The sequence below is a fragment of the Ruditapes philippinarum genome, unplaced genomic scaffold (genome assembly GCF_026571515.1).
Source record: "Ruditapes philippinarum isolate M1 unplaced genomic scaffold, ASM2657151v2 ctg532_1_1_1_1, whole genome shotgun sequence".
Taxonomy (NCBI): domain Eukaryota; kingdom Metazoa; phylum Mollusca; class Bivalvia; order Venerida; family Veneridae; genus Ruditapes; species Ruditapes philippinarum.
Genome location: NW_026867201.1, coordinates 5,366 through 293,723, shown reverse-complemented (window position 1 = coordinate 293,723; position 288,358 = coordinate 5,366). Strand labels below are relative to the sequence as shown.

Here is a 288,358-nt window from a genome sequence, read left to right as displayed (position 1 = left end):
TTATGAATATTGTTTTCATTTCTTTTTTGTGTTTTTATGTGCTATTTTAATACTGAGTTTTTATGTTTACTACTCTTTTTTTATTAAAATTGTTAAATAAGTTTTAAGAATTGACCGACGATTATAAGTCAAAACTTAACTGGAAAAGGTCAGTAAATTATGGTTAATCTTTCAATATATAATATTGTTTATTCTTAAACCATAGCATGTACATGTACATTTGTATTTTTCTTTATCATTTTTTTTAAATTATAAATCAATTAAATAATTACTAAAATCTAATTTGTAACTTTTGAATAATTCATCGGCATCTTTACTAAACACGAATAACAAATTAAATAAAATGTTTCAAAGTTGATAATGTCATATTAATACCATAAAAATGTACCCTTTTCTCAATTATTGTACATATTTATTGTTTTTATCTCATATAGATAAAATGAAACATGTTATTGTTGTTGTTGTTGGTTTTTTTTTTTCGAATTGTAACGATATCAAACATCTACTCCAAAACCGGGAGAGACCGGACAATAAACGTGTCCCGGTCAAAATAGACCTGGAGAGACCGGGAATTACCGATAGGAGTGATAAATAGATATATCTATAAATAGATTTTCGGAATATTTAGGTCATCAATTTATCATTCTAGGATACATGTACAACAATAACATACCATGATAACCAAGTGTGTACTACAAAATGATAAATAAAAACCCCCGAAGAGCGCGATATTTTATTTGAAAATGTTTGCATTGCGAAATTCTCCAGTTCGCTATTCATTGTAACATATCGCGACATTTCATTCTTAATTAATAATCAAGCACCCTCATACCGATCGGAATGATCGGCTTTTATTATAAAAGGCTCGAAAAGTTGCTGTCGCCCTTTCACAAAATCTGATTTCATTCCATAAGAGGCGCCGCGCTTCGGCGCAGACGCCAATAATAAGTGTAAAGTGTAAATATTCTTTTTTTTATTGTGACGCTTTTAAGCTGTTATGTTGTTTTCTTTTCTTGGAAACGTTTTTTTATATAATTTTTTGTGTAACAGTATATTTCAAATATTTTGTTCATGTATTCAAAGCATACCCAGTATGAACCCAATACCCCAGACAACATTCCGGTCTACATGATTGACATTGTATTACATTATATAAGGCTTGATTAATGTGACATGTGAGAAGACATTGCCACGGAATATTAATAATGTTATCTATAATAATGAATGTACCACTCGAGAGAAACTGTAAAAGCTTCTGCTTTCAATCATTCGTTTAGGGAAAGTCTCAAACATAGGGTTGGGAAAATTCCTCACCCTCAAATATTTTATTATTTGCGTAAAACAGCCCATATCTCAATAAAAAAGGGAAATTCCCCTCAAACTCCCCAATAATATTGATTTATCTTTTTTTGGGGAAAAATTTAACCGATTTTAAGACATTTTACCCAAAATTTTAAAAATACAAATTTGTTTTTTATTTCTAGGAAAAAAAATTTATCTTTTTCCCCTCTTTTTTGAGATAAAGTAATAAAAGAATAAATTTCATTTTGAACTCTACTTTAGTAGCGTCCATTATCCGTGCTGCTTCTTCACGGAATTTCTCTAAAAAACTAAGCACAATGGTTTACACTACAATTTCTTTTATGATTAAAGAAACCTTATGCAGGATTTACATAAGGAAAGTTATTTCCTGTACACTTTTGAAGGCAATTATATTGACACAGTTATAAAGACTCCACAGTTTTAAGGCATACAACAAAATGTGTAAGGATGATGTGTTCATTAAAACTTGATAGTATGAAATATTTTGAAATATACAGCAAGTCGAACACTAATTTACCTAAAAATAGCCTGCTCATAAGTTTTATTATGCGATATGAGCTCAGATGTTGAATATTATGTCGGGGACTGTGTTCTGTTGATCATTTTTATCATTTTTGAAAATCAAAACTATTTGTATTCATTAACAGACTGATCATTCCTGGCAAGACATAAGATATTCCCAATAGTCCAGTCAGTCTGTAAATCGACCTCAAACAAATTGCAACAGAAAATATTTTACTTGGTATAGAAAGTATATGGAATAACATGAATCATATCAAAAGTCTAGCTAAATCTAAGTTGCGCAACATAGAAAAAAACAGGTTTTTATCGCGTTATTTTTTGTGATTTTTTTCTGACGACAACGGTCTTCCATAGGCGAACAAAGCGTCTCCGATACTCAGAATAGCGACTGCATAATGGCGACAACAACAACAAAATAAGTGTAAACAAAATAAATGTCAGTAAAGTACACTGTAAAGTGGGTTGGTATATTTTCCTTAAAATATTACAGATCATAATAGGAATTATTAATGTGGGGTCGTAAGTTTATTATGAGTATTTGTTGAAAATTATTACTTGTTTTACCAGTTTTTTATCCGTTGAAGGTCAACAGGTGTTCAAGCGATCTGTATTATACTTTTCATGGAAAACAGTTTAATTTATATAAATTACAACTCTGATTAACTCCTGTCTTAGTAAACATTCAAAAACGGCCTAAAAATGTGTATTTATAACAAGTTAATTTCGACAGTATTTTTAAACTATGGAACGCCATTATTACTTAAATTATGACGAATTACGTTAAATAAATTATGAATACTTTAATCATGTTTTATTGTTAAATGTGTATTCAAGGTTGATTTTTTTGTATTTTTTAATAGTTTTTTTAAATTGTTTTACATATATAATGTATGTAATGTTATTATTATTTCAGGGGTACCGCTTTGAGGTAGTCTTCATTGATGTATGCTTGATTTTGAAAAAAAAAAAAAAAATCCAGTAAACTATATGTACACTAAATGAGTAAGTTTGCTTTCCTGTGCTTACATTTGTTAATATTTTTACATATATAACACAAATATCAAACATTATCTTTTACTAGTTTAAGTGAATATTAAACATGGAGGAAATTGAGCGTCGTATGCATAATTCAATATATCTGAAATTATTTTCAGTTTTTAATAGACATAGAAGAAATTTATACATGAAAAAGGTGACATGAAAAATTTATCAATTAACAAACGTGATTTCTAGTTATAAATGGTTCATGATTGGCGATGTGTATGAGTTCAAGGTAAACATGCACAGTTTGATCCATAAATTTAAAAGAAAATCTTTTATGCATACATTATCACCTGCGCGAATTTGAAAAAGTGCATTACGTGTACAAGATTAATTCACAGCGATATATTAGTAGTTCGTTCGGAATGCACACCTAAGTTATCACTTTTAAAATCAAAATTTAAGCAAATACATGTAACAAATAAAAACATCTGTGTATTCTATAGAACCTTATTTCACGTAAATATGAAAAATAAGATTCTAATCCTTTCAAACTTGAAGTAATTTCTATGTTACAGATTTCATCAACACACCAGAGCCAATGGGTATGCCCGATCATGTGTTCTGAGGACACTGTGATGTATACGAGTTAAAGGTAAAGATGCATAGTTGAGACATTTGTTTCACAAAAATCACTTTAATGATATTTTTCATATAAGCAAACTTTTAAAGTGTGTCATAAGTTCCATATAGTAACATATCAGTACAAATATTTTTGAATGCTTAAAACTGAAAGGTGACATTTTTAAACTTAATATGTGACTTTATCTTTACGTTACTTCCAAACACTTTAACCAGTAGGTATTTTATATTTATAATTTTAGATTAAAAACCTTAGAAAATAATAATAATATATGTCATATGTTGCGGTTCGGATCGGAATATCCGTCCCGAGGTGACCCGCCCATTGGGCGGTAACGAGGCTTGCCGAGTTACCGCACATGGGCGGGTTACCGAGGGACGGATATTCCGATCCGAACCGCAAACATATGTCAGATATTTTTTCTTGCATATTTTACGATATAACATTATATTTTGAATCTCTTTATCTTAATTTTCAATAGGAATTTTATGCCATTACAACCGAAACTATTTTCGTACAACAGCGTATGAAATTACAACTTCATTCATAACGGTAAAATTACGTCATCCTAAAACCCCAGTCACACTAGAGCTTAAGATTACTTGCGACCACCGGCGACTTGTAAAACTGATAATCATCAAAGCGATTGTCTGCGACCAAAACCATTTTTGCACGTATAAATTTACTTCTGCGACTATCGTAAGACCAGTCATCATTGACAATCGCACGACAGGTCATAAGCAAACGTACGATGGTCTCAAGATTGTGTGGGATTACTTACGACTACCCGTGACCTGTCATGCGATCACCTACAACTAGTCGTACGACCATCACCCGATTACTTAAACTACTCAAGATTATCAGTGACTAGTGGCAATTTGTAAAGACTGTCGTAAGATTGTCGCACTTCGGAACGACCATCGTGCGACAGCCTAAGACCTTATAAGATCACTAAGCGACCTGTTTGATCGCAAGGAGGTTTTTGTGCAAGCTCAAAAACCTCTCTACGACTGAAATTGGTCGTGGACCTAAATAAGATAGTCTGCGACTGTCAAAGATCACCGATGACCGTCGTAAGACGTTTTTAAAGAGGTCACTGGTGATCGTGAACTGGTCTTCACTGGTCGTAAGCTCTAATGTGACTGGGGCTTAAGCGTGACATTGTACAGCACGCAACTCATCTGGCACCCCCTATGCCAGATGAAATTTTCCGGCATGGTAATACTAACGGAAACGCCAGTCTGATATTTAAGAAAAGTGTGTCATATCAGCAACTTTGATCAAATAAATACACCTAAAACATTTTAAGGAAAGCCTTTTAGGAAAAATACATCTTATAATACCACGTACTGTTCTGGGATAACTGAAACAAAACGTAATCAGCTACCAATAACCAGAATACAAGAATGCAAGGGATGATCCAGAAATACCCGTAATTTAAACAATAAATTCAAAATATTTATTCAAAGTTCATATAACAAACACTTTATTACTGCGTAATATATCCTCTTTACAAGGAAACAAGAATATGATAATTAAACACAGTATGCCTACCATATAAGCAAACTTAGGATTTGTCACATTATGCAAACAAGGTTGATGTTCTATTGTTCTTATACATAGGGAATCCTCCCGATGCCATTCTCTGTAAGTACTAACAACCTAAACCTATGACTATTGAATTGCTAATTGCTTTGATTGCTGTGATTCATACACATGATCATCTTAAAGTTGAAGGCATGAAATATATGATTCATTTAATTTAATTAGATAAAAAGTGCATGTAAAAGAAAACAAATAAAGTATATAAAAAACAGCACATAATCGTCAATTAGAATTCATTTTTTAAAATCGCATTGAAATTGTGCAAGGCCGCATATGACAGCATATTTGTATTTTTCAATCGCCACAGCGACAGAAAACGTTAACTTCACGCGTATTCTTCTATGCCGCAAACGATATGTATTTATCTTTAAAATTACTCCAACAGTCTGGTAAAAAAACTTCTTTTACCACTCAAAAAGTTTAGTGTGCATGACTAACAAAATACTTGTGTCGAATTTCTTTTATCATATTAGATGTTTCTATGGTAGGCTGTCTAAACAGTTGACAAATGTTTATGAAAGTGCCGTTTTCCGACGCCTTAATGAAGACGTTTTTGCATAAATAAACGTTGCAATTACAAATGATTATACAATAATACAATGTTCAAACGACGTGAAATTTTAGCAGGCTTTACATTAACCTTCGGCAAATATTGGACATGATCCCTTTTTGTGTCGGGCACTTTGGTGTATTATAAATTTCAACGAGTTGCGCTGCTGTGGCGTATCCATGGTTATTTAGGGCGGCCTGAGATTGTACTGGATGTTTATAATCAATTATATTTGGCAATTAAATAGAAGAAACATTGATCTTTGCGCATTGATAAATTTAATGAAGAAAACATAAAAAGTTATCATAATTATAAACAAATTTTGGGTAATTCTGGATCAACCTCCATATAATGTAAAAAACAGATTTTATAAACCTTACAATATCAGTTATTGTTTTTTTTTTCAAGATGAACTCCTGTCTGATTTGTTAACGGCTGTTCATACAAAGACAGTTAAAGGCAACGACAAGGAATGCAAGGGAATAAATGCTGCCAGTGAGAAATAAAATGACAGTTTAAAAGTTGAATCGGAATAATATATTCACATTGAGTGTAGAAAAGATGTACTGTAACCCACATTACACTAAAAGAGACACTAAGACAGAAAAAAAAAAACACTGATGCCACCATTGAGATCAATGACTGATAAGTTTTCATACAAAAAAAGATTGTTTATATTGTGGTCAATCTTTAGTAAGTAAGGGTAAAACAAGGAAGTGTGATGTTTCGCCAGTAAGGACACTAGAACCTACTGTTTTGAATATATGTATACAGAGGAATGACTGTTTGTCTGATACAGTGAGAGCAAGGATAGAACAGGTTCACAACTTGCTTGTAGCCGATGCTCTTTACCATCAAACATGTTTATGCTCCTCTAATTTCAGAACTGGAAAAGATATACCAGAAGAATTTCAGGTGCTACCATCTAGTGATAAAAAGTGAAAGATTGGTCGACCAGAAATTACAGAAGCGAGTGACGCTTTGTAAAAGTTATGACATTCTTGTGCTTATGCTTAGCGAAGATATTTTACAAATTAAAATTTGCAAATATTTTTTTTTTTACATTTTATGCTCAAATGTATCAAATATTTGAAATTGACCTTCCAAAGGTCAATGTCACCTCTTTTGACCCAATGTCATGATGTTATATAATGACTCAGAAAAAAATACAACAGATGTGCTTGAAAGTATTCAAGTTAATATAAAACTCAATATTATTAATTTATTATCATAGATAATATAGATTTCCTTAATATATATTCTTTTATTTTGTATAAATTACCCCACCCACTAGCTGTACAATGTTAATATAAATATTTCAATATATGCATTAAATATTGATGGAATGTAAATTAAATTCATAAAACGTTGAAACTTGACAGTTTTCACATGTACGTAAACCATTATGTATTTTCTGTTTAATATCATATAACATAGAGCTTTCAATAAATTGTTGATCTACAGCAATGTAAAAAATATAATATTACCCCACCCACTTAAGTTAATTAATAAATTTTAGACAGGTAAAAAGTAGTTTTCTTTAAACAAAACAACTTTTGATTACTTTATGTTACTATAGGATAGATTAAGCTATATTTTTATGCATAATATATATAAAACTGATTGGAAAATTGTATGTGTGTATCACATTGAGTTCAAATTAAAAAATATATACAATGATACCCATATATTTGATCTCAATTTCTGAAAACATTCTCCAATTTAGATTTTTCTAGACTTTTTGATATGTTATACAATATAGGTCTGGGGTTTCAAAACACTCAAAATATTTTTCTGTTGCAATTTGTTTGAGGTTTGGCTCTATTTTGAGCTAGAATGACTGGACTACAATGTTCATCAACGTTTGGCAATCAGTCGGCCAGACATCATTTAATATGAAAATGACGAAATAATGGCGGGCATTATATATAAAATATCTAACCATACTTGATTAATGTCACTGTTGTAGAATATAATGAAGCTCGCAACTGACTAGAGCAGTGCAAAAATAGCATATTTCATTCTAACATTTTGTTGCTTATCTTATTTCTAACAGATGTAAACTGTATCGTCATCCTTTGCATGCAAATTTGTCTATGCAATCGTTGTTTCTGATACAATAGACAAATATATCATATTAGTGACTTTTCACAAACCTTTTTTTTAGTGTTCGTTGTTTCGAGTTATGTGTGTATCGCGATGATTATAACCTGACACCGTATATTTGTAATGATTTGTTGTAACCTTTTTTAAATATAGACCTCAAAACATTCTGTACTCTCTAATATTCTGAACGTATATGTTACTCCACAGACTCCGTTATATTTATCAAATTAAATTTAGAATTTCAATTCTTTAAAGTTCATTTTTTTCCCAACTGCAACAATTCTTGTATAATCGGATAATTCAGAATACACAATAATGTTTATTTTACATTGATTGCTATCGACAAAACACTGTCTTTGATGAGCACAACTTCATAAAGGTTAATTTAACAACAGGTCAAAACAACGTATGCATTTTCTTACCTCATTTTATATGAATAAGTGAATTATTTCATGTTGATATCGTTTGATAAATATTGATAAATGTCATTCAGTTTTATTAACTCGTGAGAAAAAGTGTTTTTTTTTTAGAAACGATAAGTTATTTTGTGAATTACTTCATCTTTATAAACTCCTAATTAATGTAACTATAAAGTTAAAACATCTGCAGTTGTTGATTAACTTAAATTTTTATTCCACAATTAGACCGGTGTTTATGGGCGTGGATTGTAACTAAGAATAACTGAATTGTCTCAATCAATTTAGCAATTTTCGAAGTTCTTCGGGGATTCCGGTTTTCTATGGTTAATATGGTTGGAATTAGATTTAATTTGAACTGTGACTTTTCCAAGACAAATTCTTTGGAATACTCTTGATGTTCTTTGATAACATCAATTGTTCCGACAATGACATTTGTTAAATTTTACTCAAACCTGCATGGATCTTAAACAATTTGTTTTAGTCTGCAACGGAAGTGATTTATTTGCTGTTTTACTACGTACTTTCTATTTATTTTTATGTTCATATATCATTGCACAGACAGACATTATGCAAATATTGCAATTACGCTGTCTTCGAATGCTAAGAATATCAATTAAACTTTGATCATTTTGAGACAACACTATATGTGGTGAAATATTCAAGTTCTATTTTGTGATGAATCTGGCCTGGTGGGTAGATTGTTACAAAGAAGAGGTGACTTTGTATTATCCGAAAACAATATGTTGATAAAATAAAGGCTGAAAAGAGAATTTTATAGTTTTATCTGCACAACTCAGTTGACCCGCTTCTATTTCATGTATTTCGTGTGTACCTGTTTACATACTTATGTCACTTTTCATAATCCTCAGAGAAATAGGATAGCTGGGTGCTACATCATTCCGTTCGTAAAACTTTTTTAAACATTACTAGGTTACAAACTACTGCAGAAGATATTTTCTGATTAAAAGCTGTACTTATGGGGTAAATGAGACATTATCAGCTCAGAAAGGTAGATAAAAATATTCGTATTTTGCATTTTGAAATATTTATAATGATAAAAAAAAGAAACAACAACTTTTAAGACAATAATACTTATAATTGACACAGATTGTTACAGAATAATTATCAGGAGAAACATAATAATATCACTTCCTGAAACAAAGAAAATCAAGCTATAAGATCCTTCATTTTCTCAAATTCACTGTCTCAAGAATGAAATATGGAAGCGATTATTTAAACAGATATTGAGTTTCCCTGTGCTGCTTCTGTTTCTATCGTATTTGTAATTTAACGAACAAGATCTTATATTTGATTCAATTTATCAGATTATATAATCTCATTTTGTTGCAAGCAAAGATTGATTTTAACGTTCTTCTTTATTTTGGAGAAAGTCAAATATTTCACACAAACATAACATGTAAATGATTGCCTGTTAAAAATATTCAATGGCAAGATAGTGAACAATAAACATCGGATCCATTTTGCAGAAATATAATGCACTTTAGTAAATTCATGAATCCTTTCGATGAACTTTAAATAAAGATGACTGAGTTATAAAGTTAAACACTTCTCATCAAAGTCTAATAATCATTGCATGCTTTCATATTGTAGTCGAGTTACATTTTATAAGAAAATAGATAGAAATAGAATATCTAAAGACTACAAAAATAATTCAAATATTCCAGTAGCATCATAGTCACCTGGCATTTAAAAACACACGCTGACATAGTTATTTAATATAACTTGTATTACATAACATATATGGAAACTAGTTCCCTATATATTCATTTTTATTGATCATTAACTATAAATATTTCATTAATGTCACTGAAACATTGTAATTACACATTCAATAGTCAAACGTGTTTAGAGGGATCGATGAATGCTTCATCTGTAAACTTATGCATTAGTTGATTAATATAAGGCTGGTCAAATAGTTTAAGTTACAAAAAGTGCTGATTGCTGTATGTGTTTGTTAAATTGGGGATAACTCTGTTCATAAAGGGCACTCACATAAGCATCACCTGCATCAGATTATTTTGTATGTCACTAGGAATTGATTCGATGTATAAATAATTAATAAGCAATTGGTATAAAAATGTATTGAACGCGTTTAACAAATTGAATTGGATACACAAACATGAATCATTTTTAAAAATTGAAATCAAGTACACATTCTAGTTTGCCTTAATTAACTAGGGAATATTTTTGTGTCGAATACCTGTACATTTACCTCTTTAGTCAAAAAAGCATCAAATTCTTTAAGCTCAACTTAGCTTTTAAAACAGTTTGTCTATTTTTAACAAGACTCCAATTTTGGTTGGTTGTTGCTTTTTAAATTTGTTCATTGGCCATAAAACTGAGCCATCATTGGCGTCCTTTGCATTAAGCAATTATAACATTTTTTCAAACAAATTTATTATGTCATGTCAAAATATGAAAATAAATTCCAAATAAGGAAACGGAACTCAACTTAAAACATATGCAAATAAAAACTTATCGAGAATTGTTCGGCTAAAACTGATTGACGTGAATAAGAAAGTCGATTTCAACTATAAAGAACTTATGTCAATATAATTGTTCATTTGAACCAATCTTCATGTGTTGTCCTGTAGCTATATTGACCTACAACTGTAGTACTTTTTTGAATACTTTAAAAGAAACGAATAAGCAAAACAACAACAACAGAATGAAACAACAACAAAAAATAATTTGTATTCATTGATTGATCGAGTATACTTCGTTTCTCTTAACATGTATTTATTTTTCATAAAGTTTTGGCATTCAACAATTCACTCCTCATTCAGTTGAATATATTGGACAACAGCCGAAGACAATTGTGCGCTAAAGGTGAAATAATATATCATAGAAGAAGAAGTAAAATGTTTAGAATGTTGTAATAAGTACTAGATCACTATAACTAATAATAGTATGTAATTGCTAGGCAAATAATACCTCAGCTTAATGGCCACTTCGTTACATATTAATAACTGAAAGTCGACACCAAAACAAATCTGTCTGAGAGTTAAACTGTATAGCATTCTTTAGGCTTAAATGGTCTTTTCCAATTATAGCCTATTGAGTTTATGACCCTAATTATAAAAGTTAACTATAATCAAATATCTTTCAGGAAAAAAGTAGGATCAATTCGTTTAAATCATGATTTCTTTAAATCATAGAAAGTTTAAGAAAATAATATGCGCTTGTTTAATTTTTCATTATCAACCTTAATAACAGACAACACTTAAATTTTCAATAAGGGATCTTTACTTTAAGTTATTATCAGTAACTGTCAAGACTAGACGTTACAATTTTATTTATGTGTTTATTGAGAAAAGTCGCATAACGTGTAACACATTTCGTAATGCATTTATTGTATGTATCTTTGTCATATCTAGGAGTCAGGTGGGAGTTATGACATTTCGCAACAATGGTTATTGTCAAGCAAAATTTTCTTTCTATGTCAATTATTTGACAACAAATTTTGTTCAGATCATTTCCGTATTAAAATAACAATAGCATTGGAAATATGAATTAATCAACATCAAACCACCATTGTTACTGATTAATTATTCTGTTCTGGAGATAGAGAATTCGTCGGACATAAATAACGCAAAAAAGAGAGATGTCATTTTATGTCAGCGGCTACGTATTTAGAGTATGCTAAATAAGTTATTGTCCATGTTAAACTGAATATAGACATCATTATCATTTTTTTTGCACAACTTGATGCAGTCAGGGGTAGGGAGAATAGGGTTCGTTCAACGAACGGTGTTCTCCAGAAAAAGTATAAAATTACAAAAGATGACAGATAATTTTTCCTTTAATAACTGATAGATTATTTATGGCCAAACAAAGAGAAGTTAATGTTCTTTTTTGGTTACATATAACTGAAAGTGTAAATAAAATGACGCTGTCATGGGAGATTTAAATAAACCTTCTTAATAAATATTATACACTGTCACACGAAACTGTCAGTATTAGCACGGGTGCCAGCTGTAAACTGAGAAAGGTATTTAGGTCCCGGTTCATCAGTTAGCTAAAAAGTATCAATGTGACATGGTTGCACAATTGAGGCTTGCAATGATGTATAATTCAAGCTAGGCCTTTAATATGTCCGACCCTGTGATACTACAAATGTACATAACTTACATACACATGTACTCAATCACAAACATTAAGTAAATAATTTATTTAGTTAGACAAGCCTGGTCTTTTCCGTGAGTCTCGGCAATATACAAAACAATTCAAATAATGCAATTATCAAATAAATCAAAACAAGATAAAATAGTAAGCATATAATTATTTTACGTAATCAAAGTCATTGGTCTGATTTAGCTTCAGATCTTTGTAACGCTGCTGTCACGGGTCATTTGACTTGACTTTGTGAGTCTCTTCTGAGCTGTCTGAATTGACTCCTGATTCAAAATTATGTAAAGAAAAGAGATGATAATGATTTGGATCGTTTTCATTGGGTATAGACATAAAGTCAGCGGGTTGACTTCGTAAATCTTATTGAGTCTGATATATTTAACATATATAAACTATAACGGTCAAGATACGAAACACTCTTTTATCGCCCTTTTCTTTATTTGCATCTTATCTTAAAGCTTAATACCGTACCAATGCGTTTGGATTTGCATTGTTTTGTTTATCTTGTTAGCATACTTTAAATCATTGGAATAAACAACATAAATATCAGAGTGGTGTCCTTATCAATTATTTATACACATATTGGTACATAATATTCCCCAATGCATTGTTAACAATAGGTCAAGGTTATTGTATGTTATCATTTCTGGTATCTATAGATTCCATTAGAGTATTAAATGTTGACCATCAGGACCTTCCTGTGTTTTGCAATATTAAAACTTATAATATACTTTGCACCATCATTTGTCTTATTTGTTTATCTTGAATCTGTCAGAATATTTTACTGTTTTAGTATAAAACAAAAAAAAAACTTTAAGGAACCTCACTAAGGTCTAATAGCCTAACAAATGAAATTCTTTCACAAATCAACTGGTGCAATTAAAAAATAAAAAGAAAATATGCGATAGAAAGTTACTTGATAGAATGTTACTAAATAGATAATATACATTTATACTCGTAACTAAATTAATATTTGATAATCTATGCAGATTTTGGGCCCAATCGAGTAAAAGGCGTTGCAATACCTTTCAATCTTGGGTTCAGTTTGCGAAATAGCACCGATTATCCCAGCAAATGGTCTAATGTTTTGTATACGAGTAACCGGTCAAGAATACAAAAGTGTTTAAAATATTTCCGGAAACCTCATGTCAAAACACTTCAAAAAATGAAGTAATAATTATTGCACAACATAAATAATTTAATCAGTTTTAATGAATTCTGGGACGACTGTAATGAGAGTTCACAAGAGCTAACATAATATCGCATGGTATCATTTTCTAATTGTTTTGATTTAATTGTGATTATATGTTTTGAATGAATTTAAATAATGTTATAAAGCACGTTAGCTGTCTAACAATTGACATGCAACACTTCTGATGTTTTGCATAAAAGTACAAAGAAGCAATTAAAAAATTGCAATTTAAAATGAAAGTTTGAATATAGAAATCAACTCCAGTGTCACTTTCAAAATGTATTTTTTGGGAGAAAAATATACAACGTTTCGACAGGAATACTTTAAAATGAAGAAATTCAACATAAAAAGTATGTTGCTAATACTGATCATTGTATGCTTCCTCATCAAGATGTATTGATAGTGGTTCATATACAAATCACAATCGTTTGTATGTATCGCCGGACTGAAAATTCTTGGCAGGCCGCTAAATAAACCGCTGTTTGTCAAAGCTCAACATTCTAGACATTTTTCAATATGACAAGATGGACCATTTATGACATTGAAATCTTACTAGATTAATACGTCTTCTCTATGAGATAAAATGTAGATCAAAAATGAAATAATACTTAATTCGTTGTTTATGCTATGTTAATAGTAAACTGTTGTTTTTTAGGCAAATATACCGTCGGAGTGATAAAAGGACAATCTTTAAGAACCTTAAAGTCTGTCTAGACAACCAGAATGTAAAGAAATTCTTAATTGTCTTTAATTATTACATTGAAGATGTTCTTTAAGGTTTTGATCTCTTGTAAGCGGCTTTATCTCGCTGCCCAAACACAGTCTTGTCTCTAACTGTTTATACAATCTTCCAATTTTATTAATCTATCCAGATAGTTGTCCGTACTCTGATCATTTTAACATAATGTAAAAAATGCTTGTAATAATAAATAGCAGAAAACCCCAAAAGCACTTCCTATTTTGAAAATGTATGAGAACGACCTCAAAACTGTGTTTTACTTGGCAACTTAAATTTAGTATAGGAATTCGGTTACAAAATACTACTACTATATCCAAAAGTTTTTATATTTCTTTCTAAAATTCAATTTAAATGAATATGCGCCAACGGCTTAATCATGTATATTCATAGTTCTTTCAGAATATTTTATGTAAAAAAGTAAATAACCATAAGTTCCCTTCAAAAAGGAAAACTGACAAAATACGAAGATGTTTACGGTTCAAACTGTTTAAAGCGTAGAAAAGACTTATGTTTGCTTTGCGGATAGTTTTTCGGACTACCCATTTTAATAGAAATGTGATTATTCATTACCACACTATTGAAATAAGTTGAAATCGAAAATAAATACAATGTAATACAAACTGATAGACTTTGGTGACATTTTCAACTTGTTTTGATAGACATTCAAAATTCAGTAAAGTATTCGTATTGAATGTTGATATATGTAACAGTTTTGAAGGTTAGTATGTGTCAAGATCGAATAAAGGGAAGAATTATTTTGTTAAATGTTAATTAAAATGATAATTAAAATCGGAATGAACACTGCCAGTTATATAACTGCTATTCAAAAGAAAGCATTTGCAATATCCCGACATAGATGTTTGCTATTTAATGTATTCATAAAACACTACTGGCTATGATAATTGTATTGAAAGTAAAAGCATTTGACAAAGAAAAAATATCCTTATTTGCTGTTGCACAGTTAATAGGATACAAAACTACTAATAAATCGTTAGGAATAAAATCCTAGAACATAAAATCAACGAAACTATCAAACATGGATTATGCTTTGAATATGAAAACTTGCAGAGAAATATTGTTCACTTGTTTATCACTTTGTTCAATTATTGTTTGTGCCAATCACATTAATACTGATATATTGTAACCTTGATACCGAATTTTATATTTCCTTTAGTTATTAAGCATATTGATGTTGTAAATATGTCACAAGTGACATTTTTAGTTCTTTTGTTTAATAACCATTAGTAATAATATGATTTCTTTTTGCTGTGAATCATTGTTATACATCATTTCAATTATCAGTGCCATAGTTGAAAGTGTCAATACAGTTTGTGCTTTAATAATATAAATATGATAGCGATAAGAAATATCAACAAGGGAACGAAACGTTCAAGAAATGCGTCTTCCGACAATATAAAACCACTAATTTATGCACCACGCCTCGTATCGCCAAACAAAGAAACGAGAAAGTCAAAGGAGATAAGGTAGAAGCTAAGTTTAATGAAAGGTGATATTTCTTCTTATCTGTACAATTTGTTCAGAAGAAATCAGCAGAAAATGATACAATTTCCAGAAAAAATATTAGAATTAACAATTATTTGTATATCAGCTTTTATGTGATTCTGTTCCGTATAATCAGCCATGATAATGAGGCTACAACGAAACAGAGTTCGTCGACATAAACAAAAACTTATTTTAGTTCAACCTTTTGTCCTTAGGTACAAAATGATCTTCTTTGCAAGCAATATTTAATTAAATTTTCTAAAGATCAATGTACGGGTTGATATTTGTAAAGTTAAGTTTCCCGTTCTTATGCAAATCCTTATTGGAAACATAATTCTTATCATGAAGTCTTAAGCAAGATGAACATGAAAAACTAGCGAGCTTTAGTATAAGCATAGCATCCAAATATAATTCAATAAGTCATTTTTTATATTTTTTCATGTAAATTTACTTTTTAAATTATAATTTGCTTTTAAGCTAGATCAATAGTGAAATTAAACACTCAAAGTGTTTTAAAAAGTTAAAAATGGACAATGATATTATAAAAAAGAGAAAATATAAACTTTCTTTGTGACCTACCATTCCTTGCAGTATATATAAGAAGTTTTGAAAAACTTCTTAAAGATAGTTTGTCCGTTGTTCATTATGTCATTACATAATTACAGAAATATTTTAATTATTCACAAAAAACAAAACAAAAGCATTTCAAAAATTCTTCATGACGGAAACAGTGTCTCGTTTATTATTTAAAGCACTATAACATTTGCTTACAAAATATTACATTATTGCACAATATACTTTTATTCAACGATTTCAATAAATTTAGCAATGAACTTGTTCATTGAACGGCGCTTTCCTTGTTGATCTTGTTTTTCATACCATCATATTTTACACGAATTTAATATTATATTTATCACATACCAAAACTATAGACCGTTTTAAGTGAAAAAGAGTCATTTTTCATTGCTGCGCCTTTAGAGTAACGTTAATATTTAGCACGTCAAAATTTATGTACGGTCGTGCAATACCATTTTTACGGAGTCGCAAAAGCGGCACGGATATGTGATAAATGTAATTTCTCAGACAATCTACAAACGTTTGTATAATCAATAACCGGATATTTGATCTTCAGGGTATGGGACATACACTTTTATTTATGGTGTGTCTATCAACATGTGAAACGTCTAGAAGTTGCCGATAGAGAATATTTAAAACAATGTCACATTACAATAGATTTCTGAAATACATGTATGTTAATATTGATTCGGTTACAAGTATACAAAACTTATTTCTGTTAGATTTTGAATTAGCAGTATAAAATTGGTTTTTCAAAATAACTTGTACCGAGCATTGTGTTTTATATCAGATTTACAACACCGAACGTTTGTTTGTCAACTGTTGCATTGATAACTTTTATTTATCACATATAACATGGGACACAAACATTTTATTAGTATATGTTATATGGCCTTGTTACCGTATTCATTACATTATCGAATGCTATTGATGTCCATTACATGATTAGGTTATTAAATATAGTAAAGTAATAGTAAACTTGTTGGAAACATTGTTGATTCAGTTTAAAAATATTATTTTATGTAGGACAGATGCAATAGTTGGACTGTGAGTCATTCATGTATATTACACGTTTATGATTTAAAAAGTTGCAACATATCTATATATATTATTTTTTAATGTATTACACTTGGTCTTAATGTGTTGATCATAACATTTATTATTTTATACAATGAATCGGGTTCATTTTAATTGTTTAACTGTGTAATTTATACCTCTATCAAATCATTGTTACTGATGTGTTTTCATTAAGCTTTTACCACAATTGCTTTCAAGTCAATAAAGTAAAATCGATACAATTAGATAGTACAATTATCTCTTATAAACAAAATATTAAAAGTTGATATGCTTAACCCTTGTAATTTGGCTATTATCCAAAGATATGATATCTAAATGTATCATGGCCAAAATAATGTATTTCAATCAGCTGCATAAATATTATCAAATGTAATACCAGATTGTCTTTACTAAAAGACTTCTGATTCCAGACTTTTTGATCTAATTATAAGCAGCACCAGATTTGATCATTGCTCTTTAGGAACCTGTGTTTTTGGTATTATTATTTTTGTTCATTTGGATAAATAGAACCTGCATTATACAGGTCCTTCTTGGTACAATTTTCTAAATGTGTTGATTTTGATTAAAAGAAAATTGTGAAAAGATAAGGGCCTGGTTGAATCTGAAACATAGTAAACCGGAGAAAATCGTTATGTTTTTTTATTTTGTCAATAGTACTTTGATACAAATTTTGCTTTGTTTGTATATTGACATGACAGTGTCTTATATTTCTAACGTGTTTATGAAAAGTTTCCCCGATTAAAGGACAACTGGTGCCATCTGTACTGCATATACGAAACACCTACTTTAAAAATGGAAAAAAGTCATATACTCATTGACAAATATCCATGTCAGATGTTTGAGAATGACATATATTATTTCTGATTAATATTAACATTAAAATAGAGTAAAATTATACCTTGAGAAACACTCAAATAAAACAGAAAATTGAAAATGTGGCACACTCGTTTTAATTGATCTTTTTCATGACATGTGCCTACGCCCCCCTAGCACCGGCTTCAACATTATTCAGCCTTTCAACAGAACAATCAACTTGGAAACTTTTGCGGATGTGACACATAAAAGAAACCATTTGGCTGATCCACTTCAGAAAATCACTGTTCCTAAACAATTCATTTTGACATTTGAAAAGTATAGGTCATTGCGTTCCTCTGTTTGATATTCTGCAGAACTACACCTAAACATTTTAGTATATTTTACAATAACATGATCATCAGTTTGCCAGACTTTTGTTGCTGTTGCAAAGACATATGTTATGTATTGGTGTTTTAATCAATCATTGTGTGCTCATCAGGAAGTGAGATCCCACATGTTTATATAAGACATCAAACCAATTTTACAATGTCTGTAAGATCGACAGCATGCAGGAGTGTCTTGTGCTTCTTACTCAGATTTTGCAATTTCTATCATACTGCGGAATGCATACTTGTACTTGTCAAATAGTAATTTTCAGATTTTCTATGTACATTGTGATATATTGTGTTAAATAGCATTTAGCGTATAATTGGCTTCATGACAGCAAAAACGTTTCGTTTGAATGTGTATTTACATAGTTGTATGACTGCACTCATTCTTATTTTGGCTTTCAACTCTCCAGACAACATTAAATTTGAAAATAAATAAACACCATATATCAGTTTAAAATTGTTTGATTTATATGTCGGCACAACGACATTCAGTTAAGTATTCAGACAATAGTATTATGAAATGAAACTGACAATGTAATCCCTATACAAAATATCTTTAGAAATCTTTAATAATCTCCTGTATCAGATAGGAAAACAGCAATATTATCATGTATATTATACGGAAGCATACATACATTAAAATCAAAAATGGAAAGAAATTTCTAAAAATGCATGTTTCATATTCAAAATATATTGTAGCTGTTTTCTGTTAGTAAAGCAAGTAAGCACAAAAATAATGTTGTTTATGTTATTTTAAACATCTCACGTTGAAAAGTCATAAAATGTACAAAAATGTATTATGAAGCAATTACATGTGATAAAATTAAATCATCAATGTATGTGATCATATATTTTACTTACACTTGACAGAATTGCACAATAAACCAACTTATATGCACTTTATTAATTATCTTAGATTGATACACACATTGTTGTTATCTTGAGAAATACATATAAGGTTAGATGGTGTACGTTCAATCAAAGAGTATATGTCAGTTTTAGGAACTTAAAAAAAAGATTTTGATAAAAAAGCATATGCAATTACATTATTAACAAATTATCGGCTGTATTCCTGCGCTGGATAATTACTGCAAAATATCACTTGTAAATGTTACCATAAGGACAAAAAGGAAGAAAAATCTGAATTTGATTAACCTTAACTATAGAATGATATATACTTAAGATATTTTTTTAAATAATTAAACGCGTTATGCCTTTGACATAAACCCGTATGAATTCATTCACGTAGTATCAATATGATAAGGTTTTTTCGGTACAAATATCAAACGAAACTTAAGATTAAACATAACCTTGTTATGGTATGTTAATGTCCTTAAATATGAAACAGCTAGATGATGACAAAATGATGATAAATATTAGTTGCATATCAAATAGCAGGATTACACATAATTATTGTTATAAAATATCATCTACTTAGACATCTGGAAATAAGGGAGATCTCTAAGAAGTACAACTATCAAAAGTTCAAAGGATGGTTACTATAGACTCGGATTGATTGAGTCTGATCAGAGTTATAAATGTAGTTGAAACGGGCTAAGTGTTAATATTTAGAAAAGCTCATAAGTATTAGTCAGCTTTAACATAACGATATATTCTTAAGTACTTCTGCACAGGAAAGACATTGTTGTTGTTGCAATCTTTTTACACCATTTTAATTCATATTTTCTCTCTCAAAGTAGTTTAAGTATGTTTTTATCTTGATATCTTGATTTTATTTTGTATGCGATAATATGATAACATTTCATTATTTTGTGAGTCTTGTTTTAAATAATTTCTGAGAATAATACTTAAATACTTGTTTTATCTTATTTACCACATACTGAGATTGTGTCGTAGAGAATTATTCACCAGTTTGTTGAACAAATTATTCAAACTATAAAATACATTGAAATATAAAGAAAAATACACAACGAGGTTATTATACAGATATGCTACCAATTAATTAGATACAATTCATTCTTTAGAATTTTGATCATTATTTCAAAGAAAAAAGAAAATCATAATGAAGCTTATTCTAGTTATCAATATGTCAGTATTGAATCATAATAAAACATAAACAATATGCTTTAAAAATTGAAGGAACATTACGACAATCGATTATTTTCACCTGCGATTTAATTTATCAAATCGAAATAGACTATTGAACAAAACAGCATTTACAACATTTAAACCTTGCATCAATCATTATTTGCAACAGCCTCAAGGGTATTCACAAATTTTAATACTACATGAATTCCAATGTTGATCTATTAAATGGATAAACTTAAGGTAATTTAAAGACGCCTTTCATAAGACTCGTGCAATATATTGATACTATCTATATTATACAAAATAATATTGATTTCAATAAATTAAATCTAATTGTAGATTTATGGACAGCCATAATTTGTACATCATTTTAACTTTCAAAATGAATAAGTATTTAAATATTTAAACATCAGTGTACATCGTATATAATTCATTATAGAAAAGTTTTACATTGAACTTAAATGTTTAAAATATATGTTTCCAAAAATCTTCCATTAAATTATTTTAGTATTTTATCAATAAATAGCATCAAAATTAAGACAATTTCATAAGCCTTGGTGTTTATATGACATTTTAGAACTTTCTTCTCCATAAAAAGAGCATAATTATGTGACATTTGAACACAACATTGAAATGCTTTCATCAAAACCAGACCTTAGGATACATACTTGTGTTTTGCATTGTCACATGTTAGGAGTTCGATGTACTCCTTTGTACACATTTGTGCGCAAAGAGGTCTGTTTTATGTTTTACGAATGTTTTAACGAATATAGCATCAGACAACCTGATACTATCAAAATATGAATGGTTGATTCTAGAGATTTATTCTCCTTGAACAGTGTGTAACAACGTTAGTTGATTTTCCTAGAGGTAATAGATTAGTTTCTTTCAAATGATGTCTGGCCCTAAAAGACAGTGTTTCAATATTTTGACACCAAAGGAGTTCTTAATATAATCAATAAATTATGCAATTTAGTCGATTAAAGTTTAATATAATAATGCTTTTTTAGTTATAAATATAATTTTGAATGGACTTATATATATTTAGTTGTTGCAAAGCATGCTTGAAGTAAGTGGCATTATGCCCATCAAGTGTAAATGGCCTGGAACAGGTATAAATAAAATAACATTTTGCCATTATTGATTTCATTTTTATATTTCACTAATTCAACTCATCTTGACAGCGAAAAAATAAGCTTATGTCACTTTAATGTGTTATTAGTTTTGATTGTGTGACAACATAATATACTTGTTCTTTAATGTCAAACATAGAAAATACCAAGACACTCAGGAAATAACCAACCATGATTATTAAACATATTAACATATAGTAATATCTGGTCCAGTTTGACAATTTATTGACTTTGTTAGTAACTTGAAATATACATGTAAAAATAAAAAAAATCAGCCTTAGTAAAAATTCACTAAGATCTAGAAATAATTACAATTCAATTAATAGTTCACATGTTACAGGCAATGAATGGCTAACGCAGTCAGAACTTTTGCATAGTTAGACATTTATTTAGCAATTAACATTGATTAAAAAAGTTTTGTTGTTTGCAATATGCAAATTATTTCCTTTGATCTTTTGAAAATATTTACTTTTAAATACATTTCCAAAATGCTCATGCTGCTTTTCGTTATGGTACAGATGCTGAACATTTAAACGAGACCATTTTTCCTTTTTACAAATATTTAAAAATGAAATCTTTTAAACATCTAAATAATTCTAATTTCTTTTCTCGGTAACAAATACAGCAATTTAATGAAAATTATGTTGTTGATCGAATTTCAAGCACGTACTATTCAATTACCGTTCTGAAACAAAGTAAAGTCATAGTTTACGTGTAAAGCATGCTGACAGCAGATAGCTCATTATCCAGACATTGTTATATTATATATCTTGTCTAAAAGAATTTGTACCAAACCTGTGTTTTTCTAATGAGGTGTCTTTGTTTTATCTTGTTTATGTCGTGACAAATTACCGAACGTGTTAAACTTCTCAGTTACATGTGTAAATCTAACGTGTAATAATACTTTGTAGAGTAAGCAGTATATCCCTTCACTTTATAACTATGTAGTTTGTTCTTTTGTCTTCTTTCACAAAAATGCAATTTTATTGAAGCGAGTATTTATAAAACAAAATAACTAAACAAACACATATGTGACACAACTGATTGTATAATTTTATGTAAATGAAGCGAAGGCAAAAAGAATAAACATTGAATGGTATTCAAGGTCCGGTCCCTTCATACTTATTATTTGTCTAATTACTTGCATTTGTACGAGTGATACTTTAAACATGACTTGTATGAATATTTTTTTGAAATGTCTGTAAAATGTAAATTCATATCTTGCTAGACATATAATTGAAGTTAGCTTATCTTTTAGTAAAATACATTTTTGCAGAAATTTATTGAAATCTAGGAATTTTTTTACGAAGTGCATGTATGTCTACTTTGAATAGGAAAATGCACAAACTATGTATGTTTGGAAAGCTGCATTCCCTATTACTGGTCAAGTTAATTGGTCCTGTCTTTAAAATACTGGCAGGTTTTTTTTCATAACAATATGTATTCATATTGTGCTTACCTATAGTGTGTAGCGTTTACAACGTAACACATCTTAACTACGTTTACCCAAAATATGTTTATTTTCTTTTTAAAAAGAAACTGTATGGCAATTTTCAAATATCAATTGTGAGCTTAATATATCATTGTTTAATATTATAAAATACGCCAAGACTATATTCCTCATATTGAATCTGTTACTTTTGATAATGATAATATACTAAATTATTGAATTGATTGTTACTGTAAACACAGAATAAAATGAGTGACTTTGACACCCTCTTGCGATATTGTCACGAACATATTTCCCATATGATCAGTATAAATGGAGACATTCTTAAGAAAACACTTATGTCGTGTTTGTATACGTTATTTCAGTCCCAAACTCAACAAAGTTCGTAATCATCTGCTTGTAATACACATTATGTGTTAGAATGCTGAAACAAATGCCATCAATAATAAAAACCATTTGATCTTATATTTATAATTATATAATATATATTAATTTTTTACAATTTAAGAAATACACTTGTATAAGATCAAATCTTTATAGTTGTGACAACACATGCCTAATCTAATTAGTCAAACTAAGCCTGAATTTCCTAACTTGTGTGATTAAGTTGTTAAATTATCAATCAGAAAATTAATGTTACATAATGGTATAAAATTACTTGCCGTTACCTTATCTGTATTTCTTTCTTTCGGTATCAAGATTACATCCAGTATATTTTCACTGTCCTTCAACAGGCTAATTAAGAAAATGGAAAGGCTAAATTTGCTTTAAACACTTGTCTAGTTGTTTTACGAAATATTACTTAAATTCGTTTGTTCTCCATACACGTCTGAGGAAACTATTGTTCTCTTTATCATGAATGACTCAGTAAAAAGAAAACCAGATCAAATAAACAATTTGATCTAATTAAAGATCTAGGGGTTGTGTGCGAACTTTCTTGTTACTTAAACTTACTTAAAAGTAAATTGTTTTGCCCTAAGGTAATAAATAACCTTCTATATACTTATGTCTAGTCATACACATCTTCGGTAATTCGACTCTGTAGCGGAATATTATTGTAGCGTGGTAACCGATTGGAATCGTAGTTTCTGTACTCGTACCCCGATTATTCTGATTAAACTATGCAGCAAATACATATGTTGATGTCTACCAATAATGTGTTAGAATATGCGTTTTTGGTTAAGTGTCAATCTATCTACCGAAATTTTATCATTTGAATTAACATTTTGCAGCATCTAAAAAGTATGCTGTCACGTTTTCAACATTAAAAGATATTGTATTTAAATAAATATTAAATTTATTAATAATATACAAATGCTTCTAAAATTAAATGATATTTAAACTCGTTGAGTAATCTTATTCTGTCAAAGATATTTGTTATAAATATGATTTCATTTTCAGAAAATCTGATCTAAGTTCTTGTCAAACTTTATGAAATAAACAATTTAAACCATTTATAAAGCTAAATGGCAAAAGCTTGCACCATAATTTTAATGAAAACAATGCACGAAGAATCACATAGCGGATGACGAAATAGTGTACACATTGTGTGTCATTATAACGTCACTACCCCCAACAAATCTCTTTAGAGTCATTTAGTACATTTAATCATGTTTACTTATAGGCTAAGAAGATAACACAGAACTAAGCCTTCAGCAAATTATGTCTTAAAAGAGCGTGTTAGTACATCGTAATTTACGATTTAGATTTTTATTTTTGAGTGTTAAATACCATGGAGATATGACCTAGTATATGATCTTCAGCAGAGACCTTAAGTCTTATTTACAGCGTTATTTTCAATAAAGTTAATTGAGTAGTCTTTCAGGTTTTTTTTAATGTTTTGACGTGTTTTCAATGACATCAAGAACAGAAAACACCAGAAAATCCGTTTAAGTTCATGATCAAAGGCATAGCAGTTCATTTACTGATTTTCTTTATTGTTTTTAAACAGTAAGTAATTTCATTATATCTCTGGAGAATGTGTGATCCTTTGGAAACATTAATTAATTACAAAAGAATTACATGCAGACTCGATTTGAATGAATCGTTTTAGTTATACATCGATCTATCATTTAAAATTTTGTACATCAATAAAAAAAATATTTACTATAGCCGTTGATATACTATTCTGTTATATTTCCTTTGCTGTTCGTAACAATCGAGGAAATTGTTTGACATATGTAGTGCATTATTCATACTTTTGTCTTAAATTTCTCGGAACATTTAGGCTATTTATCTTATCATAATGAGTTGTTGCAAAAAACGTGTGCTTATGTAATTAACTGTCATTGTTTTTCATGTTTATGCCTTCAAGAAAAAAGAAGTGTGAACGTTATTTTTTTTATCGTTGTTTGATGCGTTCATACCTGAAGAAAGGGTGGTCTGAAAGTAGACGCTCAAATAAATTAGACAAGATGGATAACATATGATTCAATTGCAATCATTACAAACAAAACTATAGGTTGAAATATAGGTTTAAATGTATTTGTATTGCTTTTTTTCTGCGAGAAATGTTGATTGAAAACAAGGCGCCAAACCATGGCGGGGTCCCAAAGATAGGGCCCACCCTCCGATAAAAAAATCCTAAGAAATATTTCGTGTCAACCATATCCTCAGTACTTGAAAGTTTTTGAACTTGAACAAATTGCGTTTTACCCCTTTAATTAAATTCAATCTTTCTTATTTATCAGACTTGATATTGTACTTTCCAGTTTTGTGTTGAACAAGCTCAACTAATCAGAGTCTGCGACATTTTAAAGTTTGCCATTTTTTGGTTATCAATCTTTTTTTATACTAGTATCTTTCATTTGCAAGTTCAATTTAACTTGATAATTGTTTGTTTCAACTGAGCAGCCATCGATTGTTGCATATATAATCTCAATTTTTGTGTGCTATAGAAGTGGATGTCAATGTATCTTTGCATGTTAACATATATAAAATAGAGAAAAACAGAATCACTTAAGAACACTCAAAACGTCTCGTTTAGATCAAGTATGTTTATGGATGACAGTGGTAACTGCAAACAACGCCGCTAGCACCGGCTTAAGCAGAATTTAACATTTAAACATAATAATATTTTGAAATACAAAACATCTAATACAACTTTTTATTGACAGTCAGTTCAATGTAAGACACATCGAATCGTAGGTCTTCATCTAAAGACAATGTAGACAACCATGCAGAGCATGGTTCTCCCGTTTATGTTCATGGTGAATGATGTCCGTTAAACAGATATTTTACAAGTAAAATGGTTTCCTGCGGGGAACATTTTTAATGATATAAAGATATTTCATTTAACTATTTTCAACATTGTTTGGGGGGATAAATAAACGTTTGTATCAGGAATATAGTTGACAATAATCGATCAATATAGAAGGTCACCATTGAAGACCTGAGAAGGTCGAACATAAAACAATTATTTCTTTTTAAGAAAATTATTAAATAGGCCTACCATTTTATGAATAATTCCGAGCAAAAAAAGTAAACACACAAGTTTACGCAGAAAATATCTCTATTTATTATGGCAGATGTCACTACGTATATTTTAATCTTGTAGATTTTCAGTATAAACAATTTATTGTTTGTAAAATTTGAGATAGATATTAAAGAATCATTGATAATTTTCAAACACATCATTCAAGTTTTTCCACCTAAAACGGTAAAATAATTATAGAAAATTAGAAATATCACGTAATAGTTTTTTGTTCTTAATTAGGTGTAATCCCTAGAGGTAAATCCGTAACGTACCGGCAAACGGTATTTAGCTGGGTTTTAGAAAAGGTCAATTAACCAATCATATACGGTTTACAGATCACGTGCTCCTCCATGTACCGAAAACAGGTCACGTGCTCCTCCATGCCTCAAAAGTTAAACGCGTACCAATACCCTGCGGTCTCCAGACCGCAGGGAATAACACATAATGTAGAAAATAAATATAAAACATACATCTTATGTGTATCAATTTGAAGAAACAAAACATATACATGCATATCATAATATCTAGTGTTTACATTCTGTAAACGCATCGAGTGTTTCTATCGTCAAATGTTTCCTGAATGTTATCAATCATTATTCAAAATAAATTTGTAACTGGCTCTTTTTTCAGACCCCATACATTAGTTACTATTATATTCTTTCTATGTTACAAAGTTTATTATCTCTTTTCAGATTAATGATAAAGGCAGAATAAACATCACAAAACTGGGTAAGTTACTTTATTTCATATTCGAAATTTGTATTGTTATTAATCAATACACAATAAAAAATAATAATTATATAACAGTAATATGCTTATTTGCATTATTGTCAGCATGCATTGTCATATGTGTTCTTTTTGACAATTTATATAGCCATAATTTAGCAATTCAAAGTATGTTGTTTTGAACATAAATACAGTATAATATGTTTAAAGTATACACTTGTTTCCAGTTTTTTTTCTCACTGAATAAGTGGGGCTAAAAAACGTCAAAATGAAAGAAAGATATAATTCACAAACATGGGCCGTAACGACTTCAGAATCTATAATTGAGTTTTTCACGCACACAATTCTCATGAGTTTTGTATAAATGAACAAAGTTTCTTAGAACACATTACTATCGGGCTCCTATGCGTTTCGTCTGTCCAAATTCAATAACGCATGTAATTGTCTGTCATGTTTGATTATACGTAAAGTAAAATATCATAAACAGTTTCAGGAATTGACCAATTGACCAATTGAAACACTAAACATGTATAATTTACTTGTCAAGTAGGGTTGTTTTGATAGAAATATATAATTTCGTTTTGTTTAAATGATCATACTTTAAAGTTAAAGAAACTATATATTTCATTGACAGATTACATTTTTAACCACATTTACTATTTCAATCATACTGAAGCCCAAACATTTCCAATTTTATCGTTTGGGCATTTTAAGAGATTTCGTTGTTTTTTCTACACATAGTTATGGTTTAATTAAGTCGCCCAGTACATAAATCAGATACATGTATGTTAGATTTTCGACCCTTGAAGATCGTTTGATACGACATAATAGATGTGTTTGTGGTACTTTGAGTTCCTTTTTTCGGCCTTTTCTAATTTAGTGGTTTCATTATTTCTCACATGAAAACTGTATAATCACCCTTAGGATAAGTGGCCTGTTTTTAATTAGACTTTTAGTTTGAATAATTAAAAAAAAAATTGATAAACTAAATATCATTTTCGAGAATTAAAATGTTTCACAAAAGCTTCCCCATCTTCCAGGCAATGATTTGAGAATTGTATACCATAATGATATACTGCAATACATTTTCTTCATCTGGTTAGTGAATTATTTAAGTAAAAAACCCTCTTTGTTCCGTCTATGGCATGCATTGTACTTCATGGTTGTGTATTGTTTAGTCTATTCTATTTTGTATTTTCAGTAATAGAGTGCCTACCAATATATACTAAATAGAACATTTAGATGCGGTGTTCTAAAATATCTAATGTTAATGGTAATAATGTTTGAGATACATTGTACTGAATATAGTCTTTATAGTTCTGGGCTTTGTTATCAACATTTAAGTTGAAAGTTTGCAACACTTAATTATTAATATGTTTATTTGAGGTACCTACATAATTATTATTTTTCTTCAACACTAAATGTCTTTGTACTTAGCACAAACTATCAATAATTGCTGTAATACATTACACTAAAACTAAGCATTAATGAATTTTCAATGCAAAATTCAACATTCAAATCAATTATTTCATTATCGGAGATTATATTGATTGACAAATAAAAGTTATTGTTTAAAACAGGTTTGAATCATAATTTATTTATTTTTGATAGGATATGACAGAATATGACAGTTTAGATATAAAATCTAATTGATAAAAGAAATGAAATATTTATTTGATGTGGCAATATCATTTTCTTCTTGAGATGATATGTGCACATGGCTATTCTTTTTATCACAACATTACCCAATAGGGTTGTTATCTTAAGGCATCCAGATAAGACAAATATTCCTGTAATAACAAATTACGATAACAGGAACTTCCTTATTCCTAAAACAATGTTAGAAAAATAGCTGTTTTCATGGATGCATTTATTACAACAAATGTATGAAAACATGCTTTTAAATTCATATAATTATGTAACTTTTAATCGTGCGAGTATCAACTAATAAACCAACTAACTATTAACTGTTGTTTAATAATGCGTATTATTTCTCAAAGACTTATGTAGATTTCTTTACCTTAGATATCAGTACGGTTATCGTGATAATTCTTAGTCTGTTATTTCTTATCTCTTTTAATGAAATAGACCAATGTCTGCTCAACCAAATTGATTTGTTTTGAATTGTTTTTTTTTTAGATTATTTGGCAAAATAATATATGCACGACGCATTGTGTTGTGTGTGTACCACATACAATTTTTTATCACATATAAACGATGTAAAACGATGTAAAATAAATCATCATTTCGGTGATTTTTAATTAAGATTACAACCGATTGCAAAAAATATATGTTTAAAACATTTAAAAGTTATGTATAAATTGTCGTTCATTTGTTAACTTTCAACGAATATTTTCTTTTCAAGTATACAATTTTCAAATTATTCTTAAAGCAAAATATTTAATGGTGTATGGAAGGTAATGAAGATTAGATCAAGTTAGTTTTAAAGACTGCATACTATGATAGACAAAACAATATAAACATTATCAATGTAAAAATATATCGGAATATGGACATCTGGACGGACGCTGTTAACGATTTATTAACGAGTTCTAGTTGCTGGAAAGACGCCTAAAATACGATTTAAATTAGCTATATTCTTACTTGGTCGATAACTAAACCTTACACCCTTTAGTGATTTTCACACGCAATCATCAAAAAATGAATAACGGATGCTCTTTTCTTTTACCTGTTTTTGTTTTTGTCAAAAGAAACTGAGAACATTATTTTGTTTGCTTTAGAAACAGCATGTTTACACGATAAAACACACCCCGTTCTCATTTTTGCAGATATGCATTTGCGAATCTTATTACCGGTATGATAATTCATCATATCCTTATTTTTTTATCTAAATACATTCGTTGTTAAGTCTATCCTTTCTACTTAGAAACGCTTTATTTACTTTCATTGCTGCTTAAATCACTATTAAATGCAATGCAACAGCTACGCGATCGTAATAGCCAAAAACGTAACAAATTTTCATACCACCAAAAGACGTACCTTTACCATTTAGCAAGTACATTTCCTTTTAAGTGTTCTTTTTGGAGTGTATAATTAAAAGATAATGCTGTATCATAGGAAACCCTTCCTCAGCTTTCCCCAAATTTATATTTTATAATTTGTTTAATCAAATGTACCTGGCCTAAAATAGTATCAAAACATTCTCTGTTGTAATTGTGTACTTTACAATTTCACAGAAAATCACAATAAATGAGATGTTTCTCGTAAAAACATTTGAAAGCCGATTATTAAACACCTTACTTGAACTGCTAAAAAGACTTTCTTTTCTGAGGTATTAGATTTGCTAGTACAAAGACATTCTACAGGCGTCTTTCCAGATTCACTAAACTCCTCCATTCGAATACCCTTAATTGAACGAACGGCATTTCAATATGGAAAAAATAGGGTAAGAGTAACAGATACATCGTACCTACGTTCAGAATTGTGCATTACCAGCTTATTTCACATTTTTTCTTTAGGTATCTGCTTTAATCAACAATTAGAACGATTTCATTAAATTTGAAATGGATAAAGGTAATTATGTTGGTATGGTCCTTTTAGATTTACAAAAGGCGTTCGACACTGTCGGTCATAATATTTTACTCATGAAACTTGATGCTATGGGGTTTTCTAGTGATGTTATTCACTGGTTTAGGTCTTACTTATCTAGCCGTACACAAATGGTCAATGTCTCCGGTGTACTTTCATCTAGCGCCAATGTAACTTGTGGTGTAAAGGTTTTATCCTTGGCCCTCTCCTATTCTTGATTTATGTTAATGATATGGAGGCTGTGGTTCGTAATAAATTGCTTCTATATGCTGATGACTCAGGTATTTTAGTATCAGGTAAAGATATCCAGTATATTACCTCTCAGCTTACTGATGATCTCAGCAGTGTGAGTAAGTGGCTCACTGATAATAAACTTTCCTTACATCTTGGAAAGACAGAGTCTATTTTATTTGCGTCTAAACAAAGACTTAGGTCATGTGATCAACTAAATATTGTAAGTAATGGTACTACAATAACATCCACCAAATCTGTTAAATACTAAGGTGCTGACCTAGATCAATGTCTATCTGGTGAGTCTATAGCCAACCAGGTAATTAAGAAGGCCAATGCAAAACTTAAGTTTTTATATAGAAAAAGTTCATTTTTAAATAGGTATACTAAACAGCGTTTAGTTTCTTCATTAATACAATGTTATTTTGATTATGCGTGTGCCTCCTGGTATTTAGGGTTGAGTCAAAATCTAAAAAATAGACTTCAGACCACACAGAATAAGTTGGTGAGATTTATACTTAATCTCAGTCCCCGTACTCATATAGGGAGGGCTCGTTTTGAGGAAGTTGGTTGGTTACCAGTACATCTGAGGGTAAATTTCCTTATTCTTGGTTATGTACATAAGATACATAACAATAGTGCACCTAGTTATTTAAATGAGCATTTTCAAATTGCAAATGTACACTCTTACTCCACTCGATGTAGAGATAGTAACAGTTATTCTATTCCAAGAGTTAAGGGTTTCGGTAAGAAAACATTTGTATTTAATGGTTGTCAGGAATGGAACAGGTTACCAACACATCTTAGGTTCATAGCAAGTCGTGATAATTTTAAAAAATCTCTTAAGGAACATTTTATGCAATCAATATCTGTTTAGTCATTTTAATCTAGTCATCTTACCTAGTTTTTATTTATATATTTTTATGTTTAGTGCATATTTTAGTAGTACCTATTCATTGTCAAACATATCTGTCATAATAATTATGATTATAATACATGTGTGATAAATTTTGTGATCGAAATACTTATGTGCAATAATTGATATAAGAAATTGTGATTGAATAATTTATGTGCAATACTTAATAATTAGTAAATATTTTGCCTTTCTGGTGTATGATCAATTCTAAGGACCACAATGGAAATAAGTCGGCTTATGCCTTCTTTTTGTGTCATCCTTGGTATTGAATATATGGCATCAACACATGCACTTTCATGTTTACATGTATCTCTTGATGTTGACATTGAATTTGTAGTTGTTTTATGACATGTATTTTTACCAGAATAAAACTATCTATCTATCTATCTATAACAATTAGAACGATAAAATATAGCTCACATTAGTTCACAAGTAAGTTACAAAGAGTTACATAAAAAAAAATCCAATCGTTTTACATACTGAAATGTACATTTTTGCCTCGTGCTGCTTCATGCATTCGTACTGTTACGTTTCTCGTTTATTCTTGTGAAACTGTTATACATACTAAAACAATATTATTGTTATTTTGTAACTTTAAATTATAAAGTATGTTTCATAGAAAATGATTTGCTTTAAAATATATAGCATTATAGTTGTATAAGCTACACAAACACCTGTAAAATACAATAACAACAATTAATATTTTTTAAAAATGTAGCGTTCAGTGTTATAGATGGATTGTATGAACAAATAAATACATTAAAAACTGTAGTATTGATTTTAACATCTTTGACAAGCGCTTTTTCCTATAAAGTGTTCATAGCATGACATTCAGGCCCAAGGGTGATTAGCCATTTACAACACTACCAGAAACTTTGACAGACCGTTGTAATTCAGACTGACAGAACATGCAACTTGGTGTCAGATTGTATTGGGTTTCTTCTGATACAATCGACCTGATGCTTTCGAGCAGAAACTTTAGAAATTATATATCACATGCACCAATATTATATCACATGGTGCACTAACAGTTCAAGCAGGATTTTATGGTAGAGCAATATATTTAATGGATTTAAGAACTGGTGATTTAACTCCTAAAGTCAGTAAAATGACAAGCAAACAAATTATTTACGACGAGCAAATGACGACTAAAGTATATTCCCTAACAAAATGAGAAAACTCTTTAAAAAGTCCCTACAAAACCAAATAATGAAAATCAAAAACTATATATGTATATAATATTCATTTTAATGAAAAATTAAGTTTTTCGAAGTCATATTTTTTTTTACCTTTTTAAAAGAATTAATAAGATATATAGGTATCGTAAATGTTACATCTTACTGTTGTCTTAACAATTTACATATATGCACATACATTGTTAATGATAAGTTTATTTTAACGAATATTGATTAGATGTTATCAAACATATTGAATTTTTTATGAATAAAATGGGACTTAAATTGTACTGCATGACAATATTTTTATATGAGCAACACACAATTTGTTGATTATAATTACCTCACTTAAATTGTAAGTAGAAAAGAATATTTTAACGAACATGAACGACAAGTGTTTTTAGAGATAACACGTTCCTTTTGTGTCGTCTTCTAAATTTCGTATTGTGATACTGCTGTTTTCTGTCTAATCAGATAACCGGACTCGAGGAAAGTAAAATGCTTACCTGAGTTTGTAAGCACCTATGACGATCGACCTTTCCAATGAATTCTAAATACTGAATTTATCGCACATGAAACAATAACAGACGAACATCATTCTGTTACGGCATTACGTAAGAGTTCATGTCATGACAATATAACGTTTTGTTCAAGTTGAGTTAATTTGTAGCTCAAATAATTGTAATTGAAATAAGCCATGCTAACACAATCTGACACGAAATGTTTGTTTAATGATATATTGTCTTAAATCATCTTTAAATGTAGTTAAAAGTAAAGTCTTTGTATATCATCAAATACGCAAGTAGATTTGACTTATTCAATCATTTGTTTATTTTCTTTGAATTCCTTATCAGTTACTTATTATTTATCATTTAGTGATTAACCTGTCCGTGCTCTGTCTTGTGCCCTGTCCTGTTTTTGTTTGGGGTCCGCCTGGGCTCCTTGCCACTGGTTATTGTTGCTGGGTCGTATGGGGGTTGCGTTCATTGAACGCCGCCTTTCCTTGTTGATCTTGTTTATCATATTTTTTGCTTATTTGACTTATCTACAACACAATTACGATACCTTTAAGTACAATTTCAGAATAATTAAAACCAAAAAATCAGATTTGGAAAGTGTAAATACATGAAAATGTATCTTGAAAACTATAAGATATGTCCTTCTGTATGATATATCCCGAATACCGGCTGTTAGATACGCTCGTTCCTTTAACAAGGATGCGAATCAGTTTACTATTACATGTGAATGTGTCCCATTAAGTGTTTTCTTAATAATGTTACGTTTCTTGGAAACATCGTGTTCAAATGTCATTCAGCCGGCTGAATCTAAAATAGATACGAGTCACTAGGTGAATTTAGAATTCAAATATTGAAGAATTGTTATTATAAATTTGATTTGATAATCAGAATTGCCAAAATAAGATAAAATCGTCTACAGAAAGCAATTGTTTTTCGTTTGATGGTATCAAATTAGATTTTTGGGCTTAAATTTCCCTTACCTCAAATATGATTTGAGCAAAAGCTGACTGTGTAAGTTGATTGATGCGCTAGTTCGACTTGCTGCACTAATTCGTAACATTTAGTAAGAAAGGTCTTTGTTTTTAATATTTTTGATACATATTTCTAAAAGAATGCACTTTATATATCTTTGACTTTTTTCTGACAGAGAAGTAGCTGAGTTATTCAGTATTTTAATAAGAATAATAATCCCATGTTCAACGAACATACTTTTCTACGCATGCATTCATACAAAGTTAAGACCGTTTATTTACAAATACTCATTACTGTGAAAACCATTATTTATTTTAAGTATTTGCCAACAGGAGGCTGATATAACTATCAGCATTTCCTAAGATCATTATGTATTTACCAAGTAGATACAATAGGTGTATTGAACGAGAACATTTAAAGATTATGATTTGTATTTAAACGAATGTGGCACCGTGATGAGAACTTCATTTACAAAGATTACATATGTTGTAAACGTCGTTGATTCCTGAAAGAATTGTTAATAACTAGCACTAAATTATAGAATATAGCTATTTAAACATTATTAGTTTCATTCTTAGACCAAATGCATTTTCTAAAACTAATTTGCGAACTGAGAAGTTCCATGTCTTATAACTTAGAAGTAAAAGCGATATGTGTTCAACGAAAGTCGAACACTCTTATTAAAAGACAATATTCTTAACTTATTAAAAGTTTAAACTCGTCATCGAAGAAAAGTTCTCTATCATCATCATCTTCTAATTCAAATATAGAGGGATCAAGAATAGGTCATATGTTTGAGGCGTATATTGTTGAAACACTTTGTGTCGTTTATTGTCGTTTGTCAACACAATAGAACTTATTTAATCTGACCCGGTATGCAATCATTTTAACAATGATCACTGAAAATAATCAAAATGTATTTTCGGCATATACCGTTCCATAAAAGTAATTACAAGATTTGATTTAGTTTTAGGCTTACGCCAGATTCTTGTTAATGTTATATCTTCATTACAAATGTTTCTTTATTGGTTACTTATGTATTATTATTGTCATCTTTCACCTAAGACCATAAACATTTTCATATTTCATTTCGAATAGTTTTATTGCTATTTGTTATTGTGACCAAACCTATAGAAATTTATCACGGTGTCATTGTAAAATAAAATCAGACAAGAAAATCCAAGCTAATCAAAGAATAAAAGCCGGAAGCCGGAAATGTCTTGTTTCTGGAAACAGTATAAAATAAAGTTGCTGCTATTCCCCTAGTGTAATTGATCACGAAAGTCACAGTTGAAGACATTCACATATATGTACTCTGCTAGTTTATGAGAGAGAAAAAGCAAATCACTGAAACAATTGGTATATATTAGGAACAAAAATACTTATTGTATAATTTTTAAAGGTTAGATATTATCTTTCTTTGGGCTAATCAAAATAGAAATAATCATAGTGTACCTATTTCGACTATAAAATTGATCTCTTACAAAAGAAACAGTATCTATAAAATTCTTTTCGTGAAGTTTCGTTTACTTAAAACGTGCTTATGTGTTACTTTAATGTAATTGATATTATAAAGAGCTCAGAAATTTGATTTTGATACCAAATCGTAGATAACATGGGATAACAGTTTTTCCAATAACAGAAATATATTTAATAAATCTTCTATCGCAGTTTACTTCCCATTTTCTAATCGCACAGAAAATTAATTAAAAGCAAACAGCTTATTTCATATTTAAACCGAATTTTGTCGAATAAAAAGTATTCATTATTAATTAATGGACAGAACACCTCGGCTATTATTCAAAATAACCTCAGACTTTATACGTATTGAAAGTAGTTTTATTACGTGGTTTAAGATGTAAACAAAAACAGACAACAAACTTTTTTAATGTATTGCGAATGTAAATATTGATATCCAACGAAAAATAAAGTCTATTTTGGTAAATGTACGACTGACAGTATGTGTGACAATAATCATAATTAATTTTAAAATGTCAGTTGATGTATAGTAATAAACGAATCAAATTAATGCCAACAGGTTGACATTTTGTACTATTGGCTTCTACAACCATAATAACAAATATATAAGAAATGTACTGTTTATTTGTATACCGATATATTCACTTCAGGTATGACCATCTTAAAAGACACTATAAGTTACTAAAAAATTGACAACATTGGTCAGATATATAACTTAAAGGACACCTGTATGCAAAATAAAAAGCATAACATTTCACTGTACAAAAATCGAGTTATGGCAAATTTTCTGAATTTTATCTTGGATGTTAGAAGAGCCATTTTCAAGAAATAAGGAATATTTAAATAATCTACACTATATCCTTGTCAAAAATGTTTTCCCATTATTTTTTGGTAAGAAACAAATTTTAACATTCAGCTAACAATTCAAATAAACAAAATGATTGTTTCAAGTCAAAATGTATGAAATATGAATAAAAAAGTTACCCATAAATGGGTGAAATTATACACGTGTTTGACTAATTTTATTTTAAGAGAACCTAATTTTTTTTTAAAATCCCTAAAATTTACTCAAATGAGTGCCTGATTCAAAGTTCCCCATTTTTCTTTCAAAAGAATATTGGTTGCTCTTGTAAAGAAAAATATCGTCTAGTTTTGATTTTATAGAAAATATCATCTTGAGCATTATTTAGCCAATAAATATCTATATTAATTAAATAATAAAAAACAACATTTTTTCTTCACTAAAGGGATATGAGAGAAATATAAATAATTGTAAAATAACAATAAGAGAAAAGAAAAAAGAGAAACAGAATTTTACCCTTCAGGGTGGTTTTGAACCCGCGGCCTTTAGTTTCAGTGTATTTAACAGTTGTTCTAGCCTTCAAAGCGAAGGCAATTCATTAGGATGGTCATACTTTAATTTAGCGTTGACTTATACTCTATTTATTGGAATAAACTTGATCAACAACTTCCAGCAATAAATACCAAATAAGTATTCGCTTACGTGTTTAGTTTCTTAGCATTACATATATGTCTACAGTGTATTCTTACTATTGTGTTTGAAGACCAAAAAATAAATTAATTGAATTTTGCAACATTTTACTTGCCATAAGCAAGGATTTGTTTTTTATTGTATTTGTCATAATAGTATTATTATTATGCTCTTTTTAAGTCATTTTAGTCAATACAGTTATAAATGTACTTTTGTACAAGATGTAACAAGAAATCCAAAATGGAAAGAACTTGAACAGAAGATTGGTTAACACTTTACTTCAACAAGAAACTAATAAGAATACAATTTTTGTTTTATTGGGTTCTAGTATCTAGAGACACTTTGCGGGCGACTTTCCAGTGCCACTTCAGGCGAAATGTACTATTCGCAATGAATGATCCCTCTCAGTACAGATCGTTAAACATTTACAAATGTGCCTCCTTACAAATGGTTCACATCATGACATCCTTACTCTAGGGTGATTGGCAATAAACAGCGATATCAGAAACCATGAAGTACGACAGTAATTTAGACTGACAGAACATGCAACATGGTGTCTCAATGTATTGGTTTTCAATCAAGCTGATGATTGTAAGCGGAAACCTTCAAAATGATCTAGCTTATAAAAACATTTAGGTAGTTGACTTAGTTACATTTAGTGCCATTTTACAATTAGACATTTAATGCATAAATAACGGAATATCTTAATTTCCTTATATATTTAAAGTAGATAGAAAAAATAAATCCGGAAAAAATGGTGATCCCTCGGAAGCAATTTGAAATTACTTAAATTTAAATGAAAGAAAAAAAGAAAAAAACAAAACAAAAACAAACAAACACGGCAAGTTAATGACAGCGTTTCCTGACAAAAAATGAAAGGTTGCAAACTTTTACATGTTTTAATAAAATCTGTATCGGCAAATTTACGAAAACAAAAGGAACTGCTCTGCACTATTGTCTCCGTGATATTTTATTTGTCCTAATTTTAAGTATAAACACGGTTTTAAGGCAAGGGCATTTATGCTTGAATCTGTACTTTGAGCATTTAATAAGAGTAGATGTTTAATGTCCAGTATATTTAAAAGTTGAATTTTAAGAATAATGTTTAAACTAAATGTTTTACCTTACATAATATGACAAAGTGATTGGCAGACATCAATCTTTAAACTTAATAACGTTCAATATTTTCCATATAAATAAGTTATGCCATCTCACGTACATAAACATTTATAGATACAATAAAACAAGACATAACTTAATAAATTAAGTTAACTTACAATCTCTGTTTATACAGAGAGCGTTAGAGTTTAAACAGACAATTAATACCATTGATCCGTCAGGAATTTTAAAACACTTTTTGAAGTGACATAATTACCAAAGGCCGATTAACGTTTTACAAATATACTAAAATGTTTGACAGGTCCTATTATTCTGACTGACAAAACGTACATGGTGGTGTCAGTATACTATGCCAATCAACGGAATATTTCAACGTGTTATTAATAAGATAAGGTAATTACATAAGGTTGGAATATATCTAAACTTTATCTCTTTCTATAGTAGTACATGTATTCTATTTGTTTAAAGAAACTGATGGTTGCATCACTTTAAATATCTGAAACAAATTAAACAAGATATGTTTGTAAAACATGTATGCCCCCTATCGGCAGCCAAGTTGTCATGTGATCAGGTTATTATGCATGACTTCTGACCCAGTGAACAAGCAATTAATAAGGGTTATCTAGTATCTACTGGTCATGACTAGTCACAAGGTAATAATTATTGTGACCCCATAGGTTGTGTGCAGCAATTAAAGTTATTAAAAATCTTACCAAATAATATATACATAAATTTTATGAATCACATAGGCCTCATTAATGACAGCCAAGTTGTTATATTACATAAATGTGTATACCAAAAGCACATAAAATATCAACCAAGGCAACTTGAGTTGTTGAGTTATTGGTCAGAAACGGTCATTAAGTACAAGGTTACTATGACATTGACCCCTTGACCCCAAAATCAATAAGAATCATCTACTGGTCATGACCAATCATCATACCAAGTTTGAAATTCCTAGGCCTAAGGGTTCTTTACTTATTGATCGGAAATCTTTTTTACCTTCAAGGTCAATGTGACCTTGACCTTTGACCCAAAAATCAATAGGGGTCATCTGCTGGTCATGACCAATCATCATACCAAGTTTGAAATTCCTAGGCCTAAGTGTTCTTTAGTAATTGATCAGAAACCGTTTTTACCTACAAGGTCAATGTTACCTTGACCTTCCCCCTTGACCCCAATATCAATAGGGGTTATGTGCTGGTCATGACTAATTATCTTACCAAGTTTGAAGTCTCTAAGCCTAAGGGTTCTTTAGTTATTGATCGGAAACCGTTTTTACCTACACGATCAATGTGACCTTGACCTTTGACCCCTTGACCCCTAAATCAATAGGGGTCATCTGCTGGTCATGACCAATCATCATACCAAGTTTGAAGTTCCTAGACCTAAGCGTTCTTTAGTTATTGATCGGAAATCTTTTTTACCTACAAAGTCAATGTGACCTTGACCTTTGACCCCTTGACCCTAAAATCAATAGGGGTCATTTGCTGGTCATGACTAATCATGATACCAGGTTTGAAGTTCCTAGGCCTAAGCGTTATTTACTTATTGATCGGAAAACTTTTTTACCTACAAGGTCAATGTGACCTTGACCTTTGACCCAAAAATCAAAAGGGGGTCATCTGCTGGTCATGACCAATCATCATACCAAGTTTGAAATTCCTAGGCCTAAGCGTTCTTAAGTAATTGATCAGAAACCGTTTTTACCTACAAGGTCAATGTGACCTTGACCTTCCCCCTTGACCCCAATATCAATAGGGGTCATCTGCTGGTCATGACCAATTACCTTACCAAGTTTGAAATCTCTAAGCCTAAGGGTTCTTTAGTTATTGATCGGAAACCGTTTTTACCTACACGATCAATGTGACCTTGACCTTTGACCCCTTGACCCCTAAATCAATAGGGGTCATCTGCTGGTCATGACCAATCATCATACCAAGTTTGAAAGTCCTAGGCCTATGGGCTCTTTAGTTATTGATCGGAAACCGTTTTATATACAAGGTCAATGTGACCTTGACCTTTGACCCCTTGACCCCAAAATCAATAGGGGTCATCTACTGGTCATGTCCAATCACCATACCAAGTTTGAAGTTCATAGGCCTAAGGGTTCTTTAGTTATCACTCGGAAACCGTTTTTACCTACAAGGTCAATGTGACCTTGACCTTTGACCCCTTGACCCCAAAATCAATAGGGGTCATTTGCTGGTCATGAACAATCACCATATCAAGTTTGAAGTTCCTAGGCCTATGCGTTCTTTAGTTATCACTCGGAAACCATTTGGTCTACGGACCGACGGACCGACAAGTGCAAAGCAATATACCCCCTCTTCTTCGAAGTGGGGGCATAACTAGCATTTAGCCTAGCTTTGAAAATAAAAAAAGAATCTTTCTGATAAGACGGTGCTATGTTAATTTCTTTTACATACAAGGTATTTTTTTTAGTTGAGTTCATTTGTGGCTCAATTAAATGAATTCAAAACATACACCGACAAGACGACTTTATCTATCAAATTATTAAAAATCGTTTGTTTATTAAACAAACTATGTTATATATCGGATATTAAATTGTTTTAATAAATTGATTTAAAATCAAGAACAGCACCTTCACCTTGCATAAAGAATAATCCAAACCAATAACATCGAACCCTGTAATGTAACCCCTGTGCTAATTATTCGTACATTTATTTTTTTTTTTGCAAACTTAGTTAATGACACAAATTTACTTGACAGCTAAAAGTTTATAGTTCACTCTGAATTAAATCATTTTAACCTTTAACCGTCAGTATTTACAAAAATATAACTTATCTCAACACCCTTTTCCTTATATATTGCTAAAGTTACTTCAATTGGAGTTATACAACTAAGTGGAAAGAAAATAAACGTTTCACTTTTGACACATGTTCAAAATAAAAATCGAATAATGGATATTTTTTTATTTAATATTCAAAATAACCACAATAAAGTTTGATTGTCTACAGAAATAGATTAATTTTCTATACTTACTCATGAAATTGAAGTAAAACTGCCAGCTAAGATTTTTATGTCTGCAGGAAATCCATAAAATATATAATATTTTAGAAAGATCAGAATATAGATAGATTAATATACAGGGTATAAATCAAATTTTATTACTTTATGTCATTATCAAATTTGCATAAACACATACAACAGAATAAGGACCAATATTGTGTATCATATTTGTATATTAATTTTTTTTCTTAATTTTGATGATTTGATTTATAATAATACTTTACTAGTGTATAAGCTCGAAATTCAGAACGAAAACAATATTGTTATGTTTCTGAAGAAATAAAAATGTATCAAAATATTGCATTAAAACTTTTCCAACAAAAAAAAAGCTGAAAGTCGTTTTAAAATGAAACATCTTTTGATTTATGCACAAACAGTAGTATAAAGTTACGGCGACGTCTGTGAATAACAACCTCTGCGCCTCAAAGAGAACTTGTACGCGCATACTGCAAGGCGATTAAAATTAGTGAACATTTTTCTTTCAAAAACAATATATTTTTTTAAATTGTATACTGCAGTATCGCCCGATGAAAATGCAACAAGCTTAATATGATATATTTGTCATCTTGGATTCAGTTAACGCACAGTTTACTATAATAAGAACATTCATGAGATGTTGAACGAAATATTACACGGTAGTTCATGAACAAAGTTTCGAGATGTATATCTAAATTACTTTAATTTGACAGTAATATATTAATTTGACAGTAATATGCTTCATTAACACACAACATCTTACGACAAGTAATAACATTCATATCATTGAAAAGCTTTTATCATACATACCTAAATGCTTCATAACGGGTTTTGTCGTGAGTTGTTATCACTTATTCGAATACTTGTTACAAACAATGATAATGATAATCAGACAAGAAAAAAATCCGAACTCTTTATTCATAAAATAACTAATGAAGTAACACAATCGGAAATATTGTTTTTTTCCCTGAAGATACTGCTACAAACCGCATCTGTACAGTAGAAATACTACAATTCTAAAGCGAAATACTTTTTTATGCATTTCAATAGTGAAGTTAATTACACTTAGTATACCGTGCTTTCTTTAAAAAAAATTATGATACGCCGGGGCGTCTGTGGCCGAATGGTTAAAGTCGTTAACTTCAAACCACTTGCCCCTCACTGCTGTGGGTTCAAATTCTGCCAGGATTCTTTCATGTGAGGAAGCTATTAAGATAGCTTACTGGAACGTCGGTGGTTCTACTCATGTGCCTACGTTCGCCTGAAATAATACACGGAGAGGCGTCTGATGTCATTTTGATATAAAAAATATGATACTATAATTGATGCTTTTGTTTTGTAAGTTATTCGATAACACAAGCTTTAATTTATTTTATATATTTTGTTTAAATTATGCAAAGTAAAAAGTAAAAGCAGTGGATAGTATAGCTATATTGTAAACTTAAAACTATAAATAAGACTTTTCAATTAAATCCAAGCAAAGCGTGTTAACTGTATATAAGCCTGACGAATAGTAATTTTACATTTTTCATATTGAACGAAAGAGATGTTAGTTTGCAAACAGAAACAAAACATGTTAATTATTCATAAAATTGGTATAAATGCATAATATCTAAAATTACTTATGTTAAGTATAAAACTATGCATTATATTTTGTGTGCTTCGACTTAATTTTGTACATAGACAAAATGCCGAATACTGCTAAAGTGTCACCATTGTTCTTCTTAGCCATTATTGTTAGACATGATAGAGTTATAGAATTGTCTACTGCATTTTCGATTTAGAGTAAAATATATTAATTTTCCATTTCGGAGACAAAAGTTTGTTCTCAAATGTGCAAATATATCGCTAAGAGCAAACATTATATGTTTCAAACGTAATCTTCAAATCTTCGTGATAAATATATTGAGATTATTTTCAATATAAATTAAGTAGATATATATGTTAGGGTATCATTGTGGTTTAAAGTTGAATTTTCTTCTTAACTTGATTTGCTATTCGAAGCATACTACAAGGTTGTTAGAATTTTTGGTCAAAATATAAAACAAAGAGCTACAACAATTCTTTTTAACTGTATTGAATTCTTCAATACCTGCTTCCTGCTATATCAAATACCTTGTAAAAACATTGCTGCAAAGTTGAAGTTAAAGGATGTCTCTTTACAATAGATGCTTTACGTTTATTCTTATGTATTGATCATATTATTGTCTTATTCAACAAAACGTTAATATCTCAATATTGTTTGATTATGAAATAATCTCAATAACAAATGCATTTGGTGTTAAGAATTTAAAAATTATTAAAATAAAATTAAACAATTACTGATTTAAGCTTGCAATGTATTACATTAATAAGTATCTAGTTTGAGGAGAATTAAGACATGCAGACATATCGAGACCTTTTGAATTTGCTTTCATGTATGTTATACCTTTGAAAATGATTCATGTACTGCTGTAAATGGTTTCAAGGAGGCAAATGGCATAACATTGAATATCAGACAAAGAAGGAATATTTTTGTTTTAGAGCTTTAAACAACTCAGCTTGATGTTTATAGTTAATTTTCAAAATAAGCAAAATATTTACTTACCTATAGCCAATGACACAGGTCTTTTAAATTATCTAGTGTGCCCCGATAAAAATGTCTACAGCACTACATTCATAATAACGGGTGAATTGCAAGAAACAGGAATATGCAATCGCTTCTCGAATTTTAAAGGGTTTCCTCTCATATACAATCAACAGGACGAGCTCCAGCAGAAGCTTTCGAGATCATGTCATATTTTAACACATTTAAAGGATTTAAGTTACATTTCTATCAAACAACAATTAAAGAACAAAGGGTTCTTTACATATATTTTGACCTGTTGATAATTTAAATGCTCGAGGACAAACGATTTTTATTTGTCCTTCACAACTTCGAATGCACTAAACAAATTAATAAACCCATGATTTTGCTGCTTGACAAGACACGCAAACTGAAAATTTTACATCTTCATGATATCGACTTTCTGATACAAAAACAACAGCATCTGCCACAGTATTGTTTTTAATGTCTCAACAATTCTCCAGTTGATTTAATCTTTTTTTCTTATTTTGTTGTTAGAAAGCAGCTTAAAAAATATAGAGACTTTTGTCAATGCATAAGGTCACAAAATGTGATTTTCAAATTCAAAAGAGGAATATTCACTGTTCAGCAATTGAAAAATATGGATTGCGAGAGGATAACATTGTTTTTATTGTTATTATTTAAACGTAAATAAACATATGTATACAAATTGTCTTAACGTTTAGACATTTATACCGTGTGCTCTACGCTATCTGTAAGTTGTGATAATATGTTAGGTGTTTGCTTAGGCTGTTTAATAAGTAGTATATCAATTTTCTAATCAATGAGTTATCTTCGGACTTGCGAACTAAACCATTTGTACAGCATTGACAGAAACATATTTTGTTATTGTTAAATGCAGTTCAAAACTTACAAATTCGAATAAATTAGGAGAATAACCGACCAGAGCTGTCACATGTCAAATTTCAAAATATCTACATGATCAGTTTATATCTTCAATAACTTCGTCAAAACAGAATCTAGGATGCTGAAACCTTTAACCGAGTATGGCATATATATTGCATTATGGAATAGACATACTAATGGACTTCAAAATAACAAAAAAAACCCACTTGCCTGGCAAAAATTCGTTCACCCGTTTCAAAAAATCACGCCGTGTTCGCCATTTTGTCAAGTTTGCAACTAATCCGCTCGCTTGAACCAAGTGTGCAACCACTTCACGTCCTGCCCCTTGTTTAAATAGCTATAAATCTTAAATGTTTTTTTTTCGACATCCATAATGTTAGGATGACTTTTAAACTATTAATGTGTTTCATTTTTGTTTCTTTTACCACGAAAACACCTCTATTAAATTTTACAACAAATCAATAGCATAATACTAACATTCCCAAGAAACATTTGTTCATTTACTCTCCATTTAACACAAAATATATATGTTATTAAACGTTGTGATCGTTACCAAATTTTGCGTTTTCTTTTTTAACAACTGATTTGTACAAAGTTTCCTCACAAAAAGTTTGAAACATGGCAGCATTGCCTAAGAGTTATTACTTTTTTACAACTTTACTAGAAAGTTTTAAAGACCGTGGTAATTACGTCTGACAAGGCATACAAATTTGTGTCGCATGAAATTGTTTTTAAAATATTCAATAAACCAATTCAATGGTGTAACGTTACGAACTTTATGTCGCTCATACATACATATTAAAGGGAACATACAGTATATTTGCTCTTCGTTTTCTTTTTTGTCTTTTACGAGATATTGAACGAGTTTATAATTCATAATTCATAACCTCAGATCCCCTTTCAAAATTCCATTTTATTTAGTTCCGCCCATTGTTTTCTCGTTTAGGGCACACGCATTCTTTTACTCGGGGATCATACGCCGCTTTTCATGGAATGACACTACTGTGTCACATTGAAGGCTCCATGGTAACCGCCTTATGAACACATCTGCGGATGTTTCTTAATTCAAAATTTCACCATTTTAGTGTTTAAATGTTGAATTCTGCTTAAGCCGGTGCTAGGGGGCTTGGACGGTAACTTGCAATTTGAATTCTGCTTAAGCCGGTGCTAGGGGGCGTGGACGGTAGTTTGCACTTTACAGTACCGTCCATGAACAGGCTCAATCAAACCGAGTCTGCAACATTTTCAATTATGTTGTGTTGGACTTTCTTTAGGGATTCTTCTTTTCTCTATTCCATTACCGTCCATGAACAGGCCTGCAATCAAACCAAGCCTGCAACATTTTACAATTTTGCCTTGTTGGGCCTTCTTTAGGGATTCTGTTTTTCACTATTACACAAATTGAATACAACATATAAAACTATATACATTTATTACTTACATATACATAAATTTCGGTTCATACATTTGCTTATTTTTTAAATTCTCACTCTTATACAATGTTATATTGTGAATGGATGTTTCAAAAGGCTGCTGAATATAACACAAAAGATACATCAACTGCGAAGAAATGCTATCATTTTTATTTCTCGAAATATTTCTTTATTTTTGATCTATTGTGACAGTTTTTTAGGAAAATACTGATTTGCCGCATAGATGTAACTATCTGTTACTCTTTTGCTGCTCTGTTGGTTTTGGGTATAATCATAATGAATGAGTATTTTGTATGGAAGTCAAAATACTACTTTATTTACATTTTGCTACCTTTATTACACATTCAGTGTAACATTATTCGGTTATTAAACATCTGATATGCTGAAAGTCAATTATTAAAACATTATTAAACACATGTTTGACATCTTTTTAAGAAATAAAATATATTGGTTTCTGAGGCATAATGTGCTTTAAAAATGTTCAATTTGCAAAGTATAATAAAAAAAATAATCATAGATTTATGAGGGGGATTTGTGATAGAATATCATTTATTTATGAAACTAAAATATTAAATATTTGATATTAAATGTTAGAATGCACAATGACTGAAATATCAACTCGAAATTAAATACAATGTAATTATTTGTTTAAAGGACATAAGTCCCATACTTCAAAAAAAAAGAACGATGATATAAACTTTTCTGTTTTTCTTTTTATTGTATATGAATTACGAGTCTATAAAAGTTAATTTACAATATAAATATTTTCAGATTACCTTGAAAATTAGTATGGACTTTTAAGTGATTGAAGAGTTTTTAATTGGTAGAGGAAAGGAATGTTAATATTATTTAATTAACCACCTGGCATAAGCCATTATGATTGTTTAATCTTTACTGTTATTGCAGTAATTGTAAAGAAGAGAACCGTGGTATAAACCGTTGAAACAACAAACATTGATAGAACAGATGTGCGATTTAGAATATCATAATATGAATTCAATTATTCCAGTTTAATTTAAAACAAATGGTTTGTTTATTTTAATATCTTTTAAAGACAAAACTGAATGTTATTGTGTTGGATACATCGTGCAGTAGGAACAGCCTTGTACGCCATGTTAAATGAAAAAATTATAAAATATGATAATCAACACCTGAGTTATATAATATAACAAATATACTTGCAATACATTATGTTTCCACTGCCTATAAGGCATGTAAAAATGTTTAATTAGGTTTATCCATGAACAGGCTTAATCAAACCGAGCCTGCAATATTTTAAATTTTGCCGTTTTTGGTAATTTTGGGTGATTTTATTTTTCAGTTAACAAGTGTTTAGATTTGTTTTCTGTGAATACAAAACTTCTATGAAAGTTTTGATATTGTCTAGTCCTTTAATTGTTATCATCGTTAAACCAGTGCTTTGTGTTTTTATCTGCCTTTTATTAACAATTATAGCTGATGAACAACATAGCGCGCCGTGACTTTGTCTTTGCTGCAGGCTATTTATGTTTATATTGAGATACCCTTATGTTTAATTTCTGAACACGCACACAAATTGACATTAATCCCGGGTCAAAGATTAACAAATGGTTTAAGTTGTATTATACCTTTGTTTTGACATTCTCTTTTACTGTACTCATCGGTTCCGTTGTTATGTGTGTGGTAAAGGAAATGCGTTTTAAATCAGTTATACCGGTAAACATGACGATTGGGAACAGTTACTGCTTCGATTTGTTCAAATTTTAAATTAGTATATTTATTGTTCAATGTGTGAGGGAGGCATTGTATATGATTTTTTTGCGTTCATTTTTCATTATAAATTTGATAACAATATATACGTTAATACTCTTGAGAGATATGTTCACTGAATTATACTTTACTTCCAGACAAAATGTGACTGTTATGTCTCCTTGGGGTTTTGATTCAATTCAAAGCGCAACAATGAACTTCATAATTCTTGTAATACAATCCACATAACATAATTAGATGTTTTTATACAATCACTATTTTTTATATGAACAGTGATTATGATTTATTTTGTATCAATCAATTAATTATGGTAACTAGCTTTTATACTCTTCACTAGATCAAATTACATCGACCTATTTTTGTAATGAGATTTAGACGTAGCATAATGATCAATGCCTTATTCTCTTAATTAGACATAATAAGTGTCAAAGCAATATTATGTTTGAATTGTGTAAAGCTGTATTTGAGATTGATGGAAACGGCTGTTCACACAACTATTCTCTAGTTTAAATGAACTGTCAACAGTATGCTCTACTATTTAAACAGAAGAATGCTAGTTAACAACAAATTTCTTATGAATTTTAAATCTGCCCATAACGGGTCTCCCTTTGTATAAAGCAGGGTTTTGCAATATTGTTACGTTCAAATATTGTAGTACATGTAACTGAAAGCTTCTTGTGGCTAGCGATTTATTTTAGGTGTAGTGTTTGTATGCCTATTAACGCGGGATTTTTGTTCCCCGAGTTTCTTTGATGTTACAATAAAAATGAATAAAGTTTGATTTACTTAAAACAACTGTTTAACAAACGGTGCTAAACCTTTTACAAACAGTTTTACTCTAGCTATTGGCAAATAATTTCATGTACGGAATAATGAAATGTTATATTTAATTCATAGTACTGTCGATAAATAAACCGATTTAATGGATATTTTTTGTGTGTTTTTCCAGTTTTTTTAGTTATTTAAAATGTAATTTGATAATATGCCATAATATTGTAAAACGTTCAGCGTAGTTTTGGTCATGCATTTTTATATAATGACTATGGTATATTTAAGGGGAGAAACACTCTTCAACGTTCAAGTTTAGTTTATTGTATTTGTAAACATAATTCATTGTTTTCAGGTTTAGAAGAACTTAAATAAATACGTTGGTTAAGATTGGAAAGTGGCCCAATTCTACCAATGTGCATGCTATTTCTTGTTCTTCAAAACGAACGTATTTCTTCACGCAAGATAATGTTATTTCGATAAAATCAATTGTTTAAACGGGCATATACTTCTAATTTACCTTTCATACCTGCGCTTTATCAATAATTTCTTATTTCATGCATTAATTTGGTTAGATTTATGTAACCTGAGCTATATTTTCATATTGTACCTATTCCTAGTGCATGTTTTTTCCACATAAATTAGAGACATGATAATAATAATAGAAAGAAATTGAATCTCTAAAGAACGTCCAAAAGCTAAATGGAAAATCTTGCAGGCACGGTTTATTAATCCTAATTTGAACAGCACTGTAGAGTGTAAGCTACCTCCACGACTCCAACACCGGCCTATGCAGAATTAAACCATCCACATCTGCAGATGTGTTCATACGGCAGTGATCATGGCACCTTTAACATGAAACGTTAGTGCCAATTCGTAAAAAGCGGTGTATGGTCCCGAGTAAAAGAATGCTCGGGGTTTCGTTTTACTCTTTGCAATTAAGCATAACAATATATGTAAATAATTTGCTCTAATTGTCTTTCAAATGATGAAGGTTTAACAAAAATGCATGTATCAAATTGAATGTAAAAACGTAAATGATCTGTTTTTACATAAACATCGCGGGCAGCATTTAAATGTTTTATTACATTGTAAATCATTCGAAAAAAAAAATTTCCAGACTCTTTAATCATACTGTTTATTGTATATTCTCTGCATTTGCCAACATGCTACCGATAAATACATCAGTGATATCTATCTTTTCTATTATCAGCTTATTCACTAAGGATATATAATATGTTTATCACCTTGATTATGTCGATCTTCTGAGAGATTCATATCTAAACTTATGTAGCACCAAGGAGTTTAGCTGATTTTGATGATAATAGTAATAACTGAGTCTTAATTGGATAGTTGAATGGTTGCTCATAATCTTTTCTTGCATGTAGATTTGATATTTGTTTTTTTTCTTCTGAACAGCATTTATGAAATACACTAATAATGCGTGTTTACATTCTGATCTCCTATAAAGTTCTTCAAATCAATGTACAGTATTCACACTTTCAAATAAGATATTTCATTTCACTTCTTTAACAATAAATAAATTAATAAAATAAAAATACTTTTGTTGTTGTCCTTGTCATACCGTACTGTAGCCATTTATCAGTTTAACACCTTTAAAGATATCAACAAGAGCTTTGGCATGCTTGCTTAGTATGCCAAGTCTAGGACAATTGGCATTATTCTAAAATATTTTATTGGACGAATTCCCCTTTTTAGAAATTTTAAAACTGTGTAAACTATGAAATATCCGATAAGTATGATAAGGCGCAGTATAAGACAAGGGGCATCATCCCGATAGCAAAAGTTTAAGAAGATATGTCCCTGTCCCTTTTTTAATTAAATGTTTTCTTAATTGAAGTGTTTAAAAAACCTATTTGTTATTGTTCATATTGTTGAATACTTGTGACTTAGGACAAGGAAATGGATTTAACAAGATGATCAGAATTTAAAGAGTTATGCCCTTTTATTTGTATAAATGCCAATATCTTGAATATTCACAAAACAGTGTTACATGTATTATCTGATTGAGAAGTGAAGTACATAATAGCCATAACTTTATAACACAGGTGCTCTTGTGTTTCACGTATTAAACAAATCTACATGTAAAAGACGTTTTAGTGCATAAACCAAAACATATAGCAAGATATAGGTTTATTTATCAGATAATAAGTATGCGTATAATTACAATTTCATAATTTAAATTTTTAATATAATAAGAGGAATAACAAAACTAAAATGATTGAATAACTCAATTGAAATGGTTTACTATATTCAAGAAAACAACATAGTAACAAAGGAAAGCCATCGTGCATCGTTTTAAAGGCTCCCGGCATTACTTATGTCTGTTCAGCTATATGAATAAAACACCTGCTTAAGCGAGGTACAGATATAAGCGGATTCATCAACAGATTCTTTTAAAATAACAGTAATATATTATATACAATAATATTAAAACTATTTATGTGCATTTAATATAAAAAAAACTTTGATAAATTCATTTAGACAAATAACATTATAATATAAGTGCAACAAACAACTTCGGAACTGATAAGTTATATTTAACTATAATATATCTTCAATATAATACACCTTTTGTTTCGATGTTTTCGATGCACACAAAAACTACCGAAAACATTTTTATTTCCCAGTGAAAAAAAATGTTCATCAGTGTTGATTAAAATGTAGACGATCTGTTTGATAGACAAGCAAGAAATAAAAAAAAACATGTACTTTATATTTCTTAATAATTATATTGCAGTTTACCTCTCTCAGACATTGTTGTATAACCCCTGCGATAGATTTTTATATGAATTGTTATCAAAGTATAAGTCATAAAATACGTACAATTTCCATTATTTTGGGATTGCATATAGGCTAAATATATTGAATGTAGAATGCTAATAAGGTTTTTTTGCGTATGATGACAAATAGATCACATAAAATGCTTAAACAATTTTTGTTAAATATTATTATTATTGCTAGTCAGTGGTATTTGGTGGCAATCAGCTATTCAATTTCTTTCCGGGTATAAATCATCTTCTTGATATTTTAAGATTTCGAACTAATAGATACATTTATCTGCTATAAAATTTAAATGATGAATGTAAATACAAACATTGTTTGTTCCAAATAATTGTTCAATGTTAGAGATTCAGAATAAGTCATGGTTTCTCTAATACTCTCAGAGAAGACACATGTAGCTGTTTTGGAGGTTATCTTTTAAATAAAAAACAGTGAAAACAGAAATTTCCAAATTTACATTCACTCTAGGAAGACAGACTTGCATGATATGCAGTCTCAAAAAAAATTTCTATGTATGATAAAGATCAAAATTTGAACAAATGGAACATTTTAAAATAAAGGTAACCTATAATTATATATTGAAGCTGTACAATTTATATTAATTATACAAGGACATGGCAAAAATGATTTTCAGTGCATAAATATTACGCTTTTGGATAAGATTTTCTTTAAAAAAAACAATAAAAACATAGTGACGGTTTGACATTATTTAAAAGAATTTTAGCTTAACGTTTTAAGTAAAAGTTTCATTTTGCCGTATTGAATTGCCTTAAATGTCTCCATTTCATTTGTAATGTGTTTAAAACAAAACCGTAGAATACATAATACAAGTTTGTTTTACGTATTCTACCGTGGATGATTATGTCAAATGCCGTTAGGTTTGTTAAGTCCTCCCTTCACCAGCTTGAGTTTAAATACGAAAACATATGTGATTAAAGATAATCATATTTAGGTTCCTACACGCATAGAGGAATTTTAATTTTCACCACTATGAGAAGCTGCGTCATGCGCAAAAAAGGTATCCAGTTTAAAGGTCAAGGTCACACTTAGATATCATTGGATTACGCTTGTCCGGAGAAAAATTTCTACATGAAAAGAGGGATTTGAATATAATTTGGCACAAATGTTCACGATTGTGAGGCGGAGTGTCGCGCGCAAAGTTAAAGACATTGTGGCCAAGGTCAAGGTCACACATAGGGGTAAAGGTTAAGATGAAAAAATGTATTCGGACCATTTAATTATACACAAATAGAAATTTTTATGACTACGTGTGTGAAACATGTAATTTGGGGTAACACATGGAAGGTCAAGGTCACTAAAATGATAAAATATAGATATTTCTGCCGGAGCATATCTCCTACACTTATAGAGGGATTCTAATGAAACTTCAAGAAATGTTCATCACGATGAGAAGCTGTGTCGCGTGTATGAACCAGATCTCTAGATCAAAGGTCAAGGTCACACTTAGAAGTCATTGAAAAACGCTTGTCTGGAGCAAAACTTCTACATGCTTAGATGAATATTTCAATATATTTTGGTACAAATGTGAAGCAAAGTGTCGCGTGCAAATTTTTGGTTCCTTTGGTTTCTGTGGACAAGGTCAAGGTCACACATCGGGTCAAAGTTCAAAAATATGAAAATGCGTACTCGGACCTTTTAGTCATCATTCATTGAAGGATTGAAACACATATGATCATTTTCATGACTACGGGTGTGAAACATGTAATTAGGTTAATATATTAAAGGTCAAGGTCACTAAAGATGATAAAATATAGATATTTTGTCCAGAGCTTATCTGGGATTCTAATGAAACTTCATAGAAATGTTCATAAATATGAGAAGCAGTGTCATGTGCATGAACCTGGCCTCTATGTCTAGGCCACACTTGAAAGTCATTAACAAAGTGCTTGTTCGGAGAAAAATTTCTACATTGATCTGTGATTTCATCGTAACTTTGCACAAATGTTCAACATTGTAAAACTAAGTATTGTGCGCATAATCCAGGTCCCTTCAACCGAGATCAAGGTCACATACAGAGATCAAAGTTAAGATAATATAGAAGATGTGTACATGGACCATTTAGTCATTATTTATTGATTGCTTGATTGTAACACAAATGATAACTATCATAATTAAAAGTGTGCCACATGTAATTTAGGTTAATAAGTGCAAGGTCAAGGTCACTAGAGATGATGATATATGCAGAATAGTCCGGATATTGCCTAAAGTTTATCTCCTACATGCATTTCTATAATGCCCCAATGTCGCCCTTGTCTATGAAGGGAATGGTTCTTACATACCTCATTTAAACATGAAATGTTCTGATTTATGAAACAAAACGTCATAGCAGATATAATTTATATCATTTCAATATTGAAACTTTAGATTAAAATGTGTATTCAATGTTACAGTATAAAACTTTAATTCAATGTTTAATGATATTTATTCAATTATTCTGTGTGCCTGATCCCGACAAAAATGCATGAAAGAATTATCAACGTACTGATTTATTTTTGTTTAAAATGTAGAGATGTAGCACAATATTAATGCAATAATTCTGTGTATTGACAAAGACTTGAAAAGACAAAACATATTATTTTGAAAGCTGTTGTAATAAAACTTATCTCTTTTCTTTCTTGTTTGAAAAACGTTAATTACCTGTCAAGTTATAGTGTGTCTTAACGATTCAGCTTTTAACAATCAGATTGGATTCTGTACAGATGTTTTTATGTTGAACTTGTGTTTTCAGTAATAATTCACCATTCACAAATACTTGCTTTAATGTAACACATATTGATAATGTTAGAAACACTTGGGTTTTTGATCTATTTATTTTATTTCACCAACACAATGTATGATTTTGTGTTCAACGGGAATGTAGGAAAGACACGTACATGTATGAATAATATCACAGATTACAATCTGTTAAAATAATACAAATAATTATTTATAGGTTGGTCTGCATATTTAAATACAACAGTTAGATTATTAGGTAAATGTAACTTTGACATTTGTATAATATGACATTGTAATATTTATTGTGATGATAGTTACAGGTATATTTTGTTGAATCAATATTTTCGCATTATATATGTTTGTACATAATATTCACTGTATTGCTGAAAGAAATGTGACCGGAATCTGTAACAGCTCATGACTGTTTGGTCCCATACTTTGAAATATCGGCAATTTAAAGTCTAAACCATACACTTATACGGTTATATATTTGTATTGTTTCACGTTCATGCGCATGCTTTTGGAGTTAGCCGGGTTCCTCATAATAAAGCTTTTGTTTGTTTGCTTTTCTTTCTTCAAATATCCGAACCAGAAGACACCTAAAACGTACATTTGTCATGATAAACATGAAACGTTGTTTAAGAGTCTGGTGGAATAAATACCATTTATATTTGAAGACATTAACTTTCATTTAAATTGTGTTTTAAAAGTTATGATTAGGAATGATCTAAACGTCAAATAAATAAAAAAAGAATGCTATGATTTGTCAAACTTTTAAACATAGCTGTGACCTGGCATATAGAGAATTTTCAACCACTATTTAATACAACGTTTAAAGAGGGTATCTTCCACAATTGTCAACAAGCGCAGTATTGCATGATTTAATTTTATTTCATAGATGTTATATCCAAACGTTTAGCTTTTAAAATTAATACCATTGTATTTAGCCATTTTGAATTACGAAATTTAGAGGTAAAGAATAATTCTACATAAAAGAAAATCGATTAACAAACTGTTACTCATTTCCATTCTTACGAGTTTTCAATATGTAGAGACAGTTTCCAGTCAATACAAAATTTGAACAAATATGTTACCCTGCTTTTGTAAACAGTGCCTGCAGTCAATGCAACAGTACCAATTAACATCAATTGTACAATTTCTACACATGTGCAAACAATATTACTTCTGGCGAAAACAACGTATAATTAATTTATAAACAACGAGCAACGAAAAGACAATCGGACTTATATTGCAGCCCTGACGTTAACCAATTGGGTAATCAAAATATCAATATGAATAAAAATACTTCTGAAAAAAGCTTTGACAGAGTTAAGTTATATAATTATACCTTTTATTGAATTCAAAGATGGCCTTTTACATCATTTTAATCACATTTGAGTACTCTTTTGAGCATGAGTATCTCGTTATTTTATATGAAATTTGAATTTATTAATATTAAATTATACAATGAATTTCTTATCAAGATTCTCTTGAACATAAGTATAAACCTTTAAATAAACGGTTTTGAATTGCTAGAGAAAGAAATGGGATTCTTTTAAATCTACCACCTGGCATAAGCCATTATGATAGTTCAAATTTTACGGTTTTTACGGTTATTAAAGTTATTATAAAAAAAAGAACCATTGGTTTTTAATAATATGTATGAAATCTGTTGAGAACAACCAACATTTATTGAATAAAATATGCCATTTTTAAAGTATAAAATATATACAATAGATTCAGTTTTAATTAAAACAAATGATTTGTTTAGGTAAACGATCATTTTGTTCTTGAACGATCGAATTAAGAACAGCTTTATATGTCTCCTTTAATGAAAATTAATAAATATGATCATAATAAACACCTGAATTCAATAATATAAAGATACACTTGCAACATATTATCCGTCGTCTGGCGTTGTATCCCAAAATGAAAATTCGTGGGTTAATTCACTTAGCAAGTCTTTAGCTGTACGAGTATCACAAATAACAAGTTACTTGAGAAATATATTTTATAAAGTCCCAAACTTTGCTGAGCACTACGTTTTCGTAGTATTGCTTGATATTGTCTAGCCCTAAAATATGTTACTTTTTATTATTTCATCGGTGCTTAGACTCTTCGTCTGTGTTTTATAAACCATTATAACTAATGAAGAAATTGAATTACTTTTACATCGACATACCTTGTGGTGAAATTAAGACGTAGCATAATGATACTAAATGGAATATGATAAGTTACAAATATATATTATATTATAATTGTGTAAGGCTTTATTGCGATTAACAGAAACATCGTATATGCATATTCTCTTCTTCTTTTGCTGGTGTTAATGAACTACCACCAGTATTTCTCAATACAAAACTTCCCCATAAAGTGTTAACATAAAAACAAAATTCTTCTTCACATTTAATCTGCCTACTATGTGTCTCAATTTGTATAAAGCAGGGACTATTTAGGTTTTCTGCAATATTGGCGTTCTTGAATGGAAATATTGGGAAACAAATTACAGTATAGAATTTTTATCGGTAAAATTGTAGCTCTTGGCGTGTGATTTATTTTAGGTGTAGTTTTTTGTTTGTATGCAAATTGATGCGGGATGTTTGTTCGTTTCAGTTATTCAATAAAATTGAATAAACATTAGTTTATTTAATTAAAACAATTGTACAACAAAAATTGCCTTGCTAAAGAAATATAGTTTTACTCTAGTAATGGTGAATAATCTTATATAAGGAGTAAAGAAATATTTTTTATAGAAACCATTTACATGGATATTTTTCAAGTTAAGATGAAAAAATTATTATAAATTTAATTAAATAGTTTACCTCACGTGTTGCAAGACATTTAATATCACTTGAGTCCATTGATTGTAATGGAGTGATTAATATGTTATTTGAGAGCGGTAAACATTTAGAAGGTTTAAGTTATTGCATATATAAACATACATTATTTATACAAAGACATCTCCATGCAATATACAAAAGGGTATTGTGAAGTTATTAAAATGAAATATTGCAACTTTTTCAATATTTTACATTTTAGTCTTCTTTTTATAATTGAGAACAGTTCTTTGTTTTCCGATTTAGAACTTTAAACAAGCATGTGATTAAATTAATTGTTATTTCTTAAAGGTAGAAACAATTAAAGTATTATATATTATGACTGAAAAAAAACAAAACAATTCTACATGTACATGCTATTTCATGTTGTTGTGTTTTGTTTACAAAAGTACGTATCCCCACGCGCAATACAATGCTATTTTGATTGTATAAATTACTGCAAAAAGGTTAAATGACATATTCTTTTGCACTATAACATAAATAGGTTTTCCACTCTGTGTAACTATGTAAAACGATATATATTGATTGTTTTTCTTTTATTTCCTATGATAAAAGTATATATAACCTGCATTTGTATCATTGTAAGATTTACAAGATAAGTTTTTTTGATTTTTTAGATAAATATCATAGACAGTATTTAAATGTTTTATTTGAGTGTAAATCATTTTAAACCATATTTCTAGACTCTTTAACCATACTGTATATCGTATATACTCAGCATTTACCCACAGGCGGCCGATAAATACATCAATGGTATCTATCATCACTATTAACAGCTTATTCACTTAGGATATATAATATGTTTATCACCTTGATTATATAAATCTTCTGAGTGATTTATATCTCGACTTATGTAGCACTATGGCGTTTAGATGATGTTAAGGATAATAGTAATAACTGAAGTCTGCATTGAATAGTTGAATATGGTTTCATATATTATATTGGCATATAATGAAATCATTTGATGTTAACGATTTGATATATGTTGTTTCTTGAACTGCATTCATAATGAAGAACACTTTTGATAAGTAGTATTATTATGATATACTATTAAATTGAAACGCATTGACGTAAACTGTATCTGTTTATGGACGAGAGAAAAAAATAACACAAAACAAACAATCCATGTTGTTGTCGTCGTCATGCCAAAACTACATTGAAGTCTACTACTAAAACACTTTTAAAGATGTCAACACGAACTTTGGAATGCTAGCGTATCATGATAAAAAGTATTTTTTCTGTATGCTATTTATTTAGGTGCCTCACTCTTTTGCAAAATAAACGGGTAGAAATGTTTATTTTAAAGAAATACAACAATTTATTGTACACATTCTTGGCGTACTTGCTTATCGGGACAAAAGAGGTCTGTAGGACTTGGAACATAAATAGTTGATCAGTATTTAATGACTTATTCCATTCTTTGTGTCATGTTGAATACAATTATCTTAATGCCAACATCTCATAAAGCTATTCAACTTAATGAGAAGTTAAGAGCATAACAGCCTATAATACCTTATTCATAAAATGTTCTATGACGCATCCGTCGATAACCTTAACAAATGAAGTCTTATTTAGGGTTCATATCTTGAAATACCCACAATTTAGAATTTTCCCCAAAATTATCTGAAAGATATTTAGCAATTAGTTTTTCTATCACGCAAGTTTAAATGTGACAGGGATTATCAAATGTATCTATTTCATATGATGTGCTTTGGCAAAACCAAAATCGGTGTAAAAACATTATATTTAGATAACGAATGAATAATTCCATAAAATTGTAATGGAGTGAGGCCACTCTAAATTGCATAAAGGCAAAATGCCTTGTATTATTATTACTACTATTATTTATAGGACGGTATCAAATCAGTGATATTTGGTTGCAATAAAGTTATTCCATTTTCTTCCGAGTGTAATTACCCTCTTGATATTTTAAAATTTCGATCAAAAACATCCCTTTTTCTGATGATGGTTATTCAAATTTCAACAACGAATAAAAATAAAAACATTCTTGGTTCCAAATAATTGTTTCGTGTCGGAAAATCAGAATAAATCGTGGTTTTCTAATACCCACAGAGAAATCATGTATGCGTTTTTATAACGGAAAACTAATTACTTTTGCGTAAATATATCATTTAAGACACGTGGTAGCTGTTTTGGAATAAATGATTCAAGGTTATCATTAAAATTGAGAAACATGACTCCAGTGAAACAAAATTATTTGCCACATTTACATTCACTTTTATAAAATATGCTCGCATGATATGTAGTCTCAAAAGATGTTTCTGTGAATAATAAAGATCATATTTCTTGTGAAGAAGAGGATTTAAGATTAAGTTAACCTGTTATTGCTCTGTTCAAGCTTTACTACTTATATTGATGAGGGCACGGCACAAAAATTATTCTCAATGCATAAAATACGCTTTCGCTTTTTAACTTTCATGAGTTACAATAAAATAGAAAAAAGAACGCCCAAAACGACAAAGTTGAAAATGTTGCAGGCCTGTTCATGGGCATGCGTTGAAAGGTGCAAGTTAGCGTCCACGCCCCTAGCACCAGCTTAAGCAGTATGCAACATTTAGCATAAAATGGTAAAATTTTAATTTAGAAATATACTCATTATACGGCAGTTATCATGGAACCTTCAATGTGACACATTAGTGCCATTGAATGAAAAAGCCGCGTATGGTTTAGAATTCAAAGAATGCGTGTGCACTAAACAAGAAAACAATATCCATTATTTAAGAAAGTAATTTTGATAGGGGAACTGATGTTATGAAGCCTGAGTATCACCGACAAAACGTCAAGAGACAAATTTAAAAAAACAGGCAACATATCCTAAGGGTGATTATACAGTATTCAAGGTGAAATACTAGAACACTTGTTATTATTTTTGTGCCGATGTTAAAAACATTTAATGTTAAATAGAGGAAACACAATCTCTAAAGAAAGTCCAACACGGCACAAATTTTGCCGTGTTGGGGCTTTCTTTAGGGATTCTTATTTTCTCTATTGTGTTAATGCTGAAGTGCATGTGACCAAAATCTGTGATAGTTCATGAAATTTGGTTGTTCCCTTCTTTAATAATCGTTAGTACCACAGTTAAATTACTTTCTTTTAGCCATGGTTTTACTTAGATATGATTTTCGGACTTTCTTCGAGCGGATGCAACACAAAGGTGGTCTTGTTGTTATTTTAAATACAAATGTGCAACACAATGTTTGAAGAAGGAGTGGACAGTAAAGGGGCAATCTCACATTTCAAATGTATTGTTGAAGATTTAAATGGGAAGAAATTTTATTTTGATATGTTGAACTCGAATTTTTAGAATGTTTAAAATATAATAGTATGAATGAAGTGAAACAAATCAATTTAAAATTATATTCCTTATCATTTCTATCGTTATATCGATGAAATCCTTGAATCTTAGAACAATGTCATTTATGTATGCAATCTAAAGAAATACTGATACCTTTCATAGGATCGCTGTTTTCAAATACTGATGTCTTTAACAAAAAACAATAAGAAAAGTCGTTTATTGTTAAGTCCATCTTTTACTTATGTTACATACAATAGTGTGCGCTATATAGCTATTCAATTTACCTTGCCAATACCATTTCATTAGATAAACTGTGATGCATCGTTTATACCAAACATAAGAGTAATATTTACCGTTTCCGTTCACTTCTTACGCGACACAATATCATATTTAAAAAATACTTCTCTTGCTCATTAATGAGGCAAAGGAAATTAGTACATAAATCATGTTTTGAATTGATCAAAGAGAAGAGCGGAAAACATATTCTCAAACTGTCCCCTTTGGGAAAAACAACTATTAAAATGTTTTACCATAATCTACATGCAAACTCTGCTATGTGAATAAATCATGTTGTTCTCATGTATTGTACTGTATGTGTACTGTAGAACCTGACAGAAAAGTATATGTCTATTTGTCGGTCTATAACTTGTCAAATTTACTGTTAAATGTATTTGAAATATTTTCAAAATTGGTCAAATGATTTGTAAGTGCATCAAAGTTATCTGCTCAAATGTTCATTTATAAAATATATTTTGTACGAATCCTACACTTACATCAACATTGATTATCTAAGTAATGTAATGTGGAACTTTACACACCACGCAATATTGTTTAGTCAATGTGGATGATACTATCAATCGAATGATTTGACAACAAGATCTAAAATTTCTTTAAAAAGAACGGGACTTAATTTTGAAACATGGATGAAGTTCATATAATAACCGATAAGTTGTGCTTTATATGGGAGTTTCCTGAAAAATATCAATATCAGATGCATATCATAGTCCATTTAGCGTCATGTTCATTTCTGGACTCAAAAAGGCCATATTTAAGGCCAAAAATATATGTACATCATGTTTCATCTAGCCTCGTTTTCAGTTTTAAGAGTAAAAATAAAAAAATATATTAAATAGTTAGTGTAACTGAAGTAGCTAATTTCTGTCAAAATGTCAAAGAATTGATGGTGCGAAATTTAAGACGTTAAATCTATTGCACTCCTACACAGTTGTAAAACCTATGTCAAACTCGGATATCTCCTCGTTCAATTTAGTTCCTGTCCCATAAAATTCAGTATCGTTCTCAACAATGTATAATAACCTCGTAATATCAAATATAAAAAGATACACATGATTCTAGAGAAATATCCATTTTAGCAAGCTTTAAATTAGACATCATTAAAATGTCACATATCACCAAGTATTTTTTTTCGTTTTTTAGGTTCTTATAGGATTGATCGTTTATATGGAAACCTTATTAAATAAGCACGTTAGTTGATATCTCAATTGTTAATGTTATCGAGAAACAAATTCATATGGTGTGATGTGCGTTTATCATTAGAAATAAATAATTGTGTTTGTACTGTTTGATAAGTAAGTTCTATAAACTCCCATCCATGATCTTTGAACACAATAAATTGGAATGGCATGACGTATGGTCTGATCAGAATTATCACTTTCACGCCAAAATCTAAATCTTCAAATGTGCTACACGTAAAAGTGACTCCTAAAAAGGGGCATTTCCGGTACAGCATTTATTGTTTACATCTTGTTTCATGAAGTTAACTTTAATTATACGTTGAAAGTTTGGTATTGTACGATTTCGAGCAGAGATATTTTTCTGATGATATTTATTTAAAATAGCAATACTAAATGAACGTGTAAACAAATGTTGTTCAAATTGTTGTTTTGTGCTAGATGAAACAGAATAAATCGGAAAACTAATTACTGTTGCCTTAATATATCATTTAAGACATGTTGTAGCTGTTTTGGAATAATTGATCCAAACTGATCTTTTAAATTGAGAAACATGACTCCAATAAAACATAATTATTTCCCAACTTTAGATTCTCTATCATAAAACATGCTTGCAATCTCGATAGATGTTTCCGTGTGAAATAAAGACATAGAGGATATAGAGTATACATGTATTATAAACAGAACATTTAAGTTTTTTTTATAAATATGGGATTTGTTTTCATCTTCTGATATTAAAATTATCATATTTGACTCATGTTTTCTGCCACTCCTGAAATATTTATTTTCATACCACGCGATGAAAATAAATCCCATATTTATAGAAAACAAGCGTCAATTTTCTGTTTATTATAAACTTTTCTCTTTTTGACCTTGCAAATCATAAGATTTCTCCTACAATTTTGTGTGTTGGTTGCATTAAGAACAAAGTAGTTCGACAAGTCATCATTGAAAATACGGAAGATATGTTTCACTGCATTTTATTTCCTCAATATTTCTCAATATTTCATTTATAAGTATGTTATTAAGAGTATTATTCCTTTTTGTTATCATTTTTATCTTTATAAATTAAAAGTTTGGAAATAATGACATTTTATAATTTATGCTTGAAACAGATAGGCATAAAAGAGGTTTCTTAATACTTGACAATTGTGCTTGGTGTCCATGTCTTTGGCAAAAAGTCTGATAAGGAAATGAATTCGTTCTGATAATCTGATTAGAAAACGAATAGCAATATTCTTTTCTTTTTAATGGAGGGTGCAAAATTATCAGTTAATTTTACAAGAGTAAAAGATTGACGAAAAAAGGAATAGCAATTCTTAAAACACCTTTACTATCTCACAAAACTGTGAAATATTTGACAGTCTTAACTGTATCACGCACCAATGATGAACTTGGGGAATATTGATGTTTAAATTAACAGCCTTTGTCATCTTATAATGATACATCTAATCGTATATTTCGGTTTTGATTTATTAATTGAATAGTATATTTAAAATGTATATTTTCAAATCGTTTTCATAAGAGAAATATTGTTAACACTTTAATATTACATTATCCATGCAAGCATTAAAATTTTTACTTAAGACTTTGCTTCGATTACTAGAACAAAAGTGTTAGCATAACATATTCCGTCTGCTTTTTGTAGCACCTTAACGGAAATGCTATCTGATTAAATTTTAAACAAGAAAACAAGCCAATGATTCAGCAATACTCACACTAACATGGTTAACGCGTCGGACTAGTAATCTAAGGATTGCTTACCGCGTGGGTTCAAACCCTGTCAGGGGCAAGCCGTTGTTTCCTTGAGCAAGAAACTTTACATTCATTGCTTAGTACTGGTTGGTTCCAGGAACGGATTCGAGAGTGTTTCAATAAGCTTATAGCTTCCAACACAATCGAACTAAAATAAATTTGTATAAACCAATAACATTTCCAATTACTTTAATATTTGTTATACATGTCCTGGTCGGATTCATATAACATTAGCCCCTCATTGATAATCACTTATCATAATCATTTTAATGCTGTATAATCAAACATTACTAATTAACTACACTATCATTAATCCCATTACTGTTACGCATTATTCCTCAGAAATTAATCAATCTTTCTTTCTGTCGAAAGCAAAAATGAGTTTTAAAACGTTTAATATATAATACATTTAGAGCAGACAAAATACTGTAACAGGATTTCATTTTATCTGCCCCTACCGTCAAATATCTCTGTGATATTAAGAAGATCTAATTTAACTTTAAAATCCACCTTTGATTACATTTTATAACACCATCATTTACCACTACACTACTATAACAAAGGCCTAATCAATAATTCTCTCCAACCATCAGGGTAATATTAATCACTAAAAGAATTATTCACGTTTGAATAACGCAAAACAATATTCAATTAAATGTTTCTCATTTATATTGTGTAATAATGCGGCATAAATAGCTGGAGAATAAATCATCGTTGATAGGGGAATTATGTACATTAGAAAATATAAGAAGTTTTACATGGTAAATTAAGATTTTATCGTTAAATATATACAGGTTACTGAATTATACTTATTTATTGAAAGAGTTGCATCAAATCATATTATATGTGCCTCTGGCGAGCATTCAACGAGTCAAGTAACGTAAGTATTAAATCTATAAGAATATAATATTTTAATTATCACATGATTGTAAACAATAAGACCAATTTAATGTTAAAAAAGAGTCATTTTTTCATTGAAAAGACTATAGTTTAACACTAACATTAACGCGCTTTAACGCTATGTTTATATATAACCAAAATGACGTCTCATCAAAGTGTTATTACACTAGTGTATAGTCTGATTTTATTGACCTGTCAATTATGAATACATTATAGATCTCATTTAAATATTCGATCCCACTTCGGTTCTGTCCGTATAGTTTACGAGAATTAATATGAATATGTAACTTATGTTTATCACACTAGCTCTATGGAAAGGTTCTCGTCACATCCGCAATAGCACAGTCGGTTAAGTGATTACCTTATATATAAGAGGTTTGTGGTTCGATCCCTACTTTTGCCATTGTTTTGAGACCTTTTCTCTTTTTTAAAGTTTATTTTAATAAAAATGACCAAGTGCTTGCAAAATTGTCAACACGGATATGAAACATCTTAGAAACAATTATTTGTCTCGTTTGTTTTTGTATTTTACGACACTGAAAATACATTTATTGAGTTTAATCCGAATGAATTTTAAATATCAATTCTTAAAATATATTATTTTAAAAGTATATACATGACAAAAATAAGTGCAAAACATATTAGAAACAAAAATAATAACCTAAATAAAAACCATGACTTCAATAATGGTGTAAATAGTTATATGTAAGAAAAAAGAACCATGGGCATACGCGATCTCGATCTTACAACACGCAGGGCACCAAGAATTTATAAAAACGTAGTTTTCATGAAACAAATTAAATTAAATCACATCTTTCTGCGTACATCTCACGAAATTTACCGAAGATTTATCATAGATTAATATATTGTGTGCATTGACCGTATAATCAGTATGCAATTGACAGGTTAATAAGATCAAACAATGATACATTTTGCATTGTTATTTATCGATTAAGATTAATGATGTTAGACACCATATTTGGGAAATGATTTATATTAGTAGCTGAAACTAACATTTAGATATCATGAATAGAGTCTACCTTTTTTTAAGAAAATAAGTTATTCATAGTTTTCTAATAAAGCAATCTCATTTTATAGGAATAAATGTTGAAATTCGTTATTCACAAAAGTAAAAACCAGTGGAGCCACATGATAAAATGTTATTAAAGATGCAATAAGATAAATGTATAAAATAAACTTGAAATAATTATTAATGTAGCACTTCTACCGAACTAGACGTTTTATACATCTAAACACGTTAATAAATTTTTCAAATAATGTTGACTGCACATATATTCATTTAAAGATTGATTCACCATTAACTATAGTATAATATATTCCCAGCATGTGACAACACACTGCTGATAGAAACATCTATGTTATATCTTCATTCGCATTTAACAGATTATTTACTATGGATACATAATTTGTTTATCGAATCCAGTTGTGAGGATCCACTGATTTGTATGAAATTATTTCATTTTATTCGTTATATAATGCCAGTAAATGATTCTTTAACAAAATTTCCATTCGTCTAAATATAAGTCATATTTTGATATTTTCTCAGCTCGTTGAAAATAATAATAATTAAAATGATATGTTTATAAATATCTGTTACTTTTCAAGGCTAAATATTAGATACAGACAATTATTATGGTTGTTAATAATTACAACAAACAAAACGAGATTCGAAAGTGTGTCTATAAGCTTATAGCTTACTACACAATCGAACTAAAATAAATTCTGTATAAACCAACCAACAAACAAATGACAACAAGAAAAAACAAAGAAAAAAAAGCAAGCACGTCTACCTGTTAAAAGAACATATTTCTTAAACAAACATTAGTGCAAAACATAAAGAAACGAATAACGCAGACGCAGAATAAACAGTACCAGCGTCCCATAAATAAGGGAAAAACACACATTTAGCATAGAATATCGTAATATCATTCAGTACAGTTATGCTTAGTAAGCATAAAAAACTCCAAAATTAATTGGGCATATATAATCAAAATAGATTAATTTCTAATTATTCGCAAAGGTTAAACCAAATTGAGTGTGAAATTGAAAAACTATTTTTAGATTACAATTTGATAAACTCAACAAAACAAATACGAAGATATGCATTCTAGCTTTTGTGTTTATGAATACTATTTTTCATTTCATATCTTACATATAATTCCATTATATGTGTAGTAAAGCTGAAAAGCGGACATACTTTGCATCATGACCTAAAATTGTTTGGATGGAAGATCTGTATGTACATGTGTATTAATTATGTTTATAACGTACTTTTCACACTATTTGTAGTAACGTGTTATTATTTGAAAAAAGTAGTATATTGTGTTATAAGTAATTTAGTTTCAGAAAGGAATATATGAATAAAGTTTATATTTGGTAATTCTACATGTTTTATAGTATGTTTATGTTTTCACTCCTGCTGTATTAAATGTTTGCTGTATGTATGTGTATTGTCAAGGAAATGTTATTTTAAGTCATATTGTTCAATAAATTCTATTCTGTCTATACTATTTGTTTACTGGACCGTCAAAAATGACGATGGACTGTGTAATATGTCTTTGCCTATCAATTAATTTCCCTCGAATATTGTTTGCAACACTGTCTCTCTTCTATGTTATTCTATTCAAGTCAATAATTGCATTGTATCATTCTACAGTTACCCTCTTGTTACTACAAGATGTTCAAGCAAAAACATTCGCTGAACTTTGATGATGTTTTCGTATTAAATTTCAACGATGAATTAAAAGTACTATACATTATATCATTATCAATTTGAAATTTACTTTTGAATTTACCTTTCTGGATATCTATAGCATGAAGAAAATCAGAAGATATCATAAATTATGTTGTACCCTTATGTGTGTTTTTATAACAAGGAAATAATTGCTTTTGAGTTAATATATCATTTAAGACGAGTGGTTGCTGGTTATAAACAGTGTTCTGTTGTACAATTATTTAACACCTGACTGATTTAAGTTGGATATAATAACTAACAATACGTTTCCTGAATCTCAATTTCTTTCTGTTATCTGTGGTGCTAATTATACAGAAACTCTAACCCTTTCTCTGAATAATAATTTTCTTAGACTTAGATGTGCCCATTGTTACTCTTCATGAACGCATTGCTTCTTTAACAGAGGGTTCTTATACTATTTTCCGTGAAATGGCAAAAATGCAAAATATATGAAAAATATCTATTCATTTGTAACATCATCATCTCCACAAAATAGTAATATTCGTTTGTAGTATTTTGCACTGATGTTTCTCCGAATTAAGGTTCTTTTCTATTAAAGTTTATGTGTATCATAATTGACAGTAGATATACCGTAACAAATAAGCTACAAATATGAGCCACAGTTCATATATGCGGTAAGTTTTGCTTTTTAATGCGAATATGAATTTTAAGCCATTATATTTTTTATTTTATGTAATTTTAAAGGCCGGTATCTTTATTTATATATATATATCAGTATCCTTATACGCCAATTAAGATTGTGTTTGTCGTGCTTAACACATACCTTTCAATCCCAGTTCTTTTGAATGTGTTTATATGCAATGAGAGCAAAAACCGCATTTCATAAAACTCGTTTATTATATTTAAGCATTTCTGGGAATTATTTTTCTATGTAGTATGGCGAACATATTAATCTAACATTACCGTGCAAATTTCCCAGAAGACATTTGTGTTCTTTATTGGCCAAAATGTACTGCAACAAACATTATCTAAAATATTGTAATAAATTTCTCCCTCTTGTAGGAAACTTTCTAATTAGCACCAAAATACACCAATTAAGTTTCTAGAAAAGGATAATTGTGCACACGTTTGATCGCAAATTGCTTTTAAATCTCTTAGATTATTTTCACAGGATTATTCTCAAATTTTCATGCTTCTTTTTCATAAATTTTAACTTGTGATACATTTTATGTTTTACTCAGCTTTTTATTTGGTATTCAAACCATATTACTATTCTAAAGGAGATAAGATAAGTTGGTCGATGCTAACTTTTTTATTGGCACATTGCAAAATGGACAAAAACATAGTTTAATAGTAATATACTCATTAAAAACCAATCGTTCAACGTTCAACAGCAGAACGAATTTTTTTATTACACGATCTTAATGGAATAAATGGAATATTTTTATGGGTATATTGATGCTGGTGTTTTAAATATAACAATTAAATACAGAGGACTTCTTTTTCAATGATCATCATTTTAAGATCGAAATTGTTCCAACAGATTATGCCAACTCAATATAACCGAGACTATCTTTACGAGTGCAGTTTGTAATTTTTGAATTTCGTCTAGTGGTGTATGATTAATCGAAATTCAAAACTCAATTTATTACAAAAACGTTAAGGGAACGATCTATCTCGTTCTTGTGCAAAGATGTGTACAGTATGTATGCTTGTAATGGGACAAACTATCTCTTAAAGTAAATATATAACAATCAGTTTAATTTCTATTTTAACAAAGAATTTTTTCAATGTAAATAAAAACATCCTATAGGATTGATACACGGAAGTACATTTGCGTTTGTTGATTATTCATTCCCTGCGGTCTGGAGACCGCAGGGTATTGGTACGCGTTTAACTTTTGAGGCATGGAGGAGCACGTGACCTGTTTTCGGTACATGGAGGAGCATGTGATCTGTAAACCGGACATGATTGGTTAATTGACCTGTTCGAAAACCTAGCTAAATACCGTTTGCCGGTACGTTACGTATTTACCTGTAGGGAAATCCGAATTACAACTAATTAAGAACAAAAAACTATTACGTGATACTTCTAATTTTCTATAATTATTTTACCGTTTAAGGTGGAAAAACTTGAATGATGTGTTTGAAAATTATCAATGTTTCTTTAATATCTATTTCAAATTTTACAAACAATAAATTGTTTATACCAGAGACGTTAAAATACATGTATTTATATGTCTCTGTTTATACTGAAAATCTACAAAATAAAAATATTCGTAGTGGCATCTGCCATAATAAATAGAGATATTTTCTGTGTAAACTTGTGTGTTTTTTACTGTTTTTATTTTTTGCTCTTTTTATTTTTTGTTCGGAATTATTCATAAAATGGTAGGCCTATTTAATCATTTTCTTAAAAAGAAATAATTGTTTTATGTTCGACCTTCTCCGGCCGGTGTTTGGACTTTACACCTCCTGGATGTTTCACCCCTGGACGTTTCAGCCTCAAAACCCTGGTCTTTTCACCTCCACTTTTTAAATTTGATAAATATATAAAATAAATACCATTAATATGGGTTATAATATTATATATAATATAACACATACTTGCAAACAATTACATTCATGATATAAAGAAGATTTTTTTTGACATAAATATAGTGAAGTTTCCCTGGGAAAATAATTATAAATATGAGTTCTGAAAGAATTATCAGCTATATTAAATCTACATGTATATATTATTTCTTCTTTTTTTTTGTTATCCAAAAATTAAATACCATAAAAAATATTGATTAACTAAAATATGTTTTTATATAACAGATTAGAACAATTCGAAGTGTGAAAGAATTTTGAATAAAGCATTATAAACTCTGGTTTATTAATAAGTAAACAAGCACCTTTAGAAGTGTGTAACTTATAGTTCTCTGTAACAAATTTGTGAAAAATTAATTTATTTGTCAGATCAAAGTGTCTTTTTTAAATAGAATAGATTAAAGAAAATCAAAGGCCAACAATTGCAAAAAACAACTGCATATTTGATATAAATTAGCACCTTTAACAAATGAGTAACAATTAACAAACACCTTTAAAACACACATTTTTTTTGTCTATTTTCATACTTATGTATACTTTCACAATCTGATTCTGTGTATCTTTGTGCTTCTTGCTCTGAATTTGTGTTAGATGATGATTTAGCAGTTTCTTGTGATGGATGTAATTCTTGGAAACACATTGATTGTAATTCAGGTGAGTGATAATATTATCTTTTAAGATACATTTTATTTGTGAATAAAAAAGACAAAAAATGAAGATGACAAAATGATAGTTGAATATTTAGAATAAAATATGATACCATTTTTATTTTCTTATTATTTTTTTTTATAAAATAGGAAATAAAATTATATGATGAAAATAACAGTGTTTATTTTAATGTTATGTTATTGTACATTGTATAGTGCATACATTGTAGATATAGTAATTGACTCTGAATAAAATTTAGTAAATCTGATCATTTTGTTTTTATCTGTTTTTCATACATTGATACATATTTGGTAAATTTTATTTGAACAAGAATGTCATTTTTTAAATAAAATTTCTTTATTATTAATTTCAAAAAACAAATATTCTCTCAATATCTATCATGCAAATTTATATGATATTGTGTTATCTCAATTATCACTTAATATAATCCGATTAAGGTGTAACAACTAAGGTATGTCAAACAAGTTTACTGATATTAATCCATACAGTATACAATATTATTTATAAAAAAAGGAGCTGAAATGTCTAGGAGGTGTAAAGACCAAAGGTGAAACGTCCAGGAGGTGTAAAGACCAAAGGTGAAACATCCAGGAGGTGTAAAGTCCTGAAATCTTCCGGTCGGTCTTCAACGGTCACCAGTTTCCAAAGACCTTCTTCTATATTGATCGTTTATTAAATTGTCAACTATATTCCTGATACAAACGTTTATTTATCACCCCCCAAATAATGTTGAAAATAGTTAAATGAAATCATTAAAATGTTCACCGCAGGAAACCATTTCACTTGTTTTTTGTTTGTATCACCATGACGCTACGTTAACTGTGATACACATATCATTAGATACATATAATAGCCTTTGATAAATACATTATGTTAGCTACAGTTAAAGATTTATGGATTTTAGAAATTGAAAATTATTAATAAGTAGATAAGAATTATTACATTCACGTTATGTTTGAATTATGTAATATTTATCATTATTCTTATAAAGTACTTAAACAGCATTTTGATGTTTACTTTTTACGTTTTTATTCATTTCATGAATTTTCTATAAAAGATTGGAAACATATCTCTTGAAACAGCATTCCTCAAGATTCATGCTAATATTTATGAAAACTTGAAAGTAATTAAAAGTAAAATATTGTACAGCGAACAAAGAAACGACTATACTCATTGCAAACGGCACTAACCATCCACCTTAATTACCAAAATGAGATGAAAATATGCAAAAGAAGCCCTTACTTCGATAGTCACGTAGACGAAATATGGTGATAATTATTGGAAAATCAGTCATTAATCACAAATAACATGTACATTATTTTATTTATATAGAATTATTCTAATTTTTTCTAACAATTAGTACACTATTCTCAAGTTTGATGTTCTTGAAATAGTGTTGCCAGTCTGGAGGCATGCATCATTAATTGTTCTTAAAGTTCAAATTCATCTGATGTAAAACATCTATTACATGTCGTAAACTCTGTTTATCTTACCGGATGTAGTACATTAAATGTCGTAATAAGCGGAGCCAATACTAAATGTTGTGTGTTATTGTACAACTGTTTACTGCTACTTACTTTCGTAATGGTGGAGAATTTATTTGATATTGGTAATCAAAGCTTTGACAGTATGGCAGGAAAAATAATTTCGGATAAAAATATCTGTGTACCTGGTCACAATTTTATAAAATGAGCAGCGCCATGACAAAAACAACATAATGGATCCAGACCAGCCTGCGTATCCGCGCAGTCTGATCAGGATCCATGCTGTTCGCTTACAAACCCTATTACAAGTAGAGAAACTGATATCGAACAGTATGGATCCTGACCAGACTGCGCGGATACGCAGGCTAGTCTGGATCCATGCTGGTCGCAAACCTATTATGTTGGTTTTGTCATGACGCGGCTCAAATAATCTTGGTTTGCATGAGGATTATGGGATACCTTTTAAAGAAAACGACAAGTGCATTAAATACTAGAATCCAAGTATTTACTTCTAACAGAAGATTTTTTTCCAAATCCATCCGTGTGTAAAAGAAAACAAATTAATCACTGTTCGTATGCCTATAAAATGAGTTAAAGCTGAACATGCATTGTCTTCAAATAATTTTGTTAAAATGTTATGTTGAATGCATTTTAAGTAATTTGAATAACAACATCTAATATGATGAAGATAAGATTGTCAGAAATCAGATATATGCTGTTTCATTGCGACTAGAAAATGTACCACACAATTATTTTTAAATAATTGTTAAAGGCTGAAATACTCAGTAATAGAGAATTACGGCATGCAATGTTATAACAGAAAACTTCTCATTTTTGCAAAATCTTTCATAAAGTTGTTATTGTTCAATGATATTTCTTAATGTATTTATAATATACAGACGATTGTCTTTTAGCATATTGATAACAAATAATTTTTATTTCTTTATCTGTAATACTTCCATTGAAATATATTGAATGAAACGGGTGTTTTGATACGGTTTCATTTCTCAAATAAATAAATAAATAAATAAATAAATCAATAAATCAATAAATTAAAACATGTTTGACATTATTTAAAATGCCTTTCTTGTCTGACAAACAGACGATGCCTTACACTTACTGTCATTAAAATTGTTAAGCCGTTCGGCTAAGCAAACATTATAAATAAGCAAACATTATATTAAATTTGAACAAATGTTTCAAAATCAATCAATGATCAATGATGATAAATCTTTAAAAACATTTTTTTTTTCATATTTAAGTTCTAATAAATGGCATAAATATTTTGCCGATAACATTTAGCCGGTTAAAAAATCAAACTGTAAAATAAATGTTCTGAACTGATTTTAACATACTAGTATAAAAGATGAAATAAGAATTCATAACAACGTATGCCTTAACACCGTTTATAAACGTATTTTTGTAGTAACTGCTGAAATTTCTATTTTGCCTCAATAGTCAATGACAAAGAATATCTGAGTGTTTTAGATTTAAAGGTTCCTCAATTTATTTTAATTTGTTATTATTTCTTTCAGATTTAAAGAACAGGCAATTGGTAAGTTTTTCATTTTAATCTTGTATTTATACTAACATCGATTTTAATAAGGAAATAGGAGCCTGGAATATTTGCGTTATGTTTAAAATTTCAAAAGTAAAATCCTTAAATTAAGTTAACAATACAAATTCATACTACTTAACAGCTGAAACAATCAAACATTCGAGAGAAAATGATCCAGAACGCGTTATTATTACCATTCCTTTGTTTATAAAATGTTAGGTTTCAAATCATTGTCTTACATTCTGTCGAAAAAACCAATAGTAATCTTGTTTCTTAAATTGGTCACAGCATTTGTGAAAGTATATTCAACCGGATAGTAATGCATATCTCATTTCTGAAAGGACCAGTAACGCAGGCATAAGTTTACATTTTCTATGCATGCAAACGTTTGTTATTTGTGTTTTTACATTTTTCCATCGTTAAGATGTTCTATTTCATACTGTTTTCCCTCAGTGATTGCTAAATTAGTTTTAGATGTGTTATTATATACTAGTTTCTTTATTGAAGTTAGTAAAATCTTAGTGACAGAGAATGTAAAATGGAGAAATAGCAATAATCACTTTAAGTGTAATATGTCGGTTTGAAAAGTATAGCTGTTGAAATTGCAATAGCGAGACGTTACGGATTTTACTATAAATCAATGAATTTATTTATTTATTATCAACAAACCCCACATAAGATCTCAAATCAAATATGATGTAACTAGCAAAGATGATGATTCAATCTTGTTGATTGTACTGCGTGTATAAAACATAATTAAAATGATGTTTTATGCGCAACAAATGTATTAAGGATATAATTTTAATGCGGTTTGTTAGATCAAACATTTTCTAAATCGACATGGGACCATATTAACTGATACAAAGTCATTAGATATTTTGTGTTTAACAAATTCATTACTTCAGAAATTGGATATTGATTGTTTAGACAAGCTCTACTAATGTTTTTTAAACACGATGGCATTAATTAGAAATCATATTCATAACTTTCCTTTGTATATTATAAATCATTCAAAATCTCATTTCAAAATAGTGTTACGATTGTACCCTTTCCAGCTAATTTCCATATTTCTTCCAATTTATCAGTTTTCAGCGAACAAATGATTTAAATTCACAGGTAATGTAATAGCAATGTTACAAATAATATGCATTTATTGTTTTTACATGAAATGTTATCTGTTACTAAAACAAATATCAATGTGATTCAAAATGTCTATCAATTATTTGTTGAAAAGAAAACATTACTTCATTCCAATATAAATAAAAGCATGTTTTATCTACAAAATTGGGAAAACACATGGCATTCGTATACCATAGAATTGTGTCTGCAAATTCATTCACTTAAAGAGAATAAAGCTCCAAAGACTCAAAATCCAGTAAAAGAAATATTTTTGTATAGAAATGACAGAATCTTGACTACGGTCCAATCTATTGACAAAACTTACTTTGAACGATGAAAGAAATATTTTCTATTTTGTTTGTGCATGTTCAAAAGGATGTGTTCGTTCATGTATCTAGTGTTGAATTAAATATGTGTTCTTATTTTGAAAGGTGAGTATACTGTGATATTTGAATATTACTAATACAATTTGATCAAACTAATCGGAATTGTTATTTGAAGCAACTTATTTTTTACAATCAAATATGTTTGTGTTTAATTAAAGATGTCTTTACGTTTTAAAAGCAAGATGGTACTTTTTATGTTTTTTTATAACAGAAAAATATTCACGAATGGATTGGGTTTGCTCAATATGTGTCTGCCTTAACTTATCTGCCGGGATTAACAAGTACCGGTAGGCTGCACTTAAACTGCACCCAAGTCTTATACTTGTATTTCTTATTTATTCTGAAATTAAGTAATATTATTAAGACTTAAAGAGAAAACAATAACATTTATCTAATCTGCTTTACATTGTAACAGATTAATATTTTCCATACTTAATAAACTCATACTTTAGGAAACTATTGCCAAATTTTGCCATATTCTTGGTTTTTTTGCAGTGACATGCACTGCTCGTCTCCTTATTTAGATGTAAAAGTACCACGATCGATCTAAGAAACAATTTCTGACAGTATATGTTTTAGTTTGTTTGCTAACATATTTTACTGACTGCGATTTAAATCTATTTTCAAATTGTCTTATTCATTTGGAAATATGACCAAATTATGGAAAACCAAACATATTCTTTAGTCTGTGTCATTTTCGATTTGACTATCTTTTTTGAAGTGATATTACTTTCAAGTTCATTTTTCGAAATGTTCTACCACACTGTCAAATGTATAAACATTTATATACAATGCGCCGAATCCTGCTTTTCAGACAAATCATCTGATATGATCATATTTAACAATATTAGTATGCTTATCTTTTCTCTCTCAAGACGTTGCTAAAACTACGGTAAAACATTTTAAGCCTTATTCTATTATGTATACAATCTAGAAGGAGTATCTATTTACTGGTATTATTGGAAACGATGTGTTAAATGATATGTCTAAAGTAATTCTTACAGATGGATTACTCTATTCACAAAGTCGCTCTGGAATATCAAGAAAGTTTCCCTGAGGCAAAGATAAAGTTAATATAATTGTTTTCCTGCACATTCTAAATCGAATAGTTATTCTAAGGATACGATTATTTGTGTTTGTCTGTGAGAAACTACGTTATTGTGGAAAAGGGGTTTGGAATTATAAGATAGTAAGATATTATGTAAGTAAATTTAAATGTTTTATTTTATGTTTGAAGATGAATTGATTTTCCAATGTTTTAAATGTTAAACTTTATTAACACATTTTTTGAAACATGACTTTTTTATTTTATTGAACACATTAAGAATACCAAGAAGTTAACCAATCGTAGAATTAGAAAAATATAAAGCATATTTCTCTAACGTGTTTAAAAAATAAACCTCCTCTTTAAAGAATGGTACAATTTTTTGTACTATTCGCGTTATTTATTGCATTCCATTTTGTACAGTTGTAATTTTGTCACATGACGTAGCACAATGTGATGAATCATTACATATTTCATTTGACACATACCCTTGACTATGCATATCTTTTGACGCAACGTCATTAGCGTTATACAAATATAGTATCAATGTTTGCATAACATTTCAAGCACGTCAATGAAAATGTGATATATTTTTACTTCTAACATTTCTTATTTGGTTAAGTGATAAAAAAAATAGAAAACTAAACACGCGAAGCTTAATTACTTAATTTATTACACATATGTTCGCATAATATAATTCATTTTTTTTAAATAAATTATGTATACAGCTAATAGGTGTAGTTCTCGTTTTCGATGTTTTCGGATGTTATAATCTTTTGTGATAGAAATGTTTGCATCCGTTGTCATTTTCTAAAGATATTTACAATCTTCATAAAAATATTATAGACTTACAGATTCATAACACTTCGCTGGACCCTTTGGTCTTTTCGTTTAATACAATCAGACAACTGTTAGATCATGTAAATATGTACTCTTAAACAACCCATGTAAAAACCTATATGCTCGTACATTTTTATGTATCCTTAATCACTTTGTTCATGCGTAACGACCAATCGACATTAATTGTAGTACTTTCTTTTCAATTCAAGTCAGGACTCAATCTAATCTGGATAAAAAGCTATTACAGTCGGATGTAATCTTTGTATCGACTTACACTGATTGTTTCCGACTAACGGAAATAAAATGTAACCCAACGTGTTATTTATTGAGCCCTTAGACAAACACGATACTTAAGATGATATAAACAACTGGAATTGATTTAGATTTAATGTCTCATCACAGACAAGTTTTCTTCTGAAGTCATTCTCTTAGGTTCCTATTTTAGATTTATGTTTATTTTGGTAATGATTATTTTGCTCCCTTTTAAATTAAAGAACAATTTGTTTGATAACGGTTTAACATAAAAACCGTTATGTAGCGCAAACATATAATTTAATTTGGAAAAAAAACTGTTAACTCTTTAGTATACTGATTTTAAAGCTTTTAACCCTAATATTGTAGTTTGGGCGTTTTTTTAAATAAAATGTCATCAAAAGATGAAATTTCACCAAAGGCTTGTGCACTTTAAAGGAACTAGATGATTAATACATGTCTTTTTCGAAGAAAAATCATAAAAGTGATGTTTTTGTTATGTTTATGATGCTGTAATTTTAAACCGTTGCAACGTTTTATTTTGTAAATATTGACATAAATTATACACACATTCATTAAATGGTTGCAAGTAGATCCGTTGGTTGCGGGTAGAACAGTTGTGCGCTTTGTATTTTTTTATCCTGCTGTCAATTGCTGCACAATATATTATAGAAAATAATGTCCATAATAAGAGACAAGAAAGAAGTACATATATCGGTAGTCCGGTTTAAAACTGACATTCATATAGTAAGTTCTAACTGCATCAAATTGTCATACTCGCAACATGTTAACGGGTGTGATTAAAAAGTTGTTTACATCTGTGTCAAGTGAAACATAACAACCGTTAGGTCAAAGTTATCTCGTGAAAACTGCAAATTTTACTTCTATTCATGAAACAAATATGTTGATGTTTTTAGAGCCGTGTTGTGTGGGAGAGAAGCTTTAAGTGGGATGTACCTTTATTATTTCTTCATCTGGTGTTTAAAACAAATAATTGACTAGAAAATGCACTCTTATAATATTTTATATTCAATATTTTTGTTTTATTTCAGAAATGCTGTTAATTTTAAAACTGGCAAAATAAAGTCATGCCATAAAAACAATATTGAGATGAAAATACAAGCACTGATACAATTTTTCTGCAACAAAACTGAAGTCGTCCAAAACCTGTATCATTTTCTGCTTAATATGTTTCCTTTTTCATTCAAATTAACGGTTTCTTAAAAAATGTTCACTGTGACTGGGACTAAATTAGTTTTGTCTCGGCAAAGAAACAACCTTGGATTATAACGCTGTCAAGTTCAAAACTTATTTTTTTATTCCCAAAACGTCAAAATATATGTCTTTAGCAGTGAAAATATAAATACATTGATGTAACTTTTTCACTGACCGTCTTAATTTATTTTAATTATTTACCGATTAAAAATTAAAACCGTTTCAATTACTTAAGTAATTCTGGTAAAGTAAAATATTGCCTCTTAAACAAACAAACATATATAACAATCTAACAACCACGGGATAAATTACCAAACCTAAATGTATACATCCACCAACATTGTGTTCATATTGTCGGAAGGGCAAACTTCTAGAATAAAACGTACTGCCGAATGGGCGACACTAATGTTATCATTATACGTATTGAGTTTTTCAAATTAATATTATCATGTAAGATATTACCTATGATTACAAGGAAAATTTCAAATAATATTTGAATAAAAATAAAGTATTTTTTTTATCAAGATTATATCGAAGCCATTATTTCGATTAACTTAAATAAAATTTAGTTAACGCTGATAAGATATTTTTGGCTAGACAGCCTTAAACGTTATTTAGTTACCTGCCAGATTTGCAAAAGCTTTTTTCTAAAACAAATGATTTAGTTATTTTTTCCAATTTATATATCACTCAATAACTAATACTATTCGATAAACACAACTTAAAGTTAAGAAGGTTTGTAAAACTTCCAACGTAAACGATCAATTTTGGATTAAAGTAAACTTCTTCTAGGAATCTCCCGATTAACACATAATATACTTAATGAAGATCGTTTTAGTTTATATGTCATCGTGTATCTGAAGCCGTCCTTTGTTTCTTGCAAGGAAATATGCTGAGATTATGTGTGTATAATGTAGTATAATCTCACGTATTAATATGCCATTATACTCGGTTTAAATCGAAGTCCGCTTTGCAGAAGGGCAAGACTTGATTTCATATCTAAACTGTGAAACAGTTGAGCAATTTCACAAGTAAGAAGAAACTGACTTCCTGCACAAGGGAACTCTTGTAATAACATCTTACTCTTACCTTAAGTCAACCAAGAAAAACTTCGACAAAAATGTAAGAAAAAAAAAGAGTTGTTGTCAGGGTTTGTATATCAGTGTTTGCGTTTTTATGAATATTCTAGTCTTAAATGTTTTTATACTTTTCTTACATAATACTTATTACCATAGCTAACATGACCGGAAAAGACCCCTTAAGAAATGTTTTCCTTCCAATTGCAGAATATATCATAGTGTGTATGTATGCAGAGCTCATTTCATATAAAACATTCCAATTTTAGCAGACACACGCTACATAAATTTGTTTTTCATGCGTATAAAAGGCTGGTTTATTCCCCTCAAAAGACATCCACAGTTTCCTGCCATAGTGTGTTTCCTTCTATAAATACTTAACGTAAGAGATTGTTATTTCATTATTGTATTTATCTTTAGGTTGTTAGTGTACGCATCATTTCATTCTATCATCTGATTGATTTATCATACTTATATCATCAGAAAAGTATTGTTAAGCTATTGTTTTATGAATGAGATATATCCATGAAAATAGAAAATAACGACCATATAATTTACTTTTCTATTGAAATATATTGCAACCGTATTCCCTATCATCTTACAATAAATCAAAGCAAATTTTATCTTCAACAGTGTGATGAAGAGTATATAAGGCAACATACATCTTATCAAGATAAAAAAGAAGTTTGTCTAGGAATGCATTCACGTAATGAAAATAACAATCTTCAGACTCCAAACACATTAACACTAATAGATGGCTATCAAATAAAATGAACTTGTCTTTGATGCAATCACCTGACAAGGTTTGTTTTCTTAGCAAAGAAAATCATAAGGTTTGTCTTATTTAATGGTGAAATCGCCATGTTATCACATTATTTTAGTTTAGATTTATTAAAGTTAACTAAAGACAATTATAAGTGACTGACAAATGGAATATCACAGTTAATATATAAGTTCACATTCCATATCATGTATATGCTCTGTCATTCATAATATCGTCTTGTTGATTTATAACTTTAGGTCAACGTTAACTAAACAAAGACAAAAACGTTTCAATGACCCATTATAATTATGTCTGATACAAGGTGTGCAAATAGGTTATACGGACTCAATCGCATACTTTCAATGCACAAGTTTTGTCCAGTAGGGATATGTGTATGGTTCATTCGAAATACAACAGTCACATCAATACTTTTGCATGAACTTAGATGCACCACTAATTTTGTTGGTTAATTATTGACGCGTGCTATAACGTAACTTTTACATTCTATCAGGAATTCGTATAGCTTTGTTTTGAATTGCTTATGCATTTTCTGAAACAGTCTTAATATTTGCTTTCGTGTAAATATATATTCTTCTTCATTTTTTCCCTTTTGACCAATGTTGTTTACAAAGCAATAAAACAGCTTAAGATTTAAACAATTTTTCTACTTCTATTTACAATTTTAGATGCATATTGGCATTATTAACTTATGCGTTTTAAAAAGTTATGTCAAAAGAAATTATTATAATCATATGGATAAGTTTATTTATTTGTTTGACTCTTTTTTTTCTTTTTTTCTTCGTCGTCAGCAAATTTGAAAGTTTACGTCAATCAAATCTGAGAGAGATACTTAAATGAAACTCTGATACAAGCATAAAACCAAGGCAGCTTATTATGTTGCGAAATTTTTATATCGTTTTCCTTTGATAATTAAAAGAATACAAAGCACTTGATTCATAAAATGTTATTATTATCAATTAACGATTGGAAAAGTTTTTGTTTTAAAATTGATTATAATTTATTTCTCTAAAATTGTGTAACAAATCTGATATAATGAATAAGGTAAATATTATTATGTTTTTAAAACTTACATCTATTTTAAGTAACATTTTAGGGCACCGAAAAATAAATATAACAAGAGACATGTTGACTAATTTGAGAGCATATTTTAAACTATTTCACCATTGCATTCATTTATTATGATTCTTTTAGGGAAAAACATTAAGTTTTGAAATTAATACGAGGGGTTATCCAAAAATTCGTGGACTTTGACCATTTTAATTATGTCTGATACAAGTGTGCAAATGAGTTTATACCGGACTCATCGCAACTTTCAATGCACAAGTTTTTGTCCAGTAGATATGTGTCTTGGTTCATTCGAAAAGCACATACAGTCACTCAATACTTCTTGCATAAACTTAGATGCACCAACTAATTTTGTCGTGTAAATACGCGTGCTATAACGTTAACGTTTTACATTCTATCAGAATCGTATAGCTTTGTTTTGAATTGCTTATGCATTTTTGAAACACATCTTAATATTGCATTTCGTTGTAAATATATATTCTTCTATCATTTTATTTCCCTTTTGACATGTTGTTTACAACAGCAATAAAGACAGCTTAAAGGATTTAAACAATTTTTTATTCTATTTAAATTTTAGTGCCATTTTTGAAATTAATATAAGAAATAACATTTAAATTGCTTCTTCGTAACGTTTCACAAAAAAGTACAAACACTATGCAGTTTAATCAGCATCTCTCAATTTCAAACGGCAGCAATGTCTCCCTTGCTATTTTCTGTTATAGCTTTATATTCGAGTACGATAGATTAAAACCATTGTAATAAAACACATTTATTGATTTATAAAGTCAAAGGGCAAATCTCTACGGGTTTTGATTGCTTTAAATGATTTCATTGAAATGATATGAAAATCGTTTTCACTACGCACTTCTGCAAGAAAGAACTTAAACTTTGAACAACTCTAAGCAAGAGGTCATCAGAAGAAAATCTTAACATGGCGTTAGCGAATGTGAAACTGCCATGTTTTTCATATTTTCTTAAGGAATAAGAAAACCTGTGACCTTTTAAAACTGGTATCGATATAAAAGCCTCATAACTTAGTTATGAGCCAGTGCTTTGTTATGATAAAGCAATAAAAAGGCAATACGGCTATTATTGCAAAGAACATTCATTTAAACTTAGAATTTTGACATTGATATCTTGTTTACAATTTTTGATCAATAAAAGTAACCACCATATAAAACGCTCAAACAGAAAAATTAAGATAAATAACCAAAAATGCTGCGTCTCAGTTTAAATGCTCATGTTCATGGACGACAGTAGTAAGTGTAAGGCTTAAGAAGAAATTGAAAGTTTAAACATGGTCAAATACATGCATACTAAACACTTAGGAAACATCCGTTCATGTGTTAATAAAAGTCATTAAATGTTTCCAAACTGCAATATGAAAATTATCGGGTTTGTTAAATCATTAACTATATCAATGTTCAAATTCAGTTGACAGTATTGCCTTTAATTTAGTTTGATTTAAACGAAATGAAACTATGCTATAGTAAAGGGATAAACTATTATATATAATATTTTTCCACAAATATTATTTGTATGTTAAATTTCATCTTCATTACGTGCTTAGAACAAAGTAGAGTTAATAAAGACGTGACATATGTAAATTATTATAAACATGTTTCTACCTCTTTGTATTAGGACTTTTTAGATGTTTCATTGTTTAACTCATTAATATTTGTCTTCCACAATTCAACGAAACTAACACTTCTGAAAATAATTAAATAGAAAAAATGCGGAATACTAAACATTGCCAATTCTATGTAGTGCATGTTTCATATTTCATTTAAGAGCAATGAGCAAGTTTGGTGTCGGACTGAAGGAAATCATGCCTTAATTCAATGTATATGGTCTTGGGCCACAACTAGAACAATGTAAGCGTTTTTAATGTATTATATAATACGTTAAAGAGCATTTCTTTGTCATGAAATATTGATATAAATGGTATGACTTAATATTAAACTTGTTTAAAATTTCTTCTCAATTTATCTTCACCACAAAATCATTATAAACAGGATAGATTGAAAATTAGATTTTGACATTTTTGATTTACATTGTATTTTATACCGGGTCGAATAAACGAATAGATCAGTCTACGTTTTGTACGATCTTTATCATTTCGATATTGCCTGTACGCACTGAGAATAAAGATAAATAATAACCAGATTTAATAAAATAATGTATGTCTAAGAAACATTTCAAAATTTATAAATAAGAATGATGTCATTTCCATATCCACCTTTCTATATTTCAAATGACGAAAGTATAATAGATGTACCTTTTCTTTTCGATCACAACATAATACAATACCATATAAATTATCTTAATGATTCAAAACATCTATAACACTCGTGATTTAAATTCACGTGAGAGCCTAAGGTAATAGAACACCGCCCATTGCATAGTGCAGTCTAACATTTAATCATAGTTAAAATTTATCAGTTGTAAAACATAACAAAAATATAGTACTTTATCAGATATTTAGAATAGTATTTCCTGTTAACAAACAAACATGATTATATTTCTTAGTAACTTAAAGCTATCATAATATATAATACGCATTATGAAGAAAGCTAATTGATCTAACTTTCGAAGAATACTATTTAAGATTTTAAGCCAAGATTTCACTAGTCAATAATGATTGTAAAGTTTCTTGCTTAAAGAAACAACGGCTTGCCCTGAGAAGGGTTTTACCAAAATGGCCTGCCAAACCGTGAACATTGTTTACAGCTATAAATACCATATCATGCATTTGAACAATCGTATTAATTGATGATGCTTTAAAGTATTGGTTTCACCATCAGTAACAAATTTTTTTATTAGAATACTCAAACGCTGCTGCAAGCAAAAGGATAGCGGTAAAATTAGATATTGTGTATACATTGGAGAATTCATTGAGATTTATTTACAAATTTTGCTAGTTTCGTTTGATTTTATTTTAAAGTCATTAATGGTGATTAACACAAAACGGTGTATGCTATATAAAACTGATAAACAGTTTTTCGAAAATAAAAGTACAATTAAATCAAAATGACAAAAATAACTTTTTCAATTGACATACGTGTTTGTAGTGAGGAAGTAGTATGGAAATTCTTTGTGAATATTATATGATAGGATATCTCTTTTAACAGGTAGGTGTATATAGGGCAGAAATAATATGATAAAAATGTTATTTTGCTAAGATTTTATTATGGCGAGAAAAAAATATAATTTGAGTAGGGGTCATATATGTTTGATATGTTCAAGAAAACTTATACCATTGTCAAATGTTTTATATACTAGAGAATTAAACATATATGACCCCGACTCAAATTATATTTTTTTCTCCGCCATAATAAAATGTATTATTTAGCCGACAACAAATAAATTACTGATGATAAAACAGATGTGCGATGATTTCTAAATAAAACGATTTGTTATATTGCTTTTTGTGTTTGTGTTAATTAATCGAAAGATGTTTTTGGATATATATTTTATTATTTGATTGAAATGGGATAGATTCACTTGTTTAAGAGATCCTTCAAACAGATCAATGTGCTTGTTATCTGTAATTTTCTAATGCTTATATGAAGCAATTGCATTGACAAGCATGTATCATAAAAAAGACCATTACAGTATTAGCGAGATAAGTTCTTTAAGACTTAAAATTACTTCGCAGGATACAAATACTATTTAAACTTTTTTACATTACAGTGTTATAGTTTTGTGTATCACGGTTCCAATAAGATGCTTTCGAGCCTTTCAACAACAAGATGTTTTTGATCTCTTAAGAATATTGTCTGCAAATTCATTAACTTTACAAGCAATTCAGATTCTTTAATAATTTGATGCAGTCTATTCATTTTTTAAGTAAAGGAAATCTTACCCTTAATGCAATCGGTGGACATTTTGTTTCTAATAATAAATGTGTACATATAATGAAGTATAACTATGGATGCAGTGTGCACTTATATGACGCACGGACTTTCTTCCTCAGACACATTACTACCTCGGCGCTTTGGAAATTTCGTATTTTAGATATTATAGTATTGGGACATAATTGTTCCTTCATGACAAATGCATCTAAAAGTCGGACTGCTGTGACGTTTGAAGTTATGTTTATACACTTAATGTTACGTTTTACCATTATTTGTGGGGTGCGTTGTAAAAGCAACACATATTAGAAAACGAGTATCAAAATATGCTTTCTCTCTCCTAACAAACATTAAATGCATTACTAATTATGATGAAATCTCATACTGTTATATAGAAAAAGAACAAACCTATCCAAATTTGTAACTTTCAATAGTTTTGTCTGGCAGTAAATGATGCAATATCTTTGTTAGCTACCTGCCAGTTTCCCTTTTTATTCTAAATCAATGGTTAAATATAAGATGCACAACTGCTTGTTCTAAATCATTTCCGAAAGGATGATCTTCAAGATATGTCCTATTATTCAAAATAATATTGCAAAAATGACATTGCGCTTGCAGTTTTAGCCATCCTTAAGTCGAGTTATTGTAGAAATTATTGTATTTATATCACGATACATTTGATGCCTGTATGAATAGTTCAGACATGTCTATTTATCATTTGAATCCCTCCATTCCGCTCTGCGCATATTAAAATTAATCACAGAGAACGCCAGAGTCTGTATTTTTTTGGGAAATTTAGTGAGTGTTGTGTTAGATAAACCATATAAAAATGCTAAGTAAACTTGAGGGAAAATAATGTTTTATTTAACTTTAAAACTTTAAAACATTAGAGTATTTTAGTGTGTTTTTTTTCTAGACATTGACAATGATCATTTGTATATTTTCTTTTTTAATTAGATCAATGGTTTCATTGTCAATTTGGGCTGAATGGATTATATATTTCATAATATTTTACTATTGTAATGGTGAACGACTAACAATTGATATAAGAAAATGTTAGGTTAGAATATAAATCCACCTAAAATACTATTCTCCCACTCTTGTTTTAATAGTTTCCGATGGATATTTAAAGAAATTTCATTGGGCCAAGCGAAGTTAATTATGAAATTGAAAGGAATTATGGCAAAATGTAAACTTATTTGTACTTTCACCTGTTTACTTACTATATACCCTTGAATGGTCAAAATGCCAATTTAATGATATAGTGTACATAGTGGACTTGCCTTTTTATTTGGTTCCATTTTTCTATCCTGTGTGTTCAAAAACAGAATTGCAGGCGACTCGTATTTTTGAGATGTAGTAATTTGATAACACGTATAAGTGATATATTACTTTTTTGTCATCAATCAAGATATAAAATATAATACTTTGTAGTACGTTCATTTATTTTGTTACTTTTAAAACCAAAAAGATACTTTTTGAACCAAAAAGATATTCATCGCTTAAACCTGATTTTTTTAATAAGCACCCATGATGCTTTACAGTTTTGCAAAGGATTTTATGACAGAAAACCTATCAGTCTTAATCGTAATGTTTTCAGTTTATATAACACTTTTTCAGGTGAACTAATATAGCCTAAGACACTGTTTCTGTTATGCATGGTAGCTATTATAACAAATGAGATCGAAACAATGTAGTTAAATCGGTATCCCTAAATTGAAAATCGAAGCAACGACTCCCTTGCTACTTTCCCTTATAGAATGATAGATTAAACCCGTTGTTATAAAACTCAACTATTGATTTACAAAGGCAATTTGTAAACCTCTGCGGATTTTATTGCTGCAAATCATTCAATGAAAGATAGAAACAGAGTTATTTATCACGAATTTGATCAACTAAATTTTTCACCGCGTTTAACGCAAAGAAATTATAACAAAGTTTCTTTTTCAGAAAAGAAAATATAGTGTTTTTGTAAAAATGAAAAAGATTTTTTTCTTTGTTATGAAAGTTGCGAATAACGTCTGATTGTTATCCCCTTAGATCAATAATGTCTTGTTCATTCGTTTTAAAGAAGCACTGTTCAATACCGTCCGTTCATGATGTGATTATGTTAAGATTCAATATAAAATTACCGAACATGTGTTTGATCAATTTATAAATAGCTTGTGATATTAACAAAAAACAACGCATTTATATATTGAGATATAGAATAATATATGGGAACCAGCAGAAATGTTCAAAAGTCTTCTTTGGTTCCTCGCTTTAAAGTATAATTTCTCTTTATTTTTCTTAAAATTTAAAGTTTATTTACATACCATTAAGAGTCATTTCAAGATTTTGTTAAGCGTTTATATTGTTTAATCGAATAGTTGCTGAACTTTTTCTCATGTATTTTATGTAAAACCATGTTTGTCATACTGTAATAATACGTATCACACAATGCCGATGACTGGTACAGTATTAATGACAATGTATTCCCCAAGTGGCTTCAATATTAATAATGCTTCATTAATCTTCTATTATTTTTTCCTTTGAAGTTATCCTCTATCAGACGAAACTCACAATCATGTGCTGTTATATATTTACACGCACTTTGAATTTGCAAAAATCTTAAACTATACGACAAAAAACGCTCCTATAATAAGTAAGTTGTTGTTGTTGTTGATAAATTATATGAGGTGAGTTGTGTTTATTGAATAAATGTGTAACACATAATTATATTTCTGTAATTATTTCAGAATACCTGCATCACACCATTTTAACTTAATATGATGTACTTTTAGGAAGAATAATTTGGAAAGAATGAAGTCACATTTTGATGTTTTTATTGCCCCTTTTCTATATTTTTATCATTTTTGACTTATCTTTATGCTATACAACATCATTTGTCAAGTGCCGTGTCAAACGTTATTTTTCTGGGTATTTGGGATCAAAGATTCGAGCATCTTAAGTGTTGAAGATTAAGCCGATGCTGGAAGCGTCTGGGGTTTTGTACTTTTCCAATATTCCCAATGAATAGACTCAATCAAACCAAGCATGCAATTTTCATGTAATAGTGTTGTTTTAACGTCTCCTAAGGATGTCCGGTTTTTATATTTTGTTTTTAACATCTTTAAATAAGGTCAAATAAACGCTTATAACACATGTCATTAAACAAAGATAAATCTTATTTAATAGCGCATTAACCTTGCTTTCAAATATTGTCTTTTTTAAACATCGACAACATTGTTTCGAATTCTTTGGATTGACCAATATTAATAGACAAGGGTTTTTATGTACGTTTTTAAACAATCATGGATGTTCTTGAAGTTATATACTGGAGTAATTTTTAAGCTTTCAAACTTTAAACATTTAAACAGGTGTTACATAAGTAACTTTAACGAAAATAAATAATTATAAAAAACAACAATTTGATAATTTATCAATCATGTTTAAACATTCGTTTATGTGTCCGCTCAAAATTATATAGGTTTATATGAAATAAAACTATTTATGAAATCTTCAGAATAAGGTCTATACCTAGGTTACATCAGATCAATGATTTTGTAATTAAATATGTCTAGACAAACACATATCTGCTCAGGTATGCTGAATGTTAATTAGTCGTGAAATTGCTTGTTTTGTCTAGCATTTCAGAAAAAAAGACGCTGGATACCATGCATGATTTATTACCGCGTAGTTTTATACCATAAAATCATACCAACCGTTAACACACATTGCAATGTCATTTTATTTTATAAATGAAGCATGGACTCGTATAATTAATCAACGAATATTATTCTTAAGTACCCAGTACTTGCCAAGTTATGCAGTATCATTGCCAGTACCAGTGCTAGATTTTGGCTCGTTTTTGCAGTTCCAGTACTTATTTTTGGAAATAATTAAGTATTAGTACCAATACTTTTATATATACATCAAGGTTTGAATAAATACACATTGTCAAATAAAAATTACATAATATGCAAGTTTCTAATTTTCATCATACGTTTTTTTTAAACAAGTATTTCCATTTCACGTGTGAACACTTCAATTTTAAAAACATTCAAACATCATTTAACAAAAAAATGTAATAATATTTTAATTTAAAAGTTAACATAACATTTTTCCAACTTTAATTATTTAACAATCACTGCAGTACATATTGCAGCTCTGAATACAATAGTCTGATAGCAAGAGACACTCTTAGCCTCTTTCAATAAAACACTCAGTCGATTGTAATTTAAGCATTGCTACATAAATATATTTTATTTAATGAAATATATGAAGCACATACTAAGAAAACAAAAGTTCACGCAAGTAAAGTGGCGTACAGTTTCTTTTAAATGATTATTATCAAATGTTATCAAATGTGTTGAAACGTATCAAATATTTAAATTAAATTATTATTCAGCATTGTCTGTTATTATCACAAAACATAGTTGTAAGACAGTATAATTGATAAAACATATTGAAAAATCTCTTGAACTTTCTTAATCACAAAGTTATTCATTTTATTGGGGAGGGAAGTGAATGGCAGCCATTACACCATAACACTCAGTAATTTATTCATTTATAGTCGTTTCCTTAACAGGTGGCCGTTGGTACCAATGCAGTTCTTTTGATTTAGAATTTGCTATTGAAACTGTCATTAACATTTACATATGAACTTGTAAATACTGGTGCATGTGAACACTGATATACAATTTTAAAACAATTGTATTCTTATAACAAAGTCTGACACTTAATAGGTCGATTTGTCTATATCTTATATTCTTTAATGCATAAGTATAAAAATAACTGATATTGGATGACGAAAATTGAGAAGAGTTTTATCGTCAGATAAAACAGTCCCAAACAGTCTGTAACAGAACCCTTGTGAATTCTTTTTATATGTGTGCTGTCTCACCGTCCGTCACTGTTTCACAATTGTTTATAGTAGTGTGTTATATTTTGCACTGCAGACATCCTAGTTTGGTATTGATCCAATACTGTAGTTGAAAACAATAGTTCTCTTTTTATTTGCTAATTATGTCAAGAAAAGAAAACGATAACATTTTTCTAATTGACTTGCTTAAATCATGTTTTCCTTAAATAGACGATGATAGTTTTATGTACTGAAGTATTATATTATAATAACGAAAAACAAAAGATACTGTATGAAAAAATAGTAATGCTTTTTAAAACGACTTAAAGAAATTAAGCAGAATATGCGTTTGTGTATATGAAAAGAAGGCGATGTAATCAATTAAAACGTCAGTTAGTACTTGTTAAATAAACTAATTTTCATGTCACAAGTAATGGTCCAAATTGTATCAATTAAAAAAAAGAAGATTGTTTCAATCTGTTTAATCTTCAAATAAAAAGTGCAAAATTACTTTCTTATATATTCAAGAAGCATAGTTGTGAAAAGGGATTGTTATCGTTTAACAATTAGAAATTTATATCATGACAAATTGAAATCTACGTAAAAGATCGTATTTGGTAAAATACTCAAGTTTAAGACAAAAAAACTAAATATCGCAAATAAGTTTTCGAAAATTTCAATATTAAACTAATCTTGTAGATATTAGATTTTAATTCATGTTGCCTAAATTTAGAAATAGCACAATAATTGTATTTGGTCCCTAAATAAAAAGGATAAAGTCTTGTAAATGGTTTATCGGCTCACAACATCTTGCTTTCATTTAGTATTGTAATCAATCGTCTGTAAAGTAATATCTATTTAAAAGCAGCCACTTGCTCTGTTAACGCAGTGCTCTTTGTCCGGCACATGAATTGGAAACTCATTAACTTGAATGTAGAATTCTCTCTAGAGAACTGTCGTTAAATGTCAGAGTCGTCTCACTACAATTCCTATCTCTTTAATGAAAAGTTGTGTATGTGTTTTTTTTGTTGTATGTGGTAGATGCTAGTACCACACTGCCATTCACGAAGTATAACAATGATTTTAATGTTCACAATTAATTCAATTTAACACATAAAAAAACGAGTATAGCTAAGATTATTGCATTTACAAAATGGATTGCTTTATGTTCACTACTAACATTATTTTCAGCACATAGATGAATTTCGATTTATTTATATAAACTAATAAATATTATAAGTAAGTAGTCATGAAATACTATTTAAAAATGAATTGATAAATGGTGATAGAAATATGTTCATGATGGAAATCAATTATGCAACTTACATCCCATTGTTTTCCTTTATTTTTAAATGAAACGTACATTAACATCAATATGTATATAATTATTCTATAATGGCCTGAATATCTGGTATTTGATGCAATATCATAAATGGTTCAAATGTTAACAAAATGTCACGGCAATTATATCTTGTAACGGTTCAGTATTATCTGTCATTATTATATTTGTCATTTAGTTACACTCGCACTTATCTAAATGATATAATGGTTTTATTGAAAATGCCAAAATATTTTATTTTTAGAAACTAATATAATAATTAAAAAATTATGCTGTAACATTATGCTGTAACATATACAAGAAGTACATGATTTGTCTTTGCAACCACATCTACCAAACAAAATACATGCAGTTTATATTATGTATGGATATTACATTTGAAAAGTCAATATAACATATAGGTAAACTAAATTTCGTAAAATTATTTTAGCATTTGTGAAATGTCGCTCTTTAACGAATGGTAGTTTTCTACAACCATACTTACATGGTTGATATCTTCACGCAGACATTAGTGTCATAGAGAGCAACGAACGACATGTGTCTATGTCTAGATAATTTACTTATTTACCGATATAATTTGCCCTCGAGTTGATAACATAAGTTTCCTTTATCTTGTTGCTGTCAATCATTATACGGCAAGCCTACTCAGAGGAAAGTCAGTGGAAAAATGTACATAATAAAGAAGAAATGAACTGGAAAACGAATTTCTGACAAAAAAAAACAACGTTATTTTGTATCACTTATTTGAATTATGAGAAATATAGATTGGTATTTAACTCTTTAACAATGAAAATCTGGAAACAAAGTGATCCCTCGGAAGCATTAATCACAACAAAATTACAAGAGAATTGCAGACTCGGTTTGATTGAGTCTGTACATGAGGGATAATGAACACGTGCAACATCTCTCACGCCCCCTAGCACCGGCATGAGCGGTACTCAATTCTCAACACTAAACAGTGCTGGCACCAATGATCCCGAAGGACCAGAAAAATATAACAACACTGAAGTGAAGTACGGGGCAACTTTTTACAGCTGCCACACAGCACTTGACACCCGCTGTTGTGAAGTATAAAAATCAGGAAACAAAGTGATCCCTCGGAAGCATTAATCACAACAAAATTACAAGAGAATTGCAGACTCGGTTTGATTGAGTCTGTACATGAGGGATAATGAACACGTGCAACATCCCTCACGCCCCTAGCACCGGCTAAGTAAGTAAGCGTTTCTATTTTTCATTTTAAATCAAAAATATCATTATATGCATAACAACAATGAAACAACGATATGATTTTGCATTTTGAAAACAAGCAATATGCTACGTCATGTTTTTTATATAAAACGAATTTTGAATTCATTAATCGCTAAACCAATGCGCAGTGAATTAATTTAAAACCGTAAATTAGCATTCTTTGAATAACAGTTTTATACCAAACGACAACAATGATATCATCAGAGTACAGTGACACTTTGTTTTCCATTCATGTACGTCCTTACAACACATCCAATTGTTGATACATTTTTTTTCTAGCCATATATCCACTTACAACACAATTGTTTTGTATTATCTCGGTATTTCACATGATTTATTCATGACATATCATTACATCAATTGGTACATTCAGCTTAATGTCGTTCGTGCAAAGTTTATATGATCAATATGTATTCTTTAATGTGCTATTCAACCATGTTATATATGAAATGAAACATAACTGTAATGTGATATAACCACTGTTGTTTTACTGTAGCAGCATTAAAGGCGTGATATGGCAAATGTTTGAAATAAACGAGCAAAAATATTGATTCAATGTGTCAGTAACTGTAATTGATTACGATGACAATTGTGTGTATTTTAAGTGTAGAACATGAGGTGCATTTTTTCAAATAATTCTTAATTAGTTATTTAATTGTTTTGGCATACAGTCATATCTTTTCATTTCTGTTTAGATATGTGTTTGGTAAATAGTCATATGACGTATTCTATACCTTATCATATATAGCAGTTGTTATACATTTTCCGATTATTACTTTTCTTTAAAGGTTTTAACAGAACAGAACAATTACATGTTGAACAAAGAAAGCTTTGTATAAACCGTGGGTACAGTGAACAATTCTGATATCTTAAATATTTTAAATGGTTCGATTTGTCCTAAACATAACAACCAATTCGGTATGAGTTTATAAACATTTTTTTTAAATGTCATATTTATCATTTACTGCAGAATAAGTAATCATATTACGCAATCAAGATATATGATTGCTGATGACTGTGCTTTGTTGTAAAGAGTTTTGTTTGTTGTCAGGCAAAATACATTAGCTTTTAATCAGATTTCGTTTATGTCAAGGAAAGGAAAGATCGAGCTAATGAAGTAGATGGTAAAACGCAAAACTTGGTCTCGTAATTGTTTACGGCAAGGACAACTTATCATTTTACCTTAATGGCGAGAAATTATATTGTTATATTCCTTAGATTGGCCCTAACCACCAAAGCACATATTACACGATATTGATCTTCTCAATTTTGATCTGATTTGAACTGAACATTTTTAAACATATATCTACAATGCTGATTTTCGATATTTTATTTCATGTTTGTTTTAAATATTTTCTTTAAAGCGATTTACAGTGGTCTTTTATATTGCGTTCATGAAATCAACTAAAATTAATATTAATGTTGTTTCAAGGATGATTTATTCATGAAATTCCAGTCACTTAAAACGTTACGAATCATTTTCAATTTATTCTATATGAAACTGTGAATTAAAGCATTTGACTCATTATTTCGTCATAAAAACGTTAATACGCAGTCGTTATTTTCTCTCCCAAGGGTTTTTTGCAGTAATGCCTTTTTTGTTAAACAATGACGATTACATGTGCTAAATAACAATACGGACCCTTATGTAAATACAGAATTCTTTTAAAATCACACGACATATAAACAACATCCACGGCTTTAACAAAGGGTACTATTTATTCAAAGTGTAAATTGAGATTGGGTATAGAAGGACATGACATAAAGCGTGATTAAATAATATTGCTTTTAAAGTACTTCATATGAGTACATATAACTTTTATTTTCATTTATAACTTATTATTTATCTTTGACACCTGTATTTATTGATTTTGAAATATGAAAAATATATATACAGTATTCTGTTTGGGCACAGTTATTTAGGTTTCCCGCAAATGAAGAATTTTGGCTGCGATTTAACAATGTCATTTTTCCCAATATTTCTATACTGCAACCATATGTTCTTGCAAGCTACATCGTCAGTCTTTATGGGTTAATTTCTTTATTTAATACAATAGTTATTTAAGATTACAGTTGTTGTCTTTGCAAACAAAAGAAGAACAATCCGGACATATAATTTAATTAAAATGTTAACTATATGTATTTCCTCTATTTATGTAACAATTTTCTTATGTTTTGTTGATATATTATGGCCGGGCTGTCTTTTAAGCTTGTTAAGTAATGTAAAATAATTATACCCCCGCACAACAAAGTTGTAAGGGTGGTATACTGGAATCAGCTTGTCTGTCCGTCCGGCCGTCCGGCTGTCCGGTCGTTCGGCTGTCCGTCGGTTTTTTCTTGTCCGCCCAATTACTTAAGATTCCTTTGACCCTTAGTCTTCATATTTGGCATGGAGGTTAGTCATGATTAGTAGATGACCCCTATTGATTTTGAGGTCCCTAGGTCAAAGGTCAAGGTCACAGGGCCTTGACTTCAAAAAGCTTGTCCGCCCGAATAACTTAAGATTCCTTTCACCTACAGTCGTCATATTTAGCATGGAGGTTAGTCATGATTAGTAGATGACCCCTCTCGATTTTGAGGTCACCAGGTCAAAGGTCAAGGTCACAGGGGCCTTGACTTCAAAAAGCTTGTCCGCCCAATAACTTAAGATTCCTTTGACCCACAGTCTTCATATTTAGCATGGAGGTTAGTCATGATTAGTAGATGACCCCTATTGATTTTGAGGTCACCAGGTCAAAGGTCAAGGTCACAGGGACTTTGACTTCAAAAAGTTTGTCTGCCCAATAACTTTAGATTCCTTTGACCGACAGTCTTCATATTTGGCATGGATGTTGATCATGATTATTAGATGACCCCTTTTGATTTGAGGTCACTGGATCAAAGGTCAAGGTCATAGGGACTTTGACTTCAAAAAGTTTGTCCACCCATTAACTTAAGATTCCTTTGACCCACCGTCTTCATATTTGGCTTGGATGTTGATCATGACTATAAGGTGACTTTTATTGATTTTGAGGTCACTGGGTCAAAGGTCAAGGTCACAGGGACCTTGACAAAAAAGCTTTTCTTCTCAATTGCTAAAGAATGTCCTGTCCGCAATGTATTGATTTTGACATTTTCACATTTGAAGCATGTAGAATACATAACTTAGCAATGCACTGGCTTAGTTACCTCAGATTTGGCAGGGAGGTTGTCCTTGAGCTCTAAATGGCCACTGTTGATTCTGACAAAGTGGTATGCGGGGGTATTCACGCCATGATAGTGGCAGTTCTAGTTTTAACTACGGTTTTGTATTTTAATAATGATTATCATTTCATTTGCTTGACTGTTTTATAATATGTATGCTTATCCTTATCGTCAGTATGTGGCCACATGTGATAGTGTTACACTTAATAAATGGCATTATATTCCAGTGCCATTAACTACTGAGTGTTGGTTAGATGCATTCAAAATCTTTCTTTTGTCATTTGTTCGCTATCAGTATACCACTTAAAATCATTGTGAAAACAAATTTTGCCAAAAAATAAATTAAAGTAAAATCATTTTTACTTTCAATATAACGATAGGATTTTTGGCTGTAAAATAAAAATGCATTGCAAAAGATGTTACTTATTCAAAAGATAAAGTCTACCATCACATAATATTGTTTACTTTAGGAAAGGAAAAAAATGTTTTAAATAATTAACACTCATTGATATGCAACTAACAAAAAGTCACAGAATGCGAAATGTAAGCATTAAAGATATATATCTTGAATTGATGAAATCGGAAACTCTCATTTGACTTCTTCGTAACATTCATCAAACTTTTTCTAAGTATGTTCTATTCATTTAGGTTGATTAAATTTACCACAATATATTACATTACTTTGATTATTATTTATAGGCTGGTACATTTAGTTCAATTAATTGTTACAATCACGTTGTTTAAACGAGTTCTTCATGGTTTGTTTACTAATAACGTTACATTAGCCAATTGATGTTTCTTATCAACTCAATTGATATCATTTGGCACGGGAGAACAACCATTGTTCATTTTAAGTAAGAAGAAATGAATATTGATATTAAACTGACATTCTTGATTCATTTTATACCGTGCTTCCATACCATAAAGAAGGAAACAACAATAATAGATTTACGTAGTAGAGTGTTTAATTGAATTCGCTATAGAGTAATATTTTGCGTAATGATATTTGACAGAATATTTCCATACAACATTTCAAAGTTATATATGACTGTAATTTCAATAGGAAATAGACTTTATAGCCAGAGGTGCAGATTTATCATCATCAGCGGCTTTGATTCAGTCTTTTATTTGTGATCTGAGAAAGACAATTTACTATATCTGCAAAACAATACTCAAATCTCTGAAAAGCTACATATGAAATCTATAACTAATTTATTTTAAATTTCAGATAGTTATACATATGTGGTGAAGACTGAATGAACACATTTAATTTTATTATTTATGTTTTTTATAAAGTTTTCAATTTCATTTACTTTTCCATTTGTGTTTTTGATTGTTCATGGATAATTAGAGAATAATCCCAGAGGATTTTTACACCAGCAAGTAAACCTTAACTTAAACATTCTTTTGTTATGAATATTTGTTTAGTAAGTATTTAATCCGATAATTAATGATATATGTAAAAAACGGTATGCTACTTTCTTTTGAAAATACATAAATGATATGACTAACCACAATAATATAGCAAAAGACTATATGAAATCAATTTGTATTTTAACTTTTTATTAGAATGATAAACGTCGATTTTCAACGAAATGTTAGTGTTAGTTACATTTAGTTTATTTATGAGATACCTTGGATCAATATGTTAAACTTGAATTATGTTTAAATGACCCATCAAACTGAAATCAAATTTGATTGTTTACATCTTGTGGTTGAAAAAATATAATGGGGACGCTTATAGTAAATAGTGGCAAAAGACGGAATGATATGCAGCACTAAGGTGCGTACCTTTCATTGTAACAAAAATGTAATAGTACAACAATGAAGTAATCATAGGTCACTATATAAAGATTTCCGGAATAAATCTGTGAATGTAACACAAAATTACCGCCAATGAACCGTAATTTATGGACAACAACAACACAAATCTCAATTAATTTGCTATCTGGCCATTTATCTGTTTAAACAACCAACAACATTTTGCGAATTATAGTGTCTAGTTAGGAAAGAACAATGTAAAAGCAATGTGCCAAATTAATGTAAAATTTATGTATAAAGAGATAAATGAAACACATTAAATCATTTGCAATCTATAAACAAATTATTACATTGCTAACTTCGTTACAACATTCGTTTAAGTTGCAAAAGCAATTTATCACTATTATTTTGTTGTTATATTCCCAGATACAAGAGTTCATAATAAGTTGTTATTTAAATGTTTATTGAACGGTCATTTGGGAATCAGGTGACGTAAGTGGATAAAAAGATGCATTCGTCTTCCTGTAAGAATATGGGAAAGTAACATCCAAAGGAAAACACCTCTTTTAAGTATGTTTGACACATGTGCTACCGATTGTTATGCGTTTTCCATTACGGTTAAACTAAAACTGTCTGAAAAAGCTTAAAGTATAATTTATTCGTGCCAGTCGCTGAAGTGATTACAATTTTACAGTTTATATTGAAACGTCGACCTTGTTTCTAAATGTTTGTTTAACAACTTTCTACGCGTTTATACAATGTAAAAATTAGACACAATCACTGGATTAAAATCTAGAATGTTTAACTTAATTTCATTCGAGATAGCAAGTAATAGAAAATGCATCATCATAATAGAGAACGGTAGAAAAACGATCAATGACCTTATTTGATAAAATAACAGTATTGAATGCAGGGAAATTCCCTGATCAGCTGTCAATCACCGCTATGTTAGACTGCTTCAGTAATTATATATCATTTTTGCACTTTTGTCTGATGCAATCAAAAGCACAATAACTTATATTCAGGTATTTATCTTTAACTTTTGTTTAAATTGTTTCCCTATTATTCAACTATTACTAAAATGGGTCGTATTAGCCTTGTCATTTATTTCAATTTTCGTTACGACAGGCAATAATATCTTGCAACGCAGTCGGACTCATTCTGCATATTGTGTTAGAAGAAAGTATTATAAATATGCACATACATATTAGAATTGTGTATTAAGTAATATATATTAAAAGACATGTAGTTATATGAATTTTTGAAATAAGTCTAATTTTCTAAATCATAGTTAATTGGTATCTATTTTCATTTGCGTTTCAACAAATGACTATAGGCTTCCATTCTTTTCTCATACAGTAATTGTATTTGAAAGTTTAAATCCATACATAATGTGTTGGTTAAAAATGTTAACCTTAGGTAAATTCCGATCTTTTCTCATATAAGGAAAAAGCAAACATTATAAAGATAGCAAACTATTCATACTCAATGAATAACGAAACTAGATTAATTCCAGACACATAGTTTGTTCTTACCTCTGAGCTTAATGGATATCGTAATAATGAGTAAGATTATTGAGAATGACTTATCTTTAAATTTAAATATTTGTTAACAAATTTTGAAAAGAAATTGTCTCCTTCTACCGTCTCTATATTAAAATGCATTTAATTGTCAATGCCACATATATTATCAGCTTAATATATATAAGACCTTAAAACATTTTACCACCAGATGCAGTGCTTGTCTTGGACTGATATTTTTAATATAAAGTTATTTATTGCACCCTTAAGGCAAACAAGATACTCAAGATGATATAAAACATTAAATTGATTACAAGGCAAGGTAACACTGTAGACAGTTTTACAACTGAAATGTTTCCCTGTGCGCACAACATCTTTCATGTTAGATTTTAGATCGTTTTAGATTTATAAATCGTAACGTGACTATACTTATCAAGTGAAACTTAGCTCAACACAGTTTCATTTCATTTAAGTTTTAAATCCACACAAATATGAATAGATACTTAACAAAATATATATGCAATGCTTTTTGTATGTCTGGGTAAAGCCTGATATACATTATTTGAATTGTCTTTGCTGTTTATTTCAATGATTTTATTGGTTTAAAGTGATTTCTCTATATATTACATCTCACGCAATGTACTGGGGAAAAATCCCTTTTTTGTTTGATTTAGAACTGATATTTAGGGAAAAAAACAGTGCATATATTCTCTAATATTGACCTGCTATTTTTTTACAAAAAGTTGCTTGTTAGCCAATCAGGGAAAGGCATTTCAAAGCTATTTATAGATTATATAATAAAATATAATATATGCTGGTAATATATTATAACATACTAAAGTTTTATACTATAGTTTTAAATGTAATTCTACTCAAATAACGCTTTTATGTACAATGTAATGTTTATCTTTCCTACTGAAATGTATATTATTGTGCATAGATGAACCTAAATAAATAAAGCTTTATCAAGTAAAATGTCAAGAAAATTTTGTTTTTCGTCATAAATGGTAAATAATAGTTTTCTTCAACATATCAGACATCATTATTTTTACACTTTATTATCATAAATACATATCTGAGAAAAAGAAATACGTATGGACATTCGTATCTTTAAAGATATAACAAATCGAAACAGCCTATTTACGTGATATTAAGTATTAAATCGTCTGTAAAGGAATGTTGTTTAAAAGCAGCTGTTTGTCCTTGTAATACATAACTCCTTTCCAAATACGTGACTGGAAAGTTCATTAGCTAAAGTATATTGTTCTCTCGGGATTAATAGTATAATGTCAGAGTTGTCGAACAACAGTTTCTATCTCCCGAATGAACTATGAAGTCGCCTTTATCAATGACATTGATTGTTTGTCACACACATCAGTCTACCGAGTTTATCAATGTGACAAGTGCAGACGGAGATCAGCCGGCATGGACTGCACTACTAGCTATTTAATAAAATCGTCTCTAACAATTATGTTTGGTTTTGTCCAAATTCAAAAAAAAGACTAGTCCATCTAAAATTATAAGCGTGGTGAGGGTAAAAGGAGATAGTGTTTGTTAAGAAAGCAAATATCTCTGCTTTCATTCAGGGATCTTTTTGTATATAGATCATTGTTTTATATACGAGTACATATTATATAAACGTGAACGTTTAATACATAATAGTCTACCCTTAATTAGTTCAGAAGATTTCTAAATTATAAATGTGTACTAAAATTATTGTTGATTACCATTTTCCTAATATTTAGAAGTATATATAAGTATAAGTGGAAGATAATTTAAAGGTTTGTAAAATACCAGCGTAATATTCGTATTTAAGATAGTACCACTTTCCGTGAAGGGAACAGTCTTTCTTATCGATGTTACATTGCGCATTTTAACATAAGCTGTTTAAGCAAATAAATATCACAGTAATATTGTATATGAAGAAGTATTTTTACATCTGTAACTACGAATATATTATATGAACTCTACTGAGGTCTAAAGGTGTAAAAACATAACATAGATCATGGGACACTTTAAAACAGAAAGATTACAAATATACTCATAAATAAATTGATAATGTTATTTTTGTGTTAAAAACGGATAGAGCGAATAATCTGAAATTTGCACAAAGACTTACATCAAATGGAACATAAATCTCAAAAATTATTTCAAGTCCCGTCATGTCAAAAAGCTTCAGTGAAGTCACTTTAACATTATATGAGTTATCAATGTAATGGTATTTTACTTTGCACTATAAACCTTATGCATTTTTCATTATTAGCTTACGTATATGATGCTGTGTTTAAATCAAAACATACCATTTACAACATTAAAATGTTTTCCTGGATAAGAAAAAATATAGTTATTATATATCGATTAGAAAGGAAGCTTACTGTTTAATTTATCTTTCTTATGTATAATCAGTACAAGTGTCTAGATTGGAATCAACTTCTGGGTTTTCTTACATTCATAAATCTCAAATGTCTCTTATACAGTGCTCAATATGTAACTTGTACCGTTTTTTAATTTTATTATATGTATCGTGTTAACTTCAAGAAGCTTTATGTATCAAAATATGACATAAAGTTTCAATTTATTATGGTATGCAAATAACATATTCACATCATATTTGTTTCAAATTGAATTTATGCATGTTTTAGATAAAACAGCTTTTGCAAAGACAGATATTTGTCTGAGTTCAAAAACAGAATTTGGTTCAAAACAGATCTCATTTGTAAAATGTGCGAGACATTAGATGTTTCTGGGTTGTAAACAAATCGAACATTATTGAGAACGTTAACAAGATTAATGAACTTGCTATAGACCATACAAAAACTGTATCGGAAATATCAAAATACTTATCGTCTGGAACAGTAATGCTTTTATGAGTTTTGTTTTCCTTTTGATTAAAAAATATTGGCAATATTATTTGGTATGTAGTGAAGCATTAAACATTTGAGACAAATTTCTGATGCGAATAATTATCTAAATATGTATTGCTTTAAAATAACTGACAAATTGATACTCTTTTGAACATTAACGATTGAAAAAATTCGAAACATCTGTTACCCAAGATATTATCATACCAACATGTTTTTAACAGTCTAGATTATTCCTGCTTTTGTTATTGTTTTTATCTTATTGATTAAATTAGATTTATAATGGATTGTCTAGTTCCTTTGACGGCTAATTAGCCTTAATTAAATAAGTTCAATAAAATATATTATATGCGTTGTTAAACAAGTTCTAAATGCTAATAATTTTTCATTATGCAAATTATTGTTTATCATTGGTACAATTCTGTAAGTTACCACTGAAGAATATCCATTGTTTAATAAGTGAGGGAATGAATATCAAATTAAAACAGACATCGCTATTTAAAAAGTTATTTTCTTTTAATACAAAGAAGCAAATAAATAGTGATTGATATAAAATAACAACTTTTTTTTTTAAATTTCAATTGTTAACGAGTAGCATTTTTTTGTCAATTGTATTGTTATGTAAAACAGTTTTTTATATGCATGAATATCCATGCAAATTGGAAAATGATGGTAATAGGTACGTGAATATACAGTGTATTGGATTTATCACTGTCGTCCATGGAAATAATTATCAACCACCACTGCCGTCCACGAAGAAGTAATATTAAGCCGACTATGTGACTCATTTTTATTCTGCTGCCATTTATTTTATTTTATGTTTGCTTCAAATAATTGTTCACTTTTGAATGAAAAAAGTTTTGTTTATGTGTATGTTATTCAGATAGGCAAATAACTGACTAAATGATTATTTTATTTCGTTTTGTTATTGTTAATTTTGTGATGAATTCACCTGGCCTTTCTTTTGTTTACACACACTACGGTATTATGTTTTTCTAATAAATAGAAAAAAAGTCCCTGAGAAATGCAACATTTTTTATCGTAATTATTATTATGTTAACAATTTCACCTTGCTTAACCTAAAACATTACAACGTCGTAATGGCTCCTCTCAATTCTGATTAGATCGTAACTATTTTGTTACGTTCATTGGAATAATTTAATAGATGAAATATGTAAACAAACTTGTTGCAATCAGGCTTGAAGTGATTCGAGACAAAAGATATGATATCTAATTCTGACTAGAAATTCATATAATAAATGATGCCCTTAGGTTCTGCATATCAGACAAATGATTTCAAAGGTTGTCAATTTATTCTCGAGCCAGTCATAAAAATGCCAAGCGCTTTTATCGCTGTGAGGAAAATACTATGTTGTGTTCAAATTCTAATACATTAAAACAATATATATATATATATATATATATATATATATATATATATATATATATATATATATATATATATATATATATATATATATATATATATATATATATATATATATATATATATATATATATATATATATTTAAACACGTAAAAGACTGGATTTGAAGTCTGTAAAGTCTGTTAAGTAATAGAAAGAGCTAAGCAATCTCAATCTTAATTGTATCAGTCGTCAATGTTAATTACAACTATATCGAATGGCAAAATCTCACATACACATGGTTATATTTGTTGGACCGAAAATGTCAAGTTCCTGTAACATTTATTTTTGTTTGCTAAGTTCTGGATGGTACTCTTTGTCAATCGAAACATAAACATTTCATTTCACACTGAATAGAAAATGATATATTTCTAGCGGGTTTTTTCGACTTAAAAATAACAAAAATATACGATGTTTCTTAACTTCTTACGTTTAAATGAGTAGGAATGCTGTGAAATAGAATAGTGGACAATTACTTTTATTTTTTCTTTCCACTAAATCATGTAATAACTTGATTGTCATTAAGTGTAGGATTTAGAAAGCTTATGCTTTCATGACTGATTGATAAAGTATTTCATAGCGCTTTTAAAAACGCCAAAATCAACAAGAAATACGAAACACTAATAAATCTATGCGAACGTTCATGGAATCTTTTATGAGTATGATCTCAAAGAAAATTCACTTGTGTAACTAGAGCTTAAGTTTAAAAACATTTAGTCCCTCACACTAATTGACCTAAAAAGTGTGAATATTTTCAGTTCATTAAAACACAATAGAATCTATATAGAAAAAAAACTTGACAAATATTGAAATAAGATAGATTAAGCTAGTAAAATCTAATGTGAAATGGATAATTTGTATAGATTCTGAGTAAATATAATTTTTTATGCACAGTTTAATAAATCGTTATATAATTTCGTCTGTTACTTTTTGCCCAATTGCATGTTTAAATCGGCTTTTATGGGTAATTTTCATGTGGTCTACTGCATTCAATTTAATTAAGACTCATATTAATTTGTAAAGAAATTGCTGATTATACATGTATAACAATATTTTTCTGGCATTTAAAATATCTCTTTGTTTCAGATTTACTTATTGCGAATAAATACCTACTTATGAATGTTATGCATAATCCTGTATATCTACTGGTGAATGTATGCATAATCCTGTACAAAGTGTGCATTCAATCGTTAAGAAACTATCTGAAAAGATTATAGAAAGCCTAGTATGTGAGCAAAGGTTTATCTTGTCGTTTTATACTTCTTCATCAAATGCAATAATAGAAAAAATTCAAAGGTAGCAAACAATTATAGCACTATGTTAACAATTGTGACTGCATAATGCTAGAAACAGTTTGTTTACTTCTGAGCTGCAAAAAATGTGTTAAAATTGATGTTGCATGCATGATTGGAAACAATAAACAAGCATAAGAACTTAAAATATAATTATATGATAGTGTATAATTTAAATACACGGTATGTCATGCAATATCCATGCTCTTACACGGGGATAATTCTTTACTCGAAACGATTCTGGAATATCGTCACGAGAGTATTCACAATTTAAAAAGTTAAGTTATAAAATTTATCGATGGGTGATTGTCTTTTTCTGCCGTCTCAATTTAAATGTTATTTACTTATCAATTTAATGATATTCGTCTCAGTAGAATTATGCAATAATAATAATACATTTTCAGAAATAAAGGTTAGCATGCAATTATATCCGACCAGATGTCTTGTTTTAGACCGTTTTAATTTGTTTTTCTTTTTAAACATTATGTGATTGATATCAGTTAAATGAGACTTAAGAAACATATTTTTGTATTTTATCATACCCAGTTCTTCACATTGCATTATTTCGTCATGCATAATTTCATTATCATTGTTGTTATTATTATTATTATTATTTATTATTGTTATTATTATTATTATTTTTATTATTATTATTTTATCTCTGTTTTATTTTACAATATTGACATTTATTCTGGCGCAACATTGTAATTTCAAACAAATAATCAGAATTATTTATAATGCTGCTACTCAATTATCAATTTTGGAAAGATGATTTAACTAAACATTTGTTGAGAAGAAAAAAAGGGCAATAAATAAAGATAAAAAATTATAACTGTAAACAGTAGTTTTATTCTAAGTCCTAGAAAATAAATACCACTCAGACATATATCAATTGAAACTCTGGAAGAAAGAGGATCCCTCGGAAGCATAAATCACAACAAAATTACATGAAAATTACATATATACCACTCTTATCTATCACCGCAATGTCATGTGTTATCAGCATTCTATATTTTCAATGGCTAAGAAAACCTCAAACGGCTGTAAACTTAAAACGTATTTACCACCAGATGTTGTTATCGAGTAACACTGATTGTTTCCAATAAAGTGTATTACACTACTTGTTAATCATTGAACCCTTAAGGCAAACAAGATACTATAGATAATATAAAATTTTCAATTGATTACAATGCAATGCAACACAGTAGACAGTTTTACAAATGAAATGTTTCCCTGTGAGTTTAACTATGTTTAGATCTCCTTAGAATGTTGTTTAAAATAACAAAAAAGTAGATGATGTTTCATTTTGCAGGACGTGATGCTAATTTTCTCGCTGGATAAAGTCTGTTATTGATTATTTGAATTGCTATTACCCTCCGTGTATATCCAGTAAAGCAGGAATGTTCAAAGAACGCAGTAATTGTGCAAAAGTAACGCGGAAGTGTGCCATTTAGTGGCTAAAACGAGCACCACGATAAGTAAATGGTACAATATGTTTACTGTATACCAAATTCGAAGAAATGATTTAGCTTATAAGGTTGCCGAGACAAAATACTTTAATACTTATCAAAAATATTTTCATGAAAATGTTTATATTTTAATATCATTCATGACAATGACGACCTGACTAGCGTATTGATGGCGTTTTTTAGTTTCATTGATATCGTTAAATACCATTGCATACATATTACTTTATGACTTCTTTATTCGGTGTATTTTAGACATTTTCCATCTACTCGTGTCATATTAATAAGACTTAATTTAGAAGATAAAACGTAATTTAGCGTTATTTACGAGGTAACGCCGTCCGAATTCGTGAATGAAGCACTGAAGCAACAGCGATATGTTATTAAAAATAGCTCAATCTTATTTTACCAACTTCCTTCTATTGTTATACGACACTTGTAGGTAGCACTTGACAAATGTCTTAGGTATACATGTACATAATATGAAAATATTATGTTCTAAATGTGTTAAATGTACATATTTATTTGACAAAAACATAAAAGTCCCTTTCAAAACGGTAATCAGGTTGTCTTGAATGAGCGAAAATGAAAAAGTGAACATCTCTCACGTCCCCTTGCACTCCCTTGAGTGGTACTCAAACTCAGTTTTTAACACTTAAAAATGTTAGAACCAATGATCTTGGAGGACCAGAAAAAATATAGCAACACTGATATAAAGTACGAGAATACTTTTTACAGCTGCCAAAATGAACCCAAAATATATAAATGTTTCAAGTCAATCAATTTTCCAAAGTTTTAAACGATCACATTTTCACCAACAATTTGGTTTAAGTTTCATGGTAAGCACGACATCATTAATCTCAGAAGTTTGTATCATAAACAAATATCTGGAGCAGAATAAAAAATATTGACATTGATATCGTTTAACAAAAGCATCTTAAAGGTCTATAGCCTTTAAACAGCCTATATCGTTATGTTTTGTAATCATTCATCTGTAAAGGAATGCTGTTTAAAAGATGCTAACGAATGAATCATTTCTAAATACATGACTGGAAAGCTCATTAGCTTAAGTATATTGTTCTCTCGGGATTAATAGTATAATGTCAGCGTTGTCGAACAGCAGTTTCTATCTCTTGAATGATCTATTAAGTCAACTTTATCAATGACTGTTTGTTGTTATTAACCATAAGTCTGATGTTGGCTACACGAGTCTTCTGAGTTTATGCATGTTATCAATGTAGCCGAAGATAAGCTGGCATGTACTGTTATGCTTGCTATTCAGTAAGTATCTCTAATTAACTTTTCCTTACCATAACGAATGGTTTTGTTAAAATTTAAACATTGTCAAGAGATTTAACGTAGAAAGTATAAAGTAAGCTTACATAATTTTAAAGCTATATCAATTCACATGCTATAAATTAGTGCATTCTCAAATGTTGATATTATTTTTGATTTGAAATATGATAAACAAGATCATCAAGGAAAGGCGGCGTTCAATGGACGCATAAATGAATGTTGAAGCTTAGAACTTGAAGACACACGACTAATAATTCATTATCCACAAAATTAAAACTGTCCTCATTTGCAATATATTATAGAGCCAACACAAATTACATATAAATAAATCAAGAACAATAACATTGACACGATATAGAGGTATTGTATCAGTGATTTATTTCACAGGAACTCTTATATCAACAATTTATTGTTTTATTTATTAAGGGAAATATATTTAATTAATGCATATAAAGCAACGAGTGAATAGTTGACTACTGTTCTCCAGATATTAAGTTGATTAATAACATTTTAAAGGATGTTGATGTTAATGAATTAGTTATTTTAGAATACTGACATAATCCTATTATATTCTTATGATCAGACTTTAAATGCATAACTTGTCCAGATATTATTTTTACTGTTTACAAGCTCATACCTTTAAATGATTTTAGCACGTGCACCTCAGCCTTGTTGACATTAAAATAATAATAATAAAATAGGATAAATGCATTTAAATGAATTGAAATATACATAATTGTTTCAAATGTATTTGCCATTTAAAATGTCAAGTTATTAACCGTGTGTCTTAGGCAACACCATTTGAACTAATACACTCTAAGGATTACTTAGTCCAGATTCACTTTACATGTCCCAATCCTTTCACCCTTATGTCCACTCCAGGTTTTTGTTTGGTGCCTTCTGGGTACCATGCTTGGGTGTGTCGGGGGCCGCGTCTTGTGAACGTTGCCTTTGCCTTGTTGATTTTTATTCTTGTTTTTTTTAATACAATAAGGCAAATAACAGTTAATTATCTATAAAAAGTGAAAAGTAAATCTCTCAAATACTTACTGTCTGTTTCCTAATCATTTACAGTAATAATCATTTTTGGTTATATTGTTACACTGTAATTAAGTGTAATTACTAATAAAGAAACATAATTATTTGTCATTGAAAATTTAATAGTGTTTAACATATGCATAATTAACAACTTACATGTATCTTTCGGTTTTATCTCAAAACGTCAAGGTTACCTTTTACTAGATTATAATATTTACCTGAACCTAAATTAATTTTAAATAAGAAAATAAACTTAAAAATGTAAAACGATTGTACAAAAAGTTTTGAGCTTATTTTATTTTTATTAAACATACTCGAGGTTTCTCTCAGTCTGAGTGTTCTAACATTTACAAAATGCAAATGACTCTTAAAGTGTCTTTAATAAAGAAATACTTTTTAATTTTTTATGTTGCGTATCTTACTAAGTTCAAGAACGTTTTTGTATCAAAATATGACATTGATTTTCAATTTATTATGTTATGCCAATAACTCTTAAATCTACTTGTTTTGAATTGAATCGATGCATGTTTTAGACAATCTTGGCCAGGAAAACAGCTTATGCAAAGACAGATACTTGTCTGAGTTCAAAAACAGAAGTGGTTCAAAACAGATCTCATTTGTAAAATGTGCGAGACATTAGATGTTTCTGGGTTCTAAACAAATCGAACATTATTGAGAACGTTAACAAGATTAATGAACTTGCTTCAGACCATACAAAAACTGTATCGGAAATATCAAAATACTTATCGTCTGGAACAGTAATGCTTTTTTGAGCTTTGTTTTCCTTCTAGGTTGAAACGTACAGAAGCATTAAAATTTTGAGACAATGTTCAATATTAAGCCATACCGCAATGTGTGTTGCTTTAAAATAGTGTGGTTGTCAAAATGTTTTTATCTTTTGAACATATACTCATGTATATCAAAGATTTAAAAAAAACGAGATCATCTGTTCCCTTAGCTTTTATCATACCAATACGTTTTGTAAAAGTCAGGATTCTTTTAGACTTATTTAAATTAGATTTATAATGGTACGTCTGGTACCCATGAGTTAGTTAGTCTTAATTATGTAAGTTCAATATATCATTAAATATGCGTTGTTTAACAAGTACAACATGGTTTGTATGCTTATATATTTTAATTTAGAAAATTGATGTTTACCATTGGCACCTAGAAAATCCATTGTCAAAGAGCGGAAGGACACATATTACTTTTATTTAAAGGGAGACACAGTCAAAATTTTCATTCTTCGTTTTGAGTTTTTCATTGATTATTATGCAAATCTCCTCAAAATGAATACACTAGGCAGTCAGAGGAACAAAACTTTTCCCCTAAAAAATAAAATGGTGGTTTCCTAACTTGACCGCATGGGCCAGGTTAGAGCGTTAAGATTTCGCAAAAGTTGTCACAGTGAACTCTGGAAACGTAAAAGGACATGTCAAATGAATGACTAAGACTTGTGGCAGTCATACAATATCCACAATATCTGTTATTGTAACTTCCAGGTGTTGTTCAAGTCACATGACCTTTTTTAAATTCTGTCGGTGTCTACATTTCGTTAATCTAGATATATATATATATATATATAGCTTCAAGCCCAAAATATATAGACTTTAAAAATGTTATTTTAGCGTAACTTGAGTACATAAGATCATTTTAATATTTTTGTCATTAATTTGCCTAAGTACCCCTTTAATGACTACTGTTCTCTAAATGCAATTAAGCAACAAGAAATCAATAAAAAAAAGTGTTAACAAATAGGTTGAATAGTTGTCAATTATCTTATATTTATTATTCTGAGCCGCTGTTTTAAAAAAATATCTTTGCAAATTTTACATTTGCTGTCTTGAGTGTCAATTTGATTGATCATGCTTCAAATAATCGTGCATTTTTAAATCAAATTGTTTTTGTACGCATGTTGGTTATCCGGTTGAACATGCAACTTACTAACTTTTGTAACGTCTATTTAAGTTGTGATGAATTAAGCTGTCTGCCCTTTTGTTTACTTACTCACACTACGGTATGGTATTCTTGATTTTCGAATAAATAGAAAGCATTATGGGGCATTTTGTCCATGAAGCTTTCATTATGGAAATTATTCATTAGATCGTTGTTTGCTTAGAATATTTGTTCAATTAATGCTTTCGTATGAGTTAATGAACGACAGAGAATTAATACTGTATAATGCAGCATTTATTAATGACATAACTACAGTTTCCTTTTGTTTAACGATAGAAAACTGCAATGCACAATATGTCTTTTCAATTCTGATTTAGTCTTAACTACTTGGCAACTGAAGATTCTTTGCGTTCATTGAACATTGAAATGATTAAATAGAAGAAATATGTATACAGACATGTTGCCATGAAGTGCGTTGAGATATAGAGACTTACATTGTATGCAATAGTAGACAGTCTTAGGCTTAGCATATCAGACAAATGATATGCAACGTTGTAAATTATTTCTCAAGCGTGTCATATAGCGGGTCTAAGTTATAATGCCAAGTGCTTTTTGTCGTTGTGAAGGAAATACTACTAAAACGTAAACATTCAAATATTTAGCACCAACAATACATTAATTGAACGCGTAAAAGACTGTATTTGAAGTCCGTATTTACGAAGAATGAGTTATCAAAATAGTTCAAACTACTTGTTTAGTTAATAATAATAATAATAATAATTACCACATTTCTATAGCGCCCTTCTCAAAAAATAAAATGTTCAAAGGCGCTTTACAATGGAATTATATACATTTACAATGACTTTAAAAACAAAAAAGTAATAAAAATTATAACACACATTTATGTATACATTTACAAAATATAAAATATACCATGATTAATCTAAAAGTCTAAAACTCAGTCGATCAAATAAAAAAAATGTACATGAAGAATAATCTAAGACTTGAAAATAAAATAAAGAGAAACGTTAAAACTATTAAAGTTAAAAAAAATACAAATCAAGATAAGACAACTGAAATCTAAATCCAATTTGATAAAAACAGTAATTAATAATGGAAATGTGATTCAAAAATAGACTATTATATTTCAAATGTGTACCCAGATATCTCATAACAAAAGACAGCACGCCAATTCACAGTGATGACAAATACAGCACAGTTAGTTACTATAAATTTTCTGGAAAAAATGTGTTTTTAAAGATTTCTTAAAAACATCTACTGTTTTTGAGTCTCTGATACTGTCTGGGAGAGCATTCCACAGTTAAGGTGCCACAGAAGAGATACTGCGTTCACTATATCTTACAGTCCTACTTTTGGCAACAACAAGTTGCTTTGAAGAGTTCTTTGATCTTAAGTTTCTTGTTGGTTGATATAGTTATAGATTATTCTAAGAAATTTGAATTAAAACTTAACTGTAATATTATCTTCAATCTTTCTTGCTTTTCGAATATCGTTTCAAGGTAAAAAAATTATACAAAAATCATATATTTGTGAATGTCTAGAATTGTTCGACCATAAATAAAATGTTCGTTTTAAGCGTTTCTCACACATTAATGTTTAATTGTAGATGGGAATCACATCTTTGTTGTTTCAAGGAAGACAATTTGATATATTTCTAGCGAGTTATTTTTGTGTCAAAAGAAAAGAACTAAAATAAGCTGTTTCTAAACTTCTTACGTACTCTTAAATATGTTTAAAAAACAACAACAACATCAAAAAAACGTTACTATACAAAAACAAAAAGTCATTAGCTGTTAAGTGCTCTTTATTCCTTGAAAGCTATAATATTCAGGGGCATTATGACGAGCAACATTTTGTGGTTTTAAATGTTCATTGATAGGTCAGTGGGGAATGATGTGTAATAAAGTACTATTATTTTATTTTATTTCCGTCACTAAATCAGATAATAACTTGATTGTCACAAAGTGTAGGATTTAGAATGGCTAATGCTTTCTTGACTACTTGATAAATAACTGTATTCCTAGAAACTATTTCGGCTTTTTATTAAAGCGCTCTTCGCGGTGGATACATTTCCGCCTGCGAATGTTTGTATCCGCGAAAAAAAAGTCGCATGTAATACATCCGCAAACATTTGTAGCTTCAACCACTTACATTATCATTATGATGTACTATGATGGAGTACCGAAACTTTTACTTACGCTGAACTGATACAGATTTTAAGGTAAAATTTCCCTTTGAAAACCGGTCTTGTTGCTTGAAAGTATCCATTATATATAGATTAAATAAAATCATACAATACATGGTATTTACAATTTGCATAACAATTGGAAGAAATGTAATTATACTCGTTAACATGGAAGGTGTTGTTATTTGTTGAAATAATACCTATATACATAAAAATTTACTGGGTTTTTTAACGGTAACGATTAAATAATTCAAACAAAGAATTTGTTTTCAGATAGGAAGGTTAATCATTTATCATACGATTATTCAACTCGACGCTATGATTGTACATGTAAATAACATTGTTTGCGAAAAAATAAGTCATCTGAATGAATTTTAACTTTTCTGGTACCAGAAAATAACATCAAAATGATATCTTATATGTTACATATAGATTGAAGTAAAATTAAAAGATTTTGTCAATATCGCCTAAGTCTTGCCTTTGAGTATAGAGAACAAATACAGAACCCTAATTATGATAGTAATATATTTGCTCTTTACCCCAGTGACTGAATACTTGCGAAATTCGATGTCACTATGTTGGCGCGAAAATTTGTCTCCGCGATATTGTTTGCTTTGGGAAAATTATAGAAAAAGAAATGAAAACGCTTAAGGAGAAAAAATTCGAAACATCCACAAATGTGTTTATACTATGGTGATCATGGAATATTGAATGTGACAGATTATTTTAACTCATGAAATGAGGAGTATGATCCATAAGTAAAAAGCACACGTGTGCTTAGAGAATTTAGTCCCTAAGATTAATTGGTCTGAATATTTCAGGTTATTAAAAAGACAGATTTAAGAAATCGTTTGAAAAAAAAATTAAATAAATGAAACCAACATATTATCTAATGTCAAATGGGTAATTTGTTTAGATTCTGGATGAAAATGAAGGCACTTTTCTATGAACAGTTTAATTAATCGTAATGCAATTTCATTTTGTCTGTTCCTTTTCAATCAATTGCATGTTTAAAACGGCTTTGTATGGGTAATTAACACGAGTTCGACTGTGTATAATTAAATTAAGACTCATATTACTTTGTAAAAACATTGTCAGCTATATTAAGAAATCATTTGACGTTACAAAGGTCCTTTTGTTTCATATTTTCTGTCTGTGAATAAATATATGCTGATGATTAATGTGACTAATCCTGTACATAGTGTGAGAAAATGATAGAGAGCCTCTATGAACAAATGCTTATTATATCTTGTTTCATTTTTTTATTGTATGCAAATAAACTAGCAATTAATAGCTTTTGAATAAGTCCGATAGTAAAATGCTAGACTTATAAGCAGAAATGGATATCCTAGAAATGTGTTGAAAGTAACGTTACATGTGTTGGTGGAAACATAGGAATTAATAAGTAAAATATATTAGCCTGTATGATTTAAATACATGAATTAATAAGTATGCTCGTTCACATGGATATTAATTCTCTCGAAATGACTCTTGAATATGACGACAGTATCCTCAATGATAGGTAATCGTCTCCTACTGTCCCAATTCAAATGTCATTTGCTTATCAACATTAGTATGCAATTGCAATACATTTTTAGAAATAAAATGCTTCTTTCTAGAAAATTCATGATAGGTATCAGCAAAATGAAACTTCATTAACATACATCTGTATGTTGTTATGCTTGGTTATTCCTGTTATGTAGTTTCGCTATTATCATCGTTGTTGTAACAAAAGGTTTCTTAATCTCTGAACATTTTATTTTATTTTTTATATAAGATATTGACATTCGTTCTGGCACAATATTAAAATCAAATTAATGATCAGAATTCTTTCAGACCTTATTGCATTTCGAGAACAGTACTCAATTTAAAACAATTATCAATTTCGAAAATTAAAGTGATTACTACAAGTTGTCAGTTTAACTAAACGTTTGCTTCGAAAAAAAGGCAATAGAATATGTAAAACAAAATATTACCCCACACAGTAATTACATTAATTAGTTTTAAATTTTGAAATATATCAATTAACTCGCAATGTCATGTCTGCTTACTGTTATCATGATTCTATATTTTCCATGGTTAAGGAAATCTCAAACTGCATTAAACTTATATTTACCACCAGATGTATTTCATGTTATTGAATCACACTGATATAATGTATGGCACTACTTGTTGTTTATTGAACCCTTGAGGATGATATACATCTAAAATTGATTACAATTCAACCTAACACTGTAGACAGTTTTACAACTGAAATGCTTCCATGTGACTGCTGCTGTTTTCTCATGTTAGATTTTCGCTCTTTAGATTTCTTTCAAACCTACAAAACTACAGATCTTGCTGATAATTCATTTTTAAGGATGTTACGTTAATGGTTTGGATAAGGTGTGATACTGGTAATTTGAATTTTTATCATCGCTTTATTTGTTTTAAGGGATGTATATATAACATCTTAAACAAAATATTTGTTTCCTTAATTTACATCAGAGGGTACACTACTGAAGTGTATGTCGTGTAGATAAAATAAACTAGGAAAAAGACATTCCTAGACAATCTGTGAGTATGCCCTCTGATGTTAATTCAACAAAAAAGGAATGTTTTCCAAAAATAAATAGAGACAACAGATGGTTCAGGTAATTGACCAATTAGTAATGTTTCTGAAAACCATATAACAGGACAAAAAAGTGAAAAAAGTGGAGAAATACTGAGAAACAAAAACAGTATGGCTGGGACAAAATAGTCACTAAAGATACAAACAGTTGCTTATCTGAACCATTTTTAATGCTGTAAGTCAGTCAAAATTTCTTCGATTATGCTTTCGAGTCCGGGCCTAACAGATAAGACCTGACCACAGAAATTTGTCTATGATAAAAAAAATGAAAGTCTAATTTTCACCATTTTTTTCACTGTTTCTACTTGTTTTTAATCAAAAACAAATACATGAAAAATAGATACTTACATTGGTATTATTTGAAAGACTTTAAAAGGTAGTCTTTAAAAGGTCTAAAACATCGAAACAGTCTATTCGTTATCGTTTTTAAAGAAATCCTGTTAATAAGCAGCTGTTTGCCCTTGTAATAATGACTTATTTCCAAATACAGGTCTAGAAAGTTTACAAAAATCTGGGAAGAAAGTGATCCCTTGTTAGCATTAATCACATCAAATTATATGAGAATTTCAGACTCGATTTGTTGAGTCGGTACATGAGGAATAATGAATAAGTGCATCATCCCTCACGCCCCTAGCACCGGCTTAAGCGGTACTCAATTCTCAACACTTAATAGTGCTGGCATCAATGATCCCGAAGGACCAGAAAAATAACAACACTAAAGTGAAGTACGGGGCAACTTTTTACAGCTGCCACACAGCACTTGACACCTCCTGTTGTGAAGTATAAAAATCTGGAAACAAAGTGATCCCTCGGAAGCATTAATCACAACAAAATTATATAAGCATAAGTATTGTAATTGAATGTCAGCGGCGTTTTCGAACTCTGGAATGCACTATGAATTCGCCTTTATCAATGACAGTAGTTGATTATTATTAACTATAAGTCAACTGGCGCCTACCAGAGTCTACTGACTCCATGTTACGAGTGCAGATCAAGAACAGCTTGCATGGACGGCAATGTTTGCTATTCAGTCAGTATCTATAGTTTTAAACATATTCGTAAATTGATAAATGTTATCATTATTATTATTATTATTATCATAATCATTATCATTATTATTATTATTATTATTATTATTTTATTATTATCATCATCATTATTATTATTATTATTATTATTATTATTTTTATTATTATTCTTCAAATATAGTTCAATCCTTTTAAGATATTTAGCGTAGTAAGAATTAAAGACGCTTACATATTAAGTAGATTATTCAGTTTACATGCATACCCAAATGATTCCATACGTTGTTGATAACAAATATCTAATATGAAGAAATATACAAATGTATAACAGTTGCAGCTAGACAAGTATTTTGTATTTTAGGATCGTACAGCTAAGAATGGAGTATTTGAATCGTTAATCGTATAATTGTTGCATTCTATATTCTTTTAAAAGTCACAGTAATAAAGTTATGTACAGACAGTAGACACTTTATTTATTTCCGATAGGCTTTAAAGCCAATAAGGACATAAAACATGTACAATAACGAACAGTCTATGATACCAAAATATTTACACAATATCAAAAGTAATGAAACAGTTTAGAGAAGATCAATTTTGATTGATAAAGCAAATACTAGCCTATTTTTTTCTTAAGTAGTTACATAATGAATATTTTAATATCAAAATTGATCTTTTAACCACTTACTTATAGGTGTCTTTACTATATGTCAACATTTTAAAAGTTTACACGCAACACTATGTCTGAAAAGACAAAAACAACTCTTAACTCTTAACAATTGTAACTGATTTGAATTACACACTGCTAAAGAATTTTGACTTTTAGAAATAACAATCTTAATATGTACAAAATTAACATTTACATATCTTAATTCTTACAAAATAACATTTACGTAATTACATACATGTATATTCTGTGTTGATTATTATGATGAAAGTGTTTTCATAAACTGATTTGTTTCTATGAGTATGTAAATCCCTCTTAAATTAACTTAGTACATATACGCAATTGCCATATGTTGGTCAGGAATTTGTTTATGATAAAATAATGAAAGTCTAATTTTCACCATATTTTTTCAGTTTCATGGTTTCCTTCAACAAATTAGACATCACTGTTTCTACTTGTTTTTATCAAAAACAGATACCTGAAAAAAATAGATACTTACATTGGTATTATTTGAAAGACTTTAAAAGGTAGTCTTTAAAAGGTCTAAAACATCGAAACAGTCTATTCGTTATCGTTTTTAAAGAAATCCTGTTAATAAGCAGCTGTTTTTGCTCCTTGTAATAGATGACTTATTTCCAAATAATACAGGTCTAGAAAAGTTTTACAAAAATCTGGAAGAAAGTGATCCCTTGTTAGCATTAATCACATCAAGACTTATATTGAGAATTTCAGACTCGGATTTGTTGAGTCGGTACATGAGGAATAATGAATAAGTGCATCATCCCTCACGCCCCTAGCACCGGCTTAAGCGGTACTCCATTCTCAACAGCTAATAGTGCTGGCATCCATATGATCCGAAGGACCAGAAAAATAACAACACTAAAGTGAAGTACGGGCAACTTTTTAGCAGCTGCCACACAGCACTTGACACCTCCTGTTTGGTGAAGTATAAAAATCTGGAAACAAAGTGATCCCTCGGAAGCATTAATCACAACAAAATTATATAAGCATAAGTATTGTAATTGAATGTCAGCGGGCGTTTTCGAACTCTGGAATGCACTATGAATTCGCCTTTATCAATGACAGTAGTTGATTATTATTAACTATAAAGTCAACTGGCGCCTACCAGAGGTCTATCTGACTCCCATGTTACGAAGTGCAGATCAATGAACAGCTTGCATGGACGGCAATGTTTGCTATTCAGATCAGTATCTATAGTTTTTAAACATATTCGTAAGATTGATAAATGTTATCATTATTATTATTATTATTATCATAATCATTATCATTATTATTATTATTATTATTATTATTTTTTTAATTATTATCATCATCACATTATTATTATTATTATATATTTTTATTATTAATTCTTATTATTATTTTTCAAATATAGTTCAATCCTTTTAAGATATTTAGCCGTAAGTAAGAATTAAAGACGCTTACATATTAAGTAGATTATTCAGTTTACTTGCATACCCAAATGATTCCATTACGTTGTTGATAACAAATATTATATGATAGAAATATACAAATGTATAACAGTTGCAGCAAGACAATATTTTGTATTTTAGGATCGTAGCAGCTAAGAATGGAGTATTTGAATCGTTAATTCGTATAATATTGTTGCATTCTATATTCTTTTAAAAGTCACAGTAATAAAGTTTATGTACAGACAGTAAGACACTTTATTTATTTTCCGATAGGCTTAAAGCCAATAAGGACATAAAACATGTACAATAACGAACAGTCTATGATACCAAATATTTACACAATATCAAAAGTAATGAAACAGTTTTAGAGAAGATCAATTTTGATTGATAAAGCAAATACTAGCCTATTTTTTTCTTAAGTAGTTACATAATGAATATTTTAATATCAAAATTGATCTTTTAACCACTTACTTATAGGTTTTTGTCTTTACTATATGTCAACATTTTAAAAGTTTACACGCCGCAACACTATGTCTGAAAAGACAAAAAACAATCTTAACTCTTAACAATTGTAATTAATTTGAATTACACACTGCTAAAGAATTTTGACTTTTAGAAATATCAATCTTAATACGTACAGAATAACATTTACATATTTACGTATAATCTGTATTGGTTATCTTAATTCTTATAAAATAACATTTACGTAATTACATACATGTATATTCTGTGTTGATAATTATGATGAAAGTGTTTTCATAAACTGATTTGTTTCTATGAGTATGTAAATCCCTCTTAAATTAACTTAGTACATATACGCAATTGCCATATGTTTATAAACATATCCTTAAAATCTTAGGTCCCTACGCATCAATTGCTGATTTCATAATTGAATTAAAACTGTATTATTTAGATTATCTTTGAAACTTCGAAAGTCCAATTTCAGTGCTATGACTATTCACATAAAGTTAAGTTATAAAGAGACATTCGAGCTGACTTAATTGACAACCCAATCATATAAACATGACATTTATTCCAAAAGAAAACATATTCTATATAACTTTATACAACAACATATTAATTTATTTTCTCCATAGTTGTACATGTCTTATCGAAACGAAAGGACAAGATAGATCATATGGATATTATGTCAGCATGGACATTAGAGAATGTATCCTAGAGACTTATTTTATTAGCTGAACCAAATTTCTCTTCAGAGAGTACTTAACGTTAATACCACTGCTGGTTTATAATAGTAAACGACAAAAGCACGTGCTAAATAATGCAATGGATCTGTATTTAAATATGGAATTTGTTTCTGAGACATATGGCATACCATTCACTATTCACAGACTTCTGTTGTAATATAAGATAAAATCATGTATACAAATGTTATTAACAAGTTAAAAACAAAACATTGACACAATTTAGGGATATTGCAGTAGCAATTTATTTGACATCAACAATTTAATATTTGATATTCTATGGAAAACGAATGTTTAATTTATAATTAATGTTTGTAGTAAAAAAAAATGAATGGCTACATCGTTTTACCTAGATAATTAATTACCTTTCACTAGAGGGTAACTAAATAACACTACGAATTAGGACCTGACGGTCAGCAAAAGGTTGTTCTTCTCTTGATTTTTCAAAACAGCCATTCTTCGGCGAGCTTTTACAAAAAGCGGTGTTTTTTTGAAAAGCGGTGCTATTCCTAATTTTAACAGCTAGAAAACCAATACTTAATCGGTAATTTTCACGATTTCGAGAACAAACATGGCGTTGCCCATGTATCCGGCAGGTAAACTGGCAATACAATCTTGCCCGTTTAAAAAAGTCTATTTTTTTCAGTTTACTTGTTTCAAACTACTGCCTATTTGTTTTACTTCCACGGACAACGAAATGTTGACAGTTCGTCTAATGCCTATCTATTAAAACCGTTTTGATTGCATTGCTAAAAAAGTTTTCTCGGGAAATCCGAGTTATAATGAAGGCGAAACATATACAATCGTTATCAGATCTACATGTAAGAAAAAAGTATATCTGAACTTTAGTCAGATTGATACAATGCAGTATTTTCATCATAAAATTACTATAATTATTTCTATACGTATTCTAAAGATAGAAAATTGCAATGTTGTAGTTTGTCTGTTCCACATTGATTCAGTCTTAACTACTCGACAACTGAAGCTTTTTACGTTCATTGAAATAATTAAATAGATGAAATATGTTAACAAACTTGTTGCAATCAGTCATGAAGTGAGTCGAGACGAAAGATACGATATCTAATTCTGACTAGAAATTCATGTAATAAATGATGCCCTTAGGTTCAGCATATCAGACAAATGATTTCAAATGTTGTTAATTAATTCTCAAGCGAGTCATATAGCCGGTTTAAGTCGAATGCAAAGTACTTTTTATCGTTGTTACAACCTTAGTAATAGAATATTTTAAGGCATTTCTGAAGACAAACTTAATATTATCAGTCTTTCAAGCTGTTTGAATATCGTTTCAATGTTTACTGAAACAATACAATAGGCAAGTCCAAATTTTTGTTAATATAAGTTCCTTTTAAAAGTTGATCTTTGATTTTGTTTATTGTTAAGTTCTAGATGACAATCACTTCTTTTGATGTATTTACACTTCGTTTCCAGAAAATTTGATACATATATAGCGATTATTTTTCACTAAAGAAAAAAATCGATCTTGAGCTGTTTGTATTGTAAAGTGTGTTTTGAATAAATGTTTCTACGAAGTATTAAATATTTATTAGTCCTAAAGTGACATTCATCAAGCTGAGATGACTTAGTTGTATACTTCAAACGATTGACTATTCGAATGGTGATTAAACAATAATTTATAATCACAAATTTTAAGGACAAACTAGAAAATCTGCTTTAAATATATTACGATTGACGATTTTTTAAATGAACATTACCGATATATTAAGACAGTTATGTGGGTCACGGTTATTGATAAGCCTGGAAACATTTATTCTTAAATAGAAAACAGATATCATGACGAAATGAAAAGATTATTTATCTGAACTCTTATTTTGTATTCATAGATGATCATAATGTCACTTTAAAGTCTCTTTATTCCTTGAAAGCTATAAAATTTCAAGGGCATTATGACAACCATAATTCGGTGGGTTTTAAATGTTTATTGATAACTGTAGGGAAAACTGTGTAATAAAGTACAATTATTTCACTTTATTCCTGACAGTCAGTCAGGAAATACATTGAGTGTCAGTAAATGTAGGATTTAGAACTCGAAATGTTTTTTGACATTTTGATAAATTATATACTTTCGTTTGCTTTTGGAATAGAAATTCAAAATGAATGTCCTAAAACAGCTAGAAACTTCAAAACATCCACAAATTTGTTTATACTGCGGTGATCATGGAATTTGCAATGTGACAATTTCCTGAAATTCTATATAAAGCGGCGGGTTATCCTTAGATAATATAATGTGTTTCATTGGGTTTAAGTTTAAGAATTATAATTACTCAATAAGAGTTTTCTTGTTCTATAAAGTTTGATCTTTGTGATTCCTTTGAAAATAGAGTTCTATGAAATAGTTTGATAAATATTAAAAAAGTGATAAATAAAGCTAGTATATTTTATAAAGAAAAATGGATAACTTCGATCTGATATAAAATTATTCTCACATTTATAACTTAATTTGTCATATTCTGAATGTACATAGTGTGTACAAAATCGTAAATAAATATCTGAGAAAAATGACAACGGTCTTACGTGAACAAATTAAAATCTGATCTGGAAAAAGGGTGAACCCTCAAAACAAAATTATATGAAAATTACAGACTCGGTTTTTTTAGTCTGTGCATGAGGGATAATAAAAAATGCATCATCCTTCACGCCCCCTAGCACCGACTTGAGCGGTTCATAATTTTTTAACACTTAAAAGTCCTGGAATCAATGATCCCGAATGTTTATTTGGCATGATTGATTTTCTCTATAAAGTGCCAGTTCCTACATCTTTTAAATTATTTGCCGGAAACAAACTTAATTTAAGTATAGTTACATTATTTTGCTAATACCTTGTCTCCAGAAACACGCTTATTGTCATATTGCTATAAATTATACTTACAAGGATAGATTGACAATTTCTTACACTTATTTAAATGGCGCCGGTTATACGATTTTCTAAAGTAACAGTGTATCAATTAGCTCATTTTATTATCACAAGACAACATATACTATTACCCTTATTACATTTGGGACGATCGTCATAGAAATTATGACAAACAAGCAAAATGGTTGAATTGTAAATTAATCAGGCTATGACATTTTCAATATCGATATATTTGGAGTTATTCCTCGACTAAATTTAAGTATGAAATTCAACAATAGTCTATAACTCCTAATTGTACATAATAGTGTTATTGCTCTTGGACTCAGTACGTTGCCTATATGTGATCGTCGTATCACATTTCAAGCTTTGATAACTTGCTTGCTGTATTTTCTAGCTAAGCCCAAACAAAAATACCAAGGGGAATCACCCATAAATCATGCAATTGATTTTCACCCCTTTTCACCCTTAAATTCCTTGCCCCTTTTATTCCCATATTGGCTCGTTTAAATTTTTTTATAATTATTTCACACATAACTTGTCCCTCTTTTCGCTGTAGTTCTTTTTTAATAACTCACTCCCGGTATTGGTTTGGTGCCATTGTGTGCCCTGCTGTGGAAGTTTGGGATTGTCAGCGGGTGCGTCCTGTGAACGTTGCCTTTGCCTTGTTGATCTTTATTCTCGTGTTTTATTATTGTTCCTGAGCACCGCATTTTCCTGAAAGAATATTACTCGTATATGCACATTGCACGCACTTTTCCTGAATTTGATATCTCTATTTATGGAGCTACAAGATGATATCCACATTTTTAATACTTTACTTTTTCGTTATTTGAAGTAACTTGATTGCAAATAGTTCTTTACGAAATTGGGCAGACGGTGTTCGGGCGGACAATGCCGAAACTATACCACTCACTGCGTCTTCGGCAGAAAATAATCACAATAAATTGTATCTATGTATGCCTGAAGAAAATTTATCTGTTTTTATATTAATTTGTGTTAAGGAAACCATGTTTAGAGAATTGAAGTGGTTTTTATACATAAGTCTTATTACAAAAATAAAAGTACATCTCTTATAATTACACAGCGAACCTTTTTTTGTTTCATTAAAAATGTTAGACAAGACTGTATGATATTGTTTGCCAGAAAGGAAAAAAACAACCTTTCAGTATTCCATAAGAAATAAGATAACAATATAATTTCCGGTTTAAGGCTTATAAAATGTTCTTTCTAGTGAACCACAGTGACCGAAATATGAATGTGAACAACATTAGCTAAACAGTGTAGTTTTCCCCCCGAGACCTTAGCTGTAATGTCGGCGCTGTCTCATCATGGCTAACAATAATGACGTGTGCCTAATAATGTTCTGTATTGTATTTAAGTACGGATCATCATGAAAATAATTCAGCATTGAATTCACGACTCCGTTGTGCCCAGAATATTTAGTGTAAAATTATTTCATTGTGCTAAATAACAAAGCCGGATAAAGTAGTGACATGCTTTGAGGATATTATAGCGGTAAAATATGAAAACATACAAATTGGTAATTTATTCATAACTTTTATCATATTTCAAAATGAATATTTTCTACAATATTTATTTTTATTGTTCAAAATAGTGAAATGAATCGCCTATAAAGCAGTTGAAACATAATTGTTTATTCTTTTAAAACAATATAAACGTGTTGTGCACGTAATCTAAAACTTTATGTCTGGGTACAAAAAAAAAACATAATACCTTTTAAATAATTAAAATAAAAAATTATTATACCATTCACGTTAATATATGGAAAATACAAAATCTAACAAAGACTTTTTGTTTCATTTCTTATTTGCTCATTTTGTATGTCTATATTGTGCCTTTTTCTTTACAGGATGGATTAAAAAAGCCCAGTTAAAGAATAGTTCAAAAAGGTAAATAAACATAAATTGCTTTGATATATGTGATTTGTTACGTTTTATTACAAAATTGGTGATAATTTTCCTTTTTATCTTAGATTGCTTGTTTTGTTTCAACATGATGTTTAACACATGATGTTTGAAAAAACAACCATGTCTGAAATAAAAGTGATAAAACTAGCTTTACCGAAGGTTTGAAGACATTGATTAGATCTAAGTGTATGGAGGTATATAATCAAAGGGCTGCAAGCTCTGTGGTATTTTCTGATCTTTGCAATCTTAATCGTACTGTATATCTGTATGTATTTTCCTGTATAAGTTTATTTTATGTACTATAATTCATCTTGCAAAGCACTGGTCAGAGTTTGATACATACGGAATTTTGCATAACTACAGTAGTTGTGGATCAAAAAATCATTTATGTTCATTTTTTATGACAGCCACACTTTATCATTGCATATCATGGCTACTTCCCTTAAACAAGACACTTAAAAAAAGAATTTAAAAAAGTTGCCTCGACTGGGATTTGAACTCCAGACCTCTCACACACTAGACGAGCGCGTTACCTCTGAAGGGAAATTTATATAAACGCTTTTTAAAAAAATCTAGCATTTAAAATTTAGAATTATTGATTTTTAAATTTTGAAATTTTTTAAATTTGAGGTTTTTGGTTCGGGATAAACCTGTTTTTTAAAAATTTGAAGTAAGTAATTACGAAAATTTCTCCCCCAAAAGCCCGACAGTAGAATCTATATTTTTCCACTACTGGCAGTGGGTTTTATTTGTGTAGTATTGGGTAATCGAAAATCGCTAAAAATAGCATTTCATTATTTAAAATCAATTCACCCGGTAATTTGTGATTGTGCATTTATTGAAAATTTCTATAAGCAACGCTTTTTTAAATTTTAAATGCGTTGTTTTGTTGGGATACTTGTAAAAAAAAAAAAATATTTTTTTCTTTTAAATGCTATTTTTTAAGCTGTTTTGGGAACTACTTGTTGTTAGGTTTGTCGGGAAATTCTGTGTCAGAGATTGAATGTCAGCTATGTATTTACTAACCTTCGGTCAGTAAATACAAAAAGGCGAAAATACATTGTAATTTTGTTTATACTCATGGAGTCTGTATTCAAGTAATTTTTCATTACATCAGTTGATGTTTCTTATCAACACAACTAACATAATTTTGCATTTGATTCAATTATTGGTTAATTCATTTAGTGCAACTGAATACGACTGATAAACTAATAGATCTGATTTAATTTGTGTAATTAAGCATCATAACTAGAACAATATAATATTTATTGGCTTGCTCGATGGTGGTGTATTATCAGTGCAATATTCTTGCTTTACCAATATTCTTAAATAATTTATTTTAGAAAATGAAATAGAGTAAAGTAATACTTATTTAGAAAATACAAAAACAAAAGAACAGTATATATCGCATATATATGTACAGTCTTAGGTGGTGTCACGTTTTTCACGATTGTAACTTTGTTATTATTTAGACGTTTTTGATATTGATATCGAAAAGATAATTTTTGCAGACACCTTAATACTATTCGGTTTCAAAATTTTTAACTACTTAACCACTTTTTCAATCTCAATCGCATGTTCATAGGAACTTTAAGTAACAAGCAGACACGACATATTTGGTATAATAAAGAAGAGATAAAGCTGACAAGGATTAGTTGTAAGAACAAATTTTAAACAAACTAAAATATACCAAAAACACAGTATTTCTACATTATGAAAACAATTGACAGACAACCATGCATAAAGCTATGAAGTATTTTATTTATTTCTCTTAGGTTGCATGTAGACTTTGACTTTTGATTATCATACAGTACAGCATTTTCAAAACTCTGAAAACTCTCAAAAATCAAATATTTCGGATATTTGCATTGCATTTAAAATATATTTCAATCGATTTGAATTTTGATATGGATTAGTACTAAATTGTTTAATTATGCAAAACAATCAGTTTAAACGTTAAAGTATAATTATTTTTAGTAGAAATCGTACGAAATGCATCAGCAACAAAGTAAATGATATGTGTATTAATTCACTTTTGTTGTTCGTTTATTCTCAATCAAGTGCAATCAAGTATTACTACATTCAGCAATGTGTTTACAGTTTCTTTGATAAAAAAGTATACAGTTTCTTTGTACACTTAAGCACTTGTTTCCATTTGCGTATATGTTTATTGTTGTTGCAATTAGTCATGAATCATGTCGAGACAAAGTGATACTTCAGTTTCCCAACTTGCAAAAATATGTTATTAATTACACTCAAAGGTACATTATATCGCACAAGTGTGAACAATACCATAATCCAGACATTCATTCACTTTGTTTTTGCCTTTTCATAATAACAGAAAGAATACTTTTAGCTAGATATTACGCACCTAAAAGTTAATTGTGACTGTATTAAACAAAGCCTACAGTAGTTGTCACATTTTTTTTCAAAATCATTATCGGTAGTGTATCGCTGCCTTGAAATTTTGCATTTTTTAACAAGTTTCATTAAATACTTTTCTTTGAGCTTAAACATCATTTAGAGTTTTATAATAATTTTGTTACCTATAAACCAGACTGACTTCCAGTATAAGAAAGTTTCTAATAACTGTCGAAAAAAAAAAAAGAAATGCGGATCAATATAGAGTGAACAAAGAAATAGTTAGTTTCTACTTTAATAGTACTTATAATTTCTAATATGCTCTGTTACATTTTTACATAATTATTTATTTATATTTCCTAACATATTGACAAAATCATTGCAGTTTTAGTTTTCAATGGAATATGTTTAATATTAAAGTGAACGATTTAAGTACATTGTCTTGAAAAGCATACTACTCCGTACAAATGTTCTATAGTTTAATCTCTTTGTATACGGAAAGTCATGAAATATTCAGGAGTTTGAAGCAAACACTATTTGTTGATTTTATAATGCTTATCGATATTTCCTATGGGAAATAGTTTTATAAATTTTATTACAAAACAAGCTTCATAATTTCTAAATTTTTAATATGAAGGGAACATGTAATGATATCTCATAGTAATATACAATAAAGAATACAAAGCAATCATTCGTGTGTGTGTGTTATTTTTTTTTCTTCATAAAAATGGTATTATCTCCAACTAATTCATGAAATTGAATAGTCATGACAGAAATGATTTTTGTCTTGTTTTGTTTATTTTATTGATTCCATTTATTTAACAGTAATCAGTTATGTAGAAGAATTTGTAATTTTTACTTGTTGTAAGATGACCAAGATTCACAACTTTAATAATGTCTTAAAAACAAACAAATGGATAGAGAAATCTGTATTCGTTTTGTTCGTGATAGAAGGTGATAAAACAAATCATAAAATATTTTAGGGACACGTATATAATAGGAACATTTGGCACTGCTGGTAGCCCAGGAGAAATGATCTGTAATTTATACTTAAAAACAACACTATTGATAATGGCCTATGGTATGCTCGTACTAAAATAGGAAAAAAAACAACATCAACAAAAGAACGCCGAAAACGACAAAATTGAAAATGTTGCAGTCCCGGTTTATTGAGCCTGTTCATGGACGATATTAGAAGCTTCCATCTATGCACCGGCTTAAGCAAAATACAACATATACTATTAATGGTGAAAAACATGATATCCCCCGTCCTTAAACTTTTGAATCGCTATGAAGATATTGTCTTTATATGCGCTGTTGACTGCAATATGAAAAATATTTATAACAGCCATAAATACAGTTGTGTGTGATATCGATATCATAGCGCAGTTTTATATATTAACTAATCAATTATAATAAAAAAGTAATGCAAGTTTTGCATCTTATGTTTATTGCATACTTATGCAAATGTAATCAGAATATGTAGGGCTAGTCGTAGACTTCGATAGTGATATTGCAGTTTGAAATTATCATCGTACTTTCTTTTTTGAGTTTCATAGTCATTAATGGGATTAATTGTTATTATATTGTTTTATGGTAAAATGTGGTTTTGTTAGTTAATTACATAAATGATATACTTACGTCTGAACAAGTAAATGCATTGAAGAAATAAAAAAAATACGGTTGTATGTTTAAAACATAAATATCTAAGTTAACACTTAACACGTTATGTTATTATATTTTTTCTTTTTATGAATTAGATACTCAGATTGATTTGTTTTGCGGTATTATATTTCCTAATTTCTAGTTTACCACTTGTAAACAGCAGCATGTGGATATCCTACGGTTTATTTTACGCATGTTAATTGAACATATTTTAATGTGAAATGTTGACAGGACATTTTATTATGAATATGTTGGAAAGCATGATATAATTTACAAAAATGTTAACTCTTATTTGAAAGAATACGTCATTTGTATTTGTACGTATGTGTGTGAATACCACCTTTAAAAAAATATTATTCGATATAATTAATGCAAATAAAAAATTTTAACTCGAGAATATAAACATTACCTGGGCTATTTGTGATATATTTGACAATAATTATATCCATCATTTCTATGTTGCAAAAAATACTATAAAATTATGAAAAATAAATTTATAATTACTCTTTTACTGTTTTTTCATATTCGGTATTATCTTTATAAAAATGCTTATTGGAATTATCAAGTTAATGAACAATATTTGAATTGTGGAAGCAATCATCATTTTATGAAATAAAACATGAAAACAATCATAAAGTCTTTTAACGCTAAAGAAAAGCAAGGGTTTCACAGAAAAAATATATAAAAGATAAAATGTATGACGTGCTTGTCTGATCATTTCAATTTGTTTTGTAAAGTCTGGATGAGTCTGATTAAAAGTAGGGGATATATTTTTTCTGCTACTTTGTTTGCAATTAATCATCATCTCAGATGCATGACACTGTCGCAATGTTTAAACATAGATATTGATCATGTCACTTTTCATTTCCTTTATATACTTCAGTATGTCAATCTTAATAACTATCGAATTAGATTTTAGTTCTAAATCGTAAACGGCCATAACATGTTTAAATGATTTAACACACAAAATATTCTAAACACAGTAAATTTACATAAAATAGATCACATTCATGGATAAAATCACCTTTAAGGTTCGATGTATGAACATGTTTAACAATTGATACGTCATTATATTATCATGATAAACGTTATTTGCCAAGAAATTATCATTAACTCTGTGTATAAAGAACAAAATCAAAGACTTACTAAAATCAGGCGTGATACTAATCGGAAATTAAAATAACAATTATTTGCAAACATTTTAAATCAATCTATTAAAATACTATATTTTACAGTCTAAAACAGCGAGAAGGAAGAGATATGACCCTAAGAATGCCTTGGTTTTCAGCATTTCCACAGCAAATTGGTAATTTTGAGGTTGAAGAAATTTTTATAACCAGGTCTTGCAAAAATCATAAAATCATGACTAATAATATTTGTCATATTTTGCGGTTCGGATAGGAATATCCGTCCCGAAGTGACCCGCCCATTGGGCGGTAACGAGGCTTGCCGAGTTACCGCCCATGGGCGGGTGAACGGATATTCCGATCCGAACCCCAAACATATGTCAGATATTTTTTCTTGCATATTCTACCATATTCCATTATATTTTAAAGTCTTTATCTTTATTTTTAATGATTTTTTTTTTGTTATTACAAACGTAATTTCTTTCTTACAACAGAGTATGAATTACAAAATCATTCATAACGGTAAAATGACGTCATCTTTACCTTGCCATTGTACAGCACGCGACTCATCTGGAACCCCCCATGCCGGATGAATTTCCGGCATGGGTAAAACGAACGGAAACGCCAGTCTGATATGCAAGAAAAATGGTTCTTTGAATGCCAAATAATGACATTCTAATATTACATCTCATATAATTTGACATTCATGTTATTCCTAGTTAGTTTAATAGAAACAATATCCTCTTGAATCCAAATGATAAAATATCTCTTTTTATTCTCACATCAGATCATTGTTGGCAAATAACAATGGAAATAAACTTAGAAAATACTAAAAGGGATTTAATCCGAGATTTTTTACAAGAAATATTCATAAGTGTTGTTTCCTGCCATGGTCATAACTTCCTTACAGTCTAGCAAAAAATGAGCACCATGTGAACTTAACAATAGTATTATATGAAATATACTTATATTCCATTTCATTATTCCTTTTTTATATATTGTTGTCATTAATTTCTAAATTGAAAATTTAATTTTGGTCATAAAAATTCTTGGTCATTCGTCGGGCGTACATAAACCTCGTATTAATCACTTGGATATTAACAAAAAGCGATGAATAGCAAAATTCACGTTCTGCATGCTTTAATATCCAACAAAGATGAAGCTAGTTACATCAAATGTTTCTTGTGATTACATTTTATACTCTTCAATCAGTGCATTTACCTATCGATGCAAAACTAACATTCTTATTCAGTATCCACTCGTACATTGTATTGAATGACATATATATTTACAACTATATACAATTATAAGATTATTTATCGAATTAATCAAATCGTCTGAAGATATTTTCATTAGATCCAAAATTAAACTACATGACTGTGATGTGGTGTGTTTTGTGAATTATGCTGTTGGAAATTACTGAATTGTTATCATTCATTGTAGGCCTTCAAAACGAATTAAATAAATATTGAGACTATGCAATTTTACATGAATTACATATCGGTAAAGGGATGAATTTAACAAATGGGACAAAATGAGATCAAAGCAGTTAAATTTATAGGCCCTAGCAAGAAATAAACCGTTGTTGTTTAGGAGACTAGCCCATTTCAGCTAAAGGTCTGATTGACTTTAAAATACTGCTAGTTGGTAGCCTGTGTGATCCTCCACAAAGTTTGCTGAAAATATTCCATACCACCTCTATAGTGTTAGTAAAGTATAAACCCAACCAAAGGCTTCTACAATGATATACAATGATATACAAACTCCTCAATCTGTATGCCTTTTTGTTCCAAGCCAACGTCATTCTAACTCTAGAGAATATTCTTGTTTCGTAAAATATGAAAAATGTTGTGTCGTGTTCCGTTTATTTAATGGATAATAAAACCGTTAAAATTCTGTTATATAAAAGCAATAATATATTTGATTCCCTAGACTCCGATTTAACTATTTTGAATATTATAATAAATATCGAACATTTTACAAAACAGTATATATCGAGCGCTTTTTGTCAAGTAAGGAAGATGATGTGATATATGAAACAGCTCAGAAATTTAAATATTATTTACCATTTTGTAATGGCACTGAAAACTGAAATAATAAATAGAGAGCTAGTCTCTAAGAGTTTATTTTGAATGAAAGTGATTTATTTTTCCATAGAATCATGAACGGAGATTTGCAGTTGTTACGAAATAATTTTATTTCAACACATTCCATGTAGAATTATCGGAGAAATATTGTTATGAATAAAAATTCATTAGGTACGTTATAATATTTACTATTTCGACAAGAGCACATATTTACAAATGTATTTGTGCTAATTCTTGACTACTGTTCAGCTGTGTGTTGAGTGTTTTAATATTACACAGATATTAGTCCGTTTATATTTAACTTGTTACCTGTACGCGTACGTGTGTGCAATGCGTGCTATATAGTTGTTTTAAATATAAAATGTTTTGAGATATGTAACGATGGTGTTGCAATACGCTATGAAATATTTTGGAGACACAATATATATTTCATTTTATTTTGATTTGTAAATTATGATACTCAACGGTACACCATATTAGACAATGGTTTTCGCATACTGTTAATTGATTCTCGAGCGAGACATTTTGCTGATGGAAGTCATTTTCTTGGCAGTTTATAATGAAGGAGATGAAATATTTCTCCACAGCAGACACGATATCATATACTGACAAATGTTGTCGTTATTGAAACGTTATAGATAGGTCTGTAGACTTAGTGTAGTACAAAAAGAACCTGATTAATGTTATTAAAGCATGTAAATGAGAACTGATACAACGCTGCTATTGTATTTTTAGGTTAGATATTTGTTTACATAAGAATATGTCTACTGAATCAGTTTTATATCTTAAAACAGAAATGTGCGTTATTTGATACTTACAAAAAGGATATTTATACGGTAAATAGGTGTCTTAGGAGTCATGTTTCTCAGAGAAAATACAATACAATTTATTTGTCTTCAGGATTTGTATGTTCTTAACATTTATGGAATATAAATGACGTTTTAAAAGCATTATATCGGTTCATTGTAAATTAATTGATGAGACTTATGGGAATACACCGTATTTTTATGTTTTTGTCTTGTCTCTTCTATGTTAAAAACAAATTAAGTATTGAATGGTTAAGATTGCAAGAAAAGAATGTTATCTTGGCAGTTTTATTCATTTTATGCTATTGTTGATAGTAAAGTGTTATGTAAACAGTTATTTTAATTGAATCACTGAATAAATTAAAAAAATAAATTTTAAATGTAAAAAAGCGGCACGATGTAGTTTTTACAACTTTAAAATGAGAAACGACTTCATTAAAAAGATCTAAATGAGTTTTGTTCGTGACAACATGCAATAAAATATTGCTGTGTTAAAATGAGCGATACGCGTATAATGCGGGCAATTGACCTTTACAATGGTTCCAGTTAAATTATCTGTAATCTATACGTTTATAGAATAAAACAATTTTGGCCGCGCTGATTTACTTTATTCCGTTGATTCTTCAGCACGTATTTATAAAAATGAATGGGAAAACGAGGCTATTTGCTTTACTTCCGCTATTTTGAATTATAAAATGATATTGTTCGCCAATATGCACCTGAGAATTATTCATTTTTGGGAGGGTGTGCAGAAGTCTGAATTATTATGACTAACGCAATGTTTATTATACATGCCCTTTTAAGTTTTGATATTATGACCCGATTGACTGTTATTAAGTATAGTAAAATTGTGACTTTGTAGAGGTAGGTTCAAATCATCGACAAGTATTCTTTAAAACATTTTTTTTTCATGAAACTACTACCTTTTGTTTTTAATCCTAATTGTTTGGAATCTAATTTGTCTTTATCACCGCTATAAAGCCACACCATTCTGCAGATTAGTGCGTTATAATCGAGCTCTTAACATAACAGATGGATGACTAATCATGCAATTTTATATTAATATCCAAAATATAGAAAATGGAAAGATTGAAAAATACCTGTAAACTTGGCTTGCACACTTAAATATTGAGCATGTTAAAGGTTGTCTTCATGATTTGATTGATAGTATGGCATTGACATTTTCTAAACAGGTCAGGATATATCGAAATATCCTAACAGTTTTGTAAGTTTCTGTCTAAAAAACTTTATATTATACAACATAAATTGCGTGTTTTAAAAATGTATTTTATTATTCAAACAATTTATATCAGTGTGAATGATGAACTCTGATTGATCAAAAGTATATGTTGAAATTCTTTATTATGAGTGTATACAGCTATATCTAATGCAATAGTTTTATTAAATGAAATGTAAAAACGGTAAAACTATATAATTTCAATAATCTTGCGGTCGATTACCTAGTATGCTGTTTCTGTTATCTAACACATATGGAAAATGCGTAATGAAAGAATAACATGTTCCGGAAATAAATGTTATGCTAATATCTTTAGTAGGTCTTTAACAATTAAAACTATTATTTTGTAAAAGGAAATATACCAGCATGTTTCTTTTATACGGGTATAGTTACACTATTTTTGTTTCAAAATTCATACTGCAGGCAACGGATATAGCTTTATTTAATTCAAAAATGGTGTAATTTAATTTTATACATTGTTGTTTCTGTTATCGGAGCAAATGCTTGAATAGAAGTTTTAAACAAATCCGTCACTGTAATGAAAATTCAATTTTCAGAAATGATGATTAGGTAAGACAATGACAAAAATATTGTATTGTTTAGAATGTAGATTTACCATGCATAACCAATAATGAAAATTTAATCTATTCTTTACAAAATGTTATATGACTTCGATACGTATTACAATTAAATGAATAATCAAACAAAGCTCAAATTTACATTGTCAATGCCAAAACTGCGCTTGGGAGGTTTTCGATAAATTTCAAACACAAGTATTTGCTCCTGGGAGTCAATTTTCGTGTCGATAATTGCTACTTCAGAAATGTGAAGTACCTTTAATAAGAAAGTCTGGTCAATATTGTGAACAATGTTAATTTGTTTTCAATGTTATAGCATGACAATTGGATATTACTGTTTTGCACTGTTATTTTCGAGGAATTCTGATCATTTTCTTTCAACATGAAAACGGTGACGTAATAAATTGATGATATCATGAAGGACAGCGAATGACTTTACAAGGCAAAAATCATTCAAAGTAACTTTAAATGAAATATTTAATTTGTTTTGGTATATACGAATTTATTTTAGTTTGATTGCGTTAGAGCTATAAGCTTATTAAACACTGTCGAATTTGTTCCTGGAACCAAGCAATAAGTGTAATGTTCCTTGCTTACGAAATCAAGGACTGACCTCTGACGGGTTTGAACCCACGCGGCTAGAAATCCTTAGAGTACTAGTCCAGTGTGTATTTTTCACTCTGATAAATACATTTCGATCTAACATGCAAAACAAACAAATATTCCTGTATCATCAGAAATTGGGACATATTTATTTTTGAATTGTAGGTACTTATTATACGTATATGATTTCGATACTATTGTTTGAGCACTAAAGGCTTTAACAGGTTACATGGGGAATGAACCTCTATTTGCGGTACGGCTAATGACGTACCGGCATTTAGCACATCCTTCTCCTTTCGCCATTTGTATAGGGGAAGGTTCAATTTCGGACGGTGTAGATTTTGCAAAATATTCATGTTCATGTTTTATTTACTTATGAAATTTTGGCAATTATTAGCTTAGCTAATTGCTCTTAGCCTATTGCGATTGTTTTCTAATTATGTAAAATCCTTATATGAAGTACAACATTCTGGAAACAAAGTGACCCCTCGGAAGCATTAATCACAACAAAATAAATAAGAATTGCAGACTCGGTTTGATTGAGTCTGTGAAGTTTGCAGAATTCAGAAGTATACTTATATTGACTCTGGAAAAATGATTGAAACATGCTTAATCAAACAATTAAATCTCAAAGTTGACCCACCGAAAAATTAATAGATTTCCAATACATTCGTTTTCCTATGGAAACCAATTTTCGTCCAGATGATGATTGCTACTTTAGAATGGGAAGTACTTTTCAAAAGCAAATCTCGCCAATCTCATGAACAATGTTAATTTGCCTTTAACGTTTTAAGTCACGATAACAAAACGTCATTCTTTTATCTAAGTGTTTGATCCTTTAATATATTCTATTGATAAATACTGGATCGGAATCAAATTCAAATGAACATTTTCTTGAAAAAAAATATAGAAAAATGAAAATTCAATATTAACATTTGGTAAAAATAATATAATATAATTAATTGGATATGATCGGACTTTATCATTTGACTGTATTTGGCTGTATTATGCCAATGTGTATCAGCATAATCATGTATACTTTTTGAATATGGTTCAATCTTCAATGTTTGACTCGCTTCTATTGTCACTATGTAATTAAATTATTATAGCGATATTTAAACAATTTTATGTGAAAGAGCATTCTCATATAACCATTAATTATTTGGTATGAGTGTGAAATGTTGACAAATTCACAGATTTAGAAACAAATTGTGCATGGAATACCCATTGTAAGTTTGCAACGGACAATATTTTAATGCATAAAAGGCTTAATGTTCCTAGCAGAAAATACAGCAGAGCATTACAACAGCTTAATAGCACTGCACAGTAGGAGGTGTTCGAACATAAATTATGAATTATTCTTAGAGGACATAAAATAAATTTAATTCAAAAGCGTTCAATTGAAGTAATATCATGTCAAATCTGTGTAAATTTAAGATATATAATTTGCACATAATATTTAGCAAGAATACATAGTTACAGAATCAATTTATATATTTTGATATACAAGTGGTGATCTATAAAGATGGTATTAAATGCAAATAGAAACTTTTGAAGAACTATCATAAACTAGTACATGAACATATCACGTGCGTGAATTTTGTCTGTCGTTTTTATCTCATTCATGTTATTTGCTCCATTTTTCAATAAATTCCCTAGACAATTCATAACAAAGGTTTAATTTCATTAAAAAATTATCATTTTTAACTTATTATTGTAACAATTTAATATTACTCAAAATAACAAAGATTTTGACAATAAACAGATTTTGAAAGATGCGTTCAAAACAACAATCCATTAATGATCAGCAGTCTGCAATAAAACATTCATTAATGCATGATTGTTTTATGGTCCAAGCGAAAAAAACAAAATGCCATAACTTTCAGCTTAATAGAAACTACGCAGAGAGTGGTATTCTGACATAAATCATGTATGACTATGTGAGGTCGCATATAAATCTTTTAATCTAACGTTGTCAGTTCTGTAAAAGGAAAGTGATATCGAAATAAAACATGAGCATACAGTATTATACAAATCAATTTGAACATTTTAAAAGAGATTTATTTAAAGCAACGATTGCAATGGTTGTTTCTGTTATCAAACCTAAATCCATTGAAAATCAATAAGTAATAAGTTTAAACAACTTTGAATGAAATACACAAAATGGTAAGCGTTTCCTAGAATATGTTCCTATTTCATAAATACCGTAAGACAATCATCGTGGGCAACCGAGTTATGAAGTTTCCTGATTTTACATCAGCCCAGAAAAAAAATTGTCTAAATATTTTGTCTTAATATCAATTGTCGATTTAGTTATTGTGGTAAAGTAACATTTTTATTTGTAACTGATCTTTGTTCCTAACTCTATACACATTTGTATGTACTAGTACAGTAAACCCCCGCTTATAACGATATTCAAAGGACCGCTGAATTTATATCGTAATATCCGGATATCGTTATATCTGAGAGGCATCTGATTTGAAAGCAAGAGCCTGGACCGCAGTAACATCATCGTTTTAAGCTGTTATCCGTTATCAGCGATATTGTTATAAGTGAAATTTACAGTTTACTACAAGGAATAGTGTATTCAATTATTATTTGGTATTCAAGCTGGACAAGTGAATAAATATACCTAGTTGAACGAGTTAAATAGTTAAGTCTATAAACAATCCAATACATTTCCAATAATTATCACTTTGAGCGCGGAAGGCATAATTTTGTGACTATAATTGCTACTTTAGAATTTGGATTACATGTAAAACAATTCTCACTGTTTTATAAAGAATGTGATGATGCCTTAGAGGTTATTCCACGGCAATAAACAATTGAACTGCCATAATGCAATATGATACTTCTCTTGAATGTTAACATTGCCATAACAATGGATGCTATTAACTTAGCTGAACTATGCAACACTCATTTTTGTCGTTTGTGCATTCTTTAAGGATACTTTATTTCTCTCTAATCTGTTCTTCACAGAACGGCTCTGTTATTTTAATTATACGCACAAAATATGTAAAAAATATAGACTAAAATAAAGTGATTTAACTGATATATAGTACATGTCTGTGTTTGATCTTAATGCATCATTTACCATGTCTGTCTATCATACAATTTGTAATAATGTCATTCATAAGATTATATTATTCATATTCATTTCTGAAATCATGTGATTAAAAACGATATAGAAAGTATAGATCTATCAACAATAAACAGATTAAACAAAAATTGCGTATTAAATAACTACCACCAGTCTGCAATGAACAATGTTTAAATGCATAATTGTTTTATGTTCATGCGGAAAAAACAGGATACAATGACATCAGCTGAATAGGAACTGCGCAGTTAGAGGCATTCCAACATAAATCATGCATGACTGTATTGTGTTGAAAGAGAATGCAAAACAGATTGTACGGTTTCATTTAATCATATTCTAAAAAATGATACCAATAGATTGTACATTTTCATCCAAATATATGGAAATATAAGTAGGTGATCTGATACTGTTTATTCTATATGATGTGATGTTTTATTCAGGATAAACCTATGATTTTTGTATGAGAAACGAATCGGCAAAATAGGTGATTTAAATGGCATTTTAGGAACAAAATATTTATCTAATACCCTTTTTGTTGTTCAAAATTTTGTATTCATTTTTATTATTGAAACGTTTAGAAATCGAAGTATAACCATCTCATTTCAAACTATATAAGACTATTAACTTATTTTTGTACACATTTCAGAATAATAATTATTGTATATACTCCAGGAAATGCTGTTATTCATATTTAACCGAGAAAGTTGAAAATGCGGTTCTTGCATTAACGCCCATCACCATTTTGTAGCCTACCACCAAACATTTTAACGCTTTTTTGCTGCCATTGCTAATTTTATATTGGCTGCTAACATATTTCTGTTGAAATACAATGTTCCAACTAACAAGGATAGATTAAAACCTTTGCACATACGTTTATATGGCGCCTGGAGCAAGCTGTTTTTCAAAGGGAGTATTATATCAATTATCACATTTTATTCCCTGATGACTATATATACTGTTGCTCATATTAGTTTGCAGACGATGGTCTCGATTAAAGAAGATTTATATGAATTATTGTGTATAAAAACATGTCACTATAGTCAGTGTTAATAATGACGGATTAAGTCACCAGAGTTGAAATAATGTAAAGTGAAATAACGGTTAGGAATGTTACGGTCTATCATTAAAGCAATAATAAGCCAGCAAGAAAACCCTATAATGATCTACCAGAATTCGCAACGATTAATTGTATTCTTAACTTTCATTGAAATATTTCTGAAATAAAGATCACACTTTTCTGCAGCTAGCAATAAATCTTAATTTTGTAACATTTCAAACTACTCCTTTTCCCCCTAGAAATGTAATAACGTCGCCACTGATAAATTAGCTATCTAATTAACCCATAGTTGAAAAAACTCATCCTTGAATGTTTTAATCAGCAATTTGAAAAACAAAATCAAACAAAAAGTCTAATTGCTAAACTGAATTACGGAGTCGTCTTTTTAAATTTGAAAAGCATGTTAAATCATTCATTGGACATGATGCGATATGGATTTTCATATAATTTCAAGACATGTAAATGATATATTTTAAATCATATACATTATGATGCAAGCATGAAGAAATATCACGATCATTCAAACATTAATTTTGAATTTAGTTTAATGGAACACAGATACTTTGTCTAAGTTATGTATAGTTGAACCATATGAATATTGAATATCAAGTCTACATCATGTAAAAATATTTGTTTAAAGTTATGATGAATTTTAAATGGCACTCATAAAAAGTCAAGTCAAGTTTATTAAACTATTTTGCGGACATCATATTGCTATCCTATTAATCCAAACTTTCATTTTGTAATTAGTTTAAACACTGATATTGATCATGTCACTTTTCATTTCTTGCGTTCATTGAACGCCGCCTTTCCTTGTTGATCTTGTTTATCATATTCGGTATGTCAATCATAATAATTATGGTATTAAATTTTAAATTTTAAACGTAAACGGCCATTACCTGTTTAAATGATTAAACACACAAAGTATGCTAAATACAGAAACTTTACATAAAAAAGGTCACACTCATGAATAAAAGTCACCTTCAAGGTTCAATATATGAACATGTTTAACAATTTATACGCCATTATTTTATCATAGAACAGAACAGAACAGAACAGATACTTTATTTTTGACTTGTACAATCATACATCGTCATACATAAATAAACAATTTTACAATACATACTAACATAAATCACAAGATCGGATCTAAACATGTCTCTTTCATATCAATATAGAGGATGAATTATTAATATATTAAGTTGTATCTACTATATCTAAATTATTTCTATGAGACATCGCATCTCGTACATACAAGGATAAATTTAAAAGTATACTTCTATTGTTTGATTTTAACATATCAGTGAATTTAAGCATACTAGGTCTTATATAATAGTATCTTTTTATATATTTTTTTCTTATATCAATATAACAAGGACAAATTAAAATGAAATAGTATTCATCTTCGACGTCATGTATATTACAATATAAACAATATCTTTCATTTCTAACAATTCTATTTCTATGAAACCTACCAGTTTGCACATGTAATGAATGCGAAGATATTCTAATTCTTGTAAGATACTTCCTTAAAGTACTTGGTATTACATCAAGATAATTTTCATATACAAAAGAATCTTTAACATGATTATACAGATACAAAACAGGACTGCTCTCTTTACCAGAAAGCCAACTTTGTAAAAAACAATCAATTACCCTTTGTTTAAATATTGGTAAAAATATTTTACTATTTACGGAATCTGGAAAATCCCAAATATCACTAAAACCATGATTACATAATAACAATTTAAGATTTGATAACCAATTTGTCTTACCATTATTACAGTCTTCAAGAGCAATGCTATATACATTTTTAAGAATGATATTATCTGTCTCAAGCATTTTAAACCAGAATCTTAAAATCTTAACATATCTTGAAATATATAAAGGATAACGTGCTAGTTCACCATACACAGCAACATTACATGAATTAACTTTTACATTTAATATTTTTTTACAAAATTTAAGATGAAGTCTTTCAATTTCCTTTGATTTAGTAAAACCCCAGATTTCAGCAGCGTAATTTAAAATTGAACCAACAAAAGAGTCAAAAAGCTGACATAACACTTTAGGTTTTAACTGATATCTATTACAATTAATCAATAGTACATTTAGAGCTTTATGAGCTTTACCAATCAAATGTTCTTGATTTAAACTAAAACTACCAGTATAAGTTAATATTGTTCCTAAGTAATTGAAGCTATCGACAATATCTAAATGTTTCCCTTCGTAATAAAATAATTCATTGTTTTTTAAACCTCCACGTCTTCTGAAAACAACAACTTTGGTTTTATCAATATTTACTTCTAAGCTCCATTTTTTACAATAATCATTCAATAACGTCAAACTTCTGTTTATATCATCTGGTGTATTTCCTAAAATTACCATATCAAAACAATATCGTTTATAGTCAAACCACTATTTATATCCCTTTGTAAAAATAATTCAAAGTCATTTAAAAAGAGGGAAAATAAAATCGGTGAAATTACCTCCCCTTGACGTAGACCTACAGCATAATTAAAGAATTCTGAATAACTATTACATAACCTTACACACGATTTTACTTTACTATACATGTCTTTTACTAGGCGTAACAATTTACCTCTAATCCCACAATTACTTAATTTTAACCAAAGCGCGTTTCTATATATACAATCGAAAGCCTTCTTAAAGTCTACAAAAACACAATACAAACGTTTATTATTATTTATATAATTTTGAACAACTGTCATAAGAATAAATAAAGCATCAATGGTTGATTTTCCTTTTCTAAATCCAAATTGTGCATCTGACAAAACATGGTTTTCTTCAAAATATTGTATTAATCTTTTATTTAAAATAGATGTGAATAATTTCGATAGGCAACTAACTAACGTAATTCCTCTATAATTATTAACATCATTTTTATCACCTTTTTTATACAACGGTATTATCACACCTTCAGACCATGTATCTGGGAAATATCCGCTATCAAGTACATAATTAAAAATATCACAAATATGCGAGGATAAAATATCAATACATTCAATAAAATATTCATTTAACAGGCAATCAATACCAGGTGATTTATTTGTTTTTAAAGTTTTGATTGCTTCCAAAATTTCATTTACAGTAATACGTTTATCTAAAATATCATCCGATCCATTTAAATTTTCAAAATCATTGTTGCGTGAAAAATCTTCGGACTCCGTGTTACTTGATTGGAATATATCATTACCTAATTCTGAAAAATACTTAAAAAAATCATCTAATGAAATGTCATGATTTACTTTATTATTACATTTAAATAATTTCCAAAAGTCTTTCGGCTTAGAAAATCGTAAGCTCTCAATTTTTTCAACTTTTTTCAATTTAAACAAACGTCTCTTTTTCTTAACCAAATTCTTATATTTAGCTTTATAAAAACACAACTGCTCTCTATTTACAACACTATTATCTACTTTTAAAATTATTTAATGCGTTTATATACAACTTTTTAGCTTGTAAACAATCATTATCAAACCACTCCTTATCCTTAACAACACATTTATCAATAAATGTAGGCTGATTATGTATACTATAATTCTTACAAAATAACGGATTCGCAATTTCTTGTATCACATTGTTAAAGCCTAAGAAAAGAGAGTCTATCGCAGAACGATCAGTTAAATCTACATTATGACATAATTCGTTTAATACTGGTTATTTTCCAAAAAGATTCGACCTGAAACTATCTCTAAGTTCGGGGGACCATACATATTTAACAAAATTGTCATTTTGTTCCCCATGTTTACACTTACACGTTTCACTACAATTAATATTGAAAGAAATAGGGCAGTGATCACTCCATGCATTCAAATCGTGCACACTGAAATTACTTATCAGCGAAAAATTACATTCTTTTGTTAATAAATAGTCTATGGTTGATGACCCCTGGCTAGAAATAAACGTGCATTTACCGTAAAGATCACCTATTCTACCATTTACTACACGAAAACCCGTGGATTTACATAACTCTAACAGTCTATAACCGAGCGTATTACAATGTTTATCTGATGAGGCTCTACCAAGGGGTTCGTCGGGAACATATTCATCAAAATCAATGTCACTGTTCACACTGTCATGTAAAATAAAGTCATTTCTACAGCCAATTCTCGAATTACAATCTCCTATTAAATAAATTCTGCCTTTACTTTCAAAGCTATATATGTCATTTTGTATAATATCAAATAGGTCAACATTATGCACATCATACGCTGGCGAATCCTCACACCATATGTACACACAACATATGTAAACATCTTCTTGAAACTTGAAAAATGTTTTATCTAGCTTAATCCATATTATAGTATCATAATGGTTTTTAACAATATTAATACCACCTTGTAAATAATCTCTATAATATAGCGCAACACCTCCGCTGCTACGCTTGGCTCTTCTGTGCTTGAATTTTCTATAATAGTTATGCGAAATAAAGCCTGATATATCGATGTTGCTGTTTTTGTTGCACCAAGTTTCACATAAAAATATAATATCATGTTCAATAATCGAATCAATAAAATCCTGGTTACTCCTTTTTATTTCCGTTAAACCGTTTACATTTCATGCACAAATACTCAATTCACCCTCTCCGCGTTCATATTTCTGAGCCTTTCCATCAATGTACAAAGTATCATATGACAGCCATGCTTTATTACCTTTCTGCCTAGCTTCTTTCAATTTTGGCAGTAGTTCTCTCCTCTTGTCGATATCTTCTTTTGGAAATTGTTCGTTCACATAACAATTGGTACCTTTTAGTGCTACACCTGACTTCCTTACAAGTTCCCTCACTTTAAATAAATTAAATTTGGCGACAATATTTCTAGGCTTGCCATTTCTACCATGATTTCCTATTCTGTGCACTCTTTCAAATTTCATTTCTTTAACTAAATCATTTGCTATTTTCATTTTATCTGTCAGAAAGGTTCTTATCACTTGTTCACAGTCTTCATTATTTCCCGTTGGGGCCTCATCAATGTTTGTAAATATCAGGTTATTCCTCATTGATTGAGATTGAATGTAAACAAGGTCATCGTTGAGTTTTTTGTTTCTGTCTTCAAGATCGGCTATTTTGGATGTAACAATACCAACATTGAAATCTGTACTTTCAACTTTTTCTTCGACCATATTAAGCCTTGCATTTGTTTTGTCATTTTGATCCTTGATAACATTCCAAAGTTTAACTAAATCTTTGTCAAAATTTTCAATTTTTTTCTCCAAAGATTGCAAACATGTTAATTTTGATTCAACATTTCCCAGTCTCGTGTTTATTTTTTCAAGGCATTTCATGATATCAGCGTTAGATGGAGAACTGCACGCCATTGTTTCACTGTTCACCGGGTGTTCAGACTGGATTGATAAGGCTGTTATATCTTGTGTTGAAATATCATCAAATAAAATGTTCAAATCAAGAGCAATACTATTTTCATCACTATATAATACTGAATTTGCTTCTTTCAAAATGTTACTCACGGTATTTATATCTTCTGGTGATTGTGTAAATCTACCTGATTTTCGCTCATCTTTCACTGAATTGTCACTATGTTTCCTTTTTTTATTCCTTTTATTTCCACCCATTTAGTCCAAAAAATATACCCAAAACAACACTACAACACACTGATCACACATTTACAAAAGTTTACTACATATTATATCTTTAACATCCAAAAATTGAACAAATTTTCATCTTTTTCAAGAACCGGGAAAAACACCTGTTTACACCTTGATCACAGTGACGTAGTATACCCCATATCATATCATAATAAACGTCAATTGTCAAGTAATAATCATTTAATATCTTAAATTTGTGTATAGAAGCACAGAATTAAAGACTTACTTACATCATGCGTGAAATTAATCGGAAATTAAGATAAGAATAATTCGCAAACATGTAAAAGCAATCTATCAAAATAATATATTTTACAGTTAAAACAGCGAGAAGTTAGAGATATAACCCCAAACATGCCTTTTTTTGCATTTTCCACGGCAAATTGCTAATATTGAGGTTGAAGAAATTTTTATAACCAGGTCTTACTCATGACAAATGGTTCTTTAAATGCCAAATTATGACATTCTAATATTACATCTCATATAATTTGACAGTCATGTTATTCCTAGTTAGTTTAGAAACAGAAACAATTTCCTCTTGAATCCAGATAATAAAGTATCTCTTTTTATTCTCACATCAGATTATTGTTGGCAAATTACAATGTAATTAAACTTAGAGAAAATACTAAAAGGGATTTAATCCGAGATTGTTTACAAGAAATATTCATAAGTGTTGTTTCCTGCCATGGTCATAACTTCCTTACAGTCTAGTAAAAATATGAACACCCTGTGAACTTAACAATAGTATTATATTAAATATATTTATATTGGCATTCCATAATTACTTTTTCACGTATTGTAAATTGTTGGAACATTTGTCATTATCTTTTAAATTGAAAAATTAATTTTGGTCATAAAAAAGTTTTGGTCATTCGTCGGGGCGTACGTAAAAAAATCTGATCAAAGTGATCCCTCGGAAGCATTAATCACAACAAAATTACATAAGAATTGCAGTCTCGGTTTGATTGAGTCTGTACATGAGGGATAATGAATACGTGCAACATCCCTCACGCCCCCTAGCACCGGCATGAGCGGTACTCAATTCTCAACACTCAATAGTGCTGGCATCAATGATCCCGAAGGACCAGAAAAACATAACAACACTGAAGTGAAGTACGGGGCAACTTTTTACAGCTGCCACACAGCACTTGACACCTGTTGTGAAGTATAAAAATCTGGAAACAAAGTGATCCCTCGGAAGCATTAATCACAACAAAATTACATAAGAATTGCAGACTCGGTTTAATTGAAACCTCGTAAACCTCGTATTTTTATCACTTGGAAATTAACAAAAAGCGATGAATAACAAATGCTTTAATTTCCAACAAAGATGAAGCTAGGTACATCAAATGTTTCTTGTGATTACATTTTATGCTCTTCAATCAGTGCACTTACCTATCGATGCAATACTAACATTCATATTCAGTATCCACTCGTACATTTATTGAATGACATATATACTGTATTTACAACCATATACAAGTATATGCGTATTGATAGAATAAATCAAATCGCCTGAAGATATTTTCATTAGATCCAAAAATAAAACTACATGACCGTGATGTGGTGTGTTTTGTGAAGTATGCTGTCGGATATTTCTAATTTTTAACATTCATTCTACGTCTGCAGAACGGATAAAATAAATGTTTAGACCTTGCAATTTTACATGAACTACATATCGGTAAAGTGATGAATTAAAAAAACGGAAGAAAATAAAAACAAAATGAAAGCAAAGCAGTTAAATTCATAGGGTCTAGCAAGGAATAAACTATTGTCTCCAAGTATCCCATTTCAGTAATATGTGCGATTCACTTTAAAATACTGCTAGTGGGTAAACTGCGTGATCTTCGATAAAGTTAGCTGAAAATCTTTCATGCCACCTTTAAAGTGTTGGTATAATATAAACCCCTTGAAATGATAAACAATGATATACAGACTTCTCAATCTTTAAATTTGAAGTTGAAGGATATGCTTTTTGTTCCAGGCCAACGTCATTCTAACTCTAGAGAATATTCTTATGTTTTTGCAACATGTAAAAAATGTTGTTTCGTGTTCCGTATATTTAATGGATAATAAAACCGTTAAAATTCTGTTATATAAAAGCAATAATATATTTGATTCCCTAGACTCCGATTAAGCTATTTTGAATACATATCGAACACTCGAGCGCATTTTGTCGAGTAAGGAACATGCTGTGATATGTGAAATAGACAAGAAATTAAAATGTTATTTACCACTTTTTAATATCAGTGAAGACTAAAATAATAAATAGAAAGCTAGTGTTATTTCTAATGAACGAGATTTATTTTTTCATAGCACTCCTTAACGTGGAGACTTCTCATTTGTTATGAAATAATATGTTTTTATTATGACATAAATTAAGACATACTATATAAACATTCCATGTAACATCATAGGATAAATATTGTTTTAAATTAAATACGTTATAATAATTACTATTTCGACAAGAATACAAATTTACAATTTTATTTGTGGTAATTTTTGACTACTGTTCATCGCTGTGTTTTAATATAATTACAGAGATCTCAGTCCGTTTGTATTTAACTTGTTACCGTACGTGTGCACTTGTTTTCTATATAAAATATTTTGAAATATGTAACGATGGTGTTGCAATCAGCCATGAAATATTTTGGAGACACAATATATATTTCAACTTATTATGATTAGCAAATTATGATACTCAACGGTACATCATATCAGACAATGATTTTCACATACTGTTAATTGATTCTCGAGCGAGACATTTTGCTGATGGAAGACATTTTCCTGGCAGTTTATAAAGAAGGAGATGAAATATTTCTCCACAGCAGACACGATATCATATACTGACAAATGTTGTGGTTAATGAAACGTTATAGATAGGTCTGTACATCTAGGTGTGTAAGAAGTAATGTGTAGACTAAGTGTAGTAGAAAAAGAACATGATTAATGTTATTAAAGCATGAACAGTACTATGTAAATGCGAATTGATACAACGCTCATAATTTTAGGTTAGATATTTGTTTTAGCATATGAATACGTCTTATGTAACCGTTTGATATCTTAAAACAGTAATGTGCTTTATTTATACTTATAAAAATATATATTAATACGGTAAATAGGTGTCTTAGGAGTCATGTTTCTCAGAGAAAATATAATACAATTTATTTGTCTTCAGGATTTGTATGTTCTTAACATTTATGGAATATAAATGACGTTTTTAAAGCATTTTATCGGGTCATTGTCAATTAATTGATGAGACTAATGGGAATACACAATAGCTCTATGTATTTGTCTTTTCTCTTAATTAAGTATTAAATGGTTAAGAACGCAAGGTAAGAAAGTTATCTTGACAGTTTTATTCATTGTATGCTAGTGTTGATAAAGAGTGTAAATACAAACAGTTATTTGAATTGAACCACTGCATTAATTAAAAAAAATGAATTTTAAAAGAAAAAAGGGACACGATATAGTTTTTACATATTTAAAATGAGAAACGACTTAATAAAAAAGATCTAAATGAGTTTTGTTCGTGACAACAGGCCATAAAATATAGCTGTGTTAAAATGAGCGATACGCGTATAATGCGGGCAATTGACCTTTACAATTTTTATCCCCCGCCGATGGAATCGGGAGGGGGATACAGTTTTGGCGTTGTCCGTCCGTCCGTCCGTCCATCCGTCCGTCCGTCCGAATTTCGTTTCCGGAGTAGTTCTCTGCAACTACTGGTAGGAATTCAACGAAACTTAATGGGAATCATCAATATCAAGAGGAGATGCGCATCTGACCGTCCGTTCGTCCGTCCGTCTATCCGTCCGTCCGTCCGTCCGAATTTCGTTTCCGGAGTAGTTCTCTGCAACTACTGGCTGGAATTCAACGAAACTTTATGGGAATCATCAATATCAAGAGGAGATGCGCATATCGTCGGCTTGTTCCGGTCGGACACTTAAACTCAGAGTTATTGCCCTTGATTAGTTATGTAGTATGCATATAGAGTAAAATCGTTTCCGCGCTACTTCTCTGCAACTACTGGCTGGAATTCAACGAAACTTTATGGGAATCATCAATACCAAGAGGAGATGCGCATATCATCGGCTTGTTCCGGTCAGACACTTTAACTCAGAGTTATGGCCCTTGATTAGTTATGCAGTATGCATATGGAGTAAAAATCGTTTCCGCGCTACTTCTCTGCCACTACTGGCTGGAATTCAACGAAACTTTATGGGAACCTTCAATACCAAGAGGAGATGCGCATGTCGTCGGCTTGTTCGGGTCAGACACTTTAACTCAGAGTTATGGCCCTTGATTAGTTATGCAATATGCATATGGAGTAAAAATCATTTCCGGAGTAGTTCTCTGCAACTACTGGCTGGAATTCAACGAAACTTTATGGGAATCATCAATATCAAGAGGAGATGCGCATATCGTCGGCTTGTTTCGGTCAGACCCTTTAACTCAGAGTTATGTAGTATGCATATAGAGTAAAAATCGTTTCCGCACTACTTCTCTGCAACTACTGGCTGGAATTCAACAAAACTTTATGGGAACCTTCAATACCAAGAGGAGATGCGCATATCATCAGCTTGTTCCGGTCAGACACTTTAACTCAGAGTTATGGCCCTTGATTAGTTATGCAGTATCCATATAGAAAAATATTTGTTTCCTCGCTACTCCTCTGCTACCACCGGCTGGAATTCAATGAAACTTTATGGGATACTAAGAGGAGATGTGCATATAGTCGCCTTGTTCCAGTCAGATACTTATAACTCAGATTTATGGCCCTTGATTAGTTATGTAGTATGCATACATCTCATTGGCATTTCCAGATTTGACTATTTAACACAAAGTTATGGCTCTGTTATTTCCCTGAATATTTATCAAGTTCAAAGAATATTACTGTTTATGCCATGATTAATATATAAATAAAGCCTTATGTCTTCAGTTGTTGTGTTAATAATAACCAGTACTCGGCGGGGGATATAAATTCAACGAATTTGCTTGTTCCAGTTACATTATCTGTAATCTATACTATTATAGAATAAAACAATTTTACCCGCGCTGATTTACTTTATTCCGTTGAATTCTTCAGCACGTACTTACAAGTATAAAATTGATGGGAAAACGAGGCTATTTGCTTTACTTCCGCTACTTAAAATTATAAAATGATATTGTTCACCAATATTGTCCTGAGAATTATTTTTTTGGAGGATGTGCGGAAGTCTCATTGCATCATACTGAATTATTATGACTAACGCATTGTTTATTATACAGGCTCTTTTTAAGTTTTGATATTATGACCCGATGGACTGTTAGTAAGTATAGCAATATTGTTCCTGTGTAGAAGTAATCGACAAGTATTCTTTAAAACAGATTTTTTTTCACGAAACTACCTTTTGTTTTTTTAAAACCTAATAAGTCTTTGTCACCGCTATAAAGCCACACCATTCTGCACATTAGTGCGACCTGTGCACATGATTAATTTAAATTATATGATTGCATTTATGTGTTTATTGTATGATGATGAACTTTTGCACAAATCTCAAATACATTTCCTGCTTAGTTCTACTTAGTTTGTATTATTAGGCAATCAATATATTTTTCAAGTGTAAACATAACCATGTGACATGATATATTTGAATATATATATATTTGGAACATGAAGTATTATGTACAAGTCTCAAATAAAAGTATGTTCTGCTCTGTTCTGTTATATCGAGCTCTAAACAGATAGGTGACTAATTATTCAATTTTATCAATTTATATCAGTGTGAATGTTGAATTCTGATTGAACAAAAGTATGTACTGATATGCTTTATTCTGAGTGTATAAAGCTATATCTAATGCAATAGTTTTATAAAACGAAATGTTAAAACGGTAAAACTATGTAATTTCAATAATCTTGCGGTCGATTACCTAGTATATCTAATATACATGGAAACTGCGTAATGGAAGAATAGAATGTTCCGGAAAAAAATGTTATGCTATTATCTTAAGTAGGTTTTTAACCATTTAAACTATTATTTTGTAACTTTTTTCTGAACTCCGCTGGATTGCCTTTTCACAGAGGATTGTTTTTCAAAAAGCTATTACGAATTGTAAAATAATGAATAATCAGGCGCCTTCCTATTTATTTAATAATTTCATTTTATCGTCAGATGTTCATACTCGCATTTTGCGTTCATCATCAGATTTTCAACTTTATACCCCTAGACCAAATACTGGACAATTTTGTAAGTCTTTTGTTTATTCTGGATCTTGTATTTGGAACGTCCTTCCTGATTATATTAAGTCTGCTACATCTGCGAACCATTTTAAAACCTTAAACTTGAGGTATTATCACACATTGATGTATACAAATTGATAATCTCCTGTATGTTTTTACATTTATGTATTTTAATAGTTTGAATATGTTAAATTTATATTGTTCCTTGTTGAGGGCCTCATGGAAGATTGATATGTTTGTTCAAATGAGTTCTCTCGTTAAATAAAGTCTTTATTATTATTATTATTATTTTCAAAATTGATAATTAGGCAATACAGTGACAAAAATATTGTCTTGTTTAGTCAGTAGATTTACCATGCATAACCAATAAAGAAAATTTAATCTGTACTTTACAAAATGTTATATGACTTCGATACATATAACGATTAAATGAAAAATCAAACAAAGCTTAAATCGCTTGGGAGGTTTCCGATAAATTTCAAACACGAGTATTTGCTCCTGGGAGTCGATTTTCGTGCCGATAATTGCTACTTCAGAAATGTGAAGTACTTTTTAATAAGAAAGTCTTGTCAATATCGTGAACAATGTTTATTTGCTTTCAATGTTACAGCATGACAATTGGATATTACTATTTTGGTCTTCACTGTTATTTTCGAGAAATTTCGCATCATAACTTTTCAACAGCGAACTACTTTACAAGGCAAAAATCATTCAAAGTAACATTAAATGAAATATTTAATTGGTATTAGTATATACGAATTTATTTTAGTTTGATTGCGTTAGAGCGATAAGCTTATTAAACACTCTCGAATTTGTTCCTGGAACCAAGCAATTAGTGTAATGTTTCTTGCTTACGGAATCAAAGACTGGCCTCTGACGGGTCTGAACCCACGCGGCTAGAAATCCTTAGATTACTAGTCCAGAATGTTAACAACTCGACTACGCCGCCACTCAAAGTAAAAACAAAACGCAACTATTGAAATATTGCATCTACTCTCCACTCTGTGAAATACATCTCGATCTAACATGCAAAACAAACAATAACCCTGTATCATCATGAATTAAGACATATTAATGTACTATTATATGTTTATGAATTCGATACATTATTACGCTTAACTAATTGTTCTTAACCTATTTTGATTGTTTTCTAATTATGTCAAATCCTTAAATAAAGTTTACAGAATTCAAAAGTATACTGATATTAACTCTGGAAAAAATGATTGAAACATGCTTAATTAAACAATTTAATCTCATAGTTGAACCACCGGAAAATTGATAGATTTCCAATACATTCACTTTCCTATGGAAACCAATTTTCGTCCAGATGATGATTGCTTCTTTAGAATGGGAAGTGCTTTTCAAAAGCAAATCTCGCCAATATCATGGACAATGTTAATTTGCCTTTAAGGTTTTAAGTCACGATAACTTAACGTCATTCTGTTATCTAAGTCTTTAATTCTTTAATATATTTAATCAATTCTTGAAGAAAAAAAAACAAAACAAAAACATTTGGTAAAATAATAGAATGCAGTTAATTGGATATGTTCGGACTTTATCATTTGACTTTATTTGACTGTATTTTGCTGATGTGAATTAGCATATGTTTATAATTTGAGTAGCGTTCAATCTCACATTTTAATGGTATCTATGTTTCTGGCCGTATTTATCTCCTATGTTTTATTCGCTTCTATAATCACTTTGTAATTAAATAACTATAACGATATTAACACAATTTCGTTTGAAAGTTCATTCACATTTAACCATTAATTATTTGATACGAGTGTGAAATGTTGACAAATTAAAAAATTTAGAAACAAATTGTGCAGGGGATATCCATTGTAAGTCTGCAACGGAAAAACTTTAATGCATAAAGGTTTAATGTTCCTAGCTTAACAACATTGCACAGTAGGAGGTGTTCGAACATAAATCATGAATTATGTTTGAGGACATAAAATAAATTTAATTCAAAAGTGTTTAATTGAAGTAATGTCATGTCAAATCTGTGTAAATGTAAGGAATACTATTTGCACATAATATTTAGTAAGAATACATAGTTACAGAATCAATTTATATATTTTGATATACAAGTGATGATTTTTAAAAATGGTATTAATTGCAAATAGAAACTTTTGAAGAATTATCATAAACTAGTACATTTACAAATCACGTGCGTGAATTTTGTCTGTCGTTTTTATCTTATACATGTAATTTGCTCCATTTGTCAATAAATTCCTTAGGCAATTCATAACAAAGGTTTAATGTCATTAAAAATGATCATTCTTAACTTATTGTTGTAACCATTTAATATGACTCAAAATAACAAAAATTTTGACAATAAACAGATTTTGAAAGATGTGTTCATAACAACAATCCATTAATGATCAGCAGTCTGCAATAAAACATGCTTTTATGCATGATTGTTTTATGGTCCAAGCGAAAATTACAAAATGCCATAACTTTCAGCTTAATAGAAACTACGCAGAGAGTGGTATTCTGACATAAATCATGTATGACTATGTGAGGTCGCATATAAATCTTTTAATCTAACGTTGTCATTTCTGTAAAAGGAAATTGATATCTAAATAAAACATGAGCATACAGTATTATACAAATCAATTTGGACATTTTAAAAGAGATTTATTTAAAGCAACGATTGCAATGGTTGTTTCTGTTATCAAACTTAAATCCATTGAAAATCAATAAGTAAAAAGATTAAACAGATTTGATTGAAATACACAAAATGGTAAGCGTTTCCTAAGATATGTTCTTATTTCATAAATACCGTAAAACAATCATCGTTGGCAACCGAGTTGTGAAGTTTCCTGATTTTACATCAGCCCCGAAAGAATTGTCTTGATAATTTGTCTAAATATTAATTGTCGATTTAGTTCGTGTGGTTAAGTAACACTTTTATTTGTAACTGATCTACTTACTTTTCTACACACATTTGCATATATTAGTACAGTAAACCCTCGCTTATTACGATAATCAAGGGACCGCTGATTTTTTATATTGTAATACTCTGATATGTTATATCTGAGAGTCAACTTATTTGAAAACAAGAGCCGGGACCGTAGTAACAGCATCGTTTTACGCTGTATACCGTTATCAGCGATATTGTTATAAGTGAAGTTTACAACAAGGAATAGTGTATTCAATCATTATTTGGTATTTTAGCTTGACAATTGAACGAATATATCTAGTTGAACGATTTAAATAGTTAAGTCTATAACAAGCCAATACATTTCCAATAATTATCACTTTGACCGCGGAAGGCATACTTTTGTGACTATAATTGCTACTTTAGAATTTGAAATACTTGTTAGACAATTCTCGCTGTTTTATAAAGAATGTGATGATGCCTTAGAGGTTATTCCACGGCAATACACAATAGAACTGCCATAATACAATACAAGATACTTCTCTCAAATGTTAGCATTTCAATAACAATGGATGCTATTGACTTAGCTAAACTATGCAAAATTGTCAATTTTGTCGTTTTGTGCATTCTTTACGAATTCTTTATTTCTCTCTATTTTGTTCTTCATAGAACGACACTGTTATTTTAATTATACGCACAAAATATGTTATAAATATAGACTAAAATACACTGATTAAACTCATATATAACACGAGTCTGTGACTGCTACTTAATACATCATTTACTACGTTTGTCTATCATACAATTTGTAAACCAACCTGTTATTTATAAGATTATATTATTCATATACATGTATATTGCTTTATCCTGTCACTTGTATCAATTTCGACCCGATAACAAGGTGCCGTATATTTTTACTGATCTACGGCACTTGATCACGTGGTATGCATTTTGCCGGACTACTTTTCAAGAAAAAACATAATTATTATTATAATGTTGGACTTTATGTTTGGTTGTTAAATTTGTTTTCGCCTCAGAGTTTCAAATAGAAACGTTCTTTACAGGCCGTTCCAGTGGTATGAAAAAAAACTGTCGTTAAATCTTCTGTGTGTAGAATAACGAATTTTGGAAACGTTGATGCCAATAACGTTGCGACATTAAAATAGCGTACTTGATTTGATTGTTTTGCACGTGCTGTTTGGCGCTACATTGTGACGTCACGTAAACAATACTTTAAACGTCTGTACAGCGTTAACGACTGAATAAAAGATACTGGTGTTCGAATTCATTTTCTTAGTTAGACCATTTTCTTTCATTCTAGATAGTTTTCAAAACAAAATTCGACAAAAAATTGTTTTTATTTATCACATTTTTCAAACAACATGGCGCCCTCAATGTGAAAATACACAGGGAGATAATAAGAACGGCGAGTGCATTGTTGTAGAATAATGCACGCTTCGGTCCTCCTTCGTTTATATAGAAACATTTCCGATAGTGTGATTAAACGTAGTTTGCCTAATAAAATTCTTTAAAAAAAAAACGGTGACAGGATAAATAGAATAATAGATTGGTGCCGTGGATGGAGAAAGTTTATCTGGCGAGGCGGAGGAATTTATTGGGTGAGCCGAAGGCGAACCCAATATATTCCGGAGCCTCGCCAGATAAACTTTCTCCATCCACGGCACCAACCTATTATTCTCTATATAATCATGTTATTTGAAACGACATAAAGTATAGTTTTATCAACAGTAAACAAATTCAAAAACAATTTTGCACATAAAAAACTACCACTAGCCTGCAATGAATAATGTTTTATGCATAATTGTTTTATGTTCAGGCGGAAAATACTGGAGACCATGGCACAGAAGCTGAATAGAATCTGCGCAGTGAGAGGCATTCCAACATAAATCATGCATGACTGTATTATGTTGAAAGAGAATGCAAAACATATTGTACGGTTTCATTTAATCATATTCTAAAAAATGATACCAATAGATTGTACATTTTCATCCAAATATATGGAAATATAAGTAGGTGATCTGATACAGTTTATTCTATATGATTTGATGTTTTATTCAGGATAAACCTCTGATTTTTGTATGAGAAGCGAATCGGCAAAATAAGTGATTTAAATGACATTTTAGGAACAGAATATTTATCTAATACCTTGTTTGTTGTTCATAAGTTTGTATTTATTTTCATTATTAAAACTTTTTAAAATCGAAATATAATCATCTCATTTCAAACTGTATAACAGTATTATTTTATTTTTTTTGTTCACATTTCAGAATAATAATTATTGTTTATACTCCAGGAAAAGCTGTTATTCATATTTAACCGAGAAAGTTGAAAATGCGATTCTTGCATTAACGCCCATCACCATTTTGTAGCCTACCACCAAACATTTTAACGCTTTTTTGCTGCCATTGCTCATTGCTAATTTTTGGCTGCTAACATATTTCTGTTGAAATACAATGTTCCAACTAACAAGGATAGATTAAAACCTTTGCAGATACGTTTATATGGCGCCTGGAGCACGCTGTTTTTCAAAGGGAGTATTATATCAATTATCACATTTTATTCCCTGATGACTATATATACTGTTGCTCATATTAGTTTGCAGACGATGGTCTCGATTAAAGAAGATTTATATGAATTATTGTGTATGAAAACGTGTCACTATAGTCAGTGTTAATAATGACGGATTAAGACACCAGAGTTGAAATAATGTAAAGTGAAATAACGGTTAGGAATGTTACGGTCTATCATTAAAGCAATAATAAGCCAGCAAGAAAACCCTATAATGATCTACCAGAATTCGCAACGATTAATTGTATTCTTAACTTTCATTGAAATATTTCTTAAATAAAGATCACACTTTTCTGCAGCTAGCAATGAATCTTAATTTTGTAACATTTCAAACTACTCTTTTTCCCCCTAGAAATGTAATAACGTCGCCACTGATAAATTAGCTATCTAATTAACCCATAGTTGAAAAAACTCATCCTTGAATGTTTTAATCAGAAATTTGAAAAACAAAATCAAACAAAAAGTTTAATTGCTAAACTAAATTACGGAGTCGTCTTTTTAAATTTGAAAAGCATGTTAAATTATTCATTGGGCTGATTGATTTTTATATAACTTCAATTCATGTAAATGATATATTTTAAAGCATACACAATGTGATGCAAGAGGGAAGAAATATCACGATCATTCAAACATAAATTAAGAATTTAGTTTTAATGAAACACAGATACTTTGTCTAAGTTATGTATAGTTGAACCATATGAATATTGAATCTCAAGTCTACATCATGTAAAGATATTTTTTAAAGTTATGATGAATTTTAATGGCACTCATAAAAAGTCAATTTTCTTTTATTATACTACTTTGCGGATATCATATTGTTATCCTATTAGTCCAATATTTCATTTTGTAATTAGTACAGGCAATGTAAATTTAATACATTTCATTCAGGCATATTATCCTCTTTTGTAATGTACCGTATTGTAATTCTCTTTGCAAATATGTATAATTTATGAACTTTCAATTTAGTCCCCGCAGTAGATCAATAAAATATATTTCTTTAAAAAAGAAATGACAATCAATAGTCCGCTTCCAGAGCTATTCTATGGACATTAACGTTTCAAAATATCATATTGCGTGTTAGGGTTCGGATAGTACTGTATTGTTCTTTTATCCTTTCCTAGACTTTGTCAATATTTGTCATGATGAAAATACAATTATGAGTAACATTTGTGCTCTAAAGGTTATCATTTGAGCTTGTTTGGATTTTGCATGGATTTGGATTTTTTATATTTGTCTTCACGTCTGCAGAAACAAAAGGTAAATAAAAACATTTTATTTCTGCGGTTCACTGTTAAAGAATTCTTTACAAAATATATATTTCCTATGTCGAAAACGAAAAATTCTAATTTAAAATTTATTAGTATGCTACATACGCTCATTCGGTACGCGTTTCCTTTTAAATTCCTCATAAGTATCTGTAATTTGTCATGCACATTTTTTTAAGGAATTGTTTATAAAACTGATTATGTAAAATCATTTCACTTATTATTTAGATAAAACTGATGTTTATAAGCTACTTGTATTTATTGTGAACATTCTATACAGGGGTAATTCTAACCGGCAAATAATAATTGCGGAGAAATAATCTTTATTCACCAAAGTGAATGTGTTTTTCATTTATTTATTTATTTATTACACTTAGACATAAGAAAGCTAGCACAATTTATTATGTTCAAGTCGTCGAAAATTCTTTTTTAGCTTTTTTACTTTATTGCTTAGCACCAGTGATATAGCATGCCTTATTAAAAATATTTACGATTTCAAACAAATATTCCAAATTACTGTCAAACTCTTTGATATTTCTGCAATATGTATCGAGTTTACCGCAAACACTGGATTTTGAATAACTTGATATTCATTGCATAATGAGTTGTCTGTTGGTAAAATATGTAAATATCTATAATATCAGAAAAGATAACAAATACAGGAAAACACCCTTATACGCGTGAAGAATTAAACGTAAAGTGTTGTCACCTAAAATGTAATAACTTTAAGGACCATAATATTAAATAGCTAAAATAAGAATCCATAATGAAAGTCCAAAACAACAATTTTGAAAATGTTACAAGCTCGGTTTGATTGATAATTAATTGTATGTATTTGTGAGGCAAGAATTGGATTCATTTCAATAACCGAACCTCCATAATTTCTTAAAAGAACCGGATTTAATTATGAAACAATTATAACATGACAGTATCATTAAAAACAGGCTAACCCTTGAAAACCAAGAGATGAAATATCTTTCTTCAATAGTTTCTTATTGGTCTATAAGATTTTGTGTGAGTCCAATGAATTTTTCATGCAGTTCTACAATATGTTATCACCTTTTCTAGACAAACAAGTATCAAACGTCTGTTATATATGTCAACCATCGCTGAACAAACGTTTCAGAATAACTCCCGGTGAAATATGTTGTCAAAATGAGTTTTAGGTTGTTTAAAGTGCAGGTGCACTATTGTTATTACTAAATTTAAAAGAAAAGAAACTTTATAAAACTGTATAATCATATGGTTAACTGAACATTAGTTAAATGAATGTGTAACGCTGTCTTCTTTTGCATTTTACTACGAAACATTAATCTTTAAATCAATTTAAATGAATACGTACTTCAGTGCTTTTTAGACAAGTAAAATTATTCGATATATTTTAGCTACAGTAATACATGTATGTTCAATGAATGTCTCTTATAATTATAAGTCATATGTAATTGTTCACATGCATGTATGTATAGCGATATTTCAGTATAATTTATTGTATATATACTATGAGAGACATAAATATAATAGGGAATTATAATTATTAGGCTGTGTTTATCGGACATGTAGAAAGAAATTCTTTTTTGTTATTTTAATAAACGAGATACTAGTGTCTTTATAAAGTCATTCTTACACTTTTTAATTTGACATAATTATAAAATGATGAGAGCATAACATGTCCTGTGAACAAATTGGGGTTGAAACTGTAACGTGTGCCATTTCTTTGCAACAAACAATAACAAATAACATATTTTGATGCGTTTTTGACAAGTGTTAGATAATTTAGAACAGCACAGATGACAAAGTATAGAAACCACCTGCTGCAAACCCCATAAAGTTGTTATTTATTGAAAAAATATACACTGTATACAAATGCTGATTTGCCTGTAGATATGATCTCTGTATATTCTGCCAGTAAATTTGACATGTGGAATAGCCATAAATAAATAATGCACGCAATGCGGGCTATATTACTTGTTGTGTATAGATTTCCCACGGCTAAATGGTTGCAATAAATTTTAAGTATTGTTCTGTGATAGCAAAACATCAAAATTTACATTACGTGTTTGTTTCTACATCAACGGTACTTTCTTAAAGTCATTTCGTTCTATTGAATTTAAGCTTTATTTTTAATTTTAGTATTCTTGTACACGATGAAAAAAGCGGTTTTTATTTTTTATTTTGTTGAATTTCTTTTGAAATATCTTTTATTTCTCTGTTAATGTTCAAATATGTTTTTATTCTGTGTGTTAAAGATGTACAGGTTATTTAAAGTGAATAAGGCTACATATCTGTTTTCTGCTGTAACAATTATTGTTTGAGTTTTAGATATAATACTTCCAAAATGCTTAAATTATAAAATTATGATAGTTAATTGCCTTCAAAGCAAATGGCGCATGCATGTGTGTTAAACAACAAAAACACTCTATGTTACAACTCTTTCGAGAATCTACCATAGAATTATGGAACCAATATATATTTTACGGTAAGTAACTTTTTATAAAATAAATCTTATAAGATATAGCTTTATGCACTTTAAATCGTGATATAAATTATTGGATTTTATTTGCATCTTTCAAACACGTTTGTCCAAATGTGTGAGACTGAAAGTAATGATAGTACATGTTTCTTTTTTTAATTTTAATTGGTTATTGGTTATTGGCATAGATTTTCCTAAGTTTGAACTTTGTATTGCTTTTATATACTGACAAACAAGCCTATGTGTTCCAGACCGGGGAGTTTGAACATTTGTTCGTTATTTACATTCCATTAAATCAATTATCGGTAAGTCAATATTAGAGATCGCAGACCATTAACAACCATAAATTTTATTCACCGTTCAAGTAATTAAAGATAATTACAACCATATGCTACGCTTTAAGGTTGTTGAACTTACACTTCTAATTTTGTTTCGTTAGACATATAAACAGTGTTCAAGTAAATGGTATATCAATTTATGAACGTTATCTGCATAGTATATAGTGTTAATAATTAAGGTAAGAGTTTTCATTAAAAATTTCCTAGTTTGATATGCTTTCTAATTTATAATTTATTTCTACGATTTATATGATGTGAAACTTTAAAAGGGTTTCTAATTTTCAGCATCCGATGTATATATCTCATTTATAGTGTTACTGACCGAATTGTTTTGAAATAAACCAACACACATGTTAATGAAAATGTATATGATTTGTTCAGTAATTCGGTGTGCTAAGCCCACAAGGAATTAACCATTTTTGCAACATTCTTCAAACAAATTATTGCATGTTCTGAATATTATACAGTTATACGATGGAATATTGAAAATGCATTTGCTGTACATATCAATATGTATTTCTCTTGGGGTTCCTATGTAATACAATAATTAATATACTTCCAGATAAAGTTACAAATTGGAAATATCGCAGTCTGGTTTGAAACCAAGTATATCATTTAAACGTAAAGAGCCACAGAAATAGTTTCCTATCGTTTCAAACTAAATGATCATAAAAATGCGATAAAGGCATTCTTTAAAAACTTGATTATGATGAATTTAACCACATGACTTAAAAGAATCCAATATGTATGTTGTCCTTGCAAAGAAAACTATAGATATAAAATAACAAAAAATGACACGCAACACTTAATATTAGACGAAATATCCGGTCTACAGTAAAGTATTTTTATATATAGCAGTTATAATTATTACTATTTTAAGTAAAACAAATATATTTGTAGTTTAACTTATTATTTATAAGCAAACTGAAAACTACTAGAGCTGATGTAGTATTTGAATGACTCAGATTTAGTTCAAGCGATCTTTGCGTAGAAAAAAATAGAAAAAAGCTAAACGGGTTACCCAGTACCTGAGGTATGTTGTAGTTCGTCAAAATTTATATAACTTCATTTATCAATTTACAATTATTTGTGCCTTCAGAATATATAAGAAATACATTGTTATAAAGTATCAATTTGTTGTATTTATCAGTATAACTCTTCGTGAAGTAACAGTCAACAAAGCTGTAACTGTTTATTAACCTACAAGCTGTCTGGCGATATACCGCTTATGAAACTTTAAGTGTATTTTTATATTTTTGCCTTTCTTGCTTTAACTTACGGAATTTTTACATGTCAATTAAAGTTGTTGTCATGTTATCATAACAAATATAGAATTTAACTCAGGAAAATAGAGGGCATTGTTGACTTATGGCTTTTTAAACTCTAGGTTAAGAAGACAGTTAAATGACAATAAAATATAAAATATTATACAAATATGGACTTTTTAGCTGTTGAATATGATGTGATATGTACTGAAAAAAATTAATATTGACCGAGGCGATAGCTAAAAAGTACATATATGTTTTATTATATAATTTATGAATAGCTTTTATATGGCTTATCAAATCTGCCATTGTATACGGCGTAAATCGTTTTTTTTTTAGATTGTCTACATTTTCCATAATTTGGCCCTTTCTTTTAAATGAGCGCATTGGCATGCTAAATGTAAAAACGGTAACTAAAATAGATTAATTTGACTCTTATTTTCACAGCACTCAGCGTTTTTTTTAGAATAATAACAACAATCTTGGTGTGACGTTACGTCAAAGTCTCGCGTCTTTCGGGGATTTCCAGAAAATCTATTTTTAGAAAAAAAACGATGTATATACTCTGAAAATCTATTTTTAGGGAAAAAACAGTGAATATACTCTGATATTGACCTGTTATTTTTTACAAAAAGTTGCTTGTTAGCCAATCAGGGAAAGGCATTTCAAAGCTATTTATAGATTATATAATAATATAAGATATTCCCGCCATAAGGTAATAATGTAATAATGTGGATCATTTACCCACCTTAATCCGTTCTACACCGTGGTAACAATTCGCTGGTGTAAAATTTAATAATATAATTTAATAATATTTTATTTAATAATAAAGTTGACTGTTAATCGTTACGCTTTTGATATACGTTATTTATATAATAATTAGTTCCTGTATCAGATATAGAAATAAAATAAAAGGGCTCTTAAAACTTATTTATATAATGATCATTTCGTGTATCTCTTAACATTAAGAGAATCTTAAAGGTGCACAATTAAAATCATTTTGTTAAACAATAGCATAAGCAAAACATTTGGTTTGTGCTTATAAATTTTAATTGAGGAACTCCTAGTTACAATTTTGATCTCCTTATTCATTAATTATTATGTAAACACTATATATTCGATATTTTTATATATGAAAACCTATGTGAGATTTTCATACTCTTGATTTCTTGATTCTGAAGCGTTACAAATTGTTTAAATTATTTATAAACTTCAAAAACACTTAAATTTATCCCAGAATTGTATTCCAAACTTAAACGCACTTAGGTAAATCATAAATATGGATATGTGAAATTCTCAAAAATGACATGAAAGATGAAACAAATGCCTTAAAGTTTTGAAAAGTATAAAATATTAACAACTTCTGAAATAATATTGCATGTTGAAATACACTATAGACACAGTCATTTGCATGCTTGCGAGTTTTCATCGAACAATTTAACAATAGAGAGATACGAAACTTTTCAATATTGATGACAATGCTATAAAGCATTGTAATGTAATATCTAGTGTTTTTTCGCCATACTGGTTGGTATGAGGTATATTGTATAGTTCATGTAATAATAAATAGGTACACTACGTGCTTAACGACACTGCTTCAGAGCATGCAGTATTTGTTTTAATTTGTAAAATCGATATACTGTTTTTTGTATAGTTCATGTACAGGTAAACAGGTACATGTCAAAGTTTTGTGGTTAATTTTTTTGGTTGTGATATTTATCACTAAAACATAGTCGTGGTCATGGCGGCATGGCGGCATTACTGGTGGGCGATGACCCTAGTAGGTGAGTTCTTTTGCAATTTAAGTACAAGCGGACACTTTAGTTAAACAAGAGAATTCCCCCTTCCTCATAGAATAATGGGTCCTTGATGGGGGGACTCTGAAGGTAAATTGTTTGAAGTCTGCGGCCTAAACTTCTATGCAAATGAGTTCAGATTCTGACCAATGACGATTGTAAAGCAAGTAGTTATAAGTGCCCTTTAATTATGGTCAAATACAAAATCAAACAATGAAGTAAAATAATATTTAACATTTCCATTTATATCAGACAAATGTTATGTAATATTTACTTTAAATGAGTGAGCACAACTTGAAGGTAATCTACAATAAATGATACTTGTTTCAACTACGGTTATACAAAAATGCATTAGAATCAGTATTATTATTATTCAGTAAAGTTCTACTGATATCTTTAAAGGCAATAAAATGTTAGCAGATACATGTTCGACTAAATCACTTAAATGCACAATTAATGCGCTTGTGTTTAAATTCTGATCAATTAATGACTAACATTAAGGCTTCAAATAGACCCCATAAGACTTTCAAATCTTTTATAACATCTTGTTTCCATTGATCTTATGTGTGCAGGTTTCTTTTAAACATTAATTGTGTAATAGGAGAGCTTGTTGTGTTGATAAAATTCGACAATAAAGATACAACAGATGGGCAATTACTTCTGAGAAGTTTATAACGAACACCACAGTGTTCCTCTTTTATAGGGAACAATGTACATTTATTCTGCAATATCAAACAAGTTACTGAATTGCAAGAACGTTGAAAAGTACAAACTGATTTAAACATGTCAAATTTTGTTTTAGTAGTTTTTGTAATCTTACATGTTACGTGCACAGCCTTACATTATATTAATACTACTAGTTGTTGTAGAGAAAAAAATATATATGACAAGATAATAATAATAATTTCATCTGTAAATTATTAAACGAAAAGTAAACAGTATTTGAGTTTTAAGCAGGTCTCGTATCGGTCTTATTAATATAAGGAAACTGACATGTACTATATAAACTTCAGTCCACTAAGAATGCGATATATTTTGCCTCATTTCTACTTTGTTCCTTACCGGTCCTGTTTGGCAGTGTGTAAATGAATGCTCCGAGCTCTGTTGATCTTTGTACTCATAGAAAACCACTTTTTAAATATTATACCTGTTTATCTAATAACATGGATTCGTTATTTTTTTCTATTTTTTCCTTCATCATAAAAAGAAATAGTGTACTATTCATACAATTCATGGTGGTAGTTTACTATAAAAATGACAATAAGTAGATCTAATCGCCGACCATTTGTAAAAAATGAAAGCTATATTAAAACGATAATGATAACAATTAAAGTGTTCAGTTGAAACTAGTTATATATAATGTTAAATTTGTTTTTATTTGAATACCGTCTTATGCCATAATGTGAAAGAAAGTTTTAATTAAGGAGGTTATGTTTGTAGCAATTGATATTCCACGCTTGTAACTGACAAGCCAATTAAGAATTAGTTTTATATAAATCGGATTTTACATTCATGAGAATAAAAAAGAATGATGTTCGGCCTTTAATGAAAACACTTTTATCACTATTTTCATGAATGAAAATAAAAGTAACACAGTCCAGCGCTTTCAGAATGCTGTATGGAAGACGTATTTGTATTCAGTTATATCATATAACTTGCAAAAGTTTCATATTTTTTTCAAATAGCATCGTTGTTTACAAGAGATGCGTTAAATTTAATATTTAACAGAAAAATCAATCTGCAGTATTACTTGAAAATGATTCTTATTATGATTTTCTGAAACACATTATCGACGCGAAAGAGAAGCGTAGTATCCATAAATCGTCATTTATTACAGTGAAGTGTACATCGATCATTCTTCAATTTTGCAGCTTTTTCAATTATTTAAGAGTGGTATTATACCGCGCCTTTTTCTATTTGTTCCGTTACGTTAGAAAAATAATGTCAAGTAAATCAATATTGATGTTTTACTATGGTACGGAGAAACTTGCTTCATTAAGTTGCCATTTCGTATTTGCGCTGAATGATTTATGCTATTTTTATTGAAACGGAAATTGGGCGCTACTTTGTGGAACGGATAACAACTCAGATACCTGATTATTGTAATATGCTTTTCTGTTAAGGTTTAATATGAAAATGAATACATGATATTCTTTCTATTCTTCTTAGTACGATTTTTGCGTACTCCTTACTGACAATAACCGCCAAATGGACTGTTATTTGTTTGTCAATTACATTACAATGAAAGGTTTATTAGAAGTAAACATTAGAAGCCATTGAACGAGTATATCATAAATCAACAATCATGGTTTTTGTCCATTGTTATTTGCATTAACTGCCATAGTTAAGTTACAGGCTTAAATATATTTGCCATAATGGGCCACCTTTAGCGTTCCAACCCTGACTGCTATTTTGACATTTATATCATATCATATAGTTGCCATAACAATATACATGTAATTGTAAAACAATAATGGACAAGTATAATTTTGCTTTTATATGGTCCCCATCGATCGATTTAAAAAACAATGGTATATAGCTACGTATTATGAAATGTTGTATACAATTTATAAACAGTAAAATTATATAGTTTCTGTAATCTTAAGGTTGATTTGCAAAAGAATTGTAACATACAATGTATCTTTGTTATTAATCACACATGGATATTGTAACAAAAAACAATGCTAAGGAACAAAATATAATATTGCTATTTTAAGTTGAGTTTTAGCCGGTGCTAAGGGGAGTGGACTGTAACTTGCACATTTCAGTATCGTCCATGAACAGGCTAAAACGAGCCGAACCTGCAACAATTTCAATTTTGTCGTTATAGGGTTCTTTAGGGATTTCTTATTTTTCTACTTTATCCCTTAAGCAATGATTTCGTGTATGTGCAATTCGCTATGAAGACTATATACTACCTTTTTTCATACAAGCATTTTTGGATGCATTTTTTTTTAATTTAAAAAGTAATGTTGCAGTAGATATATAACTTTATAAACTTTAACAACTAAAGTGTTATTCTTTTAATGCTGTTCATCGTGTACTATTAGATGTTACTTTTTTATATTGACTGAACTAATAAAACTGATTGGCAGATTTGTACTTCCCTAATAATGTATAATTCACATCCAAGAGATGACAAATTACCATGACACGTCCTAATATTGTTGTAATCTTTTATTAATGATATCACTAGATTAATGTACGGTCAGGTCATATGCGTAAAGATTAATCATTTATGAATGATTTAAACACACATCGTGAAACCCTAGATTGAATTTGCGTTAAGTTACTTTGTTTATTCGAAAAGTAGTACTATTAATATTTTTTTATTTAGAAAATGCTTCAAGATCAAATACATGTTGTGACAAATGGTACAGGTCATAATGTTAATCTGCCTTACTGAACAATACTAAAGTATGTATTCTTTAGATACGTGTGAATTTAACCAAAACGTAAAATGTCATGCTGTAAAACTATAAAAAATAACTTGAAAACAAAAGTATTCTCAAAATATTGCACCGACACACTCAATGGTGGGTTTACGAGCTTCCTTGTTCTTTATGATTTTTTATTTGCATTTTGTTTTTAAGAGATAGGTGAAACCATGCAAATTTGTAAATTGTAAATTTGTTTTGAAAGTTATTATTATGATTCCGGTAAAAAAAACCTCACCTGAAGACTCTAGTTATTAACCATAACAACCGTTTGTACAACGCCATAAAACTTGTCAGTGATAGTTATTGTTGGGATTGAATCGAATCGTTCGAAAGTACCATTTTAATAGTGTAGATAAGTACCTCAATTGTACCTTACTTCTTCATACGTATTCTTTTTAGGGAATCACAATCATAGTGTCAACAGGCTTTAAAAGTTGCACATGTATGAGCTTCCTATAAAACACATTAGCCTAGACCACGTATTTTCTAAAATACAATTTAATGCATGTGGTACATTAACATCTAAGTATCAAACCCTTTAGGAATATAGCAATATTCAAAACATGCTCTAAACATTATTATTGCATGTTCTGAGTTGCCTGTAATATAGTTCGACTGTGAAATTTGAAAATGCATATGTCATACATATCAATATGTATTTCTCTTGAGGTTTCTATTTTATAAAATAATTAATAAACCTTCGTATAATTTTACGAATTGGAGATATCGCAGTCTGGTTTGAAAAGTTTTGTCATTTCATAACAGCAACAGAAAGGTGACAAATCGTTTTCTTATACATGATAATCCTTCTTAGAATAAAGCATCAGGAAATGTAACAAATTCACAAACGGATTAATAAAGAATTTTGTTCTAAGGTATAGTTATGTTCAAGCTTGATTTTATAAACTTCTTTTTGACAACAAACAAAAGAATATTCCACTTGTACATTTTAAACGCATCGTCTTTAAAGTGACATTATGCTCATATTTTCATAGTTAAGTTGAGCTGAATTGACTTTATATTTCTAAAGATTGACTGTCAAAATGGTGTTTGACCAACAGTTGATATTGGAAAATGTTTAGGATAAAATTATAAATCTACCTAAAATTTAAAAAAACTGCCCAACTCTTTTTATAAAACTAAGCGTTATACGTAAATTCTAACGGATATTTATAGAAATTTCATTTGAATCTGTGTGTTATCTATTGTTTATGTGAACCTAATTATTAAATTAAAAGGGATTATGGCAAAATGAAAACCTATTTTGATCTTCACCCGTTCACTCACTATATACCCTTGGATGGGCATAATGTCACTTTAAATGTTATGTTTTTAATTTTTAGACAATTTAACCATTGCCATAATTACTCGTTGAATACTGCTAAAGCCGGTTAAGTATCTTACACATTAAATAGACTTATTGAAACGAGGCTGCACCATTTTTAATTAACGCTCTTAGCCTTCTTCGGGTAGTCTGCCGTTTTAATCAAACAACTAAATTGTCTTGCTTTTCAATTTGCATGTGTTTCAAGTCAAATGTTGTAAGCCATAATTTATTGAAGCTTCAAACCAACTCTTCCACTTCCTTTTTGTTTTGATACCTTGATACTTTCGCATTAATGCTTTTATTTAATAAAATCATTATTCATGTCATAAAATCAGTACAAATCATTAAGACATTTAACATTAACATTCAGCAAACATTTTGATACACTTGTTGTGAACTATTCGTCTGATTGTTTAACTATGTAGATCTATATTTCTGCTTGTAACCGTTGAAAAAATAAATGATTACCGTCTTCTACAAATATAGAGATGGTTGTATTACAGTGCAATGTCTAAATGCTTGCTTTATATTTAATTTGTTGCTGTATTTTGACATTGAAATCACATTATCTTTGAATAAATTGTTCTAAAGTCAAAGCAAAGCAGAACAAATTATTAACCAATGCAGAAAGTATATATCTAATGTTTACGAAGTTTGGGTCCATCCTATGTTTATACAATTTTGATTAAACAATATAAAATTAAATTATTCATTGGTTATCTAAATAGTAGCTAGTTTATATGTTAAGAAGTTCGTTTCTTATCTAGTGTTTGTCAGCAGAAGATGATAACTTGTAATATATGATGTTGAAACACGTGTCAGACGCAGTAAATGACATGTAATCATAACAACTATAGGATTGTAAATTGTTGTTTATAACGAATGAAGCGTCTCTGAAGTGCAGTAGGTGACGCGGATGTGTGAATACATAACTTTTCATAAATATGTATTACACTTACAGAGAGTGCGAAATTTAATCATAATACCTACTCGTAATGTGTCGAATATATTATCTTTTTTTTGGTACAATTGACTGTTTATTACACGCACAGGTGAATCTTACTGTTGTAAAATTTGAAACAACTCTATAAACTAAAGCCTGAAGAACATCATTTTATTAGTATACTCCTCTTAAATTTGTTTCCGTAATCATTACGATAATTGCAATTTGAATGGTATCAAAATATTGCGAAGACTACATTTATGAAATGGCGCTGATATGGTATAATTCTTAAAAGCAGAATTATGCCATGTGTTTTACCATAACCTTTTGTATCAAAATTAGAAACGTATTACAATTTCAAAATAGTTTTAAATTAATCTGAAATATTTTAATTACCTGCGTGCGAAGCATTATTGCATGGTGCTACCCCTTGATGCTATCACTTATATGTTCTATTATTTATATGCAGCATTCAAACAATGGTAATTTGAAAAACATATTATTGCATATTTTAATATTAATAACTCATCATTTGAAGCTATAATTAAATTGTGTAATATAATATCTTACTATAATATGCAAAAGAATGGAACATGTGTTTTGTTGTTTTACTGTTTTACTATTGTTATGTAGCGGTAATTAATATCTAATCTGTCTCATAGCATTGGCTGATGGGGAACATGTTGAAACCGTGTTTTATGCGTTTTATCTGACCTTGGGAATGCATGGTTATTTCAATTTCAAACTACTTCAGTTGCTTATGGCATGGATATTGCAAATATCTGATGTTATGTTTCAACAAACGTTTGCTCTCACGTAGGAATATTAAAATTGACTATTCATTAATTACCGATCTAAGTAGCAGGGCAACTCACTTGATTGTCTAATAAGAAAGTGTCAAGGTAAGGTTTTGTTTGATTTCAGTTTGTTGTACTAAAATGACCAATATTTATACAGCTTTAATTCAGTTTTTCGCTTTGAATTACACAGGAAGGAAGTAATGGTAAACAAGACAGCTTTCCGAAGAAAAATGTTACAATAGATGAAATAAATTCACTCAGTAAAATATATTTACACGTGAAGTTTTTGTTCTAATGATAGAATCTTAGCGGAGTATTTTTGTTGTTAAGATGAATCGTGTTATAGATATGGTTCTTTTAGGCTATTTGCCATTATGTTACTAATAAAAATGTTTAAAATACTTAATAAATACACTAATTAGATCGTTACATAGATGCAACACTTTGTCAAAAATAGGTTTCGACTGACTAAACTTTAAGTTAATACGTTTTATTAGCATAGTGTAAACATGGATGAATGTTTTAAATATGCCGTAGTTATGCAGTAAAATCTCTGACTGGTCATACATTTGTATATGTTGTAGTTCTTGCTTGAAATTATAGTAGATAATTGTATCTGCCTATTCTTGTACATTTCGCCTTAAAATAAAAATAGTCCTCGTTCTTTACCGTAAATAATAATATAGACACAATTAATTTTCTTATAGAACACTTGTGACGTCCCAGCTTTATTGGCTAAGGAAAATCTGAGGTGCCCATATGTGCAATACTGATCTACATATGTAAAATTTAAACTCGTACATAACTTAATATTCGTATGGCTGTATACAGTATACGAGCATTTTCAGACATTTTAAATTAACTTTTTTACAAAACAACACAAACATATGCTTATAACAGTGAATGACCTATGTTGACTTTGTCAAGATGAATTAACCGCAAAAACATTGCCTTACCATTCATAGAGACGGAACAGATACGCTTTTTGACGTAAGCAATGCGGGATTAATGTTTCCCTTGTGAAATGATAAGTTTACTTTTAAGACTTAGATAACACAATATAGTCTTTTACGATAATAAATGTCTCATCTTGTCCAATGGTTGATACGTAGTTGTTCAAGTTTATTAGAAGTATCATTTCTAAAGTTGTGTATTGTTTAATAAAAACCGATCACTTATTTTTAACATAAGCAATGCCTATTGCTTATTTAAAGAGATAGCAACAAAAGAAAGATGCTACTGTCAAAGATAACATTCCAGGATATAGCATAGCGATAGTTCCTCGTTAAACAACAAATGATTTTTCGCTGCTTTAAAATAATCTCTATCAGGCCTCAATTTATTTTATTGCAAAATGCAAGAGGTAAAAATCGATATAAAGTCACTAAAACTGTTCTATTGTTATGCAAATACCTTTCAACAATTAGTGACACGACACGAAAGATTCAATACAGACAATTAAAATACTGACATGTGTAAAATATTGGACAAACAACTAAAATTCCAACACTACAAGATAACGAAAATCAGCTCGTTGACTTTAATGGGGCCTAGATTATTCTGCGATGATCATCTTACTTTGCTAAGTTTATTGTTTGATGAAAAGGAATTACTTTGTTATATTCACGCAGATTGTTTAATTTACGTAAGATAGTTTTAAGTGGTTTGGCATGTAAACATTTATGCAAATATAATACGAACAAGACAGGTCCGCAGCAGAGCACAATTTAAGTAGTTACCCAAGAGATTTTCATGTGTTTTTCGAAAACATTAAGGAATAGAAAAATAATATAAATGCGATTCAGTATATCTCTAATAAAATATTCAGGATGATTTCCAAACGTCACTTCTTTATTTAAAAGTTTCAAATTTTCGAAGGATAAATATTCATATATACCATCATGCTTAATGAGTCGATACAGCAATGCATGAATAAAATATTATTGATATACTATAACTTTGCAATGTTGGATCTTGTATATGGTTTTCTTTTCCTGCCTTTAACAGAAATGTGGGGCTAATATATTTGACCATTGGGCAATATGCGATTAACAGGACCAACAACATTTCTTCGTCAACATTACCTATAAGAAAGTTTAAGAGTAGTTCCTTGAATCAGCATGTTGGAAACAATACAATGAAATTATGTAATCAAATGATCAAGCAGTTTGTATAATAATTGCTCTGGACACTACAATACCTTACGGAAATAGCGGCAGTCAGAAAATACAAACATGGGTTATATCTTCCACAATACAGTCATTTATATGATATGCAAATTGTTACGTATATCCATTTCGAGGTCTCTGGAGGTCTATAGATAATTCATATAGTAAAATGATAAATATCATAAATATGTATGAGACGTAAAGATAAAAAGGCTGCGCGTTTAATGCGAAATTCAATGATTTGGAAACTAAATCGCTACCAGTAACAGTGCGTATCCTCGTTTAGTGGCTGTTTTGCAATGTTAACATCAATTAGGTGAATTTGTGTACGTTTTTATAAATAGATACGCATTGCTAAAATAGTTTCTCATACTCTTTTGGAGAAATTAATTTGATGTTTTATCTAATTGGACAATTTGTCTCACATGATCTGTGATGCCAACAGCGACTTAGTTTAAGGTAAGAGTATAATATTTAGTTGATAAAGAATAACAATAGAATGCTTATGAAATAAAGTTTAAATATAATTATGTAAAACATACGAGTAATATTAGGAGTTAAGGCAGCATCCTTACTGAATTGTGCTCATTTTCCAACAGTTATTTTTTTTTGTTATCTTCTTTACTTTAACTTATGTTTATTTTCAATGTTTAATTCCGTCTAAATGTTAATATGTAAGTATTGTATATGCATGTAAATTGAAATTCTAACGATTCATACAAGTACAATGTGTCAATCCAAAGTTTTTGAAAGAAGTCACAGAGTGTAAGCATAATTTATACCAAATATTAAAATTTAAAAAAGTCATTCTTGGTTTGTTGCGTTTGTCTTCCTATTTATAATGATTACAAAGAAGTCAATTATCTAAAGAATATCTATAGAACGATAAGTAAAGTATTTCCATTAAATGTCACAATTATAAGTGTACAAAAATATGGCGAATATGATTAATTATATTTTTTAATTTTCTTTGATGACGTACATAAAAAGAAATTGCATCATTAGTATATATCAAACTAATTTGTAGAACAAATGATGCATGTAGCAAGAACGTTACTTTACGATGAAAATTTTCCTCACATTAAAAGTGCAATCTGTCAATGTATTGTTGCTTAACACTATAATTTACAAAACAAATTGTAGTAAGATACAGCTGCAATAATAAACTATCTTTGAAATTGAATGATATTTCAAACATAAACAAAGTTATACTTTAATGAGAATTGAATGCTTTCTCGGATTATACATCATCATTTACTCCCACGTGATTTCAATAACGACCAGTTATCTTTGAATTAGGTTATACAATATTCATTTTATTACACTCTTGTGTATTTTCATGAATACTTAAAAACAATTGTAGACTCACTACTAAGTGGATTTCAAAAGGTTAAACGGATAATTGTTTAAAAAAAACATGTTTTATTACAACAATGTTCTGCTATGAAAAATGGCATGACAACGTTAAGTGACAAAGAAACGCTACATGTATTAATCTATTTAAAAATAATTATTGTCTAATAACACAATATTTCAACATACCCATCAACTCACAGTTATATTTGAGAGATAGATAATTTGCATCACTGACATAAAAATAATTTTATTTTATTTTGCTAAACAGATAATTAATGAATCCTTGTTACATATATTTAAAATCTGAGACAATCGAAAACCATCAACGAAAACAATTTCTTTTGCTTACTTAGATACACATGTATCTCAAATTAAACATTGACTCATTTACATTAAGTATGCAAGTTTGCTATATCGTTTTCCTATTTTGATATATTTGTTATTTTTATAAATCTCATTTTAAGAATGTTTGTAAAATCAAAGTAAGTTATTAAAATAGCACATTTGGCGTTTCGAAATGCTTTATTGCTTTATCCGGAAGTACTGTTGTTACAAAAGTAACGTAAATATATTAATATAATTGATCTAATTGTTGGTGTGGTTGACTTTTATTTCAAAAACAAGAGACACATCATGAAACACGTACATGTATTTAAAACTCAGATGAATTGATATAATGTTGAACAGGATTGAACAGAAAACGACACTTGACATATGACACCATTTCTAAAGCAAATATAATAAATCATGCTCTATTATTATGCAAAAGTAATTAATCATATTGAAACACAATTTAATTCATAATTATTTCATTTTCAAAATCAATTTAGAAAGCATTGTAAACTGTGTATAAACAACTCATAAACTACCCAAAAACGTTTTTTTTTACTTATTATTATAAGTTTTGAGGTCCTTAAAGTCCATAACCTTTTTTAGGTATTAGAATATCTATTTTGTTTAAATTTCTATAATAATGATAAAAAAATTTAAAGTCAATATATCTAAAACTAAGATTTGTCCGTGGTACATATCTATTGCATCACTTAGTTACAGTGAGAAATAATTACAGTTTTCTTCATTAAATGTTTTAGAAACACATGATCTTTAATTTGTTTGGGGAGCTTCGCATGATGTTAAGTAGGTTATTTGGATACCGCTGCTGCTTTTTAAAAATATTTGCAATTGCTATTTATATTTTCTTGTATCCAGGTAAATGATTTAATGAGTATAATCAATCCTCTAGACTTAATAGTGTTCTTCGTTTGAAATTTGAAGCTTTGACTGTAGCATGTAAAAAGGACCGTCGCCTTAGAAAAAGTTAATCACACGAAAAAAACAAAGCAATAAGTATACAAAGTATAAAGAAACTACAGTTTTTCTTCTTCTTTGACTCATGAAAATGGACGACATGAATCAAATAAACTATTGTATAATGGCTCGAACAGACGGACAACCTGATTCCATTATAACCACTTACAAGTGCGTTTGATAAAAAAATATAAAATATGTTCCGTTGTGACCTGTATGTTTTTTTTAGATTTGCGAAGGTCTTTTTTCTTTTCATTTTTTTCTTTTTCATTTAGGAAAATAATGTAAATCAGAGACTTTACCTTATTTAAATGCGCACCAAGTCTTAGCCTTGTGACAAGAAGATAGACATCTTCTGTCATTGATCTTAATTTGTGCACAATAAAATGGAACAATTGACATGCCGACTTAAGTTTGCAAGTATCACAAGGCAATCTTAAAATCCTTTGGAATTTACATGTCCACTTTCGTTCAAAGAATTTCACGGGAGAATTGATTGTTTGAATTGAATTATATTCCTCCAAAGGAAATTTGCAGCAATGTTAAATTTTAGTGAATTATTTTGTTCAGATAATATCTTTACAAAGATTTTCTATATTCAATTATTCTTAACGAATTCCACGTCTTAAAGAAGCAAAATGATAAACATAGCATTCATTTATTTGTAATTGATTACAATTATTTATAGCGAAATTAGTTAACTAACGGGTTACTTTTTTCAATGTATTTAAATTTAATTGCAATTATTTTTTATTCAATTACAATTACTTTTTTGGTTGAATATATTATTCAGTTATACGTGTAGGTATGGGTCTATTTATACTTGCAAAGCGGCAACATACACAAGGGTACTTACTGTATTCAATATATTTAGCTAATTTACAATTTGAAGTGACTTTGTAACTTCTAGATATGATCAAATGTATAGATAGGAACAATGTATGCATTTAGCTTTTAATGTCCCGGTGCATTCTTTGGTATTTGAAGCAGCGTAGTTGAAATGTTTCAACCTTTCTTGAGAAATGAGCACACAAAGTATGCATGGTATTTAGATAATGTTCATGTGAAGTAACCAAGATTATGAGGTAATTGTCTCATTTATAGTTAGTCTTCGTATACTATATGTTTCGTTTTGCATTCGGCAAATGGAAAGTTGCTCAATGATTTCACTCAACAAAAAACACAAACCTATCAAGAAGCACATTTAAATATTTTATTTGCAACAAACTGTTAAAGATAATAGGGTATTGTGGATTAAGTTATCGCTTGTAAAGAAAATATTACAGTTTTAGACAACAAACAAAACTAGGAGATTCTGTTATGGCCTTCTTATATAACTGATCAATCTCTACTCTTGACATTTTATTTGAATAATAATACATTTAACTACAAACATTGATATGAGCTTTTTTGTTACAAATATGTTGTGGTGCAATTCTTATAGTATCCACTTATCTAATAATTAGAATTAGACAGATCAGGGATCTATGCATGAATCAATTATCAGATGCGATACCCCAGTTTAATGATCACTTATTACATTATTTCATTTATTAGGGATGAAATAGTACTGATTCCCTTTATTTTACTTAATATATGGTCTAAAATTGTTATTAAAATGTAATTAAAATGCGATTGGCAATAAAGAAATAAATTTGCTAAGTAATTACTTGTATTCAATATCAGGTAATTAAAATGAATTTTCAATTACAAGATACATTCATTTGAATATTTTTTATTAATTACATTTCATTACAACTACGCAATTCTTGAACCAACCATTGCATGTTGGTCGACAAAGAGAAAATATCAAGTGTTGTATTATTTCTAACATGAGATACAACTTCAAAAATAATAAATCATTCTTTAAACCAAGCAATAATTTCTATCTTTACTCACTTAAGAAACAAATTTCAAGAAGAATTGAAAGCTTTTATAGGCTGTAGGCTATCATTTTTCTCCATAGCTCTTGAAATAACGTTCAATTATCTTTGATATACTCTGAACAATAAGCATTATTCTATAGTGTATTCTAACATTGTGATAAGAGCATTTTCAGATCATGAACAGAGGTATTAGAGGATAATCAAAGCAAGTTCAATACGTAGAGAAAACAAACATTTTGACATTAAGTTAGAAGGCATCTTATACTTTAAACAATGATTATTTTGTGTTCCAAAAATGCATTAAGTTGAATATCTGTAGAATGTAATATAATTGGATTTTATTTATATTATTTAGAACACGAAGACATTGATTTCATTTTATCATGTTATGTACACAATCAGTGTTTTAAACAATTTCAAATCAAATGCCTTAATTCATGAATAATAGCATAGTGTATTTTGAATTATACTTTTTACAATCTTTATGTTGATGGAAATAAACATCCAACTAAGATGCAGTCAAGTAAAACTTATCAAAATTGCTTCAGCTTCATCTTTTAAATATTAGGGAAACAGTGTTTTTAACTCGTTTATTTGAAGGATCTATCTTTCTAGTAACTACATTTATATTGAATGTAAATGGCTTAATTCAGGTGCTCACCCGTATCTGAAATAATGTTTGGAATGTTTTTAACAAATCAAAAACATAGAATGACACCATGTTATCTAAGACTACGCACATTTCGTAAGGTCAGTATGATGTTATATATATATATGTAGACTATATTGTTTGATGTAGTACAAATGATAACAATTCTAAATATGCCTTTGGCACAAACGATATTGTAAGTTCAAAGAATATTAAACAATAGTATACCCTATGCATATTATATATATTATATTATGAGATAATTATACATTGTTAAGTGCTCTCTATTGCCTTGTATTGGTCGAGAACACAGCCGTCCATTATTGGATATGCAGGTGTCCAATCGAATCATTTTTGTATTCCAAACTTATTGCAATTGTTAAAAACCTGATTAATTGGAAATATATCAGTTCTTTTATGTGATAAAGAATAACTGTTTGAACTTTGAAATTTTTAAAGAAACCTAAATTGTTAACATCTAGTTCCAGTTTCAAAACAATTCACAGATTGCTTAATATGTAATATAAAGTAAATAAAGTTTTGTTCTCAGTAAGATAAAAAAAAAATTAAAACATTTAAAACTTTGCATTTGAATATGAAATAAAAACAACATGACTGATTTAATAAGGAAAAGTTCCTGTATAATATTTTATAGAATCATTATTTGTACAAAATAAAATACAGACACTAGAATGTGATGCTTAGTTTCTTAGGAGACTCTATGTTGATATTCGAAACATGTCGAATCTTTGATTAACATTGAATATATCATTGTATAAGTACCACATTGTAGAAATACCACATGGTGTTAAAAGAGAAAATGTTTTTACATTATTTTGTAATAACAAGGTAGGTGGCTTATTATGTTTGCATTTCTTAGAAGTGCTTTGATTGTAAACATATATAATACTTTTAGTCTTTGCATTTATGTACGTAACGAATTAACCTCCTGGGAAGTGTTTTGATCTCCTGTATAATTTTTACAGATCTGGCACATTTTTTTTTCAATTGCTTTTGCACCGAATTTCTTGCTGTTATAAAGATGTGTGTATTTATTGACATATGAAAACTGAGGTAACCGTAAAGTTATGCCTTTTCAATCACAAGAAAGATTAAATTGTCGTTACACAAGAAAGTATAAAGTATTTAAGTTATAATAAAATATTGTTTAAGTTTTGCAACTTAGTAGGATGTGATTCAAAATGTTTTTTATAAAACGTATATAAACATGTATATATATTAAAGACATGTTCTTTGAAAGTATCACTTATTTACTTTTTTTCAGTAAGTAAGAAAATATGTAATAAACAATTATTTGAGTAAAATGATAACAATTATGCATATATTTAAGTTTTATATAAGTTTTTATGTATATAAATATACAAAAATAAGTTATGATAATTAAAACAGTAAATGATTTACTCCGTAAGAACAAGCATTGTAATAACGGTTTTGTTTAAAACCAAAGCGGCAATATTTCAGACAATAATTTTGAAACAAAATATAATATAAATATCATACATATCACTTTCTTTGCCCTATTTATATCTTAGAGTGGTTTACAAACATAATTTGTTTTATTCTGAAAAAAACATATAATTCGACATATTTGTTAAATATAGGGAATTAAAATGTCGCAGTGAATTGTATCATACAGATCATACTTGAACGTAGAATAAAAATGTCATCTATGTCAAAAATGTTATCTATTTTTTTTTTTCAATATACAATACAATACATATTATTGAAAACTTCTTGTTGAAGGAGTTTAACATAGAGTTAAGCATGGTCGTAAATGATATGAAAGACATCTTTAAGAAATATTCATATATCATATTGAATATAGTCTAAGTGGGGATATGAAGATGAGTATTTATTTGTAAAGAATATATAAGGAGGTTGATGTAATGGCTACTTTGTTAACTTGCTTTAATGTACGAACTTATTGCGATGTCAACATGGCCAATACACAAGGACACTGGCATGATTGCTGTGATCTGTTAATGTATATATGTACTTAATGTCAAATCAAACACAGACAGTCACTTCAAAAGTATCTCCAAACACAATAGTATATTGTACCTGAACAATACGAAATATCATATGTGTAATTAATGACAATTCCTTCATACATTATTCTATACAAACATCAAAATAATGTCATATTACTTCGTTTTTCAGTATTGTCTGGCACAGAACAATTTTGAAGTTTGCATTAAATTATTTTGACAATATTTGCTTTACGGTTGTCGTATTTGTGGTAATGAGCATATTTTATGTTTATTTTCAAGTGAATTTGAAAGCCTTATTTCGACTTTATATAAGTGTTTTATGCAAACACGCAATCATCTGCAAGTAATCGTATTGAAAATGATATAAAACAAAAAAATACAAACCTATCTAGAAGCACAAAAAAACTGCTCATTGTTGTACTGCTCTGAACTAAATATTCTTCTACAATTCAAAAGGTGTTTTATACAAATTAACTTTCATATAATTACACACTTTATATTTTATTTACTTCGAAAAACTAAACTTCTACGTGCTTTAAACAACCAAGCATATGTACTGAACAAAACATATTTTGTTATACTTTGTAGACTTCTTGTTGAAACCTTTCCTGATCAATATTTTTGTTTCATAAAAAAAAAATAAAAAATAAAAAAGATGCACGTTATTATATATTTACATTAAAAGAGAAGGTAACTTAATGTTTAATTTTTAATTTTGTTTACTTTGTATTAAATTTATTAAAAAGCGAGTGAAGCATTTTAAAGTTAGAACTTATTCGTTCCGATATACACAATGTATCCTTCAATAATGAAATATAAATATCCACAGCAATCAAAAGTTGAACAACAATGACATTATGGTTATATTTTTGAATCACAAAGTGAGAACTTATTGTTAGAACACACCGATCAAAAACATGTAATCTAATAACTATGTCTGTTCATATGTATGTATTAAGCAACCATATTGTTTAGATGTCTGTATACTATTGCGGTTCTAGTTATTCACTGTTACAACCAGATTGTTTTATAATTAACACTTACAAAGACGATAGTTTTGCACAATCATTTATTTATATCAATTTGCTTAATATTAAGTTAACTTTGCTATCCATGTCTTTGCGTTCTTAGATTTGGAACTGTTTGTTATATTTTTCATGCTTTTCAATATGAAAAAAAGAATGACCAGTCAAAAAGGTATAGAGCGTGATTACAATGAAATGGTATACAAACTTGCTTACCAACTGTTGGTATTGTGTCAATTATTGACAATTTATTTTTGCAACTTGCAAAGTATTAACGGCGATTAAAACTTGAAAGATATTAAATGTCGTATTGAACGATGATGTGCACAGTCGGTCTGTATTAAATGAAAGCGTTTTCAAGATTTGGTTGAATAAAACAATAGTAGGTGTAGAAGGTACACAAACAACGTATAAAGAAAGAATATAACAACAAACAGAAACTGACAAAACATGTCAGCAAGTGTATATTTGTTATATAACTTGTTTATTATTGTACAAATGATTGAAACTTTAATGTTTGCGATCCCATTTTAAATAAACTAAATGTAATATTGTCATTTGTTTCTGTTACATAAGCATTTTCAGCAATATATACAAAATTCAATCAGATTGTAATACCATAATTTTTGCATTAATGTTAAAGTTCGGATAGCTATTTTATGAATTTCATCTATTTTAGACATTGATGAACGGGAAGCATCAAAGCAAGATTTAATCAAATATAACTGCACCATAACTGCTTCAAGTATCTAAAATCGATTTTGGTTATTATGGTATTTCATAATATGGACCAAGATAACTTGTAAGCAACACTCGATGAACTTCTGTATTTGATTTTAGCAAATTCTTCATTTCATTAATCTCGAAAAGCAGAGTATTGTACTGTTAAATAACATGTTGATAATTACTAATTTCAGTAGTTACAAAGCAAGAATATTAAAACATATTCTGAACTAGTTAATCTTCCAAATTTGATTGAATAATTAAATTGTCTAGCATTCACTTGGGTTTGTAAACGAAATTAAGCGACAAAAATTTTTGCTTACTTATTATATCCTGTAAGCGTTTTTGTAGCACATTACACAAAATGGTTGATTCTGGTTCAACAATAAAGTTTTGAACGACATATTATGATACATATTATAATTTCCTGGTATAATGAGATAAAAGACAGGTTTAATCGAATACATATTTGTTCAGATAGAGAAATAAAATAACGTTATCCTTAATCTACATTTACACTAAGTGATATTTCTAAAATATAACTTTATATTTATCAATTTACAGTGTACATGTTTACATTTACATAATATTGTTTAAGAACCGACAAAGATGCTTCAGCTGCTAAACATGTTAAAGTTGTACATGTACTTACTTTTACATGCCATTGACAGTCCATACAGTATTTCGGGAACCATTAAGTTAGACCGCGCTGAATTCGAGAATATTAATTTCATTCTATAAATGTCTTTGGCAATGTGAACAATGTTTATAGTAACAACCGAATAAATCAATGGTGAATAAAATCATAATATCTTATTATTTCCTTTTTTCGTTAAAAAATCGTCTCTTTATCTTAAATTTCGATTGATAACAAAAATTGTCTATCGACAAAATAAATCACAAGGCATCGCGCACCTGCTTTGTACTGTAAATACTAAATCATCTTATCATTACTCTATCCCCTTAAGGAACATTTCATTAGAAAAAGATATTGCTTTTACAGTTTTCACAATGATATGGACTCCCTCTAGCTCAGTATTAAGTACAGTTATCTTTAAAATACATTGAATAATGCACATTCTTTTACACCTATTAGTATTGTGATGAAAACTTTTCCAGATCATCAATTAAGTTGCTCACAGAGAATAAGCGAAGAAAAAGTCTCAACAGAGATAAAACAAACATACGTAATTACACTCATTTAGAAAACAGCTCACTGTGTTAACAGTCGTTATTTTTTTGGACGGTGGCATGTAGGGAAATACCAATAGCATGTTGATTGTCTTGGATTTATAATGTAGTGCGTGTTACATTTACTACAACCATTGATTATAATTATAATTGATAAAGATAGTGTGATTTAATGTATGAAAAAAGGGAATAGATATAAATATGTGATCAAATGATTTGATAAAGAGTGAAGTAAAAACTATTTTTTTGGAATTTGAAAAACATTTTAATAATAAAAATCTAATTCGTGGAGGGAACTGTTTTATGTTTCGTCAAGTCTCTGATATTTTTCGTTGTTACATCAGGATAACATGCTCGGTATGTTATATTTTGATCTGCTTCAAAGAGGATTATTTACGTTTGATTCCTGTTAGATTGTAAGTAAAACGATTCTTATTTTAACAAATTGTCGAAAGACTGCTATAAATGCCCATCTTACGTAGCTATACAAGTGTACGAGTATGTGTGTAATGTATTATTTTGAATGTATTTTTAATCCTTCGTTATTTGGGTTGGTTTTGTACGTCATTAACTTTAACGATAACGATTAATTGAAAACAATTTTTACGTTAACGCACATGAAGGTGAGAGTTTAAGTAAAAGTAAAATTTTATTGCTGTTGGTCTCTACCATTTTTTATCAATAATCAGCAAAATTGTGTCGTGACCAACCTTCCGAATTACAACCTATGTTGATAACTATCTTCTTACAAGCCTATTCACGTACACAATAAAATATATTGAATAACAATATCTACAACAAATCAAAGAACTTATATATCTGAAAACAATAACTTAGTCTATGGCAAAAACATCTTAAATGTTAATTTTTCTATTTTTAAGAACATCAAAGGGGATAACTCATTTTTACCTGATCTGAAAGAAATAAGATTTATTTGCGAAAATAATCTTCAGTTTTCATGTGATTATGTAGAGAAAATACTTAATGATTTCGAAATACATTCATAATAATTATTTACGGAACGGTTATTTATGAATCGTTATTATTGTACTATTATATTGTCAAATCTATATGTAACTTTTTACCTGTATACAACTATGACTTCATTGTCGAAAAAAAGCAAAATATTGTGCACGTTATTGTCTTAAATACTTGTGTTCGAGTTTTGAAAAAATGCAGCATGTTTTGATGGATGTACTGAGTTACAGTTGTATAATGTGTAAGAGTATTGTTCATGAGAATATTGTAACTATTATAGTTTTGTCATAATGAAGGATACTATGTTATAGTCATCATAAATAGGTAACATTATTCTATTTCCAATTATCAATTTGTTAAAACCACTGTTCAATATGGACCGCTATCTTATACAAAAGCCAATCAGTACCCCCCCCCCCCAAAAAAAAAAAAAAGAAAAAAAAACTTTGCGAATTCGTGTAACATTGACAGAATTTTGAAAAAATTTGATATCATAAAAAATCATAATTAGAGAAAGCGATACAGAACATTACTTTAATTAGAGAAAATGTTAAAGAACATTACTTTTATAGACACTGACAGTATGTGTTGAGTAATTAGATTACATTGTTGTAATGAGTTTGTTTTAGGTGTTGAAAATTAGAGATCCAATAATATTTGTGTAGTCGTTTTGTTGTGAAAGTGTTCTAAGATTTGACTATATCAAAGTATAAGACAGATTTTAATGTCATAATTCCTAACTCATGTCAAAGTTTTTCTTTGCTGTTATATAAATCGTATCAATATTCGACATTGATAGACATGCAACATCAAAACGAGATTTAATCAAATATTACCCATCAAAACTTCTTCATTTATCTGAATTCGAATTTATTTATTATGATGTTTTATAAGTCGGATCAATAAAGCTATGTTAGCCACACTTGATGTACTTCTTTCTGAAATCGTGAATCGTGGCAGTCATTTTTATATCTTTGATAAAGAAATGTATCGAAATACTTGCTTTCAATAACACGATATGTCTAGAAAATTCCACTTCTGTCTGATGGAAAGACCTTTACTAAACGGAATTCGATATGTAAGATGATCAGACAATGTCCAACAAGAAAACGTCCTGAATGGAACTTGTGTTTTATTTTGAACTATAATATTCACGAGTTGCAGAAACAGGTGTATTGTATTTTACTTTTACTGCTATTTTTACCTATATGCAATTAGTAAATGTACTTCTAGTAAACTATGCTCATTGAATACCAGCAAAATCCTATCAAGGTATAGACTTGATTGATGTTTTTGCTGTCCAGCTTTGGCTCCGATTTATATATATATTATATATTACTACGTGTATCAGACCTTTTATACCGATTTTGTCATACAATTAACTATTTAACTATGCTACAGAAAATATTAAGCTTTTCCCATAATATACAGTAATAGATATATTATTTTTCCCTCATATTGGAGCTTATGTATCTAAAGATTTTTACCTGCCACGAATTTATGGACTTCTTTGTTTAAAACAACAGTGTCAAATTGTGAAGCATTATTTTTATATACATTGTATAAGAATTACTTATTATAAGAACTTATTATAATAACTTCTACTCCTGACCACTGGACTTAATATGAATTTAATCAACAGTTAAATGACATTTTTCATCACATTCAACCTTTTAAAACATGAAATTAGCTGTTGTTATCAAACGAATCTACAGGTTTGTTACATTAAAACACATTCTTACATTTGCAGTAAACAAAGTGTCTAGAATTAAGCAACAATATATATATATAAGTAAATGCTGAGTAGAAGATGCATAGTGTATTTTGAATGTTAAATTATATTGCAATGATAGCTATGAAATTATACGTTTTTTTACATTTTATAATATTTAGAAAGTTTATTTTATCAGATTCATAATTGAACTAATTTCAAATCATCATTCGAGTTCGTTAACATTCATATGCTTTGGAAAGTGGTTTTAAGAAAAAAACGTATTTTTTTTATACAGATCAGAAGAGAGCTTTTATTTCTTTGATTTTTACATAGTACGTCATCATTTACAGCATAATTTCTGGGTAACAAACACATTTCAGTACACCCAGTCAATGTAATAATACAAAAGAAGAAACAATGCAGTTACTGTATATACTTGTTTTGATACCTCATTTCAGTTACTTACACTACAAAACATAGAGTACACAATTACTAAACTTGAAGAGTTTACCACATTGTTAAGTAGCTAGTATGTACACTTGTTGAAAGATTGAACATTGTCGATTGTGATTTTTGTATACAAAGCTATAGCTAAACATGTTTTTCATAGTCATGTTACTAAATTGTATAAGAGGAATAAAGCTTCCATCACTGCTGTAACATGATGAATGATATGTTTATATTTTTACTAATGACTAAATGAATTGCACCCAAAATGTTTATAAAATAATAAGTAAATGATTCTGGACAAAATTTTCAAAAGACTTGAAATTCATTTTATTATTAAAAGTATGCCACTGAGTTTATATATTCAAATAGAAACGTACGTTGGTATATTGTTTTCTTAAATCCATATTTGCAAATGTTTATGTTGCTTGCATAGATTAGCGGACCAATTATGATAAATTAAGATGCTTTATGTTGCATTTTTTGTAATCATATTTTGCCGTTGGTGTAAATACAGAGCAGTCTAATAGTTTCATTGATATTTTAAGAATATGCAAATGTCATTTTTTTTTTACCTTTTCCTGATACATGTAACTATATTTAAAGCCTGTGTTCAAGGGGTAGCATGATCACTTAGGATGTGAGAGGTCTTGTGTTCGAATCCCAGTCCAGGCAACTATATTTTTCTCAATGAATAAGCCTAGATATGCAATAAAAAGGGTATGGTTTGGTTTAATAACTTCTTATGTGTCAAAATTCAAGCCATTATAGCAAAGGAAAGTAGATAATAAAAGTGTTTGATATTTTTAACATTCATATTTTTCAAAATGTTATTAAGTTTTTTTAGATATCATACACATAAACACCGGTTCTATTTGTTTAGAAAATATGCTATTCTTGAGTCTGTTAAAATGGGAGGTCTTTTTTTTCTTTAAGCCATGTTCGTTTATTTCTGTTGATGTTCAATTTAAAAGGCGGAATTTCCATTTCAGTTGAAATTGTGCTTTTGATTTCGTCCTACAAATACTGCAGACATCTATGCTAAGATATCTTATTTTGTAGTATATATACCAAAATAGGAATGAGGAATGAGGGTCGATGGGAAGCGCATGTTATAAACAGATGTACCATTTCTCTTTTAAAAAACCTACAACATGCAATAACATTAAAATTTTAATAAATCAAGTGATTATATTTTTCGTTTGCTAATTGAAACATTAAGACATATCAATAACGTTTTAAATAGTTTCAACATTGAAACCTCACAGTCTATAATTTATGGACTCATTTCTCAAATTGAAATGGAAAATGCCATTTCGTAATTGGTCTTCAAAGCAATTATGCCAAAACTTTGCCAAATGGTTATCTTACTCCATCCTGTTTGTTTACATTTAATTTCAAAATACGTAATCGGAAACCATTAATGTCAATATTCATGAAATAAGATTGTGTTTTTATTTTTAAGGATAAAGAAAAAGAGAAGAAATCTAAATAATGTATTTATGATGTCCCATTTATGTATTACGTTTGCCTTTTTATTTTGTGGTTGAACAATTGGTAGATTTTACTTTGTTGTAAAGATTAGTTGCTAATATGTGCATAGCATTTATCAATTATGAACGATAAGAACTGTAAGGTCAGACAAATAAATTGAATAATATTGCAGAAATACACATAATGAAATGTTCATGTTAAAGTTCATTCGTTGCATTAATTTCATCAGTGTGATCTATATTTCAATGTCAAATTATATTTTCACAATGTTTCCGACGTCGTTAAGTCTGTTAGATAGCATGAATAAGCGGACGAAAACTAATTAAGCTTAAATTTTTGGAAGACATTTGCACTACAGGAATTTATCATTGTAATTTATATTTGAAACAATTACAGAATTATTGAATTATTTTTTTACATTTAATTTAAAAATTATTTTATGTTTGACTACAGATTTTTCTAATCATTTGTAAAAAATACATTTTGTGGACGCGATTTAAAACTTACTCAACGTCTAAAATATTTGAATTCAAATGTACTGACATATGAAACATCCATCCACTGTGGCGACGGTGATGTGTATTCATTTCAAGTAATCACGCAAGTCAATAGCAACTTATTGATTAAACAATAATTTGTCATCCATTTACTTTTTATATTATGTTTAAATAAAACTTAAGACGCCTTTCAGCAATCTCTTAAACACAAGGCAATATTTTAGAGGTGTCAGCTTAACTAATAATTATATCAGATGAATCAATCTAATGCACACAGTACAACACTTGGCTCACATCTTTATCAAGAAAATCCTGAAGAGGTGTAAAAGAAGAATTCTTTAGGATATTTATTTATCAAAATTAATTTAATTTTACATACTAATTCTGGTACATTTTGCCTCTGGTGTAGACAAAACAAAGTTTTCATTTTATTTGGAAGATTTTGTTGTCTCTACGTACAGTCCCACATGAAGGGGATCTTGTTGATATGACATAGCAAATTGATAGAGAAAACATTACTACTCTAGATTTAGCAAAGACATTACTTATTCTGCTGCAAACAGTTATTAAAGATATGGCACTGAACTGTTTTATAAATCTTTCATCACGATTGGTACTTATTTCACATTATAAACGTTTTTGTTTGGTTCTACATTTTCAATGACCCTGAAACTGATATGTTTTAATCTTCTAGTCTTGACCTTCAATTCTTATCAAATGATTGTAATGATTCAATGTATATCTAGAATAAATACATTTGTTATATAATTTTTAAATGTAAGTCTAAATGACTTAGTTAGATTAATTTATGTGATAGTTGTGTCTAAATATATATCCAGCTAAAATAACTTTTGTTGAATCGTGATTTATATTTTCTTTACTTTACACGTCTAAAGGGTCTTAACTAAAACTGAGGTTTTGAAATTTTATCAAATGCTTCAATCACAGCGTAGTGGTTGGGAAACGTATTTCTGCTGTTACATGTATATACATTTTGTTTTCTTAAAATGAAATGATATAAAAAGTACACACGCTAAAGACTGTTCTATAGTTTTCCTTGAACAACAATGAAACAATGATTATTGTTACGCCTTCTTTTTATGCCCCCACAATGTGGGAGCACATAGCGTTGCACTTGTCCGTCCGTCCGTCAGTCCGTCCGTCCGTACGTCCCGAAATCTTGTGAACGCAACTCCTCTTAAACCGGATGGCAGATTTTGCTTAAACTTACAGGGATGAACAACCTTAATGTGTAGATAGCAGGAAAGGAAGGAATTTTCGCTGCGACCAAATTTTACAGAGTTATGGCCCTTTGTTGTTTTTTTCACTATATACTATGTAGAAATTTTGTGAATGCAACTCCTCTTAAACCGGAAGGCAGATTTTGCTTAAGTTTACAGGGATGAACAACCTTAATGTGTAGATGGCAGTAAAGGAAGGAATGTTTGCTGCAACCAAATTTAACAGAATTATGGCCCTTTGTTGATTTTTTCATTATATACTAGTATGCAGAAATTTTGTGAACGCAACCCATCTTAAACCGGATGGCAGATTTTGCTTAAACTTCCAGGGATTAACAACCTTAATGTGTAGATGGTAGTAAAGGAAGGAATTTTGCTGCGACCAAATTTAACAGAATTATGGCCCTTTGTTGATTTTTAGTTTTCAACTTGTGGCACATGTAGTCCAAAAAATATTTGACCTAGAGTCATAAGATTGACAGAACAGTGGCGTGTGGGGGCATCCGTGTCCTATGGACACATTTCTAGTTAAAACTAGCATTGGCAATTGTTATTTTCTGTGTAGTTTTCAATAAGATAATTAAGAAAATGGTCACATGCTCAGCTTTATTAAGACTTAATGGACGGTTTTTGTAGGCGAAAGCTACCGTTTATGCTCTTATACCGAGTATGAATAACTGTCCAGCAGTTCTAAAATAGATGTGTGGTCGATATTAATCAATAGCATTGTACGGAAGAATTGAAGAACATTTTGATGATATTTTATTATCATCAATTTCATATTATATTTAACTTATTTTTAAGTTCAACATTTAAATTATCAACATTTTCGTTCCAAAAGTTGACACTAATGCTCCTGGTGATTGATAAATGAAACTATTACTCCTTTATTTATGTTGAATCGGCGATTTACAAATAAAGTTTCGTCCCGGAGTTGTTATTGCCACGACGTTTATCATAAAACATTTATGCTCTGATCAATTATGAGACAGTTAAAGTGCACACAATAGGCAAGAGATAATGGTAAGAATGTGTCTCAACAATTGTTGTAAAAGCATCTGACTTTTATGACAAAAACAACTTGTGTCGTGATAAAACAATGTTTTAGTGTCCGTATTTTTTCTGTAAATACTGTTGGATTTTTTGGTTAGGTCCATTTGATTTTAAAGAAGTTGTTAATGGTTCTATGTATGTGTCAATGTTATAATTTTTGTACTTTATATACAAAGTATATTATTGGCCTGGAAGGATATTTTACTTTAAAATTGATATTATAATACAATATATTCATCTTTCGAATTATACTCCATTTTAATATTTCTATTCTCTATTATTTATTTTTTGTTATAGATTAACGGATTCTTTTCTTAAAATATTGATTACGGTAAGTGAATAAAAGTATTTAATTTGATTATTATACAATAAAATAAGATATCTTGGCGTTAAATACATTTATATTATTGATATCCATATAATGAAAATACATATGTTATACAACTTATGTTGTCGAGACATTAATAAAAAGTAGAAATGGTAATGACATAGACTCACAAAACCATTGTGAACATCTTGACTTTAATATGAATTTACAACGTTTGATATCTGTAACAATTTGTAACTTGATGCTCTGGATATATAAGTTTTGGTAATTTACTATGGACATTTTTATTTATTATGTGAACTGAATATAGCATTGGTATTGGTTTAAATGGTTTAAGTTGGTTTATGTAATTATCTGAACTTCTGTTTGCAGGGTTTGCTACACATCATTTGCCCTCGTCAAATCATACATTGTCTCGAATTTCTGTTTTATGACTTCTTCAACATATTTCAAATCGTATTGATCACCTGGACTTAATGCACTCATATACATTTTATATAGCTTAAAGGACATTGCTCTACAACGTGGTATTAAATAACATTAATGAGACTAAAATAAAACTATGCAACTTTGATATTGGTCTTAAAGTTAAAGCAGTTACAGCTAACAAATATAATGAAATATATTATTGATTATCAATATCTGACAGCAGAAATTTTTATATGGTTTTCGTTTTTATTTGAGAATGAGTTTGGAGTTTGTTTGTTTGTTTCAATTGGTTTCATTACCAAACCAAAATAACATCTACATTTACGACGATTATGGAGATATTATTAATAGGGGAAAACGTGGTTTCCACATTTTTAACTATTTCATTGTTCAACATCAATACTTGTGCTTATCTTGACTGTTTTCAAAATAAATATTAACTTATGAAAGTTTAAGTCAATACATATTGCATAGTTCTTGTACATAGATTATATTACTTGTTTTCTCAAAGATGCTACTTAGGAGACTTGAACTAGGTCGAGTATTTATTTCATGATTTAACATTTGTTTCTGATTCATCGCTAAGTACTGACACCAATTTGATAGCAAACTTGAAGATAGGACTGAAATTGTATTAAGAACTAAGATTTGACACAATGTTCTATTTCAATAATAAGTGCAAGTCACATTGTGTCCATTAGCACATATCACTTCCAATACATTTTGTTGCCTTGAATCGACGAATTCTGTAGTAAGAGGTAAATGAACCAAATGTTGGACCTACTGATCCAAAGAAATTGTCTCTCTCATTCCTCCGGATATATTCATAATATGTTTTCCATACGTTAGCAATGAAGTAATAACTTGGCCGCATGCCGCTGAATAAATATTTACTGTTCAAATAAATGATTTTTCAGAAAACCATTCATAAAATAAAAACAAGCTAAATGCACATTTTATTCTTCTTTAAGTAAACAGTTACTGATAATAGATGTATACAGAGACCTTTGAAGTATATTTGATTCAAACCACATTTTGTGAAAACACTTTTAAAATGACTTCTTTCGATTCATTGACGTAGGTTTATGCACTTCAGCACAATCTTTAATTCCAATAAAAAATGAAAATCAAAATAGTCAGTTACATGTACTGCAGATGAAATGTATAAAGTTCTAAAAGATAAGATTGAACTGTCAGGAGCGATAAAAATCATATCGAGTTGTGATTCAAATAATGTCTTAGTTCGGATAACATTATTTTCATAGCTATTTTCATAATACAAGATAATAAAATACAGCTTTGAATATTTGTGCTTAAGTACAGCTTTGAATGTATGTGCTTTATTACATTTGATATTAGGCAAACTTTAGATATATCTGCTTTCCACGATTTAAATATTAACGAACATAATGTTGTGAATGAATATTATTATATAAGAGCTAGCTACTTAGTGATTAACGTACAAAGCATGACTTTTGACCTCAAGATTTAACATTTTGATAAATAAATTAATACATAAATTTCAGTAAAGTTATCTATTTGTATAGGAATTTTAAGTTTTCGATTACTTCATAACTTGCTAACTATGCTTGCATGTTGTTGTTTTGTTTTGTTTTTTGAAAAAGAGATACTATGCCTGATTTATACAGAGAGCCAATATTCGATAAAGACAAATGAACATTGCCATTTTCTATTATGTCCAGTTAAGAGTAAACATGTAAAATGTAAATGTACAATGCTAAGCCATCAACTTGTTAAGATCATATTAACATAAGTATTCTTTATAAAACTATAAATTTATGTGTTTTATACATTATATAATCATTGATAAAGTATTCCAATATTTATATCTTACAAAAATGTAAGAGAAAAATCATAAAATATGAAAAACAAGATCAACAAGGAAAGGCGGCTTTCAATGAACGCAACCCCCATATGACCCAGGAACAAGAACCAATGGCAAGGAGCCCAGGCGGACCCCAAACATAAAAAGGACAGGGCAACGACACGTTAATCATTAAATGATAAATAATTAATAATAATAATAATACCAAGTCGTTAAAGGGAGACACAGGCAAAATTTTTATTTCTTAGTTTCGAATTTTTCATTCATTATTCTGTAAATGTCCTCAAAATGATTACACTAAACAGTCAAAGGAATAAAACTTTTCTCCATATAAAGAATAAAATGGTGTTTTCCTAACTTGACCCGCGTGGGTCAGGTTAGAGCACTTAGATTTCACAATAGTTGTCACAGTGAACTCTTGAAATGTTGCAGAACATGTCAAATCAATTACTTAGACTTGTTTCAATCCTACAATATCCACAATATCTGTTATTGTAACTTCCAGGGTTTGTTCAAATCACATGACTTGTTTTTTTTAAACTATTCGGTGACTCTGTTGGCATCTAAATTTCGTACAATATATATAGATATATTTAAGCTTCAAACCCAAAATATATAGAATTTATACAGAAATTCATGCTGGGACTTTAAGAAATGTCATTTTAGGGTGATTTGAGTACAGAAGATCATTTTTATATTTTTGTCATTATTTTGCCCGAGTATCCCTTTAAAGGTTTTAATGCGAGTGGTTTAACTCTAACAATTAAAAGCATTTTTCTGATTACAAGTCGATCAGACCTAGATTTGATCTCGATTATAGCTAAACACATACAGCTATAAGTTATGATATTTCATTATTATTCTTCTTTATCTGTTAAACTCTTAGGAGGTATTAAACATATCTAGTAAGTAAATACATAAGTAACTATTAAAATAATGTTGAGATATATAAGCTGCAGCAATAAATCATAAAAAATCTGAAAAAGTCTATATTGATATATTTTGTTTTTCTATTCTTTCTTTTTCCGTTCCTGATTTTAACTGCTTTAAGATGTCAAGTCTGTAAATCTGTAAGATTATCGGAAGGCCTATTTTTCTATTCACATTAGTTTTTTAAATTATCAAGTTATTCCTATTGCATTATCAAAAATTTCAAAACATACAAAACCTGCGATATTTTTTCCCTCAGTAAAGTAAATGTGTTAACCTTAGATGATGAAATAGCCCACATATGTCATTCCATAATCTCTTTTGTTGAAAGAAAACATTGAAATTCATATCACACTATTCAATTTTTCATTTTTAAACTAGAACTATCACTAAATGTGATTAATACCCCCACAAGACTGCTTCGGAAATGAGGATGTAACTTGTAACAGAATACCTTGTAAAAGAATTGAAATATAGAGTTATGGTTGTGGGCAATTAAAGATAGTTGTGTTTCTTATATGTTGCATTTCCTTTCAATGTGGTTGGCCATTGATGAAGTTTAATTGAATTACTCTGTAATAAGTCCAGAAATATAAAGAAAAGGAACAAAAGGCAATAACTCTATAAATACTGAAGATAGAATTTTTATCGTTCTTGTGCACTGCACTTCCTCTTATTGTGCTTGGCCATTGTATGAAGTTGTTTTGAATTCCAACCAGAACGTTTTAAGTTATGCTCCTGACAAGGAAAAGTATCAAAGGGCAGTAACTCTGTATTTTGTCAGAATGGAGTTATGGCTCTTGTGCACTGCACTTCCTTTTAATGGCCTTGCCAACTGTATGAAGTTGTATTGAATTCCAAACAGTAGTTTTCAAGTTATGCTCTGGACAAGGAAAAGTAACAAAGGGCAATAACTCTGTAATTAGTCAAGATGTAGTTATGGTTCTTGTGCACTGCACTTTCTCTCAATGTGCTTGACCATTGTATGAAGTTATATTGAATTCCAACCATCAGTCTTCAAGTTATGGTCCGGACAAAAAAGGCAATGGAAAAGTAACAAAGGGCAATAACTCTGTAATTACTTTAGATAGAGTTATGGTTCTTGTGCACTGCACTTCACCTTATTGTGTTTGACAATTGTATGAAGTTGTTTTGAATTCCAACCAGTAGTTTTCAAGTTATGCCCCGGACAAGGAAAAGTAACAAAGGGCAATAACTCTGTAATTAGTCAAGATAGAGTTATGGTTCTTATGCACTGCACTTCCTCTAAATGTGCTTGACAATTGTATGTAGTTATATTGAATTCCAACCATTAGTCTTCCAGTCATGGTCCGGACAAAAAAGGCAATGGAAAAGTAACAAAGGGCAATAACTCTGTAATTACTTTAGATAGAGTTATGATTCTTGTGCACTGCACTTCCCCTTATTGTGTTTGACAATTGTATGAAGTTGTTTTGAATTCCAACCAGTAGTTTTCAAGTTATGCCCCGGACAAGGAAAAGTAACAAAGGGCAATAACTCTGTAATTAGTCAAGATAGAGTTATGGTTCTTGTGCACTGCACTTTCTCTGAATGTGCTTGACCATTGTATGTAGTTATATTGAATTCAAACTATTAGTCTTCAAGTTATGGTCCGGACAAAAAAAAGCAATGGAAAAGTAACAAAGGGCAATAACTCTGTAATTACTTTAGATAGAGTTATGGTTCTTGTGCACTGCACTTCCCCTCAATGCGTTTGACAATTGTATGAAGTTGTTTTGAATTCCAACCAGTAGTTTTCAAGTTATGCCCCGGACAAGGAAAAGTAACAAAGGGCAATAACTCTGTAATTAGTCAAGATAGAGTTATGGTTCTTGTGCACTGCACTTCCTCTCAATGTGCTTGACCATTGTATGTAGTTATATTGAATTCCAACCATTAGTCTTCAAGTTATGCTCAGGACAAGGAAAATGCAACGGACGTCTGGACCGACCGACCGACCGACCGACCGACCGCCCGACCAACCGACCGACCGACCACCGGGTGACTCCTATATACCCCCCAAACTTCGTTTTTGGGGGTATAATAAGAATTTTAACAAAGATATGAATAAGCCTTTTCATTTATTTTATCACAATTATACAAAGCCAGATATGTTTTTGTTTAGATAGTACTGTTTGTATAGTTAGAAATGAAGCATGTCCAAAGAAAGAGTGTGAGGTTAATTATCTGCAATAAAATATAATGTGACATATTTGTTAGTGATATTGTTAATCGGTAAATCGACAGTTTATCAAAGAAGAAAAGAAGAGATACAAATATGTAATATTTACTGGACATCTAAGTCAGTTCGTTTATTTATCTATATTTTTCCATTAAAAGCATCTTGTTTAGTTTAACGAAAATGTTCACATATATTCAAAAGAAAACTGATTGTAAGGAGTCAAAACTACGGAGCCCCTAAGGTGACATTCTCGACACTTTGACCCCGGCATTTAATTCGTTTTTACGAAATATTAATTCGTAATTACGAAATATCAATTCGTTTTTACGAAATATTAATTCGTTTTTACGAAATATTATTTCGTAATTACGAAATATTAATTCGTATTTACGAAATATTAATTCGTTTTTACGAAATATTATTTCGTAATTACGAAATATTAATTCGTATTTACGAAATATTAATTCGTTTTTACGAAATATTAATTCGTAAAAACGAAATGTTATTTCGTAATTACGAAATATTAATTCGTTTTTACGAAATCTTATTTAAGGTCATTTTGAGCTTGATAAAGAACCTATTAATCTCACAAATGGGTCATTTACATGCCTTGATCAACTTTGCGATTATAAGCCGAATGGTTCTCAAGTTATTATATTTAAATGAACAGGGTTTTTGAGTGAGAAGTCATTCTCTATTGAAAATGGTCTTTTTCCCCACTGTCAAATACATGTTCCTATCAGCAATGTTTTAATGTTTGAGGCAATCTTTTACGACATGTATCTTTAAAACAGAAACATGCTATATTATTCCGTTCTTTTATCATATACATTAGTAAAACTAATGGGACGAGGAGGGGGGGGGGTGTTGGTCCAGACTTTCACTAATCTAATCAATTTAAAATGAATTTATTATTAGAAATGTCCGTGTTACGATTTGAAGCACAGGACCCCCATTTTAAGTAAATTTTCCTAGCGCGTGTACTATCACGGCTGTGGCTCAACGCTATTGACATGCGATTATTTTAATTTATGTACAATATTGTAAAGTTAAAAAACTTGGGGAGAACAAAAATCACTATTTATATTGCATGTACATGCCTTATATTAAGTCAGAAACTTAGTTTTGAGGCCTTATTTATAACTATTACCAAAACTTTTTGAAACGCTTGAAAAAAATTAATTCGTTTTTACGAAATATTATTTCGTATTTACGAATTATTATTTCGTAATTACGAAATAACATTTCGTTTTTACGAATTAAAATTTCGTAATTACGAAATAATATTTCGTAAAAACGAATTAATATTTCGTATTTACGAATTAATATTTCGTAATTACGAAATAATATTTCGTTATTACGAATTAATATTTCGTAAAAACGAAATAATATTTCGTAATTACGAATTAATATTTCGTAAAAACGAATTAATATTTCGTAAAAACGAATTAATATTTCGTATTTACGAATTAATATTTCGTAAAAACGAATTATTATTTCGTAATTACGAATTATTATTTCGTAAAAACGAATTAAATTCCGGGGAAAAAAGTGTGGAAAATGTCACCTTAGGGGCTCCGTACAAAACAGTATAATTTGTGCACAGATATTAATAAACTAAGAGTGAATTGATTAGCAATATGTTACTGTCTATTTTGCGGTTTGAAAAGTAAACCGACAAGATAAAACACTTTTAAAAAAAATATATCAAAGCATAGTTGCTGCTCATTACATGTTACAAACAGGAAAACAAGTTGTTTAAACATTTGAATTCATCTTAGTTTATCTTACCCCGCATATTTTGTGTAACATTGAAGGGTTATTTAGAGATTCATTAAATCTAGAAAGTGGCCATATCATCGTTACAGTGTTGGTGTGACTTAAAACCAAATCAAAACAAATCCCATTGATTTCTTTATAATTTAATAGGTTAATTACATTCGTGTGCTCTTTTCCCTATATAATGTACGTGTAGACCACAGGCATTACGTTAAAAAATGTTATTGGGAAGTAAAGCATTGCATAAGCACTGTCATGTTTTACTTGAGTACAGTAACTGTTGGGTTATTATCATTTTACTTAAGAAAAGGCATTTTATAGAAAATTACTATTATTGCCATATTTTACAACTAGCAATGATGGTCAGAAAAAAGTTGTCAGAAGCTAATGGTGCATGTTTTAGGTATGACCCTTAATTGATTTAAAAAAAGCATTTTTAAGGAAAATTCGAAGCACTGATAAGCTAGGTTTTAATAAATGAAATATGAATTTAGCAATTTAAGATAAAAACTTAGCATTTACACCTGCATTGCATTTAAAAATATCTTGTATTTTGAATGTACTTTCAAGAAAAAATAATACTACCCAAAACACACTTTGTGTTTAAGTTAATTAAAGTTGACAATAGCACGCATTCTTTGCTGTAGTCTCCAAATTATTTTGACATGAGGAAACATAACGCTTCCGTTATTATGTGGTTAGGCATTCCTTACCTTGGAGATGTATGCATCTGGAAAGGTAGTTAACAACTTTGAGTATCTAAAACAAACAAGAAATGTATTATGTTACCATGTATGTTATTTGTAAAATTGAAATACTACGTAAAATGAAGGCATATTCAAAAAGATACAAAGCATATAAAATTGTGCTCGAGGTACTCCCATTTTCTACATATATTTTGACAATACAAAGAAGTAATAAATAAAATGAGGTACCGTCTCTTTTAGCTAGAAATATCCACTCCTATGCATACTGTTAAATTACATTTATCTCATAATTAGTATTTCTTATGGCTGTTCTGAAAACATTTGAAAAGTTTCCGGTAAAATACCTTTACGTGTACATAATTGACCATAATATAAATGAAAAAGAACATAACACCAAGAACACAACGTATATCTGATGTGTTACATGAGGTGGGTATTCATTATTTAACAGTTTATAATAACGTCATTGGTCAAAATTGAATTTTCATAAAATAACCATTTTAAGAAATATATGGAAATATATAGAAATTTGTGATATAATTCTACAGACAGAGGCTCAAATTGCTATTTTATGACATTTTATTAAATAAAGAAAATAATTATTTTGAAAAAGGCATGAAACGGCAAAATTGTAAAACATTGCAAGCTTGCTTGATTGAAATAGTAGTGGTTCGAGTCAATGTAAGGTAACCGTCCAAGCCCCCGAGCTTAAGCAGTATTTAATATTAAAACAGCACTATGGTGAAATTTTGCATTTGGAAACATATGTTATCATACGACGATATTCATGGAACTTTTAATGCTCCAAGTGAGCGTCATTTTATGAAATACGGTTTATGGTCCCAAAATAAAAGGATGAGTGTGCCGCAAAGGAAAACAACAATAGATATCGAAGAGTAGTATATTTGTTTGAGTGTTTATTTTCATCTGCTTCTATGATTTATATGCAAATGCGTCCTTTACTCTCATCGCTTCATAAACGTATTCAGGTCAATTGTTACCATATTCAAATAAAATAAATTTGACATAATTCAAATCCCAGACAACCTAAAGTTTAAATAAGTTGTCAGACAGTATGACATAAAGTGACATTTTTAAGATAAATCTCCATTGAGTACATAATATTAATTTACATTTGCCAAATAAGATCAGACATGTAAGATTACATAAAATAAAGAAAAACAGAATCCCAACAGAACACTCAAAACGGCAAAATAAATGAAAATGTTGATGGCTCTGTTTGATTGAGCCTGTTCATGGACAGTACTAAAACATTCAAGCTATTATCCACGTCCCTATCAATCTGTATATCAGCATACATTTACATATTGTATACACGTATTATTCAAAACGAAATAGTTATAACAGTTATAGTTTTATACAAAATTTTGGCAATGTTTACCCGGACCATATTACTGAATTCACAAATTGGTTTAATGTCGTTGACAAAATATATCCTATCAAAAAGGGATTAAAATGTGAGATTTAGACATGATGTGACTGAACTACTTGTGTCTCAGATGATGTAAGAATTTGGAATTTATATTTTTCCCTCTTTGACTTTAGTATAGCTTCTTTAAATGAGTGCTAAATGTTATCAAAAAAATAATAGATAATCTTTCGTAAGATACATTTTGTTCAGGTTTTGCTTGTTTGGTTTTCTTTGTTTGCTTGCTTTTGTTGTATGTGTTTAATGTTTATTTATATTGTGACAAATCAAATGTTTTAATAATGTTTACATTTGTATTATCTCAGACGGGTTAAGACGTTATCTGTGAGACTGTGAAATGCTTTCAGCTTTGCACATTCTTTTACACCTCTGTGTATTATGATGAGAACATTTCCAAATCATCAATTAAGTAGCTTTCAAAGAATTGGCCAAGTGAATGCACAATATGAATAAAACAAATGCCTATTGTTGAAAGGCAGCTTACTATTTTTATGCCACCGCAGCATCTGCGATGCGGTGGCATATAGCGATTCACCTGTGTGTGTGTGTGTGTGTTTGTTTGTTTGTGTGTGTGTGTGTTATATAGATTATATAGTGAACTTAAAAAATCTTCTTGTGAAAAACCACTAGTCCAATTTCAACCAAACTTGGCAGGATTGATCCTTGGGTGAAGGGCTTCCAAAGTTGTTCAAAGAATTTCATTCCATGCAGAAATCTGGTTGCCATGGCAACCAAAAGGAATTATAAGACTAAATTTAAAAAATCTTCTCGGAAATACCCAAAAGGCCTAGAGCTTAGATATTTTGCATAAGGCATTGTCTGGTAGACCTCTACCAAGATTGTTCAAATTATAGCCCTGGGAGCAAAATCGGCCCGCCCCGGGGGTCATTAATTTTCACTATATGTAGATATAGTGTGTGTGTGTGTGTGTGTGTTTGTTTGTGTGTGTGTGTGTTATATAGATTATATAGTGAACTTAAAAAATCTTCTTGTGAAAAACCACTAGTCCAATTTCAACCAAACTTGGCAGGATTGATCCTTGGGTGAAGGGCTTCCAAAGTTGTTCAAAGAATTTCATTCCATGCAGAAATCTGGTTGCCATGGCAACCAAAAGGAATTATAAGACTAAATTTAAAAAATCTTCTCGGAAATACCCAAAAGGCCTAGAGCTTAGATATTTTGCATAAGGCATTGTCTGGTAGACCTCTACCAAGATTGTTCAAATTATAGCCCTGGGAGCAAAATCGGCCCGCCCCGGGGGTCATTAATTTTCACTATATGTAGATATAGTAAAAACTTAAAATACCTTCTTGTAAAGACCCAAAAGGCCCAGAGCTTAGATATTTTGCATAAGGCATTGTCTGGTAGACCCTTACCAAGATTGTTCAAATTATAGCCCTGGGGTCAAAATTGGCCCCGCCCCGGGGTTCATTGATTTTCACTATATGTACATATAGTAAAAACTTAAAATACCTTCTTGTAAAGACCCAAAAGGCCTGGGGTCAAAAAGGCCCGTCCCGGGGGTCATTGGTTTTCCTTATATGTATATAGTAAAAACTTAAAAAAAATTTCTTCTAGCAATTGACAACTGCTAGAGGTTAGATATTTTGCATGAAACATTGTGAAGTGAACTTCTAGCAAGATTGTTCAAATTATAGCCCTGGGGTCAAAATTGCCCCTGCCCCGGGGGTCATTGATTTTCAATATATACATATAGTAAAAAATCAAAAAATCTTATTGTCTGAAGGTACAAGGCTTAGAGCTTTAATATTTGTTAAATGATATCATCTATAGGTACGCTACCAATGTCGTTCAAATTTTGCCTCTAGTGTCAAAATTAGCCCCGCCCCGGGGGCCATAGGTTTTCCATATATGTATATAGTAAAAACTTAAAAAATCATCTTCTCTGAATTGAAAAATCTTCTTCTCTGAATTGACAAAGGCTAGAGGTTAAATATATGGCATGAGACTTTGCAAAGTGAACCTTTACCCAGATTGTTCAAATTATAGCCCTGGGGTCATAATTGGTTTCGCCCCGGGTGTCATTGATTTTCATTATGTACATATAGTAAAAATATAAAAAAATATTTTTGTCTGAAGGTACAATTAAGGCATAGAGCTTTGATGTTTGCTATATAATATCATCTATAGGTCCTCTACCAAAGTTGTTCAAATTGTTCCCCTAGTGTCAAAATTGGCCCTGCCCAGGGCAGTGATTCTTATTATGTACACATAGTAAAAACAGAAAATAAAACAAATGTTTTCTGAATGGGAGAAAGCTACAGCTTAGATATTTGACTTGAAATGTTGTTTGGTGGACTGTATCAAGATTGTTTTGAATTAAATCCTTGGGTCCAAAATTTTGACTTGCCCAATGGGACAGTGACCTACTTTATTGTCCTTTGATGTACAGCAATGAAATTGTGACCATGTGCGCAGTTTTAGTTGTAAAATTGAACTTTGATATCAGGTGACCTAGATTTTGATGATGTGACCTACTTTCTTGTCCTTTGATGTACAGCTATGAAATTTGAACCATGTGCACAGATTAAGATGTAAAGTGAACTTTGATTTCAGCTGACCTAGGTTTTGACAAAGTGTCTTACTGTGTTGTCCTTTGATGTAGTCATGAAATTTAGACCTTCACCACCAAATTCACTAGACTCGAGTGCATTGATATATTCCTACTCTGATCTTTTATTGAGTTAACAACAGATTTAACCACTAATCTGATAATAAGAATAAGATTAGTCAGGGATCTATGCATTATGACAATCTTCAAAATTGTATAGAAACAAAAAAAATCTGTTCCTACACTACTATTTAGTGTTGTATTAATGCGGTGGCATAGCATTTTTCTCAAATGCAATCTTGTTTACAATTGTTATTTTTGGAACGATTGCATGTATGGAAATAACAATAACTTTTTAAATTTTTTCGATTTGTACTATAGATTTTTTTTCCATTTGTACTATAGAAAAACTGGAATAAACTTGATGTTTTAATTTCGTATTATAATTTTTTTTACAAGATAGATGAAATGTTTATCATTTTGAATGAGAGATACGTATAGAGCTCATAATTTACATGACTGAATCTACTTAGGTTTATTAACCTTCATTTCTTTGAAGGCAATTTGGTTTGACTTTGTCATATATCTTTAACAATTGATGTGTGTGTTTGTGCGGATATAAGGCTGGTTCTCATTGATGTTATTCATTTTTTTTCAAAAGGATAATATCCTGTGAATACTTTTTAAGTTTTATGCTAGTTTTTTATAGAATTTTGTTAATACATGTAATGTGTTTCTGTGTTATTGATGAGCGGCTTAGATTGATTTCTTTATGTTTTGTAATGTTGGATTTTGTTGCACAGAACGTGATTCAAATATATAAAAGTTTTTAGTATGTTCTACGGTGCCTTAAATTTAAACTTACAGTTCATGTAAGATATATGTAACAGTATCTACAACAGATTAAAGCATTAATATAAAAATGGCAAAACACACTTTGTTTATGCAATACACAACTTTCATTCAATATCGTATCTTCTATTTTCAAGGGGGCAATCATTTTGTCTAATATGAAAAAAAGTTAAATTCATTTTGTGTTAACAATGATCAATCTTCGACAAGATTAGGAAGCAAAACCACCTAATATTCAGTAAATACATTGATTATTTATTTTGATTGTAATTGGTTTAAATTACATGCTTGCTTGCACTGTTTTGATATCTAATGTTTAATTTATTCACCTGCATCTACCTGCAATTGCAATCTTGTTACATTTAACTGTTTGTTATTTTTTGCTTAAAAAGGTTTACTTTGTGGGTTTTTACTGACATCATAGAGAAAAAGGAATATCTTAATTCACTTGATCAATCGTTCTTTTTGTATATACCTAATTGATTAAAAAATATTTAATAAAAAATGAAAATGGACACATTTAAAAGAGAAAACAGATTTATTAGTGTTTTGGTATCACAATGGGCGTAACTTGTTATGAAATATCATATTGTGACTAAGTAGAAATCACCCTCTTTGGTACTATTTTACTATTACTGTTTTCAATTTCAAGTAACGTTGAAAGTAATACGTTTCATTCAGTAAAATCAATCAGTTTGTTTTTACTTAGATGTTGTAAATTATAAATGATAACTTTACCAAGATATTACAGACTGAACGTGAATGACACATTTTACAGACACAAAAATAGATTATCAATGTAATAATGAATAATAATATTTCCTTATTTGAATTTGCTACGTAAACATTTTAAGACACGACTACAGCAAAAGACAAATTTTAATGTCATAATTCCTAACTCATATCAAAGTTATGTTATTGCTGTTATATAAATCGTACCCATCTCTGACATTGATAGACGTTCAACATCAAAACGAGATTTAATCAAATACTACCCATCAAACCTTTTTCATTTGAAATCAATTTCAGTTATAATGATGAATCATAAATTGAATGAATAAAAGTTCATAACTTACACTTGATGTACTTCTTTCTGCACTTGTGGCAGTCACTTTCTATTGATTGTAATATATCGGTCACATTTATCATATACTACATTTTTACTTTTAATTTTTGTAACACGATGTGTTTAACAATATCCTTATGAAATTAAACATCATAATGTTTTGAAAGAGGTGTCAATATGCTGTTCATATGATTCAATCAGGCCACATCGAATAACAATCAAAGAATCTGTGTTTCAAAGTGTCTCGTAATTTTTAATTGCATTGTTACTTCATTCCAGTTACTAATAAAATTTTTTTCCATAAAATACAAAATTGATACCTTTATATTTTATCGTATTGTTAATTAGGTATTAATACGCTTGTTACTATATATAGTAACAAAATTGTCCATGATTTCAACTGATTATGAGTGTCACGTGACCTATTATGAGTTTGCGGCCCGGGGCCGAGAACTAGTTATCAGCCCGCAGAACTAATACACGTGCACAAACTGAAATGACGTCAGATTTTACGTCATCAAACAGTTAACTGTAAAAGTGAAACGAATCGCTTGATGCTTTAAAGGCGAATTTCGTACAAACACAGTTTTTTAACTATTGAAATTTAAATAAATAGATCTAATACGATAAATTCATTCCGAAAAAAAAATGAAAATAATACTTGCTTCTAGATTCTAGTGTACTTTGTACACATAAAAAGTAAACAACTCTGTAGAAATAACTGTACAGTAGAAGTACAGACAGGAATTTCAACGAAAGAAATATCAAAGTATTTGTTTTAGAAAAATGCTACTATTAGATCTACCAAGTGTATTAAAGACATTAATACACGTCATAGTTGTGCCAGAAGGTGATAATCGGCCCTGAAATGAATAATGCCCTCGGGCTGAAGCCCTCGGGGCCATTATTCATTTTGCGGGCCGATTATCACCTTCCGGCCCTACTCTGTCGTGTATTAATCTCTTAATATATATATACTTCTTGAAAAATGTATATTGTAGTATAAAGTAGTCGAGGTAGATATACAACTCTTAGTACTGCACTAACACTTTGAGACAAGTCAGTCTTCGTTTTGAGGTTGGGTCAAGTTCAGTTTTCAGCGATAATACGTATTTTAAACAATCCGACTGAAAATGTAGGTGTACATAGTTATACAAAATTGCGTATATAATGATGGTTGAACTTATTAAATGATGGTTGCCTTGTGCCTGTTATTGCTTCCCTCAGTATTCAAAGGTTGTTTATATACATAAAAATCACTGTTATAATTATATACAATACCCATTTTATCATGCATCTAATCGATCCAGAAATTTGTGACATTCATCATCTTTTATTGTCTTTCATGAAGACATTTAAACATCTTTGTAAACATTTATATCAGCTCCAGCATTTAACTTCTATATTTATAATCCAGGATATGCAATTTATAGACTTACTTTTCAAATTTAAATAGAAAATGTCACTTTGTTATTGCCGTGCAAAGTAATAAAGATATTGCCAAATAGTCGAAAATCAAACTGTTTGTTTTCATTTTATTTCAAACAGCGTAATGAAATAAACTTTACTATCATTATCTTTTAAATGTAATGGTATTCTTCACGGGATGTTATTTTGTTTGTTTGTTTGTATGTATGTATGTATGTCGCAATTTAGTTCATTGATGAAATTTGAACTGTGCATGGTATATCACGTGATCTGTAATACTGAAGTAATGAAATCGATAAAATCAAAACTGTGCAGTTTCAGCTAAATATCATTAATGAAAGTTATGATTCATTTTCGATAACTTACTGCAAAAGGTTTTTTGTAATTAAATTTTTTTTTGTGGTTGATGTTTTCCCATACAATAAAGATTTCTAAGTTTCTAATATTTCTAGGTTTACGACTTTGGTGAATATGTTTAATGATAGAAAAAAATGATTTTACATGATTTTAGCAAATACATTCATATTATTTAAACTTCAATGTCTTATACGAGTACATATATATCTCGAACTAAAATTGTACTTTTTTCTTTTACAGAATACTAAAGGCAGAAAAAGGTTTATTCATATAGGATATATCTAGTGCAAAGGTAAGACTTCACGTTCTAGGAGATTTAATAATATAGGAATAAACTAGTTTGCAATATTATTTTCTTGTCTGACTCGCCGTAATAATAGTTGGACATCTGAATTACTGAAAATAGACAGAGCCAGTGTTCACAAAAATTTAAGGATCAGGATCAAATCTAAAAACTCTAATATTCTCCATTGTTTATCTTAAATATTAACATGATAAATTGGACTTGAAATAGTATGTTTATGAAATTTTAGAATAAATTCATTATTATTTTTGCAAGATATAGGCATTTTACAGTTGATCCAAATATTGATCTTGATCATAAAATTGATTCTTATTTTGATCTGATTATTTTTGTATTTGTTATGTAATTCATCGATTTTATCCCAACATAAATAAGATCAATATTACTTATATAAAACAATGAAAATAAAATCAGAATCATTTGATCCTGACCCTGATCTTACTTAGTGAACACAGGACCTGGACTTTATTGTTTTGAATTAAAAAGTTCACATTTGTAGTAATTTACGTTTACAATGGTTTGTGCAAATGACATGAACTAAGTTAAAATCCTGTTTCATTTATTTTGCATTAAGTTAAATTGTATACAAGACAGTATCTTAGGACAGATGTGGGGTCTATCGGTCTAAAGCAATTGTCTCTTTCATTATTTTTAGAAATATTCATGTGTCTTTCATATGCGAACGTTGTTGTAATTACTTGGCTAGTCGCCATTAGATAAATATTTACTGTTCAAATAAATGATTTTTCAGAAAACCATTCATGAAATGAAAGGCGGCTAATTGAACATAAATTCTCCTTTAAGTTTACATTTACTGTTTATATTGCTAGACACAAACCTTTGAAGTAGATTTTATTTTAACCACATTTGTGTGAATTCCTTTATAATTATTTCTCCTGACCTAATCATTTCTTTTCGTCCATTTAAATACTATAAGGAACAATACAATGCTATTAAATTTCTTAAAGGAAAATGAAAATAGATTAATCGAGAACAAAGTAAAAAATTATCATTGACCTTAGAACATAACTTATATAAAATATTTGAATAGTTTACAACTTAATGTAAGATAAGAAAGACATTAACAAATTTACAAATTTGGAAAAGGGATTATCCATCAGAAGCAATAAAACAATAAAATTACATATGTCTGATTGAATCAGTTCGAGTGGGAAACGGGAAACATACAACACCCCTCAAGCCACAGTACCGGCTTCAGCGGTATTCAATCTTAAACACTTAATGTACTGGACGCAATACTCCTGACAGACCAACAAAAAAATATAAAAAACCACTAAATACATAGTTACTTGTATACACTAATTTAAAACTACTTCTAAATGTATTTAAACATTTCTTTTAAAACAGTAGCTTAAGCTTTAATATACCATAAAGACGTATGAAATACCTATGTTCTAACCATTTTACAATTCAAACAAACAACTCATTAGATAAGAATAATTATTTAATAAATGAACTATATCGTAAACATGTTGCTATGTCGTAAAGCTAATAACGAATGCTAAAGATAAGGCGAAAAGGCAACACATTCCAAAGAATCTGAGAAACCTACAAACACAACGGATATATCATAAATCAGCTATAATGTATACATTGTAACATTTTCAACATTTTAGTATACTCTTGTTATTGAATGCATGACCTAATACTTACGATGAGTACACAGTTTATTTCAACGCTGATTTTGTAAGTCTAAAGAATATAGGTTTAAATTACATCATTTCTGTTATTTACAAAATTAGATAAATAATTAAAGCTATTGAACATATGCAAAGGTATTGATTGTATGTGTCGATGCAAATTTAAAATTTGAAACTTACTCTAAATACTTTTATTGCTTTTGTTTAACAAGAGTTTTCATTAATATTCGGAGGAAAATGATGTGCATGAATTCAAAGCCATTATAAGTCATGCAAGAAATATGACGGAAGCACATGGTACAAAGATTAAAACTAACTATAAATTGACTGGTAATTTGTTAGTGTCTATTTTGCGCTTTGAAAACTCTACCAACAAGATTAGTATAATTACTTAACAAGCAGTTTAAGTAATATATCAAAGCATAATTGCTGTTCATTTATTGCAAGATAGAAAAAGAACATATTACAAAATACATCATTTAGTTTTTACTTGCACATGAAATATGTGATGTGTATATTGAGGCAAAATGAGTTCCTGGTTTTTACTATTCCGACGAACTCAGAGATAATAAATAAATAAATATGATATAGTTCACACGTGTACATTTAAGTAACATTCAAAGATGATAAACTAAGCTCTTCAACAAGCGTTATTCAATTTGATAGCTTCATGCGTTTTGAAACCTTCTTAACCTCAAAGAGAAGGTTTTTTTGTATTATGAAAATAAATAGTTAATTGAGAATGAATAAATGCATGCTGATTCAATGTTGTACAGCAATGATTATACGTTGGTTGATGTTTCCTGGAAATGATGCACATGTTAATTTCATACGAGAGTGTATAATAGGTCAATAAAATGTAATGAAAGAACCATATACAAATGTAAATGGTAATATTTTCATTTTCTATCAAAAATTTCTATTTAAAGTTTTGATGTCCTGTCAATTATCTGTGTCATATTTTGCTCCCTTTGCGTTTTTTTCCATTTAGTTGAAATATTTTGTACTGAAGTCAAAAAACTACTTTGTTTCGATTATGCTTACTTTTTCAGAAATTATTTAACATCCACATGCTGATATACTTCAGTATATGAGATTTTAAAATGTTCTTAATTCACAATTACAATATTATACATGTTTGCCTTTCCTTTCCCCTAGATTGTTTCCCATTTTTGGATGGCCCAGATAACTGGCCAGTGAGTTACTTTTTGAAAACTATAAAATTACACCAACAATGAAAAGATTTGAAGAAATAATAATAGAAGCATTTCTGAGGCATAATTTAATATCGTTGTCGGTTGTTTTTTATGTTTTCCTAATTTAAATTATCTATCATTATTATTTAAATTTAATTATTTAATCATTATATTCATTAAAACTACCCGTCTCTTTTTTGCTTTTGTTTGGTGTTCTTTCCGGTGCATTCTGTTTAAGGGTGCGTTCATAAAATGCCACCCTGTCATTTGATCATTGTTTTCATATGTACTGTAAGGAATCAAAACTGATCATTCATATCATTTTGCACATTTTTGCAGCATTTCTTTACGTTTCTTTCACTTTTAACAATTAAAAGTGTCGTCTTGCAATTTCACTACATGTAAATAACCATCACTCAACTAGTGATACATTTCACGAAAATGAAAATGCTCTATGAATAAAAAAAGTTCTAATATTTTAATTCCTCGTTTTCGAATGTGTGATGATTTAAGTGAGAACGTTATGGTTACAAAATATCTACTTGATTTAGATGCACGCATGTGTAACGTTCCAACTGAGCAAACTATTTTATTCAAACTTTTATAATTATCGCTGATTACTTAGTAATCCGCGAAATTGATAAAATCATGCCTAAAGGCCTAAATGAGGTGCTGTCCTAATTAAATATCTCCCTCGGAAGCATTAAAATCAGCAAAATAACATGAAAATTGCTGACTCGGTTCAATGAAATTTGTACAAGAAGGGTAATGATGAATTGCAACATCACTCACGCCCCCTACCACCGCTTGAGGGATACTCAATTCTCAAAACTAAAAGTTCTGCATTCAATGATCCCGAAGGACCAGAAAAATATTACAACACTGAAGTGAAGTCAGGGGCAACTGTTTTTCGGCTACCACACTACAGCACTTAACACCCGCTGTTTTTATGTATAAATATCTGGAAAAAAGTGATCCCTCGAAACCATTAAGAACAGCAAAATTGCAGACTCAGATTGAGTCTGTACATGAGGGATAGTGATAAAATGCAACATCCCTCACGCCCCCTAGCACTGTTTTGAGCGGAACTCAATTCTCAACACTAAAAGTGCTGCACTCAACGATCCCGAAAGTCCAGAAAAATATAACAACACTGAAGTAAAGTACGGGGCAACTTTTTACGGCTGCCGCATATAACACTTGAAACTTGCTGTTTTGATGTGTAAATATATGGTAAAAATGAAACATTGTCTGATTAGATAATATTGATATTATTTATCCGTCTCGCCTAGTGCAGAACAACATTTTAACAGAACAATATGACATGCTGAATCATCATCAAATAAATATCAAATCAACATGCAAGTATCAATTATTGTGTTAGGAAATGATGAAGTCCTCATCTGGACACATACATTTATATTGAGAATATTTGTGTTGCTAAAAATGCTATAATCTGTCAATTTATATTACTTTCAATTTACTTTTCTACAATAAATATGTACAGAGTTTTCACAATCTAACCATTTATTCGCTACATAAGATAAATATTACATTCACATGTAACTCGATCAGAACAACATTTAGATAAATCTTATTTAAATTTTACTTAGTCTATGAATATGACCCTTCATACGAAATACATATACTTTATGTGTTAAGGTAAATTATAACTGGCAGGAATGCATATTCTTTCATGTAGGTTCCAAAATATTTTGACATGGGGAAGTATCCTGTTTCCGTTATAATGTGGATAGAATGCCATGCCTTGAATATTTGTGCGTCTGCGTAGGAAATTTGAAGAGTAAGAAACATCATTTAGTATGCCTTTGATATATATCTATATACTTGTTTCATAAAATTATATAATACAATGTGCAAGGGAAAGAAGGTAGATTAGCATTTGGAAAAATATTTCAAAGCGTTAACTCCATTGAGCCTCGTTTGTCTTCATTTTGTTTTAGCATGTCTTTTACAAACAATCTATCACCTTCTGTAATGTTTTCGAGTATAATAACAAACACTTTCCATTGAAAATCATCATGTTTTTAACATTCTGCCAAATTGTATTTAATGAAATATATATTTTGTTACATTTTTATTTGCCATGGACTAGAAATGTGTTTTTGTTTGGTTTTACGGCGCACCAACACGAAGCCGAAAAAAAATGATTTAAGCTAACCTTGAGTGTAACACACTTAAAGCAACCCAAGGGGTCAAAACAATCTGACTGCTGGGTGGAGATAGAGTTGCATAGACTCAATAATTCAAACCTATTAAGTCGCCTCTCTTATGATCACGCTCGGTTAAACGGTGGCTGTAATTCTGATGGCCCAACCCTCAAAGTCAAGCCCGCAGCCACAAGAGAGCAAAAACTAAAATGAATGGAATTATATTTGTACAAAGAAAATGTTTAAAGATCGAAAAGACTTTCACCAAAAGCTGAATGTTACTTCATCTCTAACTCTCCATAAATTAAGTTTCAAGTAAATTATTAGTAGGATAATTAGACAAGACATCATAAGGAGTACCAAAATCTACAAATACAACGGAAATGTCATAAATATAGTACACACCAAAGCATTTTTAACATTTCAATATTACCTGGTAAGAGAATATATGAGCTCATACCTATGTTGTTTACATAGACAACTGTCTGAATATCGTACTGTTGTTCGTTTTATTTTTAAAGGGTCATAGTTATTTCAAGTAAATTTTGTTCAGAATATTAAAAATTAATAAGGAAAGGAGTGTCAAATAAATGTGATTAAATTGTGATCAGTTTGTAAAAAATAATATATCTGTGTTTCATTTAATATTTAATTTAGTGTTCACTGGAAAGCATATATTATATTGTCGTGCTTTACAGAGATTTATTTAACTGTTAGTCATATGTGACAAATCAATGTTCCCAGTATTTATGCATCGTCACGCTGGAATAGATTATACAGTCATTTAAGTGATTTTTATTGGAATAATTAGAAGTTAAAGGTAAAGTAAAATCTTTGAGTATTCATTTATGCGCGTTAAAATTAGAAGCAAGTTTACATTCCGTTCATGGAAATGACAAATAAATCGAGTAAGCGCCGCTTTTAATTTCATTTAAGTCGCGTTTGGCGACTGATATCATTCCCGTTAAATATTTAATGCCTTCACTTTATTGAAATATAATGCTACTGGTTGAAACAGTCAAACACATTCCGATAAAATTTGCAGGGTGGTTAGACGAACTATTCTTGATCTAACGAAATAATTATTATCAGTCACTTACCTTTCCAAACTTATTATGAGCATACATATTGTACCACCAACATGTTAAGATCATGTCAACACATAATACATAAAAGTACTACGTGAAGCGTTTTATACATATCAATGATACACTTTCCCTGATTGCTTTCGTATTAAATGTCTGGGAAAATGATCATAGCACGTGCCTAAAGGATTTACTGCGAGTGATTTAATTCTAATAAAGCATTTATCTGATTAAACGTCTATCCCACGATGAATCGTCTCGAGTCTTCCTAATTTCAAAGAGCTGTTATTTATGACATTTCTATTTCTTACATAATCTGATAAATTCTTGAATATATCTAATATCTTTGATCAGCTTCAAAGCAACTATGAGGATGATGTTGAGATATTTAATCTGTAATCATAAATCATTCAAACAAAGTTTTTATTTTTATGTTTAAACCATATAATGATTTTGATTTGTTGTAAAATTGTTTCAACTTAAGTCTTGAAGATGTTTTGAAGATTGATTAATCACCGAACAAGCAACATTTTATAGCAGGATTGTATTAGACGACCTACCCTTTTACACTTGATTTCGCCATTCATAATTTTGAGTCGGCAAATGTCTCTTAATTTCTCATTTGCAGGTACAATGACTCAAGCATTTCTAAACACGTGTACGTCCGTCTTAAAGAAAGGTTTTTTTTCACACTAATAGCTTATGTTTTAAAGTGATGTAATGTATGGAGCAAAAAAGCCAACATTTTGTATAAAACATTCAAAGTACATTTTGTTTGTTTTGGGTTTTACGTCACATCGACACAGTATAGGTCATATCGCGACGTTCCAGCTTTTACTGGTGGAGGAAGACCTCAGGTGCCCTTCCGTGCATTAGTTCAGGCACGAACGGGCACCTGAGTAGAACCACCGACGTTCCGTAAGCTATGGGACAAATATTATTTCAAAGTTTAAATTTATTTGTCCTATCATTTGTGTGTCTTCAGGAAATTCGAGACGCTATGAAAATGCCACGTGGTTACATTTTGTATTAGAACGTGACATAGCTTTGATTGATTTTGTTTGATAAAGTAAATACCAGCCGAAATTTTCTTAAGTAGTTACATAATGAACATTTTCATATCAATCAATCAATCTTATACTTGTAGCAAATCTTACTCATGTTACAAGTAATATGATTATACGCTATATGGTGCGAAACATTTACTTTTCATAATTTTAAAAGTTTGCACAATTAGTAATATCTTTATTATTTCAATTAATTGATAAGAACGATCAGATCACTTCAGCACACAATTCATTTATCGGTAACGCCAACCAAACAATTATGACTATACAGGTGTGTTACTCTTTTAATTTTATTATAAAACTAATATCCTGCGGCATGTTAGAAATAAGAGATTATTAATACTTATGCATATATAACTACAATTTTGACCATGAAGTCTCTGCAATAAAAACCTAATATTTTTGAAATATGTTAAAAAATAAATTCAATACGTTTTAGGTTTAGAACTTGATTAAACCACATAATTTCAATTTCCAATTGTTTCATTGTTCATATTTAGGTTGGGCTACAACATTTACTTTACACAAGAGTAGTTTGTTTCGAACTCTAAATAACTAACAAAATTTCCTTGCCTATAAGATTATTATTATTATTATTGTTGTTATTATTATTATTATTATTATTATAAGGACTTTAAATTTGAGTGATTTTATTGGTATACGAATGATTGTGAACACTTAAAGATATATAAAGACAATAACCGAATACTACGCTGTATTATTGAAGTGTTTTGTGTGTGAGGCAGCCGTGAAGGTCACAAGTGTCGTGTAATTGATTAACACAAATTGAATGATGACATAGATACCATAGTTACGAACTGTTCATTAGCTAATTATGAAATGATGCAATTATGCGTATCAAAAATACAGAATTATAGATAATCATCTGCAGGAAACTAATGAACCAATATTCCTATTGGATCTATTACATCGGATAGTTCAGTTGTAACATAGAGTAGAAAATATATGATTTTGCTTTTTTCTGATCTAAAAAAGAGATTCCTTTCCAATATGATGCAGATGAATGTAATCAGGCTATTAAAAATTCACTCTGTCGTACTTTTAAATTGTATTCGAAACATCATTGAAAAAGTATTGTTTTTTTGTTGTATAAAAGACCAAAAAAACATAACATTTCACATAAAAAATATTGCTGGTAAGATTTTATAAACATATTCTAAAACGTGTATATTAGTAAAATAAACAGTGAGTTCATGTACAATGTAGGATTCTTTTTTTTAAGTTTCATGTTTAATTTTCAACCTAAATCAAGCATAAATTTTATTTAAATTGTGCCAGATATAAAATTGACACACAATGTGTTCAAGTAAATTGGCATTAGCACGCATTCTTTCCTGGAGGTTCCAAATTATTTTGACATGGGAAAATATAAAGTAGTTCCGTAATTATGTGGTAAGCATTCCATGGCCTGCATATATTGTGCATCTGGGGGAAAGTAGTTAACAGGTTTCATAATATTTTGTGTACCTATACATATGTTGCAAAACTAAAAATATAATACTGAATATAAAATGACTTAAATAATACAAAATATATATCACTATAATAATACGTATATATTTGTCATTCATTTTTAGTATATGACATATATGTATGTTTAAATCCCTAACGTTATAGAAATTAATCTATATATGCTATATATGATATTTAAAAAATAAACAACACAAAATAATAACAATACAAAAACAAACAAACAACAACAAAAATATACACACACACATTAAAAAATTACTCTCGTAGAAATATTTTATAACACTTTTGTAAATATTTTTATATTACTTATTCGTAACGTAGATGTATGTGCACAATATCCTGTAGTTCACAATTTTACTATTTATATTTTAAATAAATGTCTTTTTGTTAAACAAAATGATTATTTATGTTTATTTTTATTTTTATTTTTTTATTTTTATTTTTTTTTTGTAAAAAATGCAGGAATTTATCATACTGTCATTTTTATCCGAAAGGATAACATTGTTTTAGCACTCAGATAAAAGTTTTCGGTTGCTTTTTAAATAAGTTTTGTCTTTTGACTTTTGCCTGTTACATGTATATGCATGTTGTAAAATGTCTAATCCTCCCATTAATTTTATTCACGTTTAGGACACACGCATTCTTTTACTTGGGGACTTCTGCCACTTTTTATAGAATGGCACGGCATTGGCACATTGGAGGGTTTATGAGCACTACAATATGATCGAATTTGTTGATGTTTCTAAATACTTGCTTGTAGGCGTGAACCGTAGCTTGCACTTCCGTTCATGAACGGGCTCAATCAAACCAAGCATGCACTATTTTTTATTTAACTTTTTCAGCGTTCTTAAGGAATACCATTTTTTTTATTTTGCAATGGGAACTGATTTACGTGACAAGAATGTTACTACAAAGCAAACTGTGTTCCTAAATTGAATTATAATTGATTAAAATTAATGCAAGCAAACGCGTTCGTGATAAGACCCAATTAAAGCAAGCCTGCAATGTAGTCTTTACAACTAAGTTTTCATTGTTGTTGAGAAATCTCCTTTTGTCAAGATTTTCATGTTCACAACAGCAGGTGTCAAGTGGTGAGTTTGACATTAAAATTTGCACCGTATTTCATTTAAGTTTTGCTACATTTCTTCAATTCAGATATTTTATTGTGTTGAAAATTGAATACTGCTTAAACCGGTGATAGGTGGCATAAGAAATGTTTCAATTTTCATTATCTATCATGAAAGTCTCAATCAAACGGAGTCTGCAACTTTCTTTGTTTTCTTCTCTTTCGCGAGATCACCCATATTCCAGATTTGATTGAAACAACCCTTTTTAATTGGTCGCCCTTGTGTTCTCTCCTGTTTTCAGTTCGGTGCCTTCTGGGTGCCCTGCTGGTGTGGGTATATTGTGTCGGCGTCTGCCTTCTGTGAACGTCGCTTTGCCTTGTTGATCTTTGCTTGCATTTTTTTTATAAAGTAACTGATTTCATTTCAAGCTTACCTTATATTATATGAATGGAATCACAACTTTTCAATTATCCCGTCAAGCAGTTAAAATTACAACAATTACATTTTTTCAAAAGTTATTTTATTCATATAAATGAATAATCAAGTATGTGTGTTACTGGTCTGAAAAATGTAGTACGTTTATCTTCTTAGACTAAATTCCTATCACTAAATAAATTATAACAAAATCTGAAGGTTCAAAGTCTCGATCTTACTATATAGTTGCATTTATGTTCCATTAAAATTATGGTACACAGAGGGACATTTTTTTTTTTAGCAAAATTGTTTATTTCTTATGGTTTTATTGTTAATTTAAAGATAAATTCAGTTATTTATTTCCTGTCTATTTCAAGTTCAAAATACAGGTATGCGAATGTTTCTAAATTTAAAAATTCACCATCATGTTTATGTGTTAAATACTTCTTAAGCCGATGCCAGCGGGCGTGAACAGTAGTTTGCACTTTCCAGTACTGTCCACGAACAGGCTCAATGAAACCGAGCCTGCAGCATTTTCAATTTTGCTGTTCATGACCTTCTTTAGGAATTCTAAATCTATCTCTTATAGGATGGGAATTACATTATAACGCAAACATTGTCTGATTTTCCATGCTAAAACTAAAAGTTTAAATAATGATATTTGGCAAAAAAGATGCGTTAAATTGTAGCAAGTTCTCAAGACATTCATGAATGAAATGCAGAAATCTACAAATAGTTCTAAACATTACCCTTTCACTGTGTTTACATTATTAATTAACCAGCTGAATGCATTTTTTACAGCATCAACATACATCAATTAAATAATCATGTGATTGTTCTTTTGTCTCATTAAAGCGGCACGTTTTACGTGTAAAATTAATCCAAGATGTTGATAAGATCTTCTGCTGCAGAAAACGTGACCGTGTTTTAAATCTTGCATGATAATGTTTTGTAAAATAATTCTGATGAACCTAATGTCTCTTATCGATATATATTAAAATGTAGTACCTTTTGGAAGGTTGCTTTATATGCTGTTTTAGTGAAATATTACCAACCGCGAACATGGTATTATACTTTATAAATGAGCGAAGCGTACACAGATTAATTCCTTTTTATATTTGCAGGACTTTGTCGTGGTAGTCCACTTGAACGGGTCATTTATCGGACGTTTATATTAAAGGTAAGACAAAATTATTTAGTTACATAATGGAAAAAAAACCTAATTATTTTAATTCTTTTAAGTAGTATTCCTTAATAAAAACATTGAGACCAAGGATAGAAATCGAGCTTTGATTGTTATCTTTGTCATTTTTATTGCCACCCACAAAAATATTAATGTGTAAAAGAGTAATTTTAGAATGAAGGGTGTTCTGTAAGTTTTGTTCCAAATTTTAATTGTTGTCTTAATGCAAGAGTTTCACAATGAAACCATTATAATGATGAAGGATGATGTGAAGATTGATTAAAATACAGCCTGGATAACTATGACTCTGAGGTGGTCTTCTTTTGCCAATAAAATCTGGCAACTCGCTAATACAAAATATAACTTATCGAACATCGACCATCAGTTGGAATTTGTATAAATAACACACCAAAAATCAAAGAGTGTTTATTGTTTACATATTTTTTATATTTTCTATATTTTCTTTCGAATTGCATATGATATATTTCTGAACCAAATGCAAATCCACAGGTGTTTTCTTCAGATACTTTTGAAACTGTCTGTGAATGTTTTGTGTAAGCTCCCAATTTGGAGTTCGTTTTGACTACAAGATTCATAAATAAATGCAATGAAAGGAATATCAATTTCATCCAGCAGGAAAGATAAACGGTTATTTGTTTATAAATTTTCGTAACCAAGAAAATATTATGTCATATTACTGTCGATATCATAGCCGTTTAGCACCGTATCATAAAATATTATATAATCTGTCCAGGAGATTATATTCGAATCATTGACATAAATGTAAGACTGCTATCGCATGAGAAGATTTTGATACCAGACACCACAAGAATCTACTGCGAATGACTTGATTCTAATAGAGCCTTTACCTGGAATCACATTCTTTTGACTTTTATTTGTTTCGCTCAATGCAGAACTAAAGCAACCATAGTTTATGGCATTTTTATTACTTACATCAAACATTATCTGATGTTTATACTGAAAGAAATGTGCCTGTTGTTGTCGGCCTCTATCGTTGAAACATAGGATTTCTACTGATTATATGATTACTACATTTATCGTTGTTCAAGTAATTTTTTTTACAAATGATTATAAAGCTAAAAATGATTTTGTATATCAATATTATTTAACAAATTTTGGTTTTCAAAAGAAGCATGATGTATGTTTACAGAATTTTTGCTAATGATAAATGTAGTACTTACATGATAAAAATTTTATTATGCTTTAATTAACCAATTGCAAACACATAACAAATAAAATATCCCTTATCATTTCTTTTATGAAAAGAAGAATGCAGTATGTCAAAATTTGGTATAGATGTAATTCGCAAGACAATGCATTATCTAAAAAAAACATAAATGAATATTTACTTTGCAAATATATGAGCATGTTTCATACGGCCAAAAAAATGGGTTCCACCAGGAACAACACCAAATTTAAGGTAGAACATTCTGGTGAAATAAATTCAGTGAAGTCAAATGTACTAGACCGTTGCAGAAGTAAAAATACTTCTAATACCCCAAACCACCGAAGCGGTATTACATATCCATATATCTTATACATCACGATTTACATAATATATGATAGAGTCGTGCAACGCTTATTTGATAGAGCAATAAACTTCTTACTTTCAAATAAAGTGTATTATAGTAACAAACAATTTAATGGTTTCAAGTGAACTTTATTGGAACTCTTGTGTAATATTTCTGCGCAACACTCTAAAAATATAGTCCTTTGATTATTTTATTAACTATATTTCTTCAACCCGAAATGATCATTTCGGTATCTACGAAAAATAGAACAAGGAAAATGATATAACTGATAAATGTAGGTGATAAATTTTATTAGTATTTGAGCTAATGCCATAGGATTGCTAAAGGAGGCTTAATAGAAACAAATGAATCGGTAATGTATTTGTAACTTCAAGTTGAATCTGACTACACACATTTACTTTATTGAACAAAATCCAAGAATATGAAGGAATTATAAAGTATGATATTAGCATTATTGGTTTTATAACACTGGTACTTATATTGTATAATTAGATTATTAAACATTTGCATTTATATTGTATAATTAAATTATTGAACGTTTGCATTCTGAAATATGACCATGTTTTATTTACATTAATGTTACTTTGTTATTTATTCTTTGAAATATTCATTTTAGTTTTTGAAGTACAAATGTATATTTTGACAGAAAGGCGTAGATATGAATAATTTATATCAACTGATAGATTATTTAACAATATACTTGCACTCTTTCCACTCCGCTAATGCAATCATGTTCTTGAATCCCCAATGTTATTTTCTACATGCAAATATAAAACGAAGATACTACATGTATGTTACGATAATAAATCAAGTTGTAGCGGGATCCAAAACAAAAGGAATAGACCCTTCTTAATATTACCTCATACATATTCATAGATTTTTCAGAACGAGGCTAACAGGGCAAGCTCCAGTGTCTGCTCTATGTAAACATATCACAAATATATGGCCGACAGATTTAAAGATCTTGATATAGTACTAATAGTACTACATACTTGTTGAATGTTATATTTAACATTACAAAAATCTCTTCTGGAGATAAATGGTTTATTTTACGCTATATACAGTGAAGGATATGTACATGTATCCAAGACCTGAAAAGTGAATTAATGTTTATGATAATTCCAATTAATTCCTAATATTCCGTGACAAGTATAAATATCAGGTAAACTCTTTGCAACTTATACAGACATTATCTGTGTTATCAGTATTTTATTGCTAAACTTAACACATGTTGGTCAAGAATGTATAAGGCAATTAACTGATAATAGATGTAAACAGTTGGATGCTGACTTCTGTACCATATTTCCCCTAAATTTTGCCATTGAAATAAAAAAAAAATAAATAAAAAAAACCAATAAGTTTTATTCATTTTGTATTTGAAAATCAAAAATGCTGGATGACTGTCTAGTAGCTGGTTAACTTTACTGACAGTCTTACCAAATCAAAATAACAATTTTGTTTAGACATGACACCACACCCCCGTCTTATACATTTCAATGGATTTTCAGTATCTTAACACATGATGTTGTTTACAGCATTGGAAACATACATTTCATGCTAAGTAAAGGATGTAAAACTTATATATTATCAACTGTTTTAGCTAATTACAGCATTAAATACTTAGTATTTAACAAATTGCAATCATTTAATTGCAAATAATCAGTCAAATCTGAGGTATCATTAGCTTATTGCACTTGTCCAGTTGGTTCGAGATGATAATGTGGTCTTATTGTTGAACCCTGTACTAGCTGATATATAACAAATCATTGGGGTACACAGCACTTCCAGAAGATGTTGCCTGGATTTAACAACCCCAGACATTCCATTTACTTAGGGGACTAAACATTTGCAGAATACATGTGCAGGACCTTAATAAGTTAATTGCAGTCGGAGGGTATTAGGAAAGACAGCATCTAGCTTCAGCACTTCTTTTAGCATTCCAAGAAATATTCTCTCAACAGTATATAATGCAATAAGAGGACAAAATATTGAATGTTATTACCGTGTTGACCATATTCCCTACAGCTGTACCATATATGTAACAAAGCACAATGTTAAAATCAAAGTAATTTAATGTTAAAACAAAGTAATGCGATGATTTCTTTTTAATTATTTTATTTGAATTAAGACAAAAAAGACTAAAAACAAATGGTCCTTTAAAATATGCTAAAAACATCTTGTCAGCTTGCAACTATCAGTCAAGCTGTTTGTTTTGCTTGCTTATAATAAAAGCCTCTTATGTTTTTGCTGATGTTTTAAACATTGAAAACTGTAATGAATATACATATGTTGAAAATCCAAAATAAACAGATATGCAACTTTTATCATTTAAAAATTTTTTGTATATCAAAAGTTCAATATCACATTTTATTTTCTTCTCAGTTTTCTGTAATTCTTCCTTTGAACTGTTTGATAGTTTCTTTTTCATCTCTCCTGCAACTGCCCATGAAGAGATATTACAACTTAAGGCGATTCAAATACCAGTTGTCAATTTCTGTTCATCACTGTTACCAATGGAATTCCTGAAAAATATATTTACATTTTATTATGAAAGTGGTAACAAGAATTATGACATTTCTAGAATATATCAATTTATATTGTAATTGCATTTATAGTATTTTTTACTGTAGCTGCAACTTTATTTATGTGAAAAATGAAAAATTAAGTCTTGTGATCTACCTTTCATCTGGCAAAAAATCTTCTTATGTCCATCTTTACTGGTCTGTTCATTACTTCTCCATTTGAACCAAGAGGGTACATCTATTCTCTTCAGACATATATGAATTTGTGTCCATGATCGTTAATCTTATTGTGTGAAATGCTTCAAAACAAAGCAATAGTATCTTGTCATATATTTGATCTGAAATGGTAAACAAAATAACTGTTGTTGTTTTTTAGTATTAAAAACGGTACTGATTTAGATTAATCATAAGTGTGATATTAAAATGAAATTAAGAACAAAACATTTTATTATGTTAATAATTAAATGAAAACATTTAAAACAATGAGAAATCAGATTAATTAATGTAAGTAGTAATACATCTAAAGTAGCTTTAGTTTAAAAAAAAGAAAAGAACAATGAAATTTTACCTCGAAATGTTCTCGTTCATCCCATCTTATTTCCACAATCCCTTCCTTTATTTAACTCACATCCTTGCGTATTTTATGAAAATTAACTTATAATCATATTTATAATTGGAATAACAGAGTGGAACACAACAATAAAAATTATATTTTCCCCGGTAAGTTTAACACACTTGGGCTTATCAGGTCAGACATTACTTGTTTACATTCATGCCCTGTTAGCCTCTCTCTGGTGATGGAATGTAAAGTATGCATATAATTTGAGAAAGGCCTATGATATATATCTTTAAGTTGCATTCTTAAATACCCTTTACAACTACCATTAAATAATATAATATTTCATTCACTTTGATATGCTATTTCTTCAGTATAGAGGTAAGTTATTAGTTATCTCGGACAGACATAAGGAAGGCAGATGTCGATTTTATTGATCCGATTTCAGATTTTATTTTTCCTCTTTGCTTGGTCTGGAGTAATTGATAAGTTATGTTTACTATAACTGAGCAATAAAGTAATAAATTGGCTGCATGTCTGCTAATAAATAGTTACTGTTATAATAAATGATCGCTTATAAAACCACTTATAAAGTAAAAAGGAAGATATTTCGTTGTGATACATTTACTGTTTAGATAAGAAACGGTACCTTTTCTTGGCTTTTTTTAACCACATGCAAAGAAAATGAATTACCATTCTTACCAATCTATATGTAAACATCGGCACATTTAATGTTTGAAATTTGTATTAATAATCAAAACATAACAGACAGACCAATAGCGTATGCTAAAGTTAATCATATATTAAGACAAAAACAAAATGAAAACTGTAGAGTGGTATTTATTTAAACGTTGCATGCTCTTATAATATGATAACAGAAACGCTTTAATCGAAACAAAAATTGACGGTCAACAGATATTTTATATTATTATTCACAAGGTGACAAGTTTTAAACTTCAGTTAAATTAGGGTTCAACATAATTATGAAACGCCAAATTTTGTAAATCCATAGTATTAAAATTGGTTTAAAATCGATGTTTTGTGAATCTCTATCCAGAATAAAATTTGAATCGATAATGTAGGAAAAGTTTTTAATTTTTTAGACATTCAAGGCTTTGTAGACAATGTTTTGTACGATGTCATTTTATAAGATTATATTTGTTGTTTTTCATATAAAAACAAAACAGTTTACATTAGCAGGTGAATCTTTTGTTCCTATTTTATCTTTTTTTATTATTATAAGATATGATAACATTCAAACAGCAAGACAAAATAACAACAATTATTCAATATCAGTCCAGATGTATACATTTAGCTAATAAGTAAAACAGAGAGAATCTGAATCAATTTAGAAAATTAATATTACAGAAAACGAATTTCTGTAGATCAATCTTCAAAGAACATGGATTATTTTAAAACTGTTTATCAACACTTCTTGAAATTGCAAAAGGAAATCAAAATTACTTTAAGCGTCTTACAAATTTAATAAATATTGCACCTATTCAAGTGATAAAGGAATGAACAACTAATTCACATTCTATTTTATCGATTCATATCTCTCATGTAAAAGTAACACGTGACAGGATGATCAATAGTTTACTTCCTTACATAAATGATCCAATAGGTGTTAAACATATAGTTGATGATATTATTAAAACTAATGTACACATTTCATCAGTTTAATGAATGTAATTAAAATTTAAATGTAATTTTAGAAAACATATAATAATCAATACTGAACCAAAAGGATGTGCGGCCGATCAAACAGATTTGTGCAAAGTTTATTATAAGATAGTTTGTGTATATACACCTTGATTAACATCGAAACAACAATACACTAACAATTGTTTAAAAAAATCATGCATAAACATGAATAAATAAGAACATTGCTGAAAACATTGGTAAACAAATATCTATTCTTCCTTTTATACGATTCTTGTTACATTAACATGTATTTTTACGACTGATTTTTAGAAGCATTATATTATGTCTGCCTTCTTTATGAAATAAGTAATATGATATTATTTCTTTCTTTTACATTTTTACACTGTCCATGGTATCATTTAAACCAACTAGAAATACTTTCAAATTGTAACAAATATTGGCAGTATTGATAACAATGCAAATTAGTTATAAAAATATGACAACGTTTGCTTTTTGCATGTTTCATTTTCTATGAATCACTTAATGGTAATGGGATTTTTATCTTAATGATATTGAAAGAAATCCAAACATATTACAGGTGATATACCAATGTCATAATTCAATCATTATTTTCAATAAAACGGATCCAACATAAAACGAAATATCAATGTCAAAGTTAATTATACTTGGCACGCTTACACATTCTTTCTTGTAGGTTTCCAAATTATTTTGACATTAGGAAGTATAGTGTTTCCGTTATGAAGTGGCATACATTCCTTGCAATATGATATGCGTGCATCTGTGAAAAAAGAAAAAATATTGTTATTTCTGACATTTATTTATGAATTTGTGCATGTAACTGTAATATCTAATGCTTGAAAACAGAAATGCACGTTTTATGAATACAATGTAAGATATAAGTATAACAGATATTGAATTGAAATAAACATTTAACTTCACTTCACATTACCGTTATCACTACTCATTTAGTTTTAAATTATATATTTACTTTATTCATATTTCATAATTATATTCTACATTTGTATTTATCGTTACATTAAATTGATCATAAAAGTTTTACTGTTAAATTTCATCAAAAACCATTTTTCTTCAAGTTTAGATGAATGAAAACGATTTGTCAGAAGAAGAAAACATATCTTTTGAATAGTAAAAATGCAGGTAGACCACATGTAGGCTTCTATAACAGGTTTAATTTAATCAATATGTTCCGTAAAATGCGTTATACTTTTCAATTAAGATGTACTTATAACAAAGCACTGGAATTTACCACAGATGTGTTGGTTTTAATACAGTAACTATGATACACATACGTTTTTAAGCATTTCCTACCACTTTTACTGTTAAACTGTTTCTAAAATACTCGTATTAGACACTACATGTAAAAGAACAATTTCATTTAATCATGACATCATCACAATGTTAGGTGAACTATATACCTTAATGCATAATTGTTATATGATATTTCAATTTATGTTGAAGAATACTTATTAATGATTTGAATCATTGTTACACAATAATGACATGTCAATGTCATAAAATGTTTTCTAAAGAGATTATTATGCCATTTTAGCACATAAAACAAGTATAATGAAAAGACAGTTTGTATAATGCCAACATAGAAATCTCATTTTATCTGTGAGTTTACCTATGACTTGCAAAACTCTTAAATTAATCTATCATGTTGATACAAACAGCACACAAATTTAAGTCATGTTTATAAGAGTATTTCTGTGTCACTGATACTTTTTTACATTTGATAACATATATACTATACTAGTTAAGGAATGAAAGCATGACTTTTTTAGTAAATAAGATGTAATTATTAAATATGTATATTCATTTAATAGCGGTGACGACGAATAATGTACTTAGTAAAAATAGCCAGCGATGTGTCTTCTGGTTGAATAATTTTACTTACAAAATAATCTTAGCATTAGTGACTTCAAGTGTTTTATTGCAATGTTAGAGTGAACTAACTAAGGCACTTACATTAGATATTGGCTATATAATCTTAATAATCACAAGCACTTAGTTAATATGTGTTATTGTTCATTTTTACAATTACTGGTAATATTCTCACAAATTACATTGTTTATTTTGATCGCTGCTGATTGATGATAATGATATAAAGCCATAGGATATGGTTAGATAATTTGTTTTAGAAACAGATAGTAATGAAGAGGTTGAGATGTGCACTTTAGTTACATAATGAAACATGTGAGGAATGTATGTTCTTATTGTATTTGACTATTTGACGATAAATGGGATACCTAATATCTTTCGTTACTAAGTATGTTGTTTTTAACTTTTATAGGTACTTACTGATTAATATTCAACAATCTATCGACGCAGTTACTTTGATTACCTACGACAGAATGCAGTGAAGATAAAATTTAATTGCTATCATAATAATTTGAACCTTTCCTATTTTGATAGTCTTGTATGAGTACATAATATCACTAACAAAACTTGCTGTTTTTATGACATGACATGTAATAGGAAACAGAGCTTCCAAAACTTGGTTTGTGCATTTTGTTAATACAATTAGAATCATTCAGTGAGAATTTCCAAAATTTCAGTAAATGTTGCAAAAAAGTATCTTATCATTCGTTGAGCATATTGGTATTTTTCGATATATTCTTTGAAGCAAATGATCGAGGATGAAGAAATAAATTAATAAAACTTCGGATAGATAAAATATTATGAATAGATATTTTTGTCCAAAATAAAGTACTTAGGACGCATAATGCCAAAAGAAAGAGAAATGATAAATGTTGTTGTCTAAGTCATAAGCTCATAACACCATAATTTAATAAATATTGGCTTATTTTTTTTATTTCTATGCGAGTGTAAAATAAGAATCAATATTGTATGGGATAATGACTTAAAAATAAGTAATGCTTGCTTTGGTACATTCATATCGTAATGATTACACCTACACCTCTTAAAATTACATAAATGTTATTTTGCTTAATGATGCTAATGATATAAAGCTATAAGATATGATTAAAACATTTGTTTGAGAGAAAGATCCTGGGAGGAAGGCGGAGTTGTGCTCATTCATTATACATAAATCCTGCAGGTGAACAAATGTTAGACGCGCTTATTATCACCTATTGTTTTCAAGCATCCCGTCTAAAAGTAAATAAAGCAATCTAGATAAAAGCTTCTATTGTTTTGTATATTTTTTAACGTTTGTATTAATTAATATTGAACATTGTTTAAATTGTGCGATGTTTTGTTATCCACAAAATAGTACAATAATTAAGAATAGAATTGCTCTCAAACCTAGTATCATTTTCTTTGTCTGAATCGTACCCCTATCAGAAGTATTTAAAATAGTTTAAGACGTTAAAATATACGCATTTTAAAATGCTTTAGAATATTTGTATTTACAGCAAATGAATGTTCTATTTCATCAGACAGTTTTGATGTTACGTTTATATATAGATAGTAAAAAAGTTATAAATTGATATTTTTCTTAAAGATTAAATTTTTAATTTAATTCAATATGTTTACTATGAGAGTTTTAAGTAAAACGAACACACTATAAACGCTAATTGGTAAAACAGCAAATACCTATACGGTTTTTTTTTTTGCATTAATTGCTAATTTAATTTACATTGTTACATTACCCAGATAATGTATGCTGATTTGGGAAGAATGCTATCAGTCATAAAAGCGACATGTCGGTAATAAAGCTATATTTCTCAACATGTTATTTTTTAGTTTGTAAATAATTGTTAATCAAGTAAACTGCAATAAAATAAATTCATGGAATGTATGCAGTAATTCTATCTATCTGCTAATATAAAAAGAATGTTGCCAGGATGTTGAACACACAAACTAATTTTCAAAGATATATTCATTTTTTTGGAAGTTGGATTGATATTTGTTAGTAAAGAAAACAACACAAAAAAATAAATAAAAAAGTTTAAGTGAGTTCACTAATGCTAATACTTATCTCAATCTGTAAACTTGAAATATTTTGAGATACACCCTGATGATATACATGTATAAGCCTTATACACCACTTCGTTTGCAAACGAAACTTACATTCCAACAACAAAGCATACATGTATCATTGTAAAATATGAAAAACATGATTCGAATTTTTAAAAAGAAACAATAATACTATTGTAAATGAGTAAGCAATAGTTTGCTTTTTTCGCAAAGTTACTCGATTGATATTAATCCATTTTTTAACAGACGATTTCCCCTTTTTTTGGTTTTTAAACTCAGAATGGTTAAAAATGGTGTTAAGAAATGTCAACATTTATGGCATATTATGTTTATGCTTGTAACTGGTTTGTTTGTATTATTTTTTTAGTAAACTTTTCACTATACATGTTTCTAGAAATGGTGCTAAAGTTTTGCGTAAATTTGAATAGAAACAATATACAAGTATTTTTCATGATCATGTTTAACCCTTTTGTGATCAAATTTAGTTGTCACATGATGTTTCCGTCATAATTGTGAAAAAGAAGTTGTAATTATTTTTATCTGCTTAATTTCATCACAGTTATATTGTAAATTTAACATCATATCGTAATATTAAGTAGATTGTTTTGTCTGTTCCTTATCAAAGCAGAAATTATTGAAACAAAATCACATTTAACTCTCGACTTAGCAGAATATTCAAACTCGTACAAACACATGTTTCAAATAAAATGAAGGAAGTTATGAAAAAGGGAAATAAGGAAAAAGTTTTATTGTTTTTTTGGGTTTCTACCGGGCCGGTTTACCCTAACAAGACTTTGTTTTTTAATTATTTTCCCCTTTTTAAATTCGCTTTTTTGTTTAAACTAAAAAAGAAAAAAATCTCTATAAGCTATAAATTTAAAATTTTGCATGCTTATTTTAAAACTTTTTCAGGGATTGTTACCGGAAAATTACTTTTCACAAAAATATATCATAAAACAAAGAAAGGGATACTAAAGACTTGGAATAAAATTTTAAAAAGGCTTTAGATGTGTTTTGGTAATTCTTCTTTTTTGTTGCTTTTATAAAAAAATGACATTGAAAAAATAGCATTATTATATATTGATTCATAGTTTTGCCCTCATTCCGCATTTACTTACTTATTTTTTTATTTTTTTTTTTGTAGCCCAAAAACCTTTTTTAAAAATTTTTAGTAAAATAACCCAAAAAACAGTTCAGTTTTTTAAAGGAAAAAATATTCAGTAATAGGGGAAATTTGAAATCCCAAAAATGTATATTGAAAATTTTTTAAAAATAGGTTCACCCTTTGGGAAAGGGTTTTAAAAAGAAAATCTTACAGCTAAAAATCACGTTTTCCATTGTTTTTTAAAAATGGGTTTTTTGCCCTTTTTCTAAAAGGATTGAACTTTTACAACCTTAAATTTTTTATAGCAGTTTGGTAGACATACGATGGGGTGTACTTTTGATTAATCAAGTGAGAATGATCCTATTAATTTTTAAATTCCATTATTCAGATGTAGTTTTTAATCTTATAACAGTGTCTTATAGCAGTATAAAGAAACGTAAGAAAGCTTGTTTGAAATCTTGTCTCTAAAATATAAATACAGCATTTTTCCAACAATTTCAAAACGCCCGAAAATATAGTTCATTGTTTGTTCATGCTTCACGCTGATTTAACGCAGTTTAACTACTAATCCAACATGTTTTCTGAATCAGAGGTTGGAGACGAATTCCGATAGGATTCGATGTCCGAGGTCACTGTCAAAAAGACACTTTGCCTCGTCTGGGTTCGGGAATGGAACAAGCGACTATTAGAGTTCGAACCCAAATGACCAGACCCTTCTGTTGAGTGTAGTTGACGATAATCATATATGAAATATTCTGCATAGTTAAATTTTATATACATGTATATCCAATTTCAAATTATTGAGATTATTTTTTAAAATTAATAATTAATTTATAAGTTGTCAAATATCAATATAAGCATATATCAGTGGACGGAAACTAACTGAATTCCACTAAATGAAATACATTAATGGATAATAAAATACCACTTTGCCGGTACGTTACTGTTTACTTTGTCATTTATGATATCATATTTTGAAAAATAGACAATTTTTTCACACTTTAAAGTACAGAATATATTTGCAGAATTATTATGTATTTCAATGTTTTTTGTTGTTGTATTTAATCACAATGTGGAATTATAATCGTTTTAATCTGAGCATTTGATGTAGGTAACTCCACTGTATGTTGTTAATTATGGTAACCCATAAATCATGTTAACTGCGGCGTAACTGTAGCATTACCGAATTTAATTCGCGAGTAATTTATTATAATTGAGTTGAATTGCGAAAGGTATATATTATAAAGCAAATGTACCTTATGTTTATCGCTAGTAAACTACGTTTTTACATAGGACGTTTAAAAAAATGAACGAAAATGTGAAACCAATTAGTCTTTGGATATGAAATTTTTCGGAACATGTAAAAATATTTGAATGTCAGGATATTATAACAGAAACTTATTTTTCTTAAAAACAGGTAGTGTTAGTTAACACAGGGTTAATAACTAAAGTCATTTTTGAACTGGATGCATTAATAATACATGTAAGATATCTGAAAAGAGGAAGCTGTAATTGCACTGTAATATATCAGCTTTCTGCAAAGATAAAAAACAACCAGTTTATGTTATCTTGTTATTTGTTCTAAATGAATGATTCTCAACTGCTTTATTAGAACGATCCTTTTTGGTCAGACGAGATGTTATTTTATATTTGTTTGACATTTAGGTCATACAATAACTGCATATTTTTTGTCAGATCACATTTATGTTTTTCGTCCTAAGAAGCTGAATGAATAATTATGATTTTACTCTATATTTAGGAACAGGGTTGAGTCTTTGAGAAGTGTCAAAAGATGATGATGAAATCTTTAAAATGTTAATTGCGAACATAATTATTGTAAAAAACGATTTTATTACGTATTACATATAACGTGTGATTTTAATATTTTCTTTTAATTTAAAAACTTATGACATTTTACTCAAACAGTTATCGGTTTATGATATATGCATGGAACTTCAAACTCTGAAGCAATTTCATGATTTGTCATCATGTCAAAGTAAATAAAAGTTTAGTTTTGATAGACCTGGAACTATTTTATTTTGAAACATTCTTCAAAAGACAAAAATCTGAGAAGAATAGTAGATGTTTCTAAAATTTATAGGAACACATTTTAAGTGATCATAAACAAATAGAACAGGGTTGTATGTGGTAACAAACTTACACCAGTGTTCATCATTGCTAACTATTTTTGAAGATTACATCAATAATTTTATTTCTAATGACCAAAATATATTTGTTTCCAATAAACATTTAGCGGCTTCTAAAATTATGCATTGATCACATCATATATAGTCATTTTAGGGCAAAAATGACAAAACGGCTACACAATCGGACAAAATTTATATAATGAAGACAAATAGACTGAGTGCAGAAGGTTTTATATGTCTTATTTCGTTATTCCACTAAAACACACTAAATGTACAGTATTTAGAAAAGATCCACTTAGGAAACAACGCAATACAATTAAACCCATATCTGGAATATCTTGTCTTAACTCCCAATTTAGATTTCGTGTATGGTTTACCAGACAATACCTCCTTCTCTCGAGTAAGATTTTATTTATCTAGAGCAGGTGTTGATGCTGGCATGGTTAATGTAAGACACAACTTGCAGAAAAGAATATTATGTAACGGAGTGTCATCAAATATTTGCCAATGGGTACATAATATATCATTTCTTTTGAACTTTGGATTTTCTACAAGTAAAGTGCAAAAGTACTGTTATAATATATAGAACCATATTGAGAAAGGAGACAATACTACTATTTGGAGAGAAAAGAGGTCTTTTCGATACATGAATATAACTTTACAGTTAACCACAATAAGCGGTATTCAATATTTAGCGCGAGAAGTATGTGGGCCAATGCTCGCGAAAGACAACAAATAAATAACAACATTTGTGAAGATTGTATTGTCGTAATTTATGACTGAAGAAATGTTTATTTCCTTTAAAAAAACTTACATTTTCATTGTAAAGGCAGTTTAAAATTCAATTTTTATAAAATATCATTATTTACTATTTATCATTAATTAATGTGATATTATTTGAAATTCTAAAATTTAAATTAATTCTTTGTGCACTGTAAAATATTCTTTCTTTGAAATTAATTCATAAGTTTGTAGTTATAGTAACAACACACTGTCGAATTTCTTGACCCGATTTCATCGTGCACCTACCTTATAAATAACTTTACTCACCATAATCTGTTTAGGCCAAATAGAAACTGAACGTAATTGATAGGTTATCGTTTAATTGAGTTGACGTGAGTGTCGCTATCATATACGTATATGTATACTGCATAATTTGGTGTATAATGCATTAATTTATATGTAAACTGTATGAAACTTCGAAACTATGTTAGATTAAAATGATTTAAAAGAGCGCAACAATTTAATTGGCAGGCAAATACGTCAACTACTAACTTAATAACAGCTATGACATTTTATTGAGATAACACTGCCAAAACCAAAACCAAAATAAATCCAATAAAAAATCACCAATTGAAAAGCTCTTGTTTAGTAACAGTTTACTTGTTGCTAGTTAAATGTGGTGTCCTGTCAATTTCTGATAAATATTTTATTTTGAATAATTTGTTAACGTTGGCAACATATAGTACAATAACGTACATGTATTTATAAAGTTTAGTTTATTAATAAGTTTTTTAAAATGTGTACATGTATATAGAGAGAATCGTTTTGTTAAAATTATGATTGAAAATAAGATTCATATAAAATGATCATGTCATTTTGACTGATCTATCCATATGGCAGTATGTACATTTAAATGACATTAACTCATCAAATTTAATTTTTTTAAAAACTATGTGTCTTTATCCCTTTAATTCCCTTATGGGCCCGGTTTTGTTTATACTATTTCACATTACATCACGCCCGACAAACTGTCGCTCCACTTCAAAATTGTTGTGTACGGTAAAACGAGAACGGCATTTCCATGATAGAGCGGAAGGCCGATTTAAACGGATAATTGTAAGTGTTGTTTATGTTTTTGTCTTGTTATTCATTTAAGTTGTATTTTTTCGAAAAACGGAAAATGTAGTTCCGTGTAGGATTGTTTTAGGCTTCCAATGATCTAAGCTGTTACAGAAACAAAATTATATTAAGCCTGGGAGAACTTTTCTCCCTGACGAAGCCAACGACGATTTTTTTAAAAAGTGTATATGGAAAATATCAACCTAGTAATAAGAACTTGTCCTTCGTGCAACATAAGTTACTCCTGAAGGATTTCTTAAATTTGTAAATCGATATTTTTTGAAAGTAGTGTAACCAAAGGGCAAGGGATGGAGCGAAAGGTTCGATGTTGAGCTCTAGGCGATATTAATTTGGCATATTGAGAGGAGTTTTATAAATATATATATATTAAGCTTTAGAAGTTAAGATAGACATGATCAAGTGTTGAGACTGAGACAAAAGACAACTAATAAAGCGTGATATCCTTTCAACGACTATAGCGTAATACATGTTATCGCGAAGGTGTCACCTATGGCTGCCGTATAGATTCCATTATTTATGTTCCAAATTTGGATGAGGCCCGATCATTGAATCATACGGCATAAAACAGGGTGCCACTTATTCGAGGTCAATCATGATTTTTGACACGGTTATGTACATTTAAAAACGTGTGTCCGTGCAAATTCGGCAAAATCGAATATTTTCGATTCTACCGCGAACAAATGTTTCGTAACGCGATTGTTCCCGCCAAATGTTATGTTTTTCGAAAAGTTATTTAAAAAAAAGATATTTAAGGTGCAGAACAGAGACAAAAATATACAATAATTATGCTCAACATAAAATAGATCCGAGTTCATTTTATTATGACTTTCTGTAATTAAATTTATAGCTCTAACGTACATGTTCAGATCAAACACAAATAAGCCACGTTTTCATGCAATATAAAGACTTTTGTAAGGTGGGGAATCTATGAAAATGCCAGGTTGACAAAGTGTCAGTCGTACTAAGGATATGAAATATGATAAACAAGATCAACAAGGAAAGGCGGCGTTCAATGAACGCCACCTCCACGCGACCCAGCAACGAGAACCGGTGGCAAGGAGCCAAGGATGCCCTCAAACAAAAACAGAACAGGGCGCAATGCGGAGCACGGACAGGTCAATAACTAATTATAAAATGAAACATAAAAAGAAATCATAAAAAAGACAAAGAAAAAAAGATAAATGACTGCTTAACAGGTAAAGTAAAGGGCATAGGAGCAGGGGATGCGAGATCCTGGGAAGGGGGGGGGGGAGGGTGTATAAGTGTTTCAGTTATGTATCAAGATACTTTCTTTCTTATTTAACATTGTTGTTCAGTTTACCATTTTCCTCTTAAAGTTTAAATGAAAATGTTCACTTTTATAATCAAACACTGCATATTGTCAGTACAAAATTTTGGTTAATTAAAAGAAAAAAAAAATTAAAAGAAATATCTGTAAAATTGTGTTCGTTTATTCAGAGTATCTGAACAAAACGAACGTGATAAAAAAGCAGTGCTCTGTCGGTGTACGGACTAAAATTATTAATAATTGAAAGACCTAGTTATAGTAGAAATAAATTATTATCTTATCATATTTCCCCGGCTTCACATTTTAGTACGTCTATTTTAACTTTGGAAGAGTTTATTTATAGAACTTCGTAGACTATGTTCTTTACACCAACTTAATGTCGCCTTGCGTCCATCTCTTGCCCTTTGGCTTCAATACTTTTGAAATAAATCAATATACAAATTTAATAAATCCACCAAGAGTAGTTTATTTTGCACGAAACTAGCTCTTGTTACGGGTTGATATATTTGTAAAACATTTTTTCAAAAAATCCTAAGTGTAGAGCGTTTTCATGGTTGGAAGTCTGATATTTAACAAATCGTCGTTCACTTCGTCAGGGGGAAAAGTTCTCCCAGGCTTGATATAATTTTATTTTTTTAAACAGCTTAGATCATTTGGAAGCCTACATTTATCCTACACGGAACTACATTTTCCGTTTTTCGAGAAAATACATTTTAAATGAATATCAAGACAAAAACATAAACAACACTTAAATTATCAGTTTAAATCGGCCTTCCGCACTATCTCGGAAATGCCGTTCGCTCGTTCATATGCTGGATCATATGGGATTGCGTTCATTCAACGCCGCCTTTCCTTGTTGATCTTGTTTATCATATTTTATGCTCACAACCGTGTTGTTTGTGCCGTGTGGCGGTTGTAAAAAGTCTCCCCGTACATGCAATCAATGTTGTTATATTTTCATCCTCAAGGGATTGTTCGGCGTTCAGTGTCGGTGTCCCCCTCCATGTCCAGCCTTCATAGACTAAGGTCCGCCTGGGCTCCTTGCCACTAGTTCTTGATGCTGGATCATATGGGGCTTGCGTTTATTGAACGCCGCCTTTCCTTGTTGATCTTGTTTATCATATTTTACCGTACACCACAATTTTGAAGTGGAGCGACAGTTTGCCGGGCGTGTAAATGTCCCACTTCTTTCGCCCTTGTGTCCACTCCAGGTTTTTGTTTGGTGCCTTCTGGGTGCCCTACTTGGGTGTGTCGGGGGCCGCGTCCTGTGAACGTTGCCTTTGCCTTGTTGATCTTTATTCTTGTTTTTTTTTACACAAATTTATATTCTGTTCAATATTGTGCAATACGCTGCTCATGTAATTAGTTGTTCAATTGTAAGAGCGGCGTGTATAATCTCTGCTTGTTTACTATATGATAAATAATATACGGTCTTTTCTGTAAAGCAGATATTAGGATAAATAGCTTGAATTTGGCTACCGAATTGGCGTTCCCATAATATTATATTTTTGTTTATTTTTCAAGTTTGAGTCCTATGGCCATATTTAAAAACATCTGAGAAAAATAGGAATTGTATTTCATGCATTAGAAGCTGTCTCTTTCTGTTGTTTAGTGCTGTTATTAAAGGATTTATGTTTACAGTTGAACAAAACAAAACATATGCATTAAATTTTTGCTGAGAAATGATTACAGATGGTGAGAAACATAGTAATACATGTAACGGCATATTCTACCTGAAACACATTAACATTGTTAAAGGTAATTAAAGTTGGCAAGACAAAACATTTATCCTGGTAGGTTCAAAGTTATTTTGACGTGAGAAAATATACTGTTTCCGTTGATATATTTCCTGCCAGCATCTGTGAAGGAAGTGAACTTATTATACGGAAACGTGTTTTCAAAGAAATGAAAATATAGTTGAAATTTCTTTATTTGAATCCTTAAGTATTTCTTATTACCTGGATGGTCTTATACGTTGCAAAATATTTTTAATAATTTTATCATTTTTTTTTTACTTTTTAAAATGAAATGTAATTTACCGGATATAATAACATCTTTTTCAATCATTAAAATTAATAAGACAATAATACAAGAAACTGCAATTTTCTCGTTTGGAAGCGTTTTTATCTATGTGCATAACAACTACTTTTGGACATGTGTATGTGATAAAAATTAAATTAACCCTTTAAACATTGATTTATTTTCACGTCAAAGAAACGTGTTTTAAAAATAAAATACATCAATAACATCTCGTACATATGAATTAAAACAATTGCTTTATCGCTCTATAATTCAGAATAAGTTCATATACAAGTACAACATAACAAACACGTGTTTTGACTTAAATGAAGAAAATTCCGGAAGTATTTAAAAATATATGAAAACGTTTGATTGTTCGGTATACCACCTGCAGACTGCAATCATAAAACGTTGATTTAATTAACTTTTGCCCTGGTAAATATTTTCGGCGTTTCACAAAATTAATGTTCGTGTAAAGCTTTACAGGTTTCTGTTCGTGTAAAGCTTTACAGGTTTCATCCGTTTGTATAGAAGACTTCTTGATTTGATAGAGAGGTTTCCTGTATAGTGTTTATTTATAAGACAAAGATTTTAAACGCTTCAGAATAATTGTGCATTGTAAAACTGTTATAGGGTGTAGTAATACATGTGAGAAATGAAAATGAAAAAATACGTACATATGGTAATTGACATTTTCTTTCGGCACGATTTCACGTTTTGTCTTGCTATATCAAATACAGGTAGAAACAATAGAAATCCGAACAATGAAAAGTATAGGTAAACAGTGTAAAACATACAGTATTAATAAATTGAAAAGTGTTCTAGATGTTATCTTCATATATTGGCAATTAATGTTAATTGGATTGTCTAGTTACCTCAACATGTGTATGAAAGTAGATTATAAACTGAAACTGGCAGACAAGTAAAATAATAATAAAATCAATCTACTAACAAACAATTAAAACAGAAAATATTATTTGTCCATACTATTTTAGGTAGTTGGAGAAAAACTCAGGCGGATAAATGCACGCGTTTAAATCACTTTAACGAAGAAAAAAAACTTATATTTCTGTTGTAAATCGGGTAATAATACATGGATCACTTTAAATGTGTAGAACTTAATTTCTAAATTAACATAAAGTTTACCATGTGTTAAGACTATTACATTTCCTATGTACGTGATGAAGTATGTGTAAAAATATTTTAGTAAATCAAGGAAGTGTTTACATAAAGTTTAGAACGCTAGAAAAGTTGTGCCATAAACGTTTAACAATAAAATCATTTTTACTAAAAGGAGTGCAAAAACTTTTAATTGTCAAATTTGAGACGATGTCGTTGATTGTCAAATATGCAATTTCACGTTATTGTAAATAAAAGGAATATTTATCTTTAAACATGCAGGTATTGACTTACGAAGTACCGCAAGTTCTTCTCTAATGCTGGTAAAAACAACATCACACACATAAATAAGTCAAGCCTACTTTGTATATACTTTGTATGTATCAATACATGTACGTGCGAGTTTGACAAAGTAAAATTAGAATAAACGAATTTTGACCTTTTGTAAAATTACTTCCATTATATGAGGGTTACTGGATCAAACGGAATATTTCATAACCGATAATTGATCACTGTAGACATATTGACATTTTATCATAATAATGAAATATACTATATTTTTTGATATTGATTGTAAATGATTACAGCATGCAATACACTATATTCATGTTTAAATCATCTATTGTTTCCTAGTCGTGAACCATTTAAGAAATAAATCACATCATATTATTACGTCATAAAATTATACTGACCAGTCAGTCCGTAGCCGAAACATGAGGTCCGTTTAATGTTTTGGGCTGAATGTGAGGTGACAATAATGCTATGATGCTCGAAGTATTTGGTACTATTTCTTATATCATACATCACTTTACTAGAACATAATAGTGAAAGTTCCACAAAGAAGGCATTCATATTGTTTAAATAACAAAATGCCCAGTAAAATGTACTGCAAACTGTTCTGAAATATTCCCTACTTTAAGCTATCCGCTCTTATGACATTTTTGTCTGACCGATAATGTCATTTCGAATATTATATTGCTTTAAGGCCCGCTGACACATAAAAACATAAAGAAGAAACAAATTTATGTAAGGGTTAATTGTTTTTAGAAGCCGGAGGTATATATAACATCTGAGAAATTCACTCGTAATATTGAAGATCTTTTAAACAGTGTGTTAGCTAGATATAATCATCTTTATGCTTATTTTCTAAGGTTTTGTGACAATGTTTTAATGCCATTATTCTTTTTGATCAAAAATTCACATATAACATAGTTTTATTGATAATTACCTGATAAAAAATATTTTGTGTCAGTTTTTTATACTTCATGTTTGTTTCTTTTTAATATGTTATTAACGTTTCATTTGATAATTGGATTCATTAAGGGAAACAGAAGTAAAACAGTATTTTTATCATATATAGGCAAATAAGTATTTAAAAAAGTATCCATTAAAAACAGCATAAGAGTTTCAAATACCATGAATGTAAAGTAAATATATTGATACTTTAGGTAAATGAATTCATTGATACTTAAAGAAAAAACAACACACACGCACACATTCACACAAAATTTGTAATGAATGAGTGTTTAAAAACATCATGATTCTAAAACATAGCAATTATTTAAATGTTATTTTTGTCTCCTACGAGTTCCTTGAAATATATCTAAAATCAAGGTAATCAAAAGTTTGCTGCATTTTTTTTTATTCAATTACACATTTATTATAAACGTGAAGCCAATATATGCTGTTTGCTAAGTCAAGCTAGACACAGGTCTTGCATCAAGTTAACTGTATTTAAACTTAAGTTTTTTAAATAGCTGAAACCTTAAAGATTTAGATCTTATGCTTTCATCAAGACATTGAAGTTGAAGATGAAATAAAACCATTCGTTTGCCTGTTTTCTAAGGTAAAAGACTGGTGTCTGTCTATGATCCATGGATACTTTTATCAGTGATCTCTAGACATAGGAAAAGTATTATAAAGTGATAGCTCTGCATTCCGTCTAGCAATAAACCTGTATGTGGTAACTATTTTCTTGTGCCACTGAGCATTATTGTTTGCCATTTGTTTCTTTTATGTCAAAGATAATATTTTTGATTACCAGGAAATATGTAGATGTTTGTTTTAAACTATACATTGATCCCAGGACACGGAGATATAAATGTTTAAGCTTTTAATTTACATTTTTAAATTCAGGCAAATCTACAAATGTAAACAAATTTTCATGTATATAGTATATAAGTTAATCATTTATAAAAGATAATAAACGGGGTTATTTAATATCTGTTCATAGCATGTGCTAACATCAGCTTAAGAAAATGGCTACTTACATTCTACTTTGTTTTAAAAATTACAAAGACAAATCCGATATATAATAATAAAAATAATAATAATAATACTGTATCTTATTAAATAGATAGCATCTAGAATCGACAGGTTCAAAAATATATAAAATGTATATTTTCCCTGTGTATAATTTTTGTTCACAAGACCACATACCATTTGCGTTATTTAATGAATATTAATATATAAATAACTAAGCAATGTTTTCATGCCAGTCTATATATATTAATATATTAATATTTTGTCCTGTTTTTGACGACCAGTACATCGTAATAAAGAAAGAAAAAGTAATATTACGCATTTAACATTCCTCTGGAACATTTTACACACGTTATTTCATTGTTTTCTCAGACATATATTGGTAGATCCAGAATAGTTAACATTTATCTTGGAATGTCAAATAAAAGTGGTATTATTATGTCTATAATCACATATAATTAACAAACATATAATAGTTGCAATTCTACTTTCAGATGTTTGATACTGGATTCCATTCCTCAACAGTGAAACAATCTGTAGAATTCGCTCAATAGGTAAGATAAATCATTCTTTAAATCTGTAGAATACATAATTTTCAGACATTGGAAAGTCATTTTATGCGTATGTTTTAGTTTGTTTATGTTTATAAAACCAAACTGTTGTGCATTGCATTTGTATTAGAAACTACAAAGAATCCAGATAATTTTTGTGTACAAAAAAAGTACCAGACTGCATTTCCGCGAAATTATTGTGACAAATTTCAGATAAATTGTAATCAATTGCTTTGATTTTTTGCACCAGTCAAAACATTATACAAAGCGGAAAAAAAGATATTTATAACTTACTACTTTCAAGGTCTAGCAGGTTACATATATCCAATATAAATATCTCCAGGTCGTATTTTCATTAAAAATGTTGTGATTTGCAACTGTTAAAAATCAAAGTGTTGCATAAGTACAAAAATATGTGTGGATAATACAGTTTTCTCACTGTAAAAGAAAAAATAAATAAATTCATCTTTTAAATAAGGCATCTTATTGACGACGAAAATACGTCTTGTTTTTATGGTATATTTACTACATTACTATACAATTGGATTCTAGCAGTTGAAATATTTCCGCTTGAATATATGAGCCGCGTCACGACAAAACCAACATAGTGCGTTTGCGACCAGCATGGATCCAGACCAGCCTGCGCATCCGCGCAGTCTGATCAGGATCCATGCTGTTCGCTATCATTTTCTCTACTTGTAATAGGGTTTGTAAGCGAACAGCATGGATCCTGATCAGACTGCGCGGATGCGCAGGCTGGTCTGGATCCATACTGGTCGCAAACCCATTATGTTGGTTTTGTCGTGACGAGGCTCATATATGTTTACTACTTACGAAATATGCACCTTTTGTGACCGCATAATTATCCTATTAGGAGCATTGGATTTAAATGTTAATGAAAATAAATACAAATAGTCTATGACAATAATGATGTAAACTTTACATGAAAAGTCAATATAAAACTCAAAATATGTTGACATAAAAAAGAAAATCTGTATGGTTTATGGTAATTAAAAATTATTTAAGCTACAAGTGTCTGTTACTACAAATAAAACAGGTTTTGCTAATTTAAAAGACAAAAAAGATTCCCCTTAAAACTGATTTTATTTTAGAATTAATTTTGATGCATGAGATATGTACCTTGATAAAAGATAAGGAAAACACGGGAAAAAGCAATTGAGAAAGATTAATTTTAATTAATGATATTGTACTACCTGCAGACCCACATTATAAGATTCTAATTCAATTAACCTTTGCACATTAGAGATTTGCCGTTGGTGAATTTAAATATGTGTTAATCTACAGTGTGGTTCTAATTGAAAAGTTTGGTTCCCTATTGGAATAAGTAATTGGCGTTTTAATGACAACTGATTTATTATGATCAAGAAAAACAGAATCCCTAAAGAACGCCCAAAAGAGAAAATTGAAAATGTTGCAGGCTTGGTTTGATTTAGCCTGTTCATGGACGGTACTAGAAAGTGTAAGTTACCGTCCACGCCCCTAAGCATCGACGTTATAAAGATGAAACAAACCACAACAATCTGATGTTATCAGTCCTTTTTCTTCTGAATTCTAAAATAAACGTAAATTTTTTTTATATTTTTCGCCTTGTAATATCTCATAGACATACGACCACACAGATTTAACCTCTGGTAATGTTATCTGAAGTTAGAACACATATCTATTAGGAATCATTAAGGTAATTTTAAAGGCTTCAGATGTGCTAGAAAAACGCGTTTCAAATACAAAAAGCAACATAAAGCTACCGGCGTTTAGTTGTGACAAGTTAATATGCTTTCTGATACATTGTTGCCTAGATGTATCAGGTACAATTAATGTCACTTAACAATTTAAACGGGCATGATTAATATATAATATAGTTTTTTTTAATTACCGAATTTTCAAGCGGTTGTATTTGTATAGTATAATACTTTTTTTCAAAATTGCGGCAAAGCGTAAATTTAACAAACCTATTATTAAAGAATCTCCCAATGTCAAAAGACATGCACTCTAGCGCACCGAAATTGCAAAGCAATTATCATAATTGTCAAAATTAAGATATAAACAAAATTAAAACTAGGTTTTCATGACTTTTTCCAACAGATGGCGTTGTTTACGTTTTTAACAGAACGCGAAATAAATATACTCAGATAGCATCTTTCCGTATTATACTTAATGCATAAATATAAAAGTATGGAAAGCCATGGCTGTCTGATATTGTTCTTTTTCAATTTATTTAACCATTTTGATAATATATAAGTTCACTTCGACTATATATGACTTGAAAACGCCTTCTTATTTAACTTATCATAGAATGTAACATCAACTTATATACTGCTACTTTGGTTCCATACATTTATAAAATGGTTTCATGTATTGTAAAAATGACATAATATATTGATACTTCGGTTTCATATAAGGGCATCTGGTTCCATATATGGCTTCTTTGTACCATATATTGAAGAACTCGTATCATATAATGTAATAACCAACTCATATACTACTTTGGTTCCATACATTGATAAATTGATTTTAAATTTTGTAAAAATGAATTAATATATTGATAATACGGTTTTATATCAGGACATCTGGTTCCATATATGGCTATTTTGGTACCATATATTGAAGAGTTAGTATCATATAATGTAATAACCAACTCATAGAATGTAGCATCAACTTATATACTGCTACTTTGGTTCCATACATTGATAAATTGGTTTCATATATTGTAAAAATGAAAAAATATATTGATAATTCGGTTTCATATCAGGACATCTAGTTCCATATATGGCTACTTTGGTACCATATATTGAAGAATTTGTATCATATAAAGTAATAACCAACTTATATATTTCTACTTTGGTTTCATAAATTGATACATTGGTTTCATATATTGAAAAATGAATTAATATATTGATAATTCGGTTTCATATAAGGACATCTGGTTCCATACATTGCTACCTTGGTACCATATATTAAAGAATTGGAATCATATATAGAGAAAATCAACTTATATATTGCTAACTCGGTTTCATACACTGACGGTATGGTTTCATATATTGTAACTGTGGATTAATATAATGGATTCCGGCTAAATAAGAAGGTGTATTCAATTCAAATATAGTCGAAGTGAACTTAAATATTATCCAAATGGTTACATAAATTGAGAAAGAACAATATCAGACAGCCATGGCTTTCCATATAAAAGGAGGCCACATGTTTCGTGTACGGATAGGTCATACATTGTGGTTAATGTAACGTACAGATCCATTAACTTCTACATGATTATTTCTCTACAACTCGATGGCAGCAATAATGAAGTAAATGATGTACGAAATGCTTATAATAAATCTTGGGTAACGAATGCTAACAAACTCATTTGAAATGTTGTTTACATTCGGGTTCGTAAAGGCCTCAACAGAAGGTAGAATTTTGCAGTACACCACCAATTAAAACTAAGTTACTGTGTGAAGGCTACTATCTCTTGAATTCATACAACTTAATATTAGATTTACAGGTAAGGACATGTTCTATCTCTTAATACTTGTTGTATATACCTCCCACGATGACAGATGACATATTTCGGAATTATCCCCTGATAAAGTGTTTAATGAATGGAATTCCATGACAAATTAAGATTACAATGTAACCTAATAGTAAGATGGTGTGAGACCCAAAGTTGTAGTATGTTCGAATCCCAAACTATTCGGAAAATGATTATGTAACGGTATTGAACTGTACACTAATCAAGGGAAGTAGTTTGTTAACGGCCGGATAGCTCAGTAAGTAGAGCCGCAGTACGCTATTACGAAGGTCCCAGGTTCGAGTCTCGGTCAGGCACATAAATCTCGCCATGTGACAATTGTAGACTTTTATTTTTGAAAAAAAACGGAGGTGTTTCAATCATTACTCATGGAGAAAAAATATTTTCAGTGAGTAAAGTATGTAAGAGATCAATTGGGAGGGAACTGTTTTTTAGGGAAACCTGATGATTCCTACAATGCAGAATTACGGTCTGAATGCAAGTGTTGTATTGCTTTGAAAAGTGTACATCATATCTCTAATAAGTGTTGTACAACTAAATCCTACCGTCTGTTGAGGCCTTAAGCTACAGTCTCACTTACATCCCGGCAGAGCCCCGGTAGACGTCCGGGGTGATCCGGGAACGACCGGGATCAACCGGAGTACAACCGTAACTCTGCCGGCAACGTCCGGGATTATCCGGGAACATCCGGCATTCGACCCCGGATGGAATAAAATATTTAATATCACCGGGGTGGTCCGGGATGATCCGGGAAGTTATAGCTTTGCCGGCTTCATCCTTATTCCCCGGTCACATATTCACGGATAATGCCACGGAAGAGCTACGGTCTAATCGTTCACGGATTACTACATACAAGAAAAGAACACATAGAAAAACGAATTGCAGAGTTCAATGATTTTGGCGGAGAGGATTCGGCCTCATCGCGTCCGAACCCCGAGACATATCAGGTCCGATTAAAGTGAATTTCTTGAAGTACGCCGTTTGGCCATGATATCCTGATACTAAACATGAAGGGGTCTTCGTAAAAGCCCATCTCTAGTATAGATTAGTCTCTAGTCCACCATCTCGTCGTCTTGATATGGACTAGTAATCATTAATGAAAAATGTTGATCAATACGGCTTCTCTTTTAATTTTAAAATTTTCTGTTCATTTTACAATTACATTAATTATCGTGAATGAATATGTAAAAACCTTGTTAATTAATCTTATTATCACTCAAAGGCCTGCGTTTTCTGTTTTTAACAAGAACGTAGTATTTATACCCTTGAAAAATTACATGATACTTAATTTATCCGTACTAAACAGTGGTGGACCGTACCATTCCGTACCGTTTCTTGTTGCAACGCAATAAACCGTATAAGACCGTGCTAATCCGTATTTCGATCGTGGCTTTCCGTTAAAATGCCGTATTAATCCGTATTAAAATCGTAGCATATACGTAGGGTTACCGTACAAATACGTAGTTCTTCGTACCAAACCGTGGAAATCCTTGACAAGTTGGTGGACTACGAATCAGTACGGACTAGTACGGTTTTCGTACGGACCAGTACGTATCAGTACGGTTTAATACGGACTAGCAGGGATACGCTACGGTTGATTTTTCCGTAGCAATTTTCTGTGCATGTTCAAAACTTGTCAAGGATCGCTACTGATATACAAGGACTACTACGATTGATTACGCTTACAATACGGAGAGCTACTGAGCAGTACGGGTAGCTACGGACGATGCCGGCATTAATCCGTGGCTCTTCCGTGGGCGTATTCCGTGAATATGTGACCGGAGTTAGCTCTGCCGGGGACGACGGGGTTAACCCGGGGAAGCACCGTAGCTCTGCCGGCACAAACCGGGGATGATCCGGGGTATGATATAGCCGGTAGAGCTACGGTAGAGCCCCGGTATATGCCGGCAGAGCCCCGGTAACTACAGGCAGAGCCCCGGAGGATGAAGGAAGAGCTACGGTTGATCCCGGTAGAGCCCCGGCAAAGCCCGGATCATTTCAAAAGAATAACGACAATTTGCGCGTGCATTTGTTAGTATTAAAACCATTCTCATTTCCCTTCTATCCAGTATGGCTTTTATCAAAATGAATTACTATTCTGGAACAAAAGATATTATATTAAATAAAAATCATGTATCAATGTTATCATTTTCGGGCGTTTTCAATCAACAACAACAACAACAACAACATATTTATTTGATAATAAGGCCACCGGCCCATAATATACAAAGCAACATGGATAAAACATTTTATGTCCCTCTAATTAATATCGTCAGCTTTACAAAGAATATGGTGTATATAAATACATATATTACGTATTGTTGTATCACAACTCGAGTTCATTAATGAGTAGAAATCATTTAAATTTGTTCTTCCATCATACCAATTTAGTAAGTATAGTTGGCGTACTTCATTATATTTATAGCAATGGAAAAAAGCATGAAATTCACAATCTATAATTGAGATATTTCTATTATTTAAACAATATGTACAAAAGCGTTGTTCTCTTGGTATATTTAAATGTCTGCCGATTTCTATTTTAAGTTTGTGGTTAGAACACCTAAACTTAGAAAAAGATTTTTTATAAATAAATGGTAAGTCCAATATTAAGTATCTTTCTACATTTAAAAGTGATTTAAAATTTCTATAATGAAAGCATCGACTGGAAGTATTAATATCATTATGCCAATTTTGAGTGTAGCAATCAACCAGTCTCTGTTTAAACAAATGGATAAACATGTCAGGATTACCTATTTCTTGCGAAATCCAGGCAAACCCAAAACCATACTCAAATAATAAATTTTTTATCTTAGTAGCCCAATTATATCTCCCACTATCATCATGATTTTTCAACATAAGATAACATTGTCGCGGATATCTCGATTGTTGCATAGTCAATAACTTGCACCAATATTTTATACAGTTAGTCATATAAAATATACATAATGGTAACCTGCCACATTCTCCTAGTGCCATTGCGTTATTTGTAGTTCTAATAACATTAAGGTACCTTTTACAAAAATCATTATGAACAGTTTCAATAGTATTTACATAACAATAACCCCATACTTGTGAGGCATAACATAATATTGGTTTCACCAAAGCATCAAATAATTTAAAGTATTCTTTGACTGGAAAATATCCAAATGACTTTTGATACTGTTTGATGGCTAGAATAGATTTCTTGGCTTGAATAGACAATTTATTGTGGGCTGATGACCAAGATATAGTAGGTGTAAGATAAACACCCATATATTTATAAATTGATACTACATTAACAGGAGATCCACGATAGAGCCAAGATTCATAATTTCTAAGACCACCTCCATTACGGAATACCATAATCTCTGTTTAATTTAAATTCAATTCCATACCCGTATCTTGACAAAATACGTCTATTATATTAATTTGTTGCTGTAATTTGACAGCGTGTTTCTGCGCAATTAGCAATGTCGTCCGCAAACATAAGACATGTATGTCGTTAGTTATAAAAATCCCTGTTCCACACGAGAGACGTAGTAACTCTGCTAATTCATTAATAAAAAGTATGAATATAGTTGTGCTGCTTACGTCTCCCTGTTTTGTTCCGACATTGCAGGGGAAATAATCAGTAGATAAATAACAGCAATTGTTATCATTTAAATTTGGTCTATTTTTAGCATGATTACAGTCGAGTTTTACACACGATAATAGATCGGTATACATAGTCTTGAGCACGCGTAAAAAATTGCCGCGGAGACCTCTACGATGTAATATTTCAAAAAGCTTCGCGTGGTTTAATTTGTCGAATGCTTTCTTAAAATCAACATAAATACAATAGAATCTACCACCTTTTCTTGTTAAATATTTCTGAGCAAAAATATTATCTACCGTTGAGTACCCGTGTCGGAAGCCGGCTTGTGACTCGTCAATTTTATTATTATTTTCGGCCCAATTATAAAGTCGAGTATTGATAAGTCTAGAAAATACTTTATACAGAGCATTCGTTACAGAAATCCCTCTATAGTTACTAGGGTCATTAATCGACCCGCTTTTATGGATTGCCGTAACCACGCTTTTACCCCAAATTTTAGGGAAGTCGCCCGTGTTAAGTATTCTGTTAAACAACGCTTCAATAACGTTAATACTGTCATTTAATGTATATTTATAAAACTCTGATGGTATGCCATCAGGTCCGGGACTTTTGCCATTAGACAAATTATTAATGGCTGATTCGATTTCAGCCCGAGTAAATGGTTGATCTAGCTCAACACACTGTTCATTATTTATTTCAGTCAAATTATCCGTGTTAAGTGATATGGCGGAATCATCGAACAAAAGATCTTTAAAATACGCATACCATTCATTGGCTGAATATATTACACACTGTCTTTTTCGGAGGACGTGAACGCTTAATAAGTGACCACATATCCTTCGGATTATTACTAACATTAATGAGTTTTTGTCTTTGGTCGCGCTGAAAAAGTAGCTGTTTTCTACGACAATACGCCTTAAACTTATTACGTTTTACCTTATATACTCTTAAATCATGTATTAAGTTTGATGTTCTAAACCTACGTAGCGCGTTATATTTCTCGCGTTTATATAAATCGCAGTTCCCACCCCACCATTCGGGCTGTGACTGTTTGTATCTAAAGGATCTTATTCGCATATTAGATCCTGCCTCTTTGTAAACTGCTGTCAATATAGACAATGCGCTGTCAATATTAGTCATTATCTCGGACAAAATTCTACCTTGTTTCTGACGTAACAGACTACCAAACTGACTTAAAAAATTAGCTCTATGGACTTCATTCCAACGAAATTTTTCGTGTTCAATTGTACACGTTACATCATTATCATTAGAAACGGCATTAATTACCAAGTCCTTGTATGGTAACGACAGAGAACATGATATAGGGAGATGATCAGATACATCATTTTCTAAAACTTTGAAATTTACAATATATTCAAATAAATTTGAACTTGCTATTATATAGTCGACAACGCTGACACCCTCATTTGCGTAGCATGTATACTCCCCTAATGTGTCATTTGGATATCTCCCGTTTAAAATGTGAATATCATACAAACAACATAAATTAAGCAAAGATTTACCAAAATTATTACAAACGCCATCTTTGTTGTTACGAGGTAAACAAAATGTACTACCGTTATAATCAGAGTCACCAAATATATACGTTAAAGTATCATCATAAATAAAATCAGGTAAATTTTTTGTTCTAGCATTTGTATCTCCAGCAAAAAGAATATATGAATTAGGGAAGTTTAATTTAATCATTTCAATATCACTCTGAATTTGAATAATTCCATCATTTTCTTCTAAATTATCATAAACCGAAGATCCCTCCGGTGAAACATAGGCAAAATAAAAAACAATATCTTCTACTGTAAACAACTGAGAAGACTTAAGTAACAGCACTACACAATCTGTCATGTCATAAAAAATACGTTCAATCAAATGTAAACATTTTAAACTAGAGTTTATAAATACACTAACCCCTCCACTATTTCTAATATGAGCATTATTATATGGTCTTACACAATCATAATGTATATAACCCTCTAAAAAACTGTCAAACTCTCCTTTAAATTTTGACCATGTCTCATTTAAGCATAAAATATCAAATGTTTTAAGAAACTCTTTGGTTAAAGTACAATTATCTAACCGGTTTAAACCACAAATGTTCCATGACAGTATATTAAAGTCAAATAATGGGCTTTGGCCACTTTCCTAGCTAAATTGGTCTACTTCGGATCTTTCCGTATCCATCCCGGCTTGCTGCGATTGGTTATTTATAAAAGTTTCGTTCTGTTCAGCTAACACAGACGGTCGTCTGCTATCTTGCGATTGTCGTCTGCCTATGTACACTATGGATTGTGTATTGTCACTATATTTATACACCCCATCATTTATAATGAGTTTATCATACCGCACACTTGAGTAGTTTCCATGTTGACGCTCTTCGATCATTCTTTCCCCGAGAATTTTTCGGTGTCTGCGTACGCGATCCGTGTAGTCATACTGAATGTAAACATTACTATCACGCTGCAAATTGCTTTTGGCCAATTGCATAATAGTAGTGCAATCCACAAAATTACAAAAAGTCAGCAATATCGTTGGTGTAGACGAATTTGACGATTTCACTCTCCGTATATCATCAATCTGAACAGTACTGGCATTCTCACATTTAAGGTTATTTTGCAAGAATTCCCTGGCTTTTTGCTCTGTAACAGAACGTGGTTCACGCATTTGACCTGAGATACCTTGAATTCTTAAATTTTTTCGTTTCATGTTGCCATCTAGGCGATCAACATTAAGTTGAAGGTCTGATATTTGCATTTTTAATTGTGAGTTTTCTCTTCTAAGGGATTCATTATCAGCCCTCAATTCACGCACTGTGTCTGAGATGGTGTCAATTTTCGAATGTACCTGTTTCAAATCTGTAATAATTCTGTCATTGTTTTTATTCATATCTGATTTCATAGTCATTAAAACATCATAAATATCATCATTTACTGACCTGTAGCCGCTTTCGTTATTGCTTGATAATGGGCTACTAACAACGTTAGCATATGAGGAGATTGTCCGCTGTCGTGTTGTAACACCTTCCGTGTTCTTACCGGTTGGCGGTTCCGCGTGTCTGGTCACTGCTGATGCCGACGACGACCCTAGTGGGGCCGACTGTGATAGATTTAGCGCTGATTGCATATGAGACTGTCGCCGACTCTCATTTCGCTGGGTTTTTGGAGGGCCGGGATTCTCCTCTACGTCACCACAAACGACCAAAAGTACGAGCAAACACGTGCACAAACGAAATGTTAATCTAAACCGTCCAATAGAGGTTTTAAATCCTTGAAATTTACATCCAACCTTGAACTTTTGTGAAAACACACCTATACGTAACCTCCAAGTGCTTATATCTATCCCCATTTTACTAATAACTAAGAAATTAATCACTACCAAAAATGTACACCATGTTATACCAAGGGACGTAGCTCTCAGTTCTCAAATCCACCAGTGTTCTACCGGGGCTATGCCGGGATCGTCCTGGGCTCTGCCTGGATCGACCGGGGCTCTACCTGGGTCAACCGGGGCTCTTCAGGCGTCATCAGGTAACGACCGAGTAAGCACCGGCGTGAACCGTAGCTTCACCTGGGCTCTCCCTGGATGATCCGGAGCGAATCCTGGGTGGTTAGTTGGGAACTACCGCAGTGCTGCTGGGATGGTCCTGGGCTCTGCCGGGAGTAAGTGAGACCGCAGCTTTAATCTAGTCAGCGAGGTGCGCAAATACACTTTCCTACGTAATAATCTCTTACAAAATATGAAAAAGTACAGTGCATATTATTGTCATAGAAAACTATATCACATTTATACTTTAAAAAGCTAGCCCAATGACAAAATCAGATAAAACGTGAGTGCCATTTTTGCACCTGACTATATATAATTGCCAACTATTTCAATATGATAATAAGGAATCGGTATGTTTTTTTTTACTCTGAAAGTAAAACTGAGGCTAGATTAAGTACTATATGCATTTGATATTGCTATTTTGGACTCTGAAAATGAAAACATGGCTATTTTGGCACGATATGCTTTTGATATGCATTTGTGAAAATGAAAATGAAAACAACACTTAATTGAGACAATAATTTATATTACAACATCACGTGGTTTAAACGCTGAAAATTCATTGATTATATTTTATACGGTGTAAGAAATATAAGGTTTATCTCTCATGAACAGACTCAATCAAACCGAGTCTGCAATTCTCTTGTAATTTTGTTGTGATTAATGCTTCCGAGGGATCACTTTGTTTCCAGATTTTTATACATTGTTGAGTACAATAGAAGACACCTGTCAAAATTATAATGGACGAGGCACTAGCCGAGTCTGATAAAGGTTTTTGCAGCTTTTTTGAGTCCAATTTTGTTAGTATTGTTCTAAGCAATGTATAATTACCATTTTATTTCACTTCTCCATGTTTTAAAAATATTTTGCCAGAAGTCTAGTTACAGGAATAACAACAAAGATTTACTATGAATTTGTTTGGACACTGTAAGATAAAGGAGTATGATATGCATTTGATATAGATATTTTGAACCATTGATGATATTTTATAAGATGTGAAATAAATAGAAATTTTAGAAACAAATTTGAAACCTCATGATAGAAATAAATTAACAAAATGAAAGTCGCTCGGACTTCCTCATGGAAGATGAGATTATGGCTATTTTAATAATATCTGAAATGATCATTACAACTTCAGTAAAAGCGAAATAGCATCGTTTTAATGTATTTTACAGGAAAGTTTGTCTTAACTATTTAAATATTTTGTATGTATATAGGTTATATATTTCTCCTATTTCAATGACGAAGATAAACAGTTATTGTCATTTCAAATGAAAGTACTTGAAGAACTCTAAGATGACAATTTATTATTTATTTATTTATTTAAATGAGATCCGAACATTGTAAATTTCAGAGACGTAAAATGTGTCTGTAACTTTATCTAGTCCAGGAGCATTGCCAACTCTGTAGTTACGAAAATAATATTGGTCGTTGATAGTTGCCCTAACATGTCCCTTGACAGACTGTTATCATATAATTGATTCTTGGTACATTTGTTAGATTATTAGATGTTTTTCACGGTAGTTATCTGGTAAAAGTCACAAAAAGGTAAAGTGTTTAGCATTCACATGAAAGGAAATTGACATTCTGAAAACATTAGTTTCATCTGATCGACATTTCTCGATCAAACAGAATAAAACATTTATTATCTATAATTTTGTCTATGTCAGACTATCTGTCGCTGCATCACTAAAACGCACGATCATAACATTCATGTATGTAAAAATAAATTATCAAATGCTGGTTGAAACCGGATAAAATTGAATTAGAATAACAAACTTTCAGTTTAAAAAATCATGCTACCTTCAGCATTTATAATAGATATTTCATCTGTGTGCAATGCGTTTTAGCACGTGTCATGAACTATTAAATTGTTTTAAAAAATAAAGTAGAAAGAACAGTTCTTTAAATTGTACTAAATAGGGCATCTTTTTTTAACCACAATTTTATTAACAAACAAACATGCATACAGAAAAAGTTTAAAATCTATAAATTCGTTTTTGATTACGCAACATCTTCTACATGTTCGAGTTATTGTTCATTTATAATAATTACCAATTTAAATAGCGTTCAGCAGACAAATGTGATCTTTAATATGTTGTTATTGTCTTTTAAATATAAATTGGTTACATTCAGGGTTGTATTTTCTATGATATTATGTATATGTCCAGTATGGCGTTGAATAAAAAATTAGTTCATTTTTCATACTAATTTTAATATTTATCAGACTACGTCAATATTATACATGTACTGGTGGTTTGACATACTTGTGACTACATAATAATAATTATGTCCCTGTTTTTACTTCAGCAAAACATATAGATTTTTAAAAAGGTTGTTCGGTTTCGTTATGCTTGCTTTTCAACTTTTATTACATCTATGCGTGACATTAGAGAATATCATGGTTTTGACTGATTTAAGAAGGCAGTTAAGGTCAGCGTGTGTCTGTGTATCATAGAAATATTAAAACCACTGATCGTACATTGAACAAGAGCCATGTCAACATGGCCATCCCCGCCGAATGTGTTTGCTCATTGGAAGAATGTACATTTAGTAGAGCATAATGATTTCATTTTAAGAGGTCTTTTGGTAATGAAAACTGATGGCTGAAGTGATTACAGATTTGAAACCTATATGAATATTGATGGCTGAAAATAACAAAGGGCAATAACTGAAAAATAATGCAGGGTAGGTTATCATTATTGTGTGCTGCACCCCTCCTCAGTAAAATCTATCCACCTATGAAGTTTGAAGTTGATATCTTAAATACTTTTTGAGATAAGCTCCGGACAAAATAGTATGAAAAAGAACAAAGGGCAATAGCTCAAAAATTGTTGAGGGAAGAGTTATCATTCTTGTGCATAGCATTCCACCTCAATTAGATATATCCAACTATGACATTTCATGTTGATATTTCAAACACGTTTTGAGTTATGCTCCACTCAGGTGAAAAATTAAGTATGAAAAATAACAAAGGGCAATAACTCAAAAATTATGAAAGGTAAAGTTATTATTCTTGTGCACTGCACACCTCCTGAGTGAGATCTATGCACCTATGAAGTTTCATGTTGATATCTAAAAGGCCTTTTGAGTTATGCTCTGGACAAAAATTAATTTTGAAAAATAACAAAGGGCAATAACTCAAAAATTATGCAGGATAGATTTATCATTATTGTGCACGGCACTCCTCCTCAATGAGATCCATCCAGCTATGAAGTTATAAGTTGATACCTCAAATACTTTTTGAGATAAGCTCCGGACAAACTAGTATGAAAAAGAACAAAGGGCAATAACTCAAAAATTGTTGAGGGAAGAGTTATCTTTCTTGTGCACAGCATTCCTCCTCAATTAGATCTATCCACCTATGACATTTCATGTTGATATCTCAAACACTTCTGAGTAATGCTCCACTCAGGTGAAAAATTAGGTATGAAAAATAACAAAGGGCAATTACTTAAATATTATGAAAGGTAGAGTTATCATTCTTGTGCACTGCACACTTCCTGCGTGAGATCTATGCACCTATGAAGTTTTATGTTGATATCTCAAAGGCTTTTTGAGTTATGCTCTGGACAAAAATTAATTTTGAAAAATAACAAAGGGCAATAACTCAAAAATTATGCAGGGTAGAGTTATCATTCTTGTGCACTGCACTCCTCCTCAATGAGATCCATCCACCTATGAAGTTTCAAGTTGATACCTCAAATACTTTTTGAGATAAGCTCCGGACAAAATAGTATGAAAAAGAACAAAGGGCAATAACTCAAAAATTATATAGGGAAGAGTTATCATTCTTGCGCACAGCATTCCTCCTCAATAAGATCTATCCACCTATGACATTTCATGTTGATATCTCAAACACTTTTTGAGTTATGCTCCACTCAGGTGAAAAATTAAGTATGAAAAATAACAAAGGGCAATAACTCAAAAATTATGAAAGGTAGAGTTATTATTCTTGTGCACTGCACACCTCCTGAGTGAGATCTATGCACCTATGAAGTTTCATGTTGATATCTCAAAGGCTTTTTGAGTCATGCTCTGGACAAAAATTAATTTTGAAAAATAACAAAGGGCAATAACTCAAAAATTATGCAGGGTAGAGTTATCATTCTTGTGCACTGCACTCCTCCTCAATGAGGTCTATCCACCTATGAAGTTTCAAGTTGATACCTCAAATACTTTTTGAGATATGCTCTGGACAAAAATGTCGGACGGAAGGACGGACGGACGGAAGGTCGGACGGACGGACGGACTATTTCTATATCCCCCGCCGCCTTTTCGGCGGGGGATAATAAAGCAAATGCACCAAAAAAGAACCTGTATGTTGTTATTATAACATCTTTGGGCTGAACATTATTGCTTGTAAAATTTATATATTTTCGTCTGTGATGATATTTCGTATTAGCTACAAATATGTATACACTTATTTTCATTTATCAATTAGCCATATGAAATATCATTTATAATTATCTTCTATTATTTTGGTGGTATAAACACTCTTCGTTAAAGTGATATGACGCCGTTTTCAACATTCTAAATGAAACATAAACACACTTACTGTTACATTTGAAGCACTTGTTGTGTAATCTCATACAGGTATCAGTAGAACCACCACAGTAAACATGTTACGCTCGGGTTGATAATATCAAAGAATGTTATGCTAAATATGTACATTAACATGTTGTTAAACAACAAACATATAATAATTGTAATTCTATTTTCAGCTGTTTTATATTCATTTCCATTCCTCAACAACAAAACAATCTACGGAATTCGCTGTGTAGGTAAGAACAACAATTCTTAAAATGTGTACATTTGTGCTTATTTTGCTATATGGATATCGTTTTATATTGGTAATGTCATCCCATACATTTAGATAAGCGTATATTTTAATGACATTGCCCTTCAACCTTTTAATGCCATTGCTCTTCAACATGTCTGATCAGTGCTGATATGTTTTTGAAAAATGCCAGTTTAAAAGAACACGAACTCAATATTTCATCTATTACAATAAAATTACATTAAACCAAATAGATGTTGCATTTTGAGCTTTCCTTAAACAAAATTCTTATGATAACATAAGACTGAATATAGAATATGTTGTTTCTTCACTTAGTCTAACAGATCATATAAACACTTTTGGATATTTTCTTTGGTAATTGATTATGTCAGGAATCGTTATTCTGTGTCTGAAATAATTATGCTATACATACATACTATGCAGAAAATCATTTCAAAACTTTAAGCTTGTTGTATGCCTTGAGTTGAATCATATCAAATGTAGTGTAGTGCAATATGTCTTATTGAAGCTGATCTTTAAGAAAAGTTTTATTCGTTAACCCTTACACTGCTGGAACCGGAAGTGACTAGTATATAGAGTCAGGCCAGCCGACTGAAATGCAGCTGATAGCATCTCAATTATTTATATTTTGAAATCCCATATACTGGTAAATCCATCAAGGCAATTCAGCAAAGGTTAAAAAATAAAATAAATATTTTTAGTAGATACGTTTTTATTCACAGGTTACTTAAAGCTTTTGAAATATATAAATGGAGGTCAAAAAGTCAAGGGTTTAATTTATAACTTGATTGATTAGATTAAACTATTAATAACCATCCTGACCTTTTTGCGACTTTATCGAAAGTCAAGCACTAAGTTTGTAATTAAAGAAAGGTTTATCCGCAAATTATTTCTAACGTGTTGTGTATCTGTATGTTTTGATTTCCTATTTGATTATCTTCAGATTACAATCTTAAAAAATTATTACTAGTACCCATTATTATCTGCTTTCCATATACAAATTGAACACATTTTATACACATAACAAAAACTGATAGCTCAAAGAGGAAATAACCCATAACGATAATAAACCACCAGCTACTTGATTAGTCTCCCTTTGTAGCGAAAATTCAACTATACATTTTAATGTTTCAATATTCAGAGAAAATTATTTCTAGCACCTCGATCATAATTCAATAAGTTTTATTCATGTAATAAACTCCTTATAGTTCATATACAAACCCTTAGAGCAATAATCTACTTACATACTTTCTTCTATTCTGTAATTAACAGCTTTCTCAAGCAGGTGCTAGTGAAACTGCCTCTGAGAAAAATATAATATAAATCTTTCCGATGTTTCCTCGCTGAAACTATGTTCTAAGCTTTCCCCTGTCTCAAAATGATTTTTACTGTTTGCAGCTTGTTGTTCGTAATAATTTACATTTGAATTAAAATTAGGTTTCTTGATTCATTCAATTATCTTTGTTTTAATTTGATAACGCAATCAGATTGTTTTTAAATTGATTTAGTTTTTTAAATGAGCTTCGTGATAATCTGATTTATTCGGAAATGTAATGTTTGTTTTTGTAACAGAAATATTTCATCAAATTTAAAGCTGTCTTGTTTAATTGCAGGCCGATGTCTTTGAATTGATTGGATCTGATTTCAAAAAATTCGCAAAACTTGTTGATAAGTAATGCGGTAAAATAGCACCATGTATTCATAACTGTTGTTTTGTAAATCCGGTCACTTTGTGGTTTTTACCTTTATTAACACTGTTGTAATCCTTCCGTACATATTGGTGTTGTTTTGTAATACCGTAGGTAGTTTTTTTTTACATAAAAAGGTTCAATAAGGCATTTATTAACCAAAAGCCCTAAAAGTAAAATGTAGGTAATAAGAAAGAAATCATCTTAATTTATAGATAGTTTTTGGGTGAAGAGGACTCACTGGGTTCTTGGTCCACTCTTTTATTCGTTTAAGTCCTTTAGAATTTTCTGTTTAATAACTTTATTGGACCTGTCATATTTTGTTAAAATAACCTGTTTTCTTTGTTTTATTTAACCATCATATAAGTTGTGGTTATAAATAGACTAGAACTTCTCGTGTTATATTTCATTAATTTAAAATATTTTGTTATTCCCTTTAGATTTATTTTGTCATAAGTATATAAATGTATCATTTGTTTTATAAATAGCATTTCAAATACATTTAACAAATACAATTGCAATAGTCTTCTATATTTAATAATTTTAAATCATAAAAGTTACATAATTATTTTCGATAAGAATTAATTTGTTATCAATGTTTACTTTTTTGCGAGAGAGATTTTGTATATTTTCATCAATACATTTCAAAACTGTAGATTTGTTTCATAACTTAAGAACCGTTTGTGGTTTTTATGCAATAATTATTTCTGTTATAATTGTACACTTCTGTGCTTTAACGTCCGATGAAAATTTAATAAATAGCCATTACAATGATTTCTAGTTCTGTAATAGACGGAACGTAAAATCAAATTGATCGTGAAAAGAATTTAACAATTCCAAACATTCCAAATCACCACGACATTTCATTGCTCTTCTTTAAAAACTCTGTAGATCACTGGAAAATCCCCATACATATATATAATATTCGTTTACCGTTATATTTATTATATATAATCTTTCTTGAGCATAAGCACGTACAGACCATTGGAGTATTTTACAAAAATAAAATAAGTTTCGTTTTGGAATAGCGGGTATCTGTATGCTCTCTTATCATAGATTTTGCTTTAATTAATGAATGCTTATTGCGTTATGAAATATTTTTCAGTTGCAAAAAGCAACATATTTTCAATTCGTCTTCTACAAGTTAATGGTCACTGATAGCATTTTTTTTTTCAATCTTACTCTAAGTTTTTAATGTTACATAATGGCGTTAAGCGGAAGATTCTAAAATATATGATTCACATTGGTTTAGATGTATACAAGATCCTCTCTCGGTAAAGGGTATAAAGCTATATCTAATGAAATATTTTCAAAATATTTAAAAACGGTAAAATTATGTTGTTTTCATAATATTATTATCATTTGTCTATGTTAGGCTCTTGAATACAAAAACGTTTCGGTCTGTTTATGTTTTTGTCTCTCTCTTACTACACAGTAGCTACAACATGCCCTCAATCAGCTTGTGATCACTGGTCGCTCTTTTTAAATAAGATTTTGACCATTAAGCAACAATTTTGTACATGCGCCATTCGCATTTTACGAAATATATTGACATTTTTTTCATACAGGCGTTTTGGATGTTTTTTTCTTCAAAATTCTAAACAAATATTTTTTAAAATGCAGATAGCAGAGATATAGCTTTATACACTTCAGGTGTGCATTTTCAATTTTGATCTTTGGAACATAACAAAAACCGTACTTTCAGTCTTCGTTACTTGTCCTCTTTCGAATTTTAGTTCTACATGTATCTCAAAATAGACTCGTTCATGTAACAAGAACATGATCTGAAGATATTTTAAACGTATTCTCAAAATGATCCCTTTTCAGTAATAAAAATCATGAATTAAGTAGATTATCTGAAAATACGAAATCGCGATTGTCTCTCTTTACATATTCATACAATATTTTGAAACCATTGTGTGTTAAAGAGATAACCTGGACATCGGCAAAATTTAAAAATGTGTGCTTTTTCCAATCTAAATCCGGGGTACAAACGAACTTCCACAGTTTACAGCTTCAATCTTTACGAACTTGTTCACGAAGGGCCTCAAAGAAAATAAGTGATCGATTAGTCAGCCTGATTAATTTAAATGTTCGAAGCCGAAAAGTCCGTTCAATGTCCGCTTAATTTTTGTCAGACCGCTGACATCATCGTGAATATTATATATATTGTTTAAAATTTCCCACTGATAAAGAAATATCACATTTGTGTTATGTTAGTGAACTATAACGGTAAAATTTGTACGGCAGGACTTGAACGATTTACGAATAATATCTCTTTATCGACTTAAGTATATATTTCTATCGTCAATGCTGTTAATTACAGCTTACCAGTTTATCATCGTGTTACATTAAACTGTGTCAATATTTGTCATACATCTCCAACATTATTTAAAATAAGACTATATTTATCCATTAGTTTTTGTAAATATTAGAATGTCTTCAGATCACGTTCGCAATTACAAGATGATCGATTTTAATACGGATAGGGGAGACGATTATGAACTACTATTTAGTCAAAATTATTCCAGTTGTATCCCTTTTGTGAATAAAATAGCATCGATATTGTGAAAATGCACACATATGTATTTGTTATTAAATAATGAGCTAATTATACAGGTGAAAACCAAAAGTTTATTAATGCAATCAACAGAGAAGTCTCCTAGTTGGACACAACAACTTTTTACAAGATGATATAAGGTAAGTTTTTTGATATATTAGTAAACAGTTGTAGTAATGAATGGTGAATATTTTACGAGGGATAAAATTCGTTTTCAATAGCAGTCAATACAGTTCAAATAAATAAAACCTTTTTGATCAGTGAGCAATTATATTTACAAGTCCATGTTTTCAAAATTACATCATCGTAATAGTTAGTATATCAAATTCATTTTAAACATTTAAAAGTATCAGCCTTAATTAATATATAACAATCATTACAAAATATTTTATCAATGTTTGTAAATATTTTGTGTATTAGTATAAAGTAAGTTAACGTGGAAGAAATGGTCGTTTTTTCATACATGGTATCAAAATATTTGTATGTTTAAATAAATGAATGATTTCATTTATTTCTCATTTATCATGCAAATGAGATTTTGGTTCATGAATAACAACTCGAGAAAAAGTCGGTTGTTGGATACACCATTTATTTGTCATTATTTTGTGTTATACCAGAGGTGGTTCTTTGTTATAAAATGAAAAAAGTATGCTACTTGTATGAAGAAACGTGTTGCAATAGCGATCAACTGATATTTTCTTTATCTTGTTAATACAATAAATAAGTAATGAATCAATTAAACTTTATTCTCTTATTTTCTATTACAATATTAAGGACATTCTTTTGACATGAACTCATCAATACAACATTTCAACATATTGAATCCATGATATCAACATATCAACTTCATGAATTCACAGTTTCAACTGCAGGGATTCATTTTCATATATTTACAAGTTTACAATTTTAGTGTCATGAATTTTACCTAATGACCTGACAATTTGTGAAGTTAAACTATCATCTCTGGTCTTTCATACGTGTAGTACCATGTAAATCAATGAATGTGTAGAAACATACAGCACATTTGTTTTATATAAATACTCGTATTTGATAATAAAATTAATATTGTTAAGTGCCATTAATATGTTTGGTATATAAAAATCTATGTTGTCCTTGTATAAGAAATATTAACTACCACAGCTGTTCAATATTATTTTCAGTAGAACATGTAGTTGTGCAAAACATATTAACAGTGTCGAGTATTTCTATCCTAAAATTAAGGCTGATATTTTTAAATGTTTAAAATGAATAAGATAATCATATACTAACTAACAGGAAATCGTAGAAATTGAATTCCGTATGTGATGCCAAGAATAAAAAACGAATATGTCTCATATCATATTTAACTGACATAATGATTAATATCAAGTTTCCAAACTTTGATTAAAAGTATTTGAAAGCATAAATCCATGTGTCTCATGAATTTCATTATGTTCGATGTCTTTAGAAAATCAAAATTCTGCCTGTGCGTAATGTGCACCGAGGATTTACTTTATTCAGACTGAACAAATTAGATTGATATTGAACCATTTTTTTTGGAAACCTTGAACGAAGCAGAAAGATAAAAACTGTCACTGATTTTCCCCATTTATTTATGACTGCCTGTCAAATCAATAAGACTCATTTGTTAAATATATCGGATGCATTTATTGAAAATATGTAAAATCACTTGTTTACAAACATAATTATATTGTTTTTAAATAATTTGATATAGTATTTCTTTTAGTTCTTAAATAATTATGCGACCTAACTGGTCGAATTCTACTTTTGTGAGTATTGGATCATACACTAAAGGTTACATATAAAATACATTTATTTAAAATGTAGATGGGCGCAAAGAAGTGGCAATAATCGTATTTCATATGGCAAACTGAAAAATCAATTCATAAATAAGATATATTCTTTTCAACTTAGTATTGTATTCTCGCCTTTCGGTTTAACTGTTTCCTGTTCTTTGATCAAGGTATAATGGGATAATAAGCGAAACATTTTGTACATAAATATCTTATGATTTCCGGTTCTTATTGTTTTACAGTTTCCGTTATAGGAACTATAAGATAGTATATTACATGTTATTCTAGAAAGGTTATGTTCTTAATTTTAGATGTTTGAAATGTTATTTCTTTGTAACCCCTTACTACCCCTTTATATTGTGCTATTTTAAACTTATTTGAAAGGCGTTTGAGGGGAAGGAAACATGTTAGCGCCATACTTGCTACCTTATAATGTGAAAATTGCATTAGTAATTTTTGCATGCCATTTTTGTTATTGTTTTCAAAGTGGCTGTCATGGTTATAAAAAAGATAAAAACTGATGAAATTTAAAAACATCTGGATCCTGCAATAGCTCAAAAGTACAAACGTTAGATTGATTATATTAAGTATATAGATAGAGAATATATGATGATAAGCCACCAAATCATTTTCGCTCAGTGATGTGGTTGTTATGGGTTTAAAGAAAATAAGTACAAACAATGAAATTGAAAACATTAGATCTTATACATTAGAAATCAGAAAATTAGCATTTGCTCTCTTTATCTTAAAAGTATGTTTAGTTCCTTAAAATTACACAAGTTTGGGTCCCTTTTAATTATGTGTCTAAAACATTCTTTTAGGTCATTTTCAACATTTACCGGCGTAAGCAGTAAGGAAATAAGAAGACCTTATTCCGGTAGGGTACTGCTGCATTGTCTTTATAAGGCACTTGTTTTATAAAACATAATCAATAATTGTATAGTATGCAATTACATTATTATGAATTATTTATGCTATTACTGGGATATTATGTGTTAATAAACAACATCTTGCACCGTAATCCCAGATTAACCATAAAGTACATTCATAATGTCATACATTGAAATATAATATAAGTATGAGCACATCGCGCATGGTTTCATTTTGTTGTATAAGCGACATAATAAACTTACATTTTAAGAGGTTTAAGTGAAGCTTGTGCAAGATTAGAAAATTGTTGCAATAAGTAAATATAGAATATTTGAACAACTTATTAGTTATCAACAAAAACAATAAAAATTGAAAGAGCGTGAGCGTTTACATGTATAAATTAATCTCAACGCTGTGGGTTCGAATCCTGCCAGGGACTTTGCATACTTATATATGAGAAAGATATCACGTTCGCTTATTTCTTAGATGCCCATACGAGCCTTAAATAATGCATGAGATCTCCCTCCGCCAGTAAAACTGGACAATCTCCACATGGACTTAAGTGTTGGTACAATGTAAAATCCAACCAAACTTACTTAGATAAATCAAGAAACCATTACCATTTATGTATTGATATTTGGATAGAAATGTTGTCATTTTTTGAGGTTTTGAAACAAAATTCAAATCTAAATGAAGGCGTCTTCGAGATGTTATGTATTAGATGAACGTTACAGATGAGCTTAATTTTTCATAAAAGATGAAAAGTCAAACACCAGTTAGAAGAAAACTAAATATTTATTTTAGAAGAATCGAACTGACCACACAGTATAATTATTTAAAAGACATATATTGATCTGAAGTTTCTATTACTGATTGCTCATATTAAGACACCGCCCTGCACGCTTACTGGACAATAAAAGTATTAGGTTATCACCTTTTCTATGGCCGAGTAGTTTAGGTTATTGGCCCATCACCGCTGTTGGTTTAAATCCCGCTCTTTCATGAGAGAAAGCTACCCTGCTTACGGGACGTGAAATAATGCAGGAATGGGGTCCTGGGGTCTTTCTCTGCCAGTAAAGCTGAATAGTCACCATATGACTTCTTCTTTGTTGGTGCGACGTTAAACCCATCCAAAAAGGAAGATTATCACCCCGAGTGAATATCCTATCATATAGATATTTGTATATGCTTGATTTCGTTCGATATCAGATTAATGCTAACATCTAAGGTAAAAATTGTTTCATGACTTATCCCAATATGTCCTACCTCGCGTGATCTGATTGTTTTATCTTGCATCTATAGATTTTCTACAGGAATCCTCTGCTTACTTGAATGATTTGAAGTCCAAGCGTGTAATGTCCATAAACATGTTAAAAGGTGCGCCTTAGTGGTTGATTTTTTTCTCATTGTTTGAATTAAATATGTGATACTCGCTGTTCGTAAAAGGGGTTTTAATTGTAATGTCGACAATCCCAACATGTTTGATTGTGTCGGTTAGTACAATACTGATTAACCCACGTCTGCTACATACTATTAAAAAGAATGTACGGTACGTTCTTTTACTTTTGTAATTGAAACGTCGTCTGAATCTTACACAATGCTTAGATAAATGTAAACAAAGAGCGAAGGAACAATTAAGATTATTTCATTGGTAGTTGTGAGATATTTATCGACCCTGAAATTTGTGCCTTTCATTACACATATAACTGGACTTTGATTTATAAATTTTAAAGGAAATTTAATTCTTGTTTTTTTATCTTTCTCTTGTGTGCTCTGACACTTTTATTAACACGGGAGCTTGCTTTATTCCTTGTAAAAATGACTTTCTATTGTAAAATTTATTGCAAGGAAGAAGCAAAAATTATGCCATTTATATTCCGTAACTGGTAACAAATTGATATTTCCTATTCGTGCCTTTCATCTCCTGGATTTGAGGGACGCGTTTATTTAATTTATTGGCATGGTTTATTGATTACATTTTCATGTAAAGACGCAAGTTTTCTCTAAATATCAGATGTTATGTCTCGAGGCATTTCAAGCTGATATTAACAGAATTACTTGTCAAACCTTGATATAGTTATCATGTCGATAAGTTGATGGTAGATCCATATATTGAACAAATACGTAAACGTTTTCTTATTGATAGTAAAGTAAATAAAAGAAATTTGTTTAGTAGCTTCAAATTGTATTCAACAAATACGGAAACGGTATAGACGAACTTAAAGCGTAATTGGTACATGTATCTTTTATATGTTTTAAAACATTTAAAGAATATAATTATGTAACAGTTGCCATCTCAGAATAAAATTACATGGCCAGATAAAATCAATACAATTTTCAAGGACATATATAAGAGCAAATATTCAAACTAAAAAAAATGCTACAACTTCATTTTTACTCCTCTTCCAATACACAATACACAATAACTTTTCATAAAAAAATTGTTCTGGCATTTCATATATTAAAATATAAATACAGTCTATTTCAAGTGATCAGTATTGGGTATTACATGTATCTAAACATTGTAAATATACAGAAATTCAGTATTTGAAAATTATTTAAACTCCAAGTGATGAGTGTACAAGACGCATTTTAAGTTAACAAACAGAAATAAATTACAAAAGGCATTTCTTATAACTCTTTGACAACATTGCACTGACTATTCAAACTATGAGAATCATAAAAATAAGATTATATCCAAAAGGGAACATGTAGTACATGTTTCATCAAAAAGAATTAGCATTAATGTTGATTTTGATTTCTGTTAAAAAAGGCACATTTTAAATATCTTTTAAGGATGTCTTAACGGATTGATTCATAATTAAACATTTAAAATGTAATTTAATTTTCTTGTTAAGTTTACTGTGACATATTGTTGATGTACGCTCAGTTAACAAGTTAGAAACGCTTGTTTAAATGCTGAACATGATTATGATATCATTTTAAAATAGAAAGGTTTATTAAAGGCCCATTGTCCTTTTGAATGCTATCATTTTATTTTTTCCAAAAGCTTTTTGTGTATATTCCTCTTTCCAATTAGTTATTCATTGGCCAAATACCTAAGCAATCATTTGCTTTTTTGCGTTTTGGCAATACGTACAGTTATAGAGAAAATGTATTTTGTATGAAAGTCAAAAATACTACTTCCTCTAAATTAAGCTACATTTTACACAAATTATTTTCGGTTCAAACCATATTCTTTACGTTATAAGCAACTCACATGTTCTAAATCTGTATTCACAACATTATAAATACATGTTTGCCCGTTCTACGGAAAAAATGTTCATTTCTCAGAAATAATGTGCCTTTAAAGTTTGAGATAACAATACGCTTTCTTCGTATGCGATGTGGGAACCGATGCACATATGAGCCGTGCCATGACAAAACCAACATAATGGGTTTGCGACCACCATGGATCCAGACCAGCCTGCGCATCCGCGCAGTCTGATCAGGACCCATGCTGTTCGCTATCAGTTTCTCTACTTGTTATAGAGATGATAAGCGAACAGCATGGACCCTGATCAGACTGCGCGGATGGATCCATGCTGGTCGCAAACCCATTATATTGGTTTTGTCATGACGCGGCTCATATATCTTCCGTTCTTAAGCCCGTGGTTTTGATGTCCTGTTAAAGATTCAAAAAATGAAAGTAAGTCATTAATCTGGAACATCTTTTTTTTAAATTTCATTTATTTATAATTTTTTTCATTTCATTTTTTTTTTTGGGGGGGGGGGTGCAATTAGTACAGTTGTAGTGATTTAGTATGGAAATCAAAGTACTACTTTTCTTTTTTCATTTTTAGATATATATTCCCTTTTTTCCGGTCCATTTTTCTTTTATTTGTCATACACAGATTTTCAATAAAGTACATTTAAAATTTTCTTTACATCTTAGCAGCTACGAAATGTTCCTTAATTGTTGTAGTTTGCGGCTATTGTTGTTGAATTTTTATTATGACTTGAACCAGACGGTGTTACATATATGTACTTTTCCTGACAAGGTATTTAATTTTAATGACAACCCCACGAGCGTTATTGTATTGATTGTGTCGGGTGGTGTATTACTGATTAACTTGTGTCATATGAAAACCTGAGTTCGATTACAAACAAATACTTCCCATTAACTTGTTTTACATCACTGAGAATTTTCGAGTGCGTTAATTGAATTTAGACTGATCAAATGTCAGAATTATATGCAAGAATGAAAAATCAACTAAACCATCAATTAAAACGTTCTATTCCCATGTGAACAGAATGTTGAGGAAAAAAAGAGAAATCAATTGTTACAGGCAACAGTTTGCATGTGAATATTACCTTAACTTGATAAAATAGTTTTATGAAACTTTTTTTTTAAAATTCAAGAATCATAAAACAATGTATGTAGAAAATGCCACTGAACCTTGTAAATATGTTCCATTTGATTTGAGAGTTTGACATTTTATTTTGGAACATTTATTTTTGATCTTATTATATCGAAATTAAAATAAAACGACTGCAAATAACATTGCATCGCTATTAAGTCCTCGGTTATTTTTTTGTAAGTTTTTGTCATGATATTCATTTCCTTATTGATCTTAACTTTTATTACTGTATTTGAACACTAGTTATCGAATTTTATTTTACTTTTTATTACCATCTTCTTAAACAATAATTTCCCTTTATAATTAAACATTCTGTATTGAATACAAATAATTCGGTTTCTTTCAATACTAGATAGTTACGATATAACATTTAAAAGTTTCTTCCACATGTCCATCACTAATGAGGTCAACTTCATATCTTTGAGTTTGGTTTAAAATCAAAGATGTTGATTTACCTTTTGAAGCAATAAGCTGGCACGCTATATTGCATTATAGACTGGATATTATGAAATTTGTTGAGTACATTAAATACAAACATTATGTCATTCTCATTCCATTGCATATCACAAATTTATATTCCATATTCCTGCTTTACATCTCCATGATTTGAATGGTCCGTTTATCTAATTTACTGGCATGGTATATCGATTTTAAGTACACGTAAAAGACGCGGTTTCTCCAAATAACAGCCACTGTTTCTCTGGATATTTCACATTTATTTATAATTACAGCATAACTTGCCAGTGTTAGTCTTCCTTGGAAACAATGAACGAAATTGGAATTATAAATATTAAAAAGGAATGAGTTATGATCGAACAATTAAAAAAAATTGTGTTTAGCCTAAACGATATTTTCCTAGTTTGATAATGATGGTCTTCGCTTGTTTCTTTGCTATAAAATGAATCACTAGTACACACAGTGTGGCTTTTATCATTATAAGTAAATGGACACCCACATCGCCCTTTACCCACAAACAAGGCATGTTCAAATAATAGAATATGAAATGAAAAAAGATAATTTATAACATGTGATAATATGATTTGCATTTTTTGTATTGCGTTACAATTGTTGCTACAGCTGCCTTACATTTCCACAGTAACAATATATAAATAACACATGGGTTTGTGGGTAACAGTAAAAATATCATCCCGAGGAAAATACTGTTACCCGAGGCGTATTTTTACTGTTACCCACAAACCCATGTGTTATTTATTTTATTACCCCGAACAAATACTGTGATTATCTGAATTTGTCAACTAAATCTAACTGTAACAAAAATAAGCCAAGAGAAGCAATTTAACTAAACTGTCATTACCTTGCAAGTTTTAAGTGCACTGTAGGCCTACTTGAGAAGCTGTTTTTCTTTTATTCTTTAGGCAAGTGATGATATCTACCAGTCATAAACATAAAATAAGCTGTGTTTTATTTAGAAAACAAAACACTAACCCATTTATAAGGTTATGATCTGTGAAATCCGATCCTTCTGCATCCAGAATATTCTTCGCATGGTTTTTGACAAAGTGCATTTAGAAAATAACGATGATATCCTACAGATGTCTGTCCACCAACTCTATCTGTAGCGTTACACTGGTTAAAATTGTTAAATTATCCTTTGTTGCATGCTTTAATTGTCTGCATGTTCCAGTTTGACACAAAATTATTTACATTACAATTACTTCCGTTGAAAACGGATGTTTCCTGTTGAATATTCAACAAAAAGATATTTATTCGCGAAAGGGACTCTAGGGTGCAAAGAACTAAATTTTATTAGAGTAATAGTTACTTCGGCGATGCCCTATCGTCAAAAATAAGAATGAATCGAAAAAAAATGGCGGCCATTTTATTTCATTTTATTTAGAAAATAGACCACGTGACCAGATTTTATACTGTTAAAAAATACTGTTACCTATGTAACAGTACAAAATTCGTAGTCACGTGGTACACTTGCATTAACAGTAAGAATAACTCCCAGAGGCCTATGGGAAATTAACATTACGAAAAAGTGAGGGGTAATGATACATAATATCATTTCTTTTGTGCACAAACTGGCAGTTAAAACGTCCATTTTGGTTTTTTAAGTGTTTGTTTACTTAGTGTTTATTTTTCATATTTTGTTTATTAAAGACGATTTAAAATGTTTCAAATAAGCCTTAGAAAATCTGAATGTAAAATCAGATATGAATTATTAAATTTTAAGATATTATTTATTGATCATTTTAAAACAATATCTAATAGATCCGCGGCAGTATATAATCTACATCAAATGTTCCAACGTCATTTACGTCATTGCAAAAAATACATAGATCGCCTTATTTTAATATTCTGTCACATTAAAAACGAGCTAAAGGTTTTTGCAATATGTTAAGCTTGTGTTTACGCTATTTCCAAATCTTGAACATCGTATATGGAAATATGTAAATATAAATCGTCCTGGCAAAACCCTATAGTTTAATTATTTTAAGAATAAAAAGAGTTAAAATATGTAAATAAATTATACGTTGCTGGCATAAGAAAAATACACAATACAACTTGTTTGATTGTATATGCTTCGCTACTTCTTATTGATATGTACTACAGTTACTCCGAGGAAAATAGGAGGAAAATCAAAGAGTGTTACACTTATTTGTTGTTTCACGTCTTAAAATCAATCTCAACTGGCCTATGACTGCCTTAAGTGCATTGTTGTGTTTTTTCATCGTTCTAGCTTGAAATGTTTGTACATCAATTATGTTCTAAACGAAGTTAGGGTTCAAAATTTACATCAAGTAATTTGAAAGGGTTGTGTTATTTTTGATCTAATGAAATTTCTGGCTTTCGGCAAGCATTTCTTAATTTGATTTCGTCTAACATTTTGAAAAGTTCGTAAAAACTGCCAAAGAAATAAAATCATCTGTTTAAACTTTCCTTTGCGATACATTTTAGTAGTAAATAATTTGATATGTTTACAAACGTTATTATTTTGAATATAAAGTGAAACAGATATACAGTTAAATAAATATATTTCAAAACTATATTATATCTATGCATTTTATTTTTCGATTCCTCTATCCCTTTTACATATTTAATTATAATAATATAAGTATGTGCATCATAAACACAAAGTCACTTTTCTAAATTTTAAATCAAAATAATTAAAAGATATTTAGAATTGTGTGTTTGTCTGATTAGCACACGTGTTTGTTCGTCGACATATAAATATTATTAACATATATTGGAATAATTTTATTCTGAGAGCTTAGTATCATAAAATATTGTGTTAGCTATCGTTTGTCAAATTCATTAATTCATAGCCACACCTTTGTAAAGTTATAACCTTGTTGAAGTGTGCTTATTGATGGCGGTTGGTTATTAATACTATGCCACTGACCGTGGATAAAGGGCAGTTTACTTGACAATGTATAACATTCAAAATTCTTTTTGAAGCACCTTTGACTCCACTGTTCTGTATAATATATGTTGCGTGATAAATCATTTATTCTAGGCAGTGTCCTTATGCGTTCAAACAATTAGAAATACTGATAACTTATTCAAAATGTGCTGTATCAGTTTTTTTTCAATCAACAAGTATATAATCATTTTTGTCGGATTTAGTAAGACAATCATATATAGGACGCAATTAAGATCAAATCTCGTTTTCAACAAAAATAAAAACAAGTAAGCACACTTTTGCGTATATTATGAATGAATATCATTCATAAACGTCCTGCAGGAACATGATTGTGTTAAGAATGATGTTGTTTACCCACCGATACATGCCACAAATTGACATTTCCTTTCACTGTTTATATCTCCCGAATTTGAATAGCGCGTTTATTTAATTTAGTGGAATAGTTTATTAATTACATTTCCTTGAGAGGCGGGGATTTTCTCCAAGTATCAGAGTGCTCCGAAACGTTTCAACTGATATTTACAAAATAAAGATGTAGTAACTTTATCTCTTGTCACTGTTGGATAATCTCAATATGACCAACAAAGATGAAACATGATGTTGTTTACATTCCGTGCATTCCGTGACTTAACACTTATTGACATGTCCCGTGCCTTCTATTGAATGCCAGATTAATTTACCGTCAATTTACTGGTAAGGCTAACTGCTTATAATATTCTTTGAGAACGCAAGTTTGCCCTAGACATCGAATATGCCTTTATAAAATCATTTGTCAGGAATAATTGCTTTGTTTACATACAGCATGAGGATAACGACTGTGCATTCATTCGCATTTCAATGCACTTAATTTTAATAAATGCAGTCTTTAAAATATAACAGAGAATATTGTTCTGCTACTGTTTTAGTCACCGATGTTTGAAAGAAAAAACTAAATGATACCTTTGAATCTTATGATGACGGACTATATTTATTAAATTGATATATAATACAAAGGAAGAAAAACAACCTTAACATTTACATTTGTATTTGGATTCTTATTAGTTATTATTGTGTTACTACTAATTATTATACATAATAATTAACACATTGCTGTAATTATTTTAAATTTTGTATTCTGCTTCACAAAACTTTCCAATTACTCACATGACCCCGGACAGTTCTATTAATTTATTTCAAGTTATAAGTACAGTTAAAAGAAAAGATGGTTACTCTTATGTATACTTAGGCTGTTTTTATAGTGTATCCTTATCATTTGCCATCAAATTTTGCTCAATTGTCATTTTCAATATATATAGCGTATTCAAGTCAAATTGACAACGAAAATAAATGCAGTCATGTCACTTTTCGTTTTTTTATTTATTTATTTCATCTACAATTGCAACTCGTTGGATAGATAGATTGTTGCAATGTCATTGTAATACCATTGGATAGTAGCAGTTTGTGAATAATTGATCACATGACTTTGATGAAGAGCGAAGATAATGAGCTATTTTAATGATAAGAAAAGTAAACATTTAAGACTAAGTGTATTTAAAATTCTGTTTAATCTGCACTGACTCTATTGCTTAAATAAATAATACGATTTATTGATTAATACTGTAATGATCTTTGCTAAGCATTTCTATTACATATTGATCTTTAATTGTTTCACGAAAACGCCGCCTTAACGATTCAAAAGTATCTTTTGTTTATTTGAAATGCATTAGGAGTATGCTCATTTGAGCAGGATTTAATTAAAGGAAATTTTAGAAAAAATACTAAAACGCATATTATTTGCTTCAATTAGATATTAAAATAAGATAAAAAAAATATATGGTAAAACATTCACGTGACTTGTCCCAGTATCAAGTATCTAGTTTCAACATGCACCTATAGACTTTAATTGAAATACACTTCAAACTGCTAGGATTATTTGGCTAATAAAAGCCATTGGCGCGCCTTTATCGTTGTAGTCTAAATTAAATTAGAAACGTTACTTGCCATCATTTACATGAGGTCTTATTCCTGTGTGGACGAGCTCAGTTGAGTGATGGTTTCGTATGGCATACAACCAATTGGTTGGCTGGTTTCCTAAAAGTAATTACTACTTTCAAGTACTATTTCATGTCATCGAAAAAGTCGAGTACGTTATTTGAAGTTGGGCGTATTAAATGTTGGACTGTTGTGTATGCAAGATAAAGAAATGTAAACGATAAACGGAAACACCCTCTTTTCATACGTATAAATTTATCAGATATGCATGTAATATAATGTTTGCGAGAAGTATTACTCTTCTGTGGTTATTTTATTGTATTTTATGTTTATTTATTATGTTTTATTAGTCATATCTTTTATGTTTTACTCTTATCAACAACATGGTCTGCTCAAGATATTTACAGAGCATTGCAATTGTCTGTAAATAAAATTTATCTTTTTTGGAACATATTGAAAGCAAAGATGAACTTTTTCGCCTCTAAAATCTTTATCTATTCAAGTAAATGTCATGTATCCAATTTATCACACAGAATTCTTCAGTTTTTAGGTTTGTGTAGATACTGCATGTAAAAAACTCAGTTGAGTCCCTTTAGAGCGATACTGCCCATTACCTGCAAAACATACTGACGTCCTTCTAAATATTGACAGAAAAGTATTTTCTCACACACTAAAAGAAAATTCAGTTATGACATTCAGATTAATTAGTCATGTTCTATATACAAATGCCAATTTGCCGACGTATAGTAACATTGATTTATAAAACATTAGTAAGCTCAAATGGCATGTTCCTTTCCTCTGTATATGGAAATTAATATTGATACACCAGTCCGATTTCTCGTTGTGATATATGACTTACCTATTTTAGTCAAGTCATATCGCACTAGCATTTCCTAACATGTAAAAATGATACCTTCCTATTGTTGTCCCTCAATTTATGGAATGGTATCTTCCGTTATTTGATTATTATCATATTTTATTGATTACATTTCCATTTCTTCAAAATATAAGTTTATTTTTTGTTTCCGCACATTCAATGTTGCTATATTTGTCATAGCTAGAGACAGATGTCTTGTTGATAGCGAAAGAATAATTTAAGATATAGTACGAAGGCGTAATTTATCTTGTGCATAATTTGGCACGCATGATTATTGTAACAGAGGTAAAGATGTATTAGAGTAATAATGTTAAAGCATTCCTTCTGTAATTATTGTCATGTCATAAACAAAGTCATTTGAGACATGCTATTATTGATTATGTCGATGCCAAAAGTGAGAAAGAAACGCTACATGCTATTATTGATTCTGTCGATGCCAAAAGTGAGAAAGAAACGCTCTTATTATCTAAACGATGTAAGTTAGTACAGATTGTTCATAATGTGATTTTATATCAATAAATACATGTATAATAACAGCATTTCCCTCATTTGAAATTAGCTTTGAAATATTTTGTTGTTAATGCATATACATTTTATATAATAACTCTTGCTGAAACAAAAATCGAGTATTGTTTGTACAAATACTATTCTATTAATTATCGTCATGCTAATTAAACAAGATATACTTTCACGTATTTGTCTTGTTTAAAGAGCAATGCTAGTAATTGTTTCAAAGTCATTAATATTGAAACAAACCCAACGATGCTTAAATGCAAACCTGATGTTAATTATTTGTTTGAATTGCTATGATATCTGATGCTTATTTGACACTTTTTTAATTGTTTAAATATCTCTAAAGCACATTAGATACCATTAGTTAAGGTATATAGTTAATTCGTTTATGACATCAGGTAAAGTAAATGTTCCAATAAAGTTTCGGCTAAAATGTTGTTTATTTTTCATGGACGCTAGTGTTTAGTGCAAGCTTCTGTCCACTCCTTTGAACCGGGGGAAACATCGGTATTCAATATCTAAACTTTTAAAGTAAAGAGGTGAAGTTTTAAGTAAGTATCGTAGGAATCGTACATACGAAATCATATTATTACCGTCGAATTTATATTTGGAAAGTAAACATTCATTCACGCACGCAGTTTTGAATTTAATTATGCAGGGAAATATACAAATATAAATGAGTGTGTTTTTTTTATATTTTAATAAAAACAACATGTATCACACTGTAAAATATGTTTTCATTCGCACGACATATAAACCAGACCTGCTTTTCAGAATAAATTTGTCGGTAAACAGAACGATACCATCTGACTCATTTGATGCTTAATGTTATTTAAATTCGGGATGGTCTCATAAAATATTGATGTCATCAACACAATTTTGATGTTAAATTTTTATTATAATGTTTCTTTAATTTATTTATATGAAAGCGGGTGTTTGTATTAGTTTTCTTAATGGGTTTTTAATGGGATTTAATGAAATTTTCAAAAATGATTCCCAGATGTTGTGGCATTTATTCAGTACTGTATATCAAATAAGGTGATGTGGATTGCGGTGAATTTCCTTGTAAGGCTAACAAAATGCCTACCAAAACCTAATTAAATATGATGACTATAAAATTGTTGTAACCAATATTCATTTATTTCAAAATTGTATCCTAATTATTAAAAATGACAAATAGAGCCTTAAAATTGCTAACTACTGTCTCTTAAAATCATTTTAACAATATTGACTCCAGGAATTATTACAACAATGATAATATGTTCATAGATGCACCTGTTTATGTGATAGATAATGTGCATTTTAGAGGCCTTCATGGGTCTATGGTTAAGGTGTCATCCAATATGATATTGTTAACGTGGAAACTATCCAGTTAACTTGTTCTGATCAGGTAACCATTCATGCCACACAGAATAATCATTCTCTTCCAGTAGAGCAATATGATCCTCATGGTATCAGTTTATCTTCAAACCCAACAAAATGAAATGAAATGCTCTACTGATTTTGTATCGATATACACTTAGGTTTTTACGTTTAATGGCAAGGTAAACATAGGGAAGCTGTTTTTTTTTTGTTGAATCATGTTATTTAATCATTGAATATAAATTTTGGTATTCATCGGTATGTAACTGTATTTTGTGTGTGTGTGTTTTTATAGTTGTTTTGTTGTCTTTGCCATCGCCATGTATGATCTTGAAAGCTGCAGTCCCAAGCGTATATTAATTCTTTTTTTCCAGGTAATTGGTCTGTTTAACATGGACTTTATTGACTTGCAATATCATCTCAATCAGTAATTCTTTAGACCTAGTTTGAAGTTTGAAAAATGACATCAAATGCGCTTGGAAACTTATCATAATGAATTATTAAGCTAGATGCTCTGTTTTGAAACGTTACAAACGCACCCAAACCGATGAATTAACGTTATGTTATAACTTACATTGCATCATCGTCTCCATTGTTATTATAATTTATGACTGAATGTTTAGTCTTGCAGTGAATGATTTTAATGTTAACAAAGTCGAATGTATATATTTTGAATATTTCTGTTATAATGTGTTTTTAAACGGCATTAAATTGAGAGAAATAATGTTTTTATAACATTACCGTATTTTTTTTATTAATTAAATAGCTCTTGTGCATAAATTACAACTTACCGACTTTGATTTTATCGACATCAATGGTTTTTCTTATACAGTGTATTTTGCTGTTTGAGACAGATCAAATAACAATAATTTTGCGTAATGATTTAAATATTTCTTCATAACATTAATCAGGGCATTAGTAAGTGCTATTTCACAATTTGGCGTTATAATGCGAGGAACGTGTATTATAATAAAACAAGGTCATAAATTGATATTTCCGTTCATTTTTTTTCTTCTCCTGGATTTGAATGGCGTGTTTATTTAATTTACTGGCATGGTTTATTGATTACATTTCCATGTAAAGACGCGAATTTTCTCTTAATATCAGCGTGTGTGTCTCTTTGTGTCTTTCAAATTGATATTTACAGAATGTAGAGTCTATAACTAAATTTCATGTCACTGTAAGGTAAAATCGACGTGTTTATGAGTGGTAATTATATCAAAAGTACTGCAGAAGAGGTTGTCATATTGACGTCAACTGTATCTTGTTTGTATTATTGCTTAAGCTGGTGAAAATACGAACACAGAAAAACGAAAACTCTCTCAAAATTAATTTAGACAATGAGAATAAAAGAAAATTTATTACAAAGAACAATACACATTTGTACGATTTTCACAATTTTACACGAAACAAAAATGAAAATGCTGCAAGCATTGCCTTCGCAATTAAATTTTTGAGTTTAAACTAGGTTAATACAGTGCCAGGGCCGACTTCCTGTAAATCTACCATCTCCACAGAATTAATTAAGACAAATTAAAAATCAATTGTGAAAAGCAGAAAAATGCCTGGGTGTATTTATATAATCATGCGGAGCAATCAATCGTCTGTGATCGGAAACAATCACTTTCGTTTGTCATTCAATTAAACTACTGCTAACACTGTATCGTACCAGAAGAATAATTACTTTGCACTAAGCCACATTTAATTTTATTGTTTTATTTCTATAACGATATGTTTGCTTCAGTTTTGTTACATCTTTAATTTCAATTGACTCATCCTTTGAAGTTTTCAGAAATATAGGTGCGAAATGTTTATTTGTCGGTGGTTCATCAAGGTTGGTTAAGTACTCAAATTAACAAAGCTAAACAACATACAAATGCAACATACTCTAATGTCTGAATAGTACCAGGTTGTTCATAACTAATAAACTTTGTCCCATGAATAAATAAAATCAATTACATTCACGTATTTTTTTACAATGACTTTATCAATGTCACTGGGAGAACCTAGCACATAAATTGATTTTTTCAAAGTAATTGCATGCCATAATTTTATACTGTAGTCGTAAAAAGTAAACAATTGCATTACTGTCCTGTGGAGTTTTTTACATTGAGAACAGGTAAAAGTTTTATTCCTTGAATTTTAAAATAAACCAATATAAGTGAGTGCATGTCATTAAGTGTTGATGCAAATTTTACAATATATTCATATAACTTTAATCACATGAATTTAAAAGAAATTGTTGAAATGTTATGTTATTGTATGATATGAATCTTCATTAAGGGAATATGTATTATTTAAGCGTGTTCTTGCAATCGATGGTGAACTTCATTGAGCAGAGATGTAATTTTCATAATTTCATTTGGTTCATTGACGTCGCATCCGACGCCTCATAGCGTGTTTAGTTTTGTGTAATAATACATTCAAATACATTTCCTTAGTCTGTCAAAAGAAAGGAAGTGTGTGCAGTGTCTTAGAATCATTTATTTAATATTGATGATATATGCGTATATGCTTGATGTTTTGAATATATTGTTTTAAATTTGTTACATTCGCAAACGTTTCCTGACACACTAGGAAGGATTCATAACATTTGCTATGTTAAATAAATTATCAATTGTTTCATAGAAAACTAGACTGTTTTCACATATAATAAGAATACCAATTAATTAACTTAATGCTTTCTTTTAAAAGCACTAATTTTATCCTAAATAGACGAACTCCCAGTATTTTCATAATTTAACAGTTTATGTGAAATAAGTACCAGTTATATTTTAAGCGAAATATTAGAGAGCTTTGATAATTGGAAAAGGGTGAGAAAGCTTGCGTTTTCAGGAAAGAGAATGATTAGGAGTTCACTTGATCGCGTGCGTAGTTTTCCTCCATTAATAAATAATACAATGAGCAAGGTTAGAGGGTACAACCAGGCATCTAAAGCTATCTAACAGTATAGTTTAATCAATAGAAGCTATTTTTCTCTCTTTGATTGATAATATCTATTTTTGGTTAAAAAGGTTAATAAACCTTTTTTCAGCGATATATGTGATAACGTTAACCATGCAATATAAATGGAATAAAAGTTGTTTTTCTCGTCTATACATTTGATATTCAGACGAAAAGCAAAATGGACCATGCCTATCAAAAACAAAACAAACACGGTTGAATATAACAGTACTGTGTGCAATCTCAAAGTAATTTTCACCATCAAGATTTTGAAACAGCATTAAACTAATATTTTTCCTATTTATTCTTATTCATTTTCTGATTCAGTTTTTTTTAAATATATGTCTGAATAAATACAGTGAAAAAATATGTATGTTTTACATATTACTTATTGTTTGATTCATTTGTAATGCTTTTTTTTTTGTTGTTACAAGACAAAACCGGAAACCAATAGAAACATAACAGTTTACTCCTTCATATAATCTCAAGGAATTTTGCGTAAAGCATTGTAAAATGCTAAAGTTTTACAAGTTGGTCTGACGTACATTTGAATGAAATTTAAATTTCTTAACATAGACTAACATCTTATTATGAGTTTCGTCATGTATTTTCAAATGCAGCATTTATGTACACATTAAATACCTCCAACTCTTATCGGCCAAAAACCGAATTAACATTCCAAGGAAATTCTCTTCTAACTTTCTTTTTTCCTGACCTCGACTTTTCCGATAATACACATTTTTTGTGAGAACTTCCTTCTTTCTGATTAAACATTGTTTATTTATTTATTTATTTATTTGTATTTTTTATTTTATTTCTTTTTATTTAATGTTTGTAAGTTTGTACTTGTTTATACACTACCAATGCAAATCATTGGAACAATATTCAAAATAATAAGTAATAATAAGTAATAGGGAATCACACTTACATGCTAAGCAATATTTAACAATTCTTAATAATCAAACTTAATATTAATTCCATGAACATGTAATATAAAATACTTTATCCATAATTAAGTTATAAACGACCTTTTGTGGAGAAATAAATTTATTCCTAAATATTCATCCAGAATAGCTCTGTCGGGGAATTAGATTACCAATTAATTCAGAAATTGCATTGTTATGCAATAGTTTTGGTTTTTGCTCCTCACAATGTTGTCCTTTAAGATTCAAATAAAGACAGAAAATGATGCCCTTGATTAGCGTTAAAAAAGTATGGCATTGGTTGTGAAAACAATATATTGCTTTTAATGGGTGATTTTATTTTTCATTATGTGAATATTTGACTTTAAGGTATTTGAATATCTGATCTAACAATGCATTTTTTAAACTATAATTTCAGAGACTCAAGCTAGTTATTGTTTCTGGTTATCTCCTTCTATTTACTTTAAACAATATGCATTCCCTAAAACAATTAATAATTGACTCATTTTGTAAGAATACCATCTTATCGATAGCAACAGTCCGCTGCTTGTATTTCATTTATTCAAATATGTAAACATACAGGTTATAATCAGCGACAGAAATATAATGTCTAAAAGCGTCATTTACACATAACGAAAATTCATCTGCCTGTAAGATCCTTATTCCAGGAGAAAATGACATTTACAAAAACCTCTTGTTTGAGTAAAGAATTAGATAATAGTATGACGAAGACAAGGAACTAATAAATCATCAGGTTTAAAAATATAACGTTAGGTGTAAAGTGATCAATATTTGTATGAGAGGTACCGTGAATTAATTCACTTAATCTAAAAACATGGTGTTTTATCTTTTGAAAAACTGTTTGTAAAATTTTCAGTTTATATGTATTACTAGTGCAAATACATTTATCAACGTTTAAAGTGAATTGGTCTACACTGGAATTACGTCTGTAATATGATAAATAAATTCGTTGATAGAATTTAGTATCACTCATAACAAACCACAAAAGAATTTTACATACTAGATTTGTTTGGCAACTTTGAAATACGTGATCCGATATTAAAGATATTTATGGATCAGAAATTTAATATTTCTAGAACAAAATATTATTGTTCATTATAAAAATGTTATAATAAATCACTTAAAACCAGTCAACATTTTTTCTTTCAAGCAGTGTTTTATAGGAATATCCAAGTGATTCATTTCTCTAGTTTTTATCAAAATTAGAAATTCTCTTGGAAAATTGTAGAACTACTCATTTTAAGGTAAAACATGTGTAGATAAAATAATTTTTTGTGTTTATAACACCACAAACTTATTGTAACATAATGATATTGTATTTTGATATAATTGTATTCAAAAATAAAATAAAACAATCATTTTTACTATATGACTACCATTTTCCACGTGTTGCAGTTGACGGTAAATAAAAATTGTTCAATTAGGTCATGAAGTCACAAAGAGCGGCACTGATTTAAACCGTCTTTTATAAGAAACCAACTGTTATTGGCTTTACGGCATACAGGGTACTAGCCTACCAATCAAAAACAACGCTACGTAAAAGATATATCATGTGTAAATTAAATTAGAGATGCAGACAGCATTTTGTCTGTCAAAAACTCGAGCCAAACTAAAAAGGCGATTTGATGCGCTTTTCATGAACATTTACCCACCCGCTTTAAAATGGAAACGATTGCCAAATATAGGGAAACAACATTCTGCGCTTCTATCGCTTACTTAAGATTTTTTTGTGAAAATGAAACTTGCCCAATGAAGAATTTTACTTTGGTCATACAATAAAATCGGTGAATACCATATAGAGGCATGTTTATTGATTTTATTTTCATTGTATTATTTCTTTTCTAATATATGTTGACTGGTAGTCTACGAAATAATTCAAGTTGTCATTTATAAGAATATGCATCTAAAGTACGAGAAATTTTCATTGCAATATACCGGTATTGACTCCCACGAAAAAGTAAGTAGCGGATCTTTAATGCTGTTGTGTTGTCTTTTTCTCTCCGTTTTTTTTCGGGGGTGTGTTCTGTCGTTTTGTTGATTTTTTTTATCGGAGAGATGGTTGATAGGATGCTTATGTTTTGTTGTTGTAGCTGATTTCTATTTGATATTGTGTAATAAAATGATAAAACAGTCAAGTCAAGTCAAATAATACATGTTCATCGCCAAGGCAGTGTAATACAACTTTGTTTTAAACGATGGTATAGGGACGATATAAAGCTATGAAAGGCAGAATACTTTTTCTTTACACTGAACTTACTACAAAATTGAGTTATTTATTGAAATGAATATATAATGATTTTGATGTCAAAACTTTACCATTTTTAGCTTCTTTTTCTACCATACACCTGAGGTCCTCCATCTCTCGTTACGATCCACTTTACAATCTTCATAATGTCAATATGAAACAAAACTTACCAGACATAAAACTTACCAAACATAAATGTTTATACCATTTAAAAAAGACAATTTTATTAAAACATGCAGTTTTATATACACATTGAATATAAAGAGAGTATGTTAAACTTTGTTCTTCAGAAGCGTCTTATCTATATTGCCGTTATCTAAGCCTTACAACTTCTTTGAATGTCACAATAAAGTGTCACGATAAAACTAAATAGCAGAACAAGAGGCATTTATTGATTATCAATTATTCCTACGAGTTTTCATGTTTAGCAGGTAATAAATCTTTGTTTGTCGGACAGACTTCCGTGTTAAATGTCGATAAGCCAGAAGAATGTTCCGCAACAAAGAATTTTAGAAAAAACTATTATCTAATTGTTAACAATTTGAAGCCTTCAAGAGTTTATTTCTATATTCAGCATTTTAATTGCTTTGTCACACTATGAAACATTTTCTGAATATAAAGATAGTTCGTTCCTTATTATCTCTAGTTTTTAGAACAATTATAAAATACAGTGAAAATATCAGATTTATTTGTATAGTAGCTGAAAGATTTGCTCATCCCGGTGTCCATTCAAGATCGTATTGTTTTGATTCTTGTTATTTAAGTTGCTTATCCGAAACTTCTATAAGATGGTTATCATTTGAAGTCAAACTACAGTTTGACTTTCAATTCTGATCGGCAATTTTATATTCTTTTGGGATATAAATTATATGATTGAAATAATGTCATGAATTTGCAAAGTAAAAACAAAAAGCATCTCTAATAAGATTCTAAAAACATGTTTGTCTTTCTGAATATTCCTTATGTTTTTACCGCACTGATTCTGAATTTTCTGTATTTTCTGTCCGTTTAAGATAGAATAATATCTAGATTTGTCATGATAAGTTAAAGAAGATTCTTGCTTATAATATTCAGATATATGTTGCTATTGCTCCTACATTACCCTACAAACTAAGTCATTTGAATCTTTCTAATACAGTATTTATCGAATTTGATAGAAAATTAAACTTCTCTAGCAGCGCATGTCTTGTCAATTTCTTTAATTGAAAACCATGATTAAGCGCATCCAATCCGTTTTGTAAACAAGTTAGGTCGACATTCAATCCTGCAGACTGCCAATCAACCTGATGCGCGGGAAGTTATCATTAAATAAATCATCTAGTTCTCGAGAGGTATACAATGAAGAAAATGTGCCATGTCGAAAATAATGTAACTCACAGAAACACAAAATGATTGCTTCAATGTCTTGAGTCAACTTTAAGAATAAAACGTGTATTTTTAAAAAATTCTGAAAAAATTCTTTCATTCGTTTTCTATTGGCATGTACCTAACTGTATCTTTGCGCTCATCATCTAATAGAAGTTAGTTAACTCATGATGTGAACTTACAAAATAGTTCCAAACTTTATGACAAACATTTTATAAAACAAATAAATCAGAAACACTCAAATTATGTTATTATCAAGAAAGTGATACGTTTGATCGATCTAGAACAACAAAATTTTTTCCACTTTCCACATGTTACTTTTGATCATACCTGATACTGTATGTGTTGTACGTCATTGATATTTGGTGATTTGGGTCAATGTGTAGCTACTCGTTATCACCAGAGTGCATATCGTAGCGAAGTAATTGTGTTATACTTTCGCAAAATGACTGAAAATGGACCGTCATTGATCTCTTACACCTAATCTATTATAAGTCCAGTTTTATGGATAGCTTTTCCCTACAAATTACATTACCCGCAACGTAATTCTATTCTTGTCGATATTACATTAGCCTGTAATAATTGCTCTTCCTTTTTGATATTGGGATAAAATATATACTGTACTTGAATATCATATACGTATATTTCTTAAATATATAGTCCCGGTAAGAAGCTTACATACTGTTTAATTGTTTAAAAAAATTAATTAGTATTATTTATTAGAATATGAAAATGTACCTACATAATACATGTATTTTATTGAGAATTGTGGTACCAAAAAATATAATCAAGAGAAAATGAATTTATGTTTGCTCAACATGGCACACTTGAATAGCATGCATACTCTGTTTGACTGGAAATAAAATTATTTAATAATTATATTTTTTTTTAATTGAGAGGAAAATGCATATTGCATTTACCTGTATATTTTTTGACCATATTCATCATTATTTTAATTCTATTAAAGATCTCGACTCATTTCCTATTACAGAACATAGTTCTGGGTTTATTTTATTAATACAAAAATATTAGTTTTGCTCATTGCGTCTAGACTGTTTCAATGATTATTTCCTGAAAGATTTCTGATTATAAAAGAGGATTTTCGCAGAAAGATCAGAAGATATAACAATAGAAGAAAAAAACGCAAATAAGTGTGACATTAAATTAATCTTTATCCCTGTATTCACGGACATAAATCATACACATGAAGTTATTGTAGTATCACTGAACTAACTTACAGACTTGTAATATAACATCTACAGCTCAAGGGAATGGCATTGATATGAAACGTTTCCTTGTATTTAATCACTAAATATTTTATATTTCTGCTGGTCCTCTAGCTGCAAAGGGAAATCTTTGCATAATGTCCTTATATAATGAATGTATAGAGTAAAATAGTACTTTTAAGTCTCGAGAGAGGCTATGTTCATATGTATGTGATTCGATTAACTGGTAGTCATGAATATTATAAATGAAAATGCTTTTTGGACGGTTCAGTTTAGGTAATATGTTGCCTTTGAGTTTGTTTTTATATAATATTGATCAGAATTATTCATTCCCACTCCAATAAGTTTATTTTCTTTAATTGAAAAGAAGTTCATTTCTCCTTTATTAATTATTAATATCTCGTTCTTGAGAAAGTGGTGCTGAAGTGGACTTATACCTAATATTAACGTAAATAGGTTTCAAGTTAATAAGTGATTTCAACAATACATTTGGCAAGAAAGGTATATAATATATCAAGAAAGGTTTCCGGATCCAGATATTAATATATATTTAATGTGAGAAAGCAATTAATATTGACACGCAAAGGAATAAAGTTACAATAATGTGTATTTTTTATTCAAACATACTCTTGTCATTCCTCAAATTTATCAATATGTTCACATAATAAAATTCTAACCTGGATGTCTTACTTTGTGTACATAAATTAGCATACCTGTATTTAAACTATTTTTATCGGGTGGATTTGACCAGAACAGTATAAATAATGATACATTGATTTGAGAATAAAGATGATGGTTTATTAGAAAAACAGATAGATGAGGCTATATCAGCGAAAGATGCTTGTACCATAAACAAGAAAGAAAAGTTTGATAATGACACAGGTTTATTATCGTGATAGGTTCGCCGCAGTTATCGAAATCTATAAATATATAATCGTTTATGTAGTATTTTAATTGCAATTTCAAAAGAAAATAAAAGAACGCAAGGGAATGCTTATAAAAATCACAGAAAACATATTTTTATTGTCACTTGATTTTTTTCAAAGTTCTTTATTCAGCACATTGCTTTGTTGTTGTTTTATTTATTGTAATTAGAGTTTCCTACTGTCAATGTACAATGATTAACGTACTACAAAATGAGATGAACAGACGAACGAGTATAGTTCTAATTCTTGCAAATTGAAGCTACAATAAAACTGTCTCCGTTTACCGATATCTTAATTGTCGAGTTTTTACTATCTCTACATTAATCAACTTTGTATGGATTGCTACACGCATTCTGTAAATCTCTCTACTGGGAATTGTTTGTCGGATTTAATTTTGGGATTCACATATCTTGTTCATATTTGTTTCATTTTTATGCCGTTAGCAAGTTTTCTTTGAAATATCTAAGTATTGAGGCTATAAAACGGCGAATTCGTAGCGTAGTGCATTTTAAATTGCATTGCTGTCCGCATACACAATATATTTGATTGCATTTTTCAGAATCAAAGGTACATTTGTGCTTTGCTTATTTGAGGTCAATATAAGGTGGTCTCCAAGTAATTATTCAATATTTCATTAGTGCAGTGCTTTATTAGTTACATTCAGTTGTTGTCTTTTGTATAATAAGTGTACTTTTTAAAGAAAATTTTCTCATGTCGACATCTTGTCTCTTTTACAAAATGCGCGCTTATTTGACACTGTCCCTGTGGAAAACATTGTAATATATATATTTGATGTAGCATCGAATCTAAGGCTCACTTCATTCCATGTTGATAAACGTAATATTCATAATGGAATTTGATTTTGAAATACGAAGCACTTAGTTAGATGGAGAATGATGTGTGTGAATCTGGGACATAACCTAAAAGGCTTCATTTACATGTAATAAACGAGTTGCAAATATTGGAGAAATGTTGAATTGCAAGAGCTTATATTTATCTTGCAAAAGAGCAGTACTGTAGATTTTCTAAACCGCTATTGACATGTTTAAATAAAATGCACAGGAGCTGATACAGGAGACATATACGAGGGTTGTTCGGGAAATTCTGGGAATTTTGTCATATCTCCTATATTTTTTGTTTCTAAGACGTAATATTTTGCACATACTAAGATCAGCATACATGTATCACGGAACTATTCCTTAAAATTGAATAGAATCAGAAAACAATAGCCGGAAAAAGCAGTAACCATAGCAACACTATAACGCCGCACCGGAGCAGTCCGACTCTAAAGAAAGGTATAACGCGCTACACTAATAATATTTCGTAATTTTGATAACGTAAAAAATGCGCGAAAACGCTGGTCAGCAGCGGAACGTCATGACGTCATTTCCTGAAAATATCATAACGTTATTGAAATTCTCAACGGATCAACATTGTTTTAAACATTGTTGTTGCCCAGAGCCACTGAGTAAACAACATGACGTCGATAGGTGACGTTGAATTGCGAAGCATCGTGAAATTTTGTGTTGCGCTAGAAAAGTCTTCCACAGAAACAATGAAAATGATCAATTCTACAGGAAAATACAAGAAATGCAGTCCGGCTACAGTGTATAGATGGCATGCTCGTTTTAAAGAAGGAAGAAACCCTCCATACAGCCCGGACCTCGCTCCGATGGACTTCCGTGTGTTCCCGGAGCTCAAATCACAGCTGCGTGGAAAACGCTTTGACTCAGCTGACGATCTTGTTAAGCATACGCAAGCTATAGTCTCGTCCTTTACCGATAGCTGGCACGTGGATCAGCCGACACAGGAAATGCATCGAAATTGCAGGTGACTACGTTGAAAAGGTGCGACGATCGATGGACTTTAACGTCGCATAACGTTGCAAATGACGTCGGCGTGCTCCGGGTGTTTGTTATATGGTTATTTACTATTTTTATTATGTTTTAGTTTCTGTGTGTATGATGATGATATTTTCAGACACTGTACAGTATATATTGAAATAAATGCGTATATATTTATATTTACGCTAACCCGACTACAACGTGTGCTATAAAACAATTCTCAGAACTTCCCGAACAACCCTCGTAGTCATAAAATGCTAAATATTGTCTATTTGACAAATAAACATGTATAATGTTAGGGTATATATCTATATACCTCGAAGAGCTATTGCATGTAGTATATCAGATCATGCTTATCACAACTAAGAAATTATCAATACAATTTACTCGGTTTTCAAATTTAAATGTCCATATCAACAGCTTAATATGTTTAATCAAATACGGGCATCGCTGATCGGTATCATTTCCTAAAACTGAGCTTATTTTCCCAAGTCAGTTATTTACGACGTCTAAAACTATTTTAAGTCAATTAATTACCGAAAAGTCCAGTATTGGTAATGGGAAACATGTATACCTCAATTAAATCATGTCATTGAATACAATGACGAAAGCTATATGCCTTCATCAGTGCATTTTTTTAAGCAAAAACAAAAACATTAGAATTATGTTACCCCATAGTCTAAACGTTGTTCTTGCTGTAAAATATGTATCATATAAGCCTGGGTCTATATTATATGATTTCGGTGACCAATTAGAATATTAACAAGTCTGGCACTTTCATCAATTAACGTTTAGAAGTTAGATAATAGTTAGCCCCTTGAGCTTCGCGTCATGTCAGTACAGTGATCAGGAACTACCGTCCAAATGTGTCTAAGGTGTAACGTGTTAAGTGCAGCAACACTTTCGTTTGACTTATTTTCAAGAACTACTATATACATCACATATTTAAAGAAAGTTCACATCATGGCTTATAAAACATAAATATGCTACAACTGGCTAACCTTAATGTTTGAGTTTTGTAAAATCTGAATATTTACATTTATTTCATGCATTCCAGTGTTTTATTGTAATATATCAGATGATTATATTCTGATAAACCACTAGTGAAATTTATAAAATATAATTTTCACTGTAGCCGGAATATATCTGAATGCGGATGAAAAGAAAATCATAACTGAATGGAATAGCAGGCAGACATATATGCCGTCATGCGTAAATTTTGCTTCTTTAGAAAAAGAAGGTCGATGTCATCATACATAACGTAAAAAATGTAACAACATTAGAGAAATGTAACAGACCTATATTTCAAAATTGATAATGTGACGTCATGATGTGATGATTTAAATTATTTAAATTACATTTGCAAACAACGTTAATTGAACAATATCACAAAGTTTAACTCGTGCTATAACAGAAAGGAATTCCCCAGTTCTATATTACTACACTTAAAAACGTAAAATAAGAGTATGCCATTGATCATAATTTGTACGAGCATTAAGAACATTGAAGATCATTGTTTGTAAAGTGCTAAGTGTCCTATGCGTGCAAAGAAAAGTATATTACTATTACTATAAT

General features: G+C 29.8%; 2 long non-coding RNA genes across 7 annotated transcripts; both read left to right on the top strand.

Annotated features, from left to right (window-relative positions):
• The first annotated feature begins 2,094 nt into the window (after nt 1-2,094).
• Nucleotides 2,095-6,562, top strand: LOC132735271 (uncharacterized). Its single transcript, XR_009626430.1, has 4 exons — nt 2,095-2,364; nt 2,759-2,847; nt 3,405-3,481; nt 6,033-6,562. It is a non-coding gene; the product is annotated as an uncharacterized LOC132735271 (long non-coding RNA).
• A 118,239-nt stretch (nt 6,563-124,801) lies between these two features.
• LOC132735272 (uncharacterized) lies at nt 124,802-260,316 on the top strand. 6 transcript variants are annotated; one of them, XR_009626432.1, is made up of 7 exons: nt 157,862-158,099; nt 206,416-206,467; nt 217,759-217,814; nt 240,374-240,433; nt 255,831-255,890; nt 257,521-257,587; nt 260,215-260,316. It is a non-coding gene; the product is annotated as an uncharacterized LOC132735272 (long non-coding RNA). The 6 variants fall into 6 exon arrangements; XR_009626435.1 differs by lacking the exons at nt 157,862-158,099; nt 260,215-260,316 and adding an exon at nt 124,802-124,885 and having other exon boundaries at nt 257,521-257,726; XR_009626431.1 differs by lacking the exon at nt 260,215-260,316 and having other exon boundaries at nt 157,875-158,099; nt 257,521-257,726.
• Nucleotides 260,317-288,358: the final 28,042 nt, after the last annotated feature.